General features: G+C 35.0%; 8 protein-coding genes and 2 non-coding genes across 16 annotated transcripts; 2 read left to right on the forward strand and 8 right to left on the reverse strand.

Annotated features, from left to right (window-relative positions):
• Positions 1–1127: 1127 nt before the first annotated feature.
• Positions 1128–144950, reverse strand: LOC149907516 (uncharacterized). Of its 2 annotated transcripts, XM_090102517.1 has the most exons (5): positions 144827–144936; positions 142001–144733; positions 68656–68787; positions 17801–17852; positions 1128–2653 (listed from the first exon to the last, which is right to left on the reverse strand). In XM_090102517.1, exons 2-5 carry the CDS (start codon positions 144706–144708, stop codon positions 2444–2446), a joined length of 3102 nt encoding a protein of 1033 aa, XP_089958643.1. In that variant the 5' UTR covers positions 144709–144733; positions 144827–144936; the 3' UTR covers positions 1128–2443. The 2 variants fall into 2 exon arrangements, with proteins under 2 accessions (XP_089958643.1, XP_089958644.1); XM_090102518.1 differs by lacking the exon at positions 68656–68787 and having other exon boundaries at positions 142001–144950.
• LOC149907517 (uncharacterized) lies at positions 10701–12560 on the reverse strand. The gene has a single exon (XM_090102519.1). The coding sequence runs from the start codon at positions 12012–12014 to the stop codon at positions 11214–11216; it is 801 nt and encodes a 266-aa protein (XP_089958645.1). The 5' UTR covers positions 12015–12560; the 3' UTR covers positions 10701–11213.
• Positions 29872–30839, reverse strand: LOC149907518 (uncharacterized). Its single transcript, XM_090102520.1, has one exon. It carries the CDS (start codon positions 30271–30273, stop codon positions 29995–29997), a length of 279 nt encoding a protein of 92 aa, XP_089958646.1. The 5' UTR covers positions 30274–30839; the 3' UTR covers positions 29872–29994.
• TRNAK-UUU (transfer RNA lysine (anticodon UUU)) lies at positions 100656–100728 on the reverse strand. The gene has a single exon. It is a non-coding gene; the product is annotated as a tRNA-Lys (tRNA).
• Positions 112981–113930, reverse strand: LOC149907520 (uncharacterized). Its single transcript, XM_090102521.1, has one exon. The coding sequence runs from the start codon at positions 113773–113775 to the stop codon at positions 113101–113103; it is 675 nt and encodes a 224-aa protein (XP_089958647.1). The 5' UTR covers positions 113776–113930; the 3' UTR covers positions 112981–113100.
• Positions 144951–147805: 2855 nt separating the features above from the next.
• Positions 147806–158901, forward strand: LOC149907521 (major facilitator superfamily domain-containing protein 6). 2 transcript variants are annotated; one of them, XM_090102524.1, is made up of 13 exons: positions 147806–147980; positions 148579–148742; positions 149183–149373; positions 150174–150285; positions 150416–150615; positions 150815–151068; positions 151324–151578; positions 152603–152747; positions 154821–154972; positions 155493–155672; positions 155991–156133; positions 156761–156976; positions 158499–158901. In XM_090102524.1, exons 2-13 carry the CDS (start codon positions 148695–148697, stop codon positions 158739–158741), a joined length of 2139 nt encoding a protein of 712 aa, XP_089958650.1. In that variant the 5' UTR covers positions 147806–147980; positions 148579–148694; the 3' UTR covers positions 158742–158901. The 2 variants fall into 2 exon arrangements, with proteins under 2 accessions (XP_089958650.1, XP_089958648.1); XM_090102522.1 differs by lacking the exon at positions 147806–147980 and adding an exon at positions 148004–148510.
• A 2829-nt stretch (positions 158902–161730) lies between these two features.
• LOC149907522 (apolipoprotein D-like) lies at positions 161731–164378 on the reverse strand. Its single transcript, XM_090102525.1, has 4 exons — positions 164250–164378; positions 163802–163932; positions 163076–163260; positions 161731–162160 (listed from the first exon to the last, which is right to left on the reverse strand). The coding sequence occupies exons 1-4, from the start codon at positions 164376–164378 to the stop codon at positions 162015–162017; spliced, it is 591 nt and encodes a 196-aa protein (XP_089958651.1). The 3' UTR covers positions 161731–162014.
• Positions 164379–172144: 7766 nt separating this feature from the next.
• LOC149907523 (signal recognition particle RNA) lies at positions 172145–172440 on the forward strand. The gene has a single exon (XR_016456877.1).
• A 231-nt stretch (positions 172441–172671) lies between these two features.
• On the reverse strand, positions 172672–178777 carry LOC149907524 (apolipoprotein D-like). 4 transcript variants are annotated; one of them, XM_090102532.1, is made up of 6 exons: positions 178699–178777; positions 175954–176074; positions 174818–174975; positions 174261–174445; positions 173768–173997; positions 172672–173020 (listed from the first exon to the last, which is right to left on the reverse strand). In XM_090102532.1, exons 2-6 carry the CDS (start codon positions 176032–176034, stop codon positions 172808–172810), a joined length of 867 nt encoding a protein of 288 aa, XP_089958658.1. In that variant the 5' UTR covers positions 176035–176074; positions 178699–178777; the 3' UTR covers positions 172672–172807. The 4 variants fall into 4 exon arrangements, with proteins under 4 accessions (XP_089958658.1, XP_089958656.1, XP_089958659.1 ...); XM_090102530.1 differs by having other exon boundaries at positions 175954–176093; XM_090102533.1 differs by lacking the exon at positions 178699–178777 and adding an exon at positions 178061–178177.
• A 2728-nt stretch (positions 178778–181505) lies between these two features.
• ken (zinc finger and BTB domain-containing ken and barbie protein) lies at positions 181506–223436 on the reverse strand. 2 transcript variants are annotated; one of them, XM_090102528.1, is made up of 5 exons: positions 223066–223436; positions 186084–186266; positions 185737–185857; positions 184884–185354; positions 181506–184749 (listed from the first exon to the last, which is right to left on the reverse strand). In XM_090102528.1, the coding sequence occupies exons 1-5, from the start codon at positions 223419–223421 to the stop codon at positions 183826–183828; spliced, it is 2055 nt and encodes a 684-aa protein (XP_089958654.1). In that variant the 5' UTR covers positions 223422–223436; the 3' UTR covers positions 181506–183825. The 2 variants fall into 2 exon arrangements, with proteins under 2 accessions (XP_089958654.1, XP_089958655.1); XM_090102529.1 differs by lacking the exon at positions 223066–223436 and adding an exon at positions 218259–218548.
• Positions 223437–260394: the final 36958 nt, after the last annotated feature.

Here is a 260394-nt window from a genome sequence, read left to right on the forward strand (position 1 = left end):
AGTATTAGCACACAAACAACAAAAAAATTATAAAACTTGTAACTTTCATCCCCCAACCCCTTAAACTAGGGGATGGGAGTTTGTATGAAACCTGTAATTTTAAATTAAATTTTGATGACGCTAGAGGTCTAATCTAATAATCTAAAACTTGGTTCCCCTAGATATATATATATATGTATAGGTACTCCTTGTTAAAAAAAAAAATTGTTACAAACAACTTACAAAAAGAAATGAAATCCCACCAAAAACATTTTCATGTAAAATGTTGCCAAGACGAGCCCATAGGCCTCGCACTGTCAAAAAGTTATCAGATCTCATGTAGAGCCAAGCATCTAACACTACACGCCCTAACTCTACAAGGCCTAACCTCACAAACTCTACACCTTAGTCAAAATATGTGGCTTGGCCGTTCGTTACTACAAGAACTATTGTATAACACAAAAGTAATGAACAGTGAATTATTTTTTCACCTTACGCCGATGTGAATGCAGCGAAATGGCCAAGCCACATATTTTGACTAAGGTGTAGAGTTTGTGAGGTTAGGCCTTGTAGAGTTAGGGCGTGTAGTGTTAGATGCTTGGCTCTACATGAGATCTGATAACTTTTTGACAGTGCGAGGCCTATGGGCTCGTCTTGGCAACATTTTACATGAAAATGTTTTTGGTGGGATTCATATTTATGAAACTTATTGTTATGTAGATGTTGTTAAAGAATTAGACAATTTTTTAATATACATAGTATCAAAATGATACCGTGTTTGAGCATAGAGTAGTTCTACTTCTTGATAGAGAACGTGTTAAAATTTTTTTAAGACCAGAAAAGAAATGGTCGTGAGCTGGGATTCGAACCCGCGTCTTTCACCCAGATTTATAAAGCATTTGAATGCTTTTAAACTTAATATAAAAATAACTATGGTAGTGGTAATAGATATTTCTCTCATAAAATGCGTGAAAGGTAAAGTTTAAAACATGGTTTTCTTCCCTGGTTTTCAAACTGCCTCAGTAAACAACAATCAGTGAAACATATTATATAGAAATAGGTAAGTCACTTTAGAGTAGTTTTTTGTCCATTATTGTAAAATGAACTCAATTTATATAGGGGTAAGGGTAAAATTAAACGAATAAACATTTAGTAGTTTTGCATTTATTGGGTACGAGGAACCTTTCTGGTCAACATAAGCTACAATGGACATTCTGTTTACAATATATTTACAATTTTCAGAATCATATTATATCATAACTAGCAATGAAGTAAAATACGGCATATTCACAATAATTAAGAGGACTAAATAGAACATCATCTATACATATACGCAGTAGTCTTGTACAAAATACTACACTACTTCACATTTCGCTGTGACTCTTTCTCGAACCAATCTCGCATACCTTGCACATTCCAATTTAATTACATTTACAATCATTCCATTCAATCTGTCTCCAGCCATTTTGTTCTTTTGTTTACGATAAACATTAAAGCGAATATTTATTACAGCGCACTTAAATTATCCATTTTAGAGCCATTCCTTGATGGCATCGGACGTACCAACTTTTTATATACACCGTTCCGTCTCACAATTCTATTACAACTTGTACTATATACAAACAATTTATAATATTTAAAAAAATACAATGTTAAATCGCTATGTATAACTTCTATTATCGATATATAGGGTTGGAATAAAAATAGATTTTTTTTTTCAGTTTCAGCGTGCAAAATTTACTAAAGCCAGCGTTTGCACGAGGCCACACTCTCGCGACGACTACTATCTATAGACTCTTTAGTATAACGCTACACATCAATCGTTGATGATTATTATTTATCCGAACACTATTTTACATTAACTGCATCATTAATTTAAATACAACTAAACGATAAACCACACGACACGATCAGTTTCCTATGTCGACAGATCATTGTACACAAACTTGTGATTTAAATGTAACACGATAAATAACTTAAAATTAAATACATACAAAAAAATCGTAAATAAATTAACAGTCAATCGTTCAATGCGTGGCTATCCGACTATGCAATAAGAAGATATCATTAACACACGTCTTATTTTACTCTTACATGGAATACGTTATATCGATAGAGCTGTATCTAAAACGAACGTCACGGACAACGTCGCAACTCGCAACACTAAAAAGTCTCAGTCGAGACGCGCAGCAAAAGCATGGCAGTTAGCACGAAATTCTGCACCCTAAAGATTAAATAACAGAAAAATATATCTATGAATTGTATTCAAGCATAATATTCGTCGGGTCGTCGCGCCTCTTGGAGGGCGCGCGACGGTCGGGCGCGGGGCCCGCTCCTTCCCTCGGCGCTGCGTCCCGTTAACCTACGAATTAACATAGCACAGCCATACATAGTGACTCCCCGGGGCGGGCGCGAGGGGGAGGCCGAACGAGCCGAGCCGGGCGAGCCGGCGCCGCGCCGCAACCTACGACACGGGCGGCTGCGGGCCCTGCGGCTGCGGCGCCTTGCTGCCCGCCGCCGGCAGCGCCGCCAGCGTGTCCTGGCTGGCGTGCGCGCGCAGGTAGCTGTTCTCCACCTCCAGCTGGTTGATCCTCTCCATCAGCTCCGCGATGCGCTCCTTCAGCACCTCCACCTCCTCGCGCACCGCGAACATCAAGTGGCTCTTAACCAGATCCTGGAACGAGACATAGAGCACCGTTAAAATCATTCATCGATTCAAAATATATAGAAGAGTTTTCTTTTGAAATAAAATAACTGCCGCTTGTAGCACAAATAACGAACGAAACTCGTCCCAGTTTATCAATTTTGTTAACTCCAATTAGATATCTTGATAACGTAATGTTTTTATCAAATGCAAACCTAATGTCGTATAATATGTACACAAGTCACCGATAAATACGTAAAAAATAAGAGCGTTGTACTACATCGTAGCCTTTTGCGGCCAGTAACCCTTCTCATTTCATTGTAACTGTACAAAAATCACGGAGACAAAGCACCAACATTCGAACCGAGTCAATAAAATTCAACATAAATTACCGAAGAGCGAAAAACGAAAACACGAAAACGTACTTGTGTATTGGGCACGACCACGTAACAGGGATCCTTTTGTCCCCTCTGTCTGATCTCGTAAAGGCATCCATCGCGGGGTTGGATAACGTCAATCATGATTCAGCGAGCGAACCGGATTTCAGCGTCACAAAGTTTACGTGTAGAGCCAACGGTGGTTGGAGCGCTACTGAATATGATATCGATAATAATAAATGGCGAGCAAGTTGCGCGTGCGCGTCCTAGCAGGCGACTGACGGTCTGCGCGCGAGTGTGCCCTATTTAAAAGTGAGGTACACGTCATCGAGCACGCGGTCCGTGTGTGCACTCTGATCCCGACAATACCGCATCGAGGCGAGCGCGCCTCCCGGTTTCTAGAATCCTTTTGCATTATGCACAAACGAGGAAACTCTGATATGAATTGACACGGAAGCATTATAATCCGTTTTACGCAGCAGAACAATACAAGTTTAGGGATTAACGATACTTATCATTTCTTTCTTTAGTACGGTCTGATATTGAGAATTATAAAGGTTAAAAAAACAATTTATATGCGAAAAAAGACGGTAAACGATCAATCCTGCACATGTAAGCAGCATGAGCGAAATCGCTATCATGATAACAACATTAGACATTTTTTATTGATGTTATTGTTTGTAAATTATAGCGGAACTATGTGAAGTAAACAGAACAATAAAAATGAGGCGTTTTATATTATTAAAATATGATCTCATGAGTATCCGTAAGACATACAACAGATAAGAGAAAATAAATAAAAGCTATCATAAATTTATCCAATATAAACAAAACACGACACGTGCTTTAAAAACTAATTTTTCATGATAAATAAAAAAATAGTTTGAGAAAATATTATGTTTAATAAAAACTTTTATATGTAGTAATAGATGATGGAATGGTAATTTATTTCAATGTATAGAATGCGGATAGCCAGCAACAATGCATATTACATATATGACATTCTCAGCAAAATAAACATAGGTAATTGGCTGAATACTGGTCGATGACGATTGCAATCCGAGGAATGTGTTCGCCTCACATGCAACAACATCTTGTGACATTTTTTCGCCGCCCACATCAACAAGTCTAGCTTTTAACGAATGACTCAAAACACGCTCTGTTTGCGATATTTCGCGAGGCTATAAGCGGCCCGCGAATATTTTCTCAATTTATATTTAAAACTGGTTAAAAATAGAATGGTGAGATAAAATCGTGCGGGTTGGGCGACCTTCAATTAAGCATTTTAGTGCTCAATCACACTGGAGCGCTCCGGTTCTCATTATTCAGACAATTCACAATATAAATCGCGCGTCACTTGCGAGCGGTCGATTGATGAGGCGCCAATATTTCCACCGAACGAAACAGATGTGTTGATCGCGTCTCGAAACTAGTATTCGTTATGTGAATCTGTTAATTGGCCCCAAATTCTTAATGAGAGCTAAATAATTCACCGCGTGAAACAGTAAAAGTAGAGGCAACGTAAATAAAATCGAAACCTATAAAAATGGATTGATGGTAAACAACAGACGTGTTAATTTATCACTTTTATCTCGTGTCGAAAATTAGATAGCGATAGAGCGAGATATGTGCCAGGAGGTTACTGCACGAACCGCGCCCCGTAAACAACACCGCATTTGACAACGATTGCATTGCCGTATTAGCATGTGCAGGAGTATCGAATCAAGTGCAATGTCCTCATGAAGAGTACAGTGAACTTTTTCGCAGTCACGTACCAAATACAGAAGGCGATGATATAATGGGTCCAAGGGCGCATGATTAAACCAGTCGGGTAGCCTTTGAACAACTGCAGCAGGGACAGTGATTTGTGTTATTTGCTATCTTTTCAAAGCCAATGTGATGAAAAGTATACAAAAAAGAGGTAGACGTTAAGCGATTAGAATGTTTTTAAATATGCAGGTGTACGTATGATATTATGTCCATTTAAATAGCATAATCAACGGCTTATGAGCGATAACGGTACGTTGACATACATGCAGTGGCTTAAAATTTTTTTTTTTTAATCAGAAGAGTCTACAATTTGTGTAAGAGGCATAATGTAGAATGCGTTAAGTTAGGGACCGTGTACACGTGATCAAGATAGCGCGATACAAGTTTGGCGTGGGTGACATCATCACAACATTTGGGCGACGGCTTTTATAATATAATCGGATGTAAAAACAATGCGCAGTAATATAACAACATCGCTTTATTTACCAATTCGTACCGTAGCGTGAAATCGGAAAAATTAACAAAGTTTTCTATTTCACTTTTCACTCAGGTACTTACAATAATACAAATAACAAAGTCTACAATAATAAAACTAAACATTAACGATGTAATTATTACGCTTGAACATAAAATGAAATCGGTAGCTGTAGGTACGTACATATTTTTCGTATCAGCAAAATCGGAGAATCAACAATGCACACATTTACATTTCATATCAAATTCCTATAAATTTGCAATCGAAAAGGAATTTCAGAGTTATTCCACAACATTTGTACAAACACAACTTTGATAATATGTTTTGTAGCGCGGCAATATATTTTTTCTACAATATTTACGCAGCTGAATTATACGACTATAAATATTCATGAGTTCATGACACACTTTAATGGGTTTGTTTTGACGACTCTTTATTTTACTGCTATTAATTGTGTGCCATGAATCTCGAGACAAAAGGGAATTAAAATTTAAGACGTATGTTATGTTACATATGTGGTTAATAGTTAATGTGTCGCTAAGTATAAACAAGTCATCGCCGTACAAATGTAATTACTCATTACTGTTCACGGCAAAACGGCCCATGACCTAAGCACCAGAGACGCTTATCGACTTCCTCTTAATACATTCAACCATAAATTAATAATATGAAAAATTTATAAATATTGTAATTTAAGCACATATTGACGTAGCCGGTTATCTGGACGCGATAACCGCGGAGACCACGGAGTGAAAACAAGAGCCAGGGGTCACATTAAGCGCTGATTTAAACTTGAAGACTGACCCAGACTAGTTCAAGTCATAAACAGAGCTGTCTCTTTGGAAGCGAAAGCTATTAAAAGCTTAAATCTTCTTATATATAAAAATGAATCGCAAAATGTGTTGGTAAGCGCATAACTCGAGAACGGCTGAACCGATTTCAATAATTCTTTTTTTATTATATTCCTTGAAGTACGAGGATGGTTCTTATGTAGAGAAAACGTAAATATTATGTACCACGGGCGAAGCCGGGGCGGACCGCTAGTATGTAATACAAATGTATAGCCAAAAAAATTGAAAACGCACGGATGTATAGTGATGCTCTGCCAGGTAAGGGACGCCTAAAGTAACGTTACAAAACTCGTTTTATATTTTTAGCTCTGAATCGTATACGGCCACAGAAGATGGGCGATAAACATAATAATATTATGATGAAGCTAATTTTTTTCGTTAACATTACTAAACTTGTTGTAACCGAGTCCGAAAATAAACAGCTCCGAAAGTGAAGGTCGCGTAGATTTGAGCATAACAACTTGTTTATATACAGATTATCATTTCTTGATTCCTACTTTACGTAAGTAATCGTAAGATACGATACAACAATCGCGATAAAACGAGTACGATTCCACGCGCGGCCAATGTATTTTTCCATGAGATTTATCATCGAGAAATCATAATAGAGTAAACGTTTTAATAACAGGTAAAGTAACGAGACGCTTAAATATTTATATTATCTAATAATTGCTGCACAATTACACAATTGTTTACTTCGCTCGGTTCTGTTAATAATATCATAATATGTTACTTAAATGTGAATCTGATAATGGCAATACTTCATTTCCTAATGAGAGCAAAATTTAAATGTAACGAAAACGTTGAATTTCGTACGGGTAAGTAGATTTTAACATTAATTGTGCAAAGTCATTATTTAAGTTAAACTTGGGTGAAATTTCCTGGATTATTACGCGTTTACAACACACCACGTGGAACAGGTTTTACGAGTATATTAATTTTATACTTATTTTTATTTAGGACAAGAGTGAAAGATGCCTACGTGGATCTGAAACGAAACCTTATAAACAAGCGACCGCTAACGAGATTTTTTGACGAATCTTTTATTCTACATTCTGATAGAGAAGCCTTGCCAATTTTGATTTTTATTTTATTAATTATTTTGAAAGCTCTTTTACAAAATATAACTTCATTTTTGTATAAACATAGAACAGAAATAAAAGAATAACGAAAAGTTACATTATCCACACAATATCTATCCATATCTCTACAATCTTGTAGAACATTGAACAGCTATGAGCTAATGGGTTTAAAGTTAAAACGAAAAGGCTTCCATGTATACGTCGAAACATAAGCAATAACCAACCTCGGATATTACATCTGTACGACATCATTGTAAAATGTAAACAACAAACTAAAAAGTATTGTAAATTTTAATCTTTTTACAAGATTATGACACAATATAAGTGATTTAAATCGAGCTTCATTCGCGCTTCACTGCAGGTGCGAGTTACTCTAGAGGCTTCTACACAAATCGGATGAAAATTTTAAACTGCTCCGTAATTCCTTCATGCTCTTTTATGTTTTTAAGTATAAGAGACTTTAAAATCTATTGTCCTTATAACAATGCACATTGAATATTCGATATAACAGCTTTATTTGGGTGGTAAAATAATCCAGTTTTAGAATATTATGTAGAGATTAGATGGTCAAATCCCTGCTTCTAAAATATAATTCATACGCTGTCTAAACTTCAGTATAATTACCAAGCGGTGTCGCATTGCAGCGAGCATACAACGTAACCGAATATCAACAGCTACTACTAAGCTTCTATTGCCTGCTAAATACCTTCCTTCTTCCTCCAAAACATCGTGGTGCGGGCATCCTACGTATTGATGCAGTATCGATCACACCAAGGCTACAGCTACGCGCACGCGGCACGAGCGACCTCTCCTATCGCTTATCCCATTGCATTATTGCAATTATCGTTAATCTGGCGAGCACGTGTCTCCACTCCAGTGGCACATTGGGGCCAGCTTTCCTTCCGTGTCTATTCTTAGACGGGTCACGCTCGACTCATGCAAAACACGTACACAATGAACATATTAGCATAACGCGCCGTTTGATGTAAATAAAAATTTCTACACGCATCAACTTCGGCCGTAACTATTCTCATAATATAGAGGAAGTCACCGTGTGACGGATTAACATATTGACTTATGAAAACGATGATTCGAATCGATAATGTGTTTATAAATAATTTCAAGGCGATGGAACGTACCAAGCAAGTAACAGGTGGCTAGGGGAGCTAAAATTAAAAGCGATTTTCAATAACACGTAAACAGCGTTTACTTGTTATTATTGGAAAGAGTTGAACCACATATTTTTTTAGGATCAAAATACAAATCCATTGGAAGCGGAGTGAAAATTAAAAGCTTGTTCCACGTCAAGAGAACAAAGGCAATAAAACGACGAGTGGTTTAGTTAAAACAAACACGACACTACAAAGTGCGGATTTAATGATCAAAGGAAAAAATAAAACGGTCCGTTTGGTGCGAGGTGCCGGTATTCGGGTCAGTAGTGTGATGCGAGCTGAGGGAGCTGCGGCCGCTAAACTATTTGAGAAAATCCCGCGTAAACATAACATCTGTGATGTAACCGCCGGTTCCAATGCGGAGATCTTACAAAATACATATACACAACTGTGTTTTATGTTACGTCCTCGTTTTTCCAGTGTCTAGTAATAAAATGTTGAAATTAAATAATAGATAATATGTAAATTGCGGTATATTTAGAATAAAATTGTTTTAAGGTTATGATATCCTTCTTTTACGATCAAAACACTTCTGTATAAGTGTATAAACTCCTAAATTACCTTACATCGAGAATTTATAACTTTGTTTTTGAAATCGTATGTAAATTTCATACATTTCGTATCACGATCGAAATGTGTGTCAAGTGTTCTAAAAATAAATTAAATAGTGTAGTGTTCCACATGCAAGATTAGTTTTATCGTGCGAGGTTTATGTTTTTCGATAGTTTCTATCAAAAATCTATTGTTACCAAAGCGTGATAATGCTATATTGTGGAAAAGTACGAAGATAAAATCAATTATTAGGGCCATAGGCTGATTAAGAGCTCCGTTGAACATAAATAAATACAACGTGCTCCTGCAATAACATTCAAGATTGGTGACGACAACGATAGGCGGATTACTTGGGGATTATATTCAAGAAATTATCTCTATAATCTTTTTTTTTGTTTTACAATATTACTTTCTGCAGATTAACAGTCAAATTTTTCTTTTAAAAATTTGACTGTTAATCTGCAGAGAGTAAAGATCTCAGAAATCTACTAAAATACTCGAAGATCAAGTTTCCAAATCTTAGCTCACTACGGTCAATAATATCACTCGACGGTTATATAAAAAACGAGACAGATAAATCTGCATACCCTACTTGAATGTCGAGCAAAAAAGCGGTGCAATAAAAAGCACATAGGTCACATGCAATTGTGCAAGAGTACACACGAGTTGGCCGAATGGAGATCGAGTGATGGAAACGCTGTACTATGGTGGGCATTAGGGCTGGATTGGGGTCAATCGTTTGAGGCCATCTGCCATTGCTAATTATAGACGGTACCCGTCCAGTCCGTGCGCACATCTATGGACTTTAATTGATACCACGAACGCACCGTGTGCCCGGATGGAAATTGAACAGACTTTCCGTCGCTATGATACCGGATTATAAAAGTGCTGGTGTTAGATTTCAGGCAGTGAAAAGCTATATAGTATTGTCCTGTTAAAATGTCAAGAGTTAATGAAGCTGTCACGAAAAGAACTCAAGTTACACTTCCGTGTTGTCAATGGGCTGGTAGATGAGGTAAACGTTAAGTGGTAAAAGGGACTATTATTTATCATACAGTTATTTAACTTTACGCGTCGGATCGATACAGGATATTGCGATCCGAGTGTCCATTTTGCAACGTAATGTTATGCCAATGTATGCGTGCTTTATAAGTATAAATAACTATTTAGTAACAGCTTTTTATTGCGGCCACTCGTACTTTATGCGTTATGTCGCTTTAAAATGGTAAAGGCTAAGGTTTAAAATTATTTTATTAACCATAGAAGTCACAAAATTTCAATAAAACATAAATATGAAAAAAGTGCGCAATTATTCTGCCATATAAAGTTGAAATTATACGTGATTTGATTTTAGCGATAATATATTAGGCAACACATTTTACAGTGTCCGTATTGAGGTACAAAAACAAATAAAAATACAATTCAGAAGAATAAAATGAAATTCTGCTTTTGTCTCACAATTAGGGAATCCAATCCCGCAAACGCGGGATCCCGCTAATGCGGGATCCCGCAGCTTTTTTGCGGGATCAAAAATGCGGGATTACTCATGCGGAATCCCGCACTTTCGCGGGTTTGAAAAAAAGTAAGAAAAATAGGCTCAGACGATTATCGGAACTATTATCGGACGGAACAGAACGTAATCAATGTCAGTTCCAGTACTCTATGACTGGGGATTCCCCTACGGCGCACGGGGATTTAACTTTGCGCGTACTAAATGGGATGATGGGATTTGATATTGACTCTTTTTGAATGTGGAGGGAATAGGGGGAAGCTGTTTATACTTAAAATAAAATAAATAAAATAAATAAAGCTTTATTTGTTCCATAAGAATATACAATTTTAGTTACAGTTATAGTTTGAGTACATAGTAGAACAATTTAGACCCTAATCTAGTTTATATAATTTAAATTAAGTACTCGTTAGGTTCTTATGGACCCCGTACGGGTAAAAGCCTCCCCCAAAGAATGCCACTTTAACATTTTTTTTATTTTTTATTTCTTTGTTGGTAACTAAGTTTGTATAATTTTTTAAGATTTTTTTTTTTATCGGATTTAATGTAATCTCTGTCTTCAATTATCTTTTCTCCTAGGCGACGAACCTCGCACAAACCTATTATATCATGGTTAATATTTTCTAGTGCTGCTTTGAGCTCTGTTAGTTTTTGATCAGAAGATAATGATCTTACATTAAGGGTGCAAATATAAAAGGTAGTTTAAAAAAATTTCATTTTTATTTGGGGGGTTTTGGTCATACTCTCCCGCGGTGACCGGCCGTACTGGGAGAGTTGAGGTTAGGAGAGGGATATGGATTGCTATTCATTGTTCCGTTTAGGTGTCGTCATTTGGCGTTGTGCTGATCCTGTCTGGGCGACGGTTAATTTGGGCTTATGAATGATGTAATTCTTCATGTTTCCCTTATTCTTCTTAGGTGGTTGTTTGTTAGTTTGTTCAAGATTTTCGTTGGTAGGTTGACTAGTCTCCGGAGATTCTGATAGGATTCTTTTGCTCGGCTGTTTATATGGATGTTGTTGGTTATTTAATATAATAATTTTATCGTATTTTATAAAAGCGATATTGCCTGCATCTTTTTCTTTCTGTACTTGAGCTTGTAGTTCTTTACGTTTATTTAAAATTTCAATTGGGTAGTCTTCTTTTAAATAGTATGAGGTATTTTGTAAGTGATGTTTATTTTTTTGTATTTTTAGTTTTAATCCCAGTGTGTTGAATGTTATAACTATCGGTCTTACTTTCTCCCCCTTTTTTCCTAGTCTTCTCACAGCTTCGATGTTGTTAGTATCGCATGAGATTTTTATGTATGTATTTATTATGTTCACTACTATTATTTCAAGTTCTTCGTATGATTTTTCTTTCTCTTCTACGCCAAATAAGACTAAATTTTTGCGTCTTAACTGTCTTTCTAGGTTGCTTACTGTTTTTGATTGATCTTCAATTTTTTTCTCCAAAATTTCATTTTTTATTTCCAAGTTGTTAAATTTTTCATTGAGACTATTGATTATAGTGCATTTAATATCTTCCTTCATTTCTAACATGTCTTGTTTTTGTTGTTTTAAATCTTGCTGCATGTTAATTAACATATTTTTTATTTCCTCCATATCCTTTTTTATTTCAGCGCCCTCTATGAGATAAGGTGGGAACTTCTTATTTTATCTTCAATTGATCGGATCGAGCGGACTAAGTGGTGTCGCTACTTTCTGATAGATGGCGTAGTGCAATTCGACTAAGGAGTTCTAATGGGTTGTAATAGATGGTGCTGCTACTTTGATCGATGATTAATTATAATTATCATCAATCGTCATATTATATTGTTTACTTTTGAGGTTATAATTTCAAATGTTTTTGTTTACGTACTGTTATGGTGTTTTCAAGTTCCTTCTAATCGTACACACACTCCACTAGTTATTTGCACTCTAATAATGATGGATTCTATGTATCCAACGGATTCCGAGTGAGTGTTGACTTACGGGTATTGATAAGTCGTTTTTTTATAAATTGTATTGTTTGCGCACTTTGATATTTATATTGATTCGAAGCAGTTTATACAGTAGTTACGATTTTAGATAGTTTCACTTAGTTTAGATCACTTAAGCAATTTTAAAATTTTATTTATTGACGAGTACAGTATTGACAGTTGGACAGACGCGCCCTCATTTATACTTATGTAAAGTCAAGCCTCGTTTATACTTATGTAAAGTCAATTCCGCCTACAAGTGTGGAAGCCGAGCGTGCTATTTCCGCCGCTGACTATTTATGCAACAAGATAAGATCAAATCTAAAAGATGAAACGTTAGTTACTTTATCATTTCTTCGAAAGTATTAAAAAAAAATAAGCTGATTTTAAATGCCTCTAAAACCAATGAATATGTTCTATTTCAAATAAAAATCTAAATATGAAACGTGAAATATTGTGAATATTGTATTGTCTTAAACATCATTATATTTAATCTTCTTCTTCTTCTTCTTATATATAAAAATGAATCGCAAAATGTGTTGGTAAGCGCATAACTCGAGAACGGCGGAACCGATTTCGGTAATTCTTTTTTTATTATATTCCTTGAAGTACGAGGATGGTTCTTATGTAGAGAAAACGTAAACATGTACCACAGGCGAAGCCGGGGCGGACCGCTAGTTTATAATACAAGTGATAACTTTGCTTCATGTTGATAAGAATAATTAAAAATATTTGTGTGTATTTTCTTCTTTAAATTAAATGAAACAAAAATAATAATAATTAAAATCAATCCCGCAAATCCCGCGGGATCCGCGGGATTGATGATCTTAATCCCGCAGGCTTGCGGGATCGCGATTTTGATGCGGGATTGGATTCTCTACTCACAATGTACAGCTACCTATTAAAATATAAACACGAACATATTTATCAATCACTAACTATAATAAAAAATGAACTAGTTTCTAATTCGAATGTGGGAATCCGTGAATTATTTTTGAATTTAAATAAATCTTGTATAACATGCTTTTATTAAGAAAACTTTGGTATAAAGACGTAATAAACACACGCGGTAAAAACAACTTTCCTGGACCCATACATGGTCATTTACATAGCGGATTGAATTTTTAACAGCGAAGTAAGATTTTCTCCGCATATAAAATTCTAGAAATTATATAATTCTTAAGTGTAAATATCTGTATACATTGCTTACAAAGATTTATTAGAATTGACCTTTAATATTTTTACACCTCTTGTTCTCTATTTAACAGATCTATCTTCTTATTATCAAACTAATAATACGTAGAGACTGAAATCTAAACATATTTCTCAAGACGTATTAAGTTGAAGGCTTTTTTGCATCATCACAAAAAAACAACCGCCGGTCCAGAAGGCTTTGAACTCAATACGAAACAAGTATCTATCTAAATTATAACAATTTATATAACTCATACATGGTATCACACGAATTACACAGTACACTATCCTCGCGCGAAGTCTATTTATTTATACTTGACAAGTGCATATAAAAAACTAGTTACGAAACGGCACAATTACGAAATGACATCAACCTAGTTACAGTATATTTGAAACGGTAACTCGTATGTTAACTCTCGATGGCGTAAAATGGAAAAACCGTAGACAAAAAGTTTCATTCCCAACTGAAGCAATGGTAATTCAACGAAGCTTGCGATTATTACTTGAACAACAATAAACAATTTGAATTTAACAGAAAACTTACTTCAAGCGAGTGGTTAGCGTAAATATACTTTTATAATTTAATCGGTCGCATAAAAGGGCATTCGAGACTTGTTTGAAACAAGGTACAAGTTGTTCTTGTGTTTATTTAAAGTATTAAATGGCCATTTTTAATCAGCCGGCAGGCACATGAGCGGAGCTGGATTGAGGCTGCCACAATTTTTTACCATACGACACATAATAAGATAGTGGATACTAAATGTATTAGAATATTGATTTGGCAAGTGTCCTCATTAAAAAGAGAAGCAGGACCACTTCGGCAACGCATCGAGCATTAGAGAGACAATGTACTACACAGCTGGCCGACGTTTCTCAGAAGCGGTAAGGAGCGCAGACGGAACTGAGCAGTCGCACGGCCGACTGACACCCGCATCGCACCTGTCATGTATTGCACGTAGGGCTGCCAACGCGGCGAAATTGGAATACGATTACTAATAGCTCTACAATTTACCTATTATACCACTTTATTACCCATAATTATGAATGTAAAATAACCTTTTATTTTGACAATCTAACATAAATAAATAGACGTGCCTTAACATCACCTGAGAAGGGTTACAAACCAGCAATTCATTATCACACGTGCGCAGACTGCGCATATCTCAGAGCATTTACTAAACTTCATTCGACAGCCCTATAAGCGATGTGCGCAGTGCGTATGTGCAACTAGCGTTTGGAGCATGATGGATGATGATTGAGATTCTTGTTGTGATAAGATAATTGCGTGCACCGTTTTTACTGGCTCGCTCGCGGTCGGCGCGGTTAAGTAATATGAATATTGCGATTTGCGATGCGTTAACGTGAAACTGTTATTCGGTTGTGGGATTTGATTTAAATTAACTTTAATTGTAACACAATGTAAAACAATTACATATAAGAAATACATATTATTAAATTCTTCACTCTTGTGAAGCTTGTGTTCTGTGTTTGTACTTATTTGTTATTGATTCTTTTTTATAGTTTTAATTGCATGTAAATTTTTAATTCATTTTTGATTTTATTTAATTTGTCTCTGATTTTTTTCGTGTCGTGTTACTGTAAATGGAAGACACAGGCTCCTGAAAAACAGTTCTTACTATCTTAGGAGCCTGGGTCGCTCTAATTTGTTAAATGTTTTAAGTGAAATAAATGATTTATTTATTATTATTTATTAAAAAGTTCCGGCAATATTTTACCGATAAACGATAAGATACAATCAATGCAAGGTTATCAATTTCATTTTTGGCCTTACATTTCTTTTAACCTTTATCTAAGACCTTGTTTGTATCTAGAAATTATATCATACTTCCCGAATAATAGAAATTACATCACATCGTATCACAAATGATAAATTGAAGTACAGTTTTCATTAAAATCAGATAGTTAAGTTGTAAACGGAGCGCGGTAAATAAACAGAGATAAAATCTGTTGAAACCACATCTTTAACAGTAAGTAGATAGTGTTATCAGAGTATCATCAAAGCATGGAATGATTGCGTAAAGTTTTATACCGGGACTCCATGTAACTCGGGTAATTAACATAATTATGATACATAAGTGGCCGATAGAACCTGGTAATAAATCGTTTAATTTACAAACCACGTTGCATTAGATATGGTTGATCTTTAATTCGGTCGGTTATTGTTTTCTCAACAGACACTTATTATGTTATCATAACAATAAAGTTAATATTCTAAAGAACCAATTGCTAGAACATTTACTAGATATTAATCAATTTGTGCAGTGTGAAAAATAAATTGTAATTAATTTCGCAACTAAACACGAGGGAGCCGCTGCACAATAAATCAAAAGCATATAAGTGTTTTATATAACGCGTTATATAAGCAGCCGATGTCATTTGCATAAATATAGTCCATGCGCATTGCAACGACCTTAGTTATGGTATTGCACATATATAAATAGCATAATGAGTGGATTACGGCGAAAGAAGCGAAGCGTCTAATACCCACAACCAAATTGGCTTAGCACTTTCTCCAGTGTATCGAATAGTGCCTTCGATTCTTTGAATTCGATCTAAATTTGTTTTCCACTTTCCAATGATGCTTGGCAATTTTTGAGAGATAGACGAAATAACTAGTCACTATAATACAATACTTGCAAATCGATACAGGAAAAATGGCATAAGTCGTAATAAGTAGATTTTTGTATGAAGTGATCAAAGAGTTCAAACACATATTTTACTAGAACTTATCAAACAAAGCGCAAATAATGCTTCTAGTTTACATTGCGTTTTATTGCACTAGTCAATATCGAGAACAATACTCGTACAAAGCCTAGTGTGTCTAGAAAATTCTATATCAAATAGATAACGCTAATTAAATACGACTACTATTTCTCTGATGTAGGTAAAGGCTACGGTAAAGGACAATTTATGTTCATTAATTATTTGTATTGACAGAATACATGCATTCTATATTCGGTATCTGGTTACCACGATGTCTCAAAGCAGTATTAATTCCAGGGTGGAAAAAAAGACAGCTGTATATAGGTCGTCTAGCGCCATCACTTTCCCACTTATAAGACATCATGGTATCCCCTGGAGTTTAATCCTACTGGGAAATATAAGCCTAAGCCCAAATGCCTATTATTTCTCGAGGAAGCAGGAAAAATATTACAACCAACCAGTTATCATATAGTCCTCCAAATCCACAACATATTTGCGCAGATTAATTCACTCAAGTTTACCGATAAACATGGAGATAAAAATCATAATAATGAAGGCTGTATCTCTATAGTGCAGCCATGGAGCTTGCGGCTGGTGACCCACAATACATTAAAATTCTCTAAAGGGCCTCTGTTCGACCTGTGGCCTCAGTTAAGTCTTCCAAAGGACCGGGTATCTTCCTTCTGGTTGTGTATTGTGGAAAGAAAACAATCATAACATAACCATTCGTTCACGACGACGTGGGGAAAGCGTTGTGATGTACGCAAATGTTTAATCAAGAGATTAATGAAAAGGTCAAAGCAGAGATTAGACTTGCGTTCACACCTGTACGAGGCATTTCGTATGCAATAAACTGACGCTTTCATTGCCATGTTTGTCTGTGCTTTTGTTAGGTTAAACTATGTCACGTAGTAACGAGGTAAGTACATTATAGTTTAAAATTTCTCTAAATATTTTTAATATTCTTGAGTATCAACTGATCGCTTTAATGCGTAGAATGTATCAAACGATTTGATTGCATAAGCGTAACTTATTTACATGAATACGCTCATCATACAGATAATGTCTTGGAAAACTGTTTTGCTTTACTTATCTGGAACTCTCTAGAAGCGAACATAACGAAGACTCATCAGATCATCATAGTTACGATTGCACTTATCTTTAATTTAACTCTATTGAGACGAAAGAAACCATAAAACCGGCATAATTGGACATCAAAAGTATAGGAAATCGGCATTCCCGAGTCTCGTTTAACTCGCCGTGGACTCGATGTCTGTATTTGTAGATAAGGTTAACTTTTACCCATGTACTACAGGTTCATTTCCCGTCTCGCCTAGATCTTTCGCGAATAGTGATGCTATTCGAAAACCTTTCTAGACTAAGATCGCGCTAATCAGGGTGTAATTGTGACTTGTGTACTATATCTATACGCAGTTGAAATCTATAGGTGTATTGCTTATTTCTTTAAAGAAAATTAATCTAATTCTAAATAATATAATAAAAATTGCTTACCATAGCTTGCTCGATCTTGTTGTCGATCGCCACGGCGCTTGTGCCAGATGCGCTGTAACAAAAAAAATTGCACAATTAGAAACTTATCAAATAGAGATGTGATAATGTTAAATATTTTTTAAATTAATAATATTATATAATCTAAAATGAAGAAATCCACTTAATGCATTTCTTAATCAAGAAAAGAATGCAATAAAATTGAAAATTTTATAGAAGAATCATTCAAAAGCCCAACATTTATAAATCGAGTTATCGTAGACGAGGAATGCGTGAATAAAATTCTTATCGGTCGTTTTCGAGTTAAAATACTTCAAAACAAAGGTACCGTGATTAATTTGTTAAATATTCATTCCTTTCATTAAATTGTAATTCGTATTCAAGAAGTGTGCAACCGAATCGTTTTAAAATACTAGGTCATTATGGATTCAGTTGTGCTATGTTCATTGCTAAAAATAGGAATATTATATTATTATAAACCATTTTTAACAAAACAAGTTTGACATAATGTATTCAGCTTGAAACATACAAGGTGTAAAGAGAAGCAAATTAACATAAATTTATAATAAACATAATGCTATTTATAAATAGGAACAACGACGGTCAATTCCACATTACTGTATTAGAAATTCCACGAATCGCAAGCTTATCAACTGGGCCCATAAAGATACTAAGTTATTATTCAAATCCGTTTCATATCTCGAAGTTAATCGGCAAAACATCCGCTATTACCGCACGAGAAGACAAGGACTTCCGATCATAGACGACTAGGAAAATATATCGTTGTACTGTAAACTCCGTACGCATGTGTGAAAACAAGGCAAGTATATCCGGATGATTACACTAACATAGATCATAGTGGGTAAATATTTAAGTGGGACTCTACCAAATGCCGGCCATTATTTGAACAAACGTGTAACTACTACGGCCAAACAATACACTTGTTTATTGTTAAGAAAACCTAACCTAATCAACCTAATAGTTTTGAAACATCGTACTATAAATTATGAAGGTAGATTAGAATTGTGTCATTTGGAGACTTATTAGAATTATCATTTTAACAAGTTGGCGTTCTAGTGTTATCTGTTGAAGAAAACTTAAAATATTGACCACAGTCAAATAATATGGCTATATTAACATTCAATTGACAATAGTCCGATAAATTTGCTAAAAGAAATCGTCGTGCAAACTGAAATCCACGTGGGTGGAGTCGGACGCATATTTATTTTTAATATTAGTCAATTTTGGATGTACAGGTTTTACAAATTAGGTATTATAATGAATGCTGATGTAATGCGTCTTCCAATGAATATTCGGTAAGGTGTAGTGCCTCGCCCAACTGTCCACTTGCTCATTAAGCAAATGATTAAAATTTACACAAAAAGTAAACTTTCCCTTGTGTTTACGTTTTCGTCAAACATAGGTATGCAACGCATGAACGGTTTCTAAAACATTTGAGAGACATGTTCCTGTACAACGGTGAAGCTGGCTTTATGATCTAATGCTCTTGTAATTCAGTAGCCAATGTGGCACAATATGAGTAGGTACGTACTTGACTTTCTCCGGCCAGATCCGTGCCGTCGTGCCGGCAACGAGGTGAGCAGCAACGCCAAAGTTGACGAGCATTGAAGCGTTGAGAACGACCGCGGCCCCGTATCGATTTCAACCAGTTCATTACTGTCAGAATGGTATTGAATAACCTTCGACAATTTCACGACCACCGACTGAATCGACACACACGGCGGAAATCGGCGTCTACCGCTCGACGTTTTATTATTGTGGGATACAATAAAAAATTGACGATTAATTGGCATATCAATTTAGAAAGCAACGCGATGACAGACAAATAAAACTGGCTTTCTCTCAATGGATATCAACAAAACAAGTTTCGGCACTTTTCAGATTGCGCAAGGATAGTGTTGACAAAATTACAGATAGTAGGTAACGAGACGAATAAAAAAGTGATACTGAAGGCGGAATTGGAGATACGGAGAAAGTATTAAACAAAGACGTAGACAGATCATAGCGTAGCATTATAAACAATTATAAAATAAATTTCCTAATGTAAGAAATCTAACAACAGCACATAAAATTTCCAGTCTTGTGAAATTGTATATCACAAAACGTTGACAGACGTGACTTTAATGAACAATTTGCGAGCAACATGAGTGTTGCCAAATAAACTAATAGAAGACGGGTTCATCAGTGTCAGTTAACTAAATGGAACTGGCAACAAAAACATTTCAAAACACACCGTCAAGAATAGAAATATTATTTTAATGAAATGTGTGTAATATTCACTAAATTTATAAGTAATGAAGACATAGAATCTAAACAATCTGAAAATTTCACATGAGACCTTATGAAAGGAATTGCCAACGTAGTAGTGTATGTATGTGTATGTGAAAATGTATAAAGACGACGATGCTTACTAGACAAAGGGATCTGTAGTTACGCACGTGTTTGCTTTGATAATGGCTTCAAGGCATTTTAAATAGAACACTGACAAAGAGATGTGACGCTCAACTAAAAAAAAGGAGATTACAACTGAAGCTTACTGATGGGTAGAATTAAAAACTGACATTTATTGCTTCGAGGTAGTGCTGCGTATTATAGTTCTCAACCAAAATATCTTTTATCGAATGGACTCCTGGAGATATAAGAGATTAAATAATAAAACGTACTTGAAACGTAAAAATCTTAGCATTTAAATACTCTCGCTCGATCTCGCAATGTGTTTCATGCATAAAGTCAATGCGAGCGGAATGAAAAATGAGGGCGTTAAATTATTTATTGAGATGTTTACCACGCTCTTAGCGGTTCGCATGAGCATTGGAGAGCTCAGTCAATATAATTGCACCTAATTGAATAAAATATGCAGACAGATATAAATAGGATGCGCGTTTCCAAAACAAAAGTATTTAAAATAGCCAACAGTGCGGTGGTGAATCAGAATGCGACGTTTTTAAAGAAAAACGAGTCATGTAACAAAGGTCAGGAATAATACAAACCTGAGCTCATGAAAATTCAATACACCGAATGAGTCACACGATTTAATTGTTATTTTGTAACCTAAAAGCCGATATTCAAAAATAATGCGCAACACACATAACAAGCGTGATAGATGTGTTTAGAAACATTTATACCTGACCCAGCATTAATTCGCCGATCTCTTTTAATAAACATTGGGCAGAATGAAATAACCATATATCAGGAGGAGTGCAATGACATATTATGAAGATGCTTGTTGAGCGTAAACAGGTATTTGTGTCAACGGCATATTAATTGCCCATCACAGCGAAGATTTCGCAGTTGTTGCAAATTTTTACGTGCGCACAATGGATCGTACAAAGGCAGCGTGTGATCAACATGGTAACAGATTAGCATTATCGCGGTATAGTGGTGCATTGCAGTGGCACATTGTTATCGTCGGTTGCGCGGTGTGGAGCCAAGGTCGATGAAGGGAAATCGTCGGGTGTAGCCGATGTCGACATGCCCGATGTTCCTCACGACCGTTACATCTCGCTGCTGCGTTTCACAACACTCACTCGTGTCGATCATTACTTAATTAAGTGAGGAAACAGACTGGCAATGAATATAAGGAATTCATCTCTAGTGTTTTACGTTTCGTCTGCCATATTGTTATAGGCATTGTCAATGTTTTAGCAACCGACACAAAATGTAATCGAGCGAAATGATATTATGAAATAATATTTTACAACAAAGGGCGAGATTGGGCCACCAAGGGACCAGTTGAGAATTTGTCACGCAAATCGGTCACGCAATGGTGCCTTTCCTTATTTTCACAAATCACGAATTTCCTTTATGAATGACTTCATTTAGAACGTTCAAATAAGTGTCTAGTGAATAAGTTATTTTATGAAGAAAACACATATTAAAGCAAAAACATAAATCACACATAAAGGCCATTATCGCATGAGAAATAATTATTTTCAACAAAGAAAAAAAGAATTATCCGAAGTAATGCAACATTCAAGGTTAACGACGAGACAGAGTGATGTATTCTATAACGTTTCATAAATTTAGTATGAACTTGAGTGCACTAATCGATACAGCAGCAGATCATAGAGTTTAGGTTCAATAGGCGGCGCTGACGTCAGCCAATCGTAACTTCTCGTCTCGCTGCAGCCGGCTACTTCACTGGAACCTTCACCGACTTACCTCTTCAGCCGCGGATGGCTTGAGATCTCAAAGTTCTCCTTAAGATGGCCGTAAAAACCCGCAATGCGCCACGTCGTCGGACGGGAAGGTAAAATGTACTCACACAGGGTAGAAGTAGTCGATGTACTTGACGACGACTTCTCTGAGCAGATCCTGTTTGTTCATGATTGACGAGTAGCTCGTACTTATTAGTTTGGTTTGCATGGCTTCGTCTTGTAATATTTGTAGCTTGTGGGACGAGTGCGTCCCACCTTTGGGTTGTAACGGAGCCGTTTTTGTGAATTGTAGTGAGCGTTGTGCGTGTTGAGGTAGAGCTGTGTTTGTAGCGGTAACGTCAATACGCGAGCGACCGGATCGACGCGTTGCGGCGAACTGGGGCCAGGGCCTGTCTCGGGGGCGGTTGGGGAGGGGAGCCGGCCGCCGAGCGGCGCGCGCACGGCTCTACCTACTACGGGGCTACGATGGCGCCTCCGGACACCTAGTCGATGCTTTCGGCCACGGTAGCCCAATCCTTTACGAGGATCAAAATTTCGCAGTCTAACTTTTATTTGAAATGTTTGCATGATACCATCGTGTAGTTCAAGGTTAACCAGATGAAGCCGGTTTTTGTAAGGCACACGGCAGCATTACACACAAATAAAATTAGAGAACAGGTGCCCAGAACCGGTATATTGAGAAGATAATGAATGCTCTCAGTAAATGTTTGAAAACAAATACGCTCGTTTAAATTTTATAAAAATAGCTACAACTGGTTAAATCATTTAACCTTTCAATTGTTACACAAATTATGTGCTATGGTTTATGATGACAATAGTGTAAACAAAGCATTAAGTTTATTAGAGACGAGATGACAAGACAGCGCCATTAAAACCACGAGGCGTCAGTGTCATTAATGTTTCCGCATATTGTCCCTCATGCTTCAAGTTACATAAAAATTGCAGCTTATGAGTATAATGCTCGTTAAATCATTGTTATGATATAAGCTTTGTTAGTGTAACTTTTTATCGTCAATAAAACCAGTAGCTTGTTTGATTTTGCAGTAAGTGGATGATCAACATACATACTACCTATATTAAGAAAATAAAAAGGCCATAAACTTGAAATATTCGCTCGTATCCAGACGTATTGATGTAACGACAGACCTAGACAGAAACGTCTGGTAGTTTATTTACAGAAAGCAGACGATACATCCATTTGTTGTACAATCCACGCTACATCAAAATTAGCCCGGCAACCCTAAGTACCTATGCCAGCGGTATCATTGCTCTAATTGAATCGATACTCGAGCTACGCGAAGCCTCTCGTCTTATGCGATTGTCGATTGTAACAATAATAATCGTTTGTGCACGTTAGTGAAGTATGGTTATTTTCGCAACTGACGCAAGTTAGATAATAATTTGCGTTGAGCTAATTTAATTTCCGTGGTCATTACACAGGGCTGGCAGCCACCTGAGCAATAATTTATCAATGATACATGATATTGCCATTGTTAATGATGCGGACTAATGAATGATGCTCTAATACGGGACCAGACTTAGCTCTGGAATGGAGCTGGACCGTTTTGTTTTGTTTGCCGCAATTATGGCTTGTTGTTTTCTTTGGTCAATCAAAAGGAATCTCATCTTATACATCTAATTGTTTTAGAGTTAAAGTTATAACCCTTTAAATTATTGTATTGCTAGATGTGGTCGGTTATTCGTACCAGATCGGACGTTTTGTGAAAAATGTGTTAAGAGAATACTTGAGGCATAAATAAGAATTATTCAAGAATATGCTTCATCAATTAATCGTTGAACCGATGCTCTACAATTAACTGTACCCTGTACGCTTTATGTAACATTACCAAGATATATTCCACATAGAACTGGAGGTTCTATATCGTTTCTACTTCAAGATATTTATCATCCTCAGAGATTCGCAATAAAACTACGTTGTAACCTCCAGTTGAACAACGTTACCAAACTGCACACTACACAGAACAACTGAATCTATAAGTGTGCTATAGTAACAAGTGACCGTAAAATAGTAATTGCAAATTGTAACCAACACTCATGAATATGTATTGCCGTATCAGTACAGGAGATATTCACGTAATACGCATTTTGTATGCGCTACCAACGATACCAACCAACAGTTTTATCTCATTATGGTTTGATTTGTATGTATAATGCAATCATTTCAAGGACCTGCACCCGCGCGGTGGACGCACACAATGTTACACCGAGACGGTGGGAAAAAGTTTTATTACGTCAATTGATATTTATGATAATTTTCAAGCTACGAATTATGAATACAAAAAAGTTCCAAATTGTTAGAAATGTTACGAAGCAAACTCGTGCCATTAATATTTCTTCGCTTTTCTGAACTTTGAAGAAATTTCGTGCCGCGTCTGAAAGTATTTCATTATGAGAAATGGGTTCCAGAAATAACTTAACTCTACGAAATATCCGATAAGCAGTGCTTACAAATAATTGAACTTAAATAATTTTTCTTGGCAAAAATCGTAATAACATCAGAACATTATAAAAACTTTCACAATGCATTTAGTATTCTAAAGAAGTTGATAGAATTGAACGAATGCGGTAAGTTGCTATATATAAAATGTGAATCGAGGAAATAATATTCAAATTGCGGTAATATATCTAAAGGTTACATACTTGTGCATAACGATGATCTATTGGTATGACCTCACAGCAAAATCTATTTATTAATTGGCGATTAAAGCACTCAGGGTCCGAGAGGTCAGATATTAATGAGTGCAATAAATATTAACATTAACATTTTATTTAGCAAGTTGATACGTCGTTGACAGTGATGCTTTTAACGTAATTTATTTTTTTTACACATTCGTGCTGATTATATCTCTGTCATTACCATGTTTTATTTCGAAATGACAAAATTTGGTGTTTTTGCCATTTAGAGTCTATACTCTACTAGTACCTATGTACTGCAGAAATAATTAGCTTGGTTTCTTTCAACACTTTTCCCACGAATTATCAATTAAGCATGCCAAATTCAAAACCGATTTATCAACTAACACAAGCAACAATTTCCACCTAAAAAGTAAAGACTGTTCGAGAAATTTTCAACACAGCTCATCATAGTAAAACCAAGCCATGTCATCATTTATTTAATTCAATTGCATAACACATCCCAAGGTCTGCGGTTAAGGGCTTCAGTTACGGCTGATTCACAACGTGACGTATCTCTACTCTTCCTCATTACATTTACTATGTAAACAATACGCATATACAGTGTGTCCGGACATGACATACCGATATTTGAAGGGGCTATTCTCCATGTATTTTTATCGACAATTCAACCCCTCTACAGTCCCTTACCTCACCCCCCTCAAAATGGCAAACCTATCAATTCGGATAGAAAATTGTAATAACTTCGAAAGTGAGTGTCACAAAATACTAAATTTGGTTTTATTTGAACAATAACAAGTTATTCTAGGGACCACTAAACAAATTTAATTGATAAGAGTGATGAAACATACTTTAAAAAATTCGAAAACCATTTTGAGGGGGGTGAGGTGAGGGGGGACTGTAGAGGGGGGACTGTAGAGGGGTTGAATTGTCGATAAAAATACCTGGAGAATAGCCCCTTCAAATATCGGTATGTCATGTCCGGACACACTGTATATTCTTCTCTTTCCTATATGGCAATTCCCGATCCCAGTGTACGCATATACATATATTGTTTGACCACAAAATTATTATGCGTAGGAGTATTTTTTTCATAATTAAGGACACACATCAGGTCACAGGTGTTACGTCATATTCATACATGAAATACAATCATACAATAAAGGCTTACTGTTGCCTCTTTGGTTTGAGGCAAAAGACACCTTAATAAAGACGACGTAATTTTTGATGAGTAATTGAGATGAGTGTCTAACATTTGGCGGTTTCGATGGCCCATCATCATTGTATGCAGCGGCGGCCTTAGGGGGTGGCGAACGGGGCAATCGCCCGGGGCCTCGCTCTTGCAGGGGCCTCGCGCAACAAGCAACAACCCACCCAAGCAAATTTAAAAAAATGAAAATGTGTGCGTGTACTGAGTATGTTCATGCGTGTGTATGAAGGAAACGACGATATTATCTCGGTGCTGAAATACATAATAGAAAACAAATTAACTGAAGTTTACCCCACTATCGAAATAGTCCTGAGAATTATTGCCACCACACCTGTGAGTGTGACAGTTGCGTCTGCTGAAAGGAGTTTTTCGAGGCTTAAAATTATTAAAACATATTTGAGGAAATCGATGACACAAGATCGGCTTTTAGCCCTTTAGACTGGGGTAGAAGCCTTTAAAAATAATGTAAAGATAAAAAAAATCGCAGTCGTATGAAACCCATTAGAAAAGGAGGGGAATGTGATGAAAATAAAAGGAAAAATAAATTACGGTCAATCCGAGTTCGGGAAGTGGGAGGGGGGAGCTTTTAAGAGAAAAAAATGGTTTCTCCTGATTTCCGACAAAACTATAAGTCCTATAGAAAAAAGTTCAATGGCAAAGTTATAGGTAATTAAAAGTTCTACAACTTTTGTATTCACAATTTTTTCACATATCCTAAAAATTTAGGTGAAAAATTCAAAAAACCAAGTTTTTGGTCTTTTATTTTTATCTTCTTCAAAATTTATTTTTTTTCTACGAAATTTGGTGGAAAATTACTTTATTATGTCCCAAATACACTGTAATTTATTTGATTGAAAATATTTATTTTTTCGCCTTATTTGGAATTAATACCAAAAAAACAACCTAATTTTCAATCGAAAAGTCACCCGTCAAAATATCAGCTTTTTTCAAAAACTTGGGGTGCCTTTTATTCATTGAAATCTCTACTTTCATATGGTGTAAAAAAAATAAACACCACCATAGTAAATGTTCTCAGGAAATGCATACAAACAGTGTGATAATGAGCTTTTACTAAATCAGGCACACTTCTCGAACTCTATATCTTCTCTTGTATCGGCTTTTCGGTAATATTTCAAAAGAAAAATAATTATCTGTTCTAAGTTTAGTATTTTACAGCATATTCAAAAGCAAAATGATGTCGATAAAAACATTTCAGGTAGTTCGAGAAGTGTGCCTGATTTAGTAAAAGCTAATTTTCACACTGTTTGTATGCATTTCCTGAGAACATTTACTATGGTGGTGTTTATTTTTTTTACACCATATGAAAGTAGAGATTTCAATGAATAAAAGGCATTCCAAGTTTTTGAAAAAAGCTGATATTTTGACGGGTGACTTTTCGATTGAAAATTAGGTTGTTTTTTGGTATTCATTCAAAATAAGGCGAAATAATAAATATTTTCAATCAAATAAATTACAGTGTATTTGGGACATAATAAAGTAAGTTTCCACCAAATATCGTAGAAAAAAAAAAAAATTTTGAAGTAGATAAAAATAAAAGACCAAAAACTTGGTTTTTTGAATTTTCCACCAAAATTTTGAGGTAATGTGAAAAAATTGTGAATACAAAAGTTGTAGAACTTTTAATTACCTACAACTTTGCAATTGAACTTTTTTCTATAGGACTTGTAGTTTTGTCGGAAATCGAGAGAAACCATTTTTTTCTCTTAAAAGCTCCCCCCTCCCGCTTCCCGAACTCGGATTGACCGTAATTTATTTTTCCTTAGATTTTTATCATATTCCGCTCCTTTTCTAATGGGTTTCATCCGACTGCGATTTTTTTTTTGTTTCAAAAATTATCTACTCTAGTCTACTTGCTATTCTTTCAATCGAAAATGACGTAGCTCATTCGTTGGATTATTGTGCTTTAATTAAAGATTTTAGCCTTAGGAAAAGCCGCAAATATCAATTTTAAAATTTATCATCTCTGTATTTGTTAATTTGGTAAATCTTTCTATGTATAAATATGTATATAAATATTTTAAAACTCAAATTTTATTCATTTGTATAACTTTATCATTTCTCCTCAAACATGACAAATACCTAAACCAAACAACCAGACCTACTTTCGCATCACATACATTTCACAAAGAGCAAAGGGCCTCGCAAAGGGCCTGCCGCCCGGAGCCTCGCAATGCGTAAGGCCGCCGCTGATTGTATGCATCATATATGCAGGAAGTTAAGGTATGAAAAAGCTAGAGTTATGAGTTATGACAAAGCTTACTTATTTGATTATAATGCAAAGTTTTTTTTTTTAAGTTTTTAGTTAAACATAAAAACTATGCAAGAAACATTGCTTATAATTTCAACTTTTTAAAAGTGGCTAAAATGTAGTGTTCATAATACATCATATCGGAAAAAGTTAATATTTATTACACCTCACGCAATATGTACTTACTGAAAAACCAATACGACAAAACCAATCATATTAATCATCTTTATATTAATTTGAATTTTTTGTAAGTATGTATTAGTAAAAATTGGACATTATTATTTCAAATTACAATAAACACCACATAACTATTATACTAGTATGTATCTCTGTATGTATGTATATTGTATATGGCAATAATGACGTGTTTGATTACAGTGCGACTTTTTGCGATGACAAGTAATTGACGGGAATTATGTTATAAATAATTCTAATACCACTTCTTAGAAATATGTACTAACTATTGCAATTAACTTTTTTGTTCCCAGTTGAGTTCATGGCTTGTGTGATTGAATCTATTTAACCAACATTCGCAGAAAAGACGGAAGGTTCTCAATTCGAAAGATTTTTGAAGTGAAAACCTCTTTAGCGGCGTTGGGTATAAAATCTTAAACTCGCGTCAGGACACGTGACCTGATCGAAAAAGCGTACGACGGATGGATATCAAACATGCTCAACGTTAATAATCAAGTTTTCACTTCTGCCGGCACTCCCGGAGTGCAACCGTCTTTTTTATCTAAGGAGCAGCTTACATAACTTATTACTATTTTGTCAATATCGTCCATAACAAACATCCTAATCTATATAAATACGCAGTTGTTTATCTTGTATTTTAAAATATTTTTCAAGATAGATACTCGTTATCCTTATTTTCGAATTTCAGTGTAATTTTGTGGAAAATTTCATTATGATAGGTGCAGATAAGTTTCGCAAGTGTGAAGGTCAACTTTTAACTATACATTTGATGAAATATGCAATATAGACTATTTTATGTAGGAGCAACTATGGAGTTTCTTGCCAGCTCTTCTCCGTAGAAACTGCTTTCCGAATCGGTGGAAAATGGTAAAACTATGTCATGACGATTCAAAAGTGCTTCTAGAAGAAGTCTAATTGAATAAATAAATGTTTAAGTTTCAGATTAATATCAACAAATGGTTTAAATTATAGCTGAACAGGAATCGTCCCTACAAATGCACGCATGTTACAAGGACCATCGATCAAATCACATTGGTTTAGATGTAAAATTGTCAAGTGAGACGTTCCCGTCTGCATCCTTATTGCTTCAATAGGGCCAAGTTGCACAAATTGGTCCTTCCGCTACAATGCTACGGTAATGATCCAGATTAACATCTCTGTACTCGTTTCAACTACTTTAACATGAATTGAAACAGCACGGCAACAATGGAAAATTTTATAAAATAAAAATTTACCATGTCACATCGATTAGTTTAGGTCGCGCTTCTTGATTTCCGTAAAAATTAACGTGCATAAACATTAGGAGAATCGTCAGAGTTACGTCAAACGTACATGGAGATTATAACATATGTAGTTAATTGCATTACCTTAATACAATACATCGATATTCATTAAGCGAAGTCCGATTCTCAAGTCGATAGTTCCAAGGTTAGCTGTACCTGATCGCAATCGCTATGCATGACAATATAAACAGAAGCGCAATACTTTATAAGTACATAAGGAACAAAGCAAATTGGAAATCGTTTTCAAAATCAGAGAAACAAAGAGACAATCACGTAGCCAAGTGTGATAACTTCGGTAGAGATAAGACATGAAATGATAAGGATGATGAGATTGTTAACTAGCAGTAATAACATTAGTCATTATGTAAAAGTCATCACGGGGTTAGGCTAAATAAATATAATATTACTCACGAGCACCAAGTATTGCGGCGGCCCGAATTCTGCCGGGGTTGAACAGGTGGTTTAGTACTGGAATCTGGTGGCAGATTTAGTTTAAGACCGGCAATCGATTTCCTTCGCTTCGCGGCAAGAGCACGTGACGCGAGGTCCGAATCGTGCAAGTGGTCAGGTGACGAGGCGTGTGAACACGTCTTCATGTGCGCCTGCGCTGTGGCCACCTGGAGCAGCTTGCTGGACAGGCTGCGACGGCCCAGGGCCTCGCAAGTCGCGCACCGCGGCTCGTCCATCGGGGCCCTCGTGCGTTCGACCCGGCCACGTTGTATGCACTGAGCGCCTATTGTTTCCAGCGTGGTAGTTTAACTGATGTCATCCGACGAGCGACACGCGCACTGCCGCTCATAAAAATCTAAGACTACACTCGTCTGGACGAGAAATCGATATTCGGCCGAAATAGGCTTAATGCGATAATGGGGAGGCGATAAGGTTTACACGCGAATAAGTGTATTGACCTATCGTGGTGTACACGGCTTCGCGGCGACCTCGGCAGGCGAGCGCGCTCCGACGTCGCGGCGCAAGCGACTGCGGTCAATCCGAAGAGCACACCCCCTTTGTAATACGAACGTCCGTCAAGATATCAATGATTGTGGTGAATAATGCGTGAACAAGCATCGAATGACTTAGTACGTCATAAAATAACTAGGGTTTGGGTGTCACTCGTACGAACATTCTGGATGCTGTCCAGGTACTTGTTACGGCGATGATTTAATCGCACATCAATCATCTACAAAATTATTCAAATAGTAAAATCCCCATACGATATTCTGAAAATTTATTGCTATAAACGCTATGAGAAGCGTAGAAAATCTGAATAACTTCGCAATAAAATTTATGATTAAAAACTCTGCTTACATTGCAGCCATGACTTTCATTTATTACAATTTGATAGCCAGTTCACCCTTCTACAACCTTCACGTTGTTATTTTTTAGTATGAAATGAATAATAAAAAAATAATTCACTTGTTGTTGCTCGACATTGATCTAATTTGAATTTCCTTTTTTGTCGATCCTACATTTAATTTGATCGCAGTTTAAAAATAAACCAAGATAACGGTGATAAAAATAACGATGTTGTCACTCGTTTTGTACTATCAAGACAAGAGACAATAAACATAATTGCTGTCAATTCAATCGACAATCACAATATCGTATGGAAAAATTTCTCTAAGATGCAGAAATGCATTAGAAACGTCGCATAGGAAGCCGTGACCGTCGTATAGAGCTCAAGGGTTGGCCGCCAGGTGCCAAGACCTGTTGCACCTTCCACGTCGATTGACATCGTCAATGTTACGTGCTATTGGCACTCGATGCGCACCGACACGCCCTATTTGTTGCTCACACGGTAATTATATCAATTTTATTGCTTTTTAAGGTTAAGAAGTACACTTAAAAATTAAAGACTGCAATAATTCATTAAGTTTTTTATCGGGACGGTTACAGTGAGCGCGGTCACGGGCAGACTAATTGTACAATTGCATGACGTTAGAGATATAGATAGCATGATGCTTCAGCTCATAATCGTTTTATGATATCTTATAGGTATGTACCTATAAGATATATACATATGTATGTATATAACCTTAAGGTATGCTATAATGTCATGTATTCGATAGAAATCATGTACCCATATTATATTTGTTTATCGATACGATAAACTTAATCAGTATCTCTTTAATCGCGGAGCGAAAATATTGACAATATTTATTGTTACATAACTCGCAATAATTTACCTATTTTAATTCGCAGCTAATGCTAATCTTCTTTTTTTAAAGAAATTATTAATCCGAATAAAGTATAAATAAAATTTAAGTCGCGGATAACGATAATGTTGTTATCAAACAATGAATGGAGGTAAGGCGACCTTGAACGAAACAGCAGTGCACGTTGATAAGAATGTAAATTCGCTAAAAATACATACCGATGTAATACTTTTTAAATGTTCTCTTGCAATTATGTAGTAACTAGTAACGCATAATTTGTATGAAGATGTTTCGACTTGTTCGAATCGTTCATTTTATCACTCGATGCTATTTAGATATTATAACCCTTACACTATTTCTTTATTGAAGTATCTACTCATTTCACAGTATTACACCCGATTGTAGAGCAAAATTAAAATAACAAAATTAGCCGCATGTACGCAAGCTTTAACACCTCAAAAACATTAAGAAGTTGACCTTGACTTGCACGATGGTTAGCACATATCAATCTCTCGTACATCGAACCACATAATTACTTTAATCGAAGTTGGCTGCAGTGCATTCGTTTTGGGAAAGGCGATAGTTCCGACAGTTGCCTTGAGACATGCGGCCTTAACTCACATCAACGGGGAGCAGGCTACATTTCGAAAGGGACCCACGTTACATTATTTATTATTACTCGAACATGACGATTTTTTGTTTTGCTTATCTCTAATTATGTATTAAAACGTGTCCGCATTTAAAAATGACAATGAAATACACGGAGTAATTTTAGTGTAACAGTATTCTCTCGCTCTGTTAACAAACAATAAAAGAGGATCTATCAATAACAATTTATTCAACCCACATTTAAAAGCGTTGAAGGCCGGTCGTTTTATGAGAAACATACTTTTGCGTGGAATTTTTTTCGGATAAAAATATGAACACGCTCGCAACGTACTAGAAGTAATAGTGGTCGAGAGCAAAATGACTGACCTGTCGAGCACGATACTCATGTGTCTGTGCAGGTTCGCTTTGAGGTCGCGCCTGGTGTATTGCACTTGCGGGGGGCTGACCGGCTGGGGTGCGGGAGGCGGACTCCCCTGGGGGGCCCGCTTCCCGATCAGCACCCGCAGCTCCGCCATCAAAGTCTGCACCATGCGGAACACGACCTGTCACCGCTGCGTCACGTCAACTTGTGTTTATGTTGCAGGTCTAATCAATCAGCTTGCCAAAAGCCATTGGCTCGGCGCTGCATCGCCGCCTACGTCACGGCTCCACGTGATGATTCGTAGCATCGATATCAGTGCGAGCGTCTTCGCATAGCGCGTGCGGCGTGTACACTGTCGTTTCGTGTTCGATGCTGACCTCGTGGCTTTTTATAAGTGTCCGACGAGTGCGCAAGGTGCCGTTTTCGACTGCTTAATTCCCCGATTTATATTTAGGCAGGAACGGTGGGCACGCACGAATTTGTTGTGTGGCTTTTTTGTTACCGTTCAAGGGTCGGTGAATGGTGAAGGGTGAAGGACCCCATCGCGCGTGCTTCTAATTCGTTAATTAGCAATAAACAATGAGAATGTAGGTCAGCTGCAGCGGAACAAAGGCTGCGCGAGGAAATGGGGTCACACGAGTGTTGTTGGGTTTGGTGAGCGAATTGAAACCTAAATGGGGCGCTCTCTTCCGATCACGAATAAGACCAAGGACGTTTCTTATGAAGCGTAATATTTTACGAAACAGATAAACAGATTCCGAAAATAATTTCAGGCATTCAGATTTTATGCGTACAGGTAAAGTACTTAACATTGATTTTCGGATTTTTTTTTCATAAACGATTTAAGATGGGTATATTTTATTTATAAGTTAACAATAATATAATAACTGATGCCATAAATTATTCCTGTTGTTGTCTCCAACTGATATTCACGAGGAGACGTTGGCGCCATAGTTGTCGTCAAATTATAAATATTCGACTTTGAACATGAATTGTACGACGAACGGTTCAGGGAGAGGTAGAAATAGAACCACCTGACACAACCGGAAGTGCGGCCGGGCGAGCGTACGACCGCGTCTATTATAACCAGAGACGATGAAAAACGTACATTTTTGAACCTAAAATGCAGCTACATTCGTATTCAAATACGAAAAGTAATCTGCATATAAAAGCATTTCAGAGGGTCGAAACAATACCGAATCATTTAGCGTAAACATTCAAATTGATGTGACCTTTGAAAAATGTAATTAAAATCCCCCAAGTGAGTCACAGTCAAAAGGGGTATTATGCAAGATTATAACTCTGTATTATATTCACAGGTAAGTTATGCAACTATGCTACAATTTGCTCTCATAGATTGACAGGGCCGTTTGACTATTGAGCCGTATTGGCTCGTATTAAACTTTCTCCAATCGAGAGGATTGACAAGATTAGATCAAGATTATCAAAGTGTAATCGACAAGCGTAGAGGCTAATGCTTCCGACGTTAGCACAATGTATTGAGGAAGTATCTGTAATTTCCTGGATCATATAGGAATTACGGATCGTGGCGAATCGTTGAAAGTTATAATCTATAGCGAAGGTCATCGGCAACAGTATTGCTATATATGCATTTATATCATTATCAAAGTATGCACTTATAATTTTAAACAAAAACCTCGTTGATGTTAGCGATAATCATTAATGTGGCACGTGATATCTTTTTAATGATATGAGATTGGTGCGCTTCGGATCGTGTATGTATAAAATCTGCATTACAAAAGTAACGTCATCAGTGTGACCTATTTCCAGAGGTCAATTAATTAAAGAAGATACTAACAATCTTTGCAACCGTTCTTTTATTGATACAAATTAATTTTGCTTAACATTGTACTGCGATTGCTTAACATTGTACTTAACAAAGCGTTTAAAACTGCACCATGTTCAATGATAAACAAATATTGGGTTGAGGACGCGGAGGCTTGACCTAGTTGGCTCGATTGCGTTTTATTGGTAGCCAAGATTGGTAACACTTACAGGTGGTGCTTCAAATGGTCCTCCAGGGTACCTGGCGCTGATTTTCAGTAATCAAAGCACTTTCTCTCACTTTCGATCGGCGGGAAAGCGTGTATACGTTCACATTGAACGGCGGTCGTGTACACACTGAGTGTGCGCGTCGGGCGTCCCTGTTCCCGATCGTGAATGGGGCGGTCGCGAAGGGTGGCGCCGTGGCTGGTGCCTTGTGGCTACGCGTCAATCAATATGCGAGATCAGAAGACAGGCTAATCGACAAGTTGTTGCTACGTGCGTGACTGTCATCAATATTCATGGCGATGTGGAGAAGGGTCAATATTCGCCTAGTTTTAGGTTACCGTTTATCAACGAAGTATCAACTTAAACTATCAACGTATTGATCAATTTTTATATGATTATTAATTAATTGTGTTATCAATAATATCAATCAAAGCAGATCAGTATTATGGAGTGGATTACGTTAGACGATGTAACAATACACAAGGAAAATTATAGAGTAACTATAGTGCTGTAACTGTGTAGTTGTTGTCACTGTAATTAAAATATTAAAATACCTCTGTTTTTGTATTTAAATACCCCATTGTAACGTCCTGTACTATTTATTCCACCGTTGTTACCCTAGCATTTTAATCGTTCTGTTTTTCTAATTAAACTAAATACAGGTGTGCCTCACTACGCTACACGCTACTACAAAACATGTGCTATATAGCTAGTAAATTCAAGGTTAATGACCATTCCCACTGGGAACTTTGGAGCATATCCGTGACCATTGCTACAGGCTTTATTGCCAAACTGCCTCAAACTGTAAACAAAAGCTTCGAGACGTCATGTAGCGTGCAGAACCGCAGACAGTGGGGTTAATCAAAGTGAGTCCCGATCACGTCTACAGCGCCTTGGCGGTCCCCCAGCAGCTTTCGACAAAGTAAACGTGCTTATACAGTGATTGATCACGACGTTTTACGGCCGATATACTTGTGTACGTTGGAGTAGTAGCACATTAAGAGATGATCGCTCAAGGAGACGGCTCGTGATTGATTGAACACATTTTTGTAATAGGTGTATAGTTCAGGAAAGCTCTACTTTCGAGAATCGGGTTAGAGCGTTGCGTTGTTGTAGTTTCCGCGAACCAAGAATAGAAAAACCTATATTGGTATTATGTATGTGAGTTTTAAAGCGACAAGCCAAGGTACCCGTCACGCAACTGTTTTTTGTATGCAAATAACGCAGACTTTGAATGCAACAATACTAATTGCATAACCCCACGCGACTTTTTTTGCTTCGTTCGCCTCTTGTAATTGTAAAATAACACATAAAATTATGAGGAAAAATAATACATTTGTAATGAAAATCAACATTTTTTATTTATACAATGTTAATCCAACTTGTTTCCAGCCATTGATGATAATTACTTGCATCATTGAACATAAATTGCGCAAATTACTTGGAAGTGCTAATGCAGTAATTATATCTGCTGCTTTTAAAAGCTTTATAGCATCAAATTCATGAAATGTTAAATCGACACTAAGCTAACTAGCCCGCATAAATTAGAAGGTATATAGTGTCCAAGCGTACAACATCGAAAAGAATCTCCAGCCGAACAACATTCACCCCGTCCAACTTCCTCGACGGAACGCCGGCCGTGCGTTTTGCAACGCAATCGGCGAATGCAGAGCGATAGGGAATCAAATGATACTAATAACGTGATATAACACAACACAACGAAGCGCCTTACGCAACGCGGTTACGTGTATTTATAATAGCACGCACTATCTCTCGTCATATCGAAACGCATCGGTGCGGGAACCGACAGCCGATACCGTGTGCTTACGAGGCGATTTTAATTAATCTGCCGCTAAATCGCCCGTTGAAGCGTCTGAAAGGACTTTCGAATTGCTGCAATCAACATCTAATAAGCAGTTTGGTAGCGCGATAACCAATGTTGAACCGTTTCATACAAAATTCTACTTGATCAGGTAAAATTGCTCCTAGAGAATGCTGTATTTGAGATTCTATTAACGCATTCATCGATGCATCGTATCCATTACTAAAGTTATGCAGATTGTCAGTTATGTGCGTACGGCAACGTATTTACGACAACCAACTAACAAAAGGCAACCTTGTTATATAGGCGCTATTTCTATGCTGCACAATGAAAATGCAGTAACATTAGAGTAAGGTCATTACGCTGCACTGAATTGCTCTCTAAGATGAAAAGTTGAATACGAAAACACAAAAGAAAAATACCGTTGAAATGTGCTCCGCGGTATGTCAAACGATGAAGGAAAAGTCACAATGAATGAAATCCAATTGGTTATTTTCCAACGCTACACGGCTTTGCATTTTTGCTAAGGCATGACACATAAATCTCTTTTACTGTGACTTACGGCATTAAAAGTTTTAAAATATGACGACAACGATCTTGAACTATTTCTGATCACTGTTAGACATTCACAAAGAACAGGAAATATTAATTAAAACGCAACGTGAACAAAGGCAACGAAATAAGCTGTGAAGGAATTTATCATCTCGACGATATATAAACAGAATGGTTAACAGGAAAAACTAATCAACGCCGAAAGCTCTTTATAATAACTTTGAGTTTAAATTAATCAACTGCGCCGTGTTCCGATTTAATTTAGATTTCCGATAGCGGAGTATACTTGGTAAAGTTATTTTGAATCATACAAACGTAATACTGCAATTTCTTTGTGCATTCAGAATCAAAACCGACGAAATGAAGGAAAAAAGGTATAGGATTTTAGTAGTTATTTATACAGTGCTCATGGAATATCAACACTATCTTTCGTTCATATCAATGTTATACAGCTGTAATTAAAGGGGCATGATGTATTTGTTCTGGCCGACGACGTGACTGCAATGACAACGCCGCACACACATGTAACCCACGACACAAGCAAGATTGATACAAAGCGCGATAAAGCACTGCACAAATCAGATATTATCTTTATGCACCTCGTGTACGGCTTATGTAATACTCGAACGTAATAAACGCTCGTCGTTAAGATGCAAGACAATAAAAGTGACAAGAGCAGTAAAAAGAAAATCTGGGGTGTGACGATGGTTGAGTGAAATCAACTGAACGGCGTCTATTTGTATGAAATGAAATAAACAAGAGGAATTAGCGTCGGTCCGAGTTAATCTGACCGCAAGGGAGCGGGCGCCATCGACTTTCCCTTTCTTTGTTGTGAAAGTGATGATTGCGAATGCAACCGAGCAATCGCTTGCATCCTAAGCTCATCTATTGAGAATATTTATGTGCGTCAGCCTGTCAAAACCGTTGTTGTTTACATATAAGGCGTGCTGGCATGGCGTCCGACTTTCGAAGTAATTACTATGGTGGTCTGTTTAGTTAAATAATGTACGTACCTACTGCGTAATACATATTCTATTTAACAATCACATTTTGTAATAGCAACAAATAATGCAACATGTAAATTAAAATGTTTAATGAGCACATATCGTATGATTTAGGCAAACAAAACTGATGCGTTATCGTTTTCTTGACTGTTATTAATTATAGTACCTACGTAACAATTATATAGCGTAATGATTATAAATGTATTTGTATAAATAATGACTGACGGGATTAGCAAAATGAAAACCAATAGTTGAGTTTAATTGAGACGATTATACGATTAAATAGAACGTCAATCCGCCCATGTAGGTATGCAAAACGCACCCGATGCAATAATTGCTGTGCGTTCGCGAAGAAAACGCTTACACGTTGCCAAGTCGGTCAATGCAATCGATTAGGGCTCGTCGTTGGGTACTTCAATTTGTCTCTGCCTATATTCTTCTGGTTACACGATCGGACAACGGCTGAACATGAAAACAAAAGCGAGCTTTCTAACGATGACTTTCTCTTAAGTTCGGCACGTAGATATTAAGTGCCCTTTATTGGCCATAATTACCTTGAGATCGGAATTATTATCACGCGATACACCACCTCCCTGATAGAGATCATACTATGTAATCTAATTCTGTAATCCACTAACTATATGTTATTATGAATTCCATTAGACACATGAATTATAGTGATATTGGGATAATTTAGTGCCATATAAACAGGTACGTATATTTACATAAATGCTTCTCACTTTAGAGGTAGGTATATTAATCAATACATAAATAAACGTATATGTAAAAAGAAAAACAAACACTGTAGAAGTTGTTAAGGTTAAACATAGGCGTGGGCTTGGGCGAGTACCTACAGCACTCAAGGTTCAACGCAAGACATATCGGCTGGTTATCTGAAAAGTCCACAACATTGTCAGATAAGTGACAATTTAACGATATTCGGTATAAACATTTTAGGGTCATGGATAAATAAAAACAAAGTAGGTATCGGCTCGTTTAACACGTGTTTTAGGTTCAAGCTGATTATGTTTTTTTTTTTTCGAATATTTCGTTTGATTTGACAAATATCCATTAAATTTTAAGTTTTATAGTATTCGTAAGACGAGATAAATAGAAATGATGTTCATATATGTACATATTTTATTATGTTGCCTGTATGTTGTCTTTCCATCCATACCAGTAAGAAGATCTTGAAAGTATATCTTTTGGCCACAACAATAGCTAATGTGAAAATAATGTTGTATAACTAACAAAAAACGAATGATTTCGACAGCCAACTGTATGGGTTAGCCGCAAAATAGTAAACAAGTGATAATATCGCCGGCTGACTAATTCAAGGTCGAGCAATTCGTATTAAATAAACAAAATGTATACCAATAATAATATACAGCTGTGCGTTTGTAGAATGTATTTTAGATTATACTCTATAACAATATCGATTTCGACATCGACTCCTTGACCGATCACATAATTAAGTTTCTTAATCCACTAGTTCGAAAACACATATTTAATAAAAGGTAAGACATTCATAAATCATACGATGGCCTTGCAAAGTTAATTTTACTTGTTAAAGTTCACCGCGATAGCTAAGGCGTGTTACACACACTCGAAAAGAGATTTATTTGTATGTTAGGATAAATGTATGTAAATATTTGGACCGATTTGGTTCTTTAAACACATACAAAACACAGACGCGATCGTGTATAGCTGGCCTTAGAGAATACGAATCTCAAGTTTTATTCAACCTTGATATTTTCGGTTCAATACGCCAATTTAAATTACGATCTTGATGAAAACCAGATTCGATTCGATCAAAGCGATTCTTACGAATTGGTGAATTCTTATGAATGAAACTTTCCTGGTTTAGATAAAAACAACTTGTTTACATAGGTGGCGATTTTAAATGCGTTTTCGAAGAATTTAAGACTGTTTACACGATTCCTACTGTATTAATTTGGTAAAATTCTGTTGAAATATGGTCATGGTTGATCCTAGAAGACTTGTATGATATTATTCCCACGTGCTTGGTATTGTTGTCATATACAGTAGTACTGTTTTCATATTTCTGAAAGGGTACCGGAGGAACATAATGATGGCAGACTATGTGTATGGTGCATTTTTAAATGACTACTTATATACAGATATGTTTCAATTATGTGGGATTTCTTTTGGAAATGCCAAAGGCTTTTGATTGAAAATACAATGTACATCGTTCTTAGCAAATAATATAATAAAAAACGCGTTGACATTTTCCCAGTGAATTTATTCAGCTGATTTGACCTTTATCTATTTTAACCAAGTCACATGTTGCAGTCAGGGTTAATTAACAAATGTTAGCCGCGCAAGGTTTCAGCTTGTCGCTGTTATGATAATGAACAAATCGATATCGAATAACATAAGTATTACATTTTTCATTTCGCGTCGGCAACGCTATTTCTAGAAATCAATACGTCTCTCACATAGTATTGATGTCTAGAATTTTCGTAAGTACATGACGTGTTATAACGTACAGGCGTTATGTAAAAAGGACTCACCCGATGAAATTTTTAATGAAGCAGTATACGGCGAATAGCGTGGCATCATTGAGGCCGAGCTCCGGCTTGATCCTGGGCAGAGCCACTGCTGGCGACACGGCATCTTGAGGGCCGCGCACCTCCGGCGTTGCCGCGCTCATGGCGGGGACGCGCGGCCTCTCGCCTGCCGAATGCGGAGCGATCGTGAAGGCTTCAGCGCGGGCCGCCTCGCATAACCACCGGCACCCGCGCGGTCGCACCGTCGCCGGAGCCGCGCGCCCGCGTGTCTCTCCGCTTGCAAGCCACGCGCTCACCTCGGCCCGAGCGGCCGGCACCGTGCGCGGTATCGATCCGCTTGCCGCGCCTGCGCCTTGCTGCACAGTCGAGCTACGCTACGGCGACGCGCCTCACACGTCCAGCATGAGGAACGCGAGGTAGATAACGAGAAAGAACCACGGGCAGAATAGGTACATGCAAACTGACATCGTGTCAATGTCCCTTTCAGTAATTAGTCCTTTATTAGTCGTAAATTGTCGTACGAATGGATATATGTAAAAGCACGTGCAGGGGCGTGCGTCTGTCGGCGCGGCGGCACTCAGACTGGACGTGCTCGCGCCGCGTGCTCGCCGCACGATATCCGCTCACCGCACTATCTATACTACTCTATACCTACCAGTCATCGTACGCACCGTGAACACCTTGATTTACATGCTAAAGATGAGATAGCCATAAATATATAAAAGGATAGTCCGAAACTTTCTTTTGACAGCACGGCAATAGTTTTTATATACTTCCGTCGTAATGTGTAAAGCATTTCGAAGTAAAAATTAATTGATGTTTATTAATTACTAGCGGTCCGCCCCGGCTTCGCCCGTGGTACATATTTACGTTTTCTCTACATAAAAACCATCCTCGTACTTCAAGGAATATAATAAAAAAAGAATTATCGGAATCGGTTCAGCCGTTCTCGAGTTATGCGCTTACCAACACATTTTGCGATTCATTTTTATATATAAGATTATGTAGATATACAACGGCCAGGAAAATTTTTGAATTCAGTCACGAGTCTATACGTCGAAAATACGAAGAAAATATGTAATCGTGGAAGTCTGGCAGTTGAAAAGTTGCAAGCTAGCAATATAAATAAGCATTGCTGAAAACATTTTTGCCCACGCAACACTCTTCAAACTGCAGCTCGATCGTTCCAAAATTCTTGATAATTTTCCCAACTATCATTTTATCGAGTGTAGTCACGATCTGAGCGATAATAATTGTTTTAAGACAAAGTGTATTATCGTAATAATAATTGTGTTTGATTATGAATATCTTTATTATACTAAAGAGCATGATTTCATTATCTGTAAACACTATAAATAAGTTGGAACAACGTAACTCATGAAATATGAAACCCCAAATAGTCGAGCCACGGTCAATGTCCTCGCGACGTACGACGGAGAGATGTTCTGACAAGTGATCATTAAAAAAATATTATTCATTTAGGTTGCAATATTATACTGTAGGTACCTACTCTTCATGACGCACTTAATTTTTTAATAGACAAGCCGTTGACAAGAATAACTGTTGACGAGACAAAAACTCGAAGTGTAGATATCAGTGACAAATGTGTTCTTTGAATTACCTTATACATACTTGAAAATAAATATAAGTAATAATAACATTACACGTGGAAACTAATGTTAACAGTTGTTCAAAATAACTCGAAACATGTCTAGAATTATTATCGTTTGTGACATGAGAACAAAAGTAGACAACAAGTCTACTGTATGCGTGTGACGTATTCTCGTACAAGAAATTCACATCAAGTAAATATCGACGTTACTACATGTAGCCTTAAAGAAGATTATGAATAGGATTGACTAAAGACTGAATGAGACATTCCAAAAACGAAGCAAAACATTTAGTAAATATAAAATTCATCAAAGTTTCTGGCTCTTGATTGATAAATAAATAATTGGCAAAAGCGTTCCATTTGGCTGATCTATTTTTAAACCTATTGTTCTAACGGGATGGATAGATACGCCTAACAATTGAACATGAAAGACGCCAACAAAGCCGGCGACTTCTAAGAACATAACATACCCCAATTATACTGATAATGCCCGGTTGGATTTCTGGGAACATACAGATATATCCCACAATTAGTCAGAGTAATTAAATGAGAAAAATCCAAAACCACACATGATGAGGAAAACCGTATCTTGCGAGCCGGCAGATGTAAACAATGATGAAGAAAATTAATTGGAACATCTGCGTTGATAAGAAACAATTGAGGGTACTGGGTTTAGCGGTAAGCGTCGTTTATTTAATGTATGAGTAGTTAATGTCACATTAAAACATTCTTCTAGACTGCTGTCCGAGATATTTAATTTTATACGAGTAAATATTGAGCTTACATTCTCTTTTAATCTTCAAAATTTTTATTTAGAGATTCGTAATTAGGTAACTACCTGAAGTGTTCAAATAATAACGATAAAGTCAAAATCCTAACAAGTAATTGAGCAAACACATTACTCGTTGTGATCAGATATATGGTAAGTAATGGCAACCACTAGCAGAAACTGCGTGTAATCGCAGCTTTTATTTATTGTAGTAGGAATTCTGCTGAGGCTATTGTGCAATACTTTGTAACATAACAATCAGTATTAACTTCAATTGAAATATGGGGAATGACAGCTTAACTTACAAATAAGGATGCTTTTTCCAAAAGAAGATTATTTTCGACAAAACTTAAATAATATTAAATTTATTCACATAAATTAAGGGCTTAGCAACTTCGACATTGAAAGAGTAAAATATTGGAAGCTTGCCACAAAATGGTGTGTATAAATAAACTTTATAATTTTTAATGTAGCAATATAGATAGCTGTGTTACCAATTTATTAGAGAGCAGAAATGAGTTGAACCGAAGATGATATGAAGTGCTTTCCAAAGTGGAGTGCATCACAAAGCAAGCTAACCTTAAATTTTCAGAAGACCCAAGTCTACCGTTAGCCCATAAAATCGTTTATCCTGAATAGACTGTACTCGTAGATAAAAGAGACGAGCTTCGTGCAGTAATGCTAATGTCCCAGAAACGCATCTAGCTCACGTGGTAGTGGTACATCGGTCGCGTTCGTGAGCCGAGAAAATTACAAAGTTGTATTTGCAATCAGCGCCATGGTGTCTTATAGTTCGCGTGCATTACATTGATGCAACGTGACCCACTTCCCATGCGGAGGAAATTGAAGACGATACAATATGTGAATAACGAAACTATATTCATATAACATTATAATATTAATGGATATGTTACGGCTAAAGGTAGGTGAGAACATAAACTTAAGATTAGCCGGCTAAACTTAGGTTTATTTTCGACGAGGTGTTAATGTTAGTTTGTTCTATCTTTAGCCGGCTAAACTTAAGTGTAACCGCAGGCCCGTGGCTAAAAATGTCGGGGTGGGTAGATTTGGTTACTATAATACATGTAAGGAACAGGGCGAGTGTTTTCTGGCACTTCGCCGGCTGCTGCCGCAGCACGCTCGCTGCGCTCGCTCGGCTCGTGCGGGTCTTAAGAGTTCTAACCTAACCTAACCTAGCCACCAGCTTTCTGCCCTGAGTCGGGGTGGGTAGATTTGGTTACTATAATACATGTAAGGAACAGGGCGAGTGTTTTCTGGCACTGTGCGGGCCCCTCAAGCCCTCCACCGGCCCGGCGCTAACCAAATCTACCCACCCCGACATTTTTAGCCACGGGCCTGCGGTTACACTTAAGTTTAGCCGGCTAAAGATAGAACAAACTAACATTAACACCTCGTCGAAAATAAACCTAAGTTTAGCCGGCTAATCTTAAGTTTATGTTCTCACCTACCTTTAGCCGTGACAGATATATTTTATAGAAATGCTTTTTGTTGTGTTATAATTGCGTCCTTAAACATGTGATAATATTGTGCTGTGATACCTAAAAGGACTCACTTTCTAACATAGAACCGCATGCTTAAATTAGAATGCATGCATACTAAGAATCGAAGCATTAACACAAGAAAGCACGAGCGTGCAATGTTATAAAGGCGGATAAGCATCACCACGGGCCGCTATTTAGGAGCGATCTGTTTATCTCAATGGGTATGGCGCTCGACGGCTACTGTGTTTACGCAAGTCCATTTCCCTCGGTGCGCGCGGGCTGATCTATGGCGCAAGCTTTCATCATTATTCTCATTACGGGCGAGCGTGTGCAATGCGCCACTCCCATCTCGTGCCGACTTGACAATTCTATTAAGGGGTAACTGCACTATCGGGTCAATAACTCAGATCGCAGACGATTCCGTTGATCCTTCGACTTTCAATTCCAATTCTCAAGATATAAACTTAAATAAATTCAATCAGAACAAGCTGAGTTTCGAGAATGAGTTTTGAATTTCAATATAAAAGTACGTGTACTTGAACGCAGTTTTTTGACCTCACCCCGCTTCAATTTCGCGAAGGCAAAAGTTATAATTTTTTAAAATTATTCTGGTAGGTGGACGAAAGGGCTTTATTACTCCGATCCAGTAATTAAAATTTAAACGAGTTCGTATCCTTCGTCGAGCCATTTACGAGCGATACAAAAGCTATAAACACAATAATATTTTCAATTTGATTTCAAAATAATAATGCCAATTATGTGAAATGCTGACATTTTGCGCCAATAATGGTTTCCTCATTTGCATAATTCGTGTCCAAAATCACACACACCGACCCGTTTATCTTACTTAACATTTGTAAATATTTCCGCCTTAATCGGATTCAAATTAACACGTGGTCATGGTTATAGGTAGCGAATATGCGAGTGAACGTTGGGAAAGTATGCGGCAAATGCTGTTCGACACATTATCAGCTCGTATCTGATTACAACATGCGCACTTGAAGAATAAACTTGTTCACTGTGTTACTTCACTGCGAAATGGATAGTTCTAGATCAGTAAGTTGTCGAGGTCGATAAACATAGGGTGCATTAGTAGGGAAATTGCATGATCGAATATCTCGACGTGATCATTAGGCTGCGAGCTGTGTAGAGACACAGATTGTGACATGATTATGGTTTATGCTTTACTACGAGATGTAATGTTTAAGCTTTTGATACATCTATATTCATGTTAGATATATTATCTGTAAACGACACTATTGAATAGAGAAAATAGTCCCTATTTCTATTCAAATGTTTTTAGTGTAGTATCTCATTTAAAACGAGTTGTAACCCATAAAGCCCAATGTTGGCTCGTGACCCTTGAAACAACGGTTCAACAGCGACTACACTCTATTTGTCCGAGACCCGAGTACTTAAGGCGTGAAGTGACAATACAGATAAGTAAACACACTTCTTACTTCGTGCTCGGAGACAATGTTGCTGCTTGCATCTCGTTACATAAAGTATGATTTCGTTTTTAATATTTGAAGTAAAAAACGCAATGTTTATTTAATATCTTGCAAACATTTTAAATGTCAATGCAATTTTGAGAAGGAAAATTAAAATTCGCAAAAATGTTGGATGCAATTCGAGAAATTTCTACCTATCCCACTACCTTTCCAATGTTTCTATTTCTGCCATTTGTTATTGAACATTTACGCAGAATCCTGACTTTGCAATACCGTAGACATATCCAGTACACTCGAGACATCAAAGGATAGAATTTCAAACCGTACTACAGTGTAGGGAATGTCCCATCGCATGAGGATAATATTCACACGATTATTTATATCCATTATAATAATTAGGAGAATGCGATGAGTCGACTTTCTCAGAACTAAAGTTGGATAGTTTCAGAGATTTCTTTTGTTTATCGAATGAAAATACGTCACTTGAAATTGAAATAATTTTACTATGAATTGTGATATTTCTATAAAAGTTCGATAGATGGATCCTACAGAAATGAAGATACACATTATATTATGGAGTAAACGCATAAATAAATTTTAAATACTAATTTGGTAATTTCTTTATTAAACGCATTAGTCACATTGACTGAGTCAAGTTTAAAAATGTTGTTATTTGTCTTTACAAATGAAAACAGTTCGGTTTACTCAGGAAATCAGGTCAACATAATTGCTTTGTGTTTTCACGTACTTGAAAATCAAACAAAGTGATATGTCTTGTACTTTGTAATTCCTTTTCCAGTATTTTAACGTTTTGTCATCACTTAATTATACCGGAATGTGGAATCTTCTTCTTCTTCTTATATATAAAAATGAATCGCAAAATGTGTTGGTAAGCGCATAACTCGAGAACGGCTGAACGGATTTCGATAATTCTTTTTTTATTACTTATATTCCTTGAAGTACGAGGATGGTTCTTATGTAGAGAAAACGTAAATATGTACCACGGGCGAAGCCGGGGCGGACCGCTAGTTGTTTATAAATTTGTTAGAGATCATCTCAACTCATTGCAGAAAGGATTTATTTCAACAATACATAGCCTCTACATTATTTACAAGACTTATTTTTGTTGTTAGCTGGTCAAGTCTAAGTGACTCTATCTTCTCAGCAGGTATACCTATCTACGTAATAATTAAACAAAATCTGCCTTTTCGCTTTGCCTTTATGCGTGTAAGCTCTGCTACCGCCACGTTAGCCTTAGCATGCGACAAATGATTAATGCTTTAAAGTTTAAACAAATCGAGCTTCTACCTTGCCATCCTCCTAGCCCATTGCTCTTGCAACAATGTATTAGACATTGTACACAATTAATTTCAATACGGTAGTCGTATTATCTCGCTCGGCGACTCGATTTGTTAATACCCAGACAGATATTAAATTCGCCACATTACAAACGATCAAACGTGCGTATGAAGTGTATCATTACACGTCGTTTGTTTGGATTCGTTTTATTAATGCGTTTTGGACTCAGCTTTTAATGATAGCAATGATGATTATATTAATCTACACTCGTATTTTAAAGAAGAATAATTTGATTTCTTGTATGTGCCGGGTTGGAAAAAAACAATAATCTATTTGAAAATTCCTTCGCCAGTAGAAATGTACATTATTCATAGGACATTTTGTTATAAAGGCTCTACTCAAGAAGTATCGGGATGAGCGTCACGTTCTCAATATTAAAAATAAAAACATTAGGTCTATTTCCCATGAGGCGCAACAATCTCAAGCAATTAGCGAAAAATATTTATCGTCCGAGCAGTGATAAAATGCAGTCAGCGAGCCGGTCATTTGTCACTGTTTCATCTTCAAAGTTTTGTGACTAACTAAATGTCTTTGTTGCCAAAGGGAAAACCTTCGTGCAGAAATTTTCTGAGAAGATGAACCCACATATAAGATCATTCCAAGGCAAATGGACGGGAATACCTAACATTACATTGATCTTAATTAAATTTTGAAACATAGGCAACTTTCAAAGTGTAAATAAGCACTATTTACATTGAGTTTTTTAAGGCTGAATATTGAGAATTTGCTGACATTTATTTATATTTAATACGGTAAGATTTGTTTTGAGTGGATATTAAAAAAAAAACACCTACGACTCTGACTCGTATAGAACAACAAATAAACATCCAGCTCGGATGTCTCAAAGGGTTACAGCCGCAGTGAGCTCCCAGTGTCAAGGATAACCAATCATTTGACGTGACACGGGTAACCATAGCAACCGGTGCTTGTCAACAGTCAGACACGCGCGACGTAACCCAATCAATTACTATAATCGCCACTTTGAAACGCCGCACCGTAGCGAGCGCTTTGATCAACGGAGGACATGCTAAATGAGTATCATTGCGAACGCTAAATGTGTACCGGGGCGGGTTAATAACACGAAAATGAACAAGTGTCTTCTTAGAATTCACGTTGGACGTTGATGGGAACACGTCAAAATGTGTTGGGCCCGTAACAGCGCTGTGAGAGACGAGAGGATGCCCGTGTTTAAAATAAATCACGCTCCAGCTAATGAACTTAACGAATCGCCTCCTGAACTTGGTCGGCGTAAACAATGTGTATTTGTTTACACAAGGCGCCTTGTTAATATTTAATTACGAAATTTTGTAAATTAATTATCTCTGTATTATAATTTTAGCTTTTATGTAGGAATAGGTACCCATTTCGTTTTAGTAATTAAGTGTTAATAATCAATGTGTTCTCGATACATAATTTAAAACGGCGTTGCATTCCAAATATTCTTCAAGTAAAAAATTCTCATGAAACAACTTTAATTATTTTACCATCCGGGGCGGAAGCATTATCTATAAATCAAAGATCATAAAAATGCCCAATTTGTTCATGTAGGTAGGTATAGGTAATAAATCATAGCTTTGTTTTAAATATGATCTAGTTATACAATTGGCTACTCGTTTTCGATATTGATTAAAACTTCACATTAACCGTATTTGCTTGAAAATATTGAAAATTCTACAAGAAAACCTTTCGGAAACACAAATGCCATAAAATGTAACATGTCGTCTATTCTCGTATTTCACAAAAAAATAGGACAGCGATAAACATGAAGAAATGCAATGGAATTCAGGATAAACGAAGGGAAGTGATTAAATAAAAATCATAACTGACAAACTATTTCAAGACGTCGCTGGTTGCATTTTATTCTTCCGTCGACCGCCCGACTTTAGGGTTAAACCAAAATGATACAGTTTAAACATTCAAAAATATGATTAATGATTTAAACGTTAAGCAATATACATGATGCATCGAACATGTGATTTCGGCGGACCGAAATAATGGCCGAGGCGCAAAAAAAACGTACACGAAACGCAGCGCAATTTGCGAAAGGAAAAAATAAGCGAGTTTAATGTTCAAAGGGCAACGTCTGAGAGATTTCAATAATTTCCACGATGGATTCCGTTCCCCAAATAATGTTCATGGCGGTATATTGCAATAATAAATCGTTTCGGTAATTTCAAGGTCCGAATGTTCGCTTGCAAGAGTAAATGCGTTCCGTGCCAAATTACTAAACAACAGGCTCGCTATACAACTGCGCGGCGTTATATATGTAAAATTTGCGATTAAACGTAACCCGAGATTGAACAAATTAAGCTACTGGTATTTAATTCGAGGGGCAATCAATACGTCCTTCGCTTGTCCGTGGGTGTTGGGCATTTTAATGTGTTTGAACAGTTGTAAACCATGTGAATGGCATGAGTATAGAATTTGTTAGAAGTCCCACGGCCGGTGTCTACATTTAATAAGTCGTATTCGTTTGATTTGGCCCTAGTTATGTTATTTTTCAAACAAATCTTCATAAATGTCGAAAAATTATAGCCCGTGTTAATTCCAGAGATTTTATAAAAATAGAGCGAAAGAAGAAACCAAATATTAATAACTAATAAATTGTTTTCATGAAAAATACTAATTTCAGCTGAAGCTTATTTAGACATTGCCTACACGGTAAACTTTTACAACTAATACTATGCATAAACAACGTGCTCGACCGATCCAATTCCAATTAAACATAACATTATTAAAACTAAAAACATTTCACGAATACCATGTTTACATCCGTGAAAGCTCGCTCGCGCGAAGCACCAGCGGCCAGCGCTGACATCATCGTCCAAACTTACCATTGTTGTTATTCCACACGGAGCGAAAGGAACAAGATCGGCTATCGCTTATCGCGAGAGAATATTAATCGTACCTACAGCTGAATAGAACAAATGAATTTTCGAAGTTCAATGCCACCGCGCTCGTATTACATGCGACGGGCGACCTCATTGATTTCAATGTAAAACAATTTTGCGCGCAGCGTGTTAAATGATCCGTTGATCGCGCCACAAATGGACCAATTAGTCGACTATGCAAATTATTATTGCGCACACACCTATTAAATTATATTAGCGACATCAGCGAATTTATGATCGTGCCGTGTATGCATACATGTTGTTATAGATATACCTACCTACTTAGCGTATAATTAATGCGTTGTAAATGCAATAAATTTTACGGCTGTAATTGTAAACTACATAATATGCGTTGCTTAGTTAAAATAATTAGATATTATACAATGTAAAAACTTATTTATATTCATATAAAAAAATTATACCATAAGAAAAGCAGCAACATTTAAAAACGTTGGTAAAAAACGACCTGTTTCTTCAGATTTGTGCCGTTGTACAGCCACGAACATTAAAAAAAAGTTAAGCAAAAAAATTAACTGATGAATTTGCGCATTTCGTGATCGTATTATGCGCACGTTTTTGCAAGTTACCTTTACGGGCTGTGGGCACCATTCACCATACTAGAGAAAGTAATAAATTATTGGGCATTTTGGGAAATGGAAAATCAAGTTTACTGTGCCGAGTTGTTACTAAAAATATTTATAGATACAACAATTACTGCGATTTTACTCATAGCAATGCAATGGTATGATCACATCAACTGTCCTACATAAAATAGCATGCTCTTACATTTATACTTCCAATTAGAATTGTAGAATTAAAAATTATATTGTATTAAAAACCTCGAAAGTCATCAAAATTAGTCATAACAATATGCTAATTCCATATCAGTTTAAAACACATGCTTGAAATTACATATTGACATAAAAAATACAGCCAAATACTGAAATTTTGCATCAATCAACAATCCAAACATATTACATTCGAGCCAATCGGAATGCGCTGGCACGAAACAATGCGCGGGCCATTCGATTAATATTATTGTAATAATAACAACAATAGCACAAATTGCTTATTGTCTACTATCAACGAAAATTGAGCCATGATTGAATTGGCTGTACTACGGCGACTCTAATTTCCGTTCGCTGCGACCGTGGCGATATAATTGAGATTATAATTTTAAAATATGTTTTAGCGAACTGTCAAGTGTCTCTAGAGAAAAAGTAATTAATTTATACTACACTGCCAAGTTGGGTAAGGTTAAATGATGTAGGTATCTGTGTACATTTATTTGGCTCGCTTTATAGCTAGAATAATTCGGTTAATTATGGGAGACTTCAGGCGTCTAATTACTTATATTTTAAGCATCAGTAATACTCAAAGCGACATAAGTACATAACATAATTCTTATGTGAAAGCTTTAATTTTTTTCAACAAAAATAACAAAATTCGCTAGTCGCTTTACAAATCATGTCTCTGAATCCATCAATAGGCAATCTATAATTTACAATCGCATCTTCTGAAACGTCCACAATACCTGCCAAGAGCATTAAAAAAACTCTTTCAGCACGGACACACCCAGCGCCGTAGTAAAATCGTTTTATGTGGGTCGATTTTGTAGAGTTAACTGTATTATCGGACGATTAAATGGTCTCAATTCGTAGCTCGTAAACTGGTTGCAAAAAATCGTACCTACCACTTGGCTAAAATAAACGTGATGTCATTCTTTTTTGCCCGCGGCGTAATGATAATGTGAGATGAATTGCTTTTTGTTCGCGCTCAACATATGGCTTCGTTAACATTTAAATATAGCTATATAGTTAGTTGCTTAGTTCTCGACAAAGACTGCGTGTAGGCGTATATATAACTACGCTCGAGCCTTTCAATACATTTGTAAGATATATTTTACGATCATTTGTCATTATTATGAGAATTCCGTGACTATCATGTACGTAGCGTATACTTAGTGTAAACTATACAATCAATATGTATGCAGTTGTTAAATGAAACAATTATTGCAATTGTAAATTAAGCGGTAAGTACTGTTATTTTTTATTAAAACGCAAATAAACGTTATCAGATGGACTTTAAAAATACATTACAAATTAGATATGAACATTACGGTACTTAACAAGTAACTGTGTTTACGATCATATTAATGATAGTATCAGTAGATATTTGAGTAACAGTAAAATTATGTGGATATTTTTGGCTCTTGGCGATGTCATTTCTTGTTTGTGACTAAATCGATTGGAGCCGTCGAGTTCTTTGGTGAAGTTTCCGCTTCTACATCATAAAGAATACTTTAATACCGAATAATAAGGTTCAAAATATATTTCTACAAATATGAAGCGTCCGATATAAATAAAAATTGGCAGGAAGAGATCCGTCATTCGCTTTGGCCGGCGATGTTAGAATTCTGAGAATACATTCGTTCGTATATAGTCATACTTAGGTATATATTTAATATATTATCATACTCAATTTGGAAAACAGCTTGAGGCTTGTACAGATAAACGTTTCATGTTTAAACTGAAAGATAATTACGATCGCAATGGGCAGTTAAGTGGAGGACGGCGCCACCTAGTGACAAACGATCGATTGAAATAATGGTATTGGCGCAATAAAGATAATACATTATGACAGCGGCTCGTAGTCGTAAAGCGACCTGTGAGCCGATTGTTATTTAAAGGAAATCGTAAATGTTACAATGTAAACAGGACCACCGCAATGTGCACGCGTGATTCTCAACGCGGTGTCCCTTTGACACGAAAATAATTCGGTGCACACCGATCATCACCGAAACCATATTACTTGAATAGCTAAATAATATGAGTAGGTACCATAATTTAGAAAAAAAATTATGTATATCGAATATTCAATAGGACGATATTAATAATATGCACAGCACGAGCTTTGGACGAGCATCAATACAGATCTAACACATAATTCCAAGAATCCGAGCGACTGCAACACAATGACATTGTTAGTTAATGTCTGCAAATCTTCGGATCCACATATCCATCTGTCACTGTTGGCACGATTGCGATCCGCGATGAATTGCTAATGTATTTCTTGGCAAAAGCATAACATGAGCGCGGCCTATCAGATTTCTTGATATGGCCATAATAAATCATGCTAAAAAGTATTTTGGCAATACAAAAAACGTTTGAGGAAGACGAATCGTGCGATACGCAAAGGGAAACGACTCCGATACAATTATCTTTCCGCCAGGCGAGCCAAATATTTCCTACAACAACTAATGAGAGCGTTAAACGAATTCGTTCACGGAAACGGAATTCGATACGAGACCGTGGGTCATGATATTCACATAAAATTTTCAAGTGGTCGCGATAAAATTCGGCGTCGCGCTGAGGGGAGTTTACGGTGTGCGAGCAAAATATGTCCAACGCTCGTGACCTAGGGTTTTGTTTACGACGAAGTGGTCGGCCGCAACCACCAGACAGCCTGTCGCCGCGAGTGCCGAACAGAGACACGCTCAGTGATAAAGCACGCGAGGAAGCGAGACGCTCGATGTGCCATAGCGCGGATATAAAAACTGAGTCAGTCGTGACGCGTGACGCAATCGAAGCTATTGCAAGAGAAACTTCGATGGCCGTTGGGATTATGCCTCCCTCATGTGAGTTTGTAACAAATTGGATCTAGAGACAGTCGACTGCAATATTCCATAATCACTGTGTAAGATAGCTTATGTATCAAGGTAAATATTGCATTTGTATGTCAGATGAATTGCAATCTGGTTTTAATTAAGTTTCTATTAATTTGCATAAAAATATCTTCTAAATGTATGCAAATTTGTTTTTATGACATCGACCTTAAAACACCAGACTTGGTGGCAACTTTTAAATGATATAAATCAAGATCTCCTTGATGGAGTTACCGAAATAACAAATAAATCATTGCTTTATGGATCTAAATGAGGGAAAGTGGACAGATATAGAAAGTGTTGTGAATATTAAATAGAATATAAAGGAAACTAATAGAGATATGCATATGGTCGGTGTGGATGACGTTATAAATGTATGACATCATCCAAGCATGGTTAGGAAATGAGGCGTAAGCACATGATGTAATTTCTTGTTTTGAACATTTTATACAAATTACCTTAAAATTTCAGAATAAATGTTCGCAAATGTTACAAGCATACTTGTAGCGTGTAATATTCGCGTTAACTTGATATTATCAAGAGACTATAAATTAGTGGTACCTACTATTAAATTGTAACAAATACATATTTGAGTAACGTTTCTATTTTTAGTGCAAATAAATATATATACAACATTAACGCGCAATAATTACATGAATGATACAGATCATAAATTTTAGCGAGTAAACACAATAAATTTAATTTAGCAACACGATGCAATTACTTATGAAGATAATTAAATGGAAAATTGATATAGACATAATGTTCTGACAGCAGCAGGTCCGACTTAATATACCTACTTGGGCTTACTATAAGTGGGTTAAGTGCGCCTTAATGCTTTATCGGAATCGAAACGTAATTGGATTGCCTTTCTGTAAACGTATTTAGAAACCTAGTTTGTGAGGCAAACTTGTGAATATAAAAATAACGTAACGAATTAAATAATTGCTGTCGTAATTGTTGCAGAATCTTGGCATAGATTTATGAGCTAAAATAAAATTAGCCAAGCTTAAGGTGAACCGGCTTCAAAAAGCGAAGAAAACCCACGCGGAACGATTTTAAGATCATTGGTATAAATCGTTGTCTATGTGTATTTATGCCGCACGAATATGGACATTAATAATAACGTCTATTGCCATAATTATTAAATAAATTATTGCTTGCATTTAATGTTACATAATAACATGAGTCTACCAGCTCGTTAGTAACACTTATCGGAAGAACGTACTAACTCGGAATCGAGGACGTAAAGCGGAATACAAGAATCCTTGAACCGATAAACCAAATTATAATAATTGGCACTGTTGGTTGTGAATGAGCAAACATCGCAGTCAAATAGCAACCGAACTTTATGTAATTGTGTTTGGCCAATTAGGAGCTGAGTAAACAGCTGAGATGTAGGTTATCGGAGTCCCTCGCGATAGCGCCGCGGAGCAGGTCATTGCGAGATACCAACTAAACAAATATTTTGACGAGAGATCAAACGTCGATCGTACGAGAGATACACGTGCTTATAATCTGGAAATTCATTAAGATAAATTATAGCGATGTAAGCAAAAACTCTGCAATGACGGCAATTTATATCTTATATCCTAGTGCGGATTTATCAAATGTAATTATTGCACACATAATAAATATCGGAGAGTTATGCTCGATTGACGTCAATCTCGGTAAACGACAGGTGAACCCAAGACCTTCTAAGGCATTTTGATCCGTGATTAAGGAATCTTACGTGCTTTGCATAGATGATGACGCTTTTGAGGAAAGTTTCGAAGTACTAATGTATACTTTGTAAACTGGAACTGAAGCGAATTTAACAAGAAATTCGTGTGATTTCAATATACGCTTTTAATTCATAATTTCCTTCAATAGTGTTATTTTGATGATTTTGCAGAAAAAGCATCACTGCGGTTAATACCTATAGGAAAATATTAATATTGGCACATAATTCCTTGTACATCAAATCCAAATCCAAAAATCCAAACTTGAATAATTTTTATAAATCTACATATTTCTCATGTCGCTCCATCGCTGCGTTCTGCAAAACATCGTTATCAGGGCTAGCCAATACCACCCGTGCAATGTGTAAACAAACGGACAGATAAGTGGTTCCACAAAAATGGCTGCCGAGCGAGTTTATCGCACGCTACGTGACCTCTTTACCAATTACACCAGGTTATCGAGCGTTCCGAGGAAAAATTTAACTGCGTCATTATGCTTTCAAATTCTTACCGAGACCTTTGAGAGATTTATCGAAGCGCACGCTACGCTTTTCGAAATACGATCGTCAAGTTATAAAAGCTAATATAATGCGACGATAAAAAACAAAGTCACGATAATGCGATACTTTGTTCCCGCTAAGAATGGCATATTCAAACCACGAATAACAATAACTAATTCATTACGAGTCGAAACGTCGAAATAAAAAGAACGCGATATCATCTGTGATATCGCTAATGAAGCAGCCTACGATAATGTAACAATTGTCTATTGTCGTGGTCCGTTTAATATTCGATAAAGGAACATCAAAGCGCTGTTTGAATTAGAAACCGTAACGCAATATATAACAAAAACGATTTCACAGGCATTTAAATGTACACAAACTATAAAAGAGATGAAAAATAAAGGAAAGTTTTATAAATGCGCTAAACATATGGCGATCTGGATGTCTGAACCTGGAAAATTGCCCGAGACTAGCGACTAATATGTTTTACACGCAAAAATAAATCTTTTTTTATATTTAAAATTTTCCAGAGGCATATTTTGAAATAGAGTTTAGTTAGTTTAGTAGCTACCTACCAAGTTTTTTGCCACTAACCGCGACTCAATTGACGAAATGACGTAAAAGCAACACTAACAAAGATGACTCGTATGTTTGTCCAAATTATCAGTTTGCGGTTTTTATAAATCATACGATCGCATCATAGCTAGTGCACACATTCATAATTCAAATATTAGCTCATGACTAATTCGTAGAACATTAAGTAACCATACGCGGGGTGGTTGACCGCAGTGTGTCCACTTCGACTGTGGCATGGCCACGTAGATCAAATTAAATTTCAACAACACCACTTTCATAAAATTGGACCGTCGTCCCGTCGACCTTTAAGTCAGTCACGCTGACACTTTTTTGATGGATTTCAAACGTACCTCCTTCTCGTGAAATGTGTCACCCGTTTGGAAGACATTGCCTTACCTGAAAATAAATAGAAACACAATTAGCGCGGTTTACGAGCGAAATTTTGGATACGAATGAAATTTTCCACTGTTGCGGCCGCTGGGAATCAAGGCCATAACAATAATAGATCTGTATCTGTATACACGTGGCGACTTTAAATAGATCAATATACATACCAACATACATACTAAGCAAGATAAAATGCATTCTTTGCATAACATTTTAAGCATACATCGTACATAAGTGGTCCTAATGACAGTGCCAATATTTAACAAATAATTTGGAAAATCCAAAAGTGCACGCCTCATAATTTTTTTTTAATAAATATTTATTAATTATTATTTTTGTTTATTTAATAACAATTAAACCACGTCGAATCAGACCCTGAAAAATGAAAGGGTTCTATTCCTGAGCATACTCAAGCGTAAGAGAAAAAAAAAGACTCGATTAGTAAAGTATTTCGGTCGCTATCGTGTTAACAAGAAAAAGGATCCGCACATACAGACACACGGACGTCCAAGACAGAACTTTTTTAAACTGTTTTTTAACTAGTTTAAATAATAAAAATGACATCAAAAATATCATGAACGTTAAAAATAGTGTTTTTTCTTAATATGTGTGTGTATGTATTATCTTACAAGTGCAATGTATGATACATAAAGACATTTTAAGTTTGAAAAATCAGATGTTTTGCGCGAAGTGACAGTAGTACCCACCTCAACGCTTCGCTTATGAGGCGTGCAATATAATCGAATATTTTAAAAACCTCTCCTTATGAGTGATATTCCTGCGTTAAATTTGAACGAAAATTATGAAACACGAAGCATTCGATAATAGTGATAACCATCAAGGATCTGATAATACTTTAAACATTTCTCAGCAGGAAGAAAACGCGTTGAATCAGTGCGCAAAAATCTCATTGCATAATAATGACAAGCAATAAATTCTTTGTGTTTATACAATAACAATATTATTACTAGAGTCCATAAAAACTACAAGTATTGCTGACTGCAATAAATTAACAGAAATTAACAATATATTTTATTTCTAAATTATGAGTTGCCATTTATTACTGCGAATATTAAATTTCTTCTTTAAATTAACCTCTCTATAACATTAATCAATCAGAACGAGTATAATATCACAAAAAAGCAGATTAAACACCTACATAACTCGATGTAATATTAGTATTTTTGGCATAGTACAATTCATCAATACCATCTCTTGAGGATCACGTTGTTAGCGTTGCTATAGCAACAAACTGTTATTCACGATCAGGCATCCGAGCGAGCGATCTGCCCGCCCAGTCCCCATTCGGGCTATGTACTATGTAGCCCATAGGCCATAGGCACCGTTGCCATTGTGCCTGCACCATGGACCGTTACCGGCACCAGTCCATCAGATATATACGCCCGCCGACAGATACTAACGGTAACCGACATTTCTTACGTTCTATGCTCTGCAGAATGGCCCATTCAATAGATACGGGATATCAATACGGAGACGCTTTACGTGGTAATCTTAAATATTCAACGGGCACGTCTATATTATAGAAATACGGTACTTCGCTGTGAATAGAGTATCGTTCATCTAAGTGGCCGCTATAAAAACTTATATATTGCATTTTATATGTATATGAAATTCAATAGAGAAAGCTATCTAGAAACTTCCTGTCCAGCGGTTGGCACTGCATATCTGTTTTATTCAGCGATCCCTTTTTAGAAGGAAGCTCTATCGTACCTTAATAAACCGTGGATTTTATTAAGGATCTATTATAAATTCAACTCTAGCAGAGAAGTGCCAATACTGTTTCACTCATTTTATTACTTTTTTGAACATTTCTAGAATCCAAAACATCCTTATAGCAACGGTTACAACAGTACGAAGGTCACCACTCATTATGAGGGTGCATTTAATTTGCATGCATAATATTTTTTCACTAGTATTTAATAAATTGGGTCAATGTTAACTGGCCATATAAATGATAATATAATTAAATTCAACGCGTCCTCTGCTGTCAATAATCGGTGTAAAGCTCTGCGGTATTCAACATGCAATGCGATAATAAATCATTTTTGTTTCCGAAGTGTTTCTCCAAGCCATCAGCGGACAATTACTAACTCATTACGTTTGAAGGTTAACCTGCGTCGGATTTAATATGATTTTCGATGCTTTTATTCTGCCATAATGTAGAATGATAAGGCAATACAGTTTCAATTACATTAACAGCGGGGATACGAATTGTGCGAAATTGAAATATTTTTACTTTTTGTTGTGTCGACGTGTACAAGACAGACCTAATATAATAACACAGCGAATTGTGCATTCATTAATATTATGTAAATTGCTTTTGTGTTAATTTTTCATAGCGTCACTGGTTTTTCCAATTCGTTGCCACTATTGATTTTTAAAATTTAAAGTATTATTACAACGAAGTTTTTGGATTTTCGCTTTCCTGTTTAATTGTTGGTGAATCAAAGTCCAATTACTTTTTATTAACCAGTAGGTATAGGTCAAACAAAGAGCATAAGTCGAATGCTAGTTATTTTGAATATAATAATATTATTTTATAAGATAATCATACGATCATTGAGAATGTCTGGCATGGAAAGCTAGCATCACACAGCATGACTCGTGCGTTTCGAATGCTTTGCTATTATAATGCCATTGCCACATAATATATTCTTGTATCTTTTAGAGGATTAGCAATAATAATGTATTGATATGTAATATGTAGTGTAGCACGTGCCTTAATTTATAGTTCTGTTTACAGACACTAGTCGCCACGATATTAATTACAATATTTCCATACAAATTATGATTATTATGCATTATTGTTTGATTTACATGTAATTTTATGCAAATATTCCTTGATGTATTAATGTGATTGATAAATTATCAAACTCAGCAATATAACAGAAATCAATTACTTAATTTTGCAACATAGTAAAAGGTCCTAGTACTTAGTTCTAATCTTTGAGAGACAAACTATTTAATCATTCAAGATGCAAGTACATTAATATCAATCAGAATGATAAGCGAATTTGACATTTCATGTAATTTTCATACCAACTATTAATCATTGAAAATTATCAATTATTCGAAATCTAAACTTTATAGGACCGCAAGCCCGCATAGGACAAAAATATGGGTCAAATGAACCACCAGGGGACATATCTAGAACGATAGCAGAGCAAAAAATAATAAGATTCATCACTATGCCGTCACTTGTAAGCTGTCCAACTGAGTGCAGATGAGAATTGAAAAGTACAGGTAGACTCGGTAAATTTTGGTCATATATTTTTGTACGGCATTCTTAACCATCGATAGATCCATTAAAAATAATAAGAAACCGCTCAGTGCCGTACAAAAATGGTGGTCCACCAAGTCGGAATTTTTATTTAATTTCCGAGAGTTACCGGGGGTAAATTTGGTCATTTGACCATGTACGGCATCTGTGTCATACTATTGCTATACTGCTTTTAATCCATTATTCCGCAACGCCGTACAAAAATCATGGGGACAAGGGGAAAAAATCGAGAGTTGTAATCCCCTCTCTTTCCCCACTCCAGGGGGTCATTTGACTAAGTACGGCTTCGGTTCCAAAACATTATCTAGCACTCAAAAGTACTATTAAAAGCAATGCCGTCAAAAAATAATTGTTCTTTTAAATGTATACCAATAATCATCTTAATTTCATCGAATTCTTAATATAAAGAGCTGTAAGGTCATTTGACCCTGTACGGGAACTTTTTTTTTAACATGATATTGTAAAATTCAATTGTTGTATAGTATTGCCGTTCAAAAGAAACCGTTCTAAAAAAAGTTATAGAGAAATGCAAAACCAGAAATTTTGTTAAAGTTTAAACATCGTAGATTAATGAAATATAATAGTTTTCTACACTTTATCCGTTGTTTTAAATAGTATTAACATAGATAAATTAGGAAAAAACGATGCCGTACATTTTTGTGCAGACCACATCTTTTAGGCTGATGAAAGCGACGAAAGCTACAATTTTAAGGGTGCTTTATGGCCATTTGATACAGTACGGCATTAACATATTTTTACCCAACTACGGCAAAGCAAAAGGAGGGTTATGGTTTTGACAGGTCATGTATGTATGTTCATCTATTCCCTCGTAACTTCTAAACTACTTATCAGAATTCGACAAATGACATATCATTAGAAGCGTCTGAATTGTTCACTGGATAACCAGCGACCAGCTAGCTAAAGGCTATATGGGGTTTCACAAAATCTAATGTGGCGCCCTCTAGCGGACAAAACATACAGAGTAAAAAAATAAAGTTAAGATAAATATGCAGTGTTTGGTATCATTTGAAAGCGCTTTACTTGTACATTTTGAATATGTATATATTACTAGCATTTGCTTGTGACTTTACCTGTATTCATGGACTGATTGCATATAATTCACATCTTTTCGTTCATAGCTTTTTTATTAGTTCATCAATTTAAAGGAGTCCATTCCACCTGACTCCGACTTTCCAAGGTGATAATTAACCACCTCGAGCTTCTTAATATTAATGTATATTTATATTTTATTATAAAAATATAAAGCAAACATTTCGTTATATGGATTTTTTTCTTTTTCAGATTTTTCCCCTTTGAACCAACGAAAATGTACGGCACATGAAAAATATTATCTATGCATAAAATACTTTAAAAATAAATTTATTTCGTGTTGTGTCAAATGACCCCCTGGAGTGGGGAAAGAGAGGGGATTACAACTCTCGATTTTTTCCCCTTGTCCCCATGATTTTTGTACGGCGTTGCGGAATAATGGATTAAAAGCAGTATAGCAATAGTATGACACAGATGCCGTACATGGTCAAATGACCAAATTTACCCCCGGTAACTCTCGGAAATTAAATAAAAATTCCGACTTGGTGGACCACCATTTTTGTACGGCACTGAGCGGTTTCTTATTATTTTTAATGGATCTATCGATGGTTAAGAATGCCGTACAAAAATATATGACCAAAATTTACCGAGTCTACCTGTACTTTTCAATTCTCATCTGCACTCAGTTGGACAGCTTACAAGTGACGGCATAGTGATGAATCTTATTATTTTTTGCTCTGCTATCGTTCTAGATATGTCCCCTGGTGGTTCATTTGACCCATATTTTTGTCCTATGCGGGCTTGTAGTCTATTACGTAAAACCAAGACTTACAACGGTGCGATAATTTATCGAAGATTGAACTATTGCCGCAATGTAGGTACCTATACGTATGAAATTTAGCAATAGTTTAAAAGCAAGGAGCGTCAAGATCGACGAGATACGATCAAAACATCGTTAGTTAGCATAGTATAAAGAGAACAAGTAGGCCGACTCCCGGCACACGGTACCTAAACTTCGCGAGGCGCAGGGTTGTCGCTTGTCAAAGTTGATATTGAAGTGAAAACTTCTTTAGCGGCGTTGAGCACTTTTTCTGTAATGGGTATAAAATCTTAAACTCGCGTCAGGACACGTGGCCTGATCGAAAAAGCGTAAGATGGATATCATTCCAAAATATCAAACATGCTCAACGTTAATAAACAAGTTTTCACTTCTGCCGGCACTCCGGAGTGCAACCCGTCTTTTTTTAAATATGTAATTGTATAAACAAACCCCACCACTCACAGCAATGGCGCGATGTACCTTGTTCGAAGATAACTTACTTGTTATCTTTATACTATGTAGTTAGTTACTAAGCAGAACTAACACAAGGTCGGCGGGTGTAAACTGTAGACCGTTTAATTTATTGTGTGTCTGACCAGCGCCAATCTCACGGCTCTCCATTTGCTACACAAATATTAAACACTCTCGTACTTCATTTTGCGCGAATAGAGTAGCTTACGAGTGGAAAATTGTACTGTTTTTCAAGCTACATACATTTATATAAAAAAAAATTAACGAACCCGACACTAGAAATATTATTCATATAGAAATATATCTTAATAACTATCGGCAGGTTTTATTTTATTTGTTTTTCTGTAGCATCTATAATGATATCTTTTAATCATATCTAGAATAGCAATTTTTACTTGTCATAAAATGTAACGATAATAGTAGTTAGACGATTTCGCAAAAATAATTTCCTTTTATCTGTTATCTTATAACGATTTTAAAACCATAACCACTCTTAAAGCAGGCGATAATTTAAGACTAATTAAATAATAAATATAAAAGCTAAACACGGACATAACATAAACGATACGATGTTAATTGCAAATTTTAATATAAGTTCGCTAATTAAAAATTAAATATTTAAAGTAACATCCATATTTAATAAATTCATTTTCATTTATACTAAAAACATAATCATGTACTTGAAACATAAAATAATTTACTTTAGTCCACTCTTATTTTCTTACTAACTTTTAAAATATATGAAGAATTAGTTATGTTTACATTATTTAGTTCTCGAGTCTCATAAATTTTTACTAATAGCTACACTTTCAACAGTTTGAGAAAACAAACCGAAAGAACTAGCTAATTGTTTCGTTGAATCCAAGCCAAAACATTGCATGTAACACTAGATTTAATGATTTTACCATTCTCGATGCTTTACCCTTTAAAGTAGGACAACTATTATTTATTATTGAATTTAAAACAGCCAATAAAAACAAGCTGTTTCCCGTATAAAACGCGGGATTAAAAGATATCGCTGGGCAGTATACCTAAGCCTTTAATAGCGTAATCTTAGGCAATAAGAAATATTATATTGACGTCATATCGTAGATTACTTTCGCGATCATTTGAGTGAAAAGGATTATTATATTATGCGGTCAGAGTGGGATTTAACTGGATTGCGGTTCGCTTCGTGTTAAGAAACCGTAAACACGATAACGGCGAGATTGCTTCACTTCATCTATAAATTTATTACGAGCCGATGTGACGTGCCAAATATTTAAAAGTGATCAATATAAATTTTCAAACTAAACGATTACGAATAGTGTGGCCTTGATCGTGACATCGTGAACCTTGTCAATATGCGAATCGAAGGTTTGGCAAAGTCTGTTAAATATTTAACGTCAGGAAGAGATAATATATGATTGCTTGTGGATGACGCACTTTACAATAAGAGCTACCTACTCATTTGCAACATTGTAGAATGCATCAATGCAATTGCAATTGTCTTCATGTATTATTGCTAAGAAGACGTTCAAGTACGTTACACAATCATACAAGTAATTAAATTATTGACAAAACGTTTTTTTCTGGTCTCTTGCCCTTCGCAACAATTAGGATTCATATTGGCAAAGTTATCAGAACATTAATAAGCGTTACAATATCATTTCCTATGTGGGAACGAATTCGAAAGAATATTGGTTGCAGAAATTACAGGAGTAAAAGTCGACCCGTTAGTTTATATTACTCTATTTCTATAAGCAAAGCTCATTTTCTTTACTGGTCAGAATGTACTTGTAAGTAATTAAGTGTAATTTATGTTATGAAGGCTTAGGATTATAGGTACATATTCCTTAAATTTTTCATGTTCTTACAATTTAATGAAATTTTTATACAAGCATATTACAATCACAAAGCGAGGCTACTTTACAAAATCAGTCGTGTACAATGCATTCGAAATCATAAAATACCTATCAATGATAATTAAACCGTAATACAAAAACAAAAGATAGCAGCGATAAACGCAATAATTTAATACATATAAATAACGTGTGCAACAATTATTTAAGTACCACCTAACCCTATATACAGTGACATTGAAAACACACCTTACTCGTAGACACTGCGAATATTCTAGATCTGTTGGGGCATTGTAAATTAGACTTTACTGCACTCGTCGTAACATTGCTAATAGATTGTGTGGGATCGAATGAGTATGATGTCATGTCCTTGCATGGTCATGGCTGGTTGCCTGAAGGCTGATGTTACAGCAACCTTGGTAAAGTTACTAAGCGCTTGGCGTCGTCCTTGACTCAGCTAGGGCCAAGGATTAACTTTCAGCTCATTGTATTGTTAGTGTTCGGTGTATAGTATTACGAATATCCATATTATGTGTTTACGAGTTCTCTGAATGGCCGTGTTGTAGTTGTTGTTTTTGTTTTTCGTGAAATATGAGCTTTAAAATGTGAACTAAACAATATATTAAGAACGATTTATAACACGTTTTAAGTGCCTACTGTACCGACTGTGAATTCTCCATAACTCGTATAGTGAAACATGTAAAAGCTACTGGAAGTGACTATTTGTATATAATTTTCTTAACAATATCATGTTTGATTTATTTAGACATTTCCAGTAAACAATAGTAGTATTCTTACTACACTTAAAAACATTTACGCGAACGTTAAAGAATATGTTCTGTACAAATATGTGTTAACAAAAAACATGCGTAAATATCAAGTTCTGAACTTCTCTCCTCGTTAAGACCAATTTTCGCGAAATCCTGATTTACAATACCACTCGACACTAACGAAAACATATTGACAATATCAGATTAAAGTATACATTTACCGATGTTCAAAAGTGGGACGAACACTCAATATTATGTTCAAGCAAAAAATATTAACATTACTTTTACATTGATTGACAGCAAACATAATGAATTGCGAACTGCGAATCTATCACAATGAGGCTTTCGCCGGGCATCGAACCCGGCCAACCGTTGCTAGGCAGATTGTAACGGGTCACATTGAAGCCTCTGCTTATTCCAACAGTAAACTGGCTGTGAGCAGCAATTAAGCCTTTTTAAACCAAGTATTTATTTTATCTTTTTTCGATACGCTTAACTCTTATTTACACAAGACTGCTTATCATATAAGCAAATCTTAAGCACATACCTATCTAAGCAGTATTTCAATTGCATATATTAAGTACGTTTGAAAATGTTATTATAATTAACTATGAATACATAAATAAGTGTGTATCTACATGAGAGCCAAATTATATTTAGTCCTATACCATAGAATTTGGAAGATGTTAAAAATTTATGTGTAACTAAGATGTGCTCTCTGATTAATTCTTAAAAGTAAATCTAGCCAATGTCTTGATATTGTAAAAAAATTGACATTATGAAAACAACGCAGGCAATTTCACATCTAGTCTGCGTTTATTTTCGTACATTGCTTAACATCACGAACCTTTTAAAACGTCGAGTTTATCTGGCATAGTCTTTAAGGGACGTTTAAACATGTACATAGGTGTATGACTATTTGCGGCATTGTTTACCCCCGTAGCCCGTAGGGGTCTCAAGTGGTGCATGCAAATGGACGGGAGGGTTGTCATACGCAGCGCCCGGCCGCGGCTATAAACGGCACCTATTCTGTTCGCCTGTTTGTCGATCAATAACATATGCTGCGTTTGAAGGAACGAATTGTGTAAACGCGTTATTGTAAAAGCACTTTAAATATTTCATAAACTAATATAAAGTGATCTTCACTTTCAAATTAAGACAATGGAAGTGGAGAAAGAATAGCTTCTAATACAATTTTAACAAACTAAAAAGATCGATTGCCAACATTTGTTATAACTCAACTTCAACCTAAATTACTCGGTACATGTCATCACTCATCACGTCTTGGCATCTCTCATATAAAAAATTAAAAATACGCCAATATGACGCTTGCAAAATGAACGAACAATTAAATAAAATGGGCTTCCACCAATATGGGACATTATTTTAGCTACCTCTGCGACCACGTCTTCAAATTATAATAACATTGGGGTCAGAGCAATATTACCGTCACAGGCGAAAGACTAATAGTTGCACACGTGTCTACCCCAATATTAATAGCCGTTCACCGTATAGGCCTCGAGGGCCAGCCAGCTAATTGGTTGACTTGCACGTGGCCGGCGATTTAATAAGCTAACCCTTGGCATAGTTAAATTTACTAGCTCGAGTGTGCTTAGGCACTAAAACGGTAAAATTCTGCAAGCTTATAAAGTCAATATGACTATATTTCTATAAGTAGATACTTGCTACTTCTAGATTTATTACTGACACTTTTTAATTGCAAGACTTAACAAATAGTCTTATTCCAATACTTTATATCTCAATTTTTCCTACAAATAACTTCTTAAGATTACAGAGTTGGGGCTAGCTATCATTCAATGAATTAAAAGCTGTATAAGTTTACAGCTTAAGCGCTCATATATATATCTCATTAATATCGCAACTCTACGTTCTCTACTACTCCAAATATAGATTACAATGATATGTCACCATTCAACTTTTAACTACCAATTTATTAAATCAAATCTAAAACAATATTCCTCCAACGATTGACATCTCAAACATAACAATCAACTAAAAGACATCTCCAAATAATGATATCACGAAGCTGTCAGCTATCGAGCTTGCGGCCCGCGCTCCATCCTTGCCGTGACATCCGAGCGCGAGTCAACAACCGACCGGCACAGCAAAAAGTCCACAATAACTCCACATTGACAGGCGGCTGGTATTTTCGGCCATGACGTGAGCGCGCACAGGCTAAGCCGCGGCGATGTACTATACTTTGGTTAGGATCAGCGAACTGTGACCGCCTAAAATGCCGCTGACTTTGCAAGATGTAGGAAATTTTTTACGATAATTTCTAGCTTAAAACTGACTACTAACTGGATTCTTAAAGAGATTCCCTATTTTTCCTAGTAGGTCAGTAAATTGGTTCAATGTTGTTATCTTTAACAGTATCTACTTTTATGGAAACTTATGTTTCTTTGAATCTATAATAATTTTAACGAGTCTACGAATGCTTAATTCGCTTGCGACTGATTTAATTTACCTGTATTTAAATGTCTCAATTAGTTTTTACAAAGAAAGTATTCAACAAACCTATCTAGTTCGCAACATTCCTTACATCAATCATCACCCAGCAAGGCATGATTTCAAGTTGTTGACAAATTTAGTGACAGAGCAACAGTCACGTGGATATAATGTTTTCCCTTGATTTTATCTACAAAACACATTTGTTTACAGCACTTCACAATATTGTCCATATATCACTTATAAAAGTAAACATTTAAAATTAGTGTACATTCAACAAATTAAATTCGATAATTTCATTTAAAATGTGCAGCGAGTCAAGCGCAATTTTAGTGGCTTTTACAAGCCATCACACAGTCGTTAAGTACATAATAACGACTGTAATTAGTTTTATTTGGGGATATACCACTGATGGTAGCAATTTGTAATTCGAAAGACTGACTCTTGAATAAGTACATATTCTTCGAAATGTTTAAAGTAATTTAACCACATATAGAACCATTAAACATGACAAGAAATTAAAGCCAAAAAATACTTATATACAACATCTAACATCTGACAATACATCATAAAAAACAATGCAAAAACAAAAAGCCTACCTAAAAAAAAAACAAAAAAGACACACAAAGCGAACATGCATAATAAATCACGAATATGGCATCTGTACAAAAAAAGTGATAAAAAGCATCACCAACCACCCTGACAAAAAAAGAGTGCTAATTTCGTCCTCCATGAATTTTTCACTTCTTTAAATACTAATAAACATTTATAACAAATAAGGTAAAAAATTCATAGAGACGCTGTAGCATAAGAAACAAAAAACAACCATAACCATAAGCCAAACGTTCCTATCGGAGCTCTACCTGGTGTGCTGCTGCCTTTCAGAGGGCGGTGGGGACGCGGCACGTGACGTCGCCGTGGAGTCCCGGGCCTCGACCACCGTGGCCGGGCTGCCCGTGCCGCTGCCGCCGAGCGCCAACGCCAGCCCGCTGATGCTGCCGACACATCACTACGTCACCACAGCCCTAGCGTCGAGCGCCAATCACACGGACCTACCTGCTCCAACGCTTCGCACGTATCCGCATAGCGCGTGTCCGAATTGGAGCAGCTAAGTCGACCAATAATGGAACTATCGATACGCTATCAATGAGCTAGTCTAAATTACAAAACCTCGTATCACATGTTTGGTTGTGCTAATTTTAATACTCAACGATATCCCGCCAAGTCGGTTTCTATGTTCAATAGAAGTTCAAGATAAGTATAATCTAAACGGTCGGGCGAAGCAGATCATTCTCAGCAGGGTGAAGAAATACATAAGCGGTGATGTTCAGTTAGTGGCAAGGCATCGAGGGTGTCAGTTATATTTTGGGTAAACGCAAGCAAGCTTATTTATATATGTTGTTTTTAGTTACATTCCTATCATGCAAGATACAAAATCCATCCATAAGGTTAAGTATTTCTCGACTGCTAAACCTGTATCGACAAAGACCACATTCTATAAGTTTTTCTAAAAATTATGGAAGCCCTGAGTAACAGGGGACGTCAGAAGCGGTAAGATTTAAGGACTATAGACATGCCAATCACAAGTAGAGGAAGAAACGAAGAATCAGTTACGCATTAGGAGTGGGCGACAAGACGCAATTAGTGGACGAGTCCACGTCAATGAACTAGAATTATGTTAAGCGAATGAGAGAATGATCGTAGTAATGAGCCAAATATGAACGGCGGCCATCACAGCCAGCATGTCGCCATTATGATTTCATGTATTTTTTGCGCTGGTCACGTGTATGCTTGGTTTTAATTAATCCTCATCATCCACAATATAAGTTGACATTAACAACAATTTACCGTTGTTAAAAATTTATTAAAAGTTATTAATTTTTTTTTTCATTTTATTTATTCACAATGATTTAATTAACAAACAGATGACAAAGAATTACAACTGTTGAACAAAAGTTGACATCCATTGCACCGTCGCGTCGAGGTGGCATGGACAAAGAGTTCGACAATAACCAGATATTTCCGTCAAGTTAAATTAGTATTATATTTTTACGAGGCAATAAAGAATTCCCGGAATTCAACAATTCCGCGTCTTTTAATTTCTATAGTTCACTTGACGTCACGTCACTTGACATAAGGTCAGGCATTTATTTAGGCGGAAGTTTGAAATTCGCAACAAAGGACACTAACATCACTTTTAACATTTTATTGTTGCCTGCAACTGCCGTAAGATTAACACATTTTTCATTGTCATGTTGTTTCCGTTGTTGTTATTTTTAAAACTATATCTTTTGGCATGTTTTTTACTTAAATATTGTAAAAATACATTGTATTTGTTAATTATCTTACCAGTAACTGATCTCAAAGCGCGATTAGTAAAATGTAACCGAATTGGTATAGTCTCAAAAATCTGTATTTGAAACAAATACAAACACATCAGTTAGGCAAACCCCATTTCTAATCTATTTTCGAAAATTCTATTTCAGGGCTAGGTAGACCAGTTTATCTACATATCCACTTGAAGGTAATGTCATTCAACTACAAAATTAAAAAATTGGTGGATAATGTTGTTAGAGGTATAAATAAATATGAATTAACATCTAAAGATGTTTTTAGTATTGCATGTTATTCTTGATGAGTTCAAGACAACCAGATCTGAGGTACTCATAAGGTGAAGAATCAAATGTGGTATTGTTATTATGGGTAAAGAACCCACGACTCGCACTTTAACCGCAAGAACTTAGCATCTCCAGTCCGAGAATTTACACCTTATTATACGAAGACTTTATCAGAAAGGAACATTGCTTAAGTCTATTTATGTTGGGATTAAAATTAAGGAATATGAAGAATGTTGCAAAGTTCAATTATATACAAGAAATTTTATTTTTGCCTAGCATAAAATAACATGGCTTGTAAATCAGATGATGCTATCACAAAAGATCTGTTGTATTAAATTAATAAGCTAAAGTATGTGATCAGTGTTTTAAACAACGCAGTTCACCAAGCCATTTAAATTCAAACGGATGAACAACATTCAAACTGCAATTACGTCTCACCGTAACTAAGCTGATTAGCCAGGTGAGCCAATTAAGAGAATGAATTACACAAAAGCATGCCAAAATTCCCCGAGCTCTAGAGCATCTCGAACAAACGTATGACACATTGCATCACACCTTTGCAACTATATTCGGTTCATATCCGGCGGAGACAAGGTCACTGGCGAAGGTTAGGAAAGTGAAACGATAGTATCAACAATTAACAAATTAATTGCCATGTTCAGACATAATGCAATCCACTTCGTTAGTGTTATAATTAACTAGAGTGTCAAACTCTTGCAGGAGGTACGTAAGGTATTAATTAGCTACAGGTTATCTTTTTTTATGATTACGTCAATCAGAAAACATCAATGCATTGTGAACCTTGGAATCGGGGTATTTCTGAAAATCATAGTGATATATCACATTTTGTACATACTATAACTATAATTATAATCACCTACTATTGCAAGGAAAATTAATTTCTGCGAATTGCCGCAAGTTATTAAGTAATTCTCCTCTCTTGATTGTTGTCCTGATAAAATGATTACTTGTATAACAGCAATGGAACACGTGCTAAATGTACAGGAATGGAATGACTCATAAAATCGAACGAGCGTATTACATGTCGACATGCGATGGGGCCATAAACTTCAAACTACGACCTCATTCTAGGAAACTGTTCTGAAAAGCACCTATGCAGTCATTTTTCACGATACCATCATTCATCGTCACGTCATAAGCAATTAACAAACTGCATTAACATATGTTTGCACCAAAGGAATAGTACAATTTCATGAGAAGTCGTAAATGGTTTGGAATTATTTTGTGTTCGGATAAAACGAGTTTTAAGTTGTGCTCGCCAAATTTATTTATGGAAAGCTGTTATTAATAAAACAGTCAAATTCCAGTCTTCGATGGAATTCGTTAGCTGGCAAGTTATCAAATCGGATGACACACTTTGAAAAACAGTATCTGCTACAAATCTTGCAACTAAAGCTGACCAATTAGAAACAGATCTAGATAACCTCACTAGCTGCATACCATAATCAGCAATAAGTAGATAATAACGTTGTAAATAAATTCGTGTCACCGCTGTAAAAACAAAATCAAATAGCTCACGTAATTAAGCCAAGTCGCTGGACCGTTAAGCTTTATGGGCGCAAGAACTAAGGTAATTAACGTTACATCCCGCTAATATTGAAGTCATAAGCTACTGACACAGTCTTAATGCTCCAGTGACTCGAAAGCCTGGTTTCAATTTACTCAATACCTTTAAAGCCCTAAAGGGCAGCTATCGGACTCGGTAATCATATAGCAATTTCTTTGCTCACGATTTGTTGAATTTCGTTGTAGTATTGGAAACGCAATAACAGCAAAGTGAGGTAAAAGCTAGTGAGTCAGAACAATTCGAGATTAACATAACGAAAACGTGAAATGCCATAACAAACCGCAAAACATCAGAGCCGGTCAAGTCGACGCGGTGATGTAAACAGAACGATAACCTTCGACAAACGTCAAATGGTACAATTGTAATCGTGGTCGGAGCCGTGGAAGCAACAAAGGTACCCTTCAAGGGAGTGTTGTAAATCATACAAACGGTCGTTAGAGGCGCGTGCGCAACCGATACAAATGATAATATTCGGATGTTTAAGAATCGACTCTAAGCGAGCGTATTAGGTGATAATTTGTGGTGCTTTGGTATTCGCTAGCTTTGTTGAGGTGGCGCGGCGTGAGTGGTGATAAATACGAGAACAATTGTTCTTTATTTTCGAATCACGTTCAGTTTGACCCCTATTCTATGTTAGAGTTTACATTCCGATAGTGGCAATGGTAAAAGCTGTGAATGCTAAAGTATCTTTAATCTATATTTCCCTTTGGAACGGTAAATGATTGGTAGGTATTAAAAATATATAAAAAACGCAATATTAAAATTGTAGTAAGTATAATTATCTCGAAATGTATAAAAATAAAACAATGTTAAATATTCTTAATCTTTAAGAACCAGAAATGGCCGACTGGGGGCACGTCAAGAGCAATGTAAAAACAACATGTGAGATAAAAAATAAACCAGTTGAGCGATAACAGCTGAAAATAACCTGTTGCTAAACATAAGAGACTCCATCATTTGAATTGCAAAATGGCCGCGAAGAAATAGCAATATGAATAAATTACAGCGACACTTCCGTGTTTTCTGCGCAATAACGATAGTCAATTATAAATTTCGCAAAAAATGTTATAAAACTTTTTTGTCGAAGATATATATTGTGCCATAATACGATGGATGTATGAGTCATAACTTTTTTGTTTATATTTTAAGATAAGTATATAGCCTTTTTTGCATTACAGATTATTTTATGGTTTGTTTTCATGGAGATAAATACCCTCGTAATAAACTAAGGGCCGATTTTTCAATCCCTGGTTAAAACTTATCCGTCTAATAAAGTATTACACGATAATATAAAAATGTTACCTGTAAATTGCAATTGCGGGAAATAAGAATACATTTTGAAATGGTAGTTTTATACGTTATTCGACGAATAAGTTTTAACCAAGGTTTGAAAAATTAGCCCTTAGTTCAATAAGATTAATCTGTTTCAAGGTTAAAAATAAAGACAACAAGAAATATATACATATATGCGTATTTTTATTTAATAGTATTTAATATGTTTTTATTTATCAATATGTTTTTATTTATCAATGTTTTTATTATTGCTTATTGTAAGCTGCAACAATGGCAAAGATAAACGTCTGGGGCCGTCTTATGACTTCTTATTTCCAGACAGATTACGCCTTGAATTGAACTGACTTGACGTGACAACCAGCCATAGTTTAGGCACTTCATTCTAAAACGTCCAAGGATCGGCGAACGTAACCCACCCAAGCAATAGCATTGCACTCCTGCAATCTCGAACTACTCCTCTCCTAAACACCCAGGCTTCACTGGAATTAGATACATCACAGTTTCGAACATAAAACATTCGCTCATTCAAGTTCAACTGGCGCCAGTGAGGTGGCGAGCCGATTCGCGAATTAGCGACCACTGTTTATTTGCGCGTTGGCTCCTGGCCTGTGCGTCTCACCTTGACCGATGTTTCCCGGTCACTATCTACTGGCTAATGAAATGTGACCTACCTACTCGCTTTTAACTACCCACTTGCTAAAATGCAACTGTGCGAATAATATATAATAATCGGTTCAAATTTAATAATTTGTACCAAAGATTTAAGCGTACAAAGGGACATAGGGACATAGGGACAGGGAAAGCGACTTTGTTTTATACTATGTAGTGAAGATAAGTATAACAAGGAATACCTTCTAGGGTAAGTAGCGAATCCTGCAAATTAACCTTAATAATATGTTAATCTTACACATCTCATTTCGGGATAAAATGAATTCAAATTATCAATAGCAGTGATAATATAATCTGAGCGACTCATTATAGAGCACGTAATTCCTCCAAAATCCGGGAAAAATCCCAAGCATTGAGTGATTATCTTACCTTGCATTTTATCATAACATTCGCCATTCACAACGAATTAACGTTGTTTTTCAACCTCTAAATATTTACACGAGTGAAAATTTACCGTGTTTATGCATCAATTTGAAACAAACGGGCGAATCGTTAAATCTATTTTAATCCGGCGCGCATTTAACGCCGGTACAAAGGTAAAACATATTTTCAAAACAAAGCCGCACTCTCGCCGTTTTCAAGGAGCTTTGTTTTCAATAATATACTAAATTATAATATTCTAATTACAAGAAAGTATTATATGGATAATATCATAGATACGATAACTACCTAAAATTAATGCTTAAGCGCAACCTCAATTATGTCGTATTTTATTAAAATGTTTTGTAGTTTATTGCAATCGACATCATAAATAAAAATGATCCTTCACATAAAGCAATTAAAAATTTGGGTTAAATGAGCCGTTAAGAAAATTCAAATGATACAACAGAAAACAAGAATATCAAACGGACTGACGAGAAGCTTTACATAATCCTTATTTATTGCATTGTAGGCTTTTATAAGACATTTATTGTGTTACATCTCGACTCTTACAATGCTAGCTGCGTGTTTGTTTTTAGCAGTTACACATTATAAACGAATAAACAGCAACAATCATAGGTATGCAAATATAATGTTTAACTAAATATCGTAGACAATGTGTATTTGCCGAGAACCACAAATATTTGCAGCGCAAATTAACTTCCGAATGGCACACGGCGAGCGCATGTTACGTGTATTTTTGCGATGATTAAAATGTGTGTCAGCGTAATAAAATACATTGGAATATTTATTCTGAATACCTAATTAGCCCGGCCGTGTACAATCGTGTGAGTAATTGGAAACACGCATCGCGTCTGTCACCAACTCACCACCCACGGTGTACCGAATTATAATCGTGAAGTGTGCGCTGCAGGCATTCCTACACGATCCCAGTGACAAATTCTCACATTTGATTTCGATAAACTCACAATATATTATCTCATCTTTTTACCCGATTTACGACTTAATTTGTGCATTCATTTGCTAAACGAGACAGATTTCTTACATGTTTCAATTCAGCAAGCCAAATATCCTAGCCTATATATGCGTAACTACAAAAACCTTTAAGTGAATCATCAATATTGAAATCCAAATATGTGTCTTGTCCACTTCCTCCTTAGATTAGGAGTTAGTGCGTGAGCTTAACAAAGGAAAGGTTTTGTCGATACCTAGTTAAGACTTATCGCATGACACGTTTAGCATTCAGATAATATCGCGCTATTGGTAGGAGTTCTTAGATTTCCCATATCTGCATGTAATATCTTAACACGAAAAGTTTGTCAAACACAGCGTTACTTAGACAACGGCTGCAATACAAACGAGGAAATTCAAAGGAAATCAATATCAAAAGAAGACGGTCGATGAACTACAATGTTTGGGAAGTTCGCCCATGTCGAAAATGTTAAACTTGGAACGCAAGAGCCAATTATTTTCGACGTACAAACACATTGCACATAGAGATAGGATCAAACACGTAATCATTGTACAATCAATCATGCAGTCATTTAACATGACTTTTGATGAGCACGATGAACACGCAAGGGAGCTTGAAATTCAATATGTTTCATTAGCACTATTCTGGGTGATGGAATTGAAGAGCAAGGTCGGATGTTATCAGCGTCTGCACTTCGCGGAATCGCCGGCTCCTTGCATAATCCTGTAGCGATGATGTAAGCCCTGTGATTATCATGATGCCTCTGTGACATAAACGATTATGACAAGCGATTATGTTGTCATAATTCTTGTTTTTCGATATTTTATTATTGAATATAATAGAAAAATAAGTATAACATCTTCGGAACATACATACGCTCTAACTTAAGGCTGCAGTCTAGCAAAATTGCGTTTTCAACAAGTTATTTGACAATTTTTTCCCGGCTAATGAAATGATAAACTGAATTTTTTTTTCTTGTTTATCAATTAGTGTTATATACGCAATGCGCGTGAATTTTTTCACATTTATAAAGTTACTTTATGTTACCTTAATCAGGCCTTCAAGATAAGTCTCTTTCCCCCAAAATCATTTCGAGCTAAGTTTGTGCACTCACTACGTTGCAACCGATTACAATTTACATAATCTGATCAGCGCATTATTATCCTTATATAGTCGTTATTAAAAACTGCTGAATACAATTGCCGAAAAACTTATGATTTTCTTAATTAGAGCGTTATAAATTCATTAAATTTCCCATTTTTTGCCTTACAAAATCGATTGATAAATACTGCTAAAAGTTATTTTTTCCATTAATTTATTCGAGTTGGTTGAAGACCAATGTGTATTAATCCTTTAAAAAAAATTTTTTTTGAATTTTGATAATTCTTTAAATATTAAAAAAATATTTAAAATAATAAGGAAAAATCCTAGCGAATTTCTTTAGTCGCGCTCCTTGGGCCGGAGCGTTCTGACGTGTGCTCTACGCTCGATTTTCCTTCATACCGAAGTGAAAGTTGCTCTACTTCATTAAATTTAATATTTTTGTTAATTCATTATTTTTATCTTAGTTTTGTGCAAATATTCGTATTTTTAAACATTTGATTTCGATATGGAAAATAAACGAAAAAAATACGCGTGTAACTACTAGAAAAAAAATTATCTTTTTGTTATAATCGTTCGTAGACAAGACAGTCGTTCGTAAGTTCGCGAGTGCACGGATAAATCGCTGTGCGAATTATAATTCATATACGGTGTTAAAGTGGAATTATAAAGTATATAATCAGTTTAATATTATAATATAGACTCAGTGCGGCATCAGTGAGCAGTTTTTGTGCAATAATATCACATGTTTTATGCAGTTTTAGATTGTTAATATAAAATTTACATCAAGGAATTAACAACATTCGAACAGTTGAAGTGTTAACCATTAAAACGCGTAAGCGACGCGTTTTTCACGGCGCTTAAGACCTTTTTCTCGCCACCGACCACTGCTTCGTATTAACGTTCGCAATACCATTTTACATTTTACCCTGTTTTGTATTGGCAAAATACTATCAAACGCTGGATTCAAACATCTATTATAATATTATAAAAGGAATAGTAACCGAATTAAAATGCCTGCAAAAAATTGTTCAGGCTGCATGAAAGTTATAAAAAGCAGAGAGGGCTTGCAGTGCTTTGCTTGTAACGAATGGTATGATTTATTATGCGCGAATATATCTGATAAACGATATAAATTAATGTCTATGGAAAATAGGAATTTGTGGAAATGTCCAGTATGTATTAACAGACTACCTAAAAAAGATAATACGAACACCCCTGCCAGATCGACTCGGGACTTGAGCCCAACAACTACAGCTCAAACAAATTTAATTAATTCGCCCATTGTACCAAGCGACGCACAGCGCTCCGAAACACAAGTAGAACATAATACATTACTAAAAGATATCACGGGAGGTAAGCTGAGGGACATCATTAGACAAGAAATTGATCAAGCATTTCGGGATTCAATAAAAAATATTATTAACGAACACTTTGGCAAAATAAACGAATTAATATCTACTTTTCAAGATTCTTTATCATTCTTCAACGAGCGTTATGAGCAAATGAAATCAACTTTGGAAGAAAAATGTCGCACGATAAATAAGCTTGAAATGGACAATATTAAATTAGTCCAGTCGGTAAATGATATGAAGAAAAGTCTTAATATGATCGAACAACACGCCCGATCGAGTAACATTGAATTGCAATGCGTACCGGAATACCGTAACGAAAATCTAATAAACACAGTCCTTCAACTTAGTAAAGTTATTAAATGTGAAATTAAGGATACAGATATTATTTTATGTACAAGGGTTGCTAAACTGAATACACAGAGTTCTAGGCCACGTTCTATCATTGCGAAATTCAGTAGCCCAAGATTACGCGACACGTTTTAAGCTGCGTCATCCACATTTAATAAGAAAAAGGATATCACAGAGAAGTTAAATACCAGCCATTTAGGAATTGCAGCTAATCCCCCTTCACCTATATATGTCACTGAGCATCTTTCACCGACCAATAAAACCATTTACGCGGCTGCCAGACTTAAATCTAAGGAACAGCATTATAAATTTGTTTGGGTGCGTAATGGAAAAGTTTTCATGAAGAAGGATGAAACGTCAAACACCATTTTTATAGATAGCTTAGAAAAACTTTCCTCATTGTCGTCGTAGTATAGTTTTTGTAAAATTGTTGCAATCTGGACATATTCTTGTGCTTTAAATTGTATAACATTCAACTCGATTAAGCTTTACTACCAAAATACTAGAGGCCTTCGTGGAAGTCTTGCTAAGGTGCGTCAACATGTACAGTCTGAGGATTACGATGTATACATATTTACGGAAACGTGGCTTTGTAGCGGCATCTTTGACTCTGAAATTTTTGATGGTAAGTTCACGGTTTATCGTAGAGATAGGGAAACGTCTCCTCTTTTTCGACATAAAAGTATAGGTGGAGGAGTTCTGGTAGCGGTATCTAGTAAACTCGTTTCATCGCGTATGCATACCTGGGAGAGCAACTGTGAAGATTTGTGGGTCACAATTGAGTTGCATTCGACAAAATCAAATGGGCACAGTTTGCTCAGGCTTTGCGCTGTCTACTTAGCCCCTCCAATTCGGAGTGATATGTTTGATCATTTCATTGATAATTGCCATGCTGTGTTGGAGAGATCTTGTGATAATCCCACATTGATTGTGGGCGACTTCAACTTGTCCGGTATTAACTGGGTAGCGCAAGATAGGGTTCCATACTTAATTACCTCTGACACAAGTACGGGCTATCTCAAAGACCGCTTGGCCGATTTTAGTGCATTGCATAATCTTCAACAATACAACAATATACGAAATTTTCAAAACAAAATTCTTGATCTTATACTTTCTGATATTGCTGAAATACGCGTTACTCATAGTTCTAACCCTGTTCGTGAAGTAGACAGGTTTCATCCGCCGTTGGATATAATACCAATTATGAGGCCAAAAATTAATAAGACCATGCCGAGGAAAAAGTTCCAATTCCATAAGGCAAATTACGACGAAATTAATGAAATGCTTAAGAATATAAACTGGAATATGGAGCTTTGTCCTACGGAAGACGTAGATGTCATGGTGGATAAGTTTTATGGTATAATTCATAGCATAATTAAAAAATGTGTCCCTGAAGTTAAGAGTTGTGGAAGTAAATATCCCCCTTGGTATTCATTTAGACTTATAAAATTACTGAATAAAAAGCATAACTTACATAAAAGAATAAAAAAATACAATAACCCTTTAGATATAATTGAATTTAAATATTTGCGAAAAGAATCAATGTTGTTAACAAAAGAATGCTACACTAATTACTTAAAAAATATTGAAAACTCTATAAAGATCCATCCCAAATATTTCTGGACACATGTCAAAAACCTGAGGAAGGGAAGTCTTTCTTATCCTTCCACCATGTCACTTGGTAATGAGTCTAGTAATAACCCAAAAGATATATGTGATCTATTTGCCAAGTATTTCTCCTCTGTCTTCAATCCTACACAACACATGGACTACAAATCTATGTCTTCACCTAATGCATCCATCGTAGCTTCTGTGCTCAGTACATTTTCAATACCAGGCCATACAATTAAAAAGGCACTACTGGCCCTGGACCCGAGCAAAGGACCAGGTCCGGACAATATCCCGCCCATATTTCTTTCGCGTTGTGCAGACGGGCTGTCCGTTCCTCTGTCACTGATTTTCAATACCTCGCTAAACAATGGTTTGTTTCCATCAGTTTGGAAACAAGCTCGAATTGTTCCCATTTTTAAGAGTGGCAATCGTGACCTCATTTCAAATTATCGCCCAATCTCCATTCTTTCTACCTTGTCAAAGGTTTTTGAGTCAATGGTTTATGATGTACTCTACAAGCATCTTCATAGTCTTCTCTCTGATTCCCAACATGGTTTCATGGCTAAAAAGTCCACAAATACAAATCTTGTCTCATATGTAAGTTACCTTATTGAGGCAGTTGATCAGGGTTACCAAGTCGACGCAATTTATACCGATTTCTCAAAGGCTTTTGACAAGGTAAACCATTCAATTTTAGCACAGAAATTGGAACTGCTTGGAGTGTCTTCCACCGTCTTGAATTGGTGCAAATCATACTTAGATACCAGGCCATCATCTGTTGTTCTCAATGGTTGTCAATCAGAAAGTTATATTGCAACTTCAGGTATTCCTCAGGGCTCGAATTTAGGGCCCTTATTTTTCAATGTTTTCATTAATGATATGCCAGATGTGTTCAAACACTCTATTCCATACCTTTTTGCAGATGATCTCAAATTAATTCGCGTAATTCATTCAGAAACAGATCCAAATTTACTTCAATTAGATCTGGAAAAATTAAATGAGTGGTGTGTTTGTAATATGATGCTCCTTAATTGTGATAAATGCTACCACATAAAATTCACGCGCAACCGCAAGATCATAGAGTCTTCATACAATATTCACGGTTCATTGTTGCAAGAGGTTAAGGTTGTCCGCGATCTTGGAGTTTACCTTGATGCACAATTACGTTTTACATCTCACTACGACAACATATTGGCTGCAGCATATCGATCGCTTGGCTTCATCCTACGGTGCTCCAAAGAATTCAAGGATCCTAAAACAGCGCTTGTACTTTATAACAGCTTCGTTCGTAGTCGTCTGGAGTATTGTTGTACAGTCTGGAACCCAACTTATCAAACGCATATAAATCGGATCGAGCGCTTACAAAAATTACTGGTCCGTTGTCTAGCATTCAGAACTGGAATTGGTAAAACTTGCACAAGTTATTTGGACAGGCTCAATAACTTCAAGATGTTGAGCTTAAAAACTCGACGTACAATGTTAGATATAGTTTTCTTATATAAAATAATTAATAACAGTATTGATTCTCCTGAATTATTGGGTAGAATATGTATTAATGTTCCCGCCAGGATCCCTCGATATCCCTGCGCTATACTCAGAACTCCTCCATTTCGAACAAACTTAGGGAAGCATTCCCCAATAGTTAGACTTACCCATGAGTACAACGTTGTTGCAGCAAAGTCGCGTGAAATTGATATATTTCACAATTCACTTGCGGTATTCAAGCGTATTCTTAATAATAATTTCAATGAAACATGTCAGCACAATAAATAAAGTGTAAATATGTAATAATAATCAGCATTAGTTTTTTAATAAGCAATATTAGTAAAAACGATATTATTGCAAATTTTGTTTTGGATCTACTTTGGATGCAGCATTTAAATTATTATCTAACTTTTTTTGGTGTATAATTGCAAACATTCCTGCATCAGAAATTGTAATTCATTTTTTTTCATTTTTTCATTAAACTAACTATTGTTATCCGTTTAAATATACGATTGTTGTAATTTCCTATAAGTAAAGAAACATATATTGTTATTATACGATAAGCAATTTTAGTATTAAGAGTTTTTAAATTATGTTTTCTTTGTTGGAAATTCTTAATAAAAATAAATAAATAAATAAATCTTCGAACATAAAGTTAATGAAACCAAATAGATTGCAAAGGTGATTGGCAACAATTTCTTTATTTTACGGGGTGTCAGTAAAGGGATGTATATTTCTTTAAAACTAAAGTAAGCTCATAAATTTTCTTATAATATAATTTTTTTTAAGTTCCAAAAATGTTTATTTTTCGTTTGAGAAATACGAAATATAATATAAACTTGTATTGAGAACTTGAACTTCCCAAGTTCATCCGGGGAAATCCCCATACGGGGAAAATGATTTGTTTACTCCAAAATTGATCCGAGGTGTTTTAATTTTTTCTTCTAGTCATTTTCAACGTAGCGGCATGTTGTTTGATTATTAATTTTGTAACTTAAATACAGGATGTTGGTTTTATATTCTGATCTTACAGACGCGCTGACAAATTTAGTCCACCATTTCTAGTTTAGTCTAACTACAAAACTACCAAAAAACTCTAAGTACCAATATTAAAACGAATGGATTATCATCACATCATCAAAATTCAGTGGGGTTGAGAACTAAACAAACAGAAGTAACAGAGACGCGAAGAATAAAAAAAGAAGACGAAAACGATAATTCGTTGATGCTTTCCCTTTTCGACGTATTGTTAGGGTACATCACCAATCTGCAAAAAACAAAACTGATGATTCCCAATTGCTGATTAAAAACGAAAAACAAATAATCGACAACAGTGGTGAAAATTTGCTGATCACAATGAAACATCCTTCAGTGGTAGCAGATTTAATCATTTAAAATGTATCGGTGAACAGCGTAAAGGAGAGGAGGACAGGAAAACATTATGAATGTGGATGGTGGATTGTATACAGGGTGTAATCGATAAGTATGTGCAGGCGATTATGACGTTATTATTGCAGGTATCAAAAAACTTAAAACTGATATCGAAATTACTTTACCTAATGAGCAAAATGACAATAATAACTTTTTAAAAGTATAACGAGAAATATCTAAAAAATTTACTTTATACACTCCCATATCAAAAAGGGAAAATGGGACTAGTAGAAGTTAAATGTCTAATTCCGGCAAAAGACATGAATGCGGAAGATGCGGTTAAAAAAAATTTAATATTTGAAATACAATGCAAAAAATAACACTTTTGTCATAGATAAGAATCATTACTATTTTTTCCAAATTCAGGGACAACTAAACGTTGCAGAAGCAGAAGTCTGCTTATTTGCTGTTTGGACTGGAGTGAATCATTCGTTAAAAATAGAATATATAAAAAAGTATGTAACGTTTAGGCAAAATAAAATGATGGACCATTATTGGATTTTACATAAATTGCCTACTGTCAGAATTGATTGATTCGAGACTTCAGTATTCGATGCCCATCAAGGACCCATCCTATATCATTCAAGCGATTGAAAAAAAAGAGATAAATCCAGTGCAACCGATAAAGCATCAGAATGCTAGCAAAAGATTTATTAGGTTTATCAATATAAATCTATATATTATACATAATATAATAAATCTGTAGAAGACGCGAAGACTGACATCCGCGCGGACGGAGTCGCGGGCGGAAGCTAGTCAGAAATAAATATCTTTTGTTTTCATTTGCGTATTTTTCTATTTTATAATTTTTTAACACAAACATTACATTTTTTTTATTAAATACAAAATTTGTTTATCCGTTTTATTAGTTAAACTGAACAACTTTCACTAAGAAACTTAGGTCGAAAAAAATGTATAGAGTTATGCATTTTGTATGGAAAGCTTATTTTTTTTTATATTTCGTCCAAATTTCTTTGTAAAAGTTGATCAGTTATATAAACATGAAGTTGAAGATATCAATAGAAAGTATTCGCAAATTTTGTGTACTGATAAAAAAAAATCACCCGGTGTATTTTTCACGAAAATTGTTTCAAATTGTCATTTTTGGTACTTTACGAATATTAAATTATACGAATGATTTAATTTTTAAAAATTAAGTGGAGCAACTTTCCCTTAGTACATTTGTATTATTTACATATAGGATGACAGGATGCATTTGTTTGCACTACTAGACCAAGCCCTTAAAACGAGGACAAAGTATTAAATTCAAGAATAAAGATTGGTCATCCAATTTACCATTAGACTAGAGTAGATAATTTTTGAAACAAAAAAAAATCGCAGTCGGATGAAACCCATTAGAAAAGGAGGGGAATATGATGAAAATTAAAGGAAAAATAAATTACGGTCAATCCGAGTTCGGGAAAAGGGAGGGGGGAGCTTTTAAGAGAAAAAAATGGTTTCTCTTGATTTCCGACAAAACTACAAGTCCTACGGAAAAAAGTTCAATGGCAAAGTTGTAGATAATAAAAAGATCTACAACTTTTGTATTGACAATTTTTTCACATAACCTCAAAATTTAGGTGAAAAATTCAAAAAACCAAGTTTTTGGTTTTTTATTTTTATCTACTTCAAAATTTATTTTTTTTCTACGAAATTTGGTGGAAACTTGCTTTATTATGTCTCAAATACACTGTAATTTATTTGACTGAAAATATTTATTTTTTCGCCTTATTTTGAATTAATACCAAAAAAACAACCTAATTTTCAATCTAAAAGTCACCCGTCAAAATATCAGCTTTTTTCAAAAACTTGGGGAGCCTTTTATTCATTGAAATCTCTACTTTCATATGGTGTAAAAAAAAAATAAACATTACCATAGTAAATGTTCTCAGAAAATGCATACAAACAGTGTGAAAATGAGCTTTTACTAAATCAGGCACACATAACGCCACTCACTACCACGATCGCTTCACCAATTACGAGCTGTCAGATTCAATTGCAGCCTTCTAGATTATTCCAAAACACACGGAACAGATGCAAACAATTTAGTGCCAATTTCAGCGATGCCTATCTCTAACAATGATCGTTACTAAACTTGTGTGTCGCAATGGAAGTCAAGTTCAGACGAATGCTTCGCGATAACAATGTTACGTAGATAAATCGATGCAGGATAATAAATTATATTTGCGCAATCTATCTATCTACGAAACGGAACTTTGGTTTCGTTTGATGTATTGGCTTCTATTGTTCTGAGTGAGATACGATTGCTTTTGAACTGTGGATTTTGGTATATCTTTTAAACATTAACGTTAAAAGCATAATTAGAATAAGGGAAAGCCTTTGCTATTTGCTACCTAACAAATTATAACAATATTACTATCTGTCCCGGCAAACGTTGTGCTGCCTAATACCATCGAATACTTAACTTAGGGATATGAAAAATAAATGTTGGCCGATTCTCAGATTTACGTTTTGGAGGAGTATGGTAACTAACATTGTGACACGAGGAAGTTATTCCTTCTATCGGAATTCATTGAAAAACCAGCTTACTTATAAGTTATAATACAACTAATACTATAGTAGCGTAAATACTACCTTACATTGTACAATAAAAACGTGACGAAGCCCTACATCACTACACCGCTGAAAGCTTGTCATTGACACCAAGGTCACGGGCGGAAGGTCATCGATCGAGTGCTGAAGGGAATACACAAAATATTGTACTGAATACTGACTGAGGGATGATTAATGCGTGTTGGATAATCAAGTCAGAGATAGGGAAATATGATAAATATTCGTCCATTAATTCTGGCTAAAGTTTTAATGGGTAGAAAGAGCCATGAGTCATGAGCCATGTCAGTCTGTTTTTTAAATTACGTTAAAGGGAGTCATTGAGCTTGAATGATATACATCATTAATGTATTTGATACTGAAGTAAATTTATGTTTGTATGAATAAAGGTCTATAATGGGTCTATAACCATTCTAATTTTGATAGATATAAATAAACAGTATTCACAGAAAATTGCTAATTCATTTATTGGCATAATTAATCTATTAAAATTTATTCCCTAAATTACTCAAACAGTTTATTAACAATTTCATCTCTCATCCCTGAGATTGGAACTCGACACGGAATCGAGGTCGCATGGGAAAGATGGCAGACCGCGGTACGAGGCAGAGGGTAATTTTTAAACAACTTTATTATGGAAATTATACGCTACTTTAACTGTATTTTTTCTAGAAAGAAACTAGGATACACTAAGTCTTAAGATCATTGATATTACCAATCCTGATGCTTTATTTCGCATAATATTTTATACATCTAATGCCATTTTAATTACTGCCTAAATTAATGTTTGTGAATTAAAATAGGCCTGATTCATTAAATCCTAATGACTTGTGTTTGGCAAGGTCGCAAGGGAGCGTACATTGAACTGTCTTCCGGGTCGCCGGGGGTTGATTGATGACACGCCATGATGGAGTCATTGAACTGCGACTTCATGATGGGGTTGAGCCCTATATAAATTGACTCAAACATAAATATGGAATTTATAATGGATTTGTAACCCAGAAAGCATTGTTTGAAGATGATATTATTTCTGTAGAAAGAAGAAGGTAATATAAGGTAGGTTGCCCTGCTAATTACGAATAAAATTTCAAAATATGTATAAAAAATTTTACATTGGACGGGGACTTTCAATAATCATCTATATAATTGTGTGCGTAAGCGTCTGTTTATCTGTCTAAAATTGACAAATTGAGCCAGAGATTAAATAAAACCTCGATCAAGAACATCAACACCAAGATGATCTAGACAATAAGTACCAATCCAGCAATTAAATGTGCTCCACACCTAATCCAAACAAGGTTAGGTCGCCAGTTAAAGGTCGCACACACCCTTCCGGGTCCCTAGGGGATAACTGATGGCGTGCTGACGTGCCATTAGCCGAGTCAACGACCGGCAGTCAGCGTAATGAGTTAACGACTAACATGTTTGGCAATAAGACGCATTTAGCCAGCGAGTTGGATATAATAAGACGAATCAATCGAGGCTTTTGTGTGTGAGCTTTGTAAAAAGTTCCGTTAAGACGTCCGTGTTACGCAGTAGGTTAAAACCATAAATCAGGATTTGCACGTTCTTCATCAAGAAAAAATAGTTTGTTGGATTAAAACAAACATTTGGATACAGGATACATTTACAGAACTATAAAAGGCAAAAGTCAATATCGATGCTATGACTTTTTTTCGAACAATAGGGCAGCTCTTGACCAAAACCAAACTTAAAGATGGGAAATAAAACTAAATATCAAACTTAATGTTATTCTTTCTGTACCTAGGTATTACAAATAAGTCATCCCCTCTTATAGAAAACTTATCCCTGTATCTAGTAATACACTTTTCGGGCATCATTTAAAAAGGGGTCACACCACCATAAAGCTCCCGATAAGCGGATAATTTCCGCCAATGCAGTTTATCTCGTTCCCACCGTATCAACATCCGCGCTGAATCACTGGATGCAGGCGAATCATGAGGGAATTGTTACATTATACCTAATCACCGTTGCAATGCTACATATGTACCTACTATGTATGTACTATGTGCTATGTATTATAATTATCGGTTGACTTCTAGAACAATCTGATGTAATAATGCTCGTTGTTTCATTGTTCGATGCATTTATTTATATGTTGCGGATAATGTGTGATGCGGTTAATATCAAATGCTAATTGGTCGACCGATTAATTGGTAATTTGTTTGAGATATGCGATAAAAGATGCATATAAATTGTAATTTTTCCTTAACTTCAATTTAGATACGATTCTGTGATCAAAAATATAAAAATTGAGGTATGTTTTGTGTCATAAAAAATGTATCTCCTCCAAAAAGGGGTACAATTATAGTTATGTTAAATTAGAAGGTTGTATATTGGAGGCGTGAGTTTGATTTATCGTTATTATTGTTTTAATAATGCACTTTACCATGTGGCGTGGGTTATCAACAGTGTTCGTAACATAGAGCTTAGCAATTACATAATTATATAGGATATTCAGTATGCGCTGCATTATTTCGCTCTGCAGTAAACATTATATGAACATTAAAAACACATTTGCAATTAATATACGATCTTGTGGAATTCTTAGCGTTCTAAGCTTCTTATGTGTGATTTTCGCAACTGAGATAAATAGATACGTAACTACTTATATATTCATTTATTTAATATAGGTTACTATGTACAGTGTACACTATATAAGGTAGTTGAAATACCTATTGTATGTGAATTTCATACATCAAAAGCCCTGCAGGTAAATGTTTGAATGAATTACATAAGTATGTATAGCAAAACAAATATTTTCCATAAATATCATACGAGCATTAACTATTTGTTGTTGACATCTGAAACATTCATACGCCACTAAGATCTTACAAGATAAAAAACAAACAAGAGCTTTCGTGCCAATGACCCGGCGCCCTCCCACCGCGCCAGCAGCACCTATCCTCCAAAATGACCGCAAAAACATTGTGTACATTATTTCGGTATGCAATAAATAGCGAAATTAGCACTCCTCTAATAATTCGCGTCTCTGTAAACAGGTATATTCTCGGCTTCAATACGGAAAATTGTTTACCAACTGCGTGGGCGCTGATGTTGAGCTTTTTAAATTAAAAATATTCGAATGTTGTTTGTTTATGGTTCAGGATCAAAATAGTAGATTACACATACCTACAGAGTCAATATTCACTTAGAAACTTGATGCTAAAAATGTACAAGTTTTATCAGTATGTATAAACGTTTTTCTAAGGTACATGACAAAATCATAGGTTCAATAATGGACAGTGTTGTTCGATTTTTGTAGCATTTCAAATATTATGTTTACAATGTTTCCATGGAAACCACTGGCACAGGCGACGTCACGGGTCGCGACTAGTCAATCGATAAACAGAATAGCGTGACGTCGACGGCCGTTTCTCGAGCGAACGCTAACTTGGGTATACGCTAAACGTGTTATTTTACGTTCCGCATTGCACCAGTTTTATGACTAGCTCGCTTATCCCGTGGGTTCCTTGCCATTTACGATCGATAATAATAATTAAGCCCCATTTCATTAGCATTTCGATCGAACATTACACGAAGCACCGCCGTCTTGCATGCGGGTGTGGAAATAGAGAAACTAGTTCGAGGAACAACTAAAATATCTTAATTTTATACAACAGTGCATTGCGTAAACCAATGTGCACATTGGTACCAAAAACAAAGAAGTTACACTTCTAAATATAGTGCTAATTCTATAAAGATTTTACGGTCGTAAAAATAATATAAAAGATTCACATATTACCATTTTATAACCGGTAAAGATGGTCAACAAACAATTTCCTTTGATAAGTATGGAAAGTATAATAACCGTCGTTATAGCGAGTTTGTTTGGATCGTACGATGACGTCAGCGTTCGAAACGAGCGATGAAATCATTGCTTTAAAATAAAACTCGGAGAGTTATAATAAAAAATTGCATACTATAATATGTTATCATACGGCCGGTGCAAGGACCTCATGGCGTCGTGGAATGTTCGAGAACATGCACCTAATCAATATCTTGACAGATGCAAATATAAACGATATGCTTCGCCTTGAATAATGAATAGGTGCATAAAGGATTATTGAAATGTAAAGGTCACGTCTAATTTTAGCAACTTTATATAAACAGAGGCGGATGTTAAAACTGCAGTAGCGCTGCGTTGCCGTGAGAATGTAGCAACAAGATTTCAGCAGGGAACGAGAATTATAAACAAACTACGACTTTATTAACGGGGTAATTGCTATTAGCCCAAGCTAGATATAGACCAAACATTTCCATCTTCCACAGACAAATTCAATCAAAACGTACACGCATACATATCGATAAGTGTACAAATTAATGGAACGTAAAATGATATACAGGGTTACAGGTTAAGTCGACCTATTCCTGTTAAGAGCGTGTAGTAGGGGTCAAAACAAACTGATTTGATCTTATAATACCATATCCAAAAGTTAGCCGTTGAAGAGTTATTGCAATTTTAATTTTTTTCTTGAAAATGCCACTTTATCTTCGCATTTAGCGTTTAATTTTTTATTTTACTTATTTGGTCTGGGTTTTTTTGAGTTTTTATGTAAAGGTTGAGTTAAACAATAATTCTCAGCAATAAAAATCCATATCGCTGCAAACAATTCAAAGAAATGGCTTTTAAACTAAAAATAATAACATTAAAGTAATTAAGTTAACTCGTTTTAAACAAAGATATTGAAAAAAATCTCTATGAAAATGTGTCTGCAGATGTTTTTAAAAACATGTGCATGTTCTTAGCTATGTAAAAAGGTATGATAACCTCAGGTAGCATTCGTAGATTCCAAGAAATCGGGGATAAACATGGGACAGTGTTAGTAAAGTACAACATCAGAATAAATTTTGTCATAATTTATTTTTCTTAAAAACTTTACAGTTCCTGCTCAACATGTCTTCCTCTATTGCGAACACATATTCGAAACCTTTTCCGCAGAGAACTCTTGACTACCCCAGTTGTTAATTGGTTCCTCATCTTATTGGCTGCATCGATAATTTTTTGTCGTAAAATATCAACAGATGGAATCGGGTTCGGCTCATCGTACACCAGACTCTTCATATGCCCCCATACGTAAAAGTCCATGGGGGTTAGGTCTGGACTTCTAGCCGGCCATGGTATGGGCCCACCTCTTCCGATCCATCTGTTTGGATAGTTGATGTCTAACCATTCTCTAACACTTCTTCTGTAATGTGCAGGGCAGCCATCATGTTGGAACCACATGTCTCTTAACAAAGTCAGGGGTATGTCTTCAAGTAGGTCGCTTAAATGTTGGCGCAGAAAGGTCTCATAATTTTCACCATTTAGGTTGTCCGGAAGGAAGTATGGTCCAATTAATTTATTTGAAATTATCCCCATCCACACATTAAGACTGAATCGTCTTTGTGATTTTTTTTGGATTCTTCTTGTTAGGATTGCCACGTGCTTTCGGAGCCCATTAGTGAGCGTTATGGTAGTTTGTGATACCGTCTTGATCAAATTTGGACTCATCTGTCCATAAATTTTTTTTGAAAAACGAGGGGTTTTCCAGATCCGCATTCAACATGAATCTACAAAAATCTAGTCTTCTTAAAGGATCTCCTTCTTCCATCACGTGCACGGGCGTGTAGTGATATGGGTAATATCCTGAAGTGTTCATTGTGAACCATACTTTCCACTGAGACAGACCAAGTTCTCGGGCAACAATGTTTGTTGATGTCGTGGGATCCATTCGAAAAAATCGCTTAATTTCATTTTCCTCTTCGTCTTCCTCATCCCGGACAGATGGCCGACCGACGTCTGTTCGTCGTCTTAGAATCGAACCAGTTTCTCTAAGGCGACGATATGTCCCTTCGAAGACACTAACATCTGGTGCACGACGGTCAGGATAGCGGGTCATGTATTCCGCACGAGCATGTGCAGATACACCTTGACAAAACCCGTAACACATCAAAATGTCAGCATATTCTTCGTTAGTATACGAACTCATCTTGAAAATTCAAATCGCAAGCAAAAATCAAAGTCCAGTTTCGAGCCACGGTCACAGAATCGGAAGAAAATCAGTCCAAAAAGAAAGCCAAGTCGCGTTGTCAATACACAGAGGAGCACAGAAATCGCATCTACTACGGACGAATCACATAAGCAGACTAAAAAATACAAAGCGGCATCCTTCGCCCCATACAGCTTCGTCCATCACCTTGCTTGCTCTCTCCAGTAGGTGGAAGCGAGATAGTTGCAGCGTGTGAGTGAGACATCATAATCACGCGGCACAACCCTTTATTGTTCGCATAGGCAGATAATAACTAGACCGATGTTAATGAGCTATTCTAAGAATTATTTCCCCATACCAAGTTTATCCCCGATTTCTTGGAATCTACGAATGCTACCTGAGGTTATCATACCTTTTTACATAGCTAAGAACATGCACATGTTTTTAAAAACATCTGCAGACACATTTTCATAGAGATTTTTTTCAATATCTTTGTTTAAAACGAGTTAACTTAATTACTTTAATGTTATTATTTTTAGTTTAAAAGCCATTTCTTTGAATTGTTTGCAGCGATATGGATTTTTATTGCTGAGAATTATTGTTTAACTCAACCTTTACATAAAAACTCAAAAAAACCCAGACCAAATAAGTAAAATAAAAAATTAAACGCTAAATGCGAAGATAAAGTGGCATTTTCAAGAAAAAAATTAAAATTGCAATAACTCTTCAACGGCTAACTTTTGGATATGGTATTATAAGATCAAATCAGTTTGTTTTGACCCCTACTACACGCTCTTAACAGGAATAGGTCGACTTAACCTGTAACCCTGTATAAACACGCCGTTCCGACCATCCACATGGCGCGTACCACAAACGCAACTTGTCGGACAATCGCACATTCATTGAGCGTCAGATGTAACAAATGAGCTACCTAGGCTCCAGGCTATCTAGGGCATAACGAGCAGGTAAGCGATCATTTCGTCTCGTAATTAATTGGAGCAAGAATCTTTATCGCGGCCCGTAAATATTCGCCGCGCGAGATAAACAGATTTAGCGCGCGATTGACAAATATTTGCCGTGTCGAGTGTGTTTGGCAATGTTGCTAGAGATTTATGTTCATAGACAAATTTTTAAATAAAAAATAAAAATATGGAATTCATCGCATGACCAATGATCACAAATTCTTTCGAAATATTTAAAGACTAGGTAAAAATATGTAGAGCAATTAGAAAAACAGAGTTACTCTACGATAGGCAAATCAAAATTTATTTGACTCTAGCGAATTGTTAACAAGGATAAAACAATCCTTTCCAATATCGCCGAAGTTTTATAAAAACTCTGTATATTATAGATATTGAGCAGTATAGATATTCAAAAACTTCCAGAAACGATATCATTCAACATTCCCGCTTTTGCTTTACATTGCTCGTAAATAATACAATTATTACATAAGATTGCCCCCATTTTACGTAATGGTAACTAAATGAAATCCTCTCACACACACTCTATCACAATATACCGTAAAACCTTTCTCACCAGCTTTGTTTTGAATATCTTTATAACATCGTAAGCTTATCGCGTTAGATATATTATAGTGGTTTTATTGAGCGAATAAAAAACTCAAAGAACGATCGCAATCTGTTTGTTTGGCATAAATTAAGCAACGGTCACGTGTACGGTCACACCATCGAATCGAGGTAGGAAAAAAAAGTTCCTTTGAAAATATTTTCGTCAGATTAAATACAATGTTTTGAAAATATTTTCGATTTTCGTTTTATATTGTTTGTTCTTCAATACTAATATTATTAACGCGAAAGTCTTTGTGTTTGTTACACTTTTAAGGCTAAACCACAACAGCGATTTGGATGAAAATCGGAAAGAAAATAGCTCATAACATAGGGTCAAAATTACTTCTTAATCAACTCCTAGTCTCAGAATACTTAGTTGTAAATAATGTTCTAGTGTTGATTTCGGCGGATAAAAGCTAGCTAGGTAGCTAGCTAGGCACAACTATAAATCATGGTACAAAATGATTACATTCGTTGTACTTTATGTATCGTAAATACAACTTTCAGGGAGTAAAATAGGGGATAAATTACATTTTTTACTATGTATACAGTATATCCAATCAACGCATAGTTCGGCAACCCCAGTCACGTTGTCGGCTATATGAACGATACCTCATACACGTGCTTATAAACAAGATAATATGTTAATTAGTACCGAAGGATGTAACTAACAGAGTGATTTCTCATAGGTTCAATCGTTTCCGATACATATAAATAATTATTTTTATTCCAGTTTTTTTATTGGTTAATTATAATTACACTATTAAATATTAATAGACACCTGAACAGAGGGATTAACCATTTTTTGTAATTTTGTAGTTAATTGATAGTCAGAATGACATCAAAATAATATTAAAAATCATTTCAAATAATTGTTACCATTAATTCCACTTCAATTCTCACTTCCCCATTACATTGCATTTAATAAAAAGAAAAAAAAAACAACCGCTATAACTGTTTAATGAATACCTATCTGCCATAACAAAACATAACAATTTAAAATTATGTCAAATCAACATTCACTAATCGGCGCAATGACATAATTTATTTTTCCTCGTTCATGACAATTATAATTGTACATAATATTTATTTCACATTATGCATTGCGCACGATCACGTGGTGTTATACCTCCGTATCTGGGAGGTGGTTGAATGCAAAAGGTCGCTCGAGACGGAGGAAGGACGACGGGTTTTCATTTACGCAACACCATTGTTCGGCTTATACTCTAGCCTATACTATAACATTACTCATTTCTTGCTCCACATTCGCAATGACCAATTAAAGCGGCGATACCATTAATTCATTGCAACCATTCATTTTATATAATTTTCAGAATACAAAGGGCTAACGCGGCCCGCTGATGTCATCGCGCATATAAAGGTATAAGGTGCCTTATATGAAAAGTTTGTGACTTGCGGAATCGATTCAGTAATAATTGATTTAAGTCGGCACGGTTATTGTATAGAAATCGATTCACCATTACCAGTACAACGCTAACGTATAAACAACTGCAATATTAAACTGCCGTTCGTTTAACACAACTCCTTTTAGGTAAGGATATTTTGTATAATGGAGGCGAAACAAAAACACAAAAGAAAAATAAAAAGTAATACCAACAAAACATTGCGACACCGTAACAGCGGTTTTATTCGATACTGACAATAGGTTTTTTCATTATTTTACCGCTTTAGAATGACTTTTTATTATTTCAATTATTATTGCTGTATTTTAAATATAGTCTCAACGTAAACAATGTTCGAGTATCTCAACAAACTCCTCTCCAGATTGTTGAATGGCTCTCGTTTTCCAAACGGTTGGTTGAAAAGTGAAGACGCGTTGTTAAGATGCAAAACACGTTTCCATAGAAATGACCGTGAGATTCTAAGAACAGGTTGATATTCATCTTACGTTAGATAACTCTATGTATAATATATTCAAACAAAACGCGGTATTTTCCTTAGTTTTTATTATTCGTGTCAATTCAACATAGCTGCATTAATGTTGTTTACACAAATCCGTCATCCAGATAATATTATTTTGCTTCGTAAAATAACTTGATTGACACATTATTGGCACTACAATAATAAAATTTGTTGTTTTTACTTACTTATATTATTCCGTCATATTTATATTTATTTGCTATATTGTCAAAGATTTTGCAAATACATATACAGATTACAGACAGAGTTAAATAATAGTGATAATATGAGGAAGAATGCTATTATGCACCTTGGCCGATATGTAACAACGTATTTTTATAAAATTTTATGATCTAATCAGACCAAAATTTACCAATCTGATACAAGCATCATATCATCATAGCTATTCATGTCTATGCCGTAATTTCAGGCAAAGACTAAGTAAAGACCTATTAATTACATATTAAACTCTACTCGCTTCCTTATAAAAAGGCCTCACGAAACACAACTTGTCTCTACAGATTGATTTGAATCGCGCCCGTCGCGCAGATAAAATCTATTCGCGAGCGCATTACAACAGTACCTACTTATGTAGTTAGCTACCTATGTAGGTACTTACAATGCTACACAAGCCACAGACAATATGATTGCATATTACTGGTCGGTATCAATCAAAATAATAACAGCAATTCGTATTTGACACGCAACCGGGCGTTTGCGATGCTAAGTGGACGATATTTCGCAAACTGGATCCAAACGCATATAAGAACCAATATCCACTTGAGCTTTGTATTAATTTTAATGTTTAAGTGTGTGGGAACTTCCATTTGTCTAATGGATTAATAGAGAGGTAGATTTGTAACACGAATAAAACTCGCTCTAACAATCTAATTTGACAAGAGAATACAAATATGTATTTAATTTAATCTAACAACTCATCATTGTTTATGTATTTAATTTACTAGGTTTTTAATTACATGCACGTGCAAAGAAAGATCTGACATATAATTATGTACATGGGAAAATAATTGACATGCTTTCGTTTTAAAAAATTTTGTATTCACAATGTTTCAACAGAAAAATATGTAATTAAAGCCCTGAAATACAGAATTTATCCATACATTTGCTCAAATATTACGCAAATATTACGTCTTCTAAATTTTGTATTACCATGAATTATAAACGATATCACCAGTGTACACGGTCTCTAACCGTCGCCAGCCGCGCGTGCGCAGATTGACAGCTGAGCGGGTAGGCTTTGTAACGTGCTGGCCACGGACAATTCGCTATAGCGAAAATTCGCGCGGCGCGACTGGCGGCGCGTCTTGCGAATGAATCAAATGTATGGAAATGTACTGGGCATGCCACGCGCAGCGGCGACCAGCGAGACGACCGGCGAATTTCCCCGAGCGAATCGCGCGGCACGACTAGCGATCGAAACAAATGTATGAGTTATTACGGCGCAGGCCACGGAGTCGAGCGGCAGACGCGGCGACTACTCCCGGAGCGAACTTAATTTAAAATAGTTTGTTTTTTTTTCGCGAAAATGGAGACGGAAGCTTTTATTGTAGAAATTCTAGCTAGACCAGCTATTTGGAAGTCTAGCCACCCGCAACATAATTTTTCATCATGCCTATATTTTTCATATTTTTGGTGGAATTCTCCGTCTGTAACACGATTTCTATTTAATTCGTGTACTCCACTATATCTTCCAAACATTAAATCTTGAGCATAAAAGCTGCTACTCTCCAAACAACGTCGAGCTAACTTTGATAAAGCTATCTCGTCTCCTCGTCTACACTGGTCGCGGCGGCGAACGCAACTGCCCGTGGCATGCTTACCGCGCCGCGCGACTTGCCGCGCCGCCCGTCGCGCCGTCGGTCGCGCCGCCGGTGTCCGTGGCCAGCCCGTAATAATACTTTATAAGATAAATATAACAGGTCACCTAGCGGCTAGCGTAATAAGTCACACATATATATTATACTATGTATAAATGTTACGTTATTCGTATCGGTCCGTTGCAATCATTAATTAACAGGGATTCCTTTGAAAATTACACGATTAATGGAAAATGAATACGCTTTTTAATTTTGTTGAATTATATCATGTCGTACGCAACATTAACTTCTATTTATCTTTGTTGAAATAATAGTTTAATTAGACACAAATCCTCGAACAATAAACAAAAATGCAACATTAATTATTATTGACCGCTTACATTTTTTAATTACCGTATTAGTTTCAGCGTAAAAAGTGCAGCCTAAAATAAATCAACAAAGAATATTTAGAAAGCGGTTCAGTAAAATTTTATAGTGTGATAAAAATGTTAAACGGTGATTATCTTAATGAGATTCATATATATCCTTCAACACTCGCTATAAAATCGTCTAATTAAGGCGATACCTGATTATTTACCTACCTAATAAATTGTATGGCTATTTTTATGTTTACTAATGAAACGAGTCTTGTTAAATAATAAAGAATACAAGTAACAAGAACAGGCGAAATATATGAATTTAAACAAGAGCTTTTTGGATGTGTATGTTATATTCATAATTACTTAAACATACTACATTTCTTTTTAAAGCATTATAAAAAAAGTCAATTGAAATTCTGAGTGTTTTATGTAAATAATTATAGTTTCCATACTTAAACATAAAACTATTCCAGTAAAACCGTTCCATAGTACCTCGCATTACTGTGAATTGTGATACCGATTAAGATATGCAAAAGCATAATTGCTGGGCACATATTGTTCAAAGTATCTAACAGCGATCTAATCTAACACGGCCATACAATTGTCCGCTGTTTACTATAAACCCTTGTATAGTTTTACAATGGCGTAGTGACTGGGCACATACTATTATATTCAGTGACGTTCGTAGGTTACCAAGGGCCCAGGCAAATAACAAAATAGGGCCTCTCGTAGAACAACGAAAACAAAAAATACGTGAGGCACTCGGGGACTGCCGCGGTAAAGCTATTGCATGCTATGCCTTCAAGCCACACCTCCGTGCCCGTCGGAGTGGGGAGCGTGAGATTTTTTCGTTACGGAATTTCTGGATTCGGTCCCCGCGCTCAAGGCCCGCGGGCCGCGATAGAAGCTATGCAATAGCTTAAAAATTCCAGTATTAAGTCCGCAACCTGTCATATTTATTCCGAAAATGGGAAACATATTCGAAGTTCAGTTCGATCGAGACTTTTTGCTAGGGCCCATTCTGTCCCTAGGGCTCTGGGGCATTGCCTCACCTAACCTCTGAGTTGCTACGTCACTGATTACAGTCCACAATTCACGCGTGCACTTAGAGGCATATCTCGCTCTTTATAAAGGGATGAAAGCGAGGTCAACTACACACTAAATAGGTAACAATTAATTTCTCGTACACTGTTGCAGTTGTAGCGACTATAATTCCCTTTAAGGCACTTTTGTGACTCCAATTTGTAGAATTAATTTGTGATTATGTGAATGTGAGGCCAATTTGTATACGTATTTCGCTTTCGATTCTTGCTTTCAAGATACGCTGAGTTTGGAAAACTTAGTAACATCTGCGTACTACATATAAATGCGGACATCTCTATGTACCTATTCTCAAATAGGCATATATTTTCACCACTTGAAATGTATTAGGTATCCCAAAAGAGCCGAACCAATCTAGACTTAGATAGAAATTACAAACGCTTAATAATTTAAGGCGTTACCCGGCAATTTCGACTATGTTCAACCTCTATAAAGTCTGGTACAACATAAAGCACAATACCGAAAAAAATATATAAAATAGGATGGTCTTTGATCTTTAATTGCTCGCGAGGACTTTTTTCCAAAGTTAATAGATTTCTAGAAAAAAAATGTGCCGTGGTCATCGATTTTTCCGCAAATACTCTACAAACTTCGTAACCTGCTGACTTAGAGCTCTGAAAATTTTATGTTTAATAAGTTATCAGTTACACAACAGTCCCTGACGAGGATTTTTTGTTTCACTGATTGGTATCTTTTTAAATACAAAATGCGAGGAAAAAAGAAGGTGCAGCGGGAGAGGTTTGAGATCCGTCAAGTATGGTCAAGGTTATTAGCGCATGTATAAGCCTTAATATTCCCGGTATCATTAGTGTGTGTGTGTGAGGGTAAACAAGAAGCACTTGAAGAGCAGTTATTTTTGTTTGCAACTCTCAACCTCTTGGAAGCATCACGCCACACATCGCTAAACAATTACCTCCCACATGCTCCTCAGTGTTAGCAACCTGAAGTGAGCTGATTATCGTACCAGGGGCGTAAAATTATCGTACATTAGGCGTTTTTGGTTCGAAATTATCGTACTTTTTAGAATAAAGTCAATTATAAATAAATAAATCATATAAATTGTAATATTGATAAGTATGCAAGTTCTCTATAGTTAATCTTTGTTTAACTACTGCTGTCAAATCAACGGGACACTGAAACCCAAACATTTTACGTGCCTTAATATTCATTATACTCTTTGGTTTTACGCGTGGTACAGACTACAGACCTGAACCGATTCCATTTCCACTTTATGTTCAATAAACGCGCCAAGTTTAAAATTCAATCTGACAAAATTTCACTGTTCCCATGAAAGTTCGATATGAAACACGTCAAAATTTCATATTTGTATGGGTGAAATAATATAAATTCTCGAATTTTGCCTGATAGAAATTATCGTAAAATCAGCGTACGATAATAACATGCTATCGTACATCGTACGTAGGCACCAAATTATCGTGTTTGTACGATAATTATCGTACGGTTGGGAACGCTGATGCTCCTAAACATAAATCGTATGCGGGCTCTTATATGCGCACAAAACCCCTATATTTTTTACTGTATATTTTTAACATAATTAATAATCGTAGAAAAGTTCAAGTAAATTACTTCATAATACATTTTAAGCATTATTATTATTACTAACAAGAAATTTCAGATGTGTAAACATAAGGAAATGAAACCGCTTATATCACAGGTAATTCCAAAGTGCGTTAAATAGTTTAATTATTATTTATATAACAATTTTCTTCAATCTAAATTTAATCTACATGATACATCAAAGTGGCACAGTGCACAGCACACCGACTTGTTATAAAATAGCACAAACATTAGTTTGTATTCTGTAACACAGATAAAGTATAAAAATGTGAAGCAATCGAAACGTTGCGTAAACGCACGCACTAGCGAATAAGTCCGGGATAAAACACGAAATTGTGAGACCCACTTTTTTATTTTGCTATCTGTACATGCAAACTACCTAATATTATGCATGTTTTCCACGAATACATATAATATCAAAATGAAACGCATATTATGAAATATCTTTATAACGAAATGCGTATTATTTTTGGAAAAATAGAATAATGAATGCGAATCGAACAACTAACGCCATCTATCAATACACCGGAATAATAATGCAACATAATAAACAAATTCTCAATTGAGTACAGCGCCATCTGGAGGCTACGAGAACTATTAAGATGTATAGTTAGGAACGAATTAAGTCGTGTTGGCGATGTTTGTTATCGACACTAGGTGGCGATGTTCACAAAAATTGTTACTGGAACAATTTATAGAATACAGATAGAAAACAATTAGTAAATAGTAAGCTTAAAACAGGACAATGTAAGATGTTAACTATTATAAAACAAGATATACATACAATCAATTTAAAAGAAGATTTTACAATTCAAATTTAAAATGTTTCCCCTTTTATGATAGTGTTTTTTTGTCATAATATCACTTGGTTCGGTCAAATTCTAAAATTGGGATGAATAAAAAATATTCATACCTGTTGTATTTGATTTATCCTCCGTATAATAATTGAAAAAAAAAAAAAATACAGTATGAATGTCATATGATAGAAAAAAAATTCTTTAAACAAGCCCAAGAGTCCAGGGATTAAACATTTATGTGATTTCAAAATTATTTCAATAAAAGAAAAATAAAAACAAAAGAAACGCCCGAACAGGGACTTGAACCCTGGACCCTTGGATTAAAAGTCCAATGCTCTACCGACTGAGCTATCCGGGCCGATGAAGACACTGCTAAAAGTCTTCTATAGTTATAGCCACTTTGCATTTTATTTAAAGAAACTTGAAACAATCTTGTATGCTTTTTTTTTAAATTATTTTATTGTTTCAAATAGCAATAGTATTCAACGAATGGATTCTTGATTTTTTTTTTTTTTTAATTATACCTGATCTGTAAGTTTCTTGAATAAAATTCAAGATATAAGCCCATTATATATTATTATGTTTAGTTACATATTTTATTGCAGTGTTTACACAGTGTTTTAGTGTTTCATAATTTATAAATGCCATGAAAATATGTTTTGTCTGTAACAACCAACGCCATCTATGACAGCTTCAGTGAATCACTGTGTCTGCCTTTTGTTTACGCTCGCCACCGTTAGATGGCGAGACGAGCGCAAAATGTATAAACGAAATATATTTTATTATTAGTACTTTAGTATTAGAAGAAAAAAACAACAAAAGAAGTAGTTGATGAACAAAGAAAATCAATTGGTTATGTATTAAATAAATTAATTCGTTCATAAAATTATAAACGTGTGTTATTGTTGTATTATTAGAATGGTGAGCCTTGCCATCGCATCATGTAGAACTTCAGTCCCTGTGGGTTGTCTGCTGCTCCTTGGCGGGAAATTCAATAGAATTCTCTAACACCATGGCAATGAGAAAATAATTACACCTAGTTAATAAATATCCAACCTCAATACACATAACTACACTATGATTAGTAAATTCCTACCTAATAAGTACGTTTCATTTGAACTGAAACAACTGCCTATGCCTGGAAAAATCCTTAATTGGTACGTGAGCTAGAAGCGTAATTGTGTCAAAATATTGTTAACTAAAGTGACGCTTATTGACGAATCACGATACCGCCTGAATGCAGTAAAAAATTACGAACAGGTGCCAAAAATAGATCCGGATTGCTGAACAAATAAAAGCTCTATGAATACGTTTGTACAATTCTTGACAATGCTCTGCGATTTTTTTTGCATAGTGTCGCGTTTTATTTAGATGAATACGGAAAACAATTTATTTTAAATTAGTCGAATTTGTTTTGCACTTCTTTCCTGACTAGTGACTATTTTAACTGTGATAAACATTGGCTTGTTTATATTTATTTGCTATTATTCGCTAACAAAATTAGTGATAGAAACATTCGTCAAAGAGCGTCACTTTACGGTCATTCGACTCACAGTGCTGGCTGTAGACTGTCATGGTACCTGCAACAAGAACAACATTTGGTTAGATGTTTACTGCACACGTATTATAACACTTGGAATATTAATTAGCACAATTTGCACCCTAATACGTTTCCATTTCGGTTTGATTGTTCGCAAATTGTTGTTTGTTTATTGTTTTAATGATGTGCCGTTTTGTAGTTTAACGTTGAATGAATAATTTCCAATCTTATTTGGTATGATATTATGCGTTATGATTGTATAAATTATAATAACATATACATACAAATAATTACAGAGATTTCAACAAAACTGATAAATCATAACATGGACAATGAACATTTTTCTTATAAACAGTTAATTTTTTTGCAGAATATAAAACGTGAATTATTTGTATCTGGTTCACGCCTCCCTAAAGGATAAATCTTACCGTTTGTATTATTATTTATTATATTACAATTGGGACATGAATAGCACATTAGCTTTTTACGTTATAAATTACTGCTTATATCTTTACGCTGTATGTTATTTTGGATACACAAAACAACATCCATTGTTAATGGTATAAACGCCTACCACCAAGATTTCAGCTTTAAGGAAGACTACAGTTTTCTTCCTCTGGCTGAGAATATACTGTTATCAAAAAATGTATGCGTGTACTCGAGTACTCACGTAAGAAGTGAAACTTCTTTATGACCTTAAAAATGTCACGAGTATGGCGTAACGCAAAAATTTCACGCGTACGGCGTAACGCAAAAATGTCACGTGTACGGCGTAACGCAAAAATGTAACACTAAATTTTTGTCCAACCCCGATAAAGAAGTTTCACTTCAAAAAAAAAAGTTTACAAAGCATAGCTTTTGTCCTTTACCACGTCTGCGTCTCCAATAATCTATGTCACATCGAAACCCTACAACTTAATTAACCGTAACAGAGTTTGCAGTTTAATTTAATTACCTATCACAGTGCAACTTATTGTGTTTTAAAAAAACTTACGGGAATTAATATCTAAAAAATAACAATCATTTTGTAAACACGTTTTGTTTTATTTTTATCATTTTATCCTAGCTAATCCCATTATGTTCTTATACCTATGGTTAGAAAATAAATATTTAGATTTAGTCTTGGTTTATTGTTGACGGAACATGATGTTTAAATTAAGTTGAATTACATAAACATTGTGACCGGTTTAAATAATCCATTAGGCCCGATCGGGCCGTTCGGGAATCGGGGCTCAATGGGTTAAATCAAATTTCTGCATATTCAAATATATAATGAACCTACGTTACTACATTTACGATGCTGAATACATAGATAGAGATTTATACATATAGAGGATTACCTACTGTTGACAAAAACAATTTAAATATAAATAATGAGATTTCTCAATTATTACACAATTCGTTCAATATCCATCGCGTTCAAGCAAAAGTGAACGCTACTGAAATCAAATAAAATCTAATAATATTAATACCATTATTGAAAGTTATATTCCACTTGGAACTTATCTACTTTCGGATCTAGATGAAAAAGCCAACATTCGGTGAAGATCTCAATATAAAAGTTTTACAGCGGGCTAATTGTACAAAACTCCTAGCGTTCCAATATTCATTGAAATAAGGTTGAAGGCACACGATGAAGTCTTATTTACTTATGGTAATTAAATTACTGAACCACAAAAATCCAATAGTGCAAGTCCACACTGCGAGCCTAGCGCGGTTGCGACGGCGGGCGCGAAATATCAAACGTATGAAACGCGCCTTTGCGTCCACATTGAAATGACTTTGGCGGAAGCCTAGTGCGACGGTAATGAGCGAGCCAGCGCGCGTAGTTTTCAAACTCTCCTATCCGCGCGTTCTGGCCACACTACGGGCCTAGTCAGCAAGCGACCCAATGCGCGGACGGCGGGGGTATCAAACCAGTTCGGTCTTGTCGCTCGACTTCTTATATTATATCCTTTATTGTTTTTCGTAAAATAGCGTAAATACTTAATTGTTGAAGTGAAACTTCTTTATTTATAAGTGCGATTCAATCTAAAACACTTATATACACCACAATAATTTTGTAGGGTATAATCTCAATTCTTCATATAAGATTCACCCGTTATTCCTCTGTTTTATTTATTTCGTGTACAACTTCTACAATGATCTCATCTCAAAATCGGACTGTCCAGTAAAAATAGCAAATCGTCCAAAGTTTGCAACACCCGAAAAACGCCGAACCGCTACTTGAGCTCGCGCGTCGGTGTGGCCACCGCGAGCGCCCGCTCGTCGCGCCCGCCTAGGCCGCCGCCACCGCGCATTCAGTGTGGACGCACACATAGGCTTTTTTTTTGTGGACACTGAACAGGTTTTTCACAAAAGAATGGCTTTCAATAGGTACCTACTAAGTATTTATTTATAAGAAGTACCTATAATAATTTCAGAAAACAGTAGGTAGGTACCTACTTTTCTAAATATAAAAACTATAATAAACCGGTAAAATTTAGAAACAATTACCATTTCAAATACTAGATTTTTCATGATATATTTAAACGAAATCTAAATATAATGAAGTAATTAGTGAAGTGCGTCGAAATCTAGGTTGAGCCGGCTAAGACTAGACGCGACAGAGTACCAGAGGCTCAAAACCGCTCTCCATTTATTGAATACACTCAATATAATATTACAGGTTTCATGAACGATAACTATTATAGCTTATTTTTGTTTTATTAATATTTTCCATCTATACTTATATTATAAAGTTTAAGAGTTTGTTTGTTTGAACGCGCTAATCTCAGGAACTATTGGTCCGATTTGAAAAATATTTCCGTGTCAGATAGCCCATTCATCGAGGAAGGCTATATTATATCATCACGCTAAGACCAACAGGAGTGGAACACTGCGGGTAAAACCGCAGGGCACAGGTAGTGTCTAATAAGTCCTTACGTACCTACTAGGTACTAATCAATTTGTATAAGCCTGAAAAAAATATATTCCAACTACTCTTTCAGTTCTGTTTATGTGTATACCTAATTGAAATGTTTCTTTATTAAAAAATAAAATATAATATGAAACACTGTTAATATTGACGTCATTTAGAAATATACGATGTAACTTATTTTTATAATGTAAAACATCCTATGCTATATCTGAATTGCGATGCTGTAAAAATAACAATGCATTTTCTGATACACTGCATTTAATCTCGATATCATTGAATAGTTCTATCACTAATCTTTTGAAGCTATTACAACATGTATGTATTGAAGATAAAAACAGTTTAGTAATTTTGAAAAAATTAGAATTGTAATTGTCTATGACTTTATTTTTAATTGGTTTATTTCAGCTACTTTCATAGCATTATGTCCTATGGAATTCTACTGTGGGGCAGGGCTGCAGATATAGAAACTATATTTATCTTACAGAAAAGAGCCATTCGCTCTATATATAATTTACGTGCTCGGGACTCACTAAGAGATCATTTTAAGAATACTGGTATCCTTACTGTACCATCACAGTATATATTTAATAATATTTTGCATGTACACAAAAGCTCTGACTTACACACAAGAGTAGGAGATAGACACGATTATGGCACAAGGAACAAGAATAGAATTGAAATGCCATTTTTCCGATTAGCTAAAGTTAAAAATTCATTTATGGGTCAAGGTATACGCTTATACAATAGAATTCCTCATAATATTAAAGAGTTTAGTAGTACTAAATTTAAAACTTACATAAAAAATGTACTAGTTCAGAGAGCGTACTACAGTATTCAGGAATATATGGACGATAAAGACCCATGGAGGGTTGTCGCGTAAAAACCACAGGACAGTTCTTTGGCATATTATGTAGTTAGGTAGATATAAGTTACATATTATGTAAATTTATTGACATTATTTAAAAGAGCAACTATGGAGTTTCTTGCCGATTCTTCTCCATAGATACTGCTTTCCGAATCGGTGGTAAATGTTAAAATACTATGTAATGACGATTCGAAAGTGCTACTAAATAGTAGTCTAATTGAATAAATGAATGTTTGAGTTTGAGTTTGAGTTTAACGACTTATGATTTTCATACAAACCTATCTAATATTATTTTTATAACTGGAGTTGTTTATGAAAATAACAAAAACATTCACATACTTGTCCGATTAGTTTAATTTGTTATCACACAAATTAAAACGACATTTTCCTTTAACGGCTTTTTATGTAACACATTATATTTATTTATATAGGATAGTGATTAAAATAGAAATAATATCCTTATTAGGTATTTATTACATGTATTCCTTAGTTCATTACAAACTAATAAACTTTAAGCATGAACAAAGAATTGAAACTAATATTATGCATGTATAATCAAGTAGGTAGGTACAAGGTACAATTATTATGTATTATCGATTAAATTAATTATTATTAGCAACATTAGTTAATTAATGTTAGTATAGATTAAGATCTCGACTGAGACTGCACTACACTCACTATTAACGTATACCTACCTATGTAACAATTTAAATAAATTACTCAATTATTTTATATTTATTTATTAAGATTTTTTAGATGGGACACTCATCGTAGGTATTAATTATCACGTGAGTCTTATTTTTTATTAATTTTTAAATCAAATAATACATAAGCTTTTGTAATATTGACATAATAATTAATTAATTACGTATCGCGTTATACAATAGCAATTAACAAAACACCGCTAAAAATAAAAAAAGCTGCACCCAATCTATAAAGCATAATATAATAATTTCATTACGCAAGTTACGTGTTACTATACAACACACGATCAATGAACTGTGCGATATTAAAACATTTTCAAACGGGGTATAGATGCATTTAGGCTCGGCGCAAACGGGCCATCGACCACCGCCACCGGTGGCCAGCGACAGCCACTTGACATATTTTGCACACCTCGGAGAGGTAGTGCTCTATTGTCACCGAATAAAAAAAATCACGATCCACTTATCATAAATAATTTCCACCAACTTTATATGTTACATTTTCATATAATATGGTTGGCCGTTGGCACTCGCTACAGAAGTGACCACGACAAATATATGCAAAAAATGTTTCAAGTTGCTATCGCTGGCCACCAGTGGCTGTGGTCGGTGGCCCGTTTGCACCGAGCCTTACAATTAACAATCGCTAGCCATTATCAGTGCAATTATAAACTTAATTATTTTATGAATGGCAGTCGGCCGCCGATGGCGATACGAGTGAACGACCCGTAGTTAATGTCAATACTTAAGATATATTGCTTGATTTCTATCTTACGACTCGCGAGCATCCTACGTACTTCAAATGTAATATAACTAGATTGCACTTGTATAGACATGGGATTGGATGGGATTCACTTGTGACAATTGACCACGTTGAAAAGATATCATGGTATCTCGATATTAAAAATTAAACGTTAAAGATTAGAAATCTGTAAAAACTAATCCAGATGGAAACTAAATTTTAATCAACTGTAAATTTTCTTACATGATACCATAAAAAATTACCTAAACAGATAGTAAGAGCGAATAAATATTAAATGAATTATTTAATTTATGTTTAAATTTTAAATATCTGTAATGGTCCTGTAGGCTGTACCATACCGCAGGTAGGTATAATTGCTTAAAATCGTAATTTACACAACATTTATTTCATTTAATTCCGTTCACTCACATTTTACGTAATAAATAAACAAGCGTAAGAGTAAATAAATTTAAATTAAATTGAATGTCGTTCACTTCTCAAAGTAAAAAATAAAATAATTTAAACAGCTACTCTGTACAATCAGCCTACATCATAAACGTGGACAAAAAAATCCAGAAATATCTTTGAATGCATAGTTATTTTTAGCTTTATTTTCTATCTAACAAAACAATGAACGTTGAAGTTATAATGAACCATTGGCCTCCGGGGATATTCAAATCTAGACATAGTATTTCATCTGAAACTATACTGCTACAGTGCAAACTCATTCTGTGCCTGTAGCTCTGATCGATTTTTGTGACAAAAAGTAGGTTATCAGGCTTCTGCGGCCTACTAAAACTAGACGTCTATGCGGAGAAGGAACAGACAAAAACAAGTGCGAGAGGCGCACCTACATAAGATGCTTTAAAGTTGAAAAAATGATTGTTCACATAAATTATAATAGTAGCTATTCTTTAGTATTTAATATGACATTTTTATTGCTATTCAAATTTTGAAACGAGACTAATAGCATAATAATAAACGCCTCAAGTTCACCGATCACGCGCTTGTAATGCGTAGCGTCAAAACATAATCAAGAAGGCGTTCCCTATTCTTTGCGAGAGCACGATAAAAATCCGTCAGAATTTAGCATTGAACGTTTATTGTAATAGCCGGTAGGTACGGAATGGGCGCGCGATTGGTACAACGACGTTCCGGCAACCGTCGTGGCAACGCCCAGGCGCGGCGGCAGGCTCGGCCAGACAGCGGGGCAGGCGAACACGAACACCGTCTACTTCCACTGTTCTAGCCTAATCAATATGCTTTTAGACGGACAAACATCTAGTGCCGTGTCATATTACTGTACAAATTTTGCGAGCTACGAGTTTTTCGAGTATTTTTTCGAGTACACACCGCCGCGCCGTGCTGATAAATTAATCGATCGTTTAGTTTTATAATGAAACCTTGAAACATGATTCAGCATTATTTTTTAAGCAGATGTGATGAAGAAACAATTTCAAATACTTCATAGTTCATACACATAATTTAATTTTCAAGAGTGAAACATCACAACAAAGAAACATTTTCATCTCCATTCGTGTCTCTGATACAACTAGCAAAACACATGAATTCATATCTAAAACTGTGCATGAATAATAAAGTTTCAGATTGTTCAAATCAAAATAAACTATCTATTATACATTGTCGAGTTTGTATGCGTTCAGTGGAACTCGTAAAACGAATGATTTATTGCTGTTGACCTGTTCACATTTAAAAGCTTCTTCGGAGGTTCATGTTTAAATGTTATATGCAGGTTTTATATTAATGCATGTTAAGTGCCACTAGGTACTGTCAAAAGAAAAACCTTTATGAAAATATCTAAAAATATTACGCAACACAAGAAGATTTAAAACCAGATAATCAAAGCTTTTTTAATGGTTACAAAGAATAAATGAAAAATATACGATCTTTTTTGATCATAATATAGATTCCTCAATTGTACGTAAAAAAAAATAAACGTTTACCTGGAATATAAATCCAGTCTATCGAAATTCTCTTAGAACTTAATACCCAAATCTTTCTATGAACATTATATAATAATATCCTTTTGATAAAAGAACCTCATATAAAGTCACAAAGTCTTTTATAATAAAGCGCCTATACTATTCTATACAAATTGGCCTACAAAGGAGTAGGAAAGTTATTTAAAATTTAGCCGAGTCTAGAAAAATCTAACAAGGAAAACGGAATACTAAGAAAATCTTTAAAGTTATCTAACAAAATAATCCAATTAGCTATTGGATTATGTAGTAGTGTACCTACTTCAGCACAAATTGGTACGAACTTGAGTTAACTTTTTAGTTTTAACATTCGAAAAACATAACGGCCGCTTTCTGACGAAATCGGGTAACAAGGAAAAAGGAAGAGCATATCATTCCAGCGCCTTCCTTTATCTGCCATCCGTACCTTTCGTTTGAGGTAAGTATTTAAAGCTTTTAGCTAACCTTTTGCCAGATTTCTATTATCTATGTATAGTAATAGCACAGTGTAATAGTATAGTTAAAAAAAAGGTAGGCAGTCTGTAGGTAGGCATTCGTAGAAGGAACTTGTAATCCATATCACAGGATTATAATGGTATGCGTCAAAACTATATTGTATTTATGTTCAAATCACATTTTTCGTGTTACGATCGATAAAAAACACTAATTAAAGGAACGAACAAATTCAGGAATTTTCTCAGTGGCCACATGAACAGGTTTAATATCAGACAAGTGGCCTTGGCGTAATATTGACCTTCCAACCAATTACATATTTATAAATGCGTCATCATATTAGAACGTAGATTTTAGAAACCAGCTGTATATAAAATAACGAATCAAATCATTCGCCTTATCAGTGACTAGCATCTATATGGTCGATCGCATATTTAGAATCTAAACTTATCTAATCTTATTTGCATTTTAAATTACCGGTATTTAAGAATAAGGTATATACGAATAAAGCACCAAAACAGAAATTCTTTTTAGTGTAAAGCTTGTTACTAAAAACCTTATTTTTTACTATAGATTGGTAACTGGGTGATCGCTATCCGCTTTTCTTTTGTGCCCACATCTATTGCGACAAACAGGGGTTCAGATTAATAATTAATAAGTATGTAAACTACAAAGAACGTATACTTTCACCACATTCTTTTTAAATATTTTATGAATTCATAAAATATTTAAAATTGGCCATTAGTTAACAAAATTAACCAGAGGCGGCTCGTGACAAAATTTTATGGGTGTTCACTTGAAATAAAACACTGAAAATACATGGTGTAAAGCAGTACAATTTATCAAAAAAATTACTTATAAAGAAAATGCATACGTGATACGTCTTTCTTTTTGGTGTGCAAAAATATCTATAACTTAAAGCGAAAAGACCGATAGACGCCAATTGCAGTTCATTCAACAAATGGTACCGAGATTGTGAATGTTTTTTCATCTTGATTGAAAGATGAGCTAAGTCGTCAACGCCCGTTTCAGTCCAAGCACTCTCGCCTCCGCCGGCCGCGCCCGCTTTAAATAAAAGACACGGAAAACAAAATAGTTTGTTGATCACAACCACGGTGTTTTCACATATTGTTCAGATTTAAACACACGCGTATATGTTTTCGTTTTTGTCGTACATTTTTGCGTTCAGGCCGTGGCGGTCCCTTAGCTTTACATTCAAGCCGAATTTGTAACGTTTTATCACACTTTTTAATGAACGCCACATTATAATTATTGTTCATTTTAACACTCACAAGTAATACTGATAACTACAGGCTATTTCAACACGTATTTTATAATTTTAATTAGAAAATTGCATGAATCGCGCGCGTGCATTGAAGTTGACTCGAGTGTTTGTTTATATTATAGAAGTGGTAACTGGCAACATCGCGCGCAATCGCTGTCCTGCCGGGCGGTAAAAACGAACCGGCAACGTTTGCGGGTGCGGCGCTCCGAATTTTGCTACTTTTCCATAGAAAATCTTTTGTTTCACGCGCAGGGCTCTGGCAAAACCCTCTCTTTCACTCCTATTGGATTTCGTATTAGGAAATGTACTAAATCTTTTTTCATTGGAGCGCAATCGTGAGCGCTCCGCTTCGCGCGTTACATAATACAGTAGGTATTATACAGGTGTATGGGATGATGGAATGATGGATATATTCATTGGTATTAACAGTAGTTTTAAAGATTACGATTGATTTTAAATAGTAATAATTAATGTTAATAATTAAATTAAGGAGTATGATTTTATTATAATTATTTATGGGAGTTCACTGCACCAGCGCTCCTTAGGGCGAGCCGCCTCTGAAATTAACCTTACCTGGATTAAATTTCACGTTAATTACGACAATTTTTATTCCACAAAGATTAATTGATCAGCAAGTGTCGTACGTTCGGAAACTTTTATACTAAGTACTAATCTTTAATCCTAATAATCAAATTAAATGTGAACGTGTTTCAGTTGTTCAACGAAGCAAAAGCGGCAAGCGGGTTACGAGGAAATTTGGCACACAGTATAAGAAAGTGTAAGAACTTTTTGTTTCACACGAGGTAACTTTCGTTCTCTTCATAATGGAGTTAGACAACACTGCGTCAAAATTGGCGAATATTCCTATTATTGTTTTTTTTCTAAGCCTCTCTGAGTTGCCGTTGACCGTCATAATAAGATGTTTTTACATTTTTAAAATTACAGATACGTTGCACAGTCCAAAATTGCAATACGAAAGTTAGGTAATTGCCTGACTCGATGCGAGCGAGCGAGCAAGATGTCAATCAGTTGTATGCATGACAGCGAAAGAGTGGGGCTTATAACGGCCGCGGCAGCCAGCTCAAATAAAATATCGTTGGTGCATAACCTGTCTCTCTTTTTGCTACATCATTACACATTAATCGCTAGATCAGTCCATCATGACACTCCGCTAATGCCAAACCGAATCCATTCAATCCCCATTATAAGCGGTGCGTATCGCCGCCACTCGACACAACTAGGCCACACGACAGGTCACCGTAATGGAGATCAAGGGCGGGCTAATTACCGCGCTTATTGCCTTTTCGCGACGCTCTAATCCGATACGCAGACAAGACAACACAAATCATATTCCTGTATCGATCGGATACAACGACGCACGCTATTTTTATACATAGTTAAGTAGCTATACTTGTATGTCACATCAGCTAATGAAAAGACCTGGGTAAATTGGCTGATTTCATTTGTATAAAAGTTGACATCTGCACTGGACATCATTTATTCATATTAACCGCTAAGTAGGTATCCAGTGCATATGATCACTTAAGGCAGGAAAATATCACATAATTTAAACTAATTTTATTTTTAAAATTTGGTATGTACGCAGTTTTTCCTACAAATATTAACCATACATTTAAAATATTGAAGACACAGACGTATAACACCTGTTTTTAACCCTCGATGCAAAAAGGGTGTTAAAGCAATCGTTTTATGAAGATTTACGATCGACAAATATTTACACCTCAGTCCTCGACATGACATTCCTATACGATGTGAAATTACTAAATACATTTTACATAATTTCAATTCGGTACCGATAAATGATAATATCGTAATAGATTAACACAGACATACATAACACATTTGCAAAAAAATTAGCCCAAACAAAAACTACCGTCAAACTCGTAAACTTCTTTATCGATTTCTAATTAGCGAACGTCGGAACTGTTCAAATCACCGGTTCGCCTAAACTGTTTATCGAGTTTTTAAAAACCAAAGTCGTATTTGGCTAACGCTTAAGCAACTAAAGTTTTTTACGCGGGAAGCAGTTGCGTCGCTGCACTCTATCGGAACAGCACTGTCACGCAAGAAACAGTTGTGGTTTATTAGAACTATCGGTTTATATAATAATAATAATAATAATTTATTTATTGATAAGACATCATAGGTCCATTTGTTAGTAATTTCTTAATTACTATGTTAGTACATTACATTAATTATTTAAATATTATCATTTTACAATTTACCATTTATATAATGTCATTTTATTTTTATTGATATAGGATGTGTGTACTTGCTCGCAATGGTGCAAGTACACACAATCATATCTGTCTGCGATCATTTTTAGAGCAGTGTTGGTACTGCCCCGCACCCGGCGCACCAGAGATGTACATCTCTTCCGTATTATACTATAAAAGCAATCTACCCGAGCTTCAGCAAACATCCCTGATGCGCTACAGTGGCGAGGCAGCCCCATCAGTGCTCTGAATGCGTTGTTATATTGAATACGCAGAGCATTGTATGCCCGACGACCATAGTTATACCAGAGGCTGCACGTGTAGAAATTAGAGCAATATGCTCTGAATAGTGTTAATTTCACTTCAGTGGAACAACGAGCAAACCTCCTGGCCACCATGTTCGCACGGACCGACAATGCTCTACGCTCCCTCTCTATGTCAGCATTATCCTTCAAGTCGGATGTCAGTATATGGCCAAGATATTTATATTCATTGACTCTTTTTAAAACAAGCCCATTCAGGGTGATTGGAGGCATTGACCGGGGTGATTTCCGGCCTGCCTCGAAAACCATAACCTCACTTTTACATGCGTTATAGAGCAAGCCATGACCATCGGCATACCTTTCACATATAGTAATCAACTTACGGAGCCCACATGCTGACGCGCTCAATAAGACCATGTCATCTGCATAGCTAATATTATTGACACAAGTGTCATCAATATGACACCCAATATGAGTGTTGCTAAGTTCAACAATAAGTGCATTAATGTACAAGTTAAAGAGTGTCGGAGAAGTCAACCCTCCTTGTCTTACCCCACATTCAAGTTTAAATGTGTCCGAATAGCTGGGTCCACACCGGCCGATCCAGTGATCCCGCGATCCGCGATCCAGGATCGCGGAGCATGGATCATGGATCATGTTAGGTCGATCCACTTTAAAAACTTGCGATCCAAAATATGCGCTCCAAGTGATCCCAAGGCGATCCGTGATTCAGCCAGTCTAACTATTGTACGATATGGAGTCACACGTACAACGGCGGCGTCTTGCCGTTGCAGCAGTAACTTTTATTATACTGAAATGTTTGCGCAAAAAAAAAAAAAAAAATCGACGGTTTTGGGTGAAACAATTTTATAAAAATCGATTGGCATCTGGGACTCAGCTGTACGCAGAGTTAGTTTCAGATGAAGTTGAACACAATTTTGCAAGAATGAATGCTAATCAATTTGAGATATTCGACTTTCTGAGATGTCCATGGTGAGGTGGATCGCGCGATCCAACACAACCGTCCACACCGCGCGCATCACGCAACTGAGGCACCTTTGAAGCGGGTACAAAAACCGCCCGCTAACGGATCGCACGAGGTAGGGATCGCGCGCGGCAAAACGCGTGCATGGATCGCGCGCGGCACGTCCACACCGCCCGCATCTTTGGATCGCGCGCCTGCCGCGCGCGATCGGATCGCGGTGGATCGGCCGGTGTGGACCCAGCTAATGAACACAGTAGAACATATTATTATAGCACTTAAAATTGGGTGATGTGATGTGATGTATTCTACCCTTGACATCATCTCAAAGAGGCATTTAGAACTAAAGGGACGAGGAAGGAGACATGGTCAGAAGTTTAGGTTATAACTTATAACCAAGATTGAAGAAAAATGGTTTTATTGATACAATTAATTGGTTTCTAATGAGATATTATTACAGATAAAAAATATGCAATTTAACAACAATGTCGATTATACAATTATGTAGAGCAACATTAATATAATATATTGAGGAGACGAAGAAGAAACTAAAAGTATATCAACTAGATACGTGACGTTTGTGAATGATGTGGAATTAATACTATCTCGATATTTGTTACACCCTAAACGGTATCGATTTATAAGTGAAGCATTCTATAGATAATGGAGTTATTTAATATCATGTAACAAAACTGAGATAATAGGGAGATATAAAATAAACATCATATTATTGTGAATATTCAGCTTATCTTAATGTTTTAGCATTAGATCTATATTAAAGCATGTTGAACATACATAATTGGAACGTTCGAGCATCGAAAACTGGTAAAACCATGATAACATCTGAATGTTATTTAATATCTTTAATCCGAAGCAAATGGCATGTATTTTTATATATTATTCATTTATAAACGATTCTACAAATTTATTAATAACAAAATAAGGTATGGTGACTTCAAGGTTGATGCTTATTTTAAAAGAGAAATAAAAGCACAATTACAATCTAATGATGATATTATAACAAAGCTAGAACGGCAGGAAATTTAAACTCGAACTGATTTAGAAATGAACTTCCCTTGTTAATTATATATCAAATTCAAGCATTGAGCTCTAAAGCTATCTAGAATTTAAACAGCACTATCTAACCAAGCCTCGTTCCAGCAAAGATGCTAACAATAATTCAAATATTTCAAAGCTCATTAATGAGAATAAAACTTTCATTGGTTCTTTAGATTTACGTCCACTTACTACAGTAGATATTCAGAGAATCAGTAACATAATTTCATTTAACAATTTATTTATATTGCTTTCAGAGGGCAACTCAGATGAATCACCAATTTCGCCATCGTACCGATTTACACGCTCGTTATGGCGAAAGCCTTATACGGCGTACAAGAGATATGTACTTGTTTGTAAATTAACAATATTACGCCGATCGAAACGAAATTGTATTGGGAAAAAATGTATGGCCTTTGATGTGGATAATGTAATCGTTTTCGTTGATAACTTCATAATATTCAATATAATATACAGCATTATAAACAGCAGCAGCAAAGGTATAGCGTTTTAATGCAGTTTTAAACGAATGGAGAAGGTGCCTTATGGCCATTTCTCATTTCAAATGTAGTGTGACTCATCGATTTTCTAATAAGTTAAGAGATAATCAGGCTAATATTCCTTCCCCCCAACGGTCCAGGCCTTGTCGCGGCGGAGGGGCTCAGTAGCTCAGAGTTATGGCCCTCTGAGTGAAGCGAAATTGGACCAGCGAGGGGCTGAACGGCTGGTTTAGAGTCGGGGAGATTCAACCGGCCCGACGGCCAGGGCTAGGTGTGGCCCAGCGGCCGCTGTGTGCGGCGTGGGATGGCGGCCAGAGGTCGTGGCTTGGCGGACCCCGTGTCCACTAGGCAAAGGTGGCGCTGAACGGCAGTTGGGGTTGGAAAGCCTCGACTGACCCGACGGCAGAGGTCCTGTTTGTGGGCCAGAGAGGAGCCGGCTTTTATGCGGCGGTGGATGGCGGCCAGAGGTCGCGGCGCGGCGGGCTCGCTGGTTTAGCAAGCCACGCCGTGCAGCGGAGGGCGGGATCCCGACGCGTCATTGTGATGACGCGCGGAGACTCCTGCAGAGAGGTGTGGGGCGGCGGCCGCTGTAAAACGGCCGTCTGCCAACTCGTAATCCGGTCCGTGGGGCCGGACCGAGGGCCGCCACCTCTGGTGAGGTGGGGGCTGCGAGGTAATCTCTATAAAAGTGCGCCGGAGGGTCCCCCGACGTGTATTTCACACATCGGAGGACCTTCCGGCGTGCACCCTCCGGCCGGACGGTGATGAGGTCGGGGGTTCGGGGGAACGCGGATGATGGAGCGGGGAAAGATCCATTGTCTGCGCGTTGGTGGCGTAAGCCTTCGTTCCAGCAGCCACCAGCGAGGGGGGTTCTAGTGGTGGGCCTGGAAACGGGCATCTGCTGGGCGGGACACGCGGTAGAGTCGTAACCGTTCCCGCAGTTCCGTCCAAAGCAGCGCGATGGAACAGAGTGGGGTTTTAGTCGGTAGAAATCCGACATAACCACGGCTCCATCCCCGGGAGCCGGGGGTATCTAAGAAGATTTCCCCACTATAAAAAAAAAAAAAAAAAAAAAAAAGGCTAATATTCCTTTTTAGGGAAGCCCAAACTCAAGAGCCGATAACTTACTTGCTACTGCGTAGTAGTATTTTAATTTAAATTTGTTTTAAATTTTATGCATTTATTTAAAAATAAAACACGGAAGCTAATGGAGTACCTACTGTGTTTGCGGCCGCCGACCGCTCCAAATGATAATAATTTTATTTTTGTACGATAAAATAAAATGTTGATTACGGTTAATTTAAGAATAAACGAGACACGTAGGTAAGTAAATTAGAGAATTTATACTTTATTAGATTTCCGCCCTCGATTTCAAAGAAAACCCCGCATAGTTCCCGTTCCTGTGGGATTTCCAGAATAAAATAGCCTATGTCTTATTCTGGGTCTTCAACTACCTACATACCAAATTTCATTGTAATCGGTTCAGTAGTTTTTACGTGAAAGTATACAAACATCCATCATCACAAACTCGCATTTAGGTATAGGTAATATTAGTAGGATGAATGTAGACCGTAAGGTAATAGGTATGAGATGCAATTTGACAATACATTATACCTAATATACTAACACAAACAAAATGACGTGATGAAACGTGTTTCAAATCCATGAAAGTTATCAAAATTAAACAACTAATACCAATGCTTGACTCTGATTTGAATTTAAACGGCCGTATATCAATCAATTGGCCGATATTGCGTATATAAATCAGACAATAATGACGGATGCGCCGACTAACTTATATTCTGTAATGTGTTTAATAGTATGGTGCTTCTAATAAAAGCTATCTAAAAAATATAACAGTGCAAACAGCACACGAATCATTAGAAATTATATTATATCCATAGTAGATAGAGTTTAAAAATAAATGGTATTAAATTTATGATGTGTTTCGTGCAATTTTAAAATCAAAGACTTGTAAACTTCATCTTATAACTGATAGAATTTCAGTGAAATGTGTCCAATATGGAAGCTCATACTGGCAGTAAAATAAATCAAGTGTGCGTGATTACTCGTTACTTTTTCAATGGTTTCGCGAAGAATTAAAACCATTTTGTATTGTACACTGAAAATCACGATAAACTCCTATCTACTAACACAGTTATTTTGTCCATACTGCAAATATATGTTTTATACTAGGTAGGTATGTATATTCATTTTCATTTCATCGTTTATTACGAATTCAAATACTCAACCACTAAGTAACATTGAGGAAGGTTATGGTTATGTATCATGTACACATCACATAAATCAATGTTAAATGAGAAAAATAAAATGTCTTGAGGATATAATCCCTGTAATATTGTCACTTTTTCACGCACAAATTGCTGAAACTGATTTGGAGATAGATTTAAACATACCCATATGGGTAGTTTAAAGGTAGGTATATACCTACCTATACTTTTCTTTATACATCGCTACCGTAAGTACTTTATTAAAAAAAAGTGAAACAAAATGAAAATGTTTTAGCGATAGCTTCAAGCTCAACTAATTCCTTCAAACAAAGGCAAAACCGTTTTCCTCTATCAACCAGCACTTTTACACAAACAAAAGCATACAAAATCCCCAAACAAGGAGCTAGACCCATAGATAACCCTTCATCCGAGGTTAATAAGGTGGGCATAGCACTGACCACAGATAACATATAGGTAGGGACCGTACTTGCGCCAATCTACCATCGCTGCCATAGAAAGCTGAACAAAACGTTGCCGATTGATTGCATTTAAAATACCACCTAAGGAATTAGTTATATTGAATTTTTACGAAAAATTAAACGTAAAAATTGTATTAGGTCTTTGGATACTATAAAAAACAGGGTAATATTAAAGTAAATTATGAATCACATCTAAAGTAGTTAATTTTAATAACAGAACATAAAATAATATTAACAAAGCCGACAATGTAGGTAAAATATTTTCATCGTACTATTTAAAACTGGTAGCGTAACAACATTAACAAACAATTTTTATTAGTGTCATGAAACGGGATTAAATCAAGTAAATAGCGAACATTATTTCTTATCAAAGAAATCTTAATATCTTTTCCTTGATAAGTAACACCAACCTAGTATCTAATATTACAAATTATAATTTAGTAATTTAATTTTCCTCAAAAATAACGGAGAATATAATTATATGCAGCAGTTAAAACATATAAATTAGTTAATTTAATATTCCCTTAAAATAAACATTTCAAAGATCGAGTTAGACTGTAATGCGGAACATGATGCAGTGCATCTAGCAATATGAATAAATTGGGTGTTACAGTTTGTGAAGGCTTAACAAGCTCTTTCAGAACTGAGAAAAATGTGTGCACGATGCACGTACATTTAAATGAACATTAATTATATGTGTGTTAAACGCATCACTTAATATTTTTTTTTGTATTTAGCATGAGGGAAATGAAAATTGGAACGATATGGTCATGAATAGCAAAGGCCGAGTCATTAGGGTAAATTTTGGTATGTTTTGGAAATCATGTAAGACTACGATCTATCATGTTATTAAGCTATTCTAATTAAAAAGATAATACCCACATAAATCTTCTCTACCTTTAACATCCAACACAACGATCAATCCTTTACCAAAAACTACAATCAAAGCACACCATTATTGACGAGTATATAATTCCCAATAACCAGAGAACGGCACAAGAAATCGAAACACGATAATATTCCAACGATCACAATCGGTTCGCAATTAAGCCACCCAGAGCACAGAGCTCGCGATTCGCGTAATTTAAATCGTAACAGCACGCAGACAGAAACACGACACGCCGAGATGAAAGACACGCAATTAAACGCTCTAACACTGTTCCCATTTATTTATATATTTCAGATGCATTTGGGTTTAATTTAAAATAAATAGTGTCACTTCAGCTTAAAGTCCTGACTACAGAATTAACATCTTTGCATCCTGCCGCTACATACACAAAAACATTTTAAAACGTTCGTTATAACTTGGAAATAAAATTTGAATTCTATTTATCCTGCCGTCATACTATCATCATCAAAACACACTATGCAAATAGTCAAAGGCTGCATCCATAAATACAATCACTCAAATGATACTCTTGGCAAACGTCAACATCGATGAAAATTTGGAGGCAAACTGTTTACAATATTAACAACAAGAATGTCAGTCGCGGATGTGCAAGCGCCGGCAACAGACGCCACGGGTCGAGAGCGCCACTAAAAACAAAGCAAAATTACTGCCAAGATTTCAAACCGAGACACAAACTAGTTATAAGACTTCGCTGCGGCCAAACCAAATGGTTCGAGATAATTTAATATAGAGTCTTTACACAATTAACATTGATTGAATTTGTACACACTTTAACAGCAATAAAACTAATGACAACAGTTTCCTTAAACATGAAGGTGTCAAAACGATACAAACACTAATAGTAAAAATGTTTATTCTATAAGCATGTGCGCAGTGGCAAGTAGGCGTTAAGTCCCATTGTCAATTCACCAACAAACGCTGTCACGTTTGACAAAAATTGTATGTAAATAGGTACTTACAATTACGCAGTACGAATTGTTCAAGCTCAAATCCAAGGTGGCACACAAATATGAAGACACAAGTGCACTCCAAATACCGATGCGTAGTTATAATTTCATCAGAGCACATCAAGAGAACGCACGGTGATTCCAGTCACGCACCGACATTACAGGCCGGTGCGTGAAAATATGATTATGTTTCGTGTCAATTATTCAATAATTCGGCGAGCTACTAGATGGACCTCGTGATAAGGAGCGTTTATTTTGTGCGCATTGATAGATTTGTATGGAAAAGCGTTTGAATGAAAACGTACGAACTGTCAAGTTCTTAATTAAACTGTGTCTTATGTAACCGTTCCATTTGGAAAAAGTTCAAAGAGCCGACATTGTTCTACAACTTAGGCAGTACAAATTTCCAGCCTTTTCGAAGTAATAGATCTTCCACGTGTATGTGTTAGCAGTTTTAGCACAACGTCCTAACCTTCGCTAAATTGACACAATGACATATTTCTACAATTTCAGTTCATTATTACATGGAACACAGTAAAATTATATTTACAGCAAGGAGAGTTCAAGGAAATATGTAGTTTCATTGAAAAATGTAGACAGATGCCAATTAGGTCACTCGGCTTGTCCGTCACAAAGGCGAATAAAAAAACTACAAGTAACAATTAGCAACCTCAACCAACTATATTGGATGAAAAAAGATAATAATATTCATTTATGTTTGACAGATTTTTCTAAATTAATTAAAAGCCTTTTTCATTTTAAATAATTGTACAAGAACTCTTATAAAAGAAACCATTATAAAAGAAAATTAATATTTAATTTTGTTTAACATCAACTTTTAATCGTATTTAAAATTGTACTGAAAGTTTACTTCTTGATTTAATCTTTAAAAAGGATATTTTAGTAATCCATAACGACGCATGTGTTGTTTACAAAGTTATTCCACAAACGAGTTTGAACACAAATAGGTATTATCGCTTCATTCGTCTTAAAAAAAAACGCACAACAACGTCCATCAAAATATAAAATTTGCAAAAACATTTTTCGTACAAATAACCTGCCAAGAACATTCACAGATGAGTGAAGCTTATTGCGCTGTCGAACACTTAAAAAAGCTTGGCACCGCAGATGAGGTAACAAACTGTATAATAGTACTTACAGAACACGTGTATGCCTCTCACGTAACTTGTTATCAATGCCTTAGACTCAAGACCAACATTACTTATACTCATTACGGAATGGTGGAAGAAAGCAGACATCGAGCAGACTGTATACAATGACCGGACCAACAACTGGGTTAATTGAAGGCAACAAACAGCCAACGCCGCTGGCCAACGGCGAGATCAGATCGCAGTACTCGAAATTAATATCGTAATAGACTATCGCAATAGGCGCTATGAGAGACATTAAACTCGAGCACCGCTATTTATCCGATGCGCGAATGCTTTTTCGTCACCGTCAAAATGTTAGTTAAACTCAAAAATTGTGTCTAATGCCCTGAGGCGTTCGCTTAATCTATTAGAGCTTGTCGAGTAGATACAATGTATAATATGAAATGATTAATTTCCAATGAGAAAAAAAGCACGAGAAACTTTCTCCAATAGCGGACGCGAGTTATAATACTTAGATATCTGCAGTGCGACACAGTCTCGTACATCGATTTCTGAGATGTCTGGGTCTAAGAAGGCTTTTTCCTTGATTTATTTTACGTCACGTACCTGGCATTTATGTTGATTAAGTCTGAGCAATAAATAGGATAAGTTTTACTTCGTATAAGCAGATACAAGGATTGTTAAGCTGACTGTATACGGATGAGCAAATTTTCCGCCTTTCATCATATAATTTCGAAGCTAAGCAAAAACATGCCAAAGGAAAGTTTTGTACACAATGAGTGCCGTCGATGAGCAATCATTTTAATGCAAACCGTCGCTTGCTGGACAATGCGCAGTAAATACAATAAGCAAGCGTAATGTGAGGTAAACGGTACGGTATTTCCTGCCCAATAGGTAATTCGCGAATACTAAACGTGACCCCAAACATTAACAAATAATTCTGGACATGGTCTCATTGCCATTTTTTTAATTTAAATTTCGCCGTCACTGTATCGTATAACTCAAACTAAATTAGTACTTTATATTATTCCTTGAATAATAACATTTAACACAGAAAGGTTATATAAATTATAAGGTATTGAAAACCTTGGTTTGCAAAAATAAAACTCGGTAGAGAGTGATATATTTTCTTTTTCTATAGAATCACGGTAAGTATACGTTTCTAAATTTATTTTATCTTTAAAATATATTTTTGCTGGCACAGAAGGTCGTCTTGACTTCGCACACTCGTAACATAATACCAGAGTTCCAAGAACGAATGTGACCAACTGAAATAATTATGAACACATGTTCCGTATATTCTTTTCGCCACCCACACTTAATGAATCTGGAGCAAAGTTCAATGACACGAAGAGTGAAACTCATTCATCACAGTTAGATTCGTAGTATGCGAGCCGAATACCCGCTGGTAACAATAGCCGTTGACATACAGACACAAATGACATCATTAAGAATTAAAATAATATTTAAGCATTCGCTTCCTACCATGGGGCTTCGAAATAATCGACCCATAAAACCAACGCGTGTGTCTGAACCGAAAAAAACTGAATGTATTGATCATACCTACAGTTAAACAAACATTGAACATAAACATGTTAGCACATAAAGCAAACGCTTTATTTGATTGACTATAATATTTTTAATATTGGAATTTTATTTATGTTCAACGACGTATTTTGTTCAGATAAAATCCAAAGCCTTACTAAGAGCCATTTTACAATTGCGTAAAATCCATCCAAACAAGCCAAAAAAATTGCACTACACCATTATAGTTCGTATAGTTTTTTCCACAGATAATGGTACAAGCACAGGAAGGCAGTACAGCACGTACCGGGAAGCGGCCGCAGACGAGGCGCAGACGTGAATGACGTCACACCATGATACGCCAATTGGGCCAGCGCGGGCTGACACTTTCGGTTCGTTCACTCGCTACAAGTGGCCTATTCGGAAAGTTAAAGCATTTTCCATTTTTTGTTGCTATAGTGATACAGATGTAATGATAAAATATGTAGAATTAAAAAGGCATTACGATATTTGCGTTTAGATAAGTTGGTGAATTGGGTATATGATTAAAATAACTTTTGAACGATTGACCTTATCACCACAATTCACAGACATTTGATTTTCATTTAAATTCTTAAAATCAATATGCGTTTGATTACCATGAAACTCTATTTATTTTACAAAAATAAACAATGTTAATTGCTTAACAAAAGAAGGTATTAAATAATTTAAATGCATTATAAATGTATGCTTGTGTAACATTCATAATATAAGCCAGACGTTAAATTCCCAGTGGAGTTACAGTCTAGCATAATTAACAAACGTTGTTTAAAATGTGACAGTCGTATTATGTGGCTCTTATGTTGCAACCGTTATAAGGACATTGACTTAAATGTTCAAAGAAATTATGAAAGTGCAGACCAACTGAAAAAGCTCTTTTCTTTGCTAATGCCAACATTAGCAGAACAAGGAAGTGTCACAATTTAATTCACGACAATCTCATTAAACTCGGCCGCTCAGCTTGCAAGGCATTTCGGAAATAACGTATCGTGACGTCGTTTCAACGTAGCCGATGGATTTACGATCATCGCGGCGATATATTCCCGGAATTTGCATAAATTTGCACGTGCCTTTTGGCAACGGACGATTGAGCACTCTCATTATGATTCCTCTGCGATTTGTGCGTATAAATTAAATTATTCGTGCAATATCGATTGCTAGTTGATGATCGGAAAAGGCGATACAGTCTTTATGTATCTTTACATTTTTAGATAGTCAAATAGCTGAGTCTTCTAAAGCTATTAGGGATAATGCGTCAAAATTATGGAATGCACGCGGGGCATTAAGCCGGCCGGTCCCGAGGAATGTTCACGATAATTGTACGTACTTATGAGTTATCGTTGGTGGCCTTGAGTGGGAAAAAAAATGCGACTGTACCATAACGCGAATGTGGCATGCTATTGAGCCGAGTGGACGTCAAGGCCGAGGAGTCAACGTACAGCACAGGACGCCACCTGTCTCCGGCGCTTCGGAATAAATAATAACCATGAGCTTTAATTCCACATGTCCTTATACCGTTCAAGTTATATTCGTACTTGGATTTAGAATTAAATGAAATAGTTTCAATCCACTATCTGCAATGCAGAAGGCATCATGCTCATCTTATTCGGGGCAAGCGATCAACTCTATAACATTTTAACTATTTGATAAATGAATAAAGAGAAAGCTTCCTATGTACTTTCTATCTTATTAATATTTTAAATACTTTCATAAGTTTGTGATGATGTTCAAAAAACTACGAATAAAAAACGAGGAACAAGCGAAACTACGATATCGAAATTTTATATTACGGATAATTCGCATATAACCGCGAAGAATCTAATAACAAACTCATTAATATTGAATACGTAAGCTTAAAAGTCTTACTTAAATAGCAATCAATCTGAATTATACAACCGCAATTAAAAGTATAATATTTCAAAATCATATAAAACTTTCTTGTATGTGAACCTACTAACATTTCCTTTAATTTATTAAACATAATTTATATGAAATGTATCGCAGCGTGCACCACACACGGCAAGGCACAAGCACCTTTTCGAGTTAAAAGTTAAAACGCTGCAAAATAGAAGCTCTCATGACAACCTATTTACACTAGTACATTAAATTAATTAAATACGAAATCGTACAAAGTGAAAAAGGTCCGCAAAATATATTCTGTGCAATTGCAAAGGTTTCACAATGAAATGCGATCGTTGCAGCGAAGTCTACGAGAGGAATTGATTATTGAAAGCACAGAGTACCTAGCATCAAGACGAAACGAAATTCCTAGTGTTCCCAGAACTTATAAATCTTATATCAAACGTCGCTTCGGTACACGAGAACTGAACCCACGCGACTTCATTACCAACTATTTATAAAACCATGACAGCTTTTGTGATGCGACTGCATACTTTATCCACGCATTAAATCTTATTGTATTAAATACAACGGAACGTCAATCACGAAATATTAAACGAGACGTCAGTTTTGTTTTAAGATATCTGTGCGACTTCATTTCAGAACAATTCGTGTAATTAAATGTATCAAGTCGAGTATATACACATTTATAATATTGAATAGGAATTTCAGATTATAACGCTCAGATAAATCCGTAGCTTTGTCCAATATAGTCAGCCTTTCAAGTCAGAGTAGCACAGATTCCTGACTATAAATGTTAGGTACCTATCTATAGGTATCTAATATCTATTATGCCCGAGCAGCAAAAGCGTCAATAAAATAAATGAACATCGTACATATTGCAAAGCTTTTAGTAATGTGTTGTACGATAACTTTCTCAGTAACTTTGTATGCAAACTTAGTCACAGCATGATTCGAGAATATGTTGTGATTAATAAGATATTCCCGTAGGCGTCGCTTGCGAATCGACTTCGGCTGCATCAGGAATGTATGTATGCCGGTTCCAGAACCTTCTTTATTAAAATGAGTTATTTATTTTTGAAATAATAATAACTGTAAAATGTTCTAGCCACGCGGACTAAATTTGATTAGTCTCTGAATGGGGAATGATAACGAAAAATATTTACCTAAGTATCTACAGATAATTACAATAGGTATTTTCCTTAATATTTTTCAAATAGGTAATACCAGTTTAGGTAAATACCTACCGTTACAGTAAGTAATTTTTAGGTTCCTTGGAACAACGGTTATTTACTGGTAAGTATAGAAATCTTTACGAACGGCTAATGCGGCCGCTCCGAGCGAAAACCTCTAGGCTAGCATTTTACAATCTTTTCTCCGACAATCCACTTACGAACCTCTTTCATATATAGTTGCTCTATATGTATTTAGTATATAGCATATTATACACAAGTCTTTAGTTTAAAACTAAATTAAAGTTTAGTAGGTGCGCCTTTGACAGCGTATAACCACGTATAACTTTAAATATCTAAATTAAAGTCTAACGAGCGGTATTTCCACGATCAGAGAATTCCAGTTCAAGCACCTTTTACGATGTGAACTTGTACCCATGGTATTTCAAGGCTCGCGTTCCACTAGCGTTCGAGACGTAATCCGCGCGTTTACGTAACGACAATTTAACTTTAAATTCGCAATGTTTATGCGAATGCGGGCTGGCAGCGGGCCAACTGTGATTTTTAATCGGTCTAATTCATTGAGAAATTGTTTAATGTGTTCAGTGGGTGAGGATAGACAGCCGCGACCTCTGCAAGGTCATCGATTATTTCGGCGAATGATCGTCGAGTGGCGCGCTACAGGTTTCTTTCGATATCTTTTGCGCTCCATTCGCTTTCCGTTACGTCGTATAATTAGTTACCTTATCGGTAGCATGGACAACTTTACGCGGAATTAATATGAATAATTTCTCGTGCTACAATTCACATAGAAGTAAACATTTATCAAGTTATGACGTTATAATTATTTGTAGCTATTATGCTAAAAGTTAAAACGTTATTGGCTTCGAAGATGCATATTTATTTATTATACAGATTTCACATATGCTCGATAATGATGACCAATATCAACAATAACGTAACGTATAAGTTAAATGTAGTAAATAAAATGAAAAAAAGGAATACTCGCTAGGTATGTATCCATAACACCTCTATTGTCCGGTGTATGTATTATCAAATCAATTAAATACATGTGGCATATATTACAAGTGACTAATACCTGTGTTAAATAAATACCAAATACAACTAACTGCCGTACCAACACTGACTAATACTACTAAGATTGTGTCTTAGCAAGGACTATTAATTAATACAGACATTCCATTTAAACCAGTTCTTAGAAAAAAACGAACATAGGAATTTAAATTTGATTATCAATATTAAAATACAATCTTATTGGGTTTATCGTTCCATCGATGTCGACACTAACATGTACAGAATGAGCTAACTCTAACAATTAATGATATAATCTATGCGAAACAATTGCTCGAGATCAAACACCTCTATGCGAATGTTTCATTTCATTACACAAGCGTCATTATGCAATGAAATGAAAAAAGAATTAAGCCTTAGTCAAAATTCTAAAAGAGAAAGTAATAGCTTCAAAATAATGGCTTATAAAATTGAAAGCAAGTGTAGCCAATCAGCTTGATGGCCGTTAAGTCGGGTGTCTGCTATCCATCACTCCTCAATGATTATTATTATTTATTTTTCGAGCACGCCTTGTTTGATTTAATGTGTTTTTTGCTCTTTATAATGGGATGTTTAAGAGCGTTGAAACGTTGTTACTGCAATTGGTTACTATTGGTCTGTAAACGTTTCATCGAAGCAGACACGTTGCCTTCTCTGAGCCCCTCATCGAGACAATACGTCATTCTTAATTATATAGATATAACTTGTACATGTGCGCCATCTATAATTCGTCTAATTTCCATTTGACATCTTGTCTCATTAATATTTTACATTCTGTTAGATGCATATCGTGAATATTTCAGGCTTATTAAGACGACACAACAGTTCAATCACAAAACTAATGATCGTGTCTGACATGTGTTATTTGGCGCATCTATGATTAGGACTTCATTTATTTTTATTAAGTTGTATATTACATTACATGACCAAAACCTAAGTTTTACGATAACCTACAAAACTACTTCAAATTATTTACCCGAAACTTAAACGCCATCGAAACACCGAAAGTCAATTAATTCAACGGTAGATGTTCCGGCGAGTTTGTACACAGGCACACAGCATCAAGATGAAAGATTAGTGTAAGCAGTAATAAGTCATGTGGAGGGCAGCCTGCCGTGTCTTTTATTTATTACATTTCTTCGAGCACATGAGACTCGAATCCAATACATATGACACGATCGAATTGATTCTATAACAACAATAAATATTGTATATGAGGGACATATAAAGTGATTAGTAATTACATTATAATTTGTTAAACTCTATTTTAACACGGCTGTCGTTAGAGCTAACGTTCTGAGAACAAGTTCTTAATTAAACTTTAACACGCACTAACAATCCTGATTTCTACATAAGGATAAAGCTCCCATTAGCGAGTTCAATGTAGATTTACCTAGAGAGCAACGCTCTTTGTTATTTATTAATATTGGAAATATTGCACAGAGTAGGAAGTTATTTATGTATTTCGAAATTATATAAGGAAGTGTTGTTTATAAATCAATTAAATATTTAACAATAATAACGATGCAAGGAAATTTAATAAAAGTACCTAATTAATATTTCAAAACATTCAATTGAAACAAAAGGCGTGCGCAATCCGCGATGTAAGCGCCGACAATAAAGTTTTCAGTCCATTGATAATTAATACGCGGCGCTACAGATAACAGTAATTATGGAATAAAAACTACTACGCACAACTAGAAGGGTTTAATCAGTGCCGTTAATGATCGCGCGCCGACGCAGCGCCCACTGACCTCAGAGCGAACGAGATAAAGGCTATTTCGAGCTCGTGATAAATACAAATACGTCGAATGTTCAACAGATACGGCATTGGAGCCACCGGAAGAGATCGATGCGGACTTGTCATAAGCGTTTAATCAATGGACGCCGCGTTACGATAACATCACACATGTCATTTACCAATTTACCATTTTTTTCCATATGAACGATACAATCAAACAAATTGTAATGTCTTTTAAGCTTTAGAATTTTGTTGAGAACCGTTACATGAATTCTATTGTTGCTGACTAGGACTAATTCTTTAAAACTCATGACAGCTCTTCTTTGTGGCTTCTCACCCGCTGATATGTAATGAAATAATTCCATACACAATTACATATTTTTACAAAACAAAACAAAAACAAAGTAACTATCAACATTTTTGGCAAATTTACAAAATTTTTAATCTGCTCATAGATCTCTAGATGAAAATATTGTCAAATCAAGTGCCACAGCTGCCGAAGATTTGAAACCGTTTTTTTTATAGTTGGAACGAAAATACGAAGTGTAACCTCATCATTGAATAACTATGATAATTTAAATAGAAAAATAGCGTTAAAAACATTCGGATTTATTCATACATGAGACTTGAGAGATAATAAAAATATAAACTTAGGTATTCAATCAACCATGCGAACTTGAAAAACTCCCGCAAAAAGGTACTCAAAAAGGCCGCCCGGGAAGTCGTAAACAAACTGAGCTTCTAATAAATCTAAAATAAACAAATCAATATTCAATAACTTTCTTAACAACACGGAAAGTTGGAGTAACCACGGGTACAACTGACATGGCACCTTACGTACAGGACTCTAGTGTTCAGTTTTCAGTTTCACGATCGAGACCGGTGAAAGCCCGCCTGTCTGCCCTTGCGATCTCTAGCTCTATGAGAACACAATTGCACACGGTCTGCTAAACGATTGTATTAGACTACAGGCCCATGTTGAAAAAATTATGGGTCATTTGACCCACCACCTGACCTATCTAGAATGATATAAGAGCATAAAATAATAAGATTCAGCACTATAACGTCACTTGTAAGCTGTCCACCTGAGTGCAGATGAGAATTCGAAGGTTCAGGTAGAGATTTTCTCCCCTTGTCTGCATGATTTTTGTACGGCGTTGCGGAATAATGGCTTAAAAGCAGTATAGAAATAGTATGACACAGATGCCGTACAAAAATGGTGGTCCACAAAGTCGGAATTTATTTTTATTTTTCGACAGTTGCCGGGGTAAATTTGGTCATTTGATTTTGTACGGCATCTGTGTCATACTATTTCTATACTACTTTTAATCAATTATTCCGCAACGCCGTACAAAAATCATGGAGACAAGGGGAGAAAATCTCTACCTGAACCTTCGAATTCTCATCTGCACTCAGGTGGACAGCTTACAAGTGACGTTATAGTGCTGAATCTTATTATTTTATGCTCTTATATCGTTCTAGATAGGTCACCTGGTGGGTCAAATGACCCATAATTTTTTCAACACGGGCCTGTAGTCTATATGCATCGATGACATTAAAGCTAATGAGGATTTTACCCGCGCGCCAAATTGTTCAATTTTCCGTCGAAATTTCATACTTTGAAATGTAAGTTTGTTAGCATTTGAAGTAAGTGGGAAAGTTCAGATTAATATTTTTAAGGTCTTAGTTTAAACTTTAAGATAGTATAAAATTATTCAGCGTCTTGAAGATTTAGATATTTATTTGGCCTTTAATTAGAAGTCTGCTCACGATGAAACATTTTGAAAATATGCTCTTTGTACTGCTTCTGTAGGTTTGTAATATATCGACAATGTTTGCGTAGGTAATTAAAACTTAAATTCATTGCTAATTATCAAAAATACAATGCAATTAAACGCATGGAAATTTCCAGCGAAAATTTTGCAAAAATTTAGTCATGACTAATGAGTAATGAAAAATCTGCATTTCAGGCTCGCGCTGAGTAACAAATTTTAATCCCATTAGAAAGTCGTAGATTCGACTTGGGGGGCGTTGACCGGCACAGTTCACGGGACCCGCCCTGCAATTGCGAAACGTGTACCGAGACCTATTATAATTGGACATTGCATATAAAACATCACTTCAATGTCCTTGTCAATTTGTATTGATTGAACTTTTGGAAATGTTCGGTTATTTACCATTTATTAGTATTATCAAATGACAACAAGTGCATAAAATATGTATCCTTCCTGAAGCAATCTACATTATTTCCAATCTGAATTCTGATGAATATATAAAATTAATTGCATTACTTTTTTGGACAGCGCAATAAAAATAAATTGAAATACATTTAAAATCTGCACACGTCCATTTTCAGACTAGGTACACACATGCGTTCAAATATTTTGTGATATATTTTACATGTCGCAGCATTTTCAATTTATTTTCTCGTTTCGAAGCTTAACGCGAAATTTGCGGAAATTCGACGTTTCCATCAATATCCAGTGCAATCTTTAATATTGAAAATGTGCATTTAAATTTCTACGTTATACAGTAAGGAAAACGACAACGTAATTTACATCGCAAAATAGAGATGCAAAAGCCTTTGTTTGGTTTCAATTTCCCTTTTACTAAAGCCCGGTGTTGCAATTTTTAACAATGCTAAAAATAACTTCTACCCAAACATAAAAATATGTTATTCGTTTCTATGGTAAGTATATGAAGGTTTTTTTTTACATAGTTATTACTTTAATTAAGAAGTTTGTTTTTGTGTAAATTTCATGAATCGATCCAGCAACGAATCCTTAAATACTGAATATTGGATTAAAACTTCTTATTTGAATAATCGCACCCACTATTCATAAATATCTCAATCACGATTCATATTTAGCCCGTCCGCGTCGGTGACGGCTTCTGAATAAATACAGACGTTCGGCTACCAGCCCGTCCAAAAAAAAGAACACTTTCCATTGAGGTCAAACGTGAGTAATCAAAAAGAAACTACCAGAGCAAGGAACACAGAACATTACAGTGAATGCGATCTAAGTTTAATGCGGGACAAAAAACTCTAATCCAAGATAAATGACCCGTCAGTTATACGTCAGCGTGGGTTAGAAAATTCGGACAGGAAATTACAGTTGACTTCGCACGGGCTAGACAATGAGGCCGGCGAGAGTGATTCTAATTCTATTCATTGTGCACTATTGTAAGAATCGCCTATACGTTGAAAGTAATGAAGCAATTAAGTTTATGATTAATTACTACGTTAATTACATAAACGATGTATGTAAAAGGTTATATTTTAAAAATAACTTTTGCATAACTCAGTAAAAGTAAAGTGGAAATAAAATAATTACACCCAGATACATAAATACGCCAAATAAGGAGTTACCAAAAATTGTTTGACAGCAGCTTATCGCTAAAGCGTTTATACTCTTGTAACTTGATGAAAACGAAATAAAAGTTAACGGTCGCGATAAATCCCCGACGTAATAAGTTGAATCGATACTTCTGTACGATTGTATTAAATGTGTAAATATTTTTATAGCCTTTCCAGCAACGTAATGAGTCAAGTTACAATGTATACGCGTGTGCAGTGAACTGATTAGTAATAAGCGCCTTTTCTTATTCAAGCAACGCATAATGAGTCAGTTGCGCCGAACATATATTATGTCGTACAATTATGGATCGAGACGATAAATTGTTGAAAAGAATTATCGTCCAGGGGAATGTGAAATCAACCATAACAGTTTACTGAGAAACATAGTCACTACACGACTTTTCTCTCATATCAATAGTTGCAATAACCTTTAAGAATCAGAAAACGAAAGCTACCAATTAAGCACTTTATACGGGAGTGTCGGTTGTTATATTTTGTACTTGTTTCTTTTTATTGCTTTTAAGATTTCGGATATTGAATTTACGTTATTTACAATTAACCATGATCAAAATAAAGTTAATTTAATAATAAATAAATATTTTCACTATGATGATGTAGAAAAAAAGGCAAGGAACCATGGGAAAAAATTATACATCTGAAACACACAGGAGAAAATTTTTTCATCAAAATTACCATTTCATACTTTAGTGTACGCTTTTGTTTACAATTTGTCCAATCAATATAAAATAAAGTGGAGAAATGAGCAACCACCTGGCACTACCAGGTGCGGTACCGTGACCTTGCCTGCGTCTAAGATTCGCCAGGTAATCGATGAAAGTACTGACGATATAAATATAGGCCTCGCGTGCTAGCACATTTCTTCTAATTGACTTAAACATTCAACTAGATTTACCTACTTCCTGGCATAGACATGAGTAATATAGTTAGACGGTACCTACCTGCCTACCAAGTTTCGCATCCATTTAATGACAGACAAAACTTTCACGCTTAAAGCCAATATTTCTTAGACAGTTTATTATAGGTACAGCCAATCTAATTTATACGAGTAAGCGGAAACTTAATTAACAATGTATAAAGTACCGAAGAAGTCGCTTAATTTGAATGAAATGTAATAACAATGGCCTCATTTTAAATAATCTGCAATAAAGATCAAGATATAACTTTTAATTATTTACACTAAGTGCAAGTTTATGAGGTGCTAAATGTTCTATTCACAATTATTTTTCTCTATCCATTCTACAGAAAATATGTACATATTAAAATGAATACGCAAGGTACGCACGCTCTGTTCTGCGGATTACCGCAGGCTAGGCTTAATTTAACCGTAGCTTGTTCCTGGGTAATAAATTTTATGGTATGAATTGGGAATATTTCTCACCGTAGAGCGAGCATTAAAATCAGAATGGGCATGGAACCGTGTCAGATGTAAATTTGTAATGCACATTTTGCATGCGCGAGGCCAAAGCGGCATCCGATGGCTCCGCGGTTTATGTAAATGTTCATTGATTGCAAATAAGTTCAGATCGCGTCTAACCAACCGGATAATAAGATGCGGCATCACATTTATCAATAGCATCTGTGCCACAATCGATCAACGTGTACCACGTAAAGCTAGAACTACTTTTAGCATAATTTTTCCAATTTCGTGAAATTATGGCATTGGCTAACCGAAGCTCGTATTTTGGCAGCGAATTCATCACACCGTATATCATAAAGCAAATGAATGTGTGGGCGAAAACCGATAGCAGCGAATGATATGGAACCATTTTATTGATTAAATCTTCAAATTCGTATCTGTGCACTTTTACTGTGCTTTTTATGCAATGTCTTTATAATAAAGTAATTTATAATCGGCAATCACTCTCCAAGTACGCTTGCTAAAAATAGACATCAATAGCCAAGCTAACTACTTTCTATTTGCTGAGAATAATATCGTGTCAGTTTTTAGGCTTGGCCGGTAGGCGGAGAGGTGGGGTGCGCGGCTGCCGACTGGTGCCAATGAACTTGGCTCATCGCCGGGAAAGCAATCGCAGCCTCGCGCTAGTGGGTCACACAGGTACTGTCGCGGAACGAACATTGTTTGGACACCTCGCGGCTCACACCAAGCAGACACTACAGATCCATAAAGCTCACGAGAGCAATGCACGCCACGCAATTTATCCGTCTTATCGACGAATTTATTGCTTTCCTTTGGACCGCGTGCGAACCGCTAAAAAACATTGCATTTGAATTGCTAATCCCCAAGAAAATGCAACGGATTTAAAATATTTCCTACATTCCCACGTCTATTGGCACTTGGCAGTCATTACCATTCCGCGAAATCTATTTCGTTTAATCTAGATTAGATCGGTTAGATGCAGAGATAATTCCAGCATATTAAACAGATCTAGTCCATTAAGGACAAATACGTAATTTCATAGCGATTGTGTCGTAATAACTGCTGAAAAGACGCGTTCATTAGGACTGGCAATGTGCCATTCTGGAGACGTTTCCGGCGAGCGGCAGCGTCCGTCGATTCGTTCTGGTGACGCCAGAATTACAATTGCATTCTATTGGCGTAGCGGACGCGACTGCACCATGCGTCACATAATACACCACATCGCGGTTCCTATGGCTTCTACGTCACTCGCCTTGTTTTAACATTCCTATCGGACGATGCGTGAATACACTTATAGTTCTCAGTAGGTATAGAAAGCGAAGCGAGCTGAACACATTGCAAGTTGCAAACTGTATTCTATGCAATTTTATCCTGCGCTGTAAGTTCAACGAACTTATTGCTTTTCAAGCAACACTTATTTCTATGTCGATAGTAAACTAGAACTGAACTGCGTCCGTTCCTTATCAGCCTCCTACGCTTTCCACTTTGCTGCATGTATTATATTACCTCGTGCGACATTGCACACTGTCTGGCATGTAGTATTTACCCTTATCGAGTGATGCCTTGGGGAAAATTCGACTCAAAGCCTATTTCTTCCATACTGCACTTATAAGATACTATAATTTTAAAATCTACATTATTTTTAAGGATTTTTGACAGATTTAATTATGATGTTTTAATATGAATAAGATTTTATTTAGGTATCGGGTATCCTTGTTCGTTTATGGATACCTATAAAGCTAAATATTTAGGTACATACTTATCTTATGAGTATGCATGTTTATATCTTAATAATAAAATAAAGAGATTGCGCGTACGGCTTCATAGAAATTGTAGGCGCCTGCGAAGATAACATTGTTGCTAACTCCAAGGCTATTAATGCATTCTTATTATATTTACACATAATAATATTTTACATTATCTAAATAAAAATTCCCGCAACGTTGCTACAAAAATGTTCTATAATCCTCATAACTCATAAGTCATAATGTAGCCATTGAAATATTTCAGTAGGTACCTACATCTGTAATTTTCCTGTAGACATGACATTATATTTAACAACCATATCGAGCAATTAAATATAATTGGGCGAGCTTCGTTTGATTACGTGCCTACATAGGAGCAAAAATTAATTGCCGTTCGTTGATGTGTGAACTCAAAGAATTAACTAATAAGGATCAACATTAAATAAATTGACACTGCCTCTACATGATTATTAAAGCTATCGTTTAACGTAAAATATTTCGGTGCCAAAGTCCAAGACAAACCGTAACACCTGTAATCAACACGTACCGTATTACAAAACATATCAACAGAATCCGATTGCAAAGTGCGTTTAACGTGTTTCAAACAAAGAGCGATAAAGGATATAATTAGAAATATCGCTTGCACGGAGGTCAATACGTTGCACTGTTCCCAATGCGGGTTTTGTTATGCTTATTATGACTGCACTATTATAGGATTAATGAACCTTCAGTCATATTCCTGGACCAAGACGCGCTTGTTGATAACATGCATTACGTTATCGTACAAACACGCACGATTATTTATAATATACCGAGTTATTATTAGGCCATTTATTTGTTTATACCCTTCTGTTAGTAAGTAAGTAAAGTAAAAAAATATATTAAGACGCGTATAATACGTACAGTATAATGCCTGATACTAGTTCCTGTTATCAGTTAACGAACTGAGATACAAACTTATTGATACGCAATATCAATTGGTTTTGACAGTAGTTCTAATAACTGTTTATCTAGATCAGTTACAGATTGCGAATAACAAATGCATTTTCGTAATGTGACATTATTAATTAGTATGAGTCATGATAACCCTTTCTAATAGTCATCTAGAGCACATGATTAACGAATTATATGTAAGTCTGAATACAATGAAAACCAAACCTAAACCTAAGTGTAGTTAGTACGTTTTAACTTTAAAGTATTAAATTGAGGCACAATTTCGTATATTATGAAGACGCAGATAATGAGAGAAGGCCAAATCTAATTAGTGGCGTGCAATAATTCATGGAATGCACGAGATCCTTCAGCATATTATATCGATGTTTGAACGAGATAATTATTTGCACGAAACTGCACGTAAACATTGAATAGCGTTATAATAAGTAAATAGTTTCGACATGTTCTACCCAATTACCGCTGTCATTTTACTAATTGCTTAACAATAATTTAATAATGTTCAAGATATTTTTAGTTAATTATTTTTAACGGAAAAACTGTCAAATGTTATAATATTGTTTCAATAGATAACTTTGAACTTTTTGTTCCTATTGGATTTCGCAGTAAAATCTTGAGTTCATCCACATGTTTATTATTACTACCTTTACGCGCGGTTATTTGCATAATATAATATTATATTACATATCAATAATATGCGACTCATAAACTGTGAAATAACCCATGTTCTAAATATCATCTGAAGTAGGTAGGTCTGCACTTTTGAACCTATACTATAAGTACACTATAATCACATCAACAAAATTGCCCTACTCACGTTGGTATAAAGTATAAACAAAGGTGTCGCTTATATAAACATGCAATTATTATGTAACATTATAGCACAGCCCTAATCTAAACCTACGCAGCATAATATGCACCGCATGTATTTGTTTATAGTTTCTGAAATAGTCGTCACATCTAGAACACAGTCATTACCGATGACGAGACACAATCTTGGAAGTTTTTTCCCAAGTCGTCCTTGCGCGGCGCCGCCCCGTCACGCACCGCCGGCCTATAGCACTTTGTTTGACAACAAACTAAAACTATATCATTAAATCAACACGCTATAAATATTACGCTAGCGCCCTTATTTTTACAAGATAACACCTACTTTATAAATAGATATGCAACACCGGTGATCATATTTATTTGTTGCGCAGCTGTTAATTTAATTAAAAAATAATTATTATAAGAATTGGCATTATTAAATTATAAAATAAAATGTATTAATTCACTCTAAAGTCTTTATTTGCTAACTGGTTGTTCGTGATAATTGAATAATGTTCTAGTTATTACCTGCCATTGTTTTTAACTTACGAGTGTCGACCACGACCGCGACGTTTCATAAAAAACGACTGAAAATTGCAATTCGCGTGAAAAACAGAGCAAGCGATTAACAGACAATTTTAGCAACGCAACCGACATTGCATCCATTTTCACGTAGCACGCCAATTGCACAAACGGGCAGATAAAAATAAAATGCAATCCTAGTGCTTTATTAATCAACTGCGATGTACATCAATCAAAATTAAATGAGGATTTGAACAATTTTATCAATCAATGTTTTATGTGCCTACGAAATGATACATCATACAGCAGGTAGGTACATTCGTACGCACCGAATCATCAGCGGTACAAATCTCAAGTGTTTCTTCAACCAATGTTTTCAGATACCACGAACGCATCAGATCTACATGATTAAGGGAACAACAAAATGGATTATGATGTGTAGAGTTACAATGACACACAGCCATTGAAACCAACTTTAAATAAGCCTTACTGTTTGCCTTTAGCAAAAAAAGCTGAAATAAAAAGTTTCAATCCCTCCGTATCGCTCACAAAGTGAATCACAGCTTTTAAAAGTACTACTTCAAGTACGGGGGCTCATTAGGGATATCACGCGCTGCGTACGCCGCGCCATAGCTGGCCAATCCTTATCCTTACTAGCAAACACGAGTGAAGACTTCTATGATAGTCCATTGAATAAAAAGTTCTAGAGTGCGTGAGTTAGTAACGTAAGATGTTTCTTCGGAAACATGTCAAGAGTCCCTAGGTAATAAACATACTAAAACCCCGGGCCACTAGGAGGAGCCCCGGAGTGGGGGGAGGGGGGAAATGGGTCCATTTTTTCATTTTTCGCTTAAATCTCAAAAACGGTACATGTTAGAGAAAAACTTTCAAGGAAAAGTTGAAAGGCCATAAAATTATCTACAAGTTGTACCTAAATCATTTTTTCCTATATCCTACCGTTTCTGAGTTATACGCAGTAAAACATGATTTTGGCTCAAACAATTTCCACATCAATCGATCAAAAAATATTTCTTTCTTCCAAAAAACTAAAATGTGCAACTTGTGACCGGTACTGATAGATTGCTCTTAATTAGGTCTATAATTGGTAAAATAAACACATTCCTCCATGGAAGCCTTTAGGAGGAATCGATTGTCAAAATATTATATTATGGTAGTTTGAGTTACTGAACTTGATCTTTTTATTTTTTTCTTCCAAAAAACTCAAAAGTGCAACTTGTGACCGGTACAGATAGATTGCTCATAATTGGGTCTATCATTGATAAAAATACCAGATTCCACCACGGAGGTGTTTACGGGGAATTGAATTTTATTAGGGTAGTTACGATACTTGAACTTTTTATTTTTTTTCTCCAAAAAAACTCAAAAGTGCAACTTGTGACCAATACTGATAGATTGCTCTTAATTAGGTCTATAATTGGTAAAATAAACACATTCCTCCATGGAAGCCTTTAGGAGGAATCGATTGTCAAAATACTATATTAGGGTAGTTTGAGTTACTGAACTTTATCTTTTTATTTTTTTCTTCCAAAAAACTCAAAAGTGCAACTTGTGACCGGTACTGATAGATTGTTCTTAATTAGGTCTATAATTGATAAAATAAACACATTCCTCCATGGAAGCCTTTAGGAGGAATCGATTGTCAAAATATTATATTAGGGTAGTTTGAGTTACTGAACTTGATCTTTTTATTTTTTTCTTCCAAAAAACTCAAAAGTGCAACTTGTGACCGGTACAGATAGATTGCTCATAATAAGGTCTATCATTGATAAAAATACTAGATTCCACCACGGAGGCGTTTACGGGGAATTGAATTTTATTAGGGTAGATACGATACTTGAACTTTTTATTTTTTTTCTTCCAAAAAAACTCAAAAGTGCAACTTGTTATCGGTACCGATAGATTGCTCATAATTAGGTCTATCATTGATAAAAAAACCAGATTCCACCATGGAGGCGTTTAGGAGGTATTGAATTTTATTAGGGTAGTTACGATACATGAACTTTTTAACTAACTAACCTAATAAAATTCAATTCCCCGTAAACGCCTCCATGGTGGAATCTGGTATTTTTATCAATGATAGACCTAATTATGAGCAATCTATTTGTACCGGTCACAGGTTGCACTTTTGAGCTTTTTGGAAGAAAAAAAATAAAAAGTTCATGTATCGAAACTACCCTGATAAAATTCAATTCCCCGTAAACGCCTCCGTGGTGGAATCTGGTATTTTTAGCAATGATAGACCTAATTATGAGCAATCTATCTGTACCGGTCACAAGTTGCACTTTTGAGTTTTTTGGAAGAAAAAAATAAAAAGATCAAGTTCAGTAACTCAAACTGCCCTAATATAATATTTTGACAATCGATTCCTCCTAAAGGCTTCCATGGAGGAATGTATTTATTTTACCAATTATAGAACTAATTAAGAGCAATCTATCAGTACTGGTCACAAGTTGCACATTTGAGTTTTTTGGAAGAAAGAAATATTTTTTGATCGATTGATGTGGAAATTGTTTGAGCCAAAATCATGTTTTACTGCGTATAACTCAGAAACGGTAGGATATAGGAAAAAATGATTTAGGTACAACTTGTAGATAATTTTATGGCCTTTCAACTTTTCCTTGAAAGTTTTTCTCTAACATGTACCGTTTTTGAGATTTAAGCGAAAAATGAAAAAATGGACCCATTTCCCCCCTCCCCCCACTCCGGGGCTCCTCCTAGTGGCCCGGGGTTTTAGTATGTTTATTACCTAGGGACTCTTGACATGTTTCCGAAGAAACATCTTACGTTACTAACTCACGCACTCTAGACCCCCCTTGGAGGGATTCATTCAATGGACTAGATTTGTGATGCATATGAATCGATCAAGAGCGAATGGCAAGCTCAAGTTTCGCGGCCTTCCGTTCTCGACTCGATTACGAGCGACGCCAATGACGTTGCGCCGGCGCCTGCTTCGATTCTTTCGTATAATGACTCCGTGTCGTGAATACAGAAGGAACTAGGTTTCAACATACATAAGTGATGAGTAACCAATGCGGTTGAGTATAAGTTTAGAAAAGCTATTAATGAAGCATTGCCCCGCGCCCTTGTAGAAGTCGTGTTAACGAACAGATGGTCTATGAACACATTTTACCACCTTGTGATATAATGTTTATTAAATTACGTGTCAAAATTAATCGTAGAACAGTTTTATATACCTAACTAGAGATACTAGCGATCCAAGTATAAAATAGTTGAAATAAACAGACGCAAAAGAAGTGTGTAGGTATAGTCTTTTTGGTCGGTTTTGTGCTGGGTGCGTTGCGCGTGAGTCACCGGCATACCGCCGGGCACCATGCACCGTACGTGTCAACCACCTATTTATGTAGCAGGACGAAGCGCAAATAAACAGCATCAAAGGGACGTCGGATTCCGTTCGCCAGCAAGAGCTGAGCCGAAAGCAAAGAAAACAATCACCTTTGTCTACTGACGGGCTATTTTCGCAAATAGACGCGGGATTCGTCGCTTAGAGCATAGCTTGTTCTATGTTGCTAACTGAAGTTCAGATAGATACAACATTATTAGACACGCCATACGAAAAAAGTAAAACAAACCCCTAGTCGTCAGTCTTATAGCCATTTGGATTAGATTTGATATGATCTTGAAGAGACGAATTTCAACTTGAATCTCAAATTTAAAAATAATAAAATATATATTAAAACATATTACATGAAATAAAACGATAATAAGCAGAAGAAGGAACAACAAAGCTATTTGTGTAAAATAATATTATTAATTTATTATTGACAAAAAGTAGAGTCAAGTTTGAAAGCCAATCAATAATTATTAATTTTTTAACTTAAATATTTTATTTTATAAGACAGACATAATTTAAGTAAGTAGGTATTTGATATATTTCATAAAAATATTTGATTGTAATCAATTCTGTAATTTATTACACAACATTAAAGCTATTAATTTAATATCTTTAATCTCACTTATGTACATACAGGGTTAATTATTATTTTTTAATACTATTAAACTTAATATGCAAGTGAATTCGTGTGATTCATGTTAGATGTAAAACAATACATCATTAATGTATTTTTCAACTTCCCATCTACTTATCCAATGTATGTGTAAATAGTTTAAATCTCAACATGTAAATAGTTTAGTACTGGGGATATTCAATTTTAATTACTAAAAGTAAGGATAGGACATTAGTCAAAATCTTACCTTTCATCCTCAGGTGCTGGAGGCGGGTGGGCGTCCTCCTTGCCGTCGCCGATGTCGCCAGCCTGCATGCCATCCGAGGTCACATCCGGAGCACTATCACACGCATTCACATTCACATTGCTCATCACTGCGCTACTTATCGCGTGCGACACTACCGCATTCACGGGGCTCCCGAAGCCCTGGCTGTCGTGGCCGGGCTGCGCCGCGCTCGGCACGTACGCGGTCGAGCTGACCGGCATCGACACCACCGGCGAGTTGGTGCCCGACACCGTCGACTCCACGGGCGCCACGCTACTCTGCGATATCACCGGCACCACTCCGCCGTACGTCAGACCCATGTTCGTCTGCGACTGCACCACGTTGGCGTGCACTCCGCCGCCCATTCCGACCGGCATGCTCTGCTGCATCGACATCGGAATGTTCTGGTGCGCCATAGACACCTGCGGCACTGGCTGGTTAGGAACATATTGTACGCCTCCCATCTGCCCCTGCCCGGGCACTTGTTGCAAAATATTTTGCGGCTGGGTCATATGTGTCGGCAATTGCTGCCCGACACCGGCTTGTTGCATGTATATAGGATCAGAAGCAGGCATCTGCATGCTCGGCTGATTTCCATCGAGGGTCATCTGTATGTTTTGCGGTGCGCCCGTCATCAATTGAATATTTCCTTGTGGCACGTTTCCTTGTTGTGGAGCCATCGTATGCACCGGAGCTTGCTGCTGGTTAGCTAAGCTTTGGAGATTCGCCGGTAAGGTCGATCCTTGTGGCTGGGTGACCATTGGCTGAAGATTAGAAGGTAAAGTGGCACCTTGCTGTGATGTAACAATATTTGTCAGCACCTCCTGCGGCAATGTCTGCCCCTGTTGACTCATTTGAGATTGTTGAGTGTGATATTGAGGAACACTGTGTTGAGGCTGTACCATAGTTTGTTGTGATGATGGCATAGTAGCATTTATCATTGATTGATTAGCTTGTTGGTTAACTGCTTGATTATACTGCGGTTGCGGCACAGCCATTCCTTGCTGCTGCATTTGTGGATGCATTCCAGTGACAACAGATTGCTGCGGCTGAGGCTGAGAAATTTGATGCATTTGTTGCTGCATTTGAGAAATCTGTTGGTTAGGAGCCGCAAGTTGAGCAGGAATTTGCATTTGCTGAATGTGATTTGGTATTTGTTGATTTTGTAATGCCTGAATTTGGGCCTGACTAGACAAATGTTGCAATTGAGCTTGCGGTGGGCCCATGGGCTGCTGTCCTTGCAAATGGTGACTCTGTGCCATGTTAGGAATCTGGGCCTGTTGCATCTGATGTATTTGCTGTGGGTTCGGTTGACCTTGCATTGGTTGCATTTGAATTTGTTGCATTTGTGGCTGTTGGGCAGTAACTTGAGGCATTTGCCCCTGGTTTGGAATACCCTGCATCTGTGGTATTTGCTGTTGAATTTGCATATTAGGAATCTGTGCTTGTGGAATATGTTGGCTAATTTGCTGCATTTGTTGGTTAGGAATTTGCTGCATTTGTTGTGGCATTTGTTGGTGCATGGGTATCTGTTGCATAACTTGTTGCAATTGGTGTTGCGGGAAGCTCTGCGGAATTTGCTGCACTTGTTGCTGTTGTGGGGGTTGAGGATGACCCTGCGTATTCTGCATGGTGATATGTGTCATACTCTGGGGATGCTGCTGCCCAACTTGCTGGTTAGTTTGCATGTTCTGATTTGTCATTTGTTGCGGCATCTCCATTGGCGGGGATTGCACAGATACTGATTGATTTACAGGCATTTGCTGTTGAACTATATTAATTGGTTGTGTCAACGATTGACCAGGGGAAGCCATAGGAAATTGTTTCTGAACACTCTGGTCTATTTGCTGCACTGGTACACTCACTTGTTCCTTAGGCCCTTTGCTTGTCAGATCATTGCACATATCATCATGTTGGCTATCATTAATCACAACACCACTGTCTGGAGCTTGCAACGTCCCTGTCTCTGTTACATCTATGTTATTATTTAAGGTGATTGGAGTATTTTGTTGAGTTGTAGTGTGATCTAGATAATCCATACACATCCATCTGCCACGACGGAATGGTTCCGTACTTTCTATTTTAACTACTTTAAATCTTTCATTCCTAACATGTTCCTGAATTTCTTTCATACCTTCTTGTGGCTTAGCAGCATTACCTATTAGATTGATAATGCTGCCGGTTCCGGCGTTCGTTACACTGACGTGCATGTCATTAACTTCTGTGTTATTACTATTTGGCACTGCTCCTCCAGGCGGGGAAGTGTTGTTGTCCTGGCCGACAATCGCCAGACCGTACTGCGAACTCGTAGGAATAACTGGCGCACAACCTAGCGATGCACTCGATGCGTTGTAAAACACATCGTCTTTCGAGAATGTGTCCTCGGAGTAACTCGGTGTTTCATTCTCTATGTCGGTCACCCTGGAAATGTCGTCGGTGTGAGATTCGTCTAGATCGTCGGCGGAGTCCTCTCCTGCATCAGTGCTCACCCGAGAGCCAACAGTCACACTGGTGATCTGAAAGGAAGATATTTTCCTTGGGTTATGAGCGGATTGAAGACTTGTCGGGTGAGTCACTCCCTTCTCTGACTCGTTCAGCCGAAGAGATTCACTTGTAGTACGATGAACAACGTTGTTATACTTGTTTTTTTCACTAGTTTTATGTGACTTTTGAATCAGATTGTCAGCCATTATGCCGTCCGACTTGAATGACTACCTAAAGAAAATTTCACTGTTTATTGGCCTCTGAGACATTTGACAGACTTTTAAACACAACAACATAAGTAAAATAAAACCATGGTACACTCACAATTTCACGAACACGGTAATTTAACTATTAAAGTTCTTAAAATTCATTAGTAAACACACACAGATGTGAACATCTTTCAGACGGCAGCAACATGGCGGCCATTTATGCGCAATGCATTATGGTTGACAATTTGCAGTAGACTACAGATATTCTAGACCTATTTTGCGCAGTGCGAGTCTATGGTTGATAGATGTCAGCACAAGAAATGAGAATATAATTATATTTATGAAAAATCCATTAATCAAATTGTTTTATGAGTATAAAATTAAATACTTACACAACGAGGCATTATACAAAATTTTAAACAAGATATTATCTTGTTTCCGTCTCGGTAATAATATAGGGTCATTCCATGTGTCAATATAAAAATAGAATATAAAAAAACGAATTTTAAAGAATCAACATTTTTTTTAATTAATTGATATAATTTAGTGAATGTTTTATAATAAAACATAATAAATTTATTTCGTTATTTTATTTATCTCCAAAAATTTTTCTTGTCTATGGTACATTTATTAATCTGTTTTTACTGTTCTGTGATATCGTGTGATATTAACGTAGACCTCGGAGCAATTAACAAGCCTGGAGAAGTAACAATTAATTGAACGTTTCTTATATAGTGGCTCTCTTTTATACAATACCCTAATTAATGCGATAGAAAGAGACAACACACTGTTATCTGCTTGGCATTCAAATCCACATGTAGCCACTTTTTGTTCTAAAATGGTAGTGCTTGCCTTTACTTTATCGAATACTAAAATATCGATAAATAAAAAAATTAAGTTATAAAATTGCTTGAAGATAATTTAAGATTCGTTTAATTTTGAATTATGGATAGGTAATTCCAAATTTTAAGATTCGTTTAATTTGGAATTATTCATTTACGATGCGTATTGACTGCCTTGCATTGTATGGTAGTGGTATTTATAAAAAAATATTATGAGGTATTTCGGTTTAGGTTGTTTTTATGGTTTCGTAAAAAGGTACGTATTTTTTCCTGTTTTCATAGATTCATTCATAGAATTATACGGAACCCTTCGTGCGCGAATCTGACTTCCACCTGGTTAATATTTTTACAAATCAATAGTCGTATCCTACTAATATTATAAAAGCAAAAATATATAAGAATGGACATATTTTGATACTCTTTCACGTAAAAACTACTGAATGAGTTTTTATGGAACTTCATAATTATATAGTTTAAACATCAGAATAACATATTATAGGCTACAATTTACCGCAGGAAAATAACTCATTCCCATAGGAAAAAATTGGTACAAGCCATGGTACAAGTTTAAAATAAATTGCTTCAAATAAAACAAATAAACATTTATTTTTTTTACAACCTTTTAATTTCGATACTTAATTACCAAATTACAATATTTATTATTTAAAATAGATGCCACCTTAAACTTGTGGCACAGCATCTCTGCAAAGCACTTTACTATTCTTCCCGTCTGATTCGAAATGATTTGAACAAGGCCGAGAATGTTTTGAAGGCTTCCAATTTTTCCTGTGCTATAGCTTTAACCCAAACATCTTTTAATTGTTCTCAAGCCAGAAACCTGCAAATAACAATAAAATCCATACTTAAATACCTTTTTTTTTCTCCTAACCTAAAGCAGTCATTATCAATGAAGTACTTCGTTCCTACTCAAGTATCGATGCACAACACTATGGAAGTTATATTTTGCATTTATTCTAAAAACTAAGCTGATTATGATTTCATTTCAATGATTACGGTTAGATAAAACATAGATGATTAAGAAAATAAGGTAAATTAACTTATTTATAATACAATTAACAAAAAAATTGATCAAAACACTAACCTGTGAAATGACAAATTTCTATCTTCGTCCGATTTCACATTACTACGGCTTTTACAGCCGTAAGCAACACAAGCCATGTTATCTTTAGTCAATTGTCTTTTCATAAAATAACAAATTAAACTAAAACACTCGATTTTCACTTCAAAAAAGATAAGTAAAATAACCAAGCGATGATCACCAGACTGGTGATCAAAACAAATTGTAATGGCTACATGTCATTTCAAACTGTCGAACTGAGATATATCTGTCCTCTTTTTTCGCATGACATTTTGCCATAAGCCAAAAAGGCGAAACTAGTGCTTTATTGTTCAATTAATTGTTACTTCTCCAGGCTTGTTAATTGCTCCGAGACGTAGACAGATTCTCTGTCTACGGATATTAAAGAAGAAGTTTTAAAAGTCAGCCTAAAGATGTCGCTGAATTATAAAAACTGAATTGAACAGTGATATCACCGTTTTTGTTATTCAATGCCACGTACAGATGGCGTAAAAGTCAAAATCATTAACAAACAAGAAAAATTTACTTGTATTCGTTATTGTTTATTTCATAGTTATCATTCAAATTTTAAAGCTTAGTATTTAAATATGAATTTATTTATTTACCTCTGTTCTTTTTCATAACTACTGGCTGCAGTATTGAAATAATTCCTCAATGTAAGGTAGGTAAGGTAGTTACCTATTTAATTATAATCATAACATATAGGACAAACATTATTTTTGTTTGCATATAAGCAAATGCAATTTTTATTTATAAATGTTATAGCGAGAGACCTTAATAAGTTGGTACATCTTTAGTTTGTACGATTAAAAAAAATCCATATTTAAAAAAAAAACAGATGTAGTTCTTAATTCATTATTTCACCACTTCAAACTTTCAATAATTAGTAAAATAAATGTATTATTTCCAATAAAATTAAAAATATAATGAAATATATTATTATTCCGAACGATTCTTATAGTTTGTAGTTAGATGTATGTAAATCCTATTACATCTCATAATTAAATTATTATTGATTCACAGGTTTATGAGGCTTTAAGAATAAAAAAAAAAATGAACACAGCTATATTTATTATAATTTCATTTTAAGTATATTTGTGATCTGAAAGTTTTATTTTTATTAAATACAATAATAAAATGAAATGAACTTACACTCACAGCAAAAATCGCGGAGAAGTTTTGCAGTAATTCGCTATGTTTGCTCGTACCTCTGGGACTAAGATCTAACCGGGAGCGCCCTGACCCCGGTTATTATCCGCAAGGTCTTCAAATCACGAGTCGATTTAGCCAACATGTCCACCAATCGCCGTGACACTTCTTTAACGAAGGTAATTTGCTATTATTTGTAAATTGGCGTCTTGCGACGTCCGCTGATGCCTGTCCGCTCCGCAGTCGGGAGCACGGGACCCTCTTGGCCTCCCGCTGCCACCGAGCCACATCGCAATCCTTAAATAAATAATCGTCACAGACGACAACCTTTCCGGCGATCCATGCGCCAGTCGATAAGATATAGCTCGCGTACCAACACAGAAACGGAGTTATGAAAATGTGAAAACGTGTGCACTAGATATGGCTAAGTCGTGTGATGACATCTCCAAGAAGCACAGCGAAGACGGCACCAGCATGGACGACGACAGCGAGAAGGATCCCGGGTGCTTCCGGAGGCTCATCCTTTCGTTGCGGATTAATCCCAACCTTATTATGTTGAAAGTGACTCTTTTTGTGATGTATGGCGCAACTGCATCTCTTCTTCCGTATCTGACTATACATATGCAGAGTATAGGTTTGACTGTGCCCGAAATTTCTTTTGTGTATTTAGCATTACCGTTTACCACATTTTTAAGCCCTCCGATAACTGGTAAGTGAGATTTCTGTAAGAGTGTTATTATGTGTATCTGAAATTGTAGATGAAATTTTTTATTTTAGGATTTTTAGTGGATCGTTTCGGTGAATATAAGCCAGTCGTAATAACGGCACTGATTTTGAACGCAGCTTTTCATCATTCGCTGCTTTTGATACCTCATCAAGAAACCCCTGGAGTGATGCCATCCGCATACGTAATGAGGCATCCGATAAAAGAGACCGTTGAGGTAGTTATAAAAAAAATCAAAAGTTTTATATTGTAGAACATTGTCTAAAGCGTCGGTAGATTAGCTCTGGTTACACAGTCACAAACTTGGCTCCTGTCCTCTAAGAATTTGAGCAAATCGACTTCATCCGGCCTCAGGGCAGATTAACCAGTAGTGTCACAGCGGGACTCACTGAATCGTTAAGATAATAGAGCTAAATATATACACATTAGACTGTCGCATGATAATGCGATGTTAGATACTTCTTTGACATTGATGCGCATTCTGTTTCAAGTGCGTTTAAAGATTACTGTATCGGCAGAGGCTGAATGCTTATTCTTTGTTCTTAATTATCATTCGTAATATCCCCTTTTAGAAATAGATAAGCGATATCAATAACAATGAAATTTGAATAATACTCATTGTTTGATGTATGTTTGTAAATAAGAATATAATCGTAGATTTGGTGGAGTCCGTGTCCAAGTAGAGAATGTCCAGATGAAGATGAGCAAGTGGACTTTGTACTAGATCGATGTCTAGATCACTGCATGATAACAGAGACGAGTCCGACCAGCGCACCGACAGATGTAAAGAACGAAATAGATTTTCCAATCGCCCACAAAATTCATCCACCGAACTTATCCAACACCAGGTAACGTATGACGTCACAGCACCGGTAAATAATAGGTACCATACGTGTAAAACTGTAAACAGTTGAAAACAATATCACACAGTTTTATGACTGCTAAGCCTTCCTGGAAGCCTTTGAGATTTTGCGATCTTATAAGGCAAATATGCAAATGTACCAATATCTTTACGATGTTTGTATTGTATTTGTAAAGTTTTCCAGCAAAATTGTGAATATTCCTAATAATAAATTTTTTAATTATTTGAAAAGCATATAAACGGAATTTAAATATAGTAGGTACGAGAAGAACAAGCGGTTTTTTTCTGTACAATTGATATTTGATAGAACTTTATTTATTACTAGCTGCTCCGCGCGGTTTCACCCCCGTGGCTCCACTCCTGTTGCCCGTAGCGTGATGAAATATAGCCTATAACCTTCCTCGATAAATGGGCTATCTAACACCGAAAGAATTTTTCAAATCGGACCAGTAGTTCCCGAGATTAGTGCGTTCATACAAACAAACAAACAAACAAACTCTTCAGCTTTATAATATTAGTATAGATTAGTATAGATTGAAACTAGTTAGACGTACTGATTTTGCAATGATCACCGTCTAAATAAAAGGGTACCACAAGTTACCTAAGTGTTAGTGGGATCAATACCCGCGAAGATTAATAAAACAGCCCTAGACTGGTTCATATAATTAATTAATCACACTATAGTCAAAATATGCGTAAGTGAACAAAATATACTAGTGGAATAAATGTGCGCCTATAGGACAGTAGATACACAAATAAAATTAACACAATAATCATTATACATAGTTTCCTAAATTCAACTGATGATGAAGAATACAACGATGCAGCATTTTTCCTCATTGAAGTTCACGATGACTTGGGAGAGCCGAAAGAACAACTTGGCATCGAAATGGAACGGGTAATTTAACCATTTTCTATTATTAAAAACATAATAAGTAATTAATCTACCTACTTAATTATTCGGAACTTTATATACTATTTTATTATACGAATTTTCTGAATAGTCTTAATTAAATCATAATTTTTAGGATGACAATGATACTGTAACGGACTTTAGATCAAGATTTGGGGAAAAGCTGCTCCTTTCACAACGGGTTAACATAACAGCTCTCGATAAAGAGGATTTGAGATGCGGAGGTCTTGTGATGTTACACAATATGACAAAGCTTTCTAAGCAACGACTTGAAAATCTTTCTGCTGATTGTATGGTACAAAAATGTGAATTCAGGTAAATATTTCGTAAAATTTACTACAGCTGCCCTTTTCTTTATAGTTTTATCTAGTTTTTTTTACCAATTTGCTTTGCTCTTACATAAAAACAGCTTATTTCAAGTATGTATTAACTAGATATCAAGAACATTATTGACCGATAAAGCTCAATATTTACAAGCAATGTATTATCATAATCAAACTCGATTGATTTACAGAAAAGGCGGTCCGGATGTTTGCCCTCCCGACTATAAGGAGAGCGATGATAAAACTTTCTACATTTACTTTTTCTTGCGTTTTATGGGCACGATTATGTTATCTGCTGGGGTTACAATAATGGACCCAATAGCTTTGACTATGATTCAGAAGTACGGTGGTGATTTTGGCCGAGAAAGGCTATTTTCTAGTATTGGCATGGCGATATTTTCACCTATCACTGGAATGCTTATAGATATGAGGAGTAAACAAGTCGGTATGTATCGTAGTTTTTAAATGTTGGTTTAAGGGCCGATTTTGCAATGCTTGGATAAAACTTATTCGTCGAATAATGTATAAAACTACCATTTTAAAAACGTATTCTAATTGCCCGTATTTGACAGTTTACGTGACATTTTAATATTATCGTGTAATACTTTATTGGACGGATAAGTTTTATCCAAGCATTGAAAAATCGGCCCTAATACGATTACACGTGTTAATTATGTTTACTCTATACGGTTTGTTTCAGGTTATACTGATTATTCGGCTGCATTCTATACGTATGATGTATTGCTATTAATATCAGCAGTGACTGTTGCTGCAATGCCCTTGGGAGCGAAATTGCCTGCGGACAACTTGTTGCGCGATCTCGTTAATATAATCAAGATGCCTCATATAATCATATTTATATTTTTCCTGTTCGCTCTAGGAAACTTCTGGGGCTTCATAGAGTCGTATTTGTTCTTATATCTAAAGGAATTGGGGGCGCCTAACTTTTTGCTTGGTAAGTTTTTCTAATTTGTTGGCACGAGTTACATAGCTTTTCGAGTTTCATTCATCAAAATGTAAAATCTTATCTATATTGTGCCTTTTTACGGCGTACAATTAAACTGAGTCACCATTTCAGATGAGTCATCATTAAGATTGCCAACAGAATTTCAGGATCAAATTTCCATTAAAAAAAACCCCTTCATTACACAAAACACACCATATCCTTCACCAACTGACAGACGAAGCATACAAATTTCAACCTAACAATTTCTGCTCATAACCCTACACAATACAACCAAAACCTAATTCAATTACACCATAATGAGACATCCGGTACAATTTTTATAGTCTAGCCAGTTTTCGTCGTTTAGTACTTACTGCTCTGCGTAGCACCTGACATACGGATTTATGTCGAATCTTGTTATCCTAAGTATATCTTTTATTGTATTTTTGAAGTGAAAACTTCTTTAGCGGCGTTGGGTATAAAATCTTAAACTCGCGTCAGGACACGTGGCCTGATCGAAAAAGCGTAAGACGGATGTTTTTTTTTTTAGCCCTTATATTCCATGCGTAAGACGGATACCATTCCAAAATATCAAACAGGCTGAACGTTAATAATCAAGTTTTCACTTCTGCCGGCACTCCCGGAGTGCAACCCGTCTTTTTTTTTATTGTAGTGGTAACAGTATTTTTAATTGTTTTATCATCTTTCACACTCTAAACATTTGTGTATATAATAGGCTTATACATAGAACGTTATTAATTGTACTTGAATAATTTGTTTGTTATATTGTAATTAGCTGTTTGGAAACTAATAAAAAAATGTATGCGTGTACTAGAGTACACACGTCAGAAGTGAAACTTCTTTATGACCTTAAAAATGTCACGAGTATGGCGTAACGCAAAAATGTCACGCGTACGGCGTAACGCAAAAATGTCACGCGTACGGCGTAACGCAAAAATGTTACACTACATTTTTGTCCAACCCCGATAAAGAAGTTTCACTTCAATAAAATTCATTAGGCATAACATTACAGGTATAACAGTGACGGTGGGTACACTGAGCAGCATCCCGTTCCTGTACGGCGCGGACGCGATCACCTCCCGGATCGGTCACGTGAACGTCATAGTTGTCGCGTTCTTTTCCCACGCCGCGAGACTCGTCGGCTACTCGTTTATTGAGTAAGTTGATTAAACATGTGCTGGGAACGTGATTAATCGGTTTAAGGTTTATTGATATGAACTTGTCAACTTGTCTTATTGAAGTGAAAACTTCTTTAGCGGCGTTGAGCACTTTTTCTGTAAATCTTAAACTCGCGTCAGGACACGTGACCTGATCGAAAAAGCGTAAGACGAATACCATTCCAAAATATCAAACATGCTCAACGTTAATAATCAAGTTTTCACTTCTGCCGGCACTCCCGGAGTGCAACCCGTCTTATTTCTTGAGTCTTTAGGATTCATTGATATGAACTTGTCAGGATTGATGAGCTGAGAAGCAAAATAATAGCGCAGGTCTATCGAAGAAAATCATGTTACATGGAACTTTTAATACATGGAGGCAGGCGTTGGTACCTGTGCATCAGCTTATTTATATATTTTAAGCTTTTATGAGTTCCATCGCATCTTTGATAAAGTTTTTGTATAGTAGGTATGTTATCTTTTTTTTAGGTTCATGGTTATAAATATAATATTCACTTATAATACCACAAGAGCTTCAAAAGTATCGGGTATCTTCCGATAGGTTCGTTGCAAACAAATGATGGAGTCAAGTTTTTAGTCAAGGATAAAAAATCACGAGCGCGAAGCGCGAGTGATTTTTCCTGAAAAACTTGACGACTTTATTTGTTTGCAGGGAACCTTGAGGGAAATGCCAGATCATTTTGAAGCTCGTGTGGTATTCGGGGGATTATTTTTCCGTCCCAAATGTCGGCCAATAATTTCACAATTGAATTGAACCTGTCAGTTTGACGTCAACGACCAGAGAAAATTTTCAAAAAATTATCAGTATAATACCATGTAGGTTGTACCACGTGACGTCGAATGGTGCAATTCTATTGGTCGATATTGGGGTCGGAAAAATAATCCCAATAAACAATTGGATTTGAAAGGTTTAACAAAGAGTTTGCTAATTGTAGATCGTAACGCTACGGTTGTTCTTGAAACTTTCGTCTTGTTGACTACTGCAAAGTAGATAATGCAACAGAAAATTCCGATAATTGCTCAGAATCGTAAACACAAAATAAATAGTAAACTTGTCTAGGACTCTTGAGGGCTATTTACATTGTTAAGGATCATAACAGTTAATGACATAACAATAGCTTCTTATCTGATAAGGTTAGGATGTACTATCCAATTAAGTAAATGTTGATGGTCGTGATATCTCAATGATATTCTTAGAAAGTATCGTGCATAATTAAGATCTAATCTTTGTTCCTGAGTATGATTCAAAATTTAATGAAACAATAGAAACTAATTAAATATTTGTGTCGCAAATAGAAAATTTCATAAACATCGTATTTATCTTTGTTATATTGAAGCGCTTAATTTTTAAGCTTTTTATTACAATTTTTGTAATAAACAGGGTCGTTAAACAGTTTGATATGATTTTGAGAAATATCTTATAACTCCGGTAGCACAATCCAGGGTCTTTTTAATGCGATATGAATTGGATGTAAGTGCTACACCTACACGACGTTGTTGTGCTCATAAACTTGACAATCCTCGTAAATAGGTTATCTCGGCAAATGTTGTTTTGATGTAAGAGGACGAATGTTTAAGTGTGCAACGTAACACATGTAAAAACTTAAATAATGTTGTTTAAAATTCAAATTGGATAAGATTTTGTTTTCATTTCGGCGCCAATGTTATTTAATTGCACAGGTTTTACCAAATTACAGAAGAGCAATTCGTTATCTATCCTTATTGCTTCTGTAAAGCTAAAAACAAACAAGAGTAAGGTGGAGCTATGTTTACTAAAGTTTATACATTTTAGGATTCGATATAAATAAATTTTAACCTATCGTTTATAATTTGCAAACACTTTGAAAGTAATAGATTAAGGTTTTAGCTACAACTTTACATTTTTTGTAATTTCTTCCAAATTATAAACACTAGGCTTGCTCTGGCTCCGCTGAGTTTCTAATGGTTAAGGAATTTTTATCGAAAGAGGATTGATTGAAATCGATAGAGTAGTTCTTTCCTCTGTACAATATTAGTGTAGATAACATTCACCATGTCTTGGACAATTTCCAGAGATTCCTGGTGGTGCTTTCCCTTCGAAGCCATGGAGTCTCTGTCAGTACATCTGATGTGGGTTGCAGCAGCTACATATTGTGCGATGTTGGCACCTAAGAGCTTACTGGCTACCCTTATTGGTGTTCTTGGGATGGCACATTTCAGTCTTGGTAAGATTTTATTAAATACATACATATTTTTATTTTTTGCCTGTTAGGAATAGAGCAAGATTTTTTAAAAATTCTACAAAGAACAAAATTTATTACTTTACATTTTTATTTTAACATGATTTCTAATTATAGTTTTTATCCGTTCTGAATAAATCAAATTAATTTATTAGCTATATTTTCTATAGCTTCTAAAATTTTTACCTAATTACCTCAGCAAGATATCAATAGGTTTGTTCTTATTGAATTTCGTTCCTTACTTTTCAATAACTTCTTTCTCATTAAAAATTTTAAGCTATTGTATCATCGTCACCATTTATGAGATATCACGTTTTCTACTAACATTTTATATCAATTCATCATTACTATATTAACATGTGTAACAAGCAATAAGGCCGCCTTTTCGTACATATGTGCCTTCGTGTTGGTTTTTTTTTTTTTAATTATTGTATCTTGTTATACTCTGTCTGGTATATTATATGTACAATAAAGTATAAATAAATAAATAAATAAATGTTTCCAGGACGAGGTAGTGGAAGTTTTGGTGGTGGTCTACTCATAGCATCTTTGGGCACACGTGAAGCCTTTAGATACATGGGGTTGATAGCTTTCCTGGGTGGTGTGTTGTATGGGCTGCTGCATTACTTCTGGCTACGGCACATTAATATGAAGGGGATACCGGATATTTCAGAACCAGATACAGGTGAAGTTAAAATACTGCTTAGTTAAAGTCCCATTATTTAAAATATATCTATTAGTATTTTTGAAGATCCTATCCTATCCTGTTTTACAGTCAAAATCAAAGAAAAAATCAAAGAATAATCAATCAAAGAATAAAGTTATATTTAAAAAAAAAACAAAAAAAATGATTTTTTCATAATGCATAATTTCATATTTTCATCATGCACAATGCTGAACATGATGAATTTTAACATTTAGGTATGTTACTTATTTATAATAATACATGTTGATACAATATTTCAACAAGATCACAGATTTTCTTAAATTGTTTTAATTCCAGAGAGTGGTGAAGGGGATAAATTAAATGGCGAGCCACTTCGCAAAGACGCAGAAACCATGATATCTTTAGAACGACTGCACATGATCACCAGGTTCAATCCTCTGGGCTCACTGCATTCTTTGTCTAGAGGATCTCGAGCTAGGGTAAGGAATTGAATTCATTTTCTGATAAAAATATTACAGTAAGTGGAATAAAAGGAAAATGATTTAAAATTTCTGATCTAAGATAACTTCATCAATTATTGTGCTTTTGCTTATGACACTATCACACACATTAATGATTTAGTGTATTTCCACAAATTATTGATTACTAGGTTTCCGTCCGCGGCTTCGCCCGCGCAGTCAAAGAAAAACCCGCATAGTTCCCGTTCCCGTGGGATTTCCGGGATTGCGTCATTTTCCCGGGATAAAAAGTAGCCTATGTCCTTTCTCGGATATCAAAATATCTCCATACCAAATTTCATGAAAATTGGTTCAGTAGTTTAGGCGTGATTGAGTAACAGACAGACAGACGAGAGTTACTTTCGCATTTATAATATTAGTATGGATATTGGATAAAGCAAATGCAAATGTTTCTATGTTCATCAAAGAATATTAAAATAGAATCTTAAACAGACACTTCACATAACTCTAAATCTTGAAGAACTACGTATCAACAGAGATTATTTCGCTCAAACAAAATAGGCAGTAACAGACAAAACTTTACTGTATCTCCAATCCTACAGACTCAAAACTACACTAAACCTAATCTACAAGAATATTAATTTCCAGCTTTCCCAAGGCGACATAAATGAGTTATGCAGAAGCAGAAGCGGCAGTAACAGCCAACGTCGTTGTAGTAACATTGAGATTTCTCCCAAAACCCCACAAGGGTCAGCTTCTAAAGTGGACCTTTTGAGATCAGCACTAGAGATAACACACCAACAGGCTAAAGGGCATATATCGAATCCGGTGCTATCGAATCGGACTACACACCATCCTTACAAGGTATTCTGTTGCATAGAATAATATATTGATGGCTGTATTAATATAGATAACTAGAGGTCCGCCCCAGCTTTGCCCGTGGTACATATTTCGCAATAAAAGGTAGCCTATGTCCTTTGTCGGGTATCAAAATATCTCCATACCAAATTTCATTCAAATTGGTTCAGTAGTTTAGACGTGATTGAGTAACAGACAGACAGACAGAGTTACTTTCGCATTTATAATATTAGTACGGATAATAATGATAAAAATGGTGGAAGGACTGAATGAAGGTATACCCGAAGGGATATTCAAGTTATGTAGACTTTGTAGAATTGACTGAACATAAAATGATTTAAATAAGGTTAATACTTGTTGATTTACTTAATTAAGGAAAAACAATTCTTTATCTCTTTTGTACCAAACAGACTGGAGCACAATATGTTTATAATCATGCCAGTAGTATTAAAAATTAAAGTAGTAAGAGCAAAGATTCTAAAGATTGATTATAAAATGCTTGGTGATTAAAAACAAGTCACAAGTCTCTAAACAGACCTTTAATACGTCACATTAGTAGTTGTGCGTCTGAACCAATTAGCCAATCTATTTCAAGACGGTAGTCAAGAGAAACACGCGTAAACCTTTATCAGGATGTGTGATGCCATTGATCACTCAAACAATAATTTACATGCTAATTTGCTTCTTTCAATTGAACGATTGCTATAATTATGTCTTTAGACATGGACATCTTTGATTATGTCCTCTTTTTCTACTTGAAGTCTTTGTAGGATTCGTTTATCTGTTTCATACTCACTCTCCATTTATAGAACTTTTCTGAGTTCAATTTCGAGGTCTTTTAAAATCAACACATCTTTTATTTTGTAGTAATAGCGCAGAATACTACTTAATAGTAGCTAATGCTAGTAATATTTTAAGTTTATACATTTTGTTCTGGTCTTCATAAGTTCATGTTTTTTATTACAGCCTCATAAGAGATTTTGTAAATGTATTAAAAATCCATATCCAAATATAAAACGCAATCTTACTGTGATTTTATTATTGATATTTACGCACTTTATCTCGTTCTTAGCGAAAATTTATAACCCTGCTTATGATTGTTATCAATTTAATGTATAAATGTCGATTTATCAGATCTTTTGCGTCACATGAACTCAGCTGCCTTTTTGAATTTTACCTTGAATCTGATACTTTGCTAGCATTAGGTTTAGAAGGTTTTCGTTCAACTCATTTAATATGTCAATCGTTTTATTCACGTTGCAATTATACTTTCAGTCACTCAGAAATTTAAAAAATAATCTTGAATGTTATACTTAATTGACAAAATGTAATACAATTAGAATAAACATTTTTTGGGTCAAAATATTTTTAGCCATTTTGATGACTTTTGAGTAGGAAACTACTTAAAATTTAAATATTAGGTGGGTTTAAAAACTCTATTTACCTTAGTTCTTCAATCTTATACTCGCATCACTCTAAACTTATGCATATATATCTATCTATGTACAATATATGAAATCTATTCCAGCTAGCCAACAGCGCACCAAAGCTAACCCAACGGAACAATATATCCCAACCCGCTCTAGTGGAATTCGATTCCCGTCGTCGCGACTCAATCCCTGAAGAGGTCGAAGAAGACAAACTTGTACCATCAAAAACATCAAAAACATTAAAAACTAAAAGTGGGAATATCCCTCCCCCTCCCACTTATGACGAAGCGACGAGAGATAAGAGGAAAAGTTGGCACTCCGATGATAGTACTCCCACTTAGCGGTCGCTTTAAGGTGGTTAACAATATAGATAATCAGTTTATATAAAGAACACTAAAATAACAACGCATATAAAAAGAGTGAAGAATAAACAAAGTAAGAGTTCGTAGACAAAGTTGTAGAAGACAAATCGTACCATTAAAACTACAAGTAGAAATATCCACTGAAGTCTGAAAGTCATGTGTTGTTACAGAATAAGTTATAAGTCGGTTAAAAATGGGACATACTGTATTCTTAGAAGAGGTCTCGACTCAAAATAAATACTAGTGCTAATCCTTAGTGCCAGTTTTAACTATATTTTACATGATTAATTTACATTATATTAAAATGAATCCCTATTTCCCTTGGTCACGGCATCACGTTTAAATCGGCAATTAGCAGTGCCTCGTAATAATTTCATTTTGCTTCAAAGTAATATAAATAAATTTCGTTGTACCAGTTAACCAATGGATTAGTTAGTATTGGGATCTAGTTCCCAGGATGTTTAAATCTGTCTGTTTAAATAAAATGTTGCCTTGATGTCGAATGTAAATCTTCTGTGTATAATTTTTTCACTTAACATACTATAAAATAGACTTTCTTTCATCATTATTATGTTTGTTATTAATATAGCTTGGAACCCTTAACAAAACATAGTTGTAACCACCTTCTAGGAATAAGTAAGATTATTGTTAAGAATAATTTTATTAAATATGTTATCGTTGCTTTTATTAAAAGACTTTTTAGATATTGCGTTTTATTTCCACACACGTCCTAATTGTGTCGAGTATATCTCAAAAGCTCTTTGTTCAGAACTCGGAGCAATTAACAAGCCTGGAGAAGTAACAATTAATTGAACGTTTCTTATATAGTGGCTCTCTTTTATACAATACCCTAATTAATGCGATAGAAAGAGACAACACACTGTTATCTGCTTGGCATTCAAATCCACATGTAGCCACTTTTTGTTCTAAAATGGTAGTGCTTGCCTTTACTTTATCGAATACTAAAATATCGATAAATAAAAAAATTAAGTTATAAAATTGCTTGAAGATAATTTAAGATTCGTTTAATTTTGAATTATGGATAGGTAATTCCAAATTTTAAGATTCGTTTAATTTGGAATTATTCATTTACGATGCGTATTGACTGCCTTGCATTGTATGGTAGTGGTATTTATAAAAAAATATTATGAGGTATTTCGGTTTAGGTTGTTTTTATGGTTTCGTAAAAAGGTACGTATTTTTTCCTGTTTTCATAGATTCATTCATAGAATTATACGGAACCCTTCGTGCGCGAATCTGACTTCCACCTGGTTAATATTTTTACAAATCAATAGTCGTATCCTACTAATATTATAAAAGCAAAAATATATAAGAATGGACATATTTTGATACTCTTTCACGTAAAAACTACTGAATGAGTTTTTATGGAACTTCATAATTATATAGTTTAAACATCAGAATAACATATTATAGGCTACAATTTACCGCAGGAAAATAACTCATTCCCATAGGAAAAAATTGGTACAAGCCATGGTACAAGTTTAAAATAAATTGCTTCAAATAAAACAAATAAACATTTATTTTTTTTACAACCTTTTAATTTCGATACTTAATTACCAAATTACAATATTTATTATTTAAAATAGATGCCACCTTAAACTTGTGGCACAGCATCTCTGCAAAGCACTTTACTATTCTTCCCGTCTGATTCGAAATGATTTGAACAAGGCCGAGAATGTTTTGAAGGCTTCCAATTTTTCCTGTGCTATAGCTTTAACCCAAACATCTTTTAATTGTTCTCAAGCCAGAAACCTGCAAATAACAATAAAATCCATACTTAAATACCTTTTTTTTTCTCCTAACCTAAAGCAGTCATTATCAATGAAGTACTTCGTTCCTACTCAAGTATCGATGCACAACACTATGGAAGTTATATTTTGCATTTATTCTAAAAACTAAGCTGATTATGATTTCATTTCAATGATTACGGTTAGATAAAACATAGATGATTAAGAAAATAAGGTAAATTAACTTATTTATAATACAATTAACAAAAAAATTGATCAAAACACTAACCTGTGAAATGACAAATTTCTATCTTCGTCCGATTTCACATTACTACGGCTTTTACAGCCGTAAGCAACACAAGCCATGTTATCTTTAGTCAATTGTCTTTTCATAAAATAACAAATTAAACTAAAACACTCGATTTTCACTTCAAAAAAGATAAGTAAAATAACCAAGCGATGATCACCAGACTGGTGATCAAAACAAATTGTAATGGCTACATGTCATTTCAAACTGTCGAACTGAGATATATCTGTCCTCTTTTTTCGCATGACATTTTGCCATAAGCCAAAAAGGCGAAACTAGTGCTTTATTGTTCAATTAATTGTTACTTCTCCAGGCTTGTTAATTGCTCCGAGGTTCAGAACTTCAGAATAATCGAAGTCTTATTTATGTTATTATTTTGTCCTCCTGAATCATCAATGAATCATTTTAAATAATAAATAGTATATTAAAATAAATACATAGTAAATTTACATATACTTTTATTTTTAACAATACCCTAAATAACTAAAGTATTGAAAACTTGCTAGATAAATTTCTCGTTACAGTTATTGTTGAACCAGTTTTATCCTTACTGATATAGATGTAATACATTAAAGTTATGACAGGATTGAATATAGGTACTTAACCACTTATAAATTAAAATAAACACTACAAAATTAGTCAAATAGTCAGGGCCATTGATCATAATATTACTTAGAGCATTAAACCATAATATTATTATAGCTATGACATATTTGTACCATATACAATAAACATACCATAAACAATTTTTAACAATAGTCTACGTGGATGGCATGGCCATATAATCAAATTTACAGTTAACTTTTTTTATTAATATTTAAATTGCAAAGTCAGGCCATTAATAGCGAGTTTATTGTGTTATTAACAATAAACCTATCAATGTATATAGCAGGATGTTTTGACTAACAAGGTAATGATGTAATTTCCGAATGCATCCAATAATCGTAATCATTAATTATACATATTCATAGTTTGTTGACAAAAATTTTATTAAAATTACCATTAAAAATAATCACGATTTTTTACCAAACCTTAAACCAAATACTGAACCATTTTCTACAAAGAAACTAGCGCCTCTACTATAAGTTAATTTTTCTGCCATCACTGGCAGATTTAAAAGAAAAGTACACGACTAAAATTCAGCCAATGTGACTGTTCTCAATCAAGGTAATATCATATTATAAAATAATCTATTATTTATTCCTCGTCATCATCAGGGCAATTGGTCTGATCAGTTTTCATGAAATAGGCTCGACTTATGTTATTTTTGTCGGCTGCTGCGTAGACTTGCTCCAAAACGCTGAGAGGTGGATGCCTTTGTCTCGTGAGGATCCAGGCGATTTCTGAAAGGTTGGCAAATAAAAATCAGTCCAAGAGTTAGTTCGGTTAGTAAGATTTTTGGTATAATTCAATGTAGAGTCAAGTGTTTTAGTATCACTCTTTTGGACATTTTGTGTTCGCTATAGATCGAAGGTTTTATCAAATTAATCACTTTACCAGTCCATGTATAACTATTTTATTATTTGATGTTAGTTACTTCCCCATATATTAGGACCATAAATCAATAAAATTAAAGATTTAAAATATCAATCCTTTAAAATTTTGGTCAAGGATTTCAAGTCACCAATTAATATGTTTTACCAACATTTGATCGCGTGTAATATAATTTTTTAATAAAGTATAATTATGTCAGAAAAAAATATATTTTTTTTGAACCACTCAACAAAAAATAATTATCACATCAACATAATTACGTATATTTCAATTCAAGTTACAGTAAGCATTCAAATCCTTACTTAATTACAAATGCAAAACTTTGTTTGTTTGTTTGTCTTTCTTTAACTGCACAAGGAAGTAATTTTATGATAATATTATGTTTGCTCAGGGATAGTTAGGAACTTAGGAGGCGAGAGAGTGACTACTTTAACCACAGCAAAATATTTCAACTGGGAATTTCCGCTGGCTACGAAAAGCCAGTATTTCCATATTTTCTGGTGGTAGTATCTACATAATATTTAACTTTATCTACATAATTAACTAGTAGTGAATGGTAAAACTATGTTATGACTCAGAAGTACTTATAGAAGAAGTCTTATTATAGTGAAGTCCTATGTCCCCAAGTGGGGTAAGTGGCAGATGCATTATGCATACATCTGTTTCTCTGATCGATTTTCTTTAGGGACAAGTAGGTGATCAGACTTCTGTGTAAGTAAGTAAGTCTAATTAAATAAACATAATATATTTGAGTTTAAGTTTACCTGTATGCATGAACCCTAAGTCCATGCAACTCCACACCAAGGAGTAATTGTCATAGTCAGTTTCAAGCACCCAGTAGGGAGCAGGTATATCCACAGGCAACGACGGGAACCGAACGCTCAGCTTGGCTTCATCAGACCGACTGACTTGCACAGCTACACCAAGAATTCCTGATTTTACGCCGGAACTGCAAAATATGATATTATGTTCCTTTAGAAATTGTGAATATTTAGTTTCTTTAAGGGCTGATTTTTCAATCCTTGGTTAAAACTTATTCGTCGAATAATGTATAAAACTACCATTTTAAAAACGTATTCTAATTGCCCGTATTTGACAGTTTACGTGACATTTTAATATTATCGTGTAATACTTTATTGAACGGATAAGTTTTATCCATGCATTGAAAAATCGGCCCTAAAAGTCACAGGACTGTGTGTCGAATTTTTGGATAGATATCAATGCTAATGCGACTAGATTGATTTCTTTTATAACAGTCATTAACGTGATTTAATGTATGAGAATTTTTATAGGTATCGCTCTACATACAATATTTTACAATCAGGAAATTTACTTCAGGATCAATAAAAAAGCTTCAATACACTTAATAAGCATAGCTAATTATAGCATAAAATTGTATTGATATAGATACTTAGTTCATAGTTGCATTTATTAAGATCACGACACTAATTAAGTTGTCTTTAATTGTAGTTGTTAAATTTTCTTCTTACTATGTATTAACTTGCTGATTATGGACCGCGATGGCTCCATTGTCCTTTTCAGAATAGGTAGCTGTGATGCATTTACCACCCAATTCGAATATGGCGAAATATTTCTCTACTTCATACCACTTTCCCAGGTACTGAAAATATATAATTAAAAAGTAAAAGTATCTATATAAAAACTTTTATAGATTTTAAATATTTCTGAATAGGTTTTACTTTTGTTGGTAAGGTACGGAAAAGCAATGAATTTCGTTTACATTGTTATGCTTTTCATCAGACATCAAAATACCTACGTTCTGTAATTTTTTGTGTTAAGTACGAGTGCTATTGCTAGAACAGGAATTATCTCCTACATCCGCCAGATAAACGCTTATTAATGGAAAGAAGTGTTGCCTTTCCGATTCCCTACTTTAATAAAATATTCTTGCAAATATTTTAGTTTAGGTATACATACTCTACTAGGAACGAAGTCAGTCATGGCAGCTACATCGGGGCATCCACCAGGGAGCACCACTTGCGCATTGACCGTGGTCAATGTGTAGAGACCGCAGAGGAAAACTGCTATTGACTGTAGTACCGACATCTGTAACAATTCATATTACATTAGATATTATATACATTAGATATTATCTTTTGATTTAAGTGTATAAGGAGAATTTCTTTAGAATACATATTGTAAAAAACCTGTGAAGTTATTTTATAAACATCTGAAATATTAAAATATTAATTATTGACCCTTTATGAGGGCTCCGTATCTAATCTACGGAACCTCCACCTCCATCCATAATATATAATAATAATTATTATTTTAAAGGACTGAAAAGTAATTTTCTTGGTAATTTTTCATCACCATGTCTCAAAGGTATACATAGTCAAAGTTAATGTTAGCGATTGGAGAATTAACATTCTAACCTAATTGAGCTATCTAGATATCCTTCAACCACGTTACCTTATAATTTTAGTTAGAACGTAAAATTGTAACATGGGTTCAACCACATTCTTAGATATTCTAAAATAAGCGTTTTAAATTCTCCATACAAATCATTTTTTGATAGTTTAAAGTGCCTTATATGTTAAGTTACTAGCAAACCGGGCGAACTCCGTTTCGCTACCAGAAACACCTTTTCTTTGCTATAAACCTCACGGAGCCCGAGACCTTTCCAACGAATGCAAAACCGTGGAAATCGGTTCGTGCATTCTGGAGTTATAGCGTCAGGAAGGAAAACCCGACTTATTTTTATATACCTAGTAGAAGAAGATAAGTAATTTCGACACGAAGTTATAGGTATATTAGGTAGTCATGTCTGTTGCTAAGCTCTAGTAATCTTTACACACGTAATATTTTGAATTATTTATTCAAAATTGATTGATTTATTTATTCAAATATTTAGATGTATGGTCACATTTTTTAAGGATTGATGAGTAAGACTGATACAAAGAAAATTTCAGTTCTTTTGTAGATAACAAACATTGTAAATGTTGTTCGACAGAAATTTAGTTAATTTTATGATTCACATTGAGGCGTGTAAAATGATTCGTTGTTATTTTTATGACTTCATACTTAATGGTCACCGGTTTGTTTGTACAAGATATTATGATAAAAATACCTTATCCGATATTTACTTAAGTTTTTATTTGAAAAGACGAGTAAAAATACTGGTATGTGCTCTATCGAGAATTTTTTATTGATTATTTAAATTTGTTATTTGAGTTTTAGTTTGCAAAACTTCGCAAGGTTAAAATTAGTTAAACGTAAAAAAAATTTAAATATGTTCATAGAAAAATACAATCATTTATCATACCTACTATTGTATAGTCTGGCAAAAGCGGTGCATATTTAAAATTTTGTTTTTGTCTATTATTTTATTTGGTTTTATTTTTTAGTTGAAAGGATTTCGGGAAATGTCGATATATAGAGGGAATCTGGATGCAGGCTGCTTTATATAAGAAATACAAAAAGGTATTCAAATAGAGATGTAAGTAATTTTTTAGGGAAGCTGTAACGCGAAATCGTGAAGATATATATTCTGTTATATAGTTTCAGAAGTAATATTTAATCGATGCATACATCAATTATAAGGCTTCTAAGACATATTAAAATTGCGTGTAATTATGATCCAATAAATAAACTACTTCTATATGTAGAGTTTACTATGAAAATATCATATTAATAAACAGGATATAATAAAAAACATTTTGATCGTTGTTAAGATCTACATAGATCAAAGACAGTGATCTTGTGTATATAATGATTATAAGCAGACCGCCATGATGTCCGATAACTTGAATATGTAACTTAACTCTATGCTGACAAGTGACATGGTATCCCCATTCAGACCTAAGTACATAAGTTACGGTACTCATAACGGGACTGTCATGGCTACTGGCTTCAGGGTTGCTACTTTGACAAATAAATAAAAAATCTGCTCTACCTAAAATTGGGGATGCTTGAAAAGAACATGTAGGTATTTTATACGTGTTGCTGCATTTTGGTATTGTAATATGGTCATATTAATAATGAGACGAGATGATGCAAAATCAGCTCTACTTGCAAATGATAGAAGTAGAGAAAATTTCGTACGTTACAGGACGAAATAATTAGAAATATCGATACCTTTTTATTTAAGCTTACCATATTCCTCTGATTCATAGCGATAATTTGGCTGTTAATAGAAATGCAATATGAAAGTAACTTATCTTACTTTTCACTGACTACAAGGTGTGGTTATTTTGATATTTTTTGATTAACCACGCCGTTGCCTGGTTAGTCACTAAAATCCAAATATAAAGTAGAATCGCTGGTCCCGCCTAAACTACAAGATATGGATCATCCAAATATAATGATAAAGTACATAAACGGAAAAATGATAAGTTTGTTTGTTTTTATATTGCAAACACGTAGATGACTCATGATATATTTTGAATTTCGCTCTCATTTTTCTCTTTCTATTTCATAGTTCTCAGGTAATTTTTTCCAAGATTTATAAATTTTAAAGTTATTGGTATACAATTATTTTTTTCTTATGAACATAATATTACGCTTAGCAACCCTAACACTTCCATTCATAGCCACACACACCTTTATCTTATAATAATACTTCGATAGTTTATGGTTTTTATTTCCAACAATATGCACAACATGTCAACATATTTTTTTTAGTTTTCCTAAGAATAAAAACATAATATTTTATTTTTATTAAACTTGTAAATTATGGAAGTTAATGTGATCTGTAGATATGTCCTTATTTAATAAGATAATGAGCTAGGAAATAGTTTAAAATTGGATTAAGCATTAATGTATGTATAAATTAAATATTATTTATATTTTAAATCGAAATATAAATGCTGAATAAAAATAAAAATATAGTAAATTATATCATAATTCCTGCTTGCGGTCAGTTTGGTTAACCGCTACAAAATCTTTTTATTGAAACACACTGTTTCAATTCTTATTTTTTACATTGCTCTTATCACCTCTTCTATACTAAAAAATCTCAAAATCTTAAGAGTTAAGACCGAGCGTCGCTAAGTAAATAATAGTCTTCAATATACAGACATAACAGAGAGGAAAGAAAATTACTACAAAATTAATCAATAAAATAAAAATAGAATTAATGCATGCCCTGTTAATAAGGTTACATCGCGACTTTGATATGAGAACCAATAATATGTTAAAACTGTGTTTTAACTACAAATAACATTATTAATAAATAGAAAATATACGATATTTATGTTTCAGATAGCTTTTAATTTTAGGAATTTATTATCTATACATTCTGATGAATGAATGGGTTATGATCTACTTACATGTATGAGTATAATCAATAAGGGTACACCTGTTGCGAGTTTTTTATCAGCATTATTGTATGCTTATATTTTTTTACCATTTAAGGGTTTCACATGTAGACAGATGTATTACACATCTGTTTCTCTATTATTAGGATTTATGAACAAACAGGTGATTCTTCAGTCAGTATTGCAATTTGCAACTTTGTAGTATATTAGTAACTATTGGTAGCGTCGCCCATGGCCATGTTACAAATAATGTCCATATCACTTAGTTCACGTACCTACGTATCTTTTAAATTCAGTCCAGTAGTTGCTGCTATTAGTGCCTTTAAACAAACAAATATTTCAGCTTTATATTAGTAGCCTTTAGCATACATTGAACCTGTCTGATTATAATACTAACATGTAAAACGAATACTAACGTTAACTACAGCAAGCAGCTCTGAAACGAAGTCTAACAGTAATTTGAAATACAGTTAAGTGGGTAATTAATTACAATTTACATGTTAAAGATAAACTTATAAATATAATATAATTAAGTTATTAGTAAATTAAAATATTTGCTTCTGTATCCAAAAATTGTGTGAAGGAGGCGCGCACCCGCGAGGACGTAAAAAAAATGGAACGCCTTAGCATAAGTATAATTTTCTGTATTTTTCTCATTTATCGTGTAATTTTAAAATAGAGGATTTTAATAAATATGTATTATGTAGTGGATATCTCGCAGAAAATTGGAGTATGAAATAATTAGCACTTGGTTTTTATTTACTTAGGTTTACAAATTATATTATTAACTTGAGTACATTTATAAGGATATACGAGCATCAAATATCGATGCATTTAGAATCATTGAATAGTTTAATTTTAGTTTGGTTAACATAGCATTGACCAATGACCAAGGTTACATGACGTAATTTTTGATAGTTTACCTCTCAGTGACTTGTTAAATAGTACCTACCTAAATATCTATTTTTGAAATTTTATAACGAATTCTATAAATAGATAATATTGTGTTCTATAAATTTAAAGAGGATCTAATAATTGAATTGTAATTAGGTAATTACACGACTCGACAAAAAAATTTTCGTTCTTTGTCCTAAAGTTTATACTATTATTTTCCAGTTAGTTATGCACAAAAACGAAAAGAAAATACCTTTTTTCGGTGTAAAGTTTGCTTTTGTGATAGTTATAATAATAATACTAATTTTTCAATTTTTTCATAAATTTTAATTGATTTTAATATTTTTAAAAAGACCGCGCGGTGAGAGTGGGATATTAACGTTTACACTGTGCCGCTAGATGGCACCCGAGTGATAAACAACCATCAGGTATTATTTACAAGCCCAGAATAACTTAAAATGTCGTCACGAAAGTGCAAATACGATGCTGATGCATTTTGTTTTATATGTGGTCAATTTATTAAAGTTCGAGACGTGAAATATGAACTAAAGACATCTCACGTTCTCTGTGAAGCCTATGAAGCATATTTTGACTGTCCTGTACGGAATCAAGATAAGCCATGGGCTCCACATGTTGCTTGTAGATATTGTAAAAGGTGTTTGGAAGGAAAGGCAAATTCCAATTACAAATTTTAAGGCCATGGGCTGCAGGATGTCATTAAAAGTACATATTATGCTGCATGCTCATTTGGATAAATTTAAAAACAATATGGGAGCCTATTCCGAAGAGCAAAGAGAACGTTTCCATCAGGACATCATGAATTTTGTACAACGCTATCAAGGCCAATACAATGAAAACATGATGGGCGACTATATTTGGGGTTTATAGAGAGAAAGTAGCTATGAACATAAAAGAAAAAGTAAAAGTGTGCACTTTTAAGTTATTTTCCACTTCTCTGTAAGCTAATTTGATAGTAAAACTTAATAAAAATAATAAACATTTTTATTTCAATAGTTTTATTTTCAATAAAAAATTTAAATCCGAGATTTTTAAAAATTTCCTTCAATCAGTCTTCTAAGCACAAAAGCAAAGTTTTTCATGCCATATATTTTTTTTCCGTCTAATTACGACCTAAACTACGAAATTTAATGCTTTGCAATCAAAGTCAAATTTCATGGTGACCCGTTGTTATCAATGATAACAAAATTATCAACTTTATGGGTAAGGTCTCATAACTCATTTAATATATCGTGGAATTAGAACGTAATACGGGAAATTTTATATTATTTCTATAAAAGCCACTTTCCGTTAAGGGCCTATAAATTATAATTTTATTATGTTTCTCTGTACTAGATGCCCAAGGCATATTATATTCTTGTTTATCGGCCAGGCTATGTCGGAAGTTTATTAATTGAAAATCACAGACCAACAATTTGATTGATTTGATTTTTGTGTTTTTTTTTTAATTACTCGTACAATATTGAATTTCCTATCAAATAAACTTTAAAATAATATCTGCTATTATTAGGTACCTACCTGTTTTGTTTTGCTTTTGGAGACTTAATTATAAAAAAAAAAATTAAGTAAAGTACATTGAATCATAGACGTCAAATACTAATATTCAGTCGATATTTTATATTAAAACGATAAAGGATAAAAAATTGATTGATTTACTTTGTCAGTTATTCACAAATACAGTAAAAAATATCAATATAATATGGCTAGGTTTTTCCCCGACTATAAACTAAAGATGCCAAAAAAAACTGGTTTATCAGTACTTATAGTTAAATAAAATTTGCACATATTCGAAAATGTGTATTTTATATACGTTAGACGTACGTTATTAAAAGAAAAAGTAGCAACTGATTGCAAGATTACCTGTTTTTCATCTAGTATAAGATAGTGGCGATAAGAAAAGAAAACAAAGCTAAATTTGTAAATGAAACCTAATAGAGAATTCTAGAAGTGAGTTACAAAGGAAACGTTAAATTAGAGACGGCACTTTCTTATTCGGAAAAGCAGGCTAGTTTTTTTTCTCGTCACGTTGTAGGTATAGAAAATATTTGTGATATTACCTAGATATTTTCTTAATTTAGATATGTGATTCACACATTATAAACTTCATTAGTAAGGTTCTCCTAATCCTAAGTAAGGTTTTAAAAAATACCTATATCTTTAAATGTAATTGTAATTTTAATATTAATATACTATAGATACATAATTTAAACCCATAAATTACGTTTTGAAGTTTTTGCAGTCCACTTCATTTTAATCGTGTAAACGTGTTTGTTTAGATAAAACATTTATTAACATTTCAAACATAATTTTACTTGCCTTGCGTAGAAAATTAATAGTAGCATGTCTTAATTGTTTGCTACCTACATTGTTATCTGACTGTTACATTATTATGGAAGTTATATGAAAATTAAAGTGTTAGTATTAAATTCGATCTTTATTATCAATTTTATCTTTCAATAAATACGGTTCTGGTATCCTGAAGGAATGCAATAGTTTATTTACAGTATTCAAAAATTTTGACAACAGTACATATTTTAAACTTTTCATTGATATTTTAAATATTTGCGAATTGGCATTACACATAATAAATACAGGTAAAATAACTTATCCTATTACTTACATTGACGAAATGCATGTTCCTTACTTACCCTGTATAATTTTATTTTAAAAACACTACGGAAAAACTAAATATGTTCACATAGACGAGTTTCCTTACATCTGCTCTACCATGGACTGAACGCGCCGGTCTATACGTTGCATAATATTATATGTGTGTTTGTTTACTGATATTTCATAAAAAGCGCCGGAAAAAATCTTCTTATATATAAAATTCTCGTGTCACAATGTTAGTCTGCATACTCCTTCGAAACGGGTGGACCGATTCTCATGAAATTTTCTGTGCATATCGGGTAAGTCTGAAAATCGGCCAACATCTATTTTTCATATGTACCACGGGCGAAGCCGGGGCGGACCGCTAGTATTTATATAGGATAGTAGGTATATATTAACTTTATGTAATTGTGAATCAACTTGACCTTGTATATGTTATATTATCTAGGTACATTCTAAAATATAAAGAATCTATTGAATACATTTTTGAGCAATTAATTTCTATGGTAGGTATGTATGCTTTGATCTACTTGCTAGTTAAAAGGTATATATGTGTAAATTAAAAAAAATATTATGCCGTGTAAATTAAAGATATCTAAAGTTAACAAAAAAAATAATAAAGGTAATTGTTGGGATTAATTATACTATGTATTGAGATGTTGTTATTTTGAAAAAGTTAAAATATTATGATAAATTGTCTCAAATTACAAAATTTCTATTTTTTAAGTGAACTGCCATCTAGTCTATCTTCTCTAAACTGCTATGTTACCTTGTAACTTAATGCTGTAGAAGGTTTTATGATGTTGCGATAGATGGCCTACGGGCTACGACCTAGAACCGCAAACTTTGTATAAAAAAAATATTTTCTGTATTTTACAGAACTAAATATCCCAATGGCAAATTATTTAGTTTTCAGCACAAATATTAAAAAAAAATAAAAAAAAAACAATATATAGGTTATAAAAATTCCCGCGTAGTTTAGAACCATGGTTCTTTTATATTATATGTTTTATAATTTCGCAGTCTACTTCGACTGGGAGCGTGGCGTCTCCTGTAATCCGGCTACTCGGAGGTCGGGCTCGGAGGATGGTTTGAGGTCGGGAGTCCTGGTGCTGTGTGGTCCATGTTGACTGGACGTCCACACTAAGCCTGGTATTAATATGGACCCCCCGGAGGAGTCTGGGGGGTGCAGGTTAACTAAGGAGGGGCGAACCGGGCCAGGGGGGAAACCCAGCAGCCAAAAGTCCCCGTATCGGGCAGTAGTGGGATAGCGGCCGGGAGTGGACGCTCAGTATCAGCCCGACCAATACAATCAGACCCGTTCCTTTTGCATCAACATTCATTGATTCTAATTTTACTTCGTTATTAAAATAATGTACCTAGCTATTATTTTATTTATTTATGATATTTTTTTCAAAATATGGATTCAAGTTTCATGAAAGCAAATAAATGTAAATTTAACACTTAAAAAATTTACTGTAGCTAATCAGTTACATTGTGGATAGCAATTGCGTAAAGATTGTTGGTTTCAAGTTTCAACAGCGGAAAGAAAACGAATATTATTATTTATATTTTCTTTATTTAGCACTGACTAAAGCAAACCATTCGAAACAGACTGTCCACATCGGAAATTACTTATTTGGTTCAATAGCCCATCCTGTAAGCCTCCAACCATACTAATTAATTACTAACAATTTATTGCATTGGCTTGTCTATTTTCTCTTTCATTTCTAATTCTGGTTTCTTCATTTCTTCTTTAATTTCCATGGGTTTGTCCATTTTGTCGTCCTTCATCTCGGATTCTTTCATTGGTTCAGAGATCTTCATGGGTTTCGCTTCTTCGGACATTTCTGGCACAGCTGATCGCTCTACTATAACTTCATTCTTGATTTCTTCTTTTGGGATCTTCTGCAAATAATAATAGATTATTGCAATATGTATATGAATGGTCTGTGCATTTTTATTGTAGGGAAGTAGTTTGACTTAGAAAAAACAAAAATTTTAGCCGAGAATTATGTAGCTCTCTAGTGATTGAAGAATCTTTTAAATTGTACAGTGTTTTTCAATCCACATGTACATAGCAATGCAAATCATTAATATAGATGATAGCTACATAAATTATTTGCAAGTTATCGTTGTATGTTTTAAATAAAATTTATCACCTATTTTATAAACATATTAAATAACTGATCACCATAAGTAATTGTTAGTAATGATTCAATTTCCATACAAGCCGGTTTCAAAGACAAATATGAACATAATACAATTTATTACCTGTTAGTTAAAAGGTAGAGTGTTGAGTATTTAGAATTAATTGAAAGAATTGCATTTTTACATTTGATTTTGATATTTATTTTATCAAATCAATAAAAAAAATTTTTTACGCAAAAATTACTAAACGGATTATGTTGAATTTGTCGCTTATACCTAATATGAAAAACTTCTTAGGATCTTTTCTTCGAATTTTTTAATGGTTATTCCTGGTAGAATTTCACATAATAAGAATATGGATTCCTGGGTCATATGGATATATCGCATACGCGTTACACTGAATCACTGATACTTCTCCAGGCAGATTAATGTTCAGCATTCTGACCAGACTTAAGCTTTCACGAGTTTAGAACATAAAAAGCCAATGTTAAAAGACATACTTACCTCCTCCTTATCAACGATCACTTCAGGGACAGCATTTTTGCCTTCAAGATCATCAGTCTTGAGCAGATCGAGCATGGGTTCAGCGGCAGGCCGAGGGAGAATGTGGCAGTCAGCCTGGTTGGTCTTTACGAAGAATGTTCTGGAGATCTTGTACTTGTCGAGTACTCCGTATGCGCTTTGCATGATCATGGGGGGTGGCAGACGCTCTCTTGTGAGGATCCAGGCGTTTTCTGTGAATGGTTAAAGGTTAGTAGATTATTCTTTATTAGTTTTTTATTTAGTAGATAACCATTCAATTTTTAACCTAGGTACCTATTTATTACTGGTAGGTAGTTGTTATGAAAATTTAAAATATATATTACATTTAAACTTTAAAGCAAATTTTAGCTTTAATTATATATTTCAGATGCTTTAAGTTATCCGATTCGTCGGTTCACAATCATGAAAATAACACGAATAAACTACAGTATCAAAATGATATAGGGATACTTACGGATATGCACAGGGCCGATGCCGCTGCAGGACCACATGACTGCGAAGTTATCGTAGTCAGTGTCGAGGATGCTGAACTCAGTGTCGTAGGGCACTGGGAGAGAGGCGTATTTCACCATCATGCGCCCTTCGCCCTCGCGACCTATCATCTGTAGGGTGCCGTCGAGGACTCGCTTCATTCCCGTTCTGAAAGCAAAAGATATTTTTATTCAAATCCTACCTTTAAATTCGAATCTTTGTATGGGCTTGTTTATTTGTTCGTCACTCCTTGACGCAAAAACTGGTGAACCGATTTTAGGAAATTTGGCACACACATGAGGGTAACTTGGATTACAAAGGATAGTTTTTATCCTGAAAATCCCACGGGAACGGGAACTATTTGGATTTTCCTTTGGGCTTTAACTATGGCTTGAACTATGTGGGCGGGCGAATAGGTAGTAAAAGAATTTTACTAGCTTTGGAAATTGATATCGTACTTTTGGACTTTATTTCTTGAACATTTCAAAATACTAATTTATCCTCATTAAACTATGTAATATCACAGATAGATATACTTACAAAGAGTTAGTGATCTCATTGGACACCACGATCCTGCCCTCCGGCGTGGCCTCATACTTGGTGTTGACGCAGCGTGTGCCCAGCTCTGACACCGTGAAGTACCGCTCGGCTTCGAACCAGTTGCCCAGGAAACGGTTGATGTTGAAGTTTGCCATGGGCTAGAAGTTTAGTATGAATGTTAGGACTGTTTAATGTTTTTAGAAATTCGTTAAATATCTGAATTATTTTGAAATATGCAAATGGACAAATAAAACATAGACGGAGTCGTAGTTCAGGATAATATTATTAATTAGATTTTGTAAATGACTTATTCAAATATATAATATATATATTTAGCCTAATAAATTGATTATTTATTCTATTTTAAAAATTATTCAATATATCAAAGAAATTAAAACACAAATCAATGCAAATAAATTAGCATCGCATTTACCACTTCCCAATACAAAACGAAAATAAATCTTCACAACACGACAATAAAAACTCGTTTCCGCTTGCCCCCATTTCACTTTCACCCATAACATTACCACCTGACGCTCAATGGGTTGAAATCGAAAGGGGTTACTGACCTGCCAACGGGTTACATCATTGACCGAGGTCAAGAACACGACACTAGTGTAAGCTCTTATGTGATGTATAAAGAAATAATTAATGAATGGATTTGTATTTTTTTTTGAAGAAAGGAATACGTTACTATAATTTTATTAGATTAATTTTCTTTTTTTGTCTATCTATAGGTTCAGATAAATTGTAATAATTATTATTTGGATGTGTGTATTATTATTTGGGTAATACCTTTACGGTTATTAAAACAAATTATAGAGTACAAAGATACATTAAAGTATAAACCAAGACATAAATCAAAATATGTAACTGAAATAGAAAATTTTGACGCAACTACATAATTAGAAAAGTCTCGTTCTTAAAGCTACATAAAGGCTACATATTAGTGGATAAGGGTATTATAAATATATATATTATAAAGCACATAGTCTGGAGGAGATGCCTTACCAACAAATAACAATAGTCAATAACACGACAATTTGTTCACAATTTCAAACAAACATAATTGTAGAATATCAAAGTTTATCTCCTATATTCATTACAAATAATGAAGTACAAAACAAACAACATACCTGATAGTCCGGACACCATCCCAGCGAGGGTATTTGCGCGTGCGCAGCCGCCGCGAAAAACAGCACGAAGATACGCCACATCGTGATCTGGATACAAGGGAGGCTTCCACGGGAATGATGCCTGAACCCCCAAGCACAACCTATTTAAAGCTAGCCTTGAAACCGGTCTTCCATCGGGACCATATCCAACCTTGTTTATTATATGAATTTCTATCCTTGTTAGGTCATGACTATGGGAGGATGGGCATTTTTTCAGGATCGGTTTGGGATCTAGTTTTTGTGACGTCCTTTTGTTTGTGGGATTCTTTATGCATCTATAGAAATTACTAGAAGTTTATATGGTGGGTAAACATGTTGTGTGAAATGACATATGTAACTAATTGTTGCTATTTTTAATTGTAGTGTGACGAGAAACTCGGGATGTTTTAACAAATTAACTTGTGCAGCATCAGAACAAACAAGGTCGGTCTCAGGTCTGCTGTATACCTAGAATGTTATGTTTATTACTTATATCATACGTCTATATTCGAAATCTTCCGAAATATTGTGTCTGTAATTAAATTAAGGTACATAGGTAAGGTACAGCGGTCACAATAACTACATTTATTAGTTATTTTACAAATGTTCCTAGTTATATCATAAAATAAAAAGAAGAGTTTTATTTGTTTGTTTCTATTTAACTTAATTTCGAACGATTTAAACTCAATTCAAACTCAAACATTTATTTATTCAATTAGACTTCTTCTAGAAGCACTTTTGAAACGTCATTACATACCTACTTATTTTGACATTTACCACAGTTTAATAACATAGGCTATTTCTTTATGCCGGTTTGATCCCGACGAAGATGGGCCAAGTATACACTATTAAAGCAGTATCAGTTAGTGAAAGTAATAATAAAAATAAAAATCCTGATACTAGATTATGAAGTTGACCGGTTGTGATCTGAATGCATGTTTGTTCCTCTCTTACGCAAAAAAGGCTAATTAGCCTTTAAGCCTAAGGCTATTAGCCCATTAGATTTGGGTCTGAATCTGATCAATCTTGGTCCAAACTCATATAGTCATATTATTAGCACTAGTGCTAATAATATGACTATATGAGTTTGTGCATACATCTAGATGTAAAAAACGTACATGCAGTGCAACAATGCGACGGGATCAACTTAAAAAAATTTAAATTTGAAGAGAGCTTTTAAGCTTATTTTATTTGCTCTTTATATTTTGCGGTTAGCATGCATTAAAACAGAAACAAAAAGGTAATATGTATATATATTGTTTAATTCTCCATGTTTTGGGAAAGTAAATAAAATATATTGTCATCTTTAACGTCCATCTACAACGATGCTACATTATTTGTTTGTAAAAGTACCTACTTGTGTATCATTATCACGACATAGTATAAAACAAATTCACTTTCTTTGTCTGTTTGTCACTACGCGTAACTATATCTTTGAAACTACGCAACGGTACGCAACTGTACGCAACGGTTTGATGCGGTAGAAAGAGAATTAGAGAGGTTCTTGGGGAAGGTTTGAGTATATGTATAATTCACTAGCGACCCGCCCCGGCTTCGCACGGGTGCAATGGCGGCCGGCCGGTAATATATAAAGAACATTAAGAGTGAATGCGAGTAAATGAGAATTAAGTGGTAATTAATTTCCATAAACATATTAGACATAACATAAACAAAAAATAAAATGACCATGGTGCATAATGGACTATTTTTACATTAATGTTACAAATACGGTCATTACTGAAGTGTCCAAAGAAGCTCTTCGGAATTTTGCCACTCAGTAGTGTTGTCTCTCTTAATTAATAGAGAATATCAAATAATATAATCAAAAGAATCAAATTTAGTCATTTTTTATGGAAAAGATATTTGAAAATACCCGTAGGTAGGTAGGAATGTACAGCAAAGAGTGCGGACTATCAGTAATTCTTAGTCATGATAATATAATTTAAATGGCAAATAATGCATTCACGATTTATTTCTCTACTTCAATTATTTATTATATTAAAGGTGCAACAGCCCTAGCACTCCCATGCATGTTTGCAAAAAGATGTAAGCCATCTGCAACCTTACCGGTTTCATAGCTTTTACTTACCTATCTTTCTTGTCTATTTTTAAACGTGTAGAACTAAACTCCAATGACTGGTTTTTGTTGGGACGGGAATTTAATTGCTCGCTTGTAATTCTTCAGTCGCGTACTGGGCTGGCTGGCCTGAAGGGGAGGGTTTTTGAGTTTTGAGAGCTAATCAACTTCTTCTATTATTTATGTCATGGTTATTAGATTTGCTTATCAATGGTCCTAGTTCTAACATACAACTTGTATGTAGTAGTCTTATATGATACAAGAATAAGAAGAAAATTTTGAATAAGGCTAAATGTTAACCTAATTCGGGTCAATAAAAGTCTTCGTCTATATTTTAATCTAAACGATTCTGATTTTACAAAATATTATGTGCACTGAATAAGTAGTGCAGTGTGTGTAAAGTAGTGTTACTTTAAATTCATTTCTCTTCTTTATTTTTTTTAATATGTAGTCAGGATTGGTCACCTACTTAAAAATTTTATATTAGTTACCTACTTATAAATTTACTTAATCGAAAAATATTATACCTTTAAAAAATATTAAATCTAAATTTTTAATTCACTTATCAATGGGATCTAATTATTTCAGACAGAGGATTATCCTAGGGTACAATTTTGTATTTAATAAATAAATATGAAATCATAACTTACCCTCTTGAAACTAGCGTTTATTTTCCCTTTTCAATGCATACTGCTGAAATATCGTCCATGATTACATGAAAACATGTTTTTATACTTCTAGTTACGGAGTCAACTTGTGATATAATATTAATTGTATGGTACAAGCTAGTATAGTATTATACTAGCTTACCGCCCGCGGCTTCGCCCGCTTTGTCTAAAACCTAATAAATTATATACTAAAACCTTCCTCTTGAATCACTTTATCTATTAAAAAAAACCGCATCAAAATCCGTTGCGTAGTTTTAAAGATTTAAGCATACAAAGGGACATAGGGACAGAGAAAGCGACTTTGTTTTATACTATGTAGTGATCCATGGTACAATAAATTTGTTATACCAAAAATAGATTTTATGCTATAAAAATATACCTAGCAAAATATTATTCACAAAGAGCTTTAAAAACCTTTTGTTGGCAAACCTCTTAATTTTGAAATCTTGAGTTAATAAAACGCAAACATGACTGACTGAAATCTGAATCTATCAACGCACAACCAAAATTACTGGACCGGTCGGGCTAATGTAGTAATGTAGTATCAACTAAGAAAGGATTTCGATAAATTATATGTTAAATTATATGTGTTGTTATGGCACAAGGAACAGAAATAAAATTGAAATGCCAGTTTATCGTCTAGCTAAAGTTAAAAATTCATTTATGGGCCAAGGTATTGGACGACGCGGTTGGCGCAGTGGTAAAGTAATTACTGCCTACTGAGCCGACGGTCCCGGGTTCGATCCCCGGTCAGGGCAAATATTTGTGTGATGAACTCAATTATTTGTTCTTGGGTCTGGGTGTTATTATCTATGGTTTATATGTTATATGTATTTATTAAATATTATATTTATCGTCGCCTAGTACCCACAACACAAGCCTTAATTGAGCTTACTGTGGGACTAGGTCGATTTGTGTAATAATGTCCTATAATATTTATTTATTTATTTATTTATTTATAAGGTATACTTTTTTACAACAGAATTCCTCATAGTATCAAAGAGTTTAGTAGTGCTAAATTTAAAAATTATGTAAAAAACGTATTAGTTCAGAGAGCCTATTACAGCATTAAGGAATATATGGAAGATAAAAACCCATGGAGGGTTATCGCGTAAAAACCACAGGACAGTTCTCTGGCATATTATGATAATATACAGTTACATATTTTGTAAAATTAAATTGTAATACTGATATGATTTAAAAGAGCAACTATGGAGTTTCTTGCCGGTTCTTCTCCATAGATACTGCTTTCCGAATCGGTGGTAAATGTAAAAAATATGTATTGACGTTTCAAAAGTGCTTCTCCAAGAAGTCTAATTGAATAAATAAATGTTTGAGTTTATACATCCAAGCGGATAATCAAAGTTAGTAGGTCCATAGACCATAAGAATTTATTTTGGCCACGCGGGCGAAACTGCGGGCAACAGCAGCTGTTAGTTAGATACTAATTCATAAAAAATGTTGTGTATCTATATATGACCTATATGTATACATGCTATTTATTATATGTAAATAAATTTAATAAGACTATATACTAATAAGACTCTTCTTACTTTGTAACATGCTTTGTAAGTATATTCTGGCATCAAAATAATTTTTCTCTGCCTATATTTGAGTATAAATTTATAACGACTTAATTTAAATCTAATATCTAATATTCTAATATATATTATAAAGGCGAAAGTTTGTAAGGATGTATGGATGTATGGATGTATGGATGTTTGTTACTCTTTCACGTAAAAACTACTGAACCGATTACAATGAAATTTAGCACACATATAGAGGGTAACTTGGATTAACACATAGGATAGTTTTGATCCCGGAAATCCCACGGGAACGGGAACTATGCGGGTTTTCCTTTGCAAACGCGGGCGGAAATCTAGTTTATACTATATTAAATAATATCTACTAGACTTAGAGTATTAATAAACATCATTTAAATTAAGACTATTCCTGTTTATTTTAGACCCATATCAGAATATATTACGTTATTTAATTTGTGTCCAACAGTTCTATACAACCTACAGGTTGCTGAAAATACATATGTATTTTGACAATTCGATTTTTTGGAGATGTAGGTTTGCATGCTATTTTTATTTACGAACTAGCTTTACAACCGTGGCTTCGCCCGCTTTGTCTAAAACTAAAAGAAACTATCAAAATTCGGTGCGTACTTCTAAAGATCTAAGCATACCTACATAGGGAACGACAGACCCAAATTGCCCAATAATGACTTAGTTGCACCATAATATTACAGGGTATAGAGTAATTTAATATTGGTGGCTGGTGTAATTGAAAAGGAATTCTGTATAGTCTATAAGTCTATTTTAAATTTGCTATTTATATTCACATTTAATAGTTTTAATTTCTTTATGAAAACTTCGACGAACATTGCTGTCTTTGGCCTACTAATTAGAATTTAGAATGCTTATTGCAGGTGACAGCTGATGTAAACTAGATAATGCGATTTTAAGTTTTTTTTTAAGAAAATAATTGAAATTTCAGTTATTCTTCTTTTTGTAAGAATACTTATTGAGTCTAATTGAGTTCCAAATAGTTGAATAATTTTAAAGTATACAGCTTTAGCTCTAATCAGGAAAGTTTCATGAATTTTCAAATTTTCATGAACATGAATTTTTCTTCGTAACAAGCTCAAATTTCGCAAGCTCTTGCTCAGGCGCCATCTTGTATTATAAATTATAATAATCATTTATTGCGTCCACCCATCACTAGATGGCGCTCAAATAAAATAAGATAAATGGAAAGTGGAGGAGGAACAAAAAAGCGGGTTGTGTAACTAAAATATTCTCGTTATTTAATTTACTACGGTAAGAACACATTTTTACAGAATGTTAATGTACTAAACAATATCTACAAAAATTGTACACTATGTGAAAACTTAAAAATACGTTTTAATTTACAATTAACAGAAAAATCAATATTCAAGTTCAACAAGAATTAAGTTAAGACTTAAGCTTCTTTTTCAAGTATACTTACAATTAATTTTTATTTACATAAGTTGTCGGCGTCATTTCTGACAATTTAAAAAAGTTATTTTAAAATTAGTATTGTGTTTCATACATTAATCTCATCTAAATTACGTATATCATTATAAAAATACAATTTCGTTTGGTTTATTCACTTTAAAACCATTGACCGTTATAATACGAACAATGTATGAAGCACAAACTAAAAATGCGAATTGCATTGTTTCATGTACAGTAAGGCAAATTGGCATTACGCCGGAATATCACAACGTTTTACATAAATCTACAAAACCTTCGAGTTTAATATCATTCTTTTTGTTCGAGTTTACGTAACAGCGGCAGCGATTTGTTTTCTGGACGATATTGTCATGTAGTGTCTTATAACTAAATATATTTACAAATAAAGTATTTCGAAAATGGAAAACGCAATGGAAGACGGCGTTCTCGTTAAACTTACAATAGTAACAGATTATCACATACACGTTAATCTAATGATACCTCAATCACAATTCTTATGATTAAGTTGTTCCCAATTAAAAATAACCGTCAATACGACGTTAAAACAAAACACGAAAAATAAAACAAATAAAGTCAGGTATAACGATAGGTAACATCGAAGAAAAAATTAAAGCAATTCGACAAATTTGTCATTTAATCTACGCTTTGAACAACATGTTGGTAACTTTAGTTTAACATATAAATAGTTTCAATAAAATTGTTGAAGAATCTTCGAAAGAAACGGACGTTTGTAATAATAGCAATTATCGATGTTTTTCAAATGATTTAGATGATGAGTATTACAAAGAGTAACTAGAATAATCGAACGTATTGCTTTTAAAGTACATATGAGTCAGGTTTGGTTGAGAAGAGATAATTTAATAAGTATACGTAATAAGGCCTTCCGAAATAAATGAAGGTTTACAAGCAAATAAAACAAACACGGTTGTAACTAAGATACCATTTAAAAATAACTGGCCACAATAATAGAAGTACGTCTTAAAAGGTTTGAAGATTTAGAATAGCTTAAGATAAAGTATTAATAATGCCTGTTGTGATACATTAAGTCTAGAATAAATTTATCAAAAATAGAAAGATTAATTTTAATACAATAGCACGTAGTGGAATTACAGAAGTTGTAGAACATAGAAATAAGCTTACTATTACAGTCATGAGATTATTAAATTGGTACCTACATACGTTAACACATCAAATTCAATTCAGGTCCCTATAATTTTTCTTAATTGTACACCAAAACAACTTCCATGCTTTACAAATCTTTGGTGCTCATCCACACATCATAATCGGCACGAAATCTAGAATAGGCTGATTCAAATTTAACATACGAACACATTTTTATTCATATTACAATTAATAAGGTATGATAAAACTAATATTGAGATTTTTAGTGTCCTTGAAAAGCTGCGAATCGTTATGTCAGACATTTTTCTTGGAACAAAGATGAACAGTAAAATGTTTAAAGGTAGAATAAAATAGATAGGACAACTAGAAGAGTGTTGGTTGGGATAAAGAATTTTTAGTACAGCACCAAATATTTAAATACTTTTATTTAATATGCTAAGTTCCAATTATTCTGACTAGAAACATTGAACGTAAACCCTGTTTAAAACTATACGGTCTACAGTCAATGTTGTAGTTTCGTCACCTGCAGTTTCATGAAATGTGGTTTTAACTTAGGAGGTAGATCGTGTGACGTTCTCTTACGGATTTTAAGGCTTCGCAACTTTTCTTTGACAATTGCATCTATTTTCTATGCTTAAGGAATTAATGTGTCGGTGGCTTTTAAATAATATTTACGCTAATGAAATACAATTTTCAAATAAATACTATCTCGGAAGGTATTGGTCCCGAATTATAATTTTTAAACAAATTATAACAATTTGGACCCATTCGGCAAACATGATCCTTACATTACGACACATCCGCTTGACCTCTTCCCACGAATGTCTAACTATGAGTATCGCTCTGCGATATCACATAACTTAAAAATAATTTCTTACACTACCTACGTAACCTTTTTCACACATATCACAATTAAACTCTCAGATTGAGAGGAGTTTCAAAGTCCAACAGAACGCGTGAGGCCGCGTCACGAAGACGGGCGTCATTCGTGTAAATTTTTACTGAGTAGAAGGCTATTGTGCGGGCCTGAGAGGTGCCGAATAAGTTCCGGTAACGCTTCGAAAGTTAACTGACAGAAACAACAGTTGAATCGGCCCGGAGTGTTAGTTCTTCCGTCGTTTTCGCTCGATGATATCACGTTCCGATGAACCGAACAAAGATGTTTTAATAAATGAGCCTTTTGTTTAAACATGGCGACGCACAGCCGGCACGCAAACGGTTTTTCTCCAGTATGGACTCGGAGATGTGTTTTGAGATTCCATGACATACCAAACTGTTTTCCACAATATTCGCAGCGATATTCCCTAACCGGAGCCTGTTTACTTGATCCTTGTTCATGTTCTGTGGTCGGCGCTTCATCTCCCCCGATTTGAGGTTGACAAAGCCAGGGTCCCCACGATCCTGCACTAGGAGGTCTGTACTTTAGTACGTCATCATGCGCCGTTGCTGGTGGTGTAGCACTTCTTTCCGGGAGATAAGGAGGTGCTGAAGCGCTAAGTGGATGAAGAGCTCCGAGACGAGCGACTCCAGCAGCTACTCCCGGCCCCTGTGCGTATCGAAGGTGAGCCATCTCCTCTAAATAGCTTGGTGGAAACGATACAAACGGGGGATTTTGTGATGGTGAATTATGAAAACCGGGTCGTCGTTTTCGGTGTGGCGTGACAACGTAGTTCTCTGGTGACGTCTGTACAAGTGACATCAAATCTTGATCAGGGGGCTTAAGATGAGCATAATCTTCCAATTTAACAGTTCTTAAATCAAGTTCGGGAGGTTCCAAGTAATGTGATTTTCTTTTTGTCCTTTCGCTTCCTCTGCCTAATCGGTCATTTAATAGTTGTCTTCGATAACCAGGTTCAGGCGGAGGATTCTCTTGGCTTGATGAAGTTGACCGTCTTCGTTCAATGTTCTAGAAATAAAGAAAAATTGCGTTTAACAAAATGTTTTTATTCAGTATTGACAATAAAGATGAAACTGTGAAAATTCATATAGATGTACGGATTAACTTCTTATAAATAAAGAATAAGTCAAACGGAAATATACCTTTGCTGCGACTGTTTCAACATCCAAATCTTGTGAATCGTCGTGTTCGCTTCCAGTGTGTTCCGAGTTTCTTGCCAAAGATAGATTAACAGGATTAGATGAGCTCCGCCGGCGTGATGATACTCGACCACATTCTTTATTTTCGCCGTCAGCATCATCTTCTTCCCTTTCATCATTACTACTCGTGGACATGTTCTCTTTTTTTATACTTAACGATTCTGATTCACCTCTCTCTTTGTCTCTACTGAAACCAGCGCTAGGCGTAACTCTTTCGCTTTCAGAATGTGAAGAACCGGATGGTGCGTCATGTTTACTGCTTTCATTGCTATTGATGTCCGTTCTTTTTGCTTTTAATCTTTCGCATGACCTGTTTTTCTCCTCTGCTTGCTGTCGCTCCTTTGTGGATTTCCATACGTCTGATTTGATTTCCAGGAGTTCAAACAATTCTTGCATATCATCGATTTCTCCAGACTGCAAATAATGAAATTTATTAAATGCTTGATAAAAATAAACTCGTTAATAAATCTTATATATAAAAATGAATCGCAAAATGTGTTGGTAAGCGCATAACTCGAGAACGGCTGAACCGATTTCGATAAAAAAAATTTTATTATATTCCTTGAAGTACGAGGATGGTTCTTACGTAGAGAAAACGTAAATGTGTACCACGGGCGAAGCCGGGGCGGACTGCTAGTATTGGTATAATAATGGAATATTAATAGGCACATAACTTGAGTTGAGGACACTAATTGAGATACATCTTTTTTTCTATTGGACAGACTGATATTTGTTTTTTTTTCCTAATTATATATTTACCTATTTAAACAATTATCCATACTATACAAATACTCACCTCGATATATGCTTGGCCGCTGTACAAAAATACTAGAAGATGCCTCATTAAAGTACTGTTGATTCCAGACATGTGAATGGTTACTGGATTCTCTACTGATGGGGTATCATCGAGGATTTTTCTGAAACATAAAGAGAAATTGTTAACTTAAGCCTATTTAAATAAGCTATGTATTATTTGTATGATTCGATGCAAAACTATTGACTTTGCCTTTTTAGCTTTATTTGATAATTCTTGAACTTCGCTAACACCTTTAACTAAAGTTGGTTTCACAATGGATCAAACAACTCAAGCTTAGTAGCGCACATTAAAAAACAATTGAGATAGTTATAACACGATGAGCTTACCTAATAAGTGGGCTAGCGGCTGCCATCACAATGCGGTGGGCAGCGAGCGGCACGGCGTCGTCACACACCAGCACCAGGTCGGAGTACCTGGCGCCACGCCACGCCGCTCCCACCTCGTTCAAGATGCAGGCGTGGTGTTTGCCGTACGTCAGCGTCAGCAGACCCTCGCCCATCATTCCAGCACTGCAATAAAAACATTGTTCGTTACCAAACCGCACTAACGAAGCCCTCGTGAAAGGATCCAAGCGAAGGCTGTATTACGCACGTTTTTACTTCAGCAATAATGGAGAGATTTTTCCAGAGATACACGATATCCATTGTTTCGCCGTTTGCGTTCATTTACGGTACATGCATTTATTCATACGAAAATATAAAGGGCTCTAAATCGATAAACATCGCTCGTTGGTTTCGGTTTCACTTCGCAAATAACATTGTTTATCGGCGTGCCTGTTCCTCTTGGATTTAATTAGAATATGAGTAAAATTACAGTTTCGTGAGCAAAAGCATTGTTTAGCACGATACGCTGCAAATAAGTGAAATCATGCTGAAATGGAGGCACGTCATTACGTTTTCGGTTCATTAGGCCCGATCTATGTCAGACTGAAAACCGCCGATGTAAAGGAAGACAAGGTTGCAGCTAGTGAACTGTGAACCGATAAACGTTTCAATATCATCGCTAGCGGCAAATTTGTTTAACAGATTCGGTTTAATTAAATTTCGTGTGTATTCAATGGCTATTCAAATAGAATTTCTCAATCGGATGAAAGGTTAAAAGGTGAGATGAATTTAAACGATGTTAATGTCTCAGTTGTAGTGTCAGGTGTTAGAAAGCCTGTCGCAACGCAACCTTGGCCCGATAAAGTATCGCAACTTGCTATTACGATAACGCAAGATCATTTAAAAGACGATCAGTAAGAGCATTGTGTAGGCGTTTAGCAAGATTCAGAAGCATTGTTGCTGGCGTGGCTTTATTGTTATTTTCGTAGTCAAAAGTCACATATAATTGTGAAGTGAGACCGTATTCTGCACTGGGGAACGTTCCCGCACACGTTGATGATTCTAATCGCTCGCTCTTGTCACGATTTTGTAACAGTCTCTGTTTTACATATTGCATTAAATGAGAAATCTGAATTTAAGTATCGATGGTAATAAAGCTTTGTCGTTTTATTAATGTTTGCGAATAATTCAAGATATTGAATATCGTTGTCGTGTTTCATGACACAATAACTTTGAGGGCCTGGAATTAGTTTCTAATAAAGGTTTAATGGATTTATTATGAGTTTGCAATATTGTAGTTAAATGATACCTTGACATCGAGTTAGTTGACTGAATTTAATAGGGAAATTAAGCCTTTGTCCATGTGATATTAACAATAACTCACAGGTACTATCTATCATTTAATTGAATGTAGGTAAATTAAGTGTGTGTTTATCAAATGTTTCAATTAAATTCCTTTTTTTTATCAAAAACAAAATATATATTATAAAGCATAAGATTACACTATTCAGTTTTTTAATTCATTAAGAATGTATAAGGCGATAATTACGGGGGGGGCTGTTTACAAGCAACTAGGTACAATGAGTGAGCATGCAAATAAAAAAGTAATTAGCATTTAGATAATTAATTCTAATTAACGAGTATGCAAATGGGTGTATAAAAATGTCTAGAACAAAGAGGCAACATTTCCTTGAACGCGGAAGTCATGAAGTCATTCAAATTGTTAGAGATAAAAGGTTAGGTATCCTCTTTTTTATTGTAATAACGCAGGATGCTTCTATTTCTGTACAAGAACCGAGAATATCGTTATATGGACGCAAATATACATTTGCATAATACAGTAGAATACGAGGTGTAATATAAAAGTTTTATAATTTAAGTATATTAGAGAGACCAATCATAAACAGTCGTTTCAAAAAGTGTTTCAATTTACCCATGTAGTATATGAGCACATTTGAAAACGAACTGGTTTATTATGTAGTTCGCTCGTTTAAAACTTGACCATTAAATATGACCGTAAAAGTGACAACACAATTAATACTAACGTCTAAAATTAAGTTATATTAATTAATCTATGGTATTTAAATATAACATTATGTGGACCATAAAAATATTTACAATGTAACCCTGTAGCTGTCGTGATGCTTGTCTCCTTGATACACGAATGTGGGTCGATTAGGCTTTAATCTACACATTTATATAAGGACACGACTTTTAATATTTTGCTTTTGATGTGTATAACTCGAAGAATAAATTAACATACGATGATATTATTTAGTTGTTTCTTAAAATTGCTCGGCGATTAAGTCTGGGTTTTGTTGGTATATTTTTAGTTTTATTAAAGCTGCGAGTTTAATTATCATTAAAGTAATTAAGGACGCCGTGTTTTTAGTATAAAGTCTAATTAATGTTATGCGCATTTTCTTTCAAAAGTACTGAAAACTTGTTAGGGCGTCTTATGCAACGATGCATGTCAAACCTTTGCCTCGCCTCCCATTGTCCGTGTGAAGCCAAATGTAACTGTAGAAAACACGTTAGCACAAATACAGGGTTGAAATTTGCATTATGTCTAAATATTCGTACTAATTACTGTTTTTATTATTTTGAATACCAATCTACGTCAGTTAATTTTGACGATACGACGAAATAACTATTACTATTTTTGTAGTAAGGAAGTTATTGGTAATTGCCCATCCGCGAAGTGGGTGTAATGTGAGTATGTACGTAATTTGATACTAATTATCGAGCTGTCAAATATTAAGGCCCAGTTTCATCAAGCTCTGTTAGTTAGTTTAACACGCTGTTAACTCTTTTAACGGGACATCAATGTAAGGGAGTGTCCCACCATGACCTAATCGAGGATTAGTTTCCTTAACACGGCATTATATTTAACCCGTGGCATAGAGGCTCTTTAAATTTTTAACAAGCGATTAGAAAAAATGATTTGACGTTTTCTTGCTGTCAAGATGGACTCTACATACTATTTTATTTTTGAAAATGAAGATGTGTTGGATGATTTGTATAATTTGGATTATATAGTGCGACCGCGACGGCCCAGAATTTATAAAGACGTCGTCATTGTTTCGAAGAATATGATGATGTTGATTTTAGTACAAGATTTCGTTTATCAAAACAATCGGTTTTGGAAGTATTGCAATTAATTGAAGATAAACTCGAATAACCGTCGGATCTGTAAGTAAAACTATCTCGTGAGGTAATATTTATATTTATGTGCATAAAAGGTTCCTTCCTACATACTGTATTATTTTCAATTAAACCATAATAATCCTGTGAGTCATGTCAAATCTAGTATTGAATATTAATATAGGTACTTAAAATGTAAACTTCACCACTACTCAGGTAAGGCTCAGGCCTCCTCATGATTATGAAATGTACTTATCTTAATTTTAAATTCTGTTTTAGGAATCTATCAGTTTCACCTACAGACCAACTGCTTATTGTAGTGCAGTGCAGTGATGGCTCAGTGGTGAAAAACATTGTGAGGAAACCGACATATCATAAGATAGCGTGGTGGATAATGACCTGATCCCTTACCGTGTTTAAGTTTAAGTTAGCACTACCAATCCCATGTCCCAGCAGTGAGAAAGTATATGGGCTGACGATGATGATGATCCTAATTTAATTTAAATGTGACATTGTTATAGAAATATGTAATTTTTCATGTTACCTAAATAAATAAAACTTGTGTTTTTATAAAACATTTTTATTGTACCCTTAGATTGTACCTATCAACATCATTCAATAAATAGGTTATAACAACTAGATACTAGGTTATTACAAACAAGAATTTACTATCAATTTACTTTAAATGTATCTTGCTGCTTTGTCTTTATTTTTCTTGTTTTAATTGCTCTTCTAGTATGAGATCTCTCGCACTTTCCTTCGGACTCCGAATTTTTTTTCGTAATTTCAACCAGATCCAGTTTACCTTCGACCAAGTGAAATTGAACCGCGATTTTTCTTCAACATTATTGTATTTATTCAACTCAAAATAAAATTAAAATAACACAAGAAAAATCACAACAAAACAATCTCCAAATAACATCAAACATTTGTAACCATGGTAACGACCAAATCGTTTGACATATAAACCAGCAAACGTAAAAGTTTCTACATGATTATTAAATTGTATACTGTGTTAGAACATTTCAATTTAGTCGAATTACCAAACATGACAGTTATTATACAACTAGAACAAATAACCCCAACGTGCGAAACTATGGCATTGTCAACTATGACATTTTGTTTCGGGCGGCTTAAAATACGAATGAATGATTCGTGAGTCGCTCAGTTAATGGTCGATTTGATAATCGGCTGTTAGATTTCCTTCTTGGGACCTGTAGAGTTGACAACGATGTTAAAATACATGTTTAATTTGAAGCTCGATTAATAAATGTCTGATTTAGAAAATATTGGTGAAATTGGGTCTAACGCTTTAATTTTTATTGATTAATAATAACATTATTATCTTTTGAAACTTTGATATTGAATTTATTATAATGCCATCTGTGGGCGCATACGAGAATTACGAAACAGTAATGAAAACAATAATTTCTCCTCGTTGTGTGTTATCGCTTTTTAAGAACGCCCATAGATGGCGCTGACATAAAGTGAAAGTAAATGAATGGAGTTCGGTATGAGCGGCATTAAGTAATAGGCTTGTAAGTTTTATTCTCATGCAAGTAATTGTTGACCTTCGCTCCATTTGAATATACTTTTACTGGTACTTCAGTAAACAAAATTCAGGAAATGTATACATTCACTTTTTACACCTCTTACCTGTTAATTTAGTTACGAAGGTGATTTGGATATACGAAGTGATTTTAACGATAGTAAGGGCGAGATTTAACTGATTAAACTTGATTTGACGTTGATAAATTATTTTGCTGTATTTAATATTTAACAAAGCCATACCGAAACTAGATTTCGTAAGAATTAGGACACAATTTGTAGATAAAAGATACGAAATATTTCACAAGCTTGTTTTGAATATTCTTGTTTTTCATCTACATTCCCAAAACGATGGGAATATTTAGTTAGTGGCGTCTTTTTGTATGTACTTTCATTTAGCAGCGGAACTATACAAAAGTAGGTATTTATTAATACGTAAATTTTAATTTATTCTTCCAATTTCAAATTTAAAATACAAAGTACAAAATGTTCTTATATTATTAGTACAAGGATATTCATTATTTATAGATACTTATATAAAATAATAAATTTATAGAAAATATTTAGATTATTGCTAATAATAGTACCTCTAGTACCGTAAACCGAGAAAAGCGCAACCATGAATTGAAATCAAACCGCGGACATAGGCAATTGTTTTAAGTGAAACTCATAAAAAGAACAACTGAATATTGCTCATGTAAACAAGAGGTAATAAAAATATCTCAATCGTAAAGAATCAAGTGTAACTCAAGGTTGTATACACTAGTAACGTTACATAATAATTAAATACTGGACTAGAATGGTCATGCCACTATCTTGTTGTGTATATAAAGTTTAAACATGGTTTAAACTTATTATAAAGTTCAAACGTGGTTTAAACTTTTTATAAAGATTAAACGTGGTTTAAACCACGCTAAACTATGGTGAATGGCAGCGTCGATTAATTGTACCGATTGTCCTTCTGATCATTGGATGGATTATATTGAAAATTGTAAGAAAGTTGTAAAATTTAAAGTTATAAATAAATTCGACCTTAGGGAACAGGAAATTATTTTATATTTAATACTGGCGTCTGGTTGCGCTTTTATTACTTTTACTAGTTACGGTGTAATGAAAAATTGTATTAATTTCAACGTTCAATGATTTGAATAAATTTTCAAAGCTCTGCGCACAATTTCCATAAATAGCAAATAATATGACGATATTTGCTATAGTTCAAACTCGTCATAATTCAAGGAAAAAATTAGCATCCATTTTCACGTCCAAATAATTCATGTACGTATTTATAATAGGATGTTATGATCCTATTGACTATATCAAAAAACCCGATATTTTGCTTGTACGGTATGTGAATGAATTTGGCACAAACCTTACATGTAAGTATGGCAAAGCGATTGTTGTTTGTATGATAATACGAACGTGATTCAAACATTTAGTAGCTACATTTTCACACAGACAGCTAATTATACTTTAAAAAGGACAATTGATTTGAACGCACTGTAAGTATTCAACCTACTTAATGATACATTTTGAGGAAAACTTTTTACTTTTTTATAAGTTATCGCTACGCATAACTTTTCCCATAACTTTTTACACAACAGATGAGCATTTGTTTAATTACATGAATAAACGACTAATTGATTATTATCTACATATTTTTTATAATATTATAAAAAAAATCAAATCTATAACTATAGCCTAGCTTCTCTTCTTCTTAAAAACTCTAACAGTTAAAAAGAACATGTCACTCCGTGAAAACTATCCCATACAATTAGTAGATGACAATTAATAACTAGCGGAAACAATAAGCAAGGATAAACAGTTAAACTGTGGTTAAACGTTAGCATGTTTACGAAACCGCTCGGTTCGATTGCAAATTATGAAATACGAGCACTAAGCTAGTGGAGCGTAGGATTGGGAAAAATTTCCAACTTTCCCCTACGTTGCTAAATGTTGCCGTTTTACACCGACTTCCAAGATACCGGGGTCGGTATTCAACGATGTGTTTAGCAATCTTATTTTATAAACGTGAAAGTTTGTGAGCGACTTTGTTATTCTTTCACGGGAAAACTACTGAACTGATTTTCATAGTACTTAACAGTGATAAATAATGTAGATTATGTACCAGAATAACACATAAGGTAGCTAGGTATAGAAATTGCTTTTGCCCGGAGTTCAATCGCGATTGAAACCGCGCGGCGCGACCACATAATATTTTAATATGATGAACTAGCGGTCCGCCCCGGCTTCGCCCGTGGTACATGTTTACGTTTTCTCTACATAAGAACCATCCTCGTACTTCAAGGAATATAATAAAAAAAGAATTATCGAAATCAGTTCAGCCGTTCTCGACTTATGCGCTTACCAACACATTTTGCGATTCATTTTTATATATAAGAGAGATATGATGAAACTTTTACTTTGGTTATGTTTTCTTTAATGAAAGGCGAAGATTGGTTATAGTGACGTGTGGTATAAAATTATATAACATTAAACTATTTATTTATGTATGCTTTAAAGCCTTTTGAAAGGCAAGCTTAAGAAATTCTTTATAAAAGCAACATCATTAATTATTAATAAATTCAGTTTGTAATCGATATCGTTTAATTGTGTTTTGATTGTAATCATTGTCAAGTGTTTTTTTAATGAAGTGTATTTATTTATCAATATAGGTAATAGAGTTTTTATTTTCCCATAAATACCTAACGTTATTTTTCTAGCCTTCGTTACATTTTTTCTTCAAAAATGCTTGACAGTTGACACAAGCCCAATTACTGTTTTCTTTAAATAGACCCCCGTTTTTAATTAAAGCATCCGCGATTGAAATAGATTATAAACCATAAAGAAGAAGATATAATAGAAAACAGCGCGCCACTTGAAGTAATTATTGCAGACCTAGACTGGGACCTAGGACCACTTAAACGACGCATGCTAGATGCGAGGTCAATTGCATTACGCTTCTTGTAAAGTAACACGACATCATGGCAATGTCAGTACCTAATCGAAGACGAAAGCCAGTTGCCCAAGACACAATTATAAATGACCTACCGACGATTCGTCATTTGTCTTCATATAAAATTAGCCAACGAGCGCGGCGCAGGAGACAAATCGTTTACGTCAATTTATTGCCTTTTCTGCTTTATATGGATGGGCTTATACTTCATCGATCCCAGCAGATGGTGCAGGATAATCGACTGGTCATTTTAGAAGCTAAATTTAAACTTAGATGTTGTTGTTTGTCACAGGGTTTTTATAAGGATTCTAATGTAAACAATTTAATGATCCTACTTTTTAAGGACACGAGAAAAACATTGTTTTTTATCATTCAATTACATATTAGGACAATATGTAGATTCAAGGATACCCATAATTATACAATTATAAGAATATTCGTAAACATAGCATGGACAATGAAGAATAGAATGGACGATCCAGAATATTTTTCAATGTGAATACCGACTATTTAATGCAATAAAATTTAAAAATTTGTGGAAATGATGTTAATTAATGTATAATTCAAATGTCATTGTGATTTTTAGTGCGATTTTCATAAACAACAAATTATAAATTATTCATATTATTATGTCGATCGTTCCTCATGATTTATATCATCAACTTGTAAATTTATTTAAATGAGAAAAGGTGATACTGTGTGAAACACTGGGTTTCAACTTTCAGCTATTTGTGTGTCGACTATCGAGTGACTATCTGTCGAATCGCTTTATTGTTCGATTCGCAGAGCACAATGCCGTCGCCTGCGCAGTCATAAATCTGAAGGTAAGGAATGCAGAAAACAATTATATTGTCTATTATCCAGGTTAGATCTCAGCATGCATCGATGGGTTGCGATTGCAAACTAGACGCTGCCAAGCGATCCGTTCGGCCTCAATCACAGAAATCCCATGAGCCTTAACACGTCCGCGACATTTTCATGCTCCATTTATACAGCTGAAATGATCGGATAAATTGAATTGTCTATTACCATTCCGACCATCATTGTACGCTCGATGCAATCTGTGACAACAACAATATTTTACGCTCGACGGCCAAGTTATGAATGCCGAAAATAATTGCGGACAATCATGATGTAAACGAATAATATATCAATAAGGAAGGATTTCGAGGCGTGAGATCGGCCGCAACGATTCCGGCAACATTGCTTCAATGACGAACGGAGGTACTTAGCAACAGGCCGGACCCCTTCGAGCTTCTAACAGCGCAGAGTGACAGAAAACGATAGTGATGTAAGTCGATAGTTGTCAAACAGGAAATCGCGAGGCGCGCGTGGCCTGCGAGCGCCGTACACGCTCTGCGGCTGCGGCCTTCGGACGAAATGCTTAGAGCCAGTACGAACTGCTGTATCGCACCACATACAACCATTATGTAATCCCGGCTCCACAACAAATGCCACTTCATTCATAAGAGCCAGGGCCGATTCAGTTATCTGAGGTGCATCAGTGTTCGCATTCTAGATAACAGTGTTTTTATTATTTTCTACGCAGCAATTACTCAACATATTTCATTACGTACGCGACAAAGTTGAATTTTACATTCGGGAAGCGATAAGGTTATCGTCGATAATTTCTTTTACGTAGCAAAACAAGGAACTGTCTCAATTATGTAAATGAGAACAAGAGTTGCGTAAGATCAGTGTCATGATGATAATGTTTTTATTTTATTTAATGATGCTGCTAATTTATTTCTTATTTAATTATAAAAATAGCATTCATTCCTTCGTGCGTTTCCTTCAACAACACGGGTCGTGAAACAATTGCAATAGATATTTCTTTTAGATTAACAATCACGACACACGACATTGTTGTTTATGAATTCTTGTCAGATATGACGGAAGAATAATATGAGCCGGCATGGGCGTAGCCACGGTGGGGCAGGGTGGGGCGCTTGCCCCACCCTGGCTCTGGCCTGGAAGGTACCTAACCAAATCTAAAAAATTAAATTATCTAAGTACTGACTACAAAACTTAATATCCGTAAGAAAATTCACATTGGAAAGTTGACAGTCGACACAAAAAATGCGATCTAAACAAAAAACTTGCGCACGATTGACCCCATGCGTTAACAAACGTAATCCTTTTGTTTTTCGTTTGTGTATGTGAGTCACATTGCTATGTGCAATTATTAACCTCTAAATTTGCTGATTAACAAATTGTCATACGCCCAGCGCCTAAGCAGATCCAGGTGGAGCCACGCCACGCTCGCAATCTTAAAGAAAAGTTTTTGACCTATATCACAGAATACATAATAGTAGCTAAACGCCTATATCTTGGAAACTATACACTTTAAGGCAAAAGTAAATTTCGCTTTTATTTACCTATCCTGTAATTTTTTTTTGTAAAACTTACCGCTTACTTTTTATGGCTCATTTATTGAATCGGTTTATCGTTTTTAGCTCTTTAAAATATTGGATTAATCAATAAAATACATCTATCCATTTTTTCATTCTCTACAATTTTTGTTTGAAGCTTTTTTTTCTAATGCCTACAATTTTTCTGCAATGTTGGATTACCGGGCTTAAAATGGAGAATTTCAAGGTATGCAATATGCATACCATATTATAATGCTACAAATTCAACAAACTAATAAAAAATTATGTAGATACTGTAGTACATCAAAATTAATAGTTTATTTCCTCACCTGCAATAGTTATGGACTTTTTAAATATTTTATGTTATTGTATTTCATAAAACGAAATAATATTGACTACTTATTTTATTATTTTATATTCGGATGCAAGAATAAAATAAAAGTAAACGAATGGAGAATATTTAGAAAAAAATGCGTTAAAAAGTAATTTTCTATAAAAAAATCAAAATAATTTGGAAAATCCAAAAGTGCACGACTCATAATGCTCATTTAATTATGAAATATATAAAAAAAAAACTTATTGTAGTTTTCGTTTTTTATTAATTGCAATTAAACGACACTGAATTAATTAATCATTCGCATTCAGTGACCTACAATCGTCGATTAGAATATTTAAAAAAAAAATTAACTCAAATGATGGATTTTTTCACAAGTTATAGTGTTTTCAGGTTTCACACATGACAGACAGGAAAATTTTTTGACCTATTTCGGTGTTTTTTTCCAATTCTATTGAAGTAAATCAATTTTTAAAAAGTATGGGATTAATCTCCATTAAATTATCTCGACAATAGTATGCAAAATATCTTGATTCCGTGAACTAACAAGGCTATAATAATAAGAATAGCTGCAAAAATGAGGCGAAAAAAATATTTCGATCGTAAAGCACTCTCTGATGCTTCGCATCATGAGTCGTGCAATTTTATCATAAATCCACATGAATTGGATATCTCTTCTTCGTCTTCATTACATCCGTAAAAAAAACTTTTAGGCTGCCGCGTCACCCGCCGAGCGCCGACATTTCTACAACTCAAAAAGTATGGGCACTAGAAAAGTTTCAAACGTAACAACCAAAGTTGTAGAGAATGAAGTGATCTTATAAAATCGATAGATGTATTTTATTGATTAATCCAATATACTAAAAGTTATTAGCCAAAAACGATAAACCGGTTCATTAAATGGGCCATAAATCGTAAACGGTAAGTTTTATAAAAAAGTTTACAGGGTTTATAAGATGCGAAATTTTACTTTCTATAAAAAAATGCAAAATAACTTTTGCTCTAAAGTTGTCTAGTTTCCGAGATATCGGCCAAAAATTTTTCTTTAAGATGCGAGCGAAACACCAGTCAGCATTTTGTGTTTTTATGGTCTGCAGTAAGTGACCCTAAACCTTAAATAACAAATGGAATTGCATCGGAAATTTTGTGCGAGGTTAAAATATGCTTTAATTACCGGGATATGTTTACCATTTAAAATGGTTTAACAACCATACCATATTTTTTGGGTTCCAAACCACAAAAGGAAAAAAAACGGAAACCTTATAGGATCACTTTGTTGTCCGTCTGTCTGTCCAGCCCCCCTAGTCAAGTGGCTTTCTGATAGCGTAGCGTTCAATAGAATAGACTACGAATGTATGAGATTGACGTAGGCTGTAGATAAACGTATCTACAGGCCCTTTTTCTCTGAAACGCGTGGAGGTATCATGCTGAAATTGTGAAAAAATCAATCTACTAGTCACCCCAATCAAAAAGATACCGCCGTTTTTGCTGAAAATTTTCGACATCCGCAAGGATCGCAAGCAAATTCTGGATACACGGGAAATTTTGAATAAAGTAACGTCTAGCGTAGATAAAGGACGAATTGCGAACCGTTTAGGTTTTGATTCCCTTGCAAATGTCGAAATGTGTGAAAATTTGCAACATAAACGGCTGTATCTTTTTGATTGGGTTGGTTTATAAGTTTGATTTTTTTACAGCTTCAAGAGACAGAAGATTTTTAGTATTCAATATTAATTTCAGCTTGATAACGCGACGCGTTCCTGAGAAAAATGTATTTTTAGACAGACAAACAGACGGACAACAAAGTGATCCTATAAGGGCTTCGTTTTTTTCCTTTAGAGGCTCAAAGCCCTAAAAATAAAACGGGATTAGACCTCGGATAAAGTTTCTAGTTACATATTTATATAGTTCCTAGTTAATAATAAAGTTTCTAGTTACATATTTATATAGTTTCTAGTTACATAGTTACATATTTTTTATTGTTGCCCCACCCTGAGCCGATGGCTAGCTACGCCCATGTGAGCCGGGCTTAGGCCATCTAACGGAGCAGCATAGAACCGGTAGAGATGTGCGAAATGATTGGTAGTAGCCAGTAGGTACAGCATTGTTGTATTAGAATGAATTGCAAGGGCGTGTCTCTAATTGTACTACATAAAAGATTTGTATGTTCTCATACGCTCATTGAGGAGCCCAGCTGTTGTATTCTGTACGTATAACACAAATTATTTGCATTGTATTCAAATATTTAGTGAATGTGAAAACTTCCATTTACCGAGACTCGCTCCGAGGCCATGTCCTAACTGAGTTGGCAACTGACAAATGAAATTATTTATAAATGGCACTCGTACCCTTGTGAGAGTTGGGCCGAAAGTTCCGACGAATTTACCTTCGATGATGCTAAAATAGATTTCACAGTAACACTCTCGCCTTGCGTTTGATTGACGATTGATCTACGTGCCAGATACACTCTAACTGACAATACAAACAAGACGTACTTCGAGGCTTCACTTTTTACATATATTCAATACGATTGTACGCAAATATGGCTTGAACAATTTCCAACTTTAATGCTGTTTAAACTATAAACTGTCAATAGTAAATTGTAAACAGCGCTCTAGCTCGCGTATAATATACAACGACAGCGAAACATCTTGAGCTCTAAGGTTACTAGATAGATAGCAGCTAAATGCCCTAAGCATATTTCTATATTTTGCAACATTCGTTCAAAAACAAAATCGAGTTCGTGTTCGACATTTCGCGATCACTGTGGCAGTTAGATGACTATTTATAAGGAGCGTGTCTAGGAAAAGGTCGGATTTGATTGTCGGCAGTCATTTGAATATGTATCTAGTGTTATTACAGCAAATTATGATAGATTAAGTCATATGCGGCAGTTCTCACGGTGCGAAATCGGTCGACCTTGAAACCGGTAGGTGCCTTGAACCATTCGGTGTACATACTTATCGTTATTTGCCGATCGATCGTGTAGCAAACCAATCGACGAATGAGCGCTAGAAAAGCTTTGCATACATCGATATGAATCCATTAGCAGCATCTCTCGTTTGCTCAACTGTTCTTCACACACGAGGCGAGGTGAGCTAGCCACGACCAAGGTCCATTTTGAAATAGGATGGCACTTGACCTTCGTGATGAAAGTCAACAATATTGCGCAATATATCGACGCGAGCGCAGTACTTAATGCTAATAACCCACTCTGAGACATATTGGAACCTGGTCATGACCCACATAGCGCGTTCAAGGATTTCACATATTTGGAAGATCATGATTTCAAAACTGCTAGAATTTTTGAGGTGTGTTTAGTTAGCGTGTGCGTTAACGCGATGGCGTTAATTCGAATGCATTTATATTAAAGCTTTGTTGACAATTGACATTGATTATCTCCTTAACATTGAAGCGAAAATAGTGGGTAGTGATGTATGCGTTCGCTACGGTCAATGTTTAAATGATTCATTATGACGAACCAGCATTCCGAGAAGACATAAGCATCATGCTTTTTAGTGTTTCATTATGGGCAAAGCAAGACGCTTAACGTTTGACAAATGAGGCAAATTGCGCGAAGCCTGCGAGACCGGACTAGATTTTTCACTACTCCTTTCTACTGGGTTTGTGTTGGACTGGTTGCACACACGCTCGCTACACGTGTTGCGGCTGCGTGTGGGTGTGGCACGCACACACGCATGCGTGCGCGAGTGCGCGTAGATCAGTTGCACTGGAGGGGGCGGTAGGGCCCGCGAGTGGCCCGCGGTTTTGTAAGAACGCTTTATTTCAAGGTCACTCGGCCCGTTTTTAGAAAGTTACTTTATGTCATGCTCAGCGTTAGGTAAAAATTAATATACATTTTCTTTGGACAGCCGTTTCTATTATGTTTATATAAGCGTACTCACGCTGTTTCTTTTGAATAAATTATGCATTAAATTTATAAAATAATGTGAAAACAATTAAACAATACTTAGTTAATTATTTTTTATTATTTTTCAATGTCGGTTAAACAAAGATATGATTTTATACGACACCGGCAAATCTAACGAAATTATAGAGAAAACAAGAGAAAACTAATAAACGTTAAAATATGAATGAATAATACGCTAAACTACGCAAAACAACACAATAGGTTATTGCGTCGTAAAATTCGACTTTCGCTATTAGATCGTAAACTATTCTGCAATCTATGAATACTTGGAAAATGTGACCCAATAACGTTGCGAATACTACATTTTTTCCAATTCCTGTATTGTGTCGACATAAAGAAATATAGATATGAAACAGATAGCATTTCAATGCAACTATTGTATAGGGTCATCACAAAATTACTAATTTAATCGACTTAATTTACTATATTACACTTTAGGTGGATAATAAGCGCAATGAATTTCCTTTCATTTGCGCTTATTTTGAAGAGGTTTTGAGCAATATTGACGTCAGTTTGTAATGTAAAGGTACAGCACCAACAGCGCTTTATCCATGTAAACACTTAGTTCAGTTTCGACACGATCCTATTCAGGAATTATAATAGGGCTGCCAACTTGTAAATTGTAAATGTAGTGCACTTTCTAAGTTTTAATTTAACAAACAGATTGTGGTACGTTGATGTTTTCTTATACTTGACGTCTCTTTCGAGCAGATTTATACTTTTATATTTTATATTTAGCTCAATGTTTTTGCGTTTTTTTAACAGCGCTTCGTGCTTTTAAAAAGAACTCATACCATTTAACGGGAAGAAGTTTTTGTAGACTGCGGTTATAAAGTAATATATTACATATGCATGTACTGCCGTAATTCACTGGGTAGTCAGCCCTAAACCGTGCAGTCATCTTCAAATTTCACATCTCCGCTCTCCTTATACGTCGCTTCTTCTCGACGTTGAAATGATGAAATTTTGTCGGCTGCCATTTTGTGTTGCGCAACCGTTCACGCTAAATTTTGTAGCCAGAGAAAGTATACGAAAGGCTTTACGTAAGTCGTAACAGACACGTAACTTGCAACTCGGTTTTGATTTCCTTGCTTTTACAAGCTGTTACGTCAATTTTTGGGATATTTTTGACGGTTCATGAGTTTTGTAGTTGTCTTAATTGGGATTGGCAGGTTGAGAAAGGGGTGAGCCGTGAGACGCGTTAGTATTTATAATTTAAGTAGTTTTTAATTAAATTTGGAGAATATTTTTTATACTAAAAAAAGTCCATCTCACATATCAATGGATATTATAACCATTAAGTATGTATATCACGAGAATAATGATAAACTACAACTTTAAAAAAATCTTTCTTTTTATAATACATGCATACAATGAAAAAGTGAAACAGTCGCTTTATTTGTATTCCAACAAACAGCAACGATTTGTTAAAGCTGGAAAATTTTAACCCACATAGATACGCCGCGTATGTGCAAATGAAAAGATATAAAGGAAACACTTTTTACACAGCTACGTGACTTTTGAGAAATGTAACGAACGACGCAATTCTCCATTGGAATTATTCACTAGAAAATAATAATAAGAGGTTGATAATAAACAACGTAAATACAAACACGTTCGAGTTTCTAACTTCCTGATTGTAACGTCTTTCGAGAATTGATATGATAAATTCGTAAAAGGACAAATCTCGACCGTGGTTGATGTTAAACGGTTTCGACATAAATCACTAATATAATACACGTTCATAAATACAAATGAGATATTTTGAATAGTACCTAGATGTTATATTTTTTATGGTGTGTAAAGCATCAGTTTCATCAGTTTCATAAACCAAAACACAGAACGTAATTAATAAAAAGCTAATTGACGAAGTAGCTTAGGTATATAAGTATCTCTTTATATATTTTGTCATTAATAAAAACATGTTCCTACATAAAATTAAGTTCCCTTATTCTACATCTACCTACATAATTTTCAGTAGACTTTCTTGAGCTTTTGCTTATTAACATAGTATATCCACACATCTAAGCTGATAAACATAATAAATCACTGCCTGAACACATTGTAAGTTCATAATAAGATATATCAGAAATGTATTAAACAAAGATTAAGCGAATCAGCCGAGCCGGCTTGGAGGCGGTGACAATCTCTGGCCCAATTCCTCTTATCAGTGAAGTCAAATATTCAAATCGAACGTGTGCGGGTGTGATAAGAAGTGATTTTACATTTCGTGTTTTCATAAGTTTACCGCTCGCTTCCGTGACTTTTTGTACCGCTTTTGATATAAATAAACTAGCTAGGGCTGTCACAAATTACAAATCAATAACTGTTTTTTTCAGTTACAAATAATACCGAAATAGCTGTGATTCGATAAATTTAAATAATCCAACTGTCGAAGTCGATGCATGAATAACTATTTTGAATGTGATCAGATTTTTCCTATAAATTAGTCATTATTTACCTTTAACTTCCCGTCCATAATGATAAGTCAGCGGCACGAATAAAATTGATTAATATATTACAAAATACAATCTGAATTTTAAAAAGTAATATGAAAGAAGAGTTGGCCTCGCGTTGATTTATATGCGAAAATTTTTGCGATTACGGCAACATTATGAATTGCACAACGGAATGGAAAGGCGAATATCTTTATTTATATTAAAATTATAATCGAGGAACTGTAGACGCGATTGTTCTCATTTCCCTCAATTAAATAAAATTGCTCAAGTGTCTGTAATTGTGATAGGGATCGTCTTTCACAAGCGTTGGAAGTTGAGGTTTGGGTGTGATTAAGATCTGTTTTTAACCGACTTCTAAAAATGGAAAATAAAAGTTATGATTTACCTTTAAAGGCGTTTAGTTTTACACGAAGAATAAATATGGACTTATTTTATGAAAATGACCAATTCAAACTAATCTTATATATAAAATTCTCGTGTCACAATGTTAGTCTGCATACTCCTCCGAAACGGGTGGACCGATTCTCATGAAATTTTCTGTGCATATCGGGTAAGTCTGAGAATCGGCCAACATCTATTTTTCATATGTACCACGGGCGAAGCCGGGGCGGACCGCTAGTAATAAATTATAACAGCGATCGCTTTAGGCAAGGACAATAAGGATAACAAAATAGCAAAGGCGACATTTATAGCTGGATATTAGGTGCATTTAATAATGTCACACAGTAATAAGGCAATTTGAAGTGACTCTACGAACAAGATTAATATTTTCCCAGAATTAAAAGAACGTAGAGGTCACACAGAGGCGTCACTTGTAGCTGTAAAAACATTAATCAAAATAACATAACATCTTAGCAACAGGAAAATTACTGTGAGAATTAAAAATTGTAATACAACTTGTTAGATGTTATTGCCATATTTGTAACTGAATACATTAAATAAGAAACGTTAATCCAAATATTAATGCGAATTTTTCTAACGGGCAACACGCTTGAAAGTTATTCGTGTATGACCATGGTAGGAAGTAGGAACGGCTCCGCCATAAATCTGTAATTACAGATTAATCGAGCTTCAAACCGTGATGAAAGCATGATTTTTTATGTTCGGAAATGTATTTATTACTGGAATATATTTGTGTAACCGTATTTCATTTAACCCAAGGAAAATTAAAAAAATCGACGCTGAGTAGACGTATTCTATTCTTAATATCCGAATTCCAAAAGAATTAATTTGTGTTCTGATAAATTTTTATTCTCATAACTGCGTATTGCTTCTTTCGTACACAGTTTGTATGTCTATATAAAACTATAATTCGATTATAGTACTAGTAAATGCTTCGGATCGCGTAATTTGTTCAATTTCGACGATGACCCAATAGGAATCTTTCACCGTTGTACTTATAGTTGAATCATATGTAACAAACACAAACCACAAATCACAATGACTCATAAAAGAAACGACTAGCTTTGCTCCAAATGAAGCGTTCAATAACAAAATGTCGGACTTTGATTTTTTATATTTTATTTTAATTGAGTAGGAAGTGGAATGAAGAAATAATTATCAAGTGACAAATTTATATACTTAACGCAAACAAAATTTTAAAGTATAATTAAATTCCAAAGTTCTTAAAATCTTATCCAAAAATTAAATGATTTCGAAATCAAATGAAAACATTTTATCAATTGCAATATGTTTCTTATTAGTAGATATAAAATAAAAATTTCAAGGTTAGACGTTAAGAACATCTCAGACATTCGTAAGAACGTCACTTGCATAGAATAATAAATATTATCTACAGATATATTAAAATTACGTAAACAATTGACGTGAGGGATGACGATTACACAGATTGACGTTACATTGTTTCTCAAATTTTAACGTCTCACCTAATTACTGACCTAGACGTAATTACTAATTAATTACTGTTCGCTAAAAATAATTAGAATCGTGCTATTTACGTGCACGGGCATGTGTGCGTGAACACATGCAAATGTTTGTATGTGTGTCGCACACGCACTGCCGCCCCTCTGCGGATGAGAGCGGGCTTGTGAATGCACTAGGCTAGACCAAATTGATAGCTCTGTGTGTTATCTACTCTTGTGCAACGCTACGCGTGTGTGAGTTATGAATTGCCTATAAACCGAACAATTAGTTTCTCTGCGGCGCTTCGAGTAACATGTAGTGATAATTAATTTATCGACGTGGTCAAGGCATCCGAGGTTGTCATTGTAACGTCGCTTTATTAGTTATGCAGCCATTCGTTTATTTGTTTATTGGGCAAACTGTCATAAAACATGCCACTAAAGAATTCTCTGCGTAATAATATAATGTATTGACAACGTGAGGTCGCATTCGATTCGCCGGCCCGTGACGCATTAACAAATTTTCCAATTTTAATCATTCAGACGTTAAAACTAGGAAAGCATTTTAGATCTATTAAAGTATCATTTACAAGGGTAACATAGTAATAAAATTAATAGACAAAAACGTGACCTTTACAGAATAGTGGCAACATTAACATGGTTATTGTGGACTGTATGTAGGTTGATGAAAACTCAGTTTCTTCCTTGATAGCTTTTATTCCTCCAAACTTGATCTCAAATTTACAACAAAATCTCACTTTATTTAAACAATTTACAATGGTATAATAACATAGGTGGCTAAACAGCCGTGGGAAACGATATTGCGGGACGGAAGCACCCCCGCCGTCGCCTACGCGCGCGCCGTCGACTACCGGGTTTAGTTCCGGTTCCGCGCGTTCAACGCGAGCCGGACGCCTCGTTGTCTGGCCGCTCGTCGCTCCTCAACAGCTCTCCCCCCGGCGTAGCATGCGTAGCCTCCTTGGCCACGACGACGAGCTTGCTTACAGGTCTTCTAAACACGCCGCTCCTTGTTCGTACCTCTGCCACCCGCACAGCGCCATCGGGGCCGGCATGAGTGCGCACTACGACACCCATCGGCCATGTGTTGCGGGGCAACGTGTGGTCCATGATTACAACCACGTCGCCTTCCAGTACGCGCCTTGCTGTGTTTCGTGGCTCGCCGCGTGGTACCAGCGTGGGTAAATACTCTTTCACCCAGCGGTGCCAGAAATGATTCGCGAGCGCTTGACTCGCTCGCCACATCTGCCGGTCTTGCACGTCGCATTGTGTCGTCGTAGGTAGGCCCGCCGATGAGCCCAACAGGAAATGGTTAGGCGTAAGCGCCTCCGGGTCGTGCGGGTCGACGCTCACATGCGTCAACGGTCGTGCGTTGACGGAAAACTCGGCCTCCGTAAGTAGCGTGTGTAGTAACTCCTCGCTGGGGGCCCTCTCGTGAAGCGTAGCGCCGAGCGCCGTCTTGATGGAGCGTACTAGCCGCTCCCACGCGCCGCCTTGATTCGGCGCGCCCGGCGGTATGAAACGCCACTCGGTGCGGTGTCGCAACGCTTCTTCGCTCAGTGCCGCTGCCCACTCGCCGTGTGCTTTCTTTAATTCTTCACTGGCGCCTTTGAAGTTAGTCCCATTGTCAGAGTAAATGAGACGCGGCCAGCCTCTACGCGCCGCCATACGTCTTAGCGCCATGATTGCGGAGTCGGTAGACAGCGATGCGACGATTTCGATGTGTACGGCGCGTGACGTGAGACATGTAAATAACGCGCCCCACCGCTTTTCACGCCGTCTTCCAATTTTCACTTGCATTGGTCCAAAATAATCCACTCCACAGTTAGTGAAAGGTCTGTGAAATGCATCTAATCGTGCGCGAGGCAAGTCCCCTTTGGCTGGGACTTGTGGTTTCGTACGTCGCACTTGACACAACGCGCAGCTTCTCGCGACGGCACGTACTGTTGGTCGCAAGTGTATGATCCAATACAATTGCCTTAGGTCGTTGGTCACACGCTCCCTATTTGCGTGTCCCGCTGCGCAGTGTTCTTTTAGAACTAGCAGTCGTGTGACTCGATGTCGGCCGTCTAGAATAATCGGTCGCTTCGTTTCGACCGGCGCCGTAGCCGCGTCGATGCGCCCTCTCACTCGCACGATTCCTTCTTCTAATACTGGGTCTAACTTGAATAATTTGCTCGATTTGGTGACTGAGCGCGCTTCCTGTAGTCTCTTTATGTCGTCGCCAAAGCTATCGTGCTGTGCGCGCTGAATGAGCATTCGCTCTGCGCTTTGAATGTGGCGATACTCCATCTTTGTAGCGGTGCGTTTAATACGCACGTCTATGAAGGTTAACACACGCGCTATAGTACGCACTAACGTTTCGTATTTTGAGAAACATGCGGGGTCTGGCAGCCAGTTGTACAAGGTAGGCCGCTCGTCGATGTGTAGTACGTCCACGTCGTCCTCTTCGTACTCCTCACGTTCGGTGGGCCACCGTTCTTCGTCTTCGTTTAGGAAATCCGGTCCGTAAAACCATCTACGTAGGTCTACGTCGACGTTGGAAAGTCTCGTAGCGTCGTCCGCGACGTTATGCTGCGTAGGCAGCCATCGCCACTCGGTCTTGTTGGTTAGCTCGGCTATCTCACCGAGCCTGTGTGCGACGAACGGAGTGTAGCGTTTCGCGTCGTTCCTCACCCATTGGACGACGGTTGAGGAGTCCGTCCAATAGACCGTACGTTTGATCTCGCAGCGATGTTCCCGCTTTATCGTATCGGCGAGTCTCGCGCCGATAACCGCCGCTTGTAGCTCTAGACGCGGTATGGTTTGTGCGCGTCGGGGAGCTACCTTTGCTTTAGCCGCAATCAATTTGATGTTGTAGCTGCCGTCGTCTTTGAGCGTACGCCAATACGCGACTGCAGCGTAGGCCTGTTCGCTCGCGTCACAGAAAACATGTAGCTCGACGCCCCGCGCCTTCGTAGCGTCGTAGCACCGTCGTAGGCGTAGCTTGCTGACTTGTTTCAATTGTGCAAGCCAATCCGCAAATAACTCGCCCTCCTCTGCCGGTATCGCTTCGTCCCACGATATTTGAAGGCGCCACAAGCTTTGTAGTATAATCTTCGCCCGTATAGTGAAGTGGCTTAGAAGTCCCAGCGGGTCGTAGATAGACATGACAGCGCTGAGTGCTTCCCTCTTTGTCGGCGGTCGCTCTCGCTCTCGCACCTCCGCCGGCACGCGATTCATAGATGTATTGAATCCCAATTCGTCTCGTACGGCGTCCCACATGAGGCCGAGTATTTTGGGCGTTGGTTGTGAGCCGCCTAGCTGAGTCGGCGCGGTGGCGAGCAGCTCTTGCGGTATATTTCGCAATATGCACTCGTTGCTCGCGCTCCACCCACGCAATGTGAAGCCTGCCACAGCGTGTACTTTTCTTGTTTCTTCTACGGCTCTGCACGCCTCTTCTACGTTGTCGTAGCTAACGACCATGTCGTCCATATAATGGCCGTTTGTGATAGCCTCCCACGCCAACGGATACTCTTTGGCGTGGGTTTGTGCGTTATGATTACGCACGTAGTGTGCCATGAATGGCGAGCTCGCTGCGCCGAAGATCATCGATGTCATCTTGTACTGTTGCGGTGGTGAATCACGCTTATCACCTCTCCACAGAAATTGTTGTGCAGGCTGATCTTCAGGGCGAATCTTGATTCGTAAGAACATTTCTTGCACGTCCGCTGTTACTGCCACGCTTCCTTCTCTAAACCGGAAGAGTATGCCCGGTAGAGATAGCAACATGTCGGGTCCCTCTAACAACTCGTCGTTGAGACAAACTCCGTAGCTTTTCGCCGCCGCATCGAACACGAGTCTGTGTTTGCCGGGCTTGTTCGGGTTGGTGACGGCAAAATGCGGCAAGTACCAACACACGTTGCTTTTTGCTTCCGATCCGTCGCACGGTACCGCGTATCCTTTTGCAAATAAATTATTTATTTGTCGCGTGTACTCGTCGGCAAACTCCGGTGACGCGTCCATTTTCCTTTCGATGTTTGTTAGGCGACGAAGCGCGTTGTTGTAGCTGAGAGGCATGATAGTGTTGTCTCTTTTCCACGGTAGTCCGACTTCATAACCATTTTCTATTTGTTTTATAGTTTGTTGAACTATCTCTGTGGCTCTTGCGTCGGCGTCGCTAATGCGTGGTTTGTTAGCGATGCATAAGGTTTCTATTTTGAAATGTTCGGCGACCATGTCGTGCAGTCGCTCGTCGAGTTGTTGTTGATGCTCGCTGTCGTGCACGTGTAGCACATTATTTTTATTTATAAGTGCTCTCTGAGGTGCGGTTCCGTGCACCACCCAGCCGAGTTGTGTTCTTGACGCGGCCGGTTCGTCGGGACCGCCCGTGCGCAGCTCACGCGATACGATGCATTCCCAGTGATCTGTACCAATTAGCAGGCCCGCGTGCGCTCGTTCGTAACACACTTCATCGGTGGGTATATCGCGCAAATGTTCATACCGGAGAAGCGAGTTCGGTATGGCTTGTTGATGAAGTTTTAGATTTTTCATCGTTCGCGCTTTCACCGTGTGTGTGATGTCTTCGTTGTTTCCTTTTAGTTGAATGGAAACTAATTTGCTGCTTTTCTCATTTTGTTCCATGTTCGCCCCGTGTATGCAAAGAGGCAATGTGGGGCCCTCTGCGCCGATTTGACGAGCGATATCCTCGTCTATGAGAGATATAGTCGATCCCTCATCCAATAGCGCATGAGTTTTGATCTCCCCCCGTGGACCAACCACGGTGACGGGACACATCTTCAGTAACACGCTGCGTCGATGTGTAGTTGCGCGGTCCGCAACCGACATAACGGTTTCTTCCGCAGGTGTCGACGGCTCCTCCCTCGGTGCTTCGTTATGCAATGACGAATGATGTGAGCGCTGGCATTCGTTTACGCCGCACAACTTCGCCTTACAGAAATTGCGTCTGTGCTTCCTTGTAGCACATTTAAAACAAATTCCCTTTTGTTTTACTAGCGCCCATCGCTCGTTTACGCTGAGTTTTGTGTATTGCGGGCACGCAGTGAGTTCGTGGTCACGCCCACAACACGGACATGTTTTTTCTTTCTTTTCTTCATTTGTTGATACAATATTGAAGACTGCAGTTTTCCTTCGTGACGCAGGTTTCGACGTTGTTGTCGTAGCGTTGCTCATAGGCGCGTACGTGTATCGCAGCGCCTGATCTGCCTCTCGCATGAGGAAGCGAGATAGCACGATGATTTCTGGATCTATCGTTCCCTCTTGTGTGAACGCATAGTCGCACCAACGCGATCGAATATGTGGACTTAGCTTGTCCAACACCTCTCTCGCTAGCATTGGATTAAATAGATATCCTTTGCGGTCGATCGTTTGTATTGTGCAGACTATATTCTGTAGCTTAACGGCGAAGCTATTCAATTCTTTCGCCGATGTCCCCGGCCTCGGCATTTTCTTTAATTCGTCCAATGCTCTATCGATGAGTATCTCCGGCCGTCCGAAGCATTGTTCGAGTGTTCGGATTATCAGTGCAGGCGACGTCGCGGTGTGTAGTAATGCCGCCACGGCGTCTCTTGCTTCGCCTCTCAGACACGAGCGTAATCGTTGAATATTTTCCGCGTCTGAGACGTTGTACATTTCTGTCGTGTCTTTGAATGCAGCGCGAAACGGCAGCCACTCTTCAATAGCGCCCGCGTATATTGGGAGCTCTACGTGGCGCAGCCGCGGTCGTGCCATTTTCTCTAACGACGCTGCTAACTGTTCGATGCCCGTTCGGGACTTAGTCGGCGTGGGAGATCGCCCTCGTTGCACGCCGAACCGTAGCTGTCTTTCGTCTTTGTTCGGCTCCCCCCGTGTGTTTATGGGGTTCGCCTGTAGCCAGTCGTCCACCTTCTGATGTTCATCTTGTGCGGTGGTGGTGTCTTCTTGTAGATTTTCTTCCTCTATTGCCGACACCTCGACTTGAAGACGCTTCTTTACGAGCTCTTTTTCAAGCTCGAGCTCCTTGCGGTGAATGGCCGCGAGTTTTTCCGCCGCCTCTAATTCCGCCATTTTAATTCGTGTGGCCGTGCTCCCCGTGGACCGTGCCGATCTGACGGACCTTGTAGGTGATCGCCGCCGTGGTTGCGCTACGTCAGCCGACTCGGTGGCTGTGGTAGTCCTCAACTCCGACGGTGAGGCCGGAGGGTCGAGTATTAAGCGTCGAGCCCTCTCCTGCCGCACTTGCTCCATAGCCCGGTCTTCCATATCCGCGGCTTCGCCCTGGCTGCGTGTGACGACCATGCTTCGATATTAACCCGTAGATATCGATGGCTTCTTCTTCCAGTAGGGTTTCAGCTCGCTCGTACTTTTGATCCGGTGCTCGATGGACCACTGAATATTGTGGACTGTATGTAGGTTGATGAAAACTCAGTTTCTTCCTTGATAGCTTTTATTCCTCCAAACTTGATCTCAAATTTACAACAAAATCTCACTTTATTTAAACAATTTACAATGGTATAATAACATAGGTGGCTAAACAGCCGTGGGAAACGATATTGCGGGACGGAAGCACCCCCGCCGTCGCCTACGCGCGCGCCGTCGACTACCGGGTTTAGTTCCGGTTCCGCGCGTTCAACGCGAGCCGGACGCCTCGTTGTCTGGCCGCTCGTCGCTCCTCAACAATGGTATTATGAAAATATAAATCTGACGGCTTTTCAATTTTTATTGACCCGTCGGCCTTAGGAAAGTTAATCTGATCCGATACGAAAGCGGAAGATATTAGTTGAAATACCGCAGGTACCACCGAGATGTGAAGGTGAACCAGTGTGACTAGAGGATGTGCGAGCCCTAATTGAGTCGGGGACGCGTGTGCGTGTGCGTGCGCCTGTGTGCGGGCTGCGTACGCGCTTACTAGCCGATAACAATAAACTATTTCCGAAGTGACCCAGTTCGGGCGTCCTTCAGCAATTTGTGCCGCCAGGAACAAGAAAGGGCCGGGAGTAATTTTGACAGCGGCATATTAAATTTTATTGCGCGTCACAATGCTTTGCTCTGTGCCGATAAGGCAACCGGAGGTGTTGTACTTGTATCCAAAAGAGTTTGTACAAAGACAATTAGTTTTATAAGTTAAAGGTAATAGAGACAGATCGTTATCAGTCAGGTCATAAAAGTGAAAATGTTTTTGTTTTTGCCGAAAAGATCGAAACTGGGGCTGCTAACAATAGCTAGGTCGTCGGTTAGTCTCGTTTATAATGCTTCTGAACTTTTTATAATCGGCAATTAAAGTTTTATAACACTTTGTGTAACAATGACAATCGGGTTTATTCTGTGAAATGAAATAAATATAAACATTTATATTTCTGCTCTTCAAAATATAAATTAAAATTCATGAGAAAATTGGAAGATAATATAAGCAAGGCACGATAAAAAAATTAATTCAAGATTATTACGAAACTCGAAATTTAATAACTGTCTGATTAAAAATATTAATATTCCTTTTTAAATTCTAATCTCAATACCATTCGATTATTTGTTACTGGTCTAGTAATTTCATTAATATAGCGAAATAGAATAAGCATTTAGTAAAAAACAAAGGTTGAATTGAGTTTCACTTAATGATTTGAGGTTGTTTATTTTAAAATAATAACGTTTTATTAGAATGTGTAAATATAACAGATAATAATGGTTTCACAATCCTATTGACGGATTCTGATAACAATTTTTTTATTTAGTTCAATGTCACACGCGCGGGTCTGAAGAAATTCGTTTTTATTGTGGTTAACCTAAAGGTCACTGTTAGTTTATTTTGATTTTTAATATATGCTTATTCAATTTGATTTATATGCATTTCAACATTCTTATTGGAATTTTTATAGCTTCGCTTCGTAAAAGGAAAAAAGTGTATGAGATTCTTTCTAATACATTTTATTCCTTTTGTGTTGATCTGTTGTCCTTTTTCGATCAAAAATGTGTACTAATAAGCAAAAGTGTCTATTTGCCTTATGAAAATAACAGGTTTTTAGTAAATTGTGAACCGATCATATTTCTAAAAATATGTTTATTGATATTAAATAGATATTTTGTATGTTAATCAGCTTCTCTATTACGGACTTATAACGGCACTGGCATTAATAACAATTTATTAAGTCTTATTAAGTCCTTAAGTCTCCATGTCTTTACTAAAAATATAACACAAGTGAAGTCGCGGACATCCATGTAGTTAATTAAATAATCTTAAACAATAAATTAATTCATAGTTTCAAAACAGCAAATACAATTGCCAATATAATGAAAATATATTTACGCTATCTGCTATAGTAACGTGGGATGTTTCTATTTTTCTTAATAGAAAATTAGCTATTGTGTATTCCATATACAGACCGAACTTGCGACATAACATAACAGGAAAATATATGCAAATACAGTATTTATAACTTGTATTTTATTGTATTAGGAAATGTACATATTAAGTAATATTGAATTAATCATATGTTTCTTTTTCCCACTCCAAAACAATTCTGTAGAAAATCCATACTAATATTATAAATGCGAAAGTAACTCTGTCTGTCTGTCTGTTACTCAATCACGCCTTAACTACTGAACCAATTTGCATGAAATTTGGTATAGAGATATTTTGATAACCGAGAAAGGACATAGGATAGGTTTTATCCCGGAAATCCTACAGGAACGGGTTTTTCTTTGAAAACGCGGGCGGAGCCGCGGGCGGAAAGCTAGTCTATAATAAATGAACAATACAAATAAAAAATTTGTTCAACAAATCCTTAAAACACGATTTGTCAAAGCTGTGTTGAACAAGCAATGATTAGTGATCTGCAATTAAATAAACATTGTACTTCTTTTCTTACAGAAGTGTCCGATAAGAATGACCTAAATAATTTTCAAACAAATTATCAAGATTTAACGTATACATCTCAAGCAGTTCCTAGAATATGTTAGAAGCAGTGTCGCAACCAGCGCTGGGATTTCTGAAATGTTTGTGTTGAGTTGTAAACCCACTTACATTGAGTAGCTCGCCCATTTACTAAATAATTTGTGAATATGAATTCTGTAATGAGTTGCCAACGTTGGGAAATGAGAAACTGGTCGAATCATTTGTTTTCTTTTGATAAACGAGCTTGCTTTTGGGTACGAATTGTGATCCGTTATTGTTTTTTGGATGAAATGTCAGTGTTTAATTGGTTTTAGTCTTGTCTTGCAAGTCTTTTTAATATATTTAAAGTACCTATCTATTGTTTATAAAGGTCAATTAGGATTAGAATTTAGAAATGTGTTTAGTATACTATTTATTTTTAACAATAACCAAATTTCCAGCCAATCGCACACCTAATTAAAACAAACGAGATTAATTTTGTTTCCAGGAAAATTGCATTAATTGGGTGAGTAAATAATAAAAGGAAATACTTGCGGTTGTTCACAGCGCAACTAATCTATAGTTTCAATAAACACTCCCTTAATGAGTCGAATAAATGGAACGAAAATAAGTGGGCTCTCAACACGTGTATGATAGCAAACGTGTGTAAATGGGTTATTTAATATCGACAACAAATTAAAGAAACAGGCGCTCTTATTGCTGTGTGCTTTTTGATAGCGAATTCATTATTGGAACTGTAACGCACGCATTACGAAATTGGATACTTTATGACGAAGTTTAAGTTCTTATTACGAAGTTTTTTTAAGATATTATAAAGTTAGTACACATCGGAGTTGTGTCCGAAGTACTTTTATATTTATTGTCGCATTTCTAATTGAATTTATCGCGAATAAAGACACCTTTGAGTGGAAATAAAATGTAATAAAATATACATTTCCGAAGATTAAGCTTTATTTAAATAGAATTGCTATTTAATGCCATCATTAAGTTTCAAATTACTTCCTAATTGGTAACGACATTCTTAATAGAAAATACAGAAACGGCTTAGCTACAATAAACTACTTATAAACAATAAAATACTTATAAACTAACGAAGAGTAAATAGAAAGAGTAAAGACAAAATAGCAATTGTTTTCTCCTATTTTTATACATTTAAGTATAAAGATATCGGCGTAAGGCATTTCCTAGGTGGTTTAGCACTAAATAATTTAAGTCTGTAACTATACAAGTTTTTAAAAATACAATAACTCTTTTTGATGAGTTATTGTGAAGTTTAAGCACATTTAAATATTACTAACTTTTAACACGCCCGTGGTACATATATTTACGTTTTCGCGGGATAAAATATAGCCTATACGGATTCGGAAGAATTCCTCCAAGTAATGGTAATAGAAATATTGAAATCGGTCCAGTAGTTTTTGAGCCTATTCAAAACAAAAATACAAAGGTTTCCTCTTTATAATATTATTATAGAGTAGATATTATAGATATCATTATATTTTATATCTCGAGAACGGTGGACGAATTTTTACTATATTCAATTTGTTGGATTTGTGAAAAAAGAAGATAAAATTATTAAATTAACGAGAATAAAATTAAAATATTGCAGCAAATTCATGAGTCGGGTCAACTAGTGATCTTCTATTAATGTTTAATTACTTTTACCTTTCTAGAACTTATAAAATTTATAATTATTAAATTTTAATATGTAGTCAACTATACAAATAATCGGGTATTTTAACAAATAATATCCAAGGTTATTTAATTATAATAATTATAGCGAATTAAAATGTATTGTATTTATTGTATTTGGAATACAAATGATCTGAAAATAGATTTATTGTATCTTCTTATATATATAAAAATGAATCGCTAAATGTGTTGGTAAGCGCATAACTCGGGAAAGGCTGAACCGATTTCGATAATTATATTCCTTGAAGTACGAGGATGGTTCTTATGTAGAGAAAACGTAAACATGTACCACGGGCGAAGCTGGGGCGGACCGCTAGTTTGGAATACAAATGATCTGAAAATACTACGTGTATTATTTTTGGACATATTTTGGGAGTTTTATTTGATTTCTGAACAATCTTAATAAAATTTACTTATTCTACCTACTGATATTATAAATGCGAAAGTTTGTGAGGGTGTGTATGTGTTTGTTTGTTAATCTTTCACGAAAATACTGCTGAACCGATTACAATGATATTTAGCACACATATAGAGGGTAACCTGGATTAATACATATGGATAGGTTTTATCCCGGAAATCCTACGGGAACGGGAAATATGCCGATTTCCTTTGAAAACGCGGGGGAAGCCGCGGGCGGAAATGTAGTTACTTATATGTGTTTGGTATTAACGCGCAGTATTTAAGCTCCTGTCTGTCACTAAGCTTGTTGTTTATTAATTTCTTATGCCTTAATAGAATGTGTAAGCCAAGTCACAGTCCCCAACTAGTCAATGGCCATTGAAAGTGGTATTATCAAACAACCCTGTAGTGATTAAGAAATATATTTGGTCGTAGTTATCACATAGATTAAACCCTTCAAGGTGACAGTAGCAAGCGTGGATTGATAAAGAACTGATAACAAATAGTCCTAATTACTTAATATGACGATTTGTAATTACAAAATTATAATGTACTAGCTTCCGCCCGCGGCTTCGCCTGCGTGGTGTTTTGATAAAAAGCCTATGTTCTTTCTCAGGGATTTTATATTATTATTCTTATTATTTTTCTATATATTATTTTTCTTATTGGCATTTCTTGAATATTCTTTGGAAGAGGGCGCTGACTCCTGACATACAGGTTTTTACCTAGTTTGGGAGTCAGAGACTTCAGCATTTAAAAATGTTGTATTCTATTGTCAATAAAGAATTTTTATTTATTATTTATTTTATTTTTCTCAGGGATTAAAGATTGTCTGTGCTAAATTTCAAAATCGGTTGAGAGGTTTAAGCGGGAAAGCGTAATAGACAGACAGACAGAGTTACTTTCGCATTTATCATATTAGTAGGCATATAGTATTATTAACAATTAATCTGCCAAAGTTTTGATAAACATGATTTTTTTTTCATGTTAAAATTAACGTCAAGACAAAAACCCGACTTGAAAGTTTTATTTTTAGATTTATTTTATAATGGGGAAATAAAATAAATACTGTTTGCAATATATATTTATTCAGACGAAACCAAATAATATATACAGGGTGTCCCACTGTTGGTATACTAAGCTCAAAGGAGGTTATAGTTTTGCATACGCTGAGTACGTAAAAAATAATTAAAAAATTCCAGACGCATTTTTTTTCAAATAGATGAATTCTTAAAACTCTATGTGTACACCCATAACAAGCGAGCCGCCCAACTTTGCCACCAGCACGTGAGCTATCGTTTAAGATTATGTTTTCATAGATAAAATGCTCATATTAGAGAAGCGGTATATGCCGGCTGCGCGAAGCTAGAGAAGAAAACATGGATTTTCAGGAAAAATTTAACAAAAAATTTTGGACGTAATTTTTTTTTAAAGTATTTTTTACGTGATCAGTGTATGCAAAACTACGAGTTCCTTCGCGCTTAGTATACCAATAGTGGGACACCCTGTATATGCGTGCATGTATATTATACAAATGCAACTGTGTAAATAATAAATATAGACGTTACTAAAATAATCCTTCCTTTGTAATAAAATAAAACGTGATTTATTTTTGGATTTCAAGTTTCGAAACATTTCGTATTTAAATTGAATAATGAAAAAATTATTTAATAGAAAACTATGTTATAACTTATAACATAACAAGTAAATTTTTTTACTTCTCCTTTTTAACGCGTCAAAAACTTATTTCAGTTTAATTAAAAATTACGAAACATTCGTAATAATTATACCCCGATTCAACAAAAACGAAATTAAAAAAAAAAAATCAATCCTAAATTTCAAAGACGCAATAGTGAAACATCAAACAATCTGAACACGCAATTAATATACAAACATATTATATGTACACTCATGATAATTAACGATGTTAGGTAATAAAGAAATGTTATACATTTTTTGCTAATTAAGTAACTTTTACCGTTTCGCAACACATTTCAACATAGCCAGGTGTAAGTGAAAATTTCGCCGACAAGTGTAACAACATTAGCAGTCACAATTAACTCCGATTACTCACATTACTTCATTTAAAACAAGTTTTTAATCGATATATTAAACGGTGAAAGAAATCGTTGTTTTTATATGACGATATCGATCAAACTACTCGATCGCGAGTGCAATTTAAGTGTTTACTCATCACTATTAATGTTTATTTATTTTATTTTCATAAATAATACGGAGAATAGAAATAACGTTTATTTAAAAAAAAATATTTTGATTCTAATTTAATAGATAATATAAAAAATAATGAAGAATAAAACAGGTTAAAACATAATATATAGAAAGAAAAGCTGCATAGAATGGCGCGAAACTAAGTTCAGCGGCGCAAGCGCATTTCATGCGCCGACTCGCTGAGCTCAGTCGATTTCGCAAACCACCATCTAATGTGAACCTATTAACCTCTCCGAGCGAGGCACAGAGGCGAAGGCAAGAGGCGGATGAAGCTACGAATAGTGCGTTCATTAGACCCAAGGTTGTGCCAGCCATACCATCTCACACTCACGAAATAGCTAAACTTAAAAGTAAACAAACAAATATCTCACCTTGCCAACTGTAGTGCACTTCTATTCGCAATCTCATTGTAGAAACTCAAAAGGAAGTTACTGTCAAACATATTAACACTGCATCACAGCCATTCTTTCACAAAATAAATCATACAAAATGAGAACAAACAATCCGAAGCACCAGCGATCACAGGATAACACAACGTCCGGTCCTAGGCACGTCCGTGCGCGAGCGACGTCAAATCAAACTGGCCCGGTCAAAATGACGAAAGTGAAAACATCGCACGCACAGAAAAAAAGGTTGGCGGCGCGGTACAGTCCTTGCAGGCCACCTCTCGCGCGGGCTCTAGTGACACAGTAACTGCGCGGCGCGCGCATCGCCGACGCCTATATAACGAAACGCGCTGAGGCTCCGACTTCAAACGCGGACGGACGCCACAAAAAGAAGATGGGCTCTGAACGGTAGCTAGGAAAGAATGATCACAAAGAATAGCGACACGTGGGCGCGTGTGCGTGCACGTGCGAATGTCGGTGTGCACAGAGATAGACGGTCGCAGGAAACTCCGTTCTCTTCCACTAGGAAAGACCTTGGATTCGAATCGGCACGTTGCAATGTATACCAGTCGCCTACGCCGCGGTTACCTACTTGCGGCTGACGGTACCGACAGATTAAACGATGATTCTATGCTGCACTTTATTTTCACACTGCACACTGAGCATCATTGAATAACAAATCAAGATGCTCATTGCGAGCGTCGCGCACACGGGTGCGTCCTACGCAATCCGTCGCTATCGATTAGTCTTCAACCTGATCTTGATTGACACATTACTAAATCGCTCCTCTAATTTAATTTCTGACATTAAATACGTTGTTATCTATGTATACACACAGTACTTCATAACCTGATGTAAAAACTGGTTATGTAGCATATTTCAGGTCACAAAAGAATAATGCGCTAAAAAGGAGACGCTTAAGGCGATTCAGGTCAAAGTCAAAAGCAAAGGCTTATAAATGACAATTGTTAACGATATTTTGTTAAACATACTTGCGTTAACAATACTGACCGTGAATCAAATGTCAGAACGTCTAAAATAGGCCATCAAATAGAACGCTTTAACAAACGGCAGCTAATGTGTGTTAGTTGAATTTGTGGAGAGTTGATGAGTATAGCAGATTGCTTTATTATTTTAACAGAGGACTTTAAAACAAAGAGTGTAATTGTCAATGGTAGTGATGCAACCAGTTTTGATAGTGATATTAGCGACTAAACACGTACCCCGCGTGGGAAGTTAGAACATTGCACAAGATGTAACGAGGGTACAGATAATTATGTAAAATAGGTCATGAGGTCGCATACTTTACATCCTTTCTCTAGTTAGTGTCATTCAATTACCCAATTTTGTGATAATACATGCATAACCTCATTATAAGGAGTAATTCTATTCTTTAGTATATATGCGACTGGAATTAGGTTTTGTAGAACTAACAACATTTAGATATTAGCTTGATACTAAAATTAACATAATTAGTAATGTTCTTTTGTTCATTGACGTCAGAGCAGTGAATACAATGAGCGATCAAGAAAGGAAAGCCATGACTTCTAGAGTCATGGCAAGACACTATTTCCTAAATATGTGAAGTATTATCAATGTTATATTTTATAAATTGTTAGAAGCAGCTTGTACCGCTGATAACGTAACGCTTCGCTTTCGTTTTGCTCGCATTGTCTTATAAGAAGCGATTGGATAACTTTGTAAATATCATCAACTCGACGAAATTACATAAATACCTTCAAGCTCTGTGAGAATTGTCTTAATTGCGTCTTGTTTTTTAACTCTTGATTTAATTTTAGAGTCGTTATTGAAACTTTGTTTTGTAATAAAGTGAGAGGCTCCCGCGCTGATGTTTGTTTCATCTATTTTGTTTTTATTTCATCGTTTCGATACGGATATTTTCGACCACAGGCAGAAAATGTACGTTTTCGTACATTTACAAAACAAAGTTTCAATAATGACTCTAAAATTAAATCAAGAGTAATAAAAGCTGCGTAGCTTTTATTATGATTAGCAACAAGTTACAAAAGTTACTATTTATACAGATTTATGAATTAATTACAAAAATATATTTAAAATGTTATTCCAGTACCGCATAATATACTCTTCATTTTATTTTATTTAGTGTAAAAATGCTTTAAATAATATAAAATATTGTCACAGTTGTATTTTGTATACTGCAATGACTGTATTAGTACAGCAATTTGATTATAAATATAAAACTTAGGAAGTCATTTGACTTTCGTTGTATCCTCAAGATTTCCAATTGAATAAATCGCGTGACATAAGTATTTATTAATTTGGCACGCTTCGTCTTCGCTTATGAATTATTTATGCAAGCTTTGACTGGTCTATCCTTTTTAGTTTTTATATTTCTTCATCACCACATTAGATAATTAGTAGTTCGATCAATATCGTGCATAAAGAGCTATTTATAATTAATAATGAACTGTCACACACCGAATCTATTTATCACAGTGTTAGCAACAGACCTTTTCATTTCTAACGCTGAACAATGGTCTATTCAATGTTTTACAAAATATCTAACACACCGTTCACAGTAAAATGTCGACAATTCCATTTTGTTTCCAATTTGGTTATTGTTCTCTATTTTATCTGTGTAAAGGTCAATATGATTTTTCGTCATTATGTTTAATACGCTATCGTAATACGTCGTATAAATTATTAATTTTGTGGATAGAACTATTATTAAATAAATAAACAATGAGTAAAGATATTGATTTCAATTTTAAACCGGAACACAAGTTTTTGTCTATGCGGGTGAAGCAAGTAGTACCTACTGAATACATAAATAAATCAGCATAAATTTTACAAGTACATACATACTGTCGTGTTTGCAAATATTCAAGGACGGACGTTGGGAATCACATGTACTTGTGATAACTAAACCTATGGCCTACAGGTAGATATATAGATTTCAGCTTTATTTAGGGCCGATTTTTCAATGCTTGGATAAAACTTATCCATCCAATAAAGTATTACACGATAATATTAAAATGTCACGTAAACTGTGAAATACGGGCAATTAGACTACGTTTTTAAAATGGTAGTTTTATACATTATTCGACGAATAAGTTAAAATAAAATGGATAAATCCAAGCATTGAAAAATCGGGCCTTAGAGTTGTGCGTTTATTATTAATAATTAATACCCAGATTTTTAGATACTGTTGTGATTAATGTAACTAGTAGCTTATGAAAAAGCCATTACCAGTCTAATGTATTTGCTTATATTAGAAGTAGAGTAAATTAAAATATAGTTTACACATAACGCATTTATACCATTACTTGTATCATATACCTACTTATATATGGAAATGTGTATTGTGTTTAAAATTGTAATAAATAATTTTCATCTCAGACGAATTTGGATACGCTAACGAACGTTATTAAAATTTACATAAAACTTAATTTGCTCGAAGCAAGACTTACTCGTGTAAAACAAATACTTTCAAGTTTTACATCATCGCATTGTTTTATGACACGCGAATATTTTAAATTATAAAGAGGTGTTTAATATTTATAGAATGCTTTTTTTCAGATTTTAAGACGCAAATAATAAAGAAACATAAAAAGAAACTCGACAGATGACAGTTCGGGATAGAATCATACACACGACAGCGCTGACTTCAAACTTTCCCGCCGGCATTTCTCCCGGTGAAAGTTAAAAACGCAAGTACTGTACGCATTGTGCTTTTGTCACTGGCAAATAAGATCTTTATCGTAAATCTTAATCTTGACATTTAACGGCACGCCCACCGACGTCCATGTTTGAAAAGGAAAGTTTGGTATGTGAATTGTGATGTTGCGCAATTTGGCTTTATTACGGTGTTTAGCCCATGTCGAAATAGAGTAGAATTGCAGCGACTAATGCCTCTTTATGAAATCATAGCGATAAATGTTCACGAATGAAATCCAAAGAGTCTGCGAGATTCTACCCACAAATAACAATCGATTGGATTAATTTTACGAGTGTTTCGTGAGTTAATATCGATGAGTACACATCGTTTTATGAGTCGAGCTAGATCTGTTACGTACTTGCTCGTGAAAGTGTGTGCTAAGAAGCGATCGAATCTCGAATTCATCCGCATCTACCATTGCATCCGTCACGATTGCCCGTGGCTGCCATTTATTAATATTAAACGAAAATTCGTTATCCAAGTGGCCTTGGTGCGCGTTCCTTTCAGTTTTACTTAATGATGACAGTTGTTTGAAACGTGCTGCTTTTATAATTCTAACTCAATGATAGTTTGGCGCTGGGCATTTCATCTAAATTGTAATAAGAAACCGACTCGAAAAACTACTTTAAAACTATATTGGTCAAGACTACTTATAATTTAACGAGGTGTCGTAAACGCTTTCGCTTTTTAAGTGACAACGATCGAGTTAATAAGAAATTTATAAAGAAAATTCGATATGCCGAGTGGTTTTGTAATAGCTATCGAAAGTGCTCGTAGAACGAGGCTCGGCGCGGCGTAGACGTCGAAAGTGAGACCGTGAGGTTGCGCAGCGCGTTACGAAGTTTTTATTGTCGGCCGCGCGCGAAATCACTTGAAAGTTGTATTGTCCTTGGATATTTCACTTCTTTATTTCTTGCGTTTCCGACACTCGAGTTAATTCACCGGTGACGACAATTCTGTCGCTTTGAATGTGTCGGTCGACTCTCGTATCCCCTTCACCGCGATTAGATTCTGTCGCGGTCTGTTTTTCGTTCGAGGAAGTTGGCCTATTGGGACATAGCAGGTTGTTTGTGTGTGTGAGGTGATCCTTACCGAGGGACGATGTGGGATGCGAGGTCTGGTTCGCCGGGGCAGTCCAGGGTGTCGGGGCGCGCAGGAGCGCGCGGCGGCTCGCTTGCGCCACTTCCAAGCTTGCGACACGTTTCCTTCCAGGCGCGCGATTTCCGCGCTTGCACAATCGACCCGGTACTTTCACCGCGCACTGAATCCTGGGGTTGGCACTGATACACTGTAATCCGGGCACAGTCACTGGTCGGGTACGTTCGCGGGAGAGATCGGCGCGACGGCGCTGCGGGCCGCGTGCGCCGGACGAGTGGCGCTCGGCGCCGCCATCGGTTACGCCACACTGGAAAGTAAAAGTGAGTGGCGCGCGCGGGGCGCGGGCACATTTCTCCTACTTTCGCTGCCGTGATTCACGCGCACCAAGGTCGCTTCCCGCCACTACCCGCCTCCCGGCCACTACCCGCCAACACCCGCCGCTCCCGGCTCCCGTACGCTATGACGTGCCATTGAAAACAATCAATGAATTTCAATTGTACGTGACACACATTATCGATTTTAATAATCTGTTTTACATTTCACTAATAACATGTTTAGAAATTGTAAGTTGAAACAGCATTGTACATGTAATAATGTAATGTAATATTAATTATCGTAATCTAAACGCAGTACAAATACGGCATGTTATCAAAAATTCAATGAGAACGGATGAGAGCATGATGTGGCATTAGAGATTAAATACAAAATTTATTCTATTTCTATAGGAAAGTTTTTAAATACAGTCATTATAGAAATGGTTAAAAAATAAAAATGAATATTATAATGATAGCTGGTGTTTAAATGACACGTCAACAACCTGTTTAAACTAATTACTTACTTTATTAAAATGATAATAGACTAAAAAAAATATTTAATTAATTAGCCTTTAAATATGCTTCCACAATTAACATACTTAAAAATAATCAACAACAAATTAATATGAAAAAAAAAAGCATTCGAGAATATTTTCATATTTCCTAGTATTAATCGTTTTATTACTAGCAAAGTCATGGAGAATGGAACTATAACAAAATGATTCAAAGAGTATTGTCACTACATAGTATAAAACAAAGTCGCTTTCCCTGTCCCTATGTCCCTATGTCCCTTTGTACGCTTAAATCTTTGAAACTACGCAACGGATTTTGATGCGGTTTTTTTTAATAGATAGAGTGATTCAAGAGGAAGGTTTATATGTATAATAACATCCATTAAATAGTGGAGAAGTACTGTTTTTTTTGAGGTTTCTAATGTGATGTCGTAAATTTTTACATTTTTTCCGCTTACATTGCAAACGCAGGCTGAACCCTACGAGTTTTATCAAAATAATGTACTAAGTATTATACACATTGAAAAGGTCTACAGAAAAGTCCGCGATGGTATATGTCTATCTCTTATGGATAACCCACAATAACTTTTTTTTGTCATTTACTTTTTACGACAAATAATGGCTAATTTTCGATGCGATTTTAACCAATACAGCATTAATCCTTAACCAATTAAATACCTTGAATACATTGTTCATTTAATATAGATCTATATGGGCCTTTACACCGTATGATTTAAGTGAATATTTTCGAAGATATTACAGATTTAAAAATTGCGGGACGTTGCGTTTGCGTCGGTACCGGCCGGCCGCCCGGCTATCGGGCGAGTCGAGCGGGCCGCTATGTTTTTAATTTTATATACCTACAACGTTCACAGTTTTTCTGTAGTGTATTTTGTATCAGTATTGCACCCGTGCGAAGCCGGGGCGGGTCGCTAGTTATAAATAAATTATATCCAGCATAAATTATATCAGCTTTCCGCCCGCGGCTTCGCCCGCGTTTTCAAAGAAAAACCCGCATAGTTCCCGTTCCTGTGGGATTTCCGGGATAAAACCTATCCTATGTGTTAATCCAAGTTACCCTCAATATGTGTGCTAAATTTCATTGTAATCGGTTCAGTAGTATTTGCGTAAAAGAGTAACAAACACACACAGATCCTCACAAACTTTCAAATTTATAATATTAGTAGGATAGATAAGATAAAATGATCAGTTAAAGGTTATACGATAAGGTACATTAAATTTAGAAAGTTTAAAGAGAAGGTGGTTAAATAACAACTGAAAGGATGCTGCAAAAAGTTAGCGATAGTCATAATGCAATTTGCTTGCTTTTAGGACTTTCTGTTGCAAGTAAATATACATTTAATAATAATATGTAAGAAGGTGTAACCGGTGGTGTAATATGTAACCAAAACAAAATATAGAGTGTGTGTGCATACTATTTTTATCCTATAATAAATTGGAAATCTAATTTTGTATGTTAGTCGTTGTAAGTAAAAAAAATGGAAAATAATTTATGTACATAGTTTATAGTGTCGATTCATGCTTCTATCCAATTTGAAGTCAGGCTACCAAATACCTATAAAACAAGAAAACAAACTTGATGAAAGGATCATAAACATCAAAAGCGCTTTAACAAATAACGACTAAAATAAACGATACACTCACATTGTATACCTTTACAACAAATTGTTGATTAATCCTCTCATTAAATATCCGCTACCGTGCCATCAATATGTCGAAGGAAATGAAACGGGTATATAAATCTACATTACATAACGATAGGCTTCACCCATTTTTCATACTGACATACAAATTTACCCTTTATAAAGTACTAGAGGTCCGCCCCGGCTTCGCCCGTGGTACATATTATTATTTCGCAATAAAAGGTAGCCTATGTCCTTTCTCGGGTATCAAAATATCTATCTCCATAGCAAATTTCATGCAAATTGGTTCAGTAGTTTAGGCGTGATTGAGTAACAGACAAGAGTTACTTTCGCATTTATAATATTAGTATGGACTAGCTGTAGGTTTTACCCGCAGCGCTCCGCTCCTGTTGGTCTTAGCGTGATGATATATAGCCTAAAGCCTTCCTCGATAAATGGGCTATCTAACACCGAAAGAATTTTTCAAATGGGACCAGTAGTTCCTGAGATTAACGCGTTCAAACAAACAAAACTCTTTAGCGTTATAATATTTAAGTATATTAAGTATAGATGAACATCGTCCTACAAAATTATGTTGTCCTGTAATAAAGTATGATAATCTGTAAACACACGTTCTGTGTACATCATTCGTGGTTCTTATACGGGGTGATTCATATAACTGACATCACACAGTCATTATGTAGAGTAACCGGTCAAAGTCGATAGGGACACACCCACTGTGTAATGTGTAATTATTACGCACTAATAATACGCCTATTGCATGCACTTTAATTATATATTAAGTTATTCAATATATTTTTCTTAGGAACTATTTGTCATGAGGCATTATGTTGGACATGTTATAAAAATTGTAGTCGCGGTGGTCCGTTGCTATGGTATTTTTTATACCTGTTTTGTACCTTATTTTTTAGAGCAATTGATTATAATTAGGGTTCTAGTGCAGTCTGGAGACAAAATCTTCCTTATTAGTGATATATTACGCGAATCAGACTAGGAAAATATGATAATTTTATTATGACAGCGGTCCGCCCCGGCTTCGCCCGTGGTACTTACGTTTTCTCTACATAAAAACCATCCTCGTACTTCAAGGAATATAATAAAAAAAGAATTATCGAAATCGGTTCAGCCGATCTCGAGTTATGCGCTTACCAACACATTTTGCGATTCATTTTTATATATAAGAAAGAAGATTAATAACTGATCAAACTTTCAGAGGAAACGAATTAAATACGAGATAGTAAAATGAAAAGAGCGAATATACAGAAGAATAACAAATAGGTAATATTAATCCGCATATAAAATGCTTTATTTATAGATTTTCACAATTTCACATCCGTAAGATATGCTTTCTACGAAACTTTTACTAAATTAAGTCAGTTATATAAACTTCTTAAATAGCTATGTTTAATATTAATTTTAGTTAACATATAATATGTAGATAAGTAGGTCTATAAAATAAGAATTTATTAATCCACATCCTTATTGCATACAACAACAAACAATCAAAAGTTTGTAATGTACCTCTGTACTTATTTATTAACATTTGAAAAGTGAAAACAACTGAATCGTATTTCATTCGATTACATTGTTTTTATGTTACCTAGATATTCTATGCCTCAGATAGCCCGTCCGACTAGGGCCCTTCCGGCCTCCTCCTCTTAAGCGACAGCCCAAGCCGAGGTTCGAGATCCCCGTGGCGGGGGGACGCCCTTGCGCATGTCGCTACCAGGGTGAACCTTCAGTTCACCCACGCGTCCGCGTTAAAATGTAGAAGCCCTTCTGGCTAACATTGAGAAAGACCACACAAAAAAAAAATGCCTCGGATAAGCGCTTGTGGTTCATCACATGGTATGCGATCACTACCGCCTATGAACATTTGCAGAAGTAGCGAATCTGCAAATATGTGCCCACTTTTAAGGGATAAGGAAAGTAATGACCACGGCTATAAATCAATTGACTGGAGAGGGTAGGTATAGAAAAGTGTCTCTGGCTTCGGTACCCAGGATCTTAAAGATAATTAATACCAAGCTTTTTCTTAAAATGAATCCGGAAGTTTTTGCATGATAATTAAACAAACAGACAGACAGACTAACAGGAACAAATTGTATTCATTGCAATTGCACTTACTTATACAAAAATTGCAAATTACACTTAAACTTATACAGATTTATCATTAGTATTGCACATGCATTTAATTACGAGTGATTGTTTTAGACCATTTCCCCCAAATAGTTATTTAGCCGTAAACTCATGGCGTCAAATTTTTTTTTAGTAAAATTTTGGTCACAGTAGAAGTTCATGGAATTGCTTCTGAGTCATGATGTCTCATATCTATTATGATGTAATGTTTGTGTTGTGTCTCGATATATTATATTATGTATAATTTTAAGTATATTATGTGTGTATTTAGTATATATGTTTTAGAGAAATTCAGTGTTTTATTTATTTTTCTCTTCCGTATTCTATTAAGCTATTGATTATTCCCTTATTATGCTTTAGTTCAACATAATATACAAGTTCAAGAAGATTTTTAGACAATTTTGTACTAGACCCCCAAAAATACGTTGATACTTTCGTCACATTTTCTTAAAATACCTTCATTAAAACAGGAAAAATTAAAGAATATTCAACAACAAATTCAGCTTAGACGCACTTTATGGATATTATTATTTTTCCAGTAAGATTGAAAAAAGAGAATCATCTTCATTTATTTATCCAGTATTTATTATGCCGCAAGGAGGATGCAATACATATACATATATATGCGTCGACATTGAAAGTTGGCATTATGTTACGTAACATTATATACATCAGGCAAATGTATTGGATATCACGGTGACACGTGATTAGGTGATACTAGCTTTGTCCTGCGGTTCTGTCTTTGTTTATAGAAGAGGAATGCTGATTGGTTGTTTGTTACATATTTGGGTTGTGCACACTTATTATTTACTACGCTGATTATTTGTTTTTATCTTTTTTAACTAAAATTAAATTACGTGTTTCTATCACAGAAAATAATACGAATACGAATTCTAATATTGGTTGTTGATAATGTTGTGCTCCTTTGGTAAAAAGTATTTGGTTATGGGAAAAAATTTTTATTAAAATGATGGAACAAAATCTAAATTTACAGTACAAAGAATTTGAGATGGACGTGATACTATCTTTATTTTTAACAAAGTAGCAATTAAACATATTCACATTGAGATAATTTTGTGCACAGGGTAAAACCATTTCTCATGGTGTGAATGACATCATAGAATATACTCTATAAAATATGATCTTTGATACTATAGAATTTTCTTATTGATATTCATTATTCACATATTATTCATAAATATTTCCCAGAAAAAAGATCATGATTCATTTATCTAAAAGTGTACCTATGTATGATTCCTCTTTTTACAAGTTACAATGTAACTTTGTAAGTATATAAGATTGTAAAGATTGTATTCAAAATTATTCTTATTATCTTCCTTTTTACCCGACTACGGCAAAGCAAAAGGAGGGTTATGATTTTGACAGGCTATGTATGTATGTATGTATGTATGTATATATGTATGTATGTATGTATGTATGTATGTATGTATGTTCATCTGTTCCCTCGTAACTTCTAAACTACTTATCAGAATTCGACAAATGACATATCATTAGAAGCGTCTTAATTGTCCGCTGGTTATAGGCTATATGGGGTTTCACAAAATCTAATGTGGCGCCCTCTAGCGGACAAAACATACAGAGTAAAAAAATAAAGTTAAGATAAATATGCCGTGTTTGGTATCATTTGAAAGCTTTTTACTTGCACATTTTGAATATATATATATTACTAGCATTTGCTTGTGACTTTACCTGTATTCATGGGCTGATTGCATATAATTCACATCTTTTCGTTCATAGCTTCTTTATTAGTTCATCAATTTAACTTTTGTTTTATACTTTTTCAGCGTCGTTTTTTGTCGTAGTTGGGTTTTAGTTGTTTTACTTTTTATCTTGTATTGTCTGTTTTCGACAGACCTTTGGACATCAAATAAAAAAATAAATGAGATCAATACTTGGCAAATACACATTGCATGCAACGGACTACATATTTAAATAAGCTATAATTAGTCTCTTTCATACCCAAATTTCCAAGAAAAAAATGTCAAATCAATATATTATTTCCTATGAACTTATAACAACTTTATTACATAGCGGAAGTCATCTTATATTGAACTAGCTGATTCCCGCAGTTTCACCCCCGTGGCTCCACTCCTGTTGGTCGTAGTGTGATGATATGTAGCCTATAGCCTTCCTCGATAGATGGGCTATCTAACACTGTTTTTTTAAATCGGTCCAGTAATTCCTGAGATTAGAGCGTTCAAACAAACAAACTTCAGCTTTATTATATTAGTATACATAGATTAATTCGACATTATATTTATATAAGCAATGTGCCAACAATTTTAACTCGTTACTTAGGTGTTACACATTAAATTGATAACCCAGCGTTATCAATTCTCTCTTTCTAATGTAGGTTACCCAAATTTGACGAAATGGATTTGTGTATTTACTCACAGCGCAGTACAGTTGTTCTTGACTGATAAGCAGTTTAATTTGAGCCAGATCTTAAGAGAAAAGTCACTTTGATATATTTTTTTATTGCGTCAAAATATTAAACTAGAGGTCCGCCCCGGCTTCGCCCGTGGTACATATTTCGCAATAAAAGGTAGCCTATGTCCTTTCTCGGGTATCAAAATATCTCCATACCAAATTTCATGCAAATTGGTTCAGTAGTTTAGGCGTGATTGAGTAACAGACAGACAGACAGAGTTACTTTCGCATTTATAATATTAGTACGGATTTAATAGATAATTAATCAAGTAGAAAAATAAAACTCGAAAACGGCTTGACCAATCCGGCAATTGTTTTAACATATTTGTAAAGGCACAAGGAAGGTTCTTATGGACAGAAATTAAGTAAAAGGGGCAATAGGACAGAACGTCTGAGGGGCAATTAGTTATTAAGTAATATTATTTGTCGGTTTGTATGTTAGTGTATATGCAATGACATATTTTGGACTGAAACGATGCGGTGGATTTGGAAAAATTAGTTCAAACTAATCGAAGTGAGATTAAGAAAGAAGAAGAAAGAGACATTTACCCTGTTACATGTGGATTCAGGAAGATCATTCAATACTCCACTTTATACAGGGTGTCCCACCATTGGTATACTAAGCGCGAAGGGACGTGTAGTTTTGCATACACTGATCACGTAAAAAATACATAACAAAATTACATCAAAAAATTTTTGATAATTTTTTCCTGAAAATCCATGTTTTCTTCTCTAGCTTCGCAAAGCCGTCATATACCGCTTCTCTAATGTGAGCTTTTTGTTTATGAAAACATAATCTTAAACGATAACTCACGTGCTAGTGGCAAAAATGGGCGGGCTGCTTCTTAGGGGTGTACACATAGAGTTTTAAGAATTCATCTATTTGGAAAAAAAAAATGCGTCTGGAATTTTTTTAGTAATTTTTACGTACTCAGCGTAGGCAAAACTATAACCTCCTTTGAGCTTAGTATACCAACAGTGGGACACCCTGTATAAGTAGATACATATTATAATATATTTTAAATGTGAAATATTTTACTAAAATTATTCGAGTACATAGTTCCTTTATAATTTTTGAATTTTTTTTGTCATTTAAAGACACTATTATTGTAATGTATTACATTATTATGTACACTAGAACGGAGACACCTATTGAAGTGATACTTTGCACAGATGGTGTAAAAAGCAGTTAGTGATAGCCTTCTTTTTATCAAGGTATCTACATATGAGTGAGTCTGCTGGCTACTGCTTCTTTGTATACTCGAAATTTTGCTGATTTTAAATATTCATACACCATTAATACTGTAACGAATTGAATATAAATGATCAATAATTTAATTTATACTATTTTTCAGGTACCACGCCTTCCTTAGTACACGAGTATTCATTAAATAGGAAGTATGTATGACGTGTGTACTTACACATTTCTAATTCAGATAGTGACAACTAGTTTTTATAATAATAAACAGATAAAAAAATCATTCTGCTTTATGTTTAAAAAAGTTGTTAACCTATAAGTGAAGATGAAGATAATTTTAGAAGCGTCCTACACTTTTATGATTATGTCATTGCAAGCACACTGTCTTGAAGTGTCTAAAATAAATTCATATGAATTCAATCTTACAGTACTGGATTTAAGATTTACGATCGAATGGTAAATCAAAAAACCATATGTGCAGTTTAATTACCATTAACACAAAATGAGTCTTAGCGCAATAAACATAAGGGACAGTTTGGTATGCCAGGATTTCAGTGGCCCGTCGACAATTGAAGAAGCACTTTATAGATTATCGAAGAAAACTATGTCACAACCTTCAATGGCATTGCGTTATAGAGATAACCCCGGGAATCGAAGTCGCTATCGCAGCGAGATTTGGCTGTTGCGCAACCGGAAAAAATAAGTAAACAGCCCTTTGATGCGATATATACTGATAAATAATAGTGGGAAAAGTTGATATTCTGTGCTTTCGACTATAGTATGAACGTAAAAAATCAACAATTTATTTAGATGACTTAAAAAAGCTGGTCGTAAGCTGGTCGAGCCAAGTGTTCGTAAAATTTATTAGAATGTTTTACTAAGATAACAATTTAAAACAGAGATACGGCATGAAGTTCCTTTATGGTTCATGACATACATTCAGTTGGTTGTAATGCTTTAATAACTTTTTTTGGTGAACACAAGTATAGGTCATCCATTTGCATCCTGCCAAAATTTAGGGGTACTCCATCGGATAGGAATCCTGAAATTCATAGTTGTATCGACCATATACATGGTGTCCAAATAACAGCAACAAGAGCAATACATAATTGTGTATTGTTAATCATACTGACGAAGAAAACTGTCATAGATAATTACGATCCAATCTAAATAAACTGAGCCAGAAATCCTCGTGATCATGCGTCGATGTACTTCCGCTGTTTTTATGTAAAAGTGATAGTTTTTACCGGCAGACTTGTTTTTCCAGCGAAAATTTGAAATTCCAAACGACCTTCATATTATGGTAAAATGACATTTATATTTGTATGCATTATTGAGTGGAATATTTCTGGAATACTCCACGCGAATTGTACAAAAACTCGCCGGATGGGAGTTTTAAATTTTTATTTAGTGTTAAAAGATTCGGAAAACACGTGTTTAAGTTCTAGCATGTCTCTTATTTATGGAATGCATAAAATATCTCCTTATAATATAAGTGACCTGATCTTGCTTGAACTTCGTGTATCCAGGAAATAGGTACTTTCAATTATTTACTTATTTGGGACCGCGAACAACCCTGACACGTATTTTGGTGATATTTATCTTATGGTGTTATGCCTTAGCGCCATGGTGTTGGCCGTTGAGATCTTCTGCATCAAAAATGTCCCTATATTTTTGGTCCTCTAACTGCACATAACTTCAAATCAATGTGCGATAATCCTATAACCGTGGCTTTGAAAGAGAATTCAAAATGATTAACCTATAAATATAGATTATAGATACAAATAAAAAATATTTAACTAACATATTTTATGAGTGTGAATAAATTAATATGCATAAAAGCATGTGTTCATGTTTTAATCACATCCTTATATAGATGAGTTCTATCGTGCTTAATGTATTTTTAAAATAACATTTCCTCAATTACGAGACTACAACAACTTTGTAGGAAATTCTTATGAATAAATAGTAAATTGATAGGATTTTTACTACGAGTGCTACTATATAAAAGTTGGCTGTAAGTTGTAACTTAAATTTTTATAGCAGGATTTAATCCTATCCTATCCTATCCTATCCTATCCTATCCTATCCTATCCTACTATCCTATCCTACTAATATTATAAATGCGAAAGTTTGTGAGGATGGGTGAATGTGTGTGTAGGTGTATATGTTTGGTACTCTTTCACGCAAATACTACGGAACGGATTACAATGAAATTTAGCACACATATAGAGGTTAACTTGGATTAACATATGGGATAGGTTTTATCCCGAAAATCCCACGGGAACGGGAACTATGCGGGTTTTTCTTTTAATCGTGGGCGAAGCCGCGGGCTGAAAGCTAGCTAAAACATATTATGTACTGTCTTTCACGGACTACTTCCTTGCACCGGACGGTATAAAACTGATAAAACTAACAGATTGGTCGATCGGTTTTTATGATGTAGTCATTTATGATGATATAAAACAAAATCGCAAACTCGTGACATAGTTATGTTAATACCGCTGCTCCACGTGTTTACAAATTTTCAGCAACGTGACCAATGTCAAAACTTCAAATATCATGATTATGTTTATTAAATGTAAAAAAGCAATACAACTTTTGGGAGGTTCGCACTCAATAACAAATACATTGTGCCTTCTGCTTTCGTGAATAAATAAGCATTCAAAACGTTGGCAAACTGAAAAAAGAGTTATACATTTATGCCTTATCTGTATATATATGTTTTTTGATAAGAAAGGTTAATTACTGCATTAGAAATCTGTGTTATTAGATCGTTATACAAGAATATATAATTTGGGGGATAGTTTTGCAGCTAAATAAGTGCAGACGCAATCTTATGTAAAGCTTCACGTATTTTACGTGGATGCATATTTTTTTAAATGAACAAACGCCTTGAATACTTTGTACTAACTAAAAAAGGTACTTAGCATTACAGGATAACAGGAAATATCTAAATTTCGAGGCACGAGGTCCATTGTATAAATAACTTATTAAGATAATTCAAAGATGATAATGTTCCCGTAAAATTTAAACAGTAAAACATTACGTGCCTTCATTATTCTAATAAATGCTGAATCAATTTGGAAAATTTCTAAAAAATGGAATAATCGAGTACATTCATGAGGTGTGTATACTTACTGGTATAGTCTTTTTCTTTAACTAGGTACGCGGGCGAAGCCTCTGGCGGAAAGCTACTAACTTGATATTATTATAACAAGTCAATTAAGATTTAATTTGTCATATAATTTACATTGCTTCTTGTAAGTTTCTTTTGAAGTGAAACTTGTTTACATGTTTAGGCGCGTTGAGAGTAAAATTTCAAGGTCACTTCATGGAGTAAGACGACGATTTTGGTCATCTTGAATCTGGCTAAAGAAGTTTCACGTTGTGCACGACACGCTCTTTTTTTAATTGTTGCTTTTCCATAATCGCTACTATGATCAATTCCCTTAAAAAACGAGTTTTTTTTGGTGATAAGTATGCAAAATTGAAATTCAATGATTCATTCATTCTTTGTGATCTATTTTTGTTCATTCCAATTTGGATTTATTAATAAATATCATCAATATGCCAATGTCATAGTTTAAAGTCTAACGGTATTATGATTTATTCCATATATTTTTGTATGTACAGTTCATTAGTTTTAGAGTTCAGTGAAATTGTATTGTGTTTTTTGTAAGGATATTTTATAACAGTGTCAAAAATTGTCTTTTTTATAACATTTTTTTCTTGAAATATGCAATGGAGAACCAGAATAGATACATTGATATTTAACTTGACGATAGCTTTTAGAGTTTTTATCAATTAAATACAAGAATATTGTATTCATCGAATAAATTCTTCCAACCATTTAATTTGGCAAGTTATAAATTAGCAACTGAGATTTAAGCCTCAGAATTCAAACTGTCACATTAAATTCGTCACACTTGTGATTCATATTACACGCTACATTATAAGATGTTATAAAATGTGTTAACAATAAATGTATTACTTTGAATTTATTTATAAACCTTTAGAAAGTATAATTTGTTAAGTAATAATATTTATTTAATAACTAGATTTCCGCCCGCGGCTTCGGCCGCGTTTTCAAAGGAAAACCCGCATAGTTCCCGTTCCCGTGGGATTTCCGGGATAAAACCTATCCTATGTGTTAATCCAAGTTACCCTCTATATGTGTGCTAAATTTCATTGTAATCGGTTCAGTAGTTTTTACGTGAAAGAGTAACAAACATCTATACAAACTTTCGCCTTTATAATCTTCTTATATATAAAAATGAATCGCAAAATGTGTTGGTAAGCGCATAACTCGAGAACGGCTGAACCGATTTCGATAATTCTTTTTTTATTATATTCCTTGAAGTACAAGGATGGTTTTTATGTAGAGAAAAGATGTGTTTTTTGTTTGTTTTTTTGTACGGGCGAAGCCGGGGCGGACCGCTAGTAGTACTATATTTCCGCCCGCGGCTTCGCCCGCGTTTTCAAAGGAAAACCCGCATAGTTCCCGTTCCCGTGGGATTTCCGGGATAAAACTTATCCTATGTGTTAATCCAAGTTACCCTCTATATGTGTGCTAAATTTCATTGTAATCGGTTCAGTAGTTTTTACGTGAAAGAGTAACAAACATCCATACATCCATACATCCATACAAACTTTCGCCTTTATAATAGTATTAAGAATTAAGATAAGATTATGAAGTAGCTATTTACAAAATACACGCGACAACAAGGTACGACACATTATTATGTTATATTTTGAAGTGGAACTTCTTATGGCGCGTTGAGAGTAAAATTTCAAGGTCGTGTCGTGGCAATATCGTCACGTCATGGAGTAAGGCGACGGTTTTTGTATCTTTGAATCTAGCCAAAGAAGTCTCACTTCTGACACATGTACTCGGCCACTCGGTACAGACGCTCTATTTATATGCGAAATAGTTAAGTATATATACATATTTATTTATTTATAATACTTCATTGTACAAACATGAATGGACAAAGCAGAAAAAAAAGAACAAAATTACAAAGGCATCATTTGTACAAAAGGCGGCCTTATTGCTGAACGGCAATCTCTACCAGGCAACCTGGTAGGAAAGGAAATGTAAGAAGGTCGTGGGATAGCGCAAAATAAATGACATACATATTTAATTTAGCGAACTGATATTTTTTTTAAATAAATATATAAAAGATATTTATTTTATAACATTAATTCATTTGAAAATAGGAAATGAAGATCTGTTGGAAAATATTAAGGTCATGTCGATAAGATTTCAATTAAGAGATATTATAATATATATATTTAATTTATATGTTTGTATATATTTTAATTTTTAGAAGAAATCATTTTTAGCTTAGTTATTCTTGTTGCTGATTTTATTTCGCAATTTTAGCACAAACTGTTTTAATTATGAGACATTTTTTTATTTAGAAAAGCTTAAAATTATTTCTGTCCAATATGTAACTACACGTATATATTTTATAGCTATAGACTTTGTTAAAGTGACCTTTTTCTTTTGCCATTAAATCAAGTATAAACTGGTAATGGTAGGTTTGTTACTCGTAATGTTGCAGGTACTTAATAAATTATGTATGTAAATAAAGTTTCTATTCAAGGAAATGAACGAGCGTCAATATACTTAGAAAACGGGTTTCGTGAAAATCTGTAAAGGTAATGACACATTGAACTGTATATATGGATACAATATTATACATATGTACTACGATAACTCTTTAAGCTACTTTTCTTGTACCTAACTTTAAATGCCTAGTTAATAAATTATACCTATAGTTTATCTTCTAAATATACGTATAACGTAGATCTAGATATATCTAGGTATCCCCATGGTTCCCCCTGTTCAGTTTTGATTCTGGAAAGGTGACTTCTTTTTCACGGTTACTATTTTAGTTTACTTAATATTTTACCGGATTTAGGTTTTAAACCATAAAGATATATTGTTAAATGTATAGAATATAATTTTAAGTTTTTAGCCCAATTAAAATCTAAGTCTTCTGTCTATTATAATATTGTTATATACCTGTTTAGATTGTTTTCTGTGTCATTGTGGACGCCACCTAAGGTGTCAAGTTCAAAGAATGCTGAGATAAATTGTAAATAAGAAACTAATATGGTTTTAAAATGTAAGCAAAACATTCAATACTAATGCATTCTGTCTTAACTCTTAACAACTTTACACTTTCAATATACCTAAGTACCTACGTAATATGATTTAAATGAAAAATTTTCGTTCATAAAGTTTTTTGTATCTGTGTTTTTATTGTTCCAAATAAAGAATTTTAAATTTTTTTGAATTTTGAATTATTTTTCATTTAAGCTTCATTAAAATTTAAGTTCGTTAGTAACTCACAAAAGACAAAAAAGAAGAGTCAAATAGATAACTTAAATAATGATACCAAAACCATCAAAACATATATTTCTAGAAATTGAATGAACTTGCTTACTGGCCTGACTTTTAGTTTTAATTACGCAGTGAAACATTAATAAAAATATTTAGAGCAGGATGAGTGTTGACATTATTCGTCGTCCGTCCGTGTTACTAGGAAAAAGAAAATAAAATTAATTGTTAGCGGGCACTTCAAAATCTGCGGCGAAATCCGAAGGTCGCGTGATCTCACCGACCAAATTTTTTCTTCAAGCATTATGCAACCAAGTTGTGTAGTACATAATTTGTATGTAATTTGCTACAGCCGTAGCGCTATTGAATATATTCGGCTAATGTTAACTTGCACGCTATCCATTGTAAGTTGTAACCGATCTGCCATGTTTGAATATTTCATATTGTCGAAATGTTTCGTTTTTTGTTCGTGTTTTTATTATGATGTGTTTTTGTGGGCGTCTCATTTTCTCGGCGCCATTTTTCACAGAGGCCGCGTTGAGGACGTCTCAAACAATGGACTCGGTTTGTAATAATTAATAAAGCATCGTTTAATAATACTTCAAGGAGCCATTAAATTTAGATAATAATTTCTTGGTTGGGACCTATTTAAATTGAAAATCATCACTGTTGTCGTCGGTAACTCACGATGGCTCCGGCTTCGATACCCTGTTAATCTATAAGAATGAAAATACTTGAACATTTATTTAAAGTAAACAAATGAACAATTTAAAGAAGGTAAAAATTCACTACACTTCTCACAGAAACGCAAATACAAAAAAAAAGTGATAACAATGAACACTACTGAGTTATGTGTTCATAACCCCTTCATATATTTCAATATAATATACCTTAGAAAATATACTCTACTTTTCGCTACACGTTTTTTCCCGCACGGTTTTATTCCGCATCATAAGATTTTCTTACCACAAGTGCGTAGTGTGATCCTATGTGTACCTATATAATGATACAGAATTGTGTATTTTTCCGTATTGCAAGCTTGCTATAAAAAAACAGGGAATTATTTTGTAAGAGTTGGAGGATTGTTGTGTAATTATGACAGGATAAATAAATAGATTGTACTCTACATTGTGAAAAAATTAATCTGCTGAAATTTCTTTAAAAAATAATGTACCTATTAGAGTTTTATTATAATAAGGGTTCCTTATAATAAACACTATAAATACAATAATTTAATTTTCCCCAATCATTTAAATATAATTTTATTTTATTCTTCCAGAAATATACAAATTTTACAGAAATATGCACGTGTGTTCCTAAATAAAGCAATAAATATAACGTTTTTATAACTGAGAGCTCATCAGTCTAAACATGTGTCTGTGAATCTTTTTTATCGATGTTAAGGCAGACGTAGGTACCTAAAGTCTACTAAAAGCTAAACATTCCTTATTTTATTTCATACTAGCTGCGCTTCGTGGTTTCACCCGCTCCTGTTGGTCTTAGCGTAATGATAATTGTAGCCTATTATACTCCTATAGCCTTCCTCGATAAATGGGCTATCTAACACCGAAAGAATTTTGCAAATCGGACCAGTATTTCCCGAAATTAGCGCGTACAAACAAACAATTAACTCTTCAGCTTTTTAATAATATTAAAGTCAAACAAATTCTTCATCTTTATAATATTATATCTATACATCTATACAAATATTATAAAGAGGAAAGGTTTGATTTTTTGTTTGTTTGTTTGTTTGTATGAATTGAATAGGCTCCGAAACTACTTGGCAGATTTGAAAAAATTTTTCACTGTTGGAAAGCTACATCATTTCTGAGTGACATAGGCTAGGTTTTATCCCGGAAATCCCACGGGAACGGGAACTATGCGGGTTTTTTTTTGAAAACGCGGGCGAAGCCGCAGGCGGAAAGCTAGTAAAGTATAGATTACCACAGATAATATAAAAATATACATATTACCATAGATTAATAAACAGTATATTCTCTTTATATGTACTACCTATGAACTATTTAGGTTACTACGTAAATATTACTTCAAATAAAACATTAGAAAAAAAAATACGAAAAAAACTTTCGCATTGAAGTAGGTACATATCTATCAGATTTATAATCTGTTAATGATATAAGTATGTCCGTATCACAGATTATCAACAAAAATAATGGTATCGACACTTTCACAACACTTTGGTTTATCTTATCAGTCGTAGTAAATACCGTAGTAAGCTAAAAATAATATAATCAGCCATGTTATTGTTATAAAACTGCGTAATAGTTTTACACGCTGCTTTGTTTTATTTTCCACCTACTAAAAATATTTATTTATAACCGATTTAAAAAAAGATTATTCTTAATTCGTCTGTATTTTTTGGGGTCGCTAGTTGTTACCTCAGTACTTTTGACTGGGTGAACCGATTTTGATGATTCTTTTTTATGTGATTATATTGTATACCTATCCACTCTGTTACAACATTAATTTATTTTGGTGTTAATGAAAATGCCATATAATTTAATGGCTTATTTACGTTTAAAAAGTGTGAAAAATTAATTATTTTGTTCCACAGAAAAGATAGTTATCAATATAATATCAAATTAATTAATTTTAATTAGAACAGACTATCATGACAATTAATCATTTTTTATAAAGTGAATTAGATATTACTTAAATTAGATTCTAACCTATATCAATATTCAATAATATATAATTTAATCTATAAATTTATATATGTTATCATAATGAGTAAATACTTAAACGCCATCTGTCTGAACGCGATAAACTCAGAACTACTGAACCAATTTTCATAAATTTTGTCAATGGATTTATTTCAAACATAAGTCATTAATATATTCATATATATTAATAAGTATCTAATATATGTAGATTCCAGAATATTTTGTATAAACTACAAAACAATAAAATAATAATTATTAATTATTCTTTGTAAATTGGACTGGATGGCAGACGCCATTGGAATAAATCGTGACGTCATCTAATATTAGGGGCGAGACTCGAGAGTATGGTACACATGCGGTTAAAATATTATTAAATAAATAATTTCATCATCGTCCTTCTTAGCACTACGGGCTATCATAGCGCAGATCTAGTACCGTCAGCAAATGTGTCGTAGTTCGTTAGTTGACCCCAAATTCTGGATGCTGAAATATAAATTAATTATTTGTTAAACACGCTGCCGACCTTTGTACCGGGTTACATCATGTACAGATAGCAAAAGTAGTTTGTATCGATTATTGATTTTAATTGGAAAACTAAATTTGTGGATTAAGAACAATGTAAAACACATTAAAAATATTATTAGAGAATTTATTCATGAATATTTTTAGTGTTTTTTAAAAGTTATTACTTTAAGCTTTTAATATTTTCTTATAAAAAATACTAAAAGTGAAAGTAAGTACGTGTCCTATATTATTTTATTAGTACATAAATTGTAATTATTACGCTCATATTATGTTACCATCTGAGAGCATCCTTACACCCACATAAAAAGGATAAAAATTAAAATATGCAATTATATAATCAATTTATATAATAACCCACCAATGTTACAATTGTTATCAACATATAACTCCATAGCGTACAGATAACTAAAAACGGACACAGTTCAATGCCACGTTAGTCAGAGAATGTACCAAAAGTGGTTTTAACCTTCATGATTTAATATTTACAAATTATCTGTTTCCTGGTGACTTCTGTAATTATTAATTATAAACATGTTGTTTTCGTTCGACAGACGTTATAAAATGGTGTTTTCCCTAACGCTGGGAGGGAAAATATTTTGTGTCAAAATATGGAAGTAGGATATGAACAACAAGAGGCCTTTAATAGATTTCCGACGCAAAAAAAAGTAAAAAAAATGACAACGATTTTACTTATATTGATTATTACTCGTTTGTATATTTTGAAAACATGTTTATTTTTTCCAAGGGCTATATAAAGTTTGACGGTTGTTTTGGCGACTTTTTATATTGAGACGATTAAATGTTTATCTTATTCTTTACCCAGGATATTCTCTCTGTCACTATTATTCCAATAATTCTTATAATTTTCAACTAAGAGATAGTTACTAAAATTTTTGAATGACATAAGCTGTACCTATAAGTTATATTTTCTTATAAAATTATTCATTATTTTAGTTTTGTTAACAGTTGAACATAAGAAAAACACACAGAACATAATATATCTACACAAATTATGGTTTTCTACATTTCATAAAAAGTTTAAAAAATATTTATCTAGCCCTATTCTGAGCACCGTACTCGTAGGAACAGCTCAACGATTGTTTATAGCCACAAACACTTGGATATTTATTTTGTTAAGTTGAGTTTATCGCACGCTCGGTGGGAACGGAGAGGAGGCACATAGAATACGGATGTAAACACTATCTTATAACAATAATATACGATTAAACAATTAACGCTTCCTGAAACATGTTTATGGGATAATTCGTAAGAAAGTACCACGCATAAAATAATGAAAGGGAATTTTTTGTTGAATGACCATGAAAGAATCGTAGAAAATATCGTACGTTTCGCATTTATGGCTGATTTGAGAACTTCAGGACATGTTCTGTTTAGTTTAGCCTGCAGTTGTAATGACAAAAAAATTATGGAAATATTGTAGGTGGCCATTATTACAAAAGTTTGTACAATAAGCTTCGCTCAGTTTGTTGTAACTGTGCAATGATATGAAATGTTCAGGAATAATTAAATACTAAATATTTGTTTTTCATAATTGTCTACATAAACAATATAAGGAAACATCCTTACATTATGCATAACTTATTCATGACCAGGAAATTATATTTTGATTTCCCAGAACAATTATTTGGGAATGAAGGAAAATATGACAGTAATTTTATTTATCCTGCAAAAGATGTTCGACTCTTTCGACAAAAAAGAGAAATTAACTGCAAACTTAAGAAGCATCGATTAGGAAATATTTTAAGGCCTCCTAATAGAATTTAATACATACATTAGGATCCGTTTGATAATAATTTATCTGAATAATGGAGGCGTGGATAAAACTCATAATCCTCCGACCTTTCAATTCAACACCAATATACGAACAAGCTAAATTAACCACCAGCCAAAAACGAATTCTAATGCGCTAAGAATTTAATCGCGTTTCCTGTACCAATTAAAAAGTTCTCCTATCAAAAGATCGTCCGAGATCCGACGATAAAAACTAATTTTTCTGTTAATACTATTTCTAATTACGTAACTTCGCAATTAAACATGTTACAATGATAATAAACATAGGAAGGACCTTGGTGTGGTCGCCACATGTCGTTCAGACCTTGGAACTGATGTGGGAACATATAAATTCGGCACCTTTCTTGCCTCGTCATTTAAGGTCACCTATTTTTAGTTTTCACTAGGTATTGTTTAGGGTAATCAGGCGTAAAGAAACATATTTTTTAATACTTATGCCTTTTTGAAAACCTGACTTATCATTAATATATTTTTTTATTTTTTTATCGTCTGTTTATATTTTTAACACAAACAGTCGGATTATTATAATTTTTGAAAGCTTTTTACGTTATTTAAAAGCTTCTCGAAAAATCACATTGACTATAATATATAATGCCACAATAATAATGTTTCATAACACTAATTAATTGTTTGTAACAGGAAGATATCACAAGTGTTATTTTCATTAGAAATGACTGAAATGTTTTCCGTTTTCCTGTTTTATTTCAAGGCTACATGTAGGAGATTACATTAATTAGTCGACTAATTAAATTTTGTTCAAGATGTACAATAAATGTTGTGTTGTAATAATAGTAAAATGTAGCGAATAATATATTATCTATAGGATAATATTATAAAGCTGAAGAGTTTGTTTGTTTGAACGCGCTAATCTCGGTCTAACTACTGGTCCGATTTGAAAAATTCTTTCGGTGTTAGATAGCCTATTTATCGAGGAAGGTTTATAGGCTATGTATCATCACGCTACGACCAACAGGAGTGGAGTGGACCACGGGGGTGAAACCGCGCGGAGCAGCTAGTTTAAAATATGACGTTATTTAAAATATCCTTATATTCTGTAGCTGTTATTTAGTGTAACTCAAATACCGCAATAATTAGTGGTTTATTATTGTATCTTTGGTCAAACGGATTTAAGGAAAATGAGTGAATTTCAGTAGAAAATTTCCTTTTCAGTATGTAATATTTATGAAACAATGACGTATTTCCTATTAATTATATTCACAAAAAAACGACATGACTTATTATGTGTGCTGTTTCAAAGTTTCAGCGTCCATGGAAGAAAGTTACGTGTAAGAATATATATTTTTTTTTAATTTTATGATAGGGAAGCGCTTGACCACGATATCGCCTGATGGTAAGCTGAGATGTGGCCTAAAAATAGTAAAAAAAATATAACAAGAAAGTCTGGCTCTTATTAGTCTTCTGTCGATGTTTCAGCTTAAAAAATAAATAATAACGTATTTAAACATAAGAAATGAATGAATTACTTTTTTATCATCGTAGAGTGTTGAAAATAAATTTATAACGCTCTTAGACAAAGCGCAGAATGTTCTTAAGTAGTCTAATTGGATGATTCAGATGATAAATGAAGAAAATTTGTGCCATTTCATGTACAAGTATTTAACTGCCTACAGTTGTGAGTGAAATTCGTATTAGATGTTTCTCAATTTTGGCCTTATATTTATTTGATGTAGGCAGTTTTTGGAGAGTCTGGAGAGAAACAATTTCTCTTAAAATTATGTCTTACTCTTAACGTTAATTTTTCTCGCTAATAGTTGTGCTTTTTTAAAAATATTTTCACTTAAGTATTACATTTGTAATGGTACTATCATCGATGAAGGTATTGATTTTAATAATTAGGTAAGCCCTAGTAATTTTGAACAAAATATGAATTTACTCTTGTATACGTAATTTTATCGGCACATTATACTTTATCATTCAAGTTTTAATATTGAAATTGTAAGTGTTTTATGAAATTTGAAAGTAATTCGCATTCCGAAAAGGTCGCTTAAGCCTTGTGAATAAATGAAATTCTTCGAATAAACCGCCAAATTATCGATCAACTTTACATTAAAATTAGTTCACCAACCGTCCTTTATTACGTAAGTTCTTAAACATTGGAATTTTCACCTTATAAGATGAAAGAATTTGTTATTCGAGATCCGAAAAGTGGATTGGGTTGTTTTGTCAATGGCCTAAATGTACCGAATTTTTTTGTATAGTACGTGTTAAATATTAATGTACTAAGTATTTAATCTTCTGATACCTATGCATACATGCTAGTGGATCAAGCTGTGCAATAAGATCGTTTTTGAAAAGGCTTTAGAATCTTCATATACTATGGGATGGGTGTCTCAGAATAATTCACTGTTTACTTTAACGGCGTATTTTTCAATTTTATACTTTTAAATATATAAAAAAAATGTGTGTAGTTTACACACGTAAGAAGTGAAATTTCTTTATGACCTTATTTTTCAAAAAATAATTTACAATATGCAACTTTACAGAAATACGTCATCGAATCACGCGCGGTAGGGGTAAAATGTCACGCGTAACGAAAAAATGTTACACTAATTTTTTTTCCAACTCCGATAAAGAAGTTTCACTTCAATAGGAAAAGTTTTGTTTTCAATGTGTAGTCGTATGCTTTGAATAAATCGAAATAGCTAGTGGATAGCAATATTAACTCCAATTACATGAGACATACTTCGCATTTGTTAAGTGTTACAATGATTCACTATTTATTCTCTCACATTATTCATATCCTTGTTGTCCACAAAATTGGATATTGATACTACCTATGTATTTAGGATTTCTAGAATATTCTTAGGATCAGCAATATTACCATTCCTACCATAGATTTATTTGCAATTCAACGATCGAAATTTGCACCTCGATTTTTGGCTATATGTTTGTGAAACCTATGTTTTTAGTTGAGATAATACCACCAAGAACTTCTTTCAGCTCGCTAAGTTAGTCGTTTAAAAAAATTCAAGCTTACAAACATGCGATGTTTCATGAAACCAGAAAGCTATAATGAACTGTGAACGACACTAATAAATAATAATTGGCTTACAATTTATTGAATTACTAGAAACAAATAGCATAAGTATGACATCATCATACACTTGAAATTATATAGTAGTACACTGTAGTCGATGCTCGAGACTTCGTTAGTATAAAATTTTATGATATTTTAAAAGAACTTAGCCAAAGTTAACGTTTAATAAGAGGTTTTGTTTATTTCATTGATATAGGTAGCAAGAGTTATCTGGAAGTAAAAGTACCGTCAGAATATATGTTTTGAAAAAAACATTTTCTGTATTTGTATAAATAATTCTTCAACAAATAAACTAAAATTATCCCAATCGTGTTAAAGTATAATTAATAATTATAATAATTTTCCAAAGCTTATACAGAATTTTTGTAGCTAAATAATACCATCACGACTCGTCGTTTTAAGAATATTGTAATAAATAATAATATGTTGCCTTGTACATTACAACACACATGTAAATAATAGATTTTCATTTTACACAAAGCACACATGTACAACATATCAGTTAAAGCCGTGAGAACTGACAAAATTACGTTTTTAATGCACTACTTCTGTTTTGGTGGCGCAATAGATTTTCGTCTAGCAAAACACTGCATACTAATTTGCACTCTATTCTTTTGTTATTAAGTAGAATATTGCCGTGCTTGTGTACTTTAAATAGGTATAAACATTGGTACACGCAATGTTTTTTCTTAGTCTGCGAGTGATACAAGACGAAAACTGACTCACTTCCTGTACATCATTGTTGAGCAGCTTTTCAAATGTCAACTCTTCAATTACTAAGTGCGATTTATATTATTTTGAATTTGTCTTTAGTGAAAATTAGACAAGGTCAAAGAGTCGGTTGTAAACGTCATTGGAACACGAGAAAATTATCGCATAAGTGTTAAACATTCACATCTTTATGTGGTTTTTGTTTTCTAAAATATTGCTGGAAATTATTTGCAAAGCCCCGCGAAGCGAGATGAGTCGTAATAAGAGTTTTGATTATTTAGGTACTCAATATTAAACAAAGAAGAACTTGATTACTTCTTATATTTTAGTACCTACTACCTACTAATTGTCTATTTTTTTATAATTATTTATCAAATCAATCATATTTAATGAGTCAAAAATTCCCCGCCTTTTAATATTTTAAATCGACTGTATAAGAGATCCGTAAATGAATGTACTTATAACGAATGGAGAGCAATAGATTTTGGGGAAATTTTGAAGGAAAAATATCTTGTGATTTATGCTGTTGGTAAATACCTTCTTGGTTTTCCCGAACATTGGGATAAAGTGACGTCATAGGCAACCTTTTGTCATTTTTGAAAGTTGGTTTTATTAGGTCATTTCTTATATATCTCATCCGGTTTATTCCGTAAGGTGAAGTGGAAATTAAATAATATTACGAGTTGTTGATTTATTATTTTTGTGAGCTTTGAGAAGTGGAAGCTATCTTCTTATATATAAAAATGAATCGCAAAATGTGTTGGTAAGAGCATAACTCGAGAACGGCTGAACCGATTTCGATAATTCTTTTTTTATTACATTCCTTGAAGTACGATGATGGTTCTTATGTAGAGAAAACGTAAATATTATGTACCACGGGCGAAGGCGGGGCGGACCGCTAGTTAATTATAAAATAATGTATGCGATATATGCTTAATGACTTTCAAGATGTATCTAAGAAGTTATATAATTAATAAATAATTGCGTTAGTATTTTATAAGCAAAAATGCGTGTATGTCCGAAGTGCGTGACTTTCTGCCGAAACTGTCCATCCTTTAACTTTTTGGAACCTTTTTTAAATTTCAATATTTTGTAACCAAGCGCTGAAGCGGGTTAAAAAGAAGGATAGCTTTTATCCCATATCATTTTGAGCAACATGAAAAAATAATGAGGTCGTGAAAATCAAATAAATAATAAAAAATCCGATACACATCCGCATCTTACATTTACCTTCGCTATTGTTTTAACGTCAAAGACTAACAATTTTCTTCACATCTAATGCATTTATCAAACAAATAATAATCTGGAATTGAAAGAAAGTGGCTCAGGATTAAGAAAGTCAGACAATGCGTTCGTGCAAGTACTAATTACAATAATTAAATGAGAAATACCATTTCACTGATAGACGCTGATGTATTGCTAAAACAATCAAAGTGAAAATACATTCCATGCGTTAGGTTCTGCGAAGTGTTGCAAACACTTTTTTAATACATTATTCTTTCTACATTTTTATAAATATAGTATGTAGAAAGAATAAAAAAATGTGTGCGTGTACTAGTGTACACACGTAAGAAGTGAAACTTCTTTATGACCTTATTTTTCAAAAAAATAATTTACTATATGCAACTTTACAGAAATACGTCGAATCACACGTGGTAGGGATAAGAAAAAGATGGCGCGTAACGGAAAAATGTCACGCGTAACGAAAAAATGTTATACCAAATTTTTTTCCAACCCCGATAAAGAAGTTTCACTTCAATAATCGTGACTTTGACCATGTTAAATGTTGCTTTATAAAAAGACCGCATATTTATTTTTCACTATCTGAATATTATTATTCCATTTATCTAGGAAGCCAATAGGATCTATTTCTACTTCACGCTTAGACCAAAAGAAGCGGAGCAATAGGGTAAAATAATGGGGCACAGCTAGTTTATGATTATTATTACAATGTTTGAACACGCCTAATTTTTTAAAGCGTCTAATTAAATCTTATTCATATAAAACTGGTCTTCTTAATGCAACTATAATACACTATTGCGTCACGTTAGAAAGGATTTTTCCTTTTGCGTTCGGTATTTATGTATGACTAAACGATTATTTATTTTTTATTTCGCAATCGACACTTTTACTGCACTCAATGACCTAGACTTTTTCCTTTTCTTGGTTTTTTTTTTGTTCGAAATTGTATCGCTATTTTTGTTACTTTACCCTTAAATAAGTTTACATTTTTGCTCTATATTTTTTCTACATTTTGTATTAAAGTCGAAATCGAACAATGCATTGATATTATATTACAATAATTAGCATATTACCCTATTTACAAAAAAAATTGGAATATGATTTAAAATAGTTTAAATACTTAGGACCTAGAAAATGTCCTCTACATTCAAACGAAAACAAATGTTATAGGCACTAGGCAGTTACTTATGGCACAGATAATATTATAATACTATACTAGCTTATAGTAATAAAAAAAATATACCGGCCGAATTGATAAAAAAAAAAGTGAAGTCCCATGTCCCCTAGTGGGGTAAGGGGCAGATGCATCATACATCTGTTTCACTGATCGATTTTCTTTAGGGACAAGTAGGTGATCAGCCTCTGTGTCCTACCAGACCGAGACATTTTTTTTTCTTCGTCTCCACCGGGAATCGAACCCAGGACCCCTCGGTGCTACGCTCACGCGTCAACCACTGTACCAAGGAGGCGGCGCGGCGGCCGAATTGATAACCTTCTCCTTTTTTTGAAGTCGGTTAAAAGTTAAAAGATGTAAATATAACCTTAGTATTAAGCCTAATCAAATAAGAGTTAAGTTCCATGAAAACATTTGTTTTTAAATCCAATGTCTTGCAATAAATCTGCACAAATGCAACGTTGTGACGTCATTCGAGCTCCAACCATGCAATATGTCAGAACAGCGGGGATCCACATCCAAAAGGCGCATAGAATATTTAATTGGTTCTAGAAGCCTTGAGAAAGATACAGAAAGATGGTGTTTTTATATCGTATATGTAATATGTATATAATATGGTATAATAATATGGTGCATTATCAAGTTTCTGTTATTTACAATTATTTAAGAAACCATATAGTTAATAGTTCTTGTTTGTCTATTTTTTAAGGTACTTTAGATAGACAACGATTTAGTTTTTATAAGAGCTCAACTGAAGCTTAGGATACTTGAGGTCTGACCATAGATATAAAAGAATAGATATATATTTATTTTTACGCTCATGTTGTTTACTACTGCTTACCTATGTAGTACCTATGTAAAGATTAAATACAATTATATAAACATTCTTATGGTAATAAATATAAGCATGCATATTTAAAAGATCGTTAATACGACATTAAAATATTAGATCCTGTATGATGATTCTCTGACCTGCAACCGTGCGTGCATTCACAATGCACGAACATGTTCTAAATCTATACTAATATTATAAGGCTAAAGAGTTTGTTTGTTTGTTTGTTTAAATAGTACGTCTACCATGAGTTGATATCGTAACTACAATAGTAAACGTGAATAGTTCACTTAAATTTCACGAGATTATTTACCGTGAATGACGTATCTATCGTCGAATGGTTATAAACTATGACATATTATGTCAAAATTAGAACTCATGGTGCAAAAATTGTATGGTTACTACAGCGAGTGTAGTATAGTTTACTATACGTTATCTACTGTAGTCTATGTATTGCACCTCCTTTTTAGTTCCGCTACGGCACACTAGGGGTACGAAATTTTATACAAATCGCTAGCGAGTATCGTGTGCGTAAACTCATGGTAGAGCTACAGAAAAATTAATGCAGTGGGTCATTTATCGAGTTATTAGCTCCAGAGTCTAGGATATATAATATATCATCGATCAATAGGAGCGGAGCAATATAGTTTTGTATCATTTTATCAACAGAAAAAAATTGTTGATTTTAATAACTATATTTTTTAGATCTATTTCAAACCTGTTTTGTTTTACAGGTTACCCATTTAAAAAAATAAAAACACAATTTACAGTGGTCTATAAAGCTTACAAGGTTATAAAAAAACGTTTAAGTAACAATAAAAATACATATTTAATGCCATAATAAAACTACAAAAACACCGCGAGCGCAAACTATTCAATTATAAATCGAATAGGTAGAAAATAATTTAATATTCAAAAGTGATTCGTGTTAACATGACGGAGGTACTTGCGATCAAGTATCAAGATCAGAGATTGAAACTCCGTGACTATACGAATCGATTTGCATATTATGATTGGCCTAACGATCGTTTCCTACATAACAATTTAGTCGTAATCTATCTCACGTGGTAATTATAATATCCCTAGATCGGCGCTAAGTATTGCAAGCGTGTTAAGCATGCTCGTAATGGTAAATAATAGATATATAACTAGCTGTTGCCCGCAGCTTCGCCCGCGTGGTTAAATTTCCATGGTACAAACTTTCATCCCCTATTTTATATCCTTGGAGGTAGAATTGATAAAAATCCTTCCTTAGCGGATGCCGACGTCCTAACGTCTACCTGCATGCCAAATTTTAGCCCGATCCGTCCAGTGGTTTGTTCTGTGCGTTGCTATATCACTATGTCAGTCAGTCAGTCACCTTTGAGTTAAAAGATAGTTCCGCTAAACATAGCAACAGGTAAGCATATATAAAGGGTTATAAAAGGGTTCTGTTGATAATGCTCCATAATCATGTATATTAGATTTAATCTGAAACTCCATTTTATAACATTTTTGAAGTAGAGCTAATTTAAATATGTCCGCGAATTTGTTACGTTCCTAAAATACTAGAGATTATAAAATTATTGAATACTAGCTTTCCGCCCGCGGCTTCGCCCGCTTTTTCAAAGAAAAACCCGTTCCCGTAGGATTTCCGGGATAAAACCTATCCTATGTCCTTTCTCGGGTATCAAAATATCTCTATACCAAATTTCATGCAAATTGGTTCAGTAGTTAAGGCGTGATTGAGTAACAGACAGACAGACAGAGTTACTTTCGAATTTATAATATTAGTATGGATTAATTAATTGAAAATAGTCATGTTGCGGTAGATCTGTCTTAGATATTTTCATCTGTAAAAGTTTTCAAATTAGACCTTTGGGAGCAAAAATGACTTAAAAAATTATTTAAACCCTATTCCTAGTTTCCCACCTTTGGTTCAACCAAAGGTTTAATTATTAAGACACCTTTTCAAAGGAAAACCTGACAGCTTAATTACATTATCTACATATCTACACCTTAATGTATATAATAATTAACTCTGACAATTAAATCCTAATCGCTTTGAAAGTAGGTGGATATGGTATTTATGTACTTACAACCTTAACCTGAAGCGAGAAGCTAAATGTCGAACGTAAGTACTATTGTTAGGATGTTATGAATATAAACTCTGCCAGTAGTTTAGAAAATATAGTATTTAAACTGTTTTAAGGCAAGATTTATTCAGTACTAGCTTTCCGCCCGCGGCTTCGCCCGCTTTGTCTAAAACATAATAAATTATATACTAAAACGTTCCTCTTGAATCACTCTATCTATTAAAAAAACCGAATCAAAATCCGTTGCGTAGTTTTAAAGATTTAAGCATACATAGGGACATAGGGACGTAGGAACAGAGAAAGCGACTTTGTTTCATACTATGTAGTGCGATGATGATAAATTCGACTTTTCGACTTACAATTACTTACTTACTTACTTTTCGGCTAGATTGAAGATTGAAGATTGAAGATAAGAATTTAGATGGAAAATATTTCATGTTAATTATTTATTTAATCGTCAGAATCAAACTTACACCAAAAGGTACACTCCTTTATTAATTGACTCTACCTTGAAAAAACAAACTTCTAAAAGAAAATACCCACTTTTGATTTAAATATAACAAACTAGTTTAACATTTACTACGATGTTATGTTTGTTTATATCAACATATTATAACATAGTGTCTAAAAACCTGTTTGTATAATATATAGACATTTGCAAAGCATTGCGCATTACAACTTCAATACTAATCAATTCACATCCGTAAGTGGATGCTGCAGAATTATTTACTGGCGTTAAAACAAAGTTCCTTTCTTTATTTGGATAAACTAGCTTTTACAGCGTGGCTTTGCTTGCGTGTTGTAGAAAAAATGTATATCGTTCTTCTCTATTTGTTTTGGTGAGAAATCGTAACACATTTCTTATTTATATTATTAGCTTGGATATGAAAAAATTGCACACATTAAAATATGTTGACAAAGAGTCAGACTTAAATTTTCTTCGCTTATAATTTCGCGAATGTTTTCTGTGTCCTGATATTATGATCCATTAAATAAAGGTATATTGGTAAAATATTTCGATAAAGTTACCTTGATTTCTTGGAATAAATTTTATTCTAAGAAAATCGACATAAACATAACATTTCTATACAAATAAAGCATTTTACTTTTCCCGGAGCTAGTAAATCTAATGACGCAAGCGCAAAGAGAATTGATTAATTAATAAATATTATAAATAATATTTTACCTTATCTGACGTATTTAAATGACGCCACTGAATACCGGTTTACTATAAGTTTTACGTGCAAATTGTGAATCATTTGAAAAATGTATGGGCTATAAAATTTCCCTTCATTTTTTATGATGCATTGGAATGTTTGTTAAGTATAACAATGTAAGTTATAGAAAGTATTTGTTTATTTAGTTTATAGTGTTCTATTTTAGTGCTTTTATATTTAATAGGTTGAAATATATCAAGTTTAATGCGATTTTTATGTTATACTATTTGTCGAATATACGTAGATGGAAAGCTTATCGCGTGAAATATCGTTTTTTATAATCTGTATAAACATCTTATATATAAAATTCTCGTGTCACAATGTTAGTCTGCATACTCCTCCGAAACGGGTGGACCGATTCTCATGAAATTTTCTGTGCATATCGGGTAAGTCTGAGAATCGGCCAACATCTATTTTTCATATGTACCACAGGCGAAGCCGGGGCGGACCGCTAGTAATATTATAAAATAGCTGTAATTCAGTCTACTACAATATAGCAAAATTTGCTTCGAATATTGAATATAGAATTATTGGAGTCTTAAATATATTTTTGTTGACTTGGCATTGAGTCCAAATTATTATCTCACATCTTTATTTGCATTAGATATTCAATGAATAAATTCCGTAGTAGTACGTATAAAAATATCTATTTATGAATGAGGAAAACATAGTCAAACCAAAATAATAAAAAGAGATTTATTGGCTTAGTGTATATTTAGATATATTATAGAGATTCTACCACGGTTAATATCCATAATATGTGTAATATACCGCCGTAGTTTAGAACAATAAGTATTCAGAAACACTTGTAAAAGTTTACACCATCATAAGAAATAGTTTTTTGAGATAAATCGAATAAATATAAGTCTTTCTTATTCTTTAGTTCTTTTAGACCATATATACCTACCGAAGATCACATGCGAATTATTAACAGGCACAGCTTTTGGTAGGCACATGGTTATTGCGTTCATAATATGAATTTGACAGTCAGTTCAGGGCGTAAACAGCTGTCTGGAAATAAGAGGTCATAATACAGCCATTGCTAATGTTTACAAAAGTTTCTTTTCTAATATATTAAAATATAATATACTCCATGTAACAATTTGCTCAAAACAACCTCTATCAACATTTACAACATATTCACTACTAGTGGTCCGCCCCGGCTTCGCCCGTGGTACATATTTCGCAATAAAAGGTAGCCTATGTCCTTTCTCGGGTATCAAAATATCTCCATACCAAATTTCATGCAAATTGGTTCAGTAGTTTAGGCGTGATTGAGTAACAGACAGACAAACAGAGTTACTTTCGCATTTATAATATTAGTATAGATTATATCCTAGTGCCGTATGATAAAGGAAAATTGAAATTGTTGCTATTAGCTTGTTTGTAATTACTCACTGTAGGGACAAAGTTCAGAGAATTGCAATTATCTACACTGGATACAATAAATTACCATGTATTTACAATAATAGAGCACAACAACGACACGAGTACAATTAATTTCTTCTATGAAAAATTTTAATGACGTAAAAAGCAGCTTTGCGTAAATCGGAACGTAATTGTGCGCTATTTTGTTTTATTGCACATTTTACAAGCGATCTATTGTATTGCACGCGCAGTTAACACATTTTTATATTTTATTCAAACATAATAAAGTATCTACTAGTTGGGAAGTGTGCTTCTGTTTTGATTCTTTGTTTTTCCATCGGTTTTGCCGTATTACCATCAGCAGTTTGGATGTAGGACTACAATATTTGAGTATTTTTATGCAACGGTCACGGTAAAGCCCGGTTGCGTCGATAGTATATTAGACAATAATAAATAATAATAGTTTGAAAAAACTAAAAAACACGCTTTTTATAGAAAACCGAACTAAAAAATAGAAAATTTTTATCAAATTAGTGTATTGTCATCGGTCCTCAATAAATCTACAAAGTTTGAACGAAATCTGGCCGTTTAAAGTGGGTCAAAATCGCGCCCAAAGAAGTCGGTTACAAACATACAGGTGAAGCTAATATAAAGCGTGTAAAAAAAAACACACACACACACACCCAGTATACAGGGTAAATATAAAATAAATATTTTATTTACTTTACTATTACCAGTAATTAAAATCCCAAACAAATTCCTTCTGATTTTTCTTAGATAATTAATGTATTTTTTGCTTTGCTTGAGGAATACATTAGCTTGTCAATCCGTTACGATAGGTGAAGGCTGCACGTGTTTCAATACAAACTATTTTCTTCATTCATGTGCGAGGAAATATTTAAATAATTTTCTTAGGGAAGGATTTTCCGCGTAAACCCCGTGTTAGTAGGAATTGTGGTTAGCCTATATTCTGAGTTGGATTCTTGAACTCCATTATCTTGAGTGAAAGATCGTTTTACGCCAGACAAACCTATTAGCTTGGAAATTTGGAAGAGGTGAATTTGTTTCTTTTTTCTTTCTCAGGGTCTAAAGATTATCTGTGCCAAATTTCATCAAAATCGGTCCAGTAGTTTATGCGTGAAAACCATACATACAAACCTTTCCTCTTTATAATATTAGTATAGATAAGTAGATAGGTAATTTTATAACGTTATTCAAACGATCGCAAAATTTCGAACATTATCGTGAGGACCTTTAAAAGTGAAATTCAATATAAACAGCCAATTAAATCGAAGCGAAGAAGTGATTTTAAAGTTAAATGTAAAATTTTAAGCTTTGAGGTTTATGCTCTTTATATTAGTTTAGTATTTGTGGTAATTTTGTTTAAATATTCATGAAGGATCATTTATGTTAATACGAAAGTTGAGGATTCCGATGATGAAATATTTATTTGCCAAATGTTCTTAACATAAAATAAAAATGACCTTTTATTCAGATATTCATGACAGTTATGAATGTTTTTAGAAAATGATTAGTAACAAGTTTGTATGAATATTTTTCCTTAACGATTTCTGGATTGCACTAAGTTTTAACGAAATCAATCGAATATATCGACTGATATCCTAAGAAATTGACATACATACGTAGTTTAAACCGTGATTCAGTTTTTCTACAACAATAACGTTTAAATTTTATCTATAAATTACACATAATGAAATCACGTCGGTTCTCCCACGCCGCGTCGTGACAACGTGTTGAGTTGAAATCATAATTATATTAAAAGTGGTGCAGTGTATATGAAATATTCATTGTTATTCTTTACTATAATATAATTAATATTATGAGTGTTTTACTGGTTGTTGGTTACACCTATATGAGACGTATAGAAACCAAAAAAATTGGTTTAATACCCACATACACATGATCTTGGTTTACTTACGTACTTCCGTTCATGAGAAAGTTCTGAAGTACCTATGTACTTACGAGTATCCATGGCTTTCATTGTTGGAAAAAAGTAATAAAATAAACCACATCAATAAAGTGAGACTGTTTTAGGTTATCATGTCGTTTAAAGCTTTTAAAAACTATAGTTTAATGAAGGTAGTTGTCACTGATAGAGGTAGCCTTTCCAAGAGTTATATTTTGAGGACTGCTTCATATTTGACATATTATATTTGAACAAAGTTAATTAAAAACTAGTTTTTTAATTTTTCTAAAGCTATCATCTAAATCTATATTTAAAAAATATCATTAAATTCTGTTCAGCTATGCTTCAATTATAAGTGGTACTATCACGCCTTTCTTTTAAACAGGTTTAGATATTAATACAGATTAAGAGCAATGCACATTGTATCTTCTACATTATTAAATTAGTACTTTTACTTGTTAATAGAACAATATAGTCAAAAGGCACATTCACGATTCAATAATACTATTTTCTCTTAATCATGTTACTAAAAAAACTTTTATAATGTTATTCTCAGTGTCAGCAGTGGTGGCTCAGTGGCTCAATGGACCTCGAACTTCGAATCGATAAGTCCGAGGATCGAGACCAGGCGAGCGCGCAGGAAATAAATTGATTTTTCAATTTATCTGCGCATGTTGTAACATCACCACTGCTCGAACGGTGAAGGAAAACATCTTGAGGAAAACGACCGCGACATGTCGAAGAATCAAAAAGTTCGACGACATGACGTGTCATCCGCTAACCCGCACTTGGCCAGCGTGGTGGATTATGATTTATGGGCTGTAACCTTATAGTATATATACTGTAATATTTTATATTAGAGAATCTTAACATAAAATATTATAGTATCTTCACCGTGTGTGACGCGCTTTACTCGTATCACTGGGGTATGAAAAAAAGACATCTGAAACTCTGACCTACCCGATATGCACACAAAATTTCATGAGAATCGGTACAGCTGTTTCGGAGGAGCATATAGTAACTAACATTGTGACACGAGAATTTTGTATACAAAAGAGAAGATTAGATAACATATGTATTAACATTTGACATAACAAAACCTCGGACCATTTAAGAAATTCAAGTCTAAAGAAATATTTATGGTCAATATATTATAATGAGGCAATTACTTGTCAATATAATAAATTTTTTAATTCTGAATTCAAATTTTTCACATCAAAAGCAACAGGTGAGGTTTACAGTGGTCTTATTAAATTATGTTTATTTGCTATTGTTAAAAAGTATGATGAAATGTATAGGCCTTTGTTCAATAGAGCGCGATGCTATGTAAGTTTATTACGCTTTTAATAGCCATATTTATATTTTTAATATTTTTATATATTTTTATATTTTTTTAAAATCAATTTTAATAAATTATTTAATCCTCATGGATCTCATCTATTATTTGTGAACAAAATAGTAACACAATCTTTAATATTTTTTCAGTAAATGTTTTTAAATAAAAATATTTGCTGGAAATTTACGAGTGGTAAGAAAACAAGTAAATTTATTAATTTATTTATCAATTATTTCATTAAAAGAGGCTAAGTGTGTGTGTGTCGCCCCTTAACGGCGGGTTACTTATACTTATAGCTTATAGCAAGTAGGTCAGCAGTAATTTGTCTCAGTTTGTATTATATTATTTATTAATTCCATGATTACATAATATAGTAAGATAATATAGGAACTAAGATTATAAATGTAAAATGTGTTAATAATATATGTATTGTTTGTATTATTGTACGTTACTCTTGCACCCGAAAACTTTTATCTAAATGAAAATAAGTAGATCGTTTAACTGTTATATATATCTATTACTCTGACAATAACTTTATATAAAATTATAAGATCTATACATTACGGATCCATTTAATGTAAATCAATTGATGTTTAACGAGAGGAATTATGGCACAATTGTATTTCCTTATCATTAATTTATTAGATGGTTTTATCATAACTCGTTTCCGTGAAGTAACCAAGTGATAAATCTTTATGCAATTTAATATGGTAAATAGAAAAAAAATATAAGTTCAATAAATTATGGTAATTGTTATCGTAATAGTTTGCTATGTGAAAAAATAGTGATTTGTTTAAATAAACTTCGCCTAAATATGTATTTAAGATGCTTATTAGTTTTATTTCCCTTACCATTTCTATTAATTTTGCTTACTTTTCTGGGATTGGAAAGGATAAAAAATATTTTAATTTAAGTAGGTAATGGATGGTAATGGATGATGAACAGAATAATTATTCAAATTTATTTTTAACGAAAGCATAATCGCAGCGCATTGCGCTACGGCACGAAAAATCGCAGAAAAATTAAAACACAATCTTGTTATGGTCAAGTCTGTGGTCAAGTCTTATGACCGCTATGACGCAGCTCACATGAGTGATGAGACACAGGAAGAAAAGATTACAACGAAGTGTTTGTCTAACATGTCACCTAAAATTAGGTGACGCAGGATAAACTAGATTATCTAGCTTTAATAGTCATCTTTATCTTAATATTTTAAATGATAATATTATGTTTTAATGGTAATAATAATGAAGGTTTGTTTAGATTAAGTTATTTTTTGTTGCATTTTCGTGCTACTAAAAGCGACACGTGAAAATCTATAATACCAATTTATGTCACATAGAGTCGTGTTAGTTATACAAGTCATAAGTCAAGAATGGCTAAACGGATTTTGATCATTTTTGATTTGTTTTCTGTAGATTATAATCTGAGATAGTTTATTTTAACTTTTGTACATATATATTTAATGAATACTTAATAAAACAATTACGTTATTTAATAATTTTTAGGGCTTAAATGTAGTATAAGTCATCATTTCCGATGAGATAATGCAATTTTTAGAGCGAAATCCCACTAAGCTTATCAAAAAGATAATTCAAAGCCCTGTGATGGAGACGTGTCAGCAATGTTATTAAAAATTATGCTAAAGAGATTATATTATGTTGATATTACCTATGTTGTTACAGTGTTTAGTATTTTTTTTAAAGAAAGTTTTGAAAGAGATACAATATGGATGATAGATATGTAAAGTTACTTCCCTATGTAAAGTTTTAAAGGTCTATGGAAATAAGGATAGTTATATATCACACAGGATCAATATACTTGTGATACATAGGTATCCTCAGATAAATAAATAATAAATAAATAAATATTATAGGACATTATTACACAAATCGACCTAGTCCCACAGTAAGCTCATTTAAGGCTTGTGTTGTGGGTACTAGGCGACGATAAATATATCGGTACCACGCTGATGTCTGAATATTATCGGTACCACGCTTTAATTTTTCTATTTTAAAAAGTATTCACCAACAACATTAATATTGTATTTTGCATAGTGATTAAACCCAGATCTTAACATTTGTAAAAATACGTTTACCACTAAGCCAGGGAGATTTTAAATATAACGCAGTATCCTAATTGATATTCGATAGTGGAAATATTTCACGAGAATGAAAGTAGGTAGTGAAATACTTAAATAATGATAAATTAATGATTGAAATATAAAATCCATTGGGAACAAATTTAATTAATTGCCGTGATAATAAAACGATTATTCTATTTTTATTAATTTTTAAATTGTGAAATTGCATTCTATAAACACGAGAGACGAGCGGACAGATATATTATTTCGGTACAAAATAAAAAAAGACGTGTGGCACTCGGGGACTGCCGCGGTAAAGCTATTGCATGCTATGCCTTCAAACCACACCTCCGCGCCCGTCGGAGTGGGGAGCGTGAGGTTTTTCGTTACTAAATTTCTGGATTCGGTCCCCGCGCTCAAGGCCCGCGATAGAAGCTATGCAATAGCTTAAAATATTTTGCAAGCAAAAATTATAACTACGCATTCATTGATTTTGCTGACGCTGAGTGCAAACTTCGTTCTGCGAGGACAATAAATATACAAAATTCTTAAATACCAAATACTTAGGTATTTGGTATTTAAGAATTGACCTACCGTATATCCTTATAGTTAGTGAAGCCGTTTCGGAGGAGTTTAATTTTAAAAGTGCAAT

Source organism: Colias eurytheme, chromosome 6, assembly GCF_061535395.1.
Source record: "Colias eurytheme isolate Ceu_HAF_F1 chromosome 6, ilColEury1 Martin Lab GWU primary, whole genome shotgun sequence".
In the NCBI taxonomy this organism is placed as follows: domain Eukaryota; kingdom Metazoa; phylum Arthropoda; class Insecta; order Lepidoptera; family Pieridae; genus Colias; species Colias eurytheme.

Coding starts and splice junctions, on each gene's coding strand:
- LOC149907524 (XM_090102532.1), bottom strand. CDS start 176,034: ATGTGGCGTATCTTCGTGCTGTTTTTCGCGGCGGCTGCGCACGCGCAA. Junction 173,998..174,260: donor CATCGGCCCTGTGCATATCC/GTAAGTATCCCT, acceptor AACCATTCACAG/AAAACGCCTGGATCCTCACA. Junction 173,021..173,767: donor TGATCGTTGATAAGGAGGAG/GTAAGTATGTCT, acceptor TATTATTTGCAG/AAGATCCCAAAAGAAGAAAT.
- LOC149907517 (XM_090102519.1), bottom strand. CDS start 12,014: ATGGAGGAAATAAAAAATATGTTAATTAACATGCAGCAAGATTTAAAA.
- LOC149907522 (XM_090102525.1), bottom strand. CDS start 164,378: ATGTCGGTACTACAGTCAATAGCAGTTTTCCTCTGCGGTCTCTACACA. Junction 163,933..164,249: donor CTGACTTCGTTCCTAGTAGA/GTATGTATACCT, acceptor ATATATTTTCAG/TACCTGGGAAAGTGGTATGA. Junction 162,161..163,075: donor CTTAGGGTTCATGCATACAG/GTAAACTTAAAC, acceptor CCAACCTTTCAG/AAATCGCCTGGATCCTCACG.
- ken (XM_090102528.1), bottom strand. CDS start 223,421: ATGTGCCCGCGCCCCGCGCGCGCCACTCACTTTTACTTTCCAGTGTGG. Junction 186,267..223,065: donor GCATCCCACATCGTCCCTCG/GTAAGGATCACC, acceptor TTTTTATTGCAG/TGCTGGAATGATGGGCGAGG. Junction 184,750..184,883: donor TTGAAACAGTCGCAGCAAAG/GTATATTTCCGT, acceptor CTTTATTTCTAG/AACATTGAACGAAGACGGTC.
- LOC149907521 (XM_090102522.1), top strand. CDS start 148,222: ATGGCTAAGTCGTGTGATGACATCTCCAAGAAGCACAGCGAAGACGGC. Junction 154,973..155,492: donor GATGGCACATTTCAGTCTTG/GTAAGATTTTAT, acceptor AAATGTTTCCAG/GACGAGGTAGTGGAAGTTTT. Junction 156,977..158,498: donor CTACACACCATCCTTACAAG/GTATTCTGTTGC, acceptor AATCTATTCCAG/CTAGCCAACAGCGCACCAAA.
- LOC149907520 (XM_090102521.1), bottom strand. CDS start 113,775: ATGGTCTTATTGAGCGCGTCAGCATGTGGGCTCCGTAAGTTGATTACT.
- LOC149907516 (XM_090102517.1), bottom strand. CDS start 144,708: ATGGCTGACAATCTGATTCAAAAGTCACATAAAACTAGTGAAAAAAAC. Junction 17,853..68,655: donor GAAAGGCAGCAGCACACCAG/GTAGAGCTCCGA, acceptor TTTTTGTTACAG/CGCATCTGGCACAAGCGCCG. Junction 2,654..17,800: donor ACAAGATCGAGCAAGCTATG/GTAAGCAATTTT, acceptor GTCTCGTTCCAG/GATCTGGTTAAGAGCCACTT.
- LOC149907518 (XM_090102520.1), bottom strand. CDS start 30,273: ATGGACGAGCCGCGGTGCGCGACTTGCGAGGCCCTGGGCCGTCGCAGC.